General features: G+C 44.2%; 1 protein-coding gene across 5 annotated transcripts; it reads right to left on the bottom strand.

Moving 5' to 3' along the window:
- Window positions 1–65,131: 65,131 nt before the first annotated feature.
- Window positions 65,132–185,580, bottom strand: EYA1 (EYA transcriptional coactivator and phosphatase 1). 5 transcript variants are annotated; one of them, XM_009904081.2, is made up of 18 exons: window positions 185,509–185,580; window positions 130,548–130,597; window positions 129,008–129,135; window positions 120,311–120,397; window positions 118,418–118,487; window positions 117,894–118,039; window positions 113,991–114,113; window positions 107,782–107,864; window positions 107,211–107,394; window positions 98,020–98,159; window positions 96,723–96,806; window positions 91,535–91,624; window positions 72,136–72,194; window positions 71,797–71,957; window positions 71,505–71,619; window positions 71,128–71,249; window positions 69,134–69,234; window positions 65,132–66,262 (listed from the first exon to the last, which is right to left on the bottom strand). In XM_009904081.2, the coding sequence occupies exons 3-18, from the start codon at window positions 129,129–129,131 to the stop codon at window positions 66,182–66,184; spliced, it is 1,770 nt and encodes a 589-aa protein (XP_009902383.2). In that variant the 5' UTR covers window positions 129,132–129,135; window positions 130,548–130,597; window positions 185,509–185,580; the 3' UTR covers window positions 65,132–66,181. The 5 variants fall into 5 exon arrangements, with proteins under 5 accessions (XP_009902383.2, XP_054034802.1, XP_054034809.1 ...); XM_054178827.1 differs by lacking the exons at window positions 65,132–66,262; window positions 69,134–69,234; window positions 71,128–71,249; window positions 71,505–71,619 and adding an exon at window positions 127,202–127,264 and having other exon boundaries at window positions 71,756–71,957; window positions 98,020–98,162; window positions 113,991–114,128; XM_054178834.1 differs by lacking the exons at window positions 65,132–66,262; window positions 69,134–69,234; window positions 71,128–71,249; window positions 71,505–71,619 and adding an exon at window positions 127,202–127,264 and having other exon boundaries at window positions 71,756–71,957; window positions 113,991–114,128.
- Window positions 185,581–259,695: the final 74,115 nt, after the last annotated feature.

The raw sequence follows: 259,695 nt of genomic DNA, 5'->3' as shown, positions 1-259,695 counted from the left end.
ATTGCTCAACACTTCAGGGTGAAGAGCTCTAAATTTGCAGAGTGGATTTGCTTGAGCTGACAGTCTTTGAAGAGCTTGACCTGTAACTTGTATGCTCCTGTTCCACTGCCAGCCCAGCCCCATAACTCACCCCAAGAGAGAGTGACAGCCTCACCTATAAAATTATGTCCTCTCCTCTCTGCTGAGCTCAGGATTACTCTCCTTGAAAATGCTGGCCAAGGCCTGAGGGTATCACATGGCTGCTGGGCCAGCAGCGGTGATGTTTGTGGAACCGTTCCCTGTCTCAGGGCTAATCTCCAGGATAATTTAGATTAACCTTCCAGATCTCTGGAAAGCCCATTCCCCGTGAGGGGCTGGCCCTCTTATAGCCAGACCCCATCTTAAAGGTTTAACCCAATTGACATCACCGTGTTTTGTCAAAAGCTTTAAGCTGATAGGTATCTCAGTAACCCCCCAACTTTCCCCAGTCAGACCCTACCTTCTGCTTTCAAGCCTTCCCACCCCCTCACCAAAACACTGTATCCACTGTGAATAATGCTAACCAGAGAGAGAGGGACATCTTGACATCTCCTTCTGTTTGCTTTGCCATAAGACGGATCGCCGTGGCAGATGGATGGAGGGTATCAAAGAGCTGCCCCTCTGCGTGCCTGGGGAGGGCTTGAAATCGATCGGCCTGCGCTGGGAGCGGAGCAGGGGTTTGCCCCAGCAAAGGTACCTCAGGAGTGAGTTCTGGCTTCTGGCATGGGCAGCCAAATTATTCTCTGTTCATCAAGTGTTTATAGCTGTCATTACAACTTGGGCTGCGGAGTACATGGCCAAAGGCATAGAGAAACATGAACTAAAAGCCTAATTCCATCCTGAAGATGGAGTAAAGGAAATAAATCATGCTGTGCAGAGTTATTTAGGAAGAATTAGCCTATCAAAAGTGATGCAAACAGCTCTTTGTTTTCCTGGGAAAGGAACTCTGGTGCAGGGAGAAAGGTGTTCCAGTCTCGGGGATCTGTGGTGCAGCCAGAGTAATTCTCACCATGCACATCCTGCCTGTTGCACTGACCAGTCCCCAGGTCCCTTCCCAGCACAAGGCATGGCAGAAGGACACTGTGGTGAAGAAGGACAGCAAGGTCTCAGCCTGTGTTGATCCTGCTGCTTCTGGTGAGCCAGAAGAGCCTCTTCTTACTCTGTAGTCTGATTTCTAATGGCTCACCTGGCCTGACCTGCACCACCAGAGTCTTCTCGCTTCCCCCTGGTCATTCACCACCACCAGACTCAGGAAAAAGAGGGCAGAGTCATCCAGCTGCCTTTGTCAGGTTAAATAAAATTCTTTGAGGGATGGGAATGTGACTGGGTGGGATATAATCATCTTCATAGGCAGGTAAGAGAAGCACTCCCCTCCCCTTCTTCATGCATGAGTTCAACTGGACCATGCTATAGAAAAGATTAAGTCCTTCTGAAAACAAAGGATTAGCCAGTTCCTTGGTGCTGTTCAAGCTGTTCCTGCTCTCCCTGGGTCATGGCAGATAAGATTTTACCTTTTGGTAATCTTGAACAGGTTGAAGAGAACTATAGATTAAAGAGAAAAGTTCTGAACCTGGGCAAGGCAGGTCAGCCTTCAGCAGCTGTGAAGTTTTAACTTCCAGCCTGCATTTCAGGTTCTAGTGTCAACGGTGGAGCAATAAAAGTGGCTGCAAACCAGCAAGGCAGAGGCCATGTGCCTTATGGTTTATGTATGAGGCAGAAGCTGACAGAACTTGGAAGGCTGTAGCTGTCTGGGAGGCACCAGCCTTGGGAGAACTGCTTTTTCCAGTTTCCATGTTGGTTTTGCCCCAGAGAGTACTTAGGAGATTGCTCCTCTGGTCTCTGTGATTTCCCAATTATGCAATCTACCTCCAGCAGCTCTTGGCTCAAAAATAAAACAAAGATGTTGATAAAAATGTGGACAAAGATACTGCAGGAAAATGGATTTTAGGAGAAAACACGGGTATTTCCAAGCATTCCCACAAAGGTGGCTAAACTAAGCCACACATTTCTTCTACTCAAATATAGGGCAAGAGGTGAAGTAGATAGCAACGTGACCCCAAGTCATTGTAAAGCTCTTCTGGTGGCCCAGAGCAGGTTTTACCTTGGAGGATGTCTGGGGGACAAGCCATCAGTGTAGGGATCATCAGCTGTTTTTGTCCATGCCCCACCAATCCCAAGGATCACCGATCTGTGGAACTTTGGATCTAGGAATGCTCCCAGTACTATGGCTTCCCTGTGACATGCCTACTGTGCCTGGCACCGTAGGGCTGTGTGACAACAGCGCCCAGGAAGAGGGCCCATGTGTTAGCCCATTAAATAAGTCGATCTGCTGAGAGGCAGTAGGAGATATTCTTGAAGATGTTGTAGAAGAGTCTTTCTCAGCAGGGATTTTCACATTGAAAGGGGAGGTTTGTCCCAGCAGCATACAGCTGGCAGGAACCAGCTGAGACCCCAGGATCTGTTCAAGATGAATGATCTCAACAGATCATCAGTGCTTTCCTCCTGTTCCTGCATAAAATCAGCCTTATTTCGGGAGCTGCTGACCACTTCTCTTTCCCTGTGCTTGGAATTGAGCTCCCCATAGCGCAGGTACCAAAAATCACCTAGCCTCTTAACCCCCTCTGTTTAGTGCAGCTATGGTTGTAAGTAAAGTGATGAATTGGGCAGTCAGGGTAAGTGACTGCACTTGCAGACATCCTTCCTGCCATCTGCCCCAGGGATCCTCGCTGCCATGCAAGTGATCTCACAACCATTTCCTTCAGGCTGCGGTGGATTTGACCTAAATTTCATCTACTTTTCTGGGTTTTGTTCTGGATTCACTAACAGTGAGCCAAGGAATCAGTTCCAGTGCTGTGATTTATGTGAGAGTTAAATGCCACTGAAAGGCAGAGGAGCTGCTCCTCAAGACTGATTGCTGCTGCCGTGTTTGGTGCTTTCCTTCGAAGTCCCAGGGAGAGTTTAATGAGAATCCAGTTACTTTAAATTTAAACTAAACTCCAACAAGTTTATAGGTCCTAAAGAATTGTGAAGGAAACAGTAAAAGAGACACTTTTAATGGCTTAGAAGGAAAAGAACCAAATGTTTAAGCCAAAGAACTGACTATTTAGCATTTGAACAAGGATTTAAAACCCACGGCTGGTTTCGAGGTTTCTCAATGACTGCTTCAGTCACTGAGTGACTGCAGCCTACTGCCAGGTGGGAAAAGCTGCTGGCAAAGTGTCCTTACAGTGTGCGAGAGGGAAGGGCTCATGGCACACACCCACCTGCAAGCTGATGTCCTTCACAAGAGCAGGAAGCAGTTCAGGTGGGATGCTGAAGGAACAGGGTCAGTAGGGCTCTCAGGAAGAATGGACTGGGCAGTGTGGCTACAAACTTCCAGGGTGGGCACGTGGCTCATGGGCGTGTCCTGGGGGCAAACTGTGGCCATTGCAGATACTGAGAGAGAGGATTTGGGGTGGCCATGACCCCAGGGCAGCTTGTGGCAGGGCTTGCAGATCATCTAGGAGACTCGTTGCCTGCACTGACTGCAAAGCTGCCCTGGGGAACACTCCAGCGTTTCTTAAACTGCTCATGCAGCCTCTCTTCAGTGGGTGAGAAGCAGAAACAGCTCAGACCAATGCAGTCAAGGCCATGCATTTACTGTTTGCCATTAACAGCTTAGAGTAAGTGAAATGTGGTTTGTAAGAAGCACACTTCATGGTTTTACCCAGGTCACATAAAACAGATACAGCTGTAGAGTGTGGAACAGCCCAAGCTCAAGTGGTGATTCCAGCTAACTGGTATTTGCAGGTCATGTCACCCGTGGGTTTGCAGTGCTCAGGCAGCATAAAAGGCTGCAACTCTCCAAATGAAATGAATCACCATAACTGATTAATCTTTTGGCACAGGCCTCTGCAAATGTTTTACTCTCTGGGTGCTATTTGTCACGTTTTGTCTCCTTGTTAAAAGCTCCAGCCAGCCAGCCAGCTCCCTGCAGCAGTGAGCTGTGACTCACACGAGTGTTGACAGACTGCTGTGGAGCAATCCACAGAGAGCTGTGGCACATTAAAATGTTCAGCTGATGCACAAATAGAACACAGGGGTGGTCGCCAGACCGTTGGTTAATAGGCTAAAGGGCTCCCTTCCCACAGAAATCATTTAAACCATGATTTTTCCAGCTTCTCCCAGAACCAGTCTCCTTGGTGTGAGTTACAGCTGCAAAGGCTGAAGCTGTCAAGGACAATCTCTCTGCAGGTCCCCTCTCTGCTGGCAGAAACCTAGCTGCTCATGGCAACCTGGTCTGTGGGTTCACTTCAGGAGTCTGGACTCTTTACCCTTTCCATTGGCTCAACAGAGGAGCCCCTTCTGTATTCAAGTGCTGAGCAGTTTCTGTGCATCCAGGAGTCTCTGGAGATGCATGGTACTCCTGAGAGAACAGAGTTCTTCACCTACACAGGCCAAATGCTGAGCCTGTGAGCAAGAAGCTGGCAGGATTGTCTTTGATTGGAAGAGGATTGGAAATTACTTTCTCCACGTTTGATTATGTTGGAAAATCTTTGACTGTTATAGGAGATGCTGTGTCTCATTGGAAAGGTGGAAATGGCCACTAACCACCCAGCTAGGTGGAGGCGACAGGCTCAGGGAGCGGTGTGGGGTCACAGCACTGGGTGCAGCTGGGCTCTGCTTGCTCACAGCTTTGGTTGTAGTTACAGGAATGCTCTCTGCTCTCACAAGGTTTTCCTTTCAAGGGTCACCTATGGTGTCCAGATATGTTTTTCTAATGCTTCCATATTTAATGATGCCATTACAGAGCCATGAGGGTAGGCTGCTGGGTTGCCCATCAGCACCCCTCCTGAACAATCCATGTTGTGTAAAGTGATCTGGTTTGAACTGAAACACTAGTCTGAAAAAAGCAAACAGCTTTTACAATAAATACATTACCTTTTTGCTTCTAAAGGTAAGGGAAGTTACAGAGATTAATCCTTTTCCACACATGGTTGTGCTTTAAAAAGCATCAGAAAGACAGAGCTAAGTTTCACAGCCAGAAGAAAGTCATTGGCATCCTCCATAAATCAAACTTTCCTTTCTCCTACTCTCCAGAGCCAGGTGCTCCAAAGGGCTTCCACTAGCAGTTAAATCTTTCCAATGGGAAGAAATGGCAATACAGAAAAATCTGTAAGTTGAAAATAAGAGGAGAGGAAGAACTTTGACTCTGAAAACATTTCAGACAAACCCAGAGTTAGTGCTTTCCTTATGACCTGCATGCTGTGAGCTTCCCAGGACCACAGAGATCACCTTGCAGATTCCCAGTCAAGACAGGATCTGTGGGAACTTCCTGAAAAGAAAATAAGAAAACAAGTGGCAGAGCATATTTTTGAGTGACAGAGGTAAAACTGAGTTCATTAGTGAGATCATTTAGTCGGTGTGGCTGCAGCTATGCTCTCCTACAACAGTCTTAAAAGCGGTTGGTGTGAACTGTAGATGCAAAGAAGTGCTGCCACTCCTCATCCCAGAGCACCTCCTGTTTCCTAGCATGTGAAAGGTGCCAGCCACTTGGCATCTGTGAGCCCTGTTACATCCTCTGTCCTACAGAGACCTCTCTGAGGTCAGATGAAGGAAGCGGGAATACTCACTGGGGTTGCTGACAGGGACGTTAGAAAGGCATTGGAGGCTACTTTTGAGTATATCTAAGGAAGTTTATTATTTCTGTCAATGATGTATAAAATTAATGCATGTGTCTGCATGTGTGTATGTATAAAAATCAAATCTGTAGAACTGCCATACACACCAGCCCCAGCCCTAAACCCAAGGGTTCTGAGCATCCCCCTGAGAAGATACAATTTGCACCTGAAACAAGTTGGCTGTAGAGATGCAAACCCCATGTTATTGCTGTAAAAATAAACTGACCTTTAAATGAGCAGAATACACTAATCTTACTGAAGATCATATCAACCTGCAACCCTCAAGCTGGTGTAACCTGGTGGAAGAGAAAGAGAAGGACCCAGCCTGTGTGGTCAAGGTCCTGTTTTGTGGGGAGGCTGCATGTTAGGTGTGTGTGGTTGTGTTCCTGTTTGCTGTGAGAAGAGAGAGGAGCTGGATCATCTGTTAGCTGACAGCATTGCACACGAAGCTATGATACAGCCTAGAAATTGTTTCAGATGATTACCTGCAAGGAAACTTGCTGAATGGTTTGCTGGAGTTCAGTAGACATGGTGGGAACATGTTTGAGGCTGAACTGTTACCAGGGTGTTATGAAGTGAAGCAGCAGCAACCCCTTTACCTGCAAAAGTCTCATGAAGGAGTCAGCTGCAGGGTGTGCTTGGAGGGATGTGCTGTGTCCTCGTCACACCTGCCCTGTGTGGCATCTGAGGAAGAACAGTGAGCTCTTAGCAGTTACTGAGGTTTGTCAGCTCTCTGGGTTTCCAGCAGGAAAGGGGAAATGGCAGCAATCATGCCCAATTGAGTTTCCCATGATGTTCTCAGGAAGCACCCAGCAAAGGGTTGCAGATGTGCTGGCGGTGGCAGCACTGCCACGGTGCCGATTAAGACCTCAGCAGCGATGGCAGTGGCGCTCTGACAGCAGCACAATTGCTTGCACCTGTTTCCCTGCATTACACACGGGTCTGGAACGGATTACCATGCCTGCTGCTGGACACATTCCACCTCTCTGCACCCTGATGGACTCCAGCAGCATCTCTGCTAAAGATCAGGCAACTACCATAAGGACCAGGAAAAGGTGGAGACAATTTGCTGTCTGTTTTCGCTCTGCTGAGATTTCAGTTGCTATGGTGATTCAACAAGGACTCACTGGCTTCAGCAAGAGCTGCTTCTGCTCTTCAGGATCCAGGTACAGCCTGAAAGCCCAACAGCCAGACATTGTCCTGACCGCTTACCTCCAGAAACAGACCTGGGCTTGGTCTCCCATGCATCAATATTACCTCTGCTTTCCACAGGATTTGTAAAAGAACTCTGAAGACTTTGTGGTCAATTGTGGAGCACAGGGGAGCTTCTGATCAGCTGCTTGTGATGCACTCACTCTGGTAGTGATGGAAGTAAAGGTAAAGCAGCTCAGATCTTCTCAAGGGGAGCCCAGAGCCTGAGGTCTTGTCAGAGAAAGGCAGTGCCAGTTCAGAAAGGATTTTCTATGGCAACAGCTAAATGTACAAGGAGCACTCAGGAGAAACAGTCCACCTGTGTCTCGTACCCAGTGCAGGGGCTGCTGTGTGCCGTTGTTATAGAGCTGGTACTGAAAAGACATAAACAGAGGCCAAACACCTCACAGGGAATGGACCACAAGTGTCATGTTATTTTCTTGTGCAGCACCAAAGCACATAACTTGATGGAATTTCTAATAATTTACTTTTTTTTTTCTTCTGCATGATGCTGCTGCCTCGCATCCCAGATAAATTCCTTTAGCACATGTGGTGTCACAACAGCCAGACCTTGGCCCTGAGGAGTAAAATCAGACAACAAGCAACTTCTGTAGGGATTTCTTTTTGAAACAAAAGTAGTTTATATGCAGCTGCTGCTGATTGTTACCTAAAGTCATTATTTTACAAACATTAGTGAAGTAAGGGAGTCACAAAAATGGGGCAGACATTAACTGAAGCAGGAGATCAGATTACACAGATAAAGTGACATGGAGAAGACCTTAGACTACTGGGCCACAGTTATAGGAAATATTTTTTTACCATTTAGAAAGCTGAGCCCACTGTTGGTGTATAAAGAGTTCCATTTATGGCCTGGCACAGGTAAAACAAAGGGAAATGCACTAGCCATTGCAGTACCTTTATCTGTACCTTAAGTACTAGACTCAAATCTGGGCCACCAGCTCTCATACATGCAAAGTTCATGGTTCAGTCAATGACTGTAGTGGCTTAAGAGAGTGAAAGCTATGTTTTAAAATACACGCATACATGCACATATATATAAAACATATATATATTATATATATATAAAATACATATATATATAATATATATGTATATATATATAAAAGTATTTTCAATATATAGTCAAAGATATAATTTAAAAAAAAGAGGATGGAAGCTGGCTGAGCCTTCTCACAGAGAAATGCTCTGTGAAGCACCAGAGAGAGGAAAACGCTCTTGTTCTCCCTTACAGATGGGTCCTGCAGGACATTTTCTTACAGTGACAGTGGAAGGGAGTAATCCAACTCTGACAAGAAGAAGAGGGTCACTCTGTGAATGGCACTTGTCTGGTATGGAGCCTTCCAGCTCCCCTGGTGACCTTTGCTGGGCAAGTGATGGGTTTTTTTAGTTCTAGCTTCTGCTTCTTGCTGTTTGAATGTTTGGTCACTCATTTGAAGCAGGGCGATGCTTTCTGAGCCACGACTTCTCTGGACCTCATCCCAGGTTTTCCTGATGCTGCCTGAGCACAGAATAGGTAGATGATACCTGTCTGGAACGTGCCTCAAAAGCACCCTGGCACAGATGATCTCAGATCTCAGACAGGCAGAGCTGGAATGGGGGGTAGCTCTTCACAGATGGGAAGGCTGGAAAGAAATGTGAAAAGACAAATTTTCCAAAACAGCTGTTGCCAAATTTACTGTATAAGGACATTTTGTTTATGTCAGTGACCCTTTAGACACAGGGCAGTGGTAACGTCACAAGTGCTGGGCTGTATCTGCACACTGTCTAACGACACGAGAGATCCAGCCAGGTCTCCAAACGCCTGCGCTGGGAGCTGTGGAAATGTAGCTGAGACCAGGCAGGCTCTGTCTGTGCTTTGGCCCCAAACCCGTGGACGCTGTGTTTGTTCCACTTTGTCAGTTTGCCAAGGACCCGGAGCAGAGGAGTGCCTTTCCCTGCTGGGGCTGGAGTGCTGTTCCATCCACGGGAACTGGGGCAGAAAAAGAGCAAATGAGCCCCGGGCTCAGGTTAGTGCTCAGCGGAGGGGGGAGGCCTCGTAGGGGCTAATTCATCTAAATGTCGGTGACAAAGGGGTCCGAGACATTTCAAAAGGGTGATTATTTCTGCCCAGCCCTACTCAAACTAGCTTTGTGAGTACAATCTCGGGATTGTGAGCATGCACAGAGCAGCTTCGCTGCTTCTGAGGGGAAGATGCTGCTTGCCCCAGGGCTGTCTGAGCGTGGAGCCGTGTCTGGGTGTAGCCGACAGCCTGTCCTGGTCAGGGGAACCACCCGTGCAGGCCATAAGCATTGCAATGTGTTGTAATCACTTAATAATTGCTTAATAATTGCTTTCAGATCAAATAATGTTCAAGTGGTTACCACATCTGTGGCATGCTCTAGAGAACAGCACAGGACACTCTGTACAGACCCTCTGCAGAACAGGCTGTGATGTACGGGGACACCAACTGCATGGTGCTGCTGCACAGCGAGGCAGAATCACAAGAGGAGGATAAATCATCTCGGTGCTCTCATGATTGTGATCTCACTAGCTAAGCCTTCCTTCAACAGAGACTTTGGCTCAGAAGGCACTTGTACAGTGGTTTGTACCTTTTGTGGATGCTCCTCCATGCTCCTGGATGCTGTTTGTCATTCTGCACCGGTGCCATGAGCACCACTTGGATGATTTCCCCTGATTGTCTGGAATGGTCTCATCACAGCCCAGAGTCACACTCAGCACACTGGATACCCTCTTTTCTTTGACTTATGGTGGTTTGGGGACTAACCAGCTCTAGAAGCACCCACACAGCCACCAGAGCAGCAGCAGATCTCAGGTCTGTGGCCATTAGGCTTAGGTTTGCTCCCTTCTCCGTCTGCTCTTTGCAAGCAGGTGGTGTCTGAGCAGCCTGCATGGGGCATCTGGCCAGTGGGTCCCTCCAGCTGGATACCTCCTCTGCACTCAGCTCAACCACACCTGCCTCAAACAGTGAACAAGAAGTGTTTTTATCTTCTGTATCTGGTGGAAAAGAGGGGAATGTGTGAGTTGAGATGAGGGGGTGGAGGAAGAGTAGGATGAAAAGTCCTGGGCTCTTTCAGCTGTGAGGTTTCGTGATGTTTGCAGAGCCCATCTGGTCTTGTAGGACAGAAAAAAAGAGTGAAGTTCAACGGCTTTTTTCCCCTCTCAGTTACACTACTCTCTTTAACACAGTTATTTCATTATCTCTTTCTATCATTTGATCAGATTTATCTTCCACTAAAACTTCCTTTCCCTTGAAGTAGACAGTGACATGGGAATGCAAACCTTTCCAGGCTTTTATTGTTCAGAATTAAGAAATGGTAGAATAGTCTCATGAAAGATTAATGACTTCCCCTAAGCATCTTTGTACCTGAGGACAAGCAATTACAAAAATATGTCCAAAAGAAAACAAGAAAGGATATTAGCCTGTATTGGTCAGGTATTTCTTGGCAGACAGCAAGCTTAGCTTGTTACACTGCCAGCATGTTTAGAGCTAAGGCAGCTCCTGTCTTGACCCCATGTCTCATCTTGGTTTCTACATTAGCAGCAATGTTGTCCTTGCAAGAAAAGCTGACACTCTGCAGGTATTTTCCTTGATGCTTCTTTGAGCTTAAGTTCCCATTTTTGTGCCAGTACCTGTCACTGGGAGGCAGCTCTCTGCTCAGCACTAACACTTAAGGACTGAGCACAAGATCTACTTTTGTCCAGAGCTGTTTTGTCCTTATTGATTCTTGGATTTTATTTTTGCTCTTTTTTCCCCTTTTTTAAAATTTCTGTGGAGGGATTTTTCATACAGTTTGTATTGGGCTCAGAAGAGAGTTAAGGTAAGAATCTTTAGATTGCCTGAATTTTAAATCATGTCTGCTCTGACACTCTAGGTACTGGCAGGCTTTGACAGGCTTTTTGTCACAGGCTTGGAGAGAGGCTGGAAGCTAAAGGGCCTCCTGTTCATCTGGAAGGAGCTCTGGCACTGAAGCCCATGGGCAGCTTCCCTGCTTATCCCCCTGGTATGCTGCAACTAAATGAAACCCCCAGTGACCAGATGTTGGAGAGTCAGATTTAAGTGTCTAAAGCCAGAAGAGGGGAGGCTCTTTACCACATTCTGACCCTGGCCTAGCATCTTGGGAAGGGCAGTGCAGATGCCTGTGGATCACCTCTGGGACCATCAGGTGAAGCACTTGGCACAGCCTTTGCCTCCTGCTTTGTTGGATCTTGTGGACTGTGGTGAGCCCTGTAAAATCCCCACTGGAGGCCAGCTTGTCATGACACTGACCTGCTTCTGAAAGCTAAAGAGCAATCGTACAACCTGCCTAAAAAGGTGGAATGCACCCTTGGTTTCCCTGTCTAGATCCTCAGCACTGGTTGTTTTAGCAGAGACAGCTAATCTGTGTAAAATTACTGAGTTTCAGCCTTTTCCCAGTGAAGCCGGTGAACTGGGATTTCCTGATGCTGAGAGCTCAGCTGGGAACCCAGCACGTTCCTGGGGGACCCACATTTCAGTTAGTCCGAGGTTCTTCACTGAGCTCTGCCTTGAAGAAGGGCACATTTCACCCCTGAAAAGGGCTGCAGCAGAGCCTTTTGCCAGTGCAGGACATGCTGCTCAGGCAGGGCTAGCGTGGTGCAGTCTGTGGGCATCAAAGCAGCTGTGGTAGTGAGAGCAGCATGTGTTGGGGTGCCTCTTGTAGCAGCAGGGTGACAACCCCAGGTGGGTAAGACCAGTACAAGTAAAAGTGCTTGAGTCATTTTGGTTGAGCTCCTTAAGTGAAAACATAACCTGCCCTTAGTGTGCTCTGGAGGAACGAGCAGCTCTGGCAGGGAAGCCTCCTTTTGTTTCAGAGGATGGGTTTGGTTTCAGCCCCTTGCCCTGTGCACTGCTAACATCTGAGAGTGAAGGGTGTGTGTCTCTAAAAATACAGCAGGTGCTGGGGGATGTGTCAGCTTCTGAAATGCAGAAGGGGTCACAGCTGCTTTGCTGTGCTCACCAGAGGATGCTTAGGCTTCATCAAGAATTTCTTAGGAGATTTTTGCCCTGGCCTGTGAAGGCTGCATTGGATGGGCTCAGTCATGGGGAAAAAAGAAACATGAATGTATTTTACAAGTGGCACCTTGACCTACAATTCCCTTCCTCCCGAGTTCAAACCCTGTTGCCCGAAGCACTGCAGTGACAGTGGGTAGGATAATTTTCCACACAGCTTTTGGGGTATCAAAACCCTTCTGTGAAAGAGAATGAAGAAGGGAGCTTCAGGACACAGCAGACACAGGGAACTGCTCTTCTCTGTGAGATCATTCCAAGGAAGCTGGGACAAGCCTGAGCCAGTTACTGCCTTATCCCTTGTAATGTCAGGTGAAAGGAAGATTAGCACAAACATAAAAAATGTGGATGTTTGAAGTTATTGCTTGCAGAGAAGCCATGAAGGTGTCTTCAGCTTCTCAAGGCTACATGCGTGGCTCAGCCCAGCCCCAACTGACTGCAGTCCTCACCCTGAGCCTCGGCTGGCTGCCTGTAGGTCTTTCAGCAGCAGGATTTAACATCCTGACCTAACATTTAGTGTAGTAATCCTAATTTTATGCTGATGCTAAGACTCTCCGCTGTATTAAATCAGCCCAGGTTAATTCTGACTTAGGTCTCTCCCACCCACTATCAATGGCCCCACTGTCTGGGTCCCAGGACTGACCACCCACTCTTATGAGAATCTGCAGTGAATTAGAAAATCTGTCATTGCTGGAGGAGCCGGACAGCTCGGAGAGGGGCTGTCGTTCCTGCCACACAATGCACACCCTTTGTCTGCTATTTCTTAAACTAACCTGACAGAGCCTCCCCTCCTGCTCAATGGCATCTTTATTCTCTCCCAAGGAATGTTTCGGTCCCCAGCATTATTAAGAAATTTCTGGACAATGTTTAGTGGCTGCACAATCATCCAAGGTTCTATTAAAAAGCCATTTGGGTAATTAATAGCACATTTGTTCTCAGCCTTCTCCCAATTTGTCCATTAGTGGAATAAAAGTGCAGGACAAAGGGTAATGTGGCTCAGCCGTATTTTACAAGCATTCTTCAGGAAGTTGGAAACACATGAGGATGGCTTTCCAAGGACATGTCCTCGCGGGCGCTCTGCGAGCGTGGCCAGCAGCGCAAACCCAGGGCTCCTGCTCAGGCTTCCCCCCTTTGACGGAGGCTTGGCCATCACCTGTGTGCTCCCTGGTCTGGAGGCTCTCCAGCCTGAGGAGGGAGGCTGTGGGAATGGTCCCCTCCACCTCCACTCAATTGCAGCTGATGAAACCTGTTCTGAGAGCCATGCCAGGGCCCTGCATCAAACCCGGCAGGGATGGCTTTTATACTCATTCACCTGGCCTTTGAAGGCTTTGCTGAGGTTTCCTTTTAATGTCTGCTCTTGAAAGCAGATTACAGCCTCAGGCTGCGCTCTCCAAGCTTGTTTTATTCTTCCCCTTTCATTTGCTAGCTCTTCTCTCTTGTAAGCACCTAAAGGAGAAGCACTTTAAGATTTCAGAAGTTTGTTGTTAGAAATACTCTGCTGGAGCTTGGGTTTTTAGTCCTTTTATGCATTGTTTAACTCTTGTGAGGAAGACTGTTGATACTATTTTGTGCTTACTGGCATCAGCCAAACTGTGGCTGAATAGCTGCACTTCAGCAGCAGGGATCTCTCTTGTGCCACAGACAATTAAAACTGATGTTTTCCTGCACTCACTTGTGACTGGGTGTAGGGCCAGAGCTGGTGAAAACTCAGTGATGAGCTCAGCAGGACTCTGAGATCCACACCATGAGGGAATCTGGGCTCTTGAGACAATGAGCTTGAAGTTCACCAGCCAGTCAGATCGTTCGCATAAATGAGGTTGATGAGGAGTTGGGTTGTGGGTGGGACATGATTTGTCACTAAAAGAGCATCTGCTTTCTGTGGACATTTTTGTTTCTTGGGATCAAAAAATGAAACTTCTGAAAACCAAGACTCGTTTCTTGTCCTGTATTGCCTCAGAGTCCCATGGGGGTTGTGTTTCTCTTGTTTTATTTTTCTGAGTGGGCTGTGCACTGCAGGGAGGAATGTTGCTCTCCAATGAATCATGGTAGGACATTGTCATGGTTCACCGTCTTGTGGGGGTTGTGGTGCAGATCTAGAGAGCTTGCCCAGACTGCATGCTGTGTTCATGCTTCATACATGCAGTCCACATGCAGAGCACCAGGACACTGTTTGGGAAGCCACCATCCTCCCCATTTCTCAGTTGCAGTGTTCATTGTCTTGAGCTGAGGGTGCTGGCTCTGTTTGGGTGGTTTCTTTTAGCAGATTCCCTGGTAGGTACAGCCACCCAGTACCACTGGAGCTTTCTTCAATTGTGCTTTCCTTTTCTCACTGGTTCTTTGCTTTCCACCCTGCCAGCAGCTCTCCTCTGTCTTGTCTTGTAGCAGATGATTGTGGATCGGTAAGGAGCAGTGCGTGAAATCACCACTTTCACCAGATCTGGTGACTTGTTGCAGCCAGCGGTGACAGGGAGTTGGTCTTTATAATTCTTTTCTCCAGAAAGCAAACAGAGTTTCATTAGTGTGAATTTGTTTGCAAAGCAGTATTCCACTGAAAAATGGACCAACCTTCCTGCTTTGCATACAGCTCTAGTCTAGGGCATAAAAGACTAAGTTCCACAGACAGCTTTTTCCCACCTTCATAGAGTGCTGGGACTTCAGCCTGGATTTCAGCCAAAGCAAAGAGAGTGTGGAGCCCAGAAGCAACACAACACACACAGTGGGTTTTTTATTTACTTTGCCCTCCAAAGCTTCCTCCCCTCCTTGTGTGAAGGAGCTCTTTCCACAGCAGTGCAAATATTTGTTGGCACTTCAGAGCCTTGAGTGCCTGTCAGGAGACTGTGTCTATCACCAAGTGCTCTGCAGACATGTGCAGGTGCAGGGTCCGTGTCTCTCTGTGCAGCACCCATGGTGAAATCTGTGCTGCATGGCACGAGTGGTGCTCTTCACAAGAGCCCTGCACCTTTATCCTTCCTAGCGTAATCTCATTAAAATGAACCCAGAGCTCCAGTGGCACTTGGTTGTCAGCTGCACAGGCCCCTCTTCATGTCTAAGCTGGCCCTGTGAGAGAGAGGTTTATCACCCTGGAGGGACATTGAGTGTGCGCTATTGGTGTGGAAATCCGCAGGACCTCTGCCCCCCAAGCGGTGCTGACACAACAGCTGAGCTTTTTCAGTATTCAGTATCACTAAGGTTGGAAGAGACCTCAAAGATCATCGAGTCCAACCTGTCACCACAGACCTCATGACTAGAGTAGGGAGGACACTAGTGCCCACTGCAGGCTTGAACTCATGACCTTCCCCATTAAAGGTCTTATGTGCTACCAACTGAGCCACACCACTCCCTCACACCACTCCCTCAAGTGTACCCAAGGCTTTATGTGATCTTATTCCGGCTCACGCTTTCCCTTTGTGTTTTGCTCCATCACTGTCTCTCACATGAAGGCTTCCTCCAAGGGATTTGCAGAAATATATTGTCCTAGGTCTCAACTGAGCTGCAAAAAATAATGTCAAGTTTTGTTTAGGACCTTTGTTCCAAGTGTAGGGATGCCTCAGCGCTGGGCAACTTCTCCAGCTTTCTCCACAAGCTCAGACAGGGTTAGAAAGCTTCACAGCCATGGGGGCTGCACTGGGCCAGAGGACAGACAGGCTGTGCTACAGTGGGGAGAAGGGAGGCTCTTCTTGTGTGCCTTGGCTGAGCTGCCTTGGAGAAATTGGCTGGCTCACACCTGAGGTTTTTGCCTGAACTCAGACACTTCTGGCTGTATGGGTGCATCAGGTACGAGGCCAAAAGGACAACTTTTGCCAATCACAGAGCAGGGAGATTTCACTCCATGCCTGCTGTCTTTTTGCTGCACCATCCTGTTCCACAACCATGCAGAACTTGGTGTCTGGGTCCCTTTGGGAGACTGTCTCTGTAGTGGAAGAAGCCTGGCCGACCCAAAGCTTTTACAGGATGTTCTTGTCCCATTGACTTTCTGACAAATGAAGGCTGTCTCTATAAAACTTAAAAGCAGTGCAAGCTGAACTATTTCTGACCTGTACTTGACCTATTCAGCTTCATCTGCTCCTGACAGACTTTTCAACAATGAGCTCACAAAACTCGTGGATTTTCCCCCCGTTTTAATTTCACTGAGTTTTGTGTTTCATCATTTCTGCTCCTTCTTCCATCACTGTGCTGTACCAGACCACTGCAATAACTTCTTCCACTGATTAAGGACCGAAATCTGCTGTATAGAAATCAGCATGGTTTGTCCCTCCTTAGGCAAGCTCCTTGGAAAACCCAGCACAGGAACATGTGAACAACATCCCAGTGAACAGATCATGGACTAAACAAACCTCACAGAACTGCAGTGCCTTATTCTGCACTTGTGGACTCCTGTGTTTGAATGTGATATGGAAAGAGATCAAGAAGGCTGTGCATCTGCTTCTTCAAGGAACTTCACCTGTTTTGATTGACGTTCCTTCAAGGTTTATCTGCTTCCACACATTTTTTTGGGAAGGCAGAGGATGGATAAGGGAAAATGCTGGGATGTTTCAAGAGGTGTGCTGATAGTTTCGTGTGCCAGTCTTGTACGTAAGGGTTCCCTTAATGGTTTTTGCAAGCTTAGTATAGATCAACTCAAAAGGTCTTGGATCTTGGGAACCAAAGGAAGCTACAGCTCTGTGCATGTGCAAGTCTAACAGGAGGTTCAAAGCAGCCAGGAGAGTAAAAAGATACTTTGCAAATCTGAGCAAGTTTCTCTCCTGTAGCTAAAGGGCTTCAGAAAATCTGTAATAGCTAAAATATGGAACTGAGTCGTCTCAATATGAAAGAGGTTATAAATCTTGGGGTAGAAGTCCTCATTTTCTGCTGTGACCTGGAGTGTGTGTGTTTGAAGCATCAGTGTACTGGACTGGTTTTAGCATAACTCACTGACATCCATAAATCACAGGAGTAATGTCTCTGATCATGCCTGCCACTGTCCTTCAGCCAGGAAGGTCCCACTGGACTAAAGGGATGGTTTACAGTGACATTCTGGAGGATTATCAATCAGTCAAGCTTAACACAGGGCTCAGCAAGATACAGAAACACAAAATGGAATTGTAAGCTATAAAGTAATGAGAAACACTGTTGAAATAATAATAACAATAAAAACAAGGAGCAGTTGGAACAGGTTGCCAAAAGCAGGCTGAGCCAAAGCTGCCTCCAAATCTGATTTTCTTCCTTGCTGAAAAGGCAGTGTGATGGATAGGCAGGGAACAATAACAGTGACATGTTTTGCCTCTAGGAAAGTTTTCAGAAGTACAATCTCCATTCTGTATGCCATAGCCATACAGAATGGGAAAACAGTATTTTGACTTTCCTAGATGAAAGCCAGGTCAAGATCAGCAGATGCAGAATTCCCTGCAAACCTGGACCCAAGCAGTGGTTGTTCCTGATTTCCTGTTAGGAGCAAGGGTTCCATCTCCTCACTCCGGCCTTCAGAAAGGGTGCAGGGCAGTTAGGGCCAGTCCAAAATGGCAATGAAAAAGAGATCCATAAAATATGACCCACAGGAGACATTCAGTTAATTAGTAAAGATTCATCTGGGAGATGCTGCAAGATAGATCACATCTGTGGAAGCTCAGGTGTCACCTGCCCAGATGTAGATTTCAGCCTGCCTCAGAAGCTGGCCTAAGCAGTATTTTGAGACCACTCCATTTCTGTTCCACAGCTTTGGAGGTGGACTGTGGTTTCAAACAGCATTTATTGTGTTTTCCTTCTTCATGCTTTCTGGGGCAGGTCCAGGCATGCATTAGAGTTAATGGATGTTTACACAAGGAGCAATGTCTTTGCACTTCAGGTATTTGAAACCAGATGAAATCAGCCTCAGTGGTGCTGGGGGAATTTGGATGCACATCTGTGTCCTGTGAAAGCAGCCAGCCCTCCCCTAACCAGCCAGAGCCATAAACTGGGGCTCCCACGTGACCATGGACAGTCCATTTGCTGCCGACGGTGGTACCTTGCCCGCACTGCTGCAGCCTTTGGCACACTGTCAGGACAGGACATCATCATTCTTGGCGACCAGCCTGATGCACAGGGTCTCCAGCACAGGCCAAATTGTTGCCAGACTCATCTTTACTGCTGTGGAGTTACAGAGGGGTGGGCTGAGATGTCTGCTGAGAGTTTCTGCAGACATCAGAAAAGTGGCCGTGGATGCTGCAGGATACCAGAGGGGTGGACAAGTCATAGGCCACATGAAGTGAGGCCAGAAGTGTCCCTGATGGGAACTGCAGAAGCATGCAAATCCCAGCATTGCCAGCATGTCCCTGGTTTGTTGTTTCTGTGCTCGGGCACGTGGACCTCTGGTACAATGAACCCCCTTTTTTTTTGACGATGAAGCGATGAAGGAAGCCATTTGTTGGGTGCTGGGTTTGACATTTGGCTTGAGTCCTCAGGGCAACCTTGGGAGAAACTTTTCTGACTTATGGGTTATATGCTGAAGACCATGTAAGTCCCTCATACCTCATTTGTGATGGTGGAGACCACAGGGTAAATAGCACAAAAGACACACAGAACTGTGACCGGATTCCTAAAGTGATCTCTGTGTCTGTTGTCACCGCACAGACAAAAGCAGCCTTGTGCAGTTTGGTTCTGATAAAGGAAATACACAATATAGCATTTGTGTGGATGCAGGAAAAGTGGGATTTGATTTCTAATTTTAGTTAGTTTGATACCTTTTCTCTTAATTAACCCAAGAGCAACAGCCCAAAACACCAGCATGTGGCATTTTATTGTGATGTGCTAACATCTTCGCCAGTGAAGTTAGCATTGCACTGAAGCTGAGAATACTCAGCAGGACTCCCTGGATCACCAAACTAGTCACTGAATAACCAATTACCAAAGAATGCACATTCAGTTTCAAGCATTATGCTTCCCCTCTGCCTTGTTCACTGTGAAGTAGTAAAATGCATGGGCAAAGGGTTTGAGTGTGGCATTTGTCATTCAGCTCGTTCTGATTCAAACCTGAAAGCTGGAACCTCCTGTCATTAGCTTACAACTTGTTCTGGGACAGCCCAGTGCCAGCCACCACCTGATCTTCCTGCACTGAGTGCCACTGGAGAGTACAAATAGGAGTGCCACTGGAGAGTACAAATAGGATAGATCAGGGCTTTTGCTGGACTCTAAAGGGTTTCCATCCCTCCAACTCCATTCCTTTTTCTTTTTTTTTAAATGTTGAAGCCCAGGAGTCCTTGTCCCGAGCAGCCAGAGGCAGCTGTGCAGTGCCAGCGTGTCTGGCTGATGCTCACCCTGCTGTCTGCATGTCTCTGGCACAGCCCCCCGCCTCCGCTTTCCCACACTGGCCCTCCACACTCAGCAGTGGTGCAAAGCCTCTCCTGCAAAAAAATCCCAGAGCTTTCAAAGCTTTAAAACCTGCCATGCAGCCTTGAGACAACTCAGGAGCCGCTGCGAGTTCTGTCCACACACCAGGGGAGGCATCTGCTCAGTGAAGTTATCCTTGGATGATTCCTCAGAGCTGCCTTGTTCCCAGGGTGATAAAAGCTCCCCTTCCCCTGCACAATCCTTTGTAGTCTCCACCTATCTTATTTGGGCAGAAAGACTTTGGCATGTAGTCCCAGGGCCTGGCCTGGTCCCTTTCCAAAAGGTTTTGTGCTTGGGTGCCATGCAGTGCCTGGGCCACCAGCCATGGGGTTATCGACAGTGCTGCTGCAGCTCTGCTCCAGTCAGTTCCCAGATACCTGCTTAAGCACTTGTGCAGTAACTGCTGGCATCGAGGTGCTAGGCTGAATCTGTAGTGAGGTCCTGTGGCACATTGCTGGGATAAAAAAGATAAATAATAAAATTTCTGAAGAAAATAGTGAGCAGTTTGGGGCAGAGAAGCTAAGGTGCCAGCCCATACAGGGGCCTGATTCACAGACTGCCTTTGCACATCCCAGCCTAGTCTTGGCTTTCAGAGTCCTTCAAGTTTTGTCACTTACTTACAAGTTTCTCAAGCTTTGCCTTTTACTTATAATTTCCAGATGAGCCCTGTAGCCACTCCAAGTCTTCAAAATCATGCTGCTTCTTATATCTTCCACATCCCAACCCCTTCAAAATGGCAAGTGTGTTTTTGCATAAAACAGATGCTTTCCTTTAAAACATGTTTGTTACAAGAAAATAGACTTCAGGATCAAGGGAATTAGGTAAGCTGAGCAATTACCAAAAAATACATGCTCCAGTGCAACTGGAAAGCACCATCTGGGATGTTTCAGACTGTAACAGCTCTGCAAAAATCCACTTGTTGAAAGAAACAGACACTGGGAGGGCATTTAATCATCTCACTTTCTTATATGGAAGGAAAGCCCTCAACTCCTTCCAAGGGTCGGCTTTGGGTGTAATTAGCCTGGCGATGATGATGTGCTTCACAAAGAGTGGTGGCTTTTTGAAAATGCAAGTGTCTGAGAAACACACTGATCAGCTGGTGGTAGCTGGTGCCACTGCAGCACTAAGGATCTGCAGAGACAGTTTCACCTCAGCTAGGCTGCAAGTTATCAAAAGCAAAGAGGGAGGTGGACCAGGGTATCTTTAAGATATATCAGAAAGTTTAGCTGGAGCCATGGTTTTGATTTTGGACAATGATGCCTGCCTGCAGAGTCCTCCTGATCACCTACCTGCACTGGCACTGGAGCTATCTCAGCAGAGGTATTTTTAGCAGCTGGTAGAAACAGCTACAGGTACTCTTGTTCCTTCACACTGCAGACGGCAGCTTCTCACACACCACTCAGGGCTCAGCCCCATCCTGTGGTGTGTTCTGTGCTGCTTCACAGGCTCAGAGTGGGAGCTCCTGAGCTCTGTGTTGGTTCTGCAGATCTCTCCCCTGCCACACCAAGGTCACCCTTCTGGATGCAATGTGCTGGCCAGAGCCCCAGAGCACTGTTGGCTGAGGGCCACTGATGTTCCACCACTCCAAGAGGTCTAGAGGATGGGGTGCTGCTGAGGGGTGTCCCTTTGCACCAGACTGAAGACAGAAGTGTCCTGTCTGTGCAGGCACAGTTTGTGGCCATGTGGGCACAGACATGTTTGAAGGCTGCCATTCTTACACCCACAGGAGTGTGTGAATCAAGCTCTTTTGTCTGCATGTTTCTGGTTTAATGTCATTTGTGGTGCCCAAGTGTTTGACTCGTCCAAGCTAAGAAGGCTTCTGCCCCTGGCTGTGGCTTTGACTCAGCAGTGGTGCAAACCACGGCAAACAGCCACCAGTCACTTCTAATTACAGAGAGAAGATACTTGAGCTGCAGAAATCCTACATCTTGTGGTGCTGTCTGGAAAGCAGGGACTGTGATTTGTGGGACAGCCCCTACAAAAGCTGAAGGCTGTGGGATCTACCACTGCATTTGAGTCAGTTCAGGAGAATGGTGGAAAAGAGAGAAGATTATGGCCCTCCTACCCCTAAGTCTGGGTCTTCTTCTATGTCATATATCTCAAAAGAAAAAACAAAAAACTCAAGATAGGCAAAGGAGATCTGAAGATTTTGTGAGAAATATTTTTTCTCCATTATTCTTTACATTTAATTCAGAGCCAGCCCTGTTTATCCTGCAAGTCTGCAAGAAATCTGAGCTGTTCTGACATCTTTAAGCAGAGCTGGACAAGGCAATTGACCGAAACCATGGGGTGTCTTTAGTAAGATGACAGGGACAGAATTCTGAATTTGTAATCAATAATTAGGAGCAGAGAGAAAACCCAAACCACCTGCAAGAAAAATACCATTTAAAAAATGACCCTTTGCTCCTTCTGCTGAGTCCTGGCAAGGGGCAGCAGAGCAGTGATGAGCACATTGCAGTGAGCTGGAACGAGTCTGTGCTCAGCACTCAAAGGTCTTTTTTCTGCTCACTTTTCATAATCGCTGCAGTTCACACTGACGCCCATGGAAAATGAATTTGCAGCACAGGCTACAGTCAGTGAAGTAACCAGAGTGCAGCAGCCCCTAGGGGAGCAGAATGTGTGCCCAGATTTCTCATCAGTGTTCAGATGCTTATCGGCAGCTTCTGGCAGCCAAAGGCATGAGGGAGACAGCATAGGGCTCTGGCTGAGCTGCCCTCAGCTCAGCTGCACTTTTCTGACAGATCTCCTTCCTGTGTTCCTCTCTCCATTGTGTGGGCTGATGCCTGGAGACTCAGAGTGAAGGATCCTGCCGAGGTCTGTGTCTCGGTCCGGAGAGGGAAAGAGACTAGTTCTTTTGAATATTCCCGTGTTGTGAAATTAACGGCACAAAACGAGGCCAAAATACCAACAGCTAGACTATTTATTACATAGAGAAAATGGAAATAAGAAGGGGAGAGGGAGAAGATAGAGAGGGAGGGAGAGAAAAGAGAGAGAGAAGAGGAAAGGAATCATATTACCACACCCCTCACCCACCCCAAGACAGTTTGAGTCTGTGGAGGAAAGATGCTAGGTTTGTAGAGAAAGGGTGCTGAGGCTTTGGCTGGAGATAGAATAGAATAGAATTAACCAGGTTGGAAGAGACCTTCGAGATCATCGTGTCCAACCTATCATCTGACACCACCCAATCAACTAAACCATGGCACCAAACATCCTGTCAAGCCTCGCCCTGAACACCCCCAGCGACGGCGACCCCACCACCTCCTCAGGCAGCCCATTCCAGTGGGCAATCACTCTCTCTGTGTAAAACTTCCTCCTAACCTCCAGTCTAAACCTCCCCTGATGCAGCCTGAGACTGTGTCCTCTTGTTCTGGTACTGGTTGCCTGGGAGAAGAGACCAACCTCTGCCTGTCTACAAGCCCCCTTCAGGTAGTTGTAGAGAGCAATAAGGTCACCCCTGAGTCTCCTCTTCTCCAGACTAAGCAACCCCAGCTCACTCAATCTCTCCTCATAGGGCTTGTGCTCCAAGCCCCTCACCAACCTTGTTGCCCTTTTCTGGACACGCTTCAGCAAGTCAACCTCCTTCCTAAACTGAGGGGCCCAGAACTGGACACAGTACTCAAGGTGCGGCCTAACCAGTGCAGATGCGATGTGATCCCTCTGGGCAGTCCGGGTCTGTAGAGAAAGGGTGCTGAGGCTTTGGCTGGAGAACAGATGAGGTCCCTCTGGGCAGCGTGGGTCAGCTCCATGAGTGGCAGCAAGCGGGACTTAGGACACGGAGAGAGGGTTCAGTCTGCTTCCTTCCTTCTCAGCGGCATGGTCCTCCTTCAGCGTTGTTCTCTCTGCGGTTTTCTTCCTCCGTGTTTTTCTTCCCCCTGAGCCAGTAGTGGTCAAGCCTTTTATACAGTTTTTAGTCCTTAGGTATGTGTCCAAGCATTGTCCCTCAGGAATTCAGGAGCCAGGAAATCATAAGTATCCAGGTATCGTTCCCCAGGAAGTCTTTCTGTGTATTCATGTGAGTTTGGACAGTGGTCTGGATGGAGTCGGGGGGGCCTCCGCCTCCTTCCTCTCCATCTCCCTGCCTACCCACTTATCACACATCAGGAGACCGTGGAGAGTCCATTGACTCATCACCTTCCCTTCCTGGGGGTATCTGATAGCTGTCTTGAAGGCGTGATGGCTGGGTCCTTGGGTCATTGTTATAGGCCAGCTGCAGTCCGGTGTTATCACGATGCAATCGCAAGGTGATTTGCATCCAGGATTGGTACTGTCTGGGCAAGCAGCAAGTGATTTTATCTTTGTTGCCTCACACCAGGAGTAGACTCTTACAGTCTGGCCCTGCTTTCCTGCAAAGACCATGCACATTCATGTATCTACAATACCAATCATTTCTCTTTCACTGCAAACCCTGCTGAAGGAGAAATGAACACAAAAAGAAGAATGAAAACCGAGATCCCAAATGCTAAGGATGAGAATGAATCACAGGCCCATCAAACACAGACGTGCTTCCTAGAGGCAGTCTGGGTGTCAGGAATGTGCAGAGGCAAATGCAGCACTGACGCAGGAAGCAGGGAAGCAAGCTGCGCTGCACCAGACTCTGAGAGCTGCAGGGATGTAACCCAGAGCTGTTGCTGTGGCAATCTTCAATATGCAACAAACCTTTGCTGCCACTTGCACAGCAAACCAGCAGCTGCTGCTGGATCCATGGAACATTTCCTCAGCAGTTATTTTGAGCCATTTCTCATCTTTCTGTGCTGGCTGAAGGCTGGGACACGCAGATGGCCTCTGTGCTGAGCTGCTTCACACAGAGGTATGGCAGCTCTCCCTCCTCTAGGAGGAGAAGCACCCAAAGGCCTATGGATTAGGCAAAGCCCCTACCAGAAAGCCAGCGAACCATGTTGGCAACTTCACAGCCTCCCTGCAAACAGCAGCACTCGTGTGTGTCAGCTGAAAGCAGAGCTGCATTCACAGGGGCTGCCCTTCCTCAGTAACTGCCTCACTCACAATCCAACCAAACTCTTGAAACCTTCCTCATCACCATCAGAAGTGTACCTTTATTTCTCTCTCTCTCAGTGCTACTTTAGGGCTATCCTGGAAGCAACCTGCTTCATGTTGGAGTAGCTTCCTTAATGGATAAGAGGAATGGCCTCAATTTTCTGCCATTAGGGTGGAAAACCGTACCCCTGAGGTGATTCATTGCCTTCTTTTTGAGCAAGGTGGGACTTCAAGAGGAGCTGCTGGGTAGCCTTTGTCCTTTACATCTACCTAGATCAGAATAGAAATGTCAGTCTAGGTGTAGACTGGTGGGTCTGAGGGCTGGGAAAGATGATGGGGGAAGGATTTTCTCTAACCGTATCTAAGCCAGTTATGACAAAATCAAATTGAGAAGGAAAAAAGTGCCCTGAAAATTGCAGCATCTTAAAGAACAGTGTGTTAGTGCAAGCCAGGGGGATGGCAGCGGTGTCGTGACATTTATCAATAGCTACAACACAGATTTCCAACAAAAAGAAAAGGAACAGTCTGCTCTCTGCCCTTGGCATGATAATTTGCCTTTTACCTTCTACATTTTCATAGATTAGTTTGAAAAGCAGAGGACCAAACAGATGTTGGGTACACTCAGCATGGCACAGGAGTTCAGTTCGCATGCAAATTGTCACCCCTGGGCTGCTGGCACAGGCTGCTCGCAGCCTGCTCTGCATGGACAGATAGCAGGGGTAGGATTAAAATGTCTGGATCCAATCACATGTTTAATCACCATCTCCTTTTTTATCTTGGCTACAGGGACTGGTAGCTATTATGACAAAGGTTTGAGAATGTGCATGGCAGGCAGTGGCACCCAGCAGCTGCATAGGTGGTCTGTGCTCGATCAAAGCCATCATAGCTTTGTCCTCTGCTTCCCTCTGCTTCCCCTCACCACAATCCATTTAAACACAGAAAATATGATTTGGGGGCGGTGGGCTGGTGTGCATGCTACGCTGTCCTTCTCAGGCTGGAGTGCTATCAACTTCACCTCAGTTTTTCAGTGAAACCAATAAATCATTTTTCTCCATCCTTAAGACCAGCAAGAGATGACTGTGTTGTCTGCTCAGCTGGGCTCTTGAGGACAATGCAGGGGAGCAGAGGCTCCTGAGCTCTGGGGGGTGAATCCTAAGAAAAACGTCGGTGTGTCCCCAAAGCCCCCTGTTCAAACCATTCAGAAACATAAGGGTCAGATAGCAGCTGTTCTTGTGCTATTTTGGAGCATTCTTTCTAGTGGTGGATGGGTGCCAGGAGGGCAGGGGAAAGTAGTAGTAAAAATTATAATCTCCATTTCTTCTTTTAAAATCTAAGAGGTGGATTAGTTAGACTTTTTGGCAAGGACAATTTGCTTGCTCTGAGAAGTGCTTGCTCATGTGGAGAGTTCTGCTGGTTTCAAAGGGAATATTTCTGAGTTGCATATATAGATCAACATTAACCCAAACCAACTTAAAAGGACAGTTGTCAAATGGACCACAGACTGTTTGCAGGATACTTTCAATTAGGGATCACCCTGTGTACTTAATGTGCCTCAAGCTACAACAACCCAGCCTCTCCCTGGAGGCTCGAAGCAATACCCATGTGTCTGAAAGCGACAGAAAACTGAATACAGGCAAAGAAGAGAGATGGCAAGCAAATAAACAGAGCATGCTGGCAGTGCCCTCCTGGTGTGCTGTGCCAGCCCACGTGCTTTAAAGACAGCCTGGTTCTGTGACAGCTCTGGTGGCACTAGGAGGCTGATGCTTACTTAGCGGTGAGGGGCTGTAGCTGGGCCAGTTAGGCTGACAGCCACAAGGAGAAAGGTGGCAGAAGCCAGGGGATCAAATGCAATTTGTATGTTTTAACACTGAAACATTCTGTCCTGATTAAAGCTTAATTGGCAAAGCTCTGACGCCACAGACTTCATGGCTACAATGAACACAAATATTTAAAATGCCCAGTTCCTGACTAAAACAACGACTCTGTACCATGACCTGCAGCACTAATATTTAAACAAGAAGGAATGAAAATAGAGCAGCAGTGGTGATGATTCTGAGGTTGATCACTCTAAATCATAAAATATTGTTCTTTCTTAATTAAAACAAATCAAGCCCTCATTCTTTTTGGTTTGAAACTGGTTAGTCATCTGGCCTGGATTGGCAAAGGGAATGAAAATTCTGAAGGACAGCAGCCATTTGAATTCATGTCCTCCTAACAGGAAAGAACCTGTAGGAGTTGTGCCGTGCAGAAACAGGAGTGCTCCCATGTCCCTGTTTAACTCTGTGTGCTCTGAGCTGTTTGGGGCAGGATTTCAGCATCACAGTGGTTTATTTACTAGAAGACATCTATGTCCCCTGCAACTTTTGCAAAGACTCTCCTGCCAACAGGTCTGCTCAGAGGTGCTCAGCATGTTGTGTTACATTTCAGAGCCATCTCATGCCCTTTCATCTCTTCTTGCCACCACATCCCAGCCAGCCAGGCATTTGCTGGTGATGCTGGAGATGAGGCCTGGCACTGATCCCACAGGAATCTGCTCTGTGATGTTGTCCTTATGGCTCTGCTCTAGCACTGCTTTGGATGCTGGTTGAGTTTGATGTGGGTGAAAATCTTAGAATGCCCTGAGCTGAGCCATTTCAAGCGTGTGAGTTGGCTATCCAGAATTCACTGGCCACACATAAAACTCAGCCCTAGGAGAACTGAGCAGCCACTCCTCTTCTTTCTCTCTTTGTCTCTGCTCTCTCCATCCTACAGAGCTGCATTTCCAGTGGGACAACACAGAAGTCTCTGGTCAAGTTGGTAGTAATGGACTTAAGAAAAAACATCAAGCCCTCTATTAATAATCCTATTTGTTTCAGCTCATTTCCTTTGAGAAGACAGTAAAAGATCCAAGGAGCTGTCTGAGCCTTGAAGGGTTTAAATGTTTCCCACATTTCTTTAACGTAGTCAATTTCATTCTGTTTTCTGTCAGAAAAAACCCGAAGGAAACCCAAAGACCAGAACTGGGGACGACTAGAGGCTGATGAAGAGACTGAGGATGACATAGGCAGGAATTTCAAAATAGAGATGGGGAAAGACTTAACTTCCCCACCCCCAGCAAACTAAAAGAAGCTCCTGGAATAACACAAGAGTGAGGCAAGTTCCTGAACAGGTTTTAGGTTCAAAATTTCTCCTTATATAGCTAAACCTTATTAAACCTCACGTTTGTCTTTGGGTAGTGGGGGACATAAAGTGTGCACTGCATGCTGACCAAGCCAGGTTAGTTTATTTTCACTACCTGTTACTGGAGACTGCTCTTGCTTATGCGGAAATGTCAGTAAGTATCCTTCCTGACAGGGTTATCCTTTTTTCCTTTTCTCCTTACAGGGAAAAAACTTCAAGGGTCGTTAATATTGTCATATAAAAAAACTTGTCAGAAAATTCTGTGGTCCACTACTGAAGAGCAAGCTTGGCAATATTTGCCACCTGATCTCTTTTTGTTATTCTGCCCAACTGTCCTTGCACATATAAACTAGTCATAACAATCCAGTAAATTCCCTAAGCTAGATGGAGGATTTCAAAACCTTCTTGCCCTTAAACACACATTTCGAAAATTTATTTGCTTCCAAAGTTCCAAATATAAAAATTCTACTTAAAATGCTATCTCCAAACCCACAACAGGCAAGGTGGCAGTGACAGGCAGAGTGAAGTGGGAATAAAAGTTACAGTGAGATTAAATATTGCCCAAGAAAAATGCAGGGGGGAAAGCACTTGTAAGTGCAAGAATACCTGCCAAGAAACAGAGTATCCTTCAGCTGTGCTGGGCTTGAACAATTTCCCGCTGTAGCACATCATCCATTGCTAGGCCACCTGTGCGTTTGGGGCTGGCTTGTTGAGCAAAGCAACAGCAGCAGCTCAGGAAAAGTGAGCAGCTCCCTGGGAACCTTGCAGGTCCGGTCCTTCCTCTCCCCGACAGAAAACAGGGAAATGAAATACATTTATAGCCGAGCTTCCCAGCAGAGTGGCTATCAGTGAAGCTCAGGTTTTAAAGCCCTGTCACCTGCGTCCCTCTGCCAGGCTGCCCGAGCTGTATTTACGGCGGCAGCTGCCGTTTGAAGCTGGGGGAAGGGGCTGGGCTCAGGCTGCAGAGCACTGGGAAGGGTAGGATGCTCAGCGGGCTGCCTGCTGAAATACCTATTAGCAGCAACACTAAACTGCTCTTGTCTGATGATTTAAACTGTCCTTCAGCATTTATGGGGCACAAAATGATTCTTTCCATGGATTGCTCCTCTTGTTCCTCTCACCTTTGGCTGGGTCTTTATGCTTTACCATAGCAGTGGCACTGGAGGCTGAGTTACTCCCCACAGCTCCGGGCTGCAGATCATTCATCAAAAGCCTTGGAAGACATTAAATGCTGAGAATCACACAAGTGGGAAAAGAAGGAGCAAAATTCCCCTCTTTGGGAGCTCCCCTTAAGTCGTGCTCACCTGATTGTTGCCCTGCTTGCCCAGAGTCTCGGCACTGCCGTGCTGGAAGCTACAAGAAAGGAAGTTCTTGAGCTGGTTTCAGGCTTGCAGGTTTCAGGCTGCAAAGCAGTGAGTGTCAGGATGGCAGGAAAGCTCAGGAGGGAGCAAGGTCTTACATGCCACACTTCAGGGCTCTCCAGCTCCTGGGCTGGTCATGCAGGGCTCTCTGGCAGGGGCTCAGCTCAGAGCTGTAGAAGCCTTCACACTGTTTGAGGTGTGTGCTGAAGAGGAACCTGACATGTGGGGCTGCTGCTGGGACCTGTCAGCTGAACACCTCGATGCATGTCACTCCAGGCCCCACAAGCTGGTGGCCCACCATCCACTGCACACATTAATGAGAGATGGGCTTCAGGAAGGACCTGGAGGAGGGAGGTTACAGGCTCGAGATTTCCCAGGCACAAGTTTTTTACTGAAAACATGAAACATTTTAGGTGCTGTGTTTCATTTAAAGTTATTGTATGAATTGAAATGCTCTGGGAAATGTTTATTAACAATCCCTTGGATGCTGGTTAATAACCCTTCTACCCAACACTAGGCTGGAAGCCAGGGGGTTTCAGTACTTCATCACTGCCATGGGGGCAGAAGGATGAGCTCTGAATACACAGAACTTTATGGAGAAAGGCATTTTCCCGAGATTTTAATGTGAATCCCATGTTAGCCACTGGCAGTGGAGCAATATGGGCTGGATTAGTAATGTGCAGGACACAGGAATCTGAGGAAAAGGTAACAGCCTTTAAATTACCAATTCCTGTCAGGCAGTTTGCTTTGTGCAAAACCAAGAGCAGCACTCTTGCATTTTAGGTAGTGAATATCAATTTACTTGACTTTGCTTGGTTGTTCCTTTCAGTCTTGCACTGGTTCAGGATGAGATTGATATCCATGAGCTGTTTGATTTCAAAACCCTACCACAGGCATGTAACTAGTATTAAACAAACCAGGATTATGCGGGGTCAGGAGCGAGGGAATCTGAACTCTGCTTCTGGAGTCAGAATTCAGGAAGAGGATGGAATCAGGAGTTTGAATGCACACTACTAATGCCTAAGTCATTTCCAAAACTGCAAATGCAGGTTTTAGTTCTTGGATGGTCTCTGCATGTTGTGTTAAAGCAATTTACCCCCACGCACCATGCTCTATATTGCCACTTGATGAATCTTTATTACTTCTCCAGGTATTAAAGGGCTACAATATTTTCATTTCATTAATCTTCTCTCGGGGGGCAGTGATGAGTTCATCCAACTCTCTACTCTCAAGGCTGAAAATTCTTTTCAATTAAAAAATCATCCCCACAGATGGTACTGGCATTAGCAAGCAGCCCATTCCGTCTGCAACAACAAATACTGAGATATTTCAGGAATTACCCTATAAATCACTGGACATGGAAGGATCCTCAGGATTAAAACATACAAAAAACCCCAACCCAACCCAAAACAACTGCCAGAAGTTAAGATGATGAGAACCTGGCTCCTGTGGCTTATTGTCTTTTTGATGTGTAAGTTTCATCAATGTCTTTGGGCAATTTAATCACACGTTAAGGTGAGATAGGGTGAAAAATTTAACACAGTTACTAACTGCAAATATGCTATCCAAAACATCAGGATCACAAAGGTGATAATAGAAATAGTTAAAACCCAGGGAAAATGCTCTGTTAGAGGGGATTAAAGGGACCATTTATTGAGCAGGATGGATTTCTTCCAACCCCCTGTGTGCAGCAAGCGTGCAATGCGTGAATAATTCATCCAGAAATTCTATCGTGGAGTTGTATCAATTTCCACAGTAAAACCTGGCTGTGGAGGAGGAAAATACATCAACATCTGTGACAGGCCCTATGAAGAGACAGTTGCAAAGCCTTTCAGGCACCAGGAGCAAACCAAAATATAATAAATTCACCAAGTGTCAAATCTGTGTCGGCTGAATAATGACACCACATGTCTGGGCTGCCGTGGCACTGCAGGCTGCCCCGCACAGGCACCCCCCCATGCCTCCCGCTCTCCGCAGCCCCCTCCCCAACTCCCCCCTCCTCCCCCTCCCCCCCGGCTTTATAAAGCCGGCATCAGCAGGGAAGTGCTGCAGCTACTGTTTTCTACCCAGAAGATGGATAGAGATCCACTTGATGGACCTGAGTGCTGGTCCTTTGGGTGCTCGCCCTTCCGTGACCCAGCGCTCGGCACCGCCGGTGATCCCGGCCCGGCGGGTGAGGGTCCGTCCGACCTCCCTGATTCACTGTCCGCTGAAACGGGGGCAGCACCACAAGGCAGGGCTCGCACTCCTCAAGAGGCAGCTATCCTCAGGCTTTCCTCAGCTCGAGGAGCCTGAAACAAAGACTAAAACTTCAGTGGGGCTGAGTGGGGGTCGAGGCATCGCTGCCCACAAGAGAGGCTCCTTCTGGGATGGAGACATCTTTCCTGCAGCGTCCAGAGCCAGTGGATCCTGCTGTGCTGCTTATGCCCCAGAAAAAGGTGCTGACTGCACTCTTCTGCTGTCTGATCCCTGCTGGCAACTGCCAGACAAATAAAACTGGGGGATGGAAAGGGGCAGGAGTGGGGGAGCAGAGAGTTTTCTGTGCTGAACTGGGCTTGCTCTGCATTGACAATCAGGGATGGAGAGAGAGGGCTCAGCATTTCTCTGAACCGTCTGTGCTGACAAGTGAAATCACTCCAGATGACATGTTGACTCAGGTCCTTGAAAAAGCACCTGAGTGTCTCTCCAAGTTCTACTTAATCTCTCAGTTCTTCTACAAACTGCCTCACCAGCTGTCAGCTTGCATTTTGTTTTAGACAGCTCTAGCTTTGTTATCAAGAGCCTCCTCATAGCAGAGCTGTGACTGCCATTGTTCCTCCTGCAGCCAGCCTGCCCTGCCCACTACCTCTACAGATCTATGTCTCACAGAACTTCATTTAGGAACTGGAGGTGCAATTAAAGATGATTCAGAGAAAATAAATAGAGAACTAGTTCTTGTGGAACAGCCACACAGGCTGGTGACAGAGCGTTCTGAGCTCTTAAGAAGATACCACCTGGCTGTTATCCTCCCTTGCAGAACAGAGAGACAACAAATAAACAAGATGTGAGACCAGGCAGAATCAAACATTTTGTTTTCAGCAAAACCCTTTGAACCTGTGCAGAAGTGAAGGAAAAGCTGATAGGAAGCTTTGCTACTCATAGAGGTCACTGAAACGGGAAGGATAAATCATACAGCTCTACCTGGTACTTTCCTGCCTCCCCGATCTGCTTTGTTCTCTTCTTTATCTCCCACCCCAGTTTCTACAAGAATGTTCTCATTTTCTCTCCGAGTGCTTCTGCTCAGACTTGAAGTGACAGAGGTCAGTCCCTGCTCCTGGACCAACACACTCTCTTCCCTCTCCTCCTTGACTTGAAGGTAAAGTCTCAGTGGTAAGGACAGCATCAAGGCTTATTCATGTCTGGAGCTCTGGGGTCCCAAGCATGGCAGCAGCCTTTGGAGTAGCACACAGCGTATTCCAAGGAGCCATAGACAAAAAACCAATGCTACCATCTATCTATAAAACCTCTGTAAAGAGCCAGATGGAGTGAGCTTCGCTTCTGTTTGCTTTCATTTGAGCACAGTCATGAAAGTGGAGCTGAGATGAGGGAACCTACTGCTCTCTGGATGAGCAGTAACAGTTGGAAATACAGGGGCAAATATATCTGTGGAGGTGACCTTTGCCCCTGGTGCAGAGTGCTCTTTGATGCTTAAGTCTCAAGGCGAGAGAAGCAGAAGAGGCCTTAGCTGCAGCTTAAACTCTGTCTCAGTAACAGTGGGACCAGACAGTAAAAAAAAAGAGATGGTTACTGAGGGCTGCTGAAAGTCCTTTGAAGACAAGAGAGTCTCCCTGCAAGGCTGAGGAAACCTCAGGCCAATGACTGTCCAGCTCAGTGTGCTGTATTTAGCTGAGGATAAAGGCTCACAGCCCCACTACATCTGCCTGGTTAGTTCTTTGTTCCAGAACAGATGCATTCTGACCTCCCCCTCTCCAGCAGCAGCCTGAGCGGTACCCTCTCAGCTGTTCCTGAGTCTTACACAGCAACAGAAAGATGAGGAGAAGCCCTGGGAACACTGCAGGGCTGAGATAAAGCTGTGTCACAGTGCCTACACATCTCCACAAATATTTCAAACCCCAGAACCTCAGGAGACCCATTTTGCTCTTCAAACTGGCATATGAAATTCTGTGAGCATGAGATTCCAAGCAGCAGGGATCCATTGTCCTCTGTGGGCTGCACAGACAGAAGCTGCTGCAGACCTCCCCCGGCCCCACTGGCTGACAACCAAGTTTAGGCAAGCTCACAACTGCTGCGTCCCCACACCTTGTGTAACAGATCAGGTGCAGCAGCAGCCTTCTGGGAACGGTATAATTTCTTTTACTCCCTGTCAAATTCCCCCTGGACTTCCAAAGCTGATGCAGTCAGTCTGAGGCACCTTGACTGCGTCTGAGACTTTATTTCTGTGCATGCAAACACATTTGCAAACACAGAGCTAATGGCTGGACTGGGGAGCTTGGCATTAGCTCCAGCTCACCGCTGTCTTGCCTGGATGTCTATTGTGAGGGGGAGGTTCTGCACAAACACTCAGGAAAGCAAACACCAGCAAGCTGAGTGCCAGCATTTTTCTCTGCTTGGCACTAAACAAAACAAGCATGGAAATATGACTGTGATGGAATGCATTGAGCAGCCATCTCAAGTGAAATGCAAGAGTTCCCTGGCTATAAAAGTCAAGGGAATTAAAGAACTCAGTGGCTTGGAGCAAAGAAGGGCTTCATCCAGCCAGAGAAGCTTTAGATTCTTGATTCCACAGATTATTTCCTGGGTGCTATCTTCCACCTTAGAAAATTATGTAAGTGGGATGGGGAAATACTGTAAAATGCATCAACATTTCAATCTCTGTGCCAATCATGAGCACACAGATCATCTGTATTTGTAGAATTTATCTTTTAAAATCATTTATATCCCCCTTCTAAGAACATGAAGCAAAAGGCCAGATGAAACTCATGATGTAGCTCAGACAACCAGGGCAGGCCTGGGTGTCACAGTGCACAGCATTGGCTGCATCATGGCTGAAGTATTTCCAGTTGGAACAGACTGAAACTTCACTGGTATGCAGGTCCTGAAGCACTGGTGTTTCTCTTTGACTGTCATTCCAGTTCTAAAGAACCCTTTCTAGAAGGGTAGTAAGCTTTTGTGGGAACTTTTCTGGGCCCCTCAGTTTAAGAAGGACATCGAGACACTTGAACGTGTCCAGAGAAGGGCAACAAGGCTGGGGAGAGGCCTTGAGCACAGCCCTGTGAGGAGAGGCTGAGGGAGCTGGGGTTGCTTAGCCTGGAGAAGAGAAGGATCAGAGGTGACCTCATTGCCCTCTACAACTACCTGAAAGGTGGTTGTAGACAGGAGGGGGTTGGTCTCTTCTCCCAGGCAACCAGCACCAGAACAAGGGGACACAGTCTCAAGCTGTGCCAGGGGAGGTTTAGACTCGAAGTGAGGAAAAAGTTCTTCACTGAGCGAGTCATTCGTCATTGGAATGGGCTGCCCAGGGAGGTGGTGGAGTCGCCGTCCCTGGAGGTGTTCAAAGGGAGATTGGACGTGGCACTTGGTGCCATGGTCTAGTTGTGAGGTCTGTTGGAACAGGTTGGACTTGATGATCCTTGGGGTCTCTTCCAACCTAAGTTATACTGTGAGACTGTGATACTGTGATGGTTTAGTCATGAGGTCTGTGGTGAGAGGTTGGACTTGATGATCTTTGAGGTGTCTTCCAACCTTGGTGAATCTGTGATTCTGTGCATATGGAGAATAAGGCAAGGGAAAAGGCAGGAGGAAGGGGAAGGGAAAAGGAGAAAGATTTTCTTTTAACAGGCTTTTTTTTCACTGAGCTGCCCTACTCCCCAGGGAATCTAAAGCATTTAGAACAAATATCCAAAGCACTCCTAAGCCGAACACCTTCCTTTAGCCTAGATATTGTTTGTACTGCCAAGGAAATCCAAATATTAGACCTAACTTTTGGGATTCAAATAGATGTTTTAATCCTTTGATGCAGAGCTGCCCTCTGTTTCACCTGTAGCAAGAGCAGAAAACCTGCATAGACCAGAAACTGCCTCTGGGCATCCAACCTGCAGCCTCAAAAACCACCAAATGAGTTTCTTTTCCTTTCACACATCCCTTCTACACAGCAAAATATTTAAAGTGATGCCAGAAACTTAAAGATGAGCTCTCCAGAAGCTCTTGGCTACCGATGCTTGCCCTGGAGTCACAGGCCCTTTGTTTACCTTTTCTTTTGAAGCCTGGGAGAAAAAATAATCAAAGTATTCCACACTGCCAGAACTTTGCACACACAGACACTGGCATTGCGACAGGAAACCCAGATGAGAAGAGATGTCTAGGCTTAAATATCTCACTCTGCCCTGAGCTCTCCTTGGGAACTTGAAAGCTTCAAGGTAGTGAGCACAAAACCTTGTGCAGGAATGGAAGCACCGTGCAACCAGACTTCTCTTTCTTCCCTGAACCTGCTGAGGCTGACATCACCTGGCATTCCTTCACCAGGGAAGGGTGTGTGCAATGCTAACAACCCACTTGGCTCCTCCTTACATAAGCTGTGTAGTGCTCGGGCAGCAGAAAGCTTGCAGCCACTACAGACACATTTGTAACAGGACAGGGACAAGGAAATAAGGATCTTCCACTCACTCATCCTCACCCCTGTGCAGCATTCCTTCAGAAGACTGCCCTGGCACCCTCTAGAACCAGGTGATCCCTTCCCCCATCATTCTGTGGGATTTCCCTTTATGTGGACAACATAGTGTCTTTGCATTCCAGATGTTCCCACTGAAAATCAGTACAGTGGTATTGAAAAGTAAACTGTCCCAAGATGTTGACAAGGGCCAGCTGAAATCGCAATGACACAAAGTTGTAACACCAAGATCCTCTGCTGGAGCAATCCCTTTGCTCTGGGCTATGTTCTAACACACTTCTCCATTGTCCTAGCAGCAGAAACAGGGACTGTGAACATGCAAAGCCCCTGGGGACAAAGCCCCCTGAGCAAGCAGCTCCTCATTCTGTGAGGGGACACTGTTTGCAGATGTTGCTTCTATGAGGCCACCTGCACAAATCCTGCAGGTATGCCTGTGAAGCCACAAACTAAGTTGTTCTGAAGAGCCCTTGTGTTTCATTTTGACTGCAATCTCATCAGGTGCCCCATGACTGGTTTAAAGCATGTTTAATACCATGAAAGTCTTCTTCAGAAGGGTAACCAGAAAGACATCTCTATGATTTTACCTGTTCTTGCCTTCCCCTACCAAATAAATCCCACACTGCTGTGGTGTTTGGAGAACAGTTTCCTTTTCCCCTTGGTTTGAAATACTTTTATTTACTGCCTTTGAATGTACAGCAGTGCCTGAAACTGCTCCAATACAAACCCAAGGGCTGCAGTCTCTCCTCATCCTGTAACATGTCCCTGTAGCCAGCAGTTGCTGGAATGACACATTGGATCATGGACTCATTCTTTATCTGTTTGTAAAGAAATATTTAGCCACTGAGCACTAACTAGATCCTGTCACAAACCCCCAGGTGCTGGCCATTAGAACTTTCCTCCATGGTTTGTTTGCTCTGGGGGGGGGGGGCTGGTGAGGATGGCTGATGGCATTCAGGATGGACTAGAGAAGCTCCTGTCTGCAGTCCAGCTTCAGCAAAGTGCCTATCCCATGGTTTTAGGGTTCCCAGAACACTTTTATCAGCATACATTACAAAACGACCTTCAGAAGGGTTCTGTAATGCATTTATGCTTTAAATCACTGATGTGCCTCAGCCCTGGCTGGATGTGACTGTACAGTTTGCAGCAGCATTGCCAGGATCAGCATCTGATTATTAGCATATTTACCTCTTCCAGTTACAGTTCAGAAAACCTTGCTCCAATTTACCCCATCTCCCTGCAACTTCCTCTCCTCACTTTTCCCCACTTCAGCTATATTTCTGTCATGGAGTTAATACTGACAAGGCTCAAACTATGTTACCAAAATTAGCATGAGATTTGGTCCATTTATTTATTTATTTATGTATTCAGTCTAGGAGTATTTGGCAAAAGCCACAAAAGAATCTTTGAGCAAAAATGGTTAAAGGACCCTTTCCTGGCTCAGGAATTTGTCGGAGCTTGCTGAGTTAATAGCTCCCAAAGATTGAGCTATAACAAACCCACTTCATTCCCAAGACAACACAAATTGTGAGACAAATTCTGGAAACATATCAAGGATTTTTGTGGGGAAGCTCATGTGGTCCTGTAGAGCAAGAAGACTTGTAGGAAATGTCTTTGAAATCCAAGTTTATGAATCACTAGTGTCTACAAAAACTGCCTGCAGATGTTGTAAAGGGCCCTTTCTGTTTGGATTGCCAGGAAGGTAAACTGGAAACACAGTGGCTGTAAAGGGAAGGCATGAAAGGCTGAGCAGTGTGAGACAGGCAGGAGAAAAGCTGTTACTTTTATTGTTGATGTCAGCCGATGATGGAACTTTTGCAGCTGATACCACAGACACAATGAGTGAGCTCCCGGCTCAGCTCAGCCTCCTGCATACCTGCTGCGCTTTACCACTTGCCCGCACAGACAATTTAAAAGAATTCCCTTCAGCAACTCCAATTCTCCCCCAAACCTCAACCTGCTTTGTTAGAACAGTGTTCTAGCCTCTTCTCAAATCCCTGCACTGCTTCATGACTTTCTCTGAGGGTTTTTTTGGGGGTCTCCTCACTTCTGTTTACTTCCTTGCACTTGGCAAAGGCTGCACCACATCCCTTTAGCCTCATTGTGCTGGAAGCAGCAGCCACATGGTGACATTTCAGAAAGGCGTTACAGAAGTCCTGGGTTGTGCCTGTTTACAGCCATGCTCCTCCTGCTTAGAGATTCAAACACATTGGAGACGTCCTTCCCTAGGTGCAGCAGTTCTTACACCCCATGCCAGCTGCTGACACCAGCCTTAGGAATGCTGAAGTAGTGTGAAGTGTGCACCACGTCCCAGGGTTGTTCGTTGTTCCCTAGCTGGCTGCTGCTGAGGGCCAGGGACACCCACTCTGTGCACAGATGTGCTGAAGTGTCTTCCTGTGAAACCAGCTCTGCAGAGCCCCCTTGGCATCCCCGCCTGGTTACTTTTACAAACCCAAAGATAGTTCTTCCATTTGCTCTAGCAGATCTTCACTTTTCTAATTTTTCTGGCTCACAGGAAAAACATCATTTAGGAGACAGGAATCACCCTGAGATCTCACTTTTGGTTTTAGTTGAACAAACTTCCTAGGACAAGACAACAGCACCAAGAACAAAGGCATTTAGATGTCATAGTTATGAAACCATGTTGTGCCTGTGTTAGACCGGAGGAAGGCAAGAGGCACATTTGCTTTGCCCCTCACATGGCTGGTTGAGTACATCTGAAAATAAAAGCTGGCCAAGTTGAAGGAAGTGATGAACCAGCCTGATGTATAGACTCAAAGAACTGGTTCAGGCATCTGCACATAATGCTTCAGATATGTAACAGGACATGGGGAAATCTGGGCTGCTTACCAAATGAAAAATATGGGCTGTATTTCTAAACCACTCCCCTGAGCACCTGTATGAAAGACACTGCCTTAAGATTCTCATTTTCAGCTGTGCCGCCGAAGACCATGCTGTCCAGAGGGGGAGAAGTTCACCTCAGCATTTCCTGTCCTCAGTTATTCCTGGAAACCTGGGGTTCTGTGTCTGTGGAACTGCTGAACCTGTGCACAGCACTTGGTGCCAGGCTGCTGCAATGCTGTGTTCAGAAGGAGCTGGTGGATGGGGTCTAGGCAGGAGGTGGTTTTGGAGCCTTCCCATGCAGTGTGGTGTAAGTGAAGAGGCACAGGCTGAGGGTGCAGATGGTGGTCGTGCAGAGCCCACAACAGATCCTTTTTCTGTTCTTTTCCCCCCTTTGTTGGCCTCCATTTCCACAGACTGAAGAGGCAGGGTTGGAACAGCCTGGGCTGTTTCAGTGATGGGTTTTCACACTTTCTTTGCTTGCAGTGCCTGCTTCAGCTTCACAGTGCTGAGCCATCCTGCACAGCTTGTGTCTAGAGGGTGTGGGAAGAAGGACTACAGCATGAATCAAACTGCAGCAAAGTGCATCAGCACTTCACAGAGGCCACCTGCCATCTAAATTTGTTATTATTTTACAAGGAAACAATGAGACAAAGGCCTCTGGGGCTGCTGATATGCTCCAGAGCTTCCCTCTATGCTCTCACGCATCTTATCTTCTCCTGAGCCCTGCTGACCTGGGCAGCGTCTTTACATTTGCATCGTGTGTGTTGAAAATCAGCCTTTCTGCAGATGTGCATCGTCCTGCTCACTCTTTTAATTTCTTTGTGTTGTGGGCAGAGCCCAAGAATGACTTTCTGTTACTGTCAGGTGTTGCCTTCACTACAGTTTGAATCCAGTGAGACGCATCGGGAAGTGATTTTCCTTCCACAGAAGCAAAAGGTAGTGAGCTCCGAATCCAGCCAGCGCTGAACTATTTGATGTTGGCAGTGGCTCACAGGCAATCTCCAACAAAATTATAATCACGACACCTTCCGTTTCCATAAGCCTAGCCAGGAAGGATTTTTCTCCCAGACCCTATCCCATTTAATCTCATTTCTTTATTTCTTTTGTCTTCCTCTTTTCACACTCTTCTTCAGACTTAATTTCTCATGCACCACTGAGTCATTTCCTCAGTCTCCACTTAACTTTCCCATTCCAATTATCATCCATCTGTTAATAACACTAGGTTCAAGAAAATTCCAAGTGAATCAGATTTGGCTTAGGTTTTAGGACTTTCCCCCCCTTATTCCAAATAAAGCTTAGATAGGAATTTGAGTCTGCAGCACAGATAAAAAATCCTGAGTGAATTAATGCAAGCGTTGCCTTTAGATCTTCACTTAGAAAACATTTTCAGCTGCAAACTTTAAACAGCTATGGTGCCTACAGTCTTCTACAAGGGAACCACTAATCTTGTCTAGAAATAAACCAGTAGACTATAAACTGCTGCATTCCAGTCCTGGGCAGACTTGTAGTCCAGCCTTTGAGTGAGCTACAGGAGCAAGGAGGAGCAACAGCCCATTTTCAGTGATTGATGTTCCAGCCTGATCTTTCCTTAGGCCAATGCAATAAAGAATTTTGGAAATTATTCCACTGGGTTTTAGAAACTCCAGTGCTGGTGTCTGAGGTTAAAGTGAGCCTGTTCCTTCAGTTAGCAGTCAGATACCCTTTGGATACCCCCCTGTGACAGCTTGAATGAGATCGCAGATGAGGAAACAGCCTCAGGCTGCACCAGGGCAGGTTGGATATCAGGAAAAATGTCTTCACCGAAAGGGTCATCAGGCAATGGCCCAGACTGCCTAGGGCAGTGGTAGAACCCCCATCCCTGGAGGTGTTCACAAGGCATTTGGATGAGGTGCTCAGGGCTGGCAGCTGTGTGCAGAGATGTTAGATTATGGCTGGACTCAAAGATCTCAAGACCTTTTCCAAGCAGGAGATTCTGTGCTCAGCATAGGCACACAAATGCGGCTTGGAAAATCATCTCAGTAATGGCACGTCTCTCACACTGTGTTTAATGAAGGTGTTTCTTAGGCAAGATAATGACAGAAGAGTTCAAAAGGAGCTGCAAGAGCCCTATTGATAATAATCCCCATTCCAAAGAGAACACAGAATCTGGGGAATTAGGATGAAGAACTATTAGTCTTTGTAATCCATCCTTTTTCTTTGGAGTGCTGTCCACTAGCCATGCCCTGGAGTGCTGTCCACTAACTCCATACCATTTCAGTCTTCTTTTTTTGTTAGACTTCTCAATGTCCTGATTCTGCTTTGAAGTGAAAAAAATCTCTCACTGAACCCCAACTACACCTTTCTCGTTTCTCATTTCAAGTCACAGTGGAAACCAGACAATGGCCATCACAGAGTTAGCTTTTGCATGACCTCTGTTGCATTTCAGTTTTCCTGTTAGCACCATTTTTCAGACCACAGATATCCAAGTGCTGCAAAAGGAGCCGTGTCTGCAAGGTAGCCATGGGTGAGAGCATCAGGGGAGCTTCAGCCTCAGGGACACTTTTACACTTGGACTTTTCTTTAGTTTGATGGTAATTATTTAATTTTTAATGACATAATCTTTCTTATACCAACTCGAGGAATATGGACAACAAAACCATATCTGGTGCCACTGGCTGGGGGGGTGTGGGGTGTTAGTGCTATTTGTAAATGTGGCATTTTGGCTCCTAGATCCAATCTCTCTCTCTCTGAACCAGAGGTCAAGATGCAGGTGAAGATATGAAGGTCAAGATATGGAAAAAGCAATTTGCTTTCTTTTTTCCTCATTAAAAGTGATGAAGAACTTCCTTATCCAACCTAAATGACATGTCCATGGTGGTATGTGAAAGATTGTCTCCTCACAATGCATTTTTCTTTGTAAACATCCTGTCAGCATGCTTGAGTGAGCTCTGAATTGTCTTCTGCCCCAAGGGGAAGAAGTCAGTTGTCTTTATAATCCTGTGTTTTAGGATGCTCTAAAGGCTGATCTGTGGCATGCTCCTTAATCCAGGCCCAGCGATGCTGCACTGGCAGCAGAGCACTCACTGGAAGTTGATGGAGGTCCCTTCTGGGATCAGGACCTGTGAAAAATCAGGAATGGGAATGCTCAGCTCTTCTCCTGAATGGATTTGCTACATGAAGCTCAAAACATTTAAACCATGGGAGTGCTCCTGGGGTCTCCTAAAGTGCAGCATTTGTAACTTTCAATGTCTGCAAGCAGGAACATGGAACACTTCCACAGCCCTACTGCCAGTGCCTCAGCCTTCAGTGCTCGTCACACCAGAGGCAAAGATGGACACAAGGAGCTAGGAGGTGACAGGGGAGTTTTGACATTAAGTAGGGAAGGAAGAAATTAAATTCTCAAATGCTGTGAGCTGCCATTTTAATCAGTTCCACAGCATGAAGTACTACAACCAGACCAACCCCGTCCCAGCACCATCAGTATTTTGACAGCTGTAACTCACTCAGTCTCAGGACTCAGTATGTGCAGGGCCTGGCTGGTGTGGTCCCTGCTCCTAATGAGGAAAATATGTTGCCATGTCCTGTGAAAAACAAATAATTCTGCATATTTAGATGGAGCTCTTGCTCATGCAGTCAGTCTGGGCTAGATTCTGCACCCTTACACAGGTCCTTGCCTAGGACAGTAATTATATTGTATAGAAGCCATCTTTTCTGTAACAGCAGGTAGAAGCTGACAGGTCCATTCCCTAGCTGGCATGCCTTGATGAAGTTGCACCTCAAAGTTCATGATAGGACCAGATCTAATAACTAACAGCATAAGAATATTAAATACCATACAAAATTAGAAGCCAGGTGCTTGGCTTTCTACAAGATGGTAAAGGGAAAGTTGTGGCTTCCTAGGCAGCCTTGGATCCCTCATCAGTCTGGGCATTCCCCAAGCATTTGATCCACACTAAAGACATTTTTTCTTTGTTCTGATCCCTATGACATTAATGTATCATGAGCTGCTTACTAGGTCCCAGGAGGGACACTCTTTCCATTTCCCAAAACCAGGCAAGGAGCCTTTCTTCAAAGAGCAGCCAGCAGCCAAAGCACAGGGCACCTGAGGAGGTGACCTCTTGTGTGCTTTGGCAAACGCAGCCTCCCAGCATCTTTTGCTGTACAGGGCCATAAGCTCTTGGGAGGGCAGTTACCTGTCCTAAAAGAGAGATATTTCTCTGTCCTAAGAATGCTAAACTGGTAGAAGAGGAGTCTGGTGCAACTCAACCAGCAGGAAGCTTCAGCTGCTGCCCCAGAAAGTGCTGTGTGGGTTTGGGGGCCAGGGCAAGACCTGCAGTGACACTGCAGTCATCCTGACTGACTCGAGCTGTCTCAGCATGTCATGGAAGGACAATGTAAGCCTAGAATCACCTAAAGCCCAAAGTGACCTGATGTGGTGGTTGAGAGGAAAGGCTCTGCTTTCCCCCCACACACTGAGAAAGAAACCGCGGCTAAAACTCAGTCGGAGAAATGAGAGCATATTTTACAAGGAAACAGATTCTATGTAACACAACAAATACAGGTATTTTACAATATATACAGGAATATACAGCAAATGAACACAGTCAGAAACCAGACCCCCAACAGAGGGGGCTTCCCCCTGTGCCCCCTTCACCCCCCTACCTGCCTTCTCCCCCAAAAGAGGTAGAAAAGAGACAAGGACGGTTAACAGGGCAGGAAGGAAAGAGAGGCCTGGTACAGGAGTTAGTATCTTATCTTAGTTGGCCAGAAGCCCAGAAGCAGATCCAGCCGAAAGGAACAGCGAAGGAAGAGAAACTGAAAGTCCCAGCCGTGCTGGGTCCAAGACCTTAATTAGCCAATGAAATTCGTTTAGAATACCAAAATATTTTATAAACATTTAGCCAGTGTGCCCCTTCCTTAAAGGCACAGCATCAAACGGTCACACCTGAGAAGGTGATGGCAGCAGTCAGAGGTGGGATGGGTGTCCTCTACAGCAGGACAGGGCACAGTGCCATTGTCTCTGCCATGCTGGGTCATAAGCTGGCACAGGCTGTCCCAGCTCAGGTGCTTTAGGTTGTTTATTTCAGTTCTTGCCTGTCTGGAAGTCTCTTTGTGGTTGCTGGAACAGACAAACTGCATCAAATTTTGTTAGGGTAGCATTGGTCTTCCCCAGCTATGAGTGACCTGAGCCTCAGATAGGGATCTGTGCTGGATTTGGTTTATGTCCAGGCTTCCTTTGGATTTTTCCACAGATTGAATGTTTTTTCTTTTTAACTTGTCCTGAATCTCTGTTGTGGTTTAAGTCACTTACTGTAAGCACTTTGCTCCTTTGCTTCCATGCTGTCTTTGCTGTGTAGTTCAGAGGAGGTCTGAGGAAATGAGCAGATAGAAACAAGCCTCGGGGCCAGCACAGCCTCTGCCTGGTGGACATTGAGCCTCGGGGCCGGCATAGCCTCCACCTCTGGACAGGCGCTTCCCAGCAGCTCATTCCACAAGCTGTGCTGGCAGAAGCTGCTCCGGGCCATGTCCCAGCTACATGGCTGGTCTGAAATCCTCGCAGTTGTGTTGTTTGCTTGCTCTGGGGCATGTCTGCCTGTCTGGGGGATGTGCTGAAGCATGTCTGCAGAAACACCAGCCCATCGCTCAGTTTTCAACACTCCCTTGCTAGCAGATCAGGCAAAGGGCACTCGTGTTTATCAAGGCACTGAAAAAAGTGTGGCTCAGCTATGCCCAAGGGTGTTTGTGTACATAAGCTCTCTGAATTTTCCTTTAGAAGCAAATAAAAAGGTCGCCTCTGATGTGCCACCTTAGGAACCTAATTGAAGTGATTTGAATATATGCCTGGAAGTATCTTTTTCCACTGACTACAGAGAAAGTCCAGGGCAGTTGCCTGGGATAAATAATTAACTAAATTTAGGTTCCTGAACTTAGTGTGACTGTCTCTGTTGCCCATCTTTAATCTCAGTTAGACTGTTCCAGGTGGGCAGCTAGCAGCTGGGGATGCAAAAACATCAGCAACAGCATCTGGGCAAAGAGTGAAAAAGCTAACCCAGAATATTTTTAAAGGGACAGGCCCCTAATTTTAGTAACAATTATTTTGAAAAGGTTCTGAGTGGGAAGAGTTTCTTCACCCTCCCTAGAGAAGGACACTGCTGCTGGAAACTGTACCTATGTCCAGTCATTCAGAACAGGAGCTTGGGGTCAATCCAAGGTAGAAAGGCTCCTCAGAAGGCTTCGTGGTTTTTCTGAATGTCTGGAAACCCTTCAAAGGGCACAGCAGCTCTCAGCTGTTTAGGGCAATATTAAAGCAAGATAGAAATACTGAGCAAGAGCAATTCCAGCTCCTTCCCAGAGGTGTTTGTGGTGATTGACATCTCTGTGTGTGGTCACTGGTGGCCCCTCTACCACCAAGGGCTTAGAGGGTCAGGCTGAGGAGTAAGGGTGTAAAGCTAATGAGAGGCATGGACACCAGTGCATGAGAGCCCATGGGGAATGATGCAGTGTCTGCAGGCCGTGTGACAGCCCCAGGGTGCCCTGCTCTTGTTCCAGGAGAGAATAAACCACCAGGCCTGCTTGGCTGGCTTTGGAGAAAAGCTAAGGATTTATCCCATGGGGATTAAATTATGCACATAAAATATGTGGCATCAAGTAATGCAATTAGCTCAGTTTAGATGCACCACTGACATGACACTGGTGCTTATTACTAATGAATGCCTTGCTAATGAATCATTAATAATGGCAGTATCTGGCTACCCTGCTTATGAATGCTTTATTGTGGAGAGGTGGAAAGTTCATGCAAGCTGCTGGAGTTTATGGGCCAGTTGTTTGCTTCACTTTTGACCTTTTTCATCAGCTATTCTGAATTGGGTTTGTGAACAAAAGGGAAGGCTCTGAGCTGAGTCATGAAGGCAGATGGGTGTCACCAGTAGTGGGCATGTCTTGAATACCTTCACTGCTTTTTGTCTGCACCACAGTGGGCAGACAAAACTTCTCCAGCTTTTCTCAGGAGGACACCAGAAGCATCAGCAAACCTGATCTATCATAGCCAGATGTCTGCTGCTCACCAGAGGCCAGGCAGACCCACAGAGCTGGGCTTTGGGACTGCTCCATGTTTCAAACCTCTCTCGGGACTTGCCGCTACATCCTGGCGCAGCTGCTTGGTGAAGCAAATCAGGGAACTCCTGGTGCATCAGAACTGCATGGACAGGCTTTGTATTGGGAACAGCAGCTGGAGCCTCAACAAATACTTCACAACCTGTTTGGAATCCGAGCAGCAGGATGCAGAGATGTGGTGTCCTGTGACAAGCTGGCTCAGCTTCTGCTTTCCAAGCAATTCAGCTGAGGAGATTTTGCAAGCCCAGAAGCCCTCTTGCTATGCCTTTGGTAACTGAAGCTTTTCTAATATCAACATCTGCCCACACAAAAAGGGACAGCATGTGGAAAATGTTTGCCTTACAGCAAGGGAAGTTTTCCACTGATGATTTTTTTTTTTTTTAATTTTTGGGTATTCAAAGTTGCTTTATTGGCCCAGTGAACAAGCATACACAGAGGCTCTCCCTGGGTGACCACATCCAACCTTCAGCAGCCAATTTGCATTTTCAAACCAGTCCCAAACTCTAACCTGGATTCTCCAGTTCCATTCTTCTCTGTACCTCCATGGAGCTTAAGCCAAAGTTTCCTGTGAATGGAGCACCTGTAGGACTTCAGATGAGCAGACATTGCAAAAAAATACTGTCTGAAAATGAAGAGGTGGAAAATCTCCCTGTGATGGGCGTATCTCAGGCACAAAATGAGTATCTCTGAGCAAGAAGATTTGTAGAAGCTTTTGTTTTACATAGCTTCGCATCTTTGGTTACATTTCCAGCTGAAAAGCAAACAACCCTGTGGTGCAAACAAAACTGAGTCCTGTGGTTCGGTTTGGGTGTTGTTTTTTCCCCTGAGATTTACCAAAGAGAAACAAAACACTTACTTGGGGGTAAATTACCAGGTTACGGCCATATTTTGTTCTGAATTGCTAAGCATCAATCTGATTTGTGTGGGCAGGATTTTATCTCTGCTGCAAACTCTCCACCCAAAAGGACAAACTGGTCAGGATGTTTGATGACCTTGACCTTCACCTCTGGACTTCTTTCATTAGTCTGCAGAACCAAACCCAAAGCCCAGCAGCCTATTCCTGTGTGAAGGTGCAATAAAGGTCCCAACCTTCCATCACATATGGGGTGTGGAGTCTGAAACCCAGCAAGGCTCTCTACAAACCACAGTCCTATATCCACCCCACAACAGCTCAGATTTCAAGATCAATGCTCCAATTATCCCAAACTTGAAAAGTATGCTAAAGATTTTTGCCAAGTAGAGAAGGAACCGGAAAAGCCATTTCCAGTGTGAACAGACATGTCTGTGCCAGGAAGACAGCCGGGGTTAGTTTCCATAGAGTTGTCAAATGTCACTGTCAGCCCTGGGATATGTCTTCCAGTATGGGAGGCACTATTAAGGTGTTGTATTTCCTTCTAAAAGCGCCTAACAATCCCCTCTGCTGGAGTGACTGCACTGCTGAGGCAGGGGTGGCAGCTGGGAGCAAGCAGGGTGCTCACCACGCAGCATTCAGATTTTCAGTGGCAATTTTGCTGCCTGGGCCATGGCAAGGTTTGACACATGAAGGTTGTGTGTCTCCTCTTTTGCTCTTGCTTTTATTCCATGCTTCTTGCCTTCCCAGTCTCAGCTGCTGTTTGGTCAGGTTCTGCTCCCCAGATGCCAAACTCCTGCAGCCCACTGACGCGGGGGAGCTGTGCAGAACGTGCAGAGCAAACCCAGCACTTCTGTGATGCATCAGCCCTGCTGCACCTGCACACACTGTGTGGAGTGGGCTGCGGTGGGCAAACCCAAGGCCACCATTCCTCTGCTGGTGATTCTGGTTGCTCATACACACCAGAGGCAGTGCCTTCAGTCCCAGCCCGTGTCCGCCCCGAGCTTTCAGCAGGCTGGCAGTGCAGTCTCTCCAGCACACAGGCACTGCTAGCAAACAAGAGTGATGAAATGCTAGGGACCATTTTCTGCACACCTGATGCAAACCAGGAAGCCAAATTCCCACTCGTGTGAGCAGTTAATTAATTTCAATGAGATCATTTTTATGAGCATAGTTGGTTAATATCACCCAGAATGGAGACTGGAAGAGTTTGTGATATTTATCATGAAGCAGTGTGAGTGGCTGCAAAACTGGGGAGAGAACCTGGTGGAACTGGTAAGGACCACAAAGGGCACCACCAGGGAAATCCTGGAGCCACTGACATTAATGAGAAACCTGATGTATAGCCTCAGAAATATGGTGAATAACCACAAGAATCCTCAGGCATATGCTCTTAGTTAAACAGCTTAGAAATGTTACTTCTCACATAAAATCTAATATTAAGAATATTTAGTTAGTTTAGAACTCCAATAATTTGCAGAGCTCTGTGTCTCAGCAGATCACCTTTCATATGCTGGGATTTCTTATTTGTGGTAGAAGACTAAAATTTGTTTCCAGTGAAGAACATAATTGTGCTCTGTGTGAAGCACTGTAAGTGAATTGGGAGTATGTGATAGTTTTTCTAATTAAAGCCAGGCTTTTGCCTAATAACCTCTGAGTAAGGATTTCCTAACTTGGGTCTGACAGATTTTGTGTGTGTGATAATTTTATTGTGGTAAGTAAATTAGATTCAGTCTTATGAAGCTATATCCACTGCAGAATGGGAAAACAGGAGCAGACCAAGAGAACTTCATCTTTACAACAGCTGGAAACTCCTGGTGAAACTCAGTAGTCTGGGGAGCATTCTGAAGGAGCCTCTGAGGGCCTGTGGCCAGGCTGAGCTGGGATCTAGCCACCGGGCCAGTGTGTCAGAGCTGCTCCCAGATTTCCAGTTCTAGCCCTCGTCTTCAGCTGGGGCTTCTGCAGAAAAGCCCTGGGGGGGTGAGTTTAGAAAAACATCTGATCCTCATATATGTTGGAGCCTACAGGAAAGAGAGTGAAATAGAAAGACTGCTGTGCTTGTCATACATCAGTGCTCTCTGAAGAGGATTTTGAGTTCTCCTTTCAGTAACCAGCCAGAAAATATTTACAATCATTTTGAGTTCCCTGTAGCCTAAACAAATGTGCTCATTAAAAACAACAGAGCAATGCAAACAAACACAGCCAACTATGCAAACCAAATGCAAAGCCTGCCAGTCGTTGGTGGGAATGGTTTTGATTTGACTATATCTAAATTGCTGGGGGTATTATTTTCCCTCAGTGTGGCTGATGTGGTTTTACATAAAGGGTTTAGTAAAATAGGTGGCATCAGTGAAATGCAAAAAACAATGTGTCGGGGCATCATTTTCACCGAGCAGTACCAGGAGGGAAGAGCAGTAGGCACTGGATGTTCAAAAATTATGATTTAATTAATTTTTAATCAGATATACTCTGGAACATCTCTTGGAGAGGCAATCTCCAGCTACAGTGAAAAACCACTTAGAGAAATAAGCAACATAAGTTGCATTCTGATATACTGCCTTTCCTGTGGTGCATGCGTGGCTCTCTCCGAGGCTGAGCTCTCCGTGACCAGACTGGGAGGGCTTCCAGTGCTCTCGATGCTGTGAAGTGCAAATTTTATCAGCAGCAGCAAAGGCAGCTCCCACAAGAGTCTCTCCAGGAATAAGTACTGAGTGTTTTTCTTAAGCCTTTGTTGGGAATTTTATCTGTGTGTGAGCTTCAATATGTTTCTCTGATTCATAGCAGAGAGAGAACTTAATCGTTACAACAGGTTCATTAAGTGGTATCTCAGCATTTGTTACTGTATCAAAAGCAGCAACTGCTGACGTGTATAATGGTATGAAAAGTGCTGGGCAATTTAGGCTCCTGACTGCTTTGTCCACCAAGAGAGTGGACATTTTTATCACAAGGCTGATGTTTCCTAAACACAAATATCATATCTCAAATGTATATCAAAACTTCATTTTGATAACATCACTTCAAAATGTTGCAATTCAAACCTTTACTTCAAAGCAGACCAGATTGTCTCCAGCTTGCTCAACAAAACACCTTTAACCCTCCTTGTGCTGCTGCTGGTTCATTGTGGTGATGCATTCAGAGCAAAGGCTTAGGGTGGCATTGCCTGGGATTTCCTGTCAGCAGCAGCAGACTGTCTCATACCTTATGACCAGGGAGACCTGCAAGGACAGCGACTAATTACCTTCAATTATCATGCTTCCAGGCACCCTTTCAGGTAATCTGATTGAAATCTCCTACCTGTCAGTAGCTCAGGAGTCATCAGTTCACTGGACCACCTCAGAAAAGCACTGAGGTTTCAGTATCCATTATTGCTCTGGCTGTTAAGGCATTTAATTATTGTAACACAGAGAGACTAAATTGCATGTGTCACTTGCCAATAAAACTTAAGCCTTCGGTATTGCCTTTAGAAATCTTAAATTCAGCCATCACTTCAGCTTGGCTGTTCCTGTTCCCTCATCTCATGGGGATGGGGAAGAACCAGGAAAGGGCAAATAAAGTGGGAGCATCGCCAAGTCTGACCCAGGCATCCCATCTTACTCCTCTTTAGCTCCTCAGCAGCACTAAGTGCTGTGGGAGGGCAGGAAGCAGCAGGGGCTCAGTGCCAGGACACATCCTGGGAGCCCCACCCCAGGATCACTGACTGTGCAGCTCTGGCCAGCAGCAAGGTCAAAGACCCAGGAGACTCAGCCTGCCAGCGTCCACTTGAGTTAAATTACCCCCTCTGGCAATTAGCTGTGCCTTGGGGGAAAGCTACAGACATAACCCTGGAACCCATGGGGCTGAGATTAAAAACTACAAAATTATTTCTTCAGGCTGGAAAATACAAACCTGAAGCCATGTGGATATCTGCAGAGCTCATGTTTCAGGGCACAGACTGTGTCAGTGATCATCCCTGGGCTAGCTTTGGGCATGGCCAGAAAATTGTTCACTGTAAAGAAGAATGAAGGAGATTAACTTCCTAATGTTGGGAAATCATTAAGAAAGAAAGAAATCAGCAAATACCTGTAGAATCTGCTGGTTTGCAGGTGAGAGCTCTCAAAACCTCCTGCTGGATGAAAAAAAGGCTCAGCCAGGAGGGAGCTCCACTCACATTACGGTGTGAAAAGCAAAGAATGAGTTTGTGTGACTCACTGAACCCTTTCAGCCACGCCAAACAGCCCCAGAAAACGCAACGGACTTGGGCTGGCTATACGATTGGTGTTATTTTTCAATACATCTTTTTCTCACAGAAAACACATTTTCAAGAGTTTGATCATCCAACTCCAATTAATTCACACAGTAAAATGTACAAAAGCTCTGCTCTGATTCAGCAGCTGAACAGCTCGCTGTAAGCTACTGACAATCCCATAAACATTTTTGGAACTTGGGATAATCTGAAGGACTTGATTTTGGCTTGTGCAGGCATGAAGAACAAATTTAGTCAAAGGGAGGAGAGTGGCTGCTCTGATGGAAGGAGGTCACTGCAGCCTGAGGCAAGGGAACATCAAAGCCTGGGCAGGATATGGAGTGCATCAGAGCTGCCTCAGACCTCAGAGGGGCTGCTCCCAAGCCAAGGGTGAAACCAGCACTCAGATGTTTCCTGGCCTTGTGCTTTAGCTTGCACGGACTTTTTTAAGGCATGATTTCAGAGATATGGCCAATTTACTTGAAGCACTAACCGATACTTCATGTGATTGCCTGCTGGAGTAATGAGGCAGGTTCACTTTATACGCTCCACTAGACACTGGATCTGTCCTCGGATTCCGCCTGGAGCTGACATTTCCCTTGCTCTCTCTGAATTGCAAAGCAGCAGCCCAAGGGAAGGTGCTGGAAGAATTCTGTGCTTCTAAATGCTCTATATTGTATTTTCTACATGCAGCCCTGCTGCCCACTTGCAGGCCCAAGGGGAAAGCGATGGCTTCCTGCGCAGGGACCCCGGCCCCTGCCCGCAGCAGGTACACAAAGCCCCCTTCACCCGCGGCAAGATGAAAGATGCCCTCTGACGGTGACCAGAGCCGTCCCTCGGGACTGCTTCTCTCCCACCATGGCATTTGTTTACACTAAAACTAAAGCTTTTAGCATTTGGGGTCTATAGGAGGACTTGGCTGGTAGCCCTGCTGTTGATTGTCATATTCCCCAGCCAGAGCTGTCAGTTACCACTTCTCTTTCTTCTTCCGTTCATGAAACTTTCTGTGTATTTTCTCTGTCCTTCCCAGGCCTGGTGCTGACATCTGCCATTTGCATACCACTGTAGTGCTTCCAGGGGCCGTGAGCACACACAGAGCCTGCAGCTTCTCACCCATTGGAGCCTGGGAGGACCAGAAGCCACATCTCATTGCCTGTATAATATTCATAGCACCTTGTGCACAGAAACACCTGGGGGAAAGTGAGAGCTGCCAGTTGGGGCTGGACATGCACAGGTTGCTCTGCTCTCTCACCTGCCTCTGGGCCTTCTCTCTGCAGATGACAGCAAGGTGTCTGCAAATCTGTCACATACAGCTAACTGGGAGGATCTCACAGCTGCAATGATTTGTCCCGCCCTTTCATTTCCATCTGGAACTGAACTGTCAGTGTGGCTGCACCTCTGATTTCCCAGGTTTGCCACTGAAGAGTCCTTGTGGGGTCGTAGCTTTGCTCTGCCTGCCTGAGGCTACCACAGGCTTTCTCTGCTTCTCTGCTTGCCAGTGGACGGGGAAGGGATGCTCTCCCCTTTGCTAAGGAAAGAAGACCTTCATAATCTGTAGACCACTCTTCTGTGCACGTCCAAGGCTTGAGCCCACAGAATTAAAGCTTCAGTCATGGTCAGATGATGTGGCTCAGCTGCTGCTGACTCATGTTTGGCAGCTTCTATCCCAGACTGCTCTGTCCAGCCATTTTCTCCTTGGTAGTTCACTCACAAACCCAAAGTTCACTGACAGCCTGTCACAGCAGCAGAACCGAGGAGGAAACAGACTCAGGGAGAAGGGTGGGAGCAAGCAGCTGGGCAGCACTGGCAGTTGACTTAATTTGCCTACCAGGGCTGTCTTTGGCTTGTTGCAACAACGAGCTGGAGAGCCTTAACTACACTGAAGTAATTTCATGTAGGTAAAAGTTATGAGCTTGTCCTACCTTATAAGCTAAAGTCCCCTTGGTGCCTAGAAAAGAGACAAGCACCTCCAGAATGAAGTTCATCTGGTTTAGGCACTTTCAGAGCAACTCACTGGACCCTGACTCCCTAGGTGATAGTGACAGCACAGATTAGGGCCACCAAGCTATATGGCTTGATCTGAGACATCCAGGGGTCAAAAAAAAACCCTTTTCAAGCCATTACTTTGTCCAGATTTTAGTAGCACCAGTGAGTACCCTGCAAGAGATTAATCTAGGATGTCTCTTCCTCCTTGATAAGAGTTTTAGATCCCCCTTATCCATTTCAAACCTGTGGCTGGACAGAAGGGGACCTTCTGCCCACCATGCTTCCTGACATGTTTGCCGTTCCCATTGCAGCCACAGGCAGCAAGAGTGAACTGTCTTTACAACCTCAGATTGTTACAATCAATTGCAATTTAAATATGGCCACCCTGGCTTCGAACTTGACATTAACAAGCAGCTCCAGCAGCAGGGAGCTCAGCCCAGGCCGCAAAACCTGACCTGGTACTGCTGTCAAGCACTCAAGCAGCATCCAGTAGCTCCTCAATACCTGTCCAACACAAGTTACCTGTGTAAGAATGAAATGTGCATGACCTCACTCCCTGCCAGCCCCTAGTGAGACTCCAGATAGGCTTTGGCACAGACCCTGCCTGAGCAGGGCTGTAATTTATTGTCAGACCCACAGTAATCCCAGCTCAATTTGTGGCCGGCGCTTGGCTTTTATGTGTGATGAATTAGAAAGTGGGATGGTTCCTCCTCACACTACAGGTTTCATTTTACTCTTCTTTGTGAGAAATTCCTCTCTTTCAACCTACAACTTGGAAAGCATTTCAAAGCCTGTCTTGTTCATGTGATAGCCTGGTAACTCCTCAAGAACTGAAAACTGAAGAAGTGACGCTGCTCCACTCCTGAAGTGTATCTCAGAGCCACTCAGGTTGTTTCCATTTTGTACCACTTCTGCAATTTCAGAGCTAACACATTTGATCTTAGCTAGCAAAACACTGTGACTGCATTGCTCATAATCCAACAGGACCAGCTGAACATCTTCTGTGTCAGCATGAAAACTGAAAAAGGGAAAAGTCTTATTCCCTACAGGAGTTGCACAAGTCACAAGCAGATGCTTGTTTGCTTTGCTTTTCTTACAGTGACTGAGTCCCTTTAAAAGAAGTTCTGCAACTCCTGTTTAATTGCCAACTGTGCATGCCAGGCTCTGCATCCTCCTGCTGTCCTCCAGGAAGCCCAGTGAAATCTCTGCTAGACACCATGCACAGCCCAGTGAAATCTCTGCTAGACACCATGCACAGCACAGCACAGCTGCTCTTGGATTCGGTTTCATCAGCCACTTCCTGAGGCTCGCTGCTGTCTCTGGGACCCTCAGCTCTCCTCCTTTCCTCCCTTCATCTCATTTCCCCCTCATTTATTCTCAGCAGAGTCATATCCTGCAAGGTACATCAGCTTCAGTGTCTTTTCCAAGCATTTTCAAAGAAGCAGTACTGCTGAAGCACGCAGGGAAGGGGGATCCAGTTTCACAAAAGTACACACACAATTGATGAGGAGGAGGGAAAACGCCGGCAAGGGCCTCAGGGCCAGCAGGTAGAAGGGTTGCATTTGTAGCTTGCACATCAGCAAATGATTTACATGGCCCAAAGGTGCAGTGAGAGCACTGGCAGGGAAGGGAAGGCGCTGCTGACACTGTGCAGTATGGGCACACTTTCTGTGCAGAACCTGGCACTGCTGGATTAACAGCTGGAGTCGGGGCTCTTAAGGCTGTCTTCCAACCAACACGATTCTGTGACAATGCAAAACTCAGGGCATGTGCTGGAATTGGCCACGCTCTGCTCTCTGAGATGCTCTGCAGAAGCAGTCTGCAGATATTTGCTGCGTCTGTGTGCAGGGCTGCACCCATGCAGGGCCCTTCTTCATGCCGTGCAGTAAGAGCCCAGCAGGCAGCAGTGGCTTGTCGGTGCTGTGACAAGAGCAGGAACACTGCTGATGTAACAGCAGCTTAGTGCTGCCCAGGAATGTTCTCCTTTTACTATTGTTCCTCAAACGTCACCTTTTAAGCTGGATTGGAGCCCCGAAGGAATGTTTGGATTTGGTTTGCAGTCGTTCGTTTGTCCTTTTGCTGTTAGCATACAAAACATGATGCACTCATTGCTAAGTGCACAAAGTAGTATCTAATTTTGAGTATCCCCTCCAGGGAAGGGGCCTCAACCACCTCCCCAGTATTAACACTTTTGAAGTTTTTCAGTAGCTGTGGCTTCTAAGCATTTCTTGGATAAAGATTTGAATTTGGCACACAAATAGTTCCATGTTCTGAAAAGTTCCAGCATTTCAACAGCCTGGTGAAAGTCCATTTTCTTTTGTCCAGATGATCACAGGTCAGTCTCTGCAGCAAGCACAAAGTGGTGGTTTTCCTGCCTCTGCCTCTCCAGTCTCCAGCCTCTGAGCATGCTGTGAGTAACTCGAGCTGAGCTCAGGCTCTGAGGCTACAACTATTGCAGTCAATTAAGAAGTGGCCAGGAATGTTCCCAGGCACTGGGCTGCAACTGCCCCTACTCCTGACCCTTTCAAAAGGTCCAAAGGATGGTTTGGGGCAGCCCAAACAGCACTCTCCTGGATAACACTCGGGCACAGCCTGAGGGTGAGCGAGAGTCTGATGTGAACCCAAGTGCCCATTGCACTCACTGCCGGAGCTGTTCTGAGCACATTTAATTTATTACTTCAGACACAGTTTGAGTGGTGTTAGGGGACCTCTACCTCTTTGATATTTGAAGGACCTATAAAATACTCCTCTCATTTCAAAGGCACTGTTAATGGACCCCACAGGAACTTTGATGTCCCAGGACACTTAACCAAGTAAGTAGTTCAGTGATAGCAGCGTTAACTCACATGCTTGTGGTCAGCTCCATCCTTGTCACAGCTCTGGCCTGAAGCCTAAAGTGTTCAAGCTTCAAGCTGTCTGAATGTGGATCTTCACAGATGGTCTCTTGTGACATCATGTAGAAGTGTTAGCCATGACACAAAGGCATTCCTAGATAGATAATGAGCTTTGATGATCATTTAATCACATGAAACTTGACATGGTGACAACTCCAGCAGTCTCAGGGAAGTCTTGCACTCGCTGCAGTAACACAGCTCTGACCAATAAATAGGCAGCTCCTGCTAGGATGGATTAGAAAAGCATCTGAGACAGGTGACAGAAGGTTAGAAAAGAGTCACCATTTTTTGCCACTATCATTTATCAACAATGACAAACCTCAAAAAAATTAACTGTAAATCTTGAGTCCTTGGAAGCAGAGATAGGGAAAAAAGTAGGGAAATAAGCTCTGCATAACTTGAGGGGAAGTCTGTCGGTCAGGGCCAAAAGCCAACAGCTGCTACAAAAGCAGGGCAGACAGAACACCTATGCCAAGACAAAGCAGCTGAGAAAAGCAGAGTCTGGCTATTTACTTGGACCAGAGGAAGCTCAGAATGTTGTGAGCTAATGTGGTATCCTTGTCAGGAGGCGGCTGATGGCCAGCCTCAGTGCCATGCAGCTGGTCTGGTGGTGTTCTTCTTCTGCAACAGTTCCTATAAGCCCAGTTCCAACAGGAATGGCCTGGGTAGGGTGCAGAGATGTTGCTGAGTTACTGCCAGAGTAACAGGACAGTCAGTGCAAGCTCATGTGGCAACCAGCGGGCAGCAAATAGTCTCTGTGTGAGGGAACAGCACTGCCAGAGCTGTACAGCCTGGGTATAAATAGCTGGGCACGTGGACTTCTTGTACTTACCAAAGACATTTCACAGCTCCTGCTTTGGGTGTGCACCCAGCAACTTAGAAACAAGGCCAGCAGCTCAGTCAGACGAGTTTCCTAAGTAAGTCTGGGGAGCACAACAGTCTTGACACACAAACGTTAATTGCTGCCTCTCTTCTCCTGCCCCTGCACAATTTGTCATCTCTGGTTGAGGCTGGCTGATTCCACAGTGCAGATGACAGGCCCAGGCAGAGCTAGGAGGGAAGCCCAGGCAAATCCATGCCAGCTCATGAAGTTAAAACAATTTTGCATATGAAAAAGAAACCGTAACTAATTAACACCAGGCAGGTGGTCTAGCTGGAAAACTAGAATCCAAACTTAGGTCACAAGGGAATATGGAACTTGGCAGATGAAACTGTAACCGAAATCATCTTCCAAGACCAGCCAAGTGAGAACAGAGCCAACTACCCTTATGAAAAAATATGCCTGTGCCAGTCATTTCTGGGAAAAACAAGCCAAGGACAAATGACTGCAGCTCTCAGAGAGAGCATGACTGCATTTAGTCTTCAGGGCTTTGGGTCTCAAAGTGTTTTCGTTGAACACCAATCTAATTTGGTCAGATTAATCGCAAGATCAAAATCAGCCTTCATGGTGCTTTAAGAAAAACAGCAGGGAAGATGACTGGGGGGGGATCAAACAAAGAGGAGGATGTGAAAATTTATGTTAAATGTAGCTGGGGCTTGGATGAAGCAACAGACCCTGCTGAGTTCTGCAAAAGCAAAAGCAGACACCAGCAAAGCACAGAGCTGGCTGGGTATCAGCTACGGTATGGAGAGCGGTCACCAGAACGGGGGGAAGGAGGTTCTGCTCAGACAAAGGAAAGGGGGAAAGTGAGATTTGTGAGGTGAAAGGCTCTACTCTGACACTGGACTGATCAAATGCAGGTACAGTGTCTTAAACTGATCATGAGCAGCTATGGCTTTGGGAACCTGGATACCTTGATCACATTTGCAACAAGTGCCCCTTAGGGATGCAGAGATGATCCCCTCACCCCCAACTCCTGAAATGTAATCCCCTGGCATACCTAAAGGAGAGTGCAGGCTGCTGGGGACTCACCCAGGAGCTAGGGAGACAGTTGGTAGGTTTGGACTTCCAAAAGCTTATGAGAGCTTGTAAATGTGCAGGATGTACAAAGCCTCAGCCACTGCTGCTGTTGCAGGTAGATCATTGCTCTTGCCTTACTACAGCCATTCTCAGAGTATCTCTGGCTCTCCATGTGAAAAACTTCAGCATGTGCACTGAAACTACAGCCCATAAGGTCACTCCACTGTAGTTTAATGGAGTCCTTTGGCAAGCAATTCAGTGAAGAGCTAATTGTAATCAGCAAGCAGGAAAAGTAGCTCTTTAGCTTTAATCAGCCTCATGGTACCATTTGTAGCTCCATAAACACTGTTATGGTAATTCTGTAACTGTTCCTGTTCAGGATTTACCAAGATCCTGATTGCTCTCCCTCACACTGCAGTGCTCATGTGCTTGCATAAGTACAGCATTAGACACATGCCTGAACCATGAAGGGCCCAGCAAGCTGACAGCAGCACACCTCCTTTCTACTGCCCTTCCAGCACACAAAACCCCTCTCTGAATGGGAGCTGGATGGGCTTAGTTCTGCTGCTTTGTAGCTCCATGCCATCACTATCTGCTCAAACCATTTGGGAGCCATCTCTAGGCTGTGCACAGAGGAATGATGGACTAACTTACACAGTCCTCATCCCCCCTGCAGAAACACTTCCCATTGTGCTGAGGGAAACCCACCTGACTGTGGTAGAACGTTTATTGCTTATATCAAAGTCATTCTCTTGGACAACTATCTACCTGTTGACTTGAGCATTCAGTTGAAATCCAACTGTTAAAAAACACCCTGAGGTGTCAAACTTTTAATTATTGACTTAAATAAACCATCAGTTGTCCTCTACTGAGATGTGTCTCTGCATTCAGCCTTCCCCTTGGGTTTACCAGGTGTGTTACAGCAAACACTGGGAGACAGCTCTGCTACTATCATTATTATTCCATTACAGTGCTCCAGAGTACACAGAGTGCTCTGTGTACTCCAGAGACAGACAGACAGTTGTTGGAGGCTGCAATGTAAATGAAAGTGACAGGAAATGAGGCTCTAGCAGAATGAAGCAGAAGGTCAGAGTCTGGCTCCAAAGCCAATGGGCTGCACTGCAAAGTGCTGCTGCCTGGCTGCAGAAAATGTCAGGAGCATCAAAAAGAACCTCAGGCCATGTCAAGGCCTGGCAAGGGTGGCACAGCCAAGTGCTCTTCTCTGACCAATTCCAGTGAGGTGCTGGATGTGAAATATTCCCAAAGGAGAGGAAAGCAAAGCCCAGCAACACCTTTAGGGCAGCTTCCCCACAAAAGCTCTTTTTCCTTTCGATGACTCTACCGAATCCTGCCTCATGACAGCTTCCTTTTAGCTTTTGACCTTCCTGCCACTGCATCTGCGCTGCCTTTCCTACAAGGACCAAAAGCACACACATGTGAATGCAGATACACACATCCAACTACATCGTGCTTACTGGAGGGCCAATGCCCATCTGACCAAATTATCCACGTGTTGGAGTAGGATCTCACATGGCCTTGCATGGAGGCAGAGGCTTGTGTTATGGTTTGGGAGGCTGCTGTCATCTCATCTGCATACTTCCACAGAGGCACTTTATGTTTGTTTCCAGCCTTTTTGAAGTGAATGGTGGCAGAGAGTCGATGCCCTTTGGTGACTTCATGGCCAGGCTGTTTCCCTGCAGCCATTCCTGCATGATTCTCTCCATACGTTGCTCTTTCATTCAGTATCGGATTTTCTGCACCTTTGTGTACTTTATGCACTATGAAAATCAATAAAACAGATTGAACTATGAAATGTTAATGAATAACAGTAGTGAGACTGGTGCTGTTTCATTTTAAGATGCTTTTAATCTCCATTACCATGGCTGACAGCATGCTCTGGCACAGCAGTTGCCAAGGCAGACTCTCTGCCCTTGTCACTACTGAGAGGTCACTGGAAACCCTGCTTGGCTGCAGTGCTGCTGTGAGCAATGTGACTCTACCCAGCAAAGCTCCTCCACCAACACTGAGGCACCTCTGTGCAGGACTGGTTTCAAACATCCAGACCTGTGGAACCATTCTGTGAAGTGAAGGAACCAGCACAGCCTGGGCTCTTTCCACAGTTGCCTGTCTGCCCAGGGACACACCAGAAAGTTAAAGCAAACCAGGTCAAGGTGGGAAGTCAGTGCATATCCTCTGTCCACTAACAAGGTTCCATCATCAGCCTCTACTTCTACCTTGAACTGCTTGCCCAGTTGCAGCAAAGCCTAACAAAGAGTCAGTGGATGAGGTGAAAGTAAAGCCCAAGGAGCATAAAGCTCAACTGATCAAGATGGGTGGTGTTGGTCAGGGGGTACCTTGGACTTGTAGCACCTCAGAAAACACCTGGGATCATCAGACTGCCAGTTCAGAGATCTGTGTGGAGATAGGAAAGGTGGGGATGGGAAGAGCTGGGACCAAAGTGTGAGTGTGTATATTGTGGGAGGAAATTGTGTGAGAGACCAGCCTGGAGTGGTAGCAACTGAAAGCCCTCTAGGAGCTCCAGGAAATGGGCCAGGGTTTGGCAAACTCAGGAATTAGACCTGGAGGTGGTCCTTTGACTTGGACGTGGGCTGGAGCTTCTTCCTGTACTAGGGAAAAGCTCATTACCTCTGCACCACAGTTCTTGCACAGCAGGAACTACTGAGCTGGTGCAAGAGGCAAGGACCTCTCTGGTGCATTTTGCTGTGGTTGGACACGTCAGACACATCCTGGGAGACCTGCCATTAAGGTCCATGGGACTGCTCAGGAGCATTAATCTCCATGGCTCAATAATGAGTCAACACAAGTGCAGTCATTTGAAAATGTTTGAGACTATTTAATACAGCCACCCCACCCCCAACCCCCTTTCACTAACCCCCCCATCTGCACAGGATTAGTTCACCATTAGCAGCAGCATTCTTTGAGCAACAGCCAATGTCCAGCTCCCTGGCAAAGCTCACCTTGCTCTGTGTTATCATTCAGACTCCACCTGAAAACATCATCAATTTCAATAAGCCATAGAGACTGAAATAAAATTCCATTCGTGCTGGACTCTCCGACGTGGTTTTGGGAACCCTTTCTTCTTCAGCCAGTCTTGTGTTACACGCTGGATGCTCTCTGCTTTGACCACCTCATAAAAAAAAGGCTCATAAATACTTCTGCTGTGTTATTCAAACTCAAGCTGCTCCCTCAGGCACCATGCTTATACCTTTGAAAACCCTTTGGGTATTGCTGAAGCACTTCAAAACCAGTAGCAGAGGCAAAAGTGTGTTTTAACCCAGCAAAGCCATGGTCTCTCAGCACCAGGTCACAAATTTTCTTACTCCATGCTGATAAGAGCAAAATGTTTCTAGCCACTTCCACCTGACTTACATGCTTTCCTTCTAGAAATCATCATTTTTTGAGTGCCAGTGAAGGCAGCCTGAATGATTTGGTTTGGTAGGTACTTTCCAAACCCACATTCCTTGTGAGCCTCCAAAGGCACAGCAACAGCCCCAGAGCTTCTCCCCTTGCTGCTGCTCAGGAATGACCCCGAGGAAGGAGTGATGCACAAAAAGAGTACCAGGGACAGGCGAGAACTTGCCTGGAGAAGAGTGGGACCGTGGTGGGCAGTGACTGCAGGCATCCACAGCAGGTGGGGAGGTGGGAACTCAAAATCTCCCCTGCTGCAAGAGGTGTTTGCTTTGCCCCAGCTGACACCTACACCTGCCCTACTGCAAGCAGAGGAACGGAACCTGGAGTCACAAAGTGTAGGAAACAAAATCCTTACAGCAATATTGATGGAATAGCACAGTTGAGAAAATCAAATGTAAATTCGGCTATAAAGCAAAAAGAATAGAAATTCCCTCGGAAACCAACCCCATGTGTGTATTTTGCTGCCTTCTATCCTATCCTATCCTTTCATTTTCAAAGCTCCAGGACGGTCCTTACCTGCCAAGCATCCTCAGCAACTCTTAAATGAAGAAGTATCAGAGTATTTGCAGACTGATGCGGTCAGCAGCATCTGGCAAGCTGAACTGCTGTGACAAACTTGTGAAGACCACAAGTTGGGTTTGTGGGGAGATGCTTTTACCATTACCCTATTTGGCTTTGGGGGTCACTGGCCTTTTCCAGCAGCTGTGCCAATTACTAGAACATAATTCATTAGGGTGAACAGAGCTGAGGATTTGTGGAGTGCTGGCAGAACAGAACATCCACGCTGATGGGTAAATAGTGACATGGTTGCTTGGGTTCAGCAATTCCAAATCAGAGCTGTGCCTTTTCATTTACGTTTGTTTACCTTCCTCTTTGCAGCAAAGCAAACAACAAACCACTGTGGGCTTACAGAAACAGCTGCAGATGTCAGGGCTGGCTGCAGTCCAGCTGTGAGGGCTCCACAGTTTATTTTGTCATGGGCTCTGTCACCAGCAGCAGGCTCAGTCCATGGTTTGGGGAACCAAGGACTCACTCTGTTCACACATCCCCTGCAGTAGTTTCCACCTGGCACTCTTCAGACAGGACTAAACTTTGCATTGCTGTGAAGGGGTCTTGGAATGAGTTTGAACAAAGCCTTTCCTCCAGCTGCTGACATAAGACACTGGACTGTGTATGTTTTACCCAGGCCACCTTCTGAAAACACCAAACATGAAGATGAGACAGAAACTTCTCTTTCCAGTGAAGATGGAAGGTGAATGTGCCACGAGGACCTGACATGGGACCTGACAAGGAGCTGACTTGGTGACTTTGGACATGAATTTAATAAGGACTCCAACCTGTGCAGAAAAGCCAGTCTGTGACTGCCCAGCCCTCCCTTTTCTTTACACCTCTGGACACCCCCGAGTGTCACACACACATGTGACCAAGTGCAGCTAACAGACTGATTGGAAAAGAGCATTCACAGCTCGTCTGCAGCTCTGTCACCCTGTGAAGCATTTGCAACAGACTGCTCTTCTTTTACCTAAGGTGGATCCTTCTTTCCAATTAAGCTTTCATTTCTACATAATAATGTGCAATTAGTTTGCCCTCTGGAGAGTAAAATCATCTGTCCAGTGCTATTCCCACCAGGAAGCTGAGGATTTAGAAATCCCATCTACTCCCCCGTTTCAGAACCACCTCACCAGTGTTCAGCAGAAAGTCAGTGTCTGAGGCCAGTGCCCTGTGCAGCAGGCTCCTCTTGCCAGCCTGTTTTCAAAGGTACCAGAATGGTTTTAGAAACCTACCCAGAGACAACAACCATTCAGCATCCTGCCAGAGACCTGTACCAGGCTTGAGCATCAGGCTGTATTTGGTACAGATTAAAGAGTAATTAGAACCCTGTGGAAAGTATTAGCACCTGAACTGTAACTTTTCTGCACATCTCAGGTGCACTGTTCTCATCTCAGAACAGAAGGAAATGTGCTCCATGGAAGCAGTGAACCGCCCCTGGCTCAGCTGTCATTGGGATATCACTGAATATGGAGGAGGATCTCACACCCATCAGAAATAGGTTAAAACAGTGAGAAGAGGATCAGCTCTTTGCAGACAAATGTGGAAAAGGTAGTCCAACAAAAGAAAATACAAGAAAAAGGAAGAGGAGCACAAGGGCAGCATTTTCTCCTAGCACCCTGAGGCCCAGGAAAGACCTATGCTGCTCAGCAGGAGGAAACATCAAACCACATTCCCAAGCAAAACAAGGTTGAGGAAGCAAATGAAATAATTCAGAACAAACCTGTCTCAGAGTGGTGGCAGCAGCCATCAGGTTTGTCTCCTTCCTGTTCCCAGTGGAAAAACCACGCAAATATGAAGCAAAAGGGGCAACAAGCTTTCAGGGTCTGCTGGTCACAGCACTGCACAGGTGCCCAGAACATCAACAGAAACCAATGGTTTCTGTAGCAGAGAAGGCTCCAGGAGACCTCTCAGGACAGACTTTTGAGCAGGGCCTGTTGTGACAGGACAAGGGAGAATGGTTTGAACTCAAAGAGGGAGATTCAGACTGGAGAGAAGGAAAGATGTTTGACACTGAGGGTAGTGAGAGCCTGGCCCAGGTTGCCCAGAGAGGTGGCAGAAGCTTCTCATTCCAGAAGGCAGGAACACCAAAGACTTGCATACCAGGCACTTGTTTAATATGTTCACAACTCAATTTTATTAATTTAAAACAAAACTAATGAAGAATTCTGTACACAACCGTGGACACAACACACTTTCTGTACAAGAAGGCCCAGATAAACTGTTTGTTTTTTTCAGTCCATGAGTGACTAAAAATTGGAAAGAGGCAAAAAAAACCCCAAAATGTGAAACAAACAAACAAACCCCCCCAAACCCCCAAAAAACCCCACCACCCACCAAACTAAGAAGAAAACAAAAGAGAGGAAAACCAACCCCCACCCCATCACTGTCTACTTTGCTTTGGGCAAAAGGGGCTGAATTGCAGCCTCAGTCTAAAACATCCCCACAACATGCTTGCTGCGGGAAGCCAGCACTCCAGCGGGGGAAGCAAAGCACATGTGCAAGGCTTGGCAGCACAGATTGCTCTGCTGGTCACAAAGCACTCCACAAACACCGAGTTCTAGCAGCAACACGACTCCTCCAGTGGCAAAGGGTGTTGGTGTGCAGCTACACTGGAGCTCTGCAGCACTGCAGGAGGCTGTTGTAGGCTGGTTCTGTCAGCAGAAAACAAAAGCTGGAAGATGAACCAGCAAAGCCAAGACTTGTTTGAACAGAGTTAAATTGGGCAGAGGGAACGGAGAACATTGAAGCCAGTCTAGCAGGCTGGCTGGCCAAGTGGCTTATAGCCCTCAAGGTTAGAAAAGTCAAAAGTCACAGAAAGAGTCTCGGTTTCTCCTGTGAATGGGAAAAGACAAAGACAAATTGTAACCCCTTGGTGATAACTATTTCACTGTTTCCATTGCCAGCAATGGAGGTAGTATCTTAGCAACAAATGACTCCTGGTGGAGGAAGAGCAAGGAACGTCAGTGTGCACAAAGAATATTCTTGTTCAATCGCTCCAGAACATTCTCATCTCCAACAACAGCAATGAGTAATTCCCTTCATCTTTTAGATAAGACAAAAACTATTTGGTACCAAGATTCCATTTTAGAATACATAGAATACACCAGGTTGGAAGAGACCTTCAAGATCACCGCGTGCAACCCATCAACCAATCCAGCACCACCCAAACAACTAACCCACGGCACCAAGCACCCCATCAAGTCTTCTCCTGAAAACCTCCAGTGATGGCGACTCCACCACCTCCCCAGGCAGCCCATTCCAATGTGCAATCACTCTTTCTGTATAGAACTTCTTCCTGACATCCAGCCTGAACCTCCCCTGGCGCAGCCTGAGACTGTGTCCTCTTGTTCTGGTACTGCTTGCCTGGGAGAAGAGACCAACATCCGTCTGTCTACAACCTCCCTTCAGGTAGTTGTAGAGAGTAATAAGGTCACCCCTGAGTCTCCTCTTCTCCAGGCTAAGCAACCCCAGCTCCCTCAGCCTCTCCTCGTAGGGCTTATGTTCCAAACCCCTCACCAACCTTGTTGCCCTTCTCTGGACACGCTCCAGCAAGTCAACCTCCTTCCTAAACTGAGGGGCCCAGAACTGGACACAGTACTCGAGGTGCGGCCTAACCAGTGCAGTGTACAGGGGCAGAATGACCTCCCTGCTCCTGCTGGCCACACTGTTCCTGATGCAGGCCAGGATGCCCTTGGCCCTCCTGGCTGCCTGGGCACACTGCAGGCTCATGTTCAGTCTACCGTCAACCAGCACCCCCAGGTCCCTCTCAGCCTGACTGCTCTCCAGCCACTCTGACCCCAGCCTGTAGCTCTGCATGGGGTTGCTGTGGCCGATGTGCAGTTTTTAAGTCACCTCTCAAAACACCTTTGTGTTCTTTCTTTCTTTGGAATGAGTCCAATTCATTTCTCAATACTCTTTAAAAAAGGGGTTGTTGTGGTAACTTTAAAGAGGAAACAGAAGACAGCAAAGGACTCTTCTTCAGCTGTGTTTTATCTGTATTTCCTTCATGGCGGGGGGAAGAAATCAGTATTTTCATAATCAGAGTAGGCGAGAGACGAAAGAGGCAGAGAAACAGCTGAGAAGAACCAACCCCAATTCATATTGACACTTGACATCCATGCTTTTGGTCTTGACAAATTGCTCTAAACCCATTATCTACATATTTATACCCAAGGTGTGGGTAAGAGTCAGCACAGCAGCTGTGCAGATGCGGCCTCACTCTTTCACCGTCAAGGCAGTGCTGCCTGTCAGCAGCATTTACCTTAGCAATATGTAAAAGAATCATTCATTATTACAAATTTACACAAAAAATTCTTCCTGTACACGATTGTCTCAGTGATGTACCTATCAGCTTAAATTAGACATATTTTAAACTACTCTGCAATGTGCTAAAATCAAAAGTAGTTGCTGTACCATGAGGCAAAGGCTTACAATAGCCTTCACTCCTCTTACACATATCCTCAGTTCTATGATGTCAAAATACAGTCTGTTCATAAATAAAATGTACAGAGTACCCTGGGTATGAGAAAACAAAAAAGTAAACATTCTTTACAGAACAATTACTCTCAGTCTTCATTGTGCAATCAAGTTTGCTGTCTTGAAGAGATGGTCTGAATTACACTGAAGAGCCCAGAAACTACAAAGCACTCACAGGTCCCTTTTTCTTCTTCACAGGTATGAACCTTCGGCTTCCTTCTTTCCCCCCCCTCCATTGCCCTGTGGTGGCAGCCAGGGTAAGGATGAGTTCTTCCCACATCCTCACAGCTCCTTGTTGTCGTGGGGCTCAGGGAGCCAACAGCTGCCGGAGACAAGGATGAGCTCCTCCGCCCACTGCACGGGCAGGGGTTCAGACCGACTGCAGCTGCACCTCAGGATGCTGGAATCACAACGTTCTGCAGCCCCGTGCTGACACAAGACACAGGCAGCCTGGCCACGGGCAGGAGGAGGCTCTGAGGTTTCCAAGTGCTGCTGAGCTGCTACAAGTACTCCAGTTCCAAGGCATGGTGCAGGGCCATAAGGTCAGAGTGGCTCGAGATCCTCCAAAATGGCATTGCATGCTGTGAACAGCACAGACAACAGGTGAACACAGCCCCCAGCATGCTCTGTCCAGACCCCGCTACCTTCAGAAGTATTAAATACATTACAGCATCTACTGTTTCTGCATCTTCAATCCAGACTTCAGTTGCATTGCTCTACTAGCAATGGGAACCAGATGCAGTGAGCTCACTCAGTACCAAGTCTATGTCCCAGTGTCTTCCTCTTTCACTACACAGTCTGTACTCTGCTTGCTGTCACCTCAGACACTGCTACTTTCCAGCTCAAACCTTTCCTAAAGGTTCATTTTTTGCACCATGTTCAGGAAATGAACCAGCAAGAAACCTCCTAATCATGCTGTCCAGAGCCTCCAAAAGCTCCTGTGCATCATCCTTGCTTTGGGCTGCAAGCTCTTCCAGCAGAACTGATGACACTGGGTAGGGCATGACAGGCACTGACTGGTGCTTCCAGCAGGTCTAGATGAGGTTTGCCAGCAGACTGCACTTGGCTGGTGGTGCTCAGCAGAGCTGTCTCCCTCCCCTTCCCCAGTAACGGCCTCGGCACATGGCGTGTCACACAGCCAGCAGCTGGAGCACCCAAAGCCCTGCCTGATACCACACAAGGTTCAGGTTCTGCTCAGTCAGACCCCAGGGATTCTTGCTAGGTGCCCACATGCAATATCGAGCCTTGGACTACTCTCAGCAGCTTGTGGTCAGATTTTAACCCCAAACTTCAAGTGGCCATTCTTTTGGCTAATCTTTATTTCCACTTTATTGCTGTCTGTGGCAGGAGCACAGCTCCATTTACTGTACCTAGCCATGGCAGTCAGGTGTGCAGTAGCTGTGGAGCCTTCCATGCCAACAAAGAGGTTCTGTAACCTCAGAATTATCATTATTTCCAGCTCTCCTGCACACAGGTCAGAAGAGCAGCAGCACCCTCCCAGACACAAAGCACACTCATACCAAAACCTTGCACCTGAGATCGGAGACAGATTTGAATAGAAAACTGATCGGTTTCTGTTGCTTTTTGCAGTATTTTTGTTGTGCTGCTGCCAGCTTTGCTAAGCAGCCGTAGTTACTTCCTACCCCAACCTGGCCAGCACAGTGTGACTGTGAGCTTAGAAGCCCTGGCACATTGCATACCCATTTATATTCCATTTACTGCTCCACCAATATTTATGCTTTCTCCTCCCAAATTCCCTCAGAGGCAATAGGACCATTTTGGAGACAAAGGAAGAAGCTAATGCTTCAGGCTCTCCTGAATCACCTCATGTAAAATCCAGCTCCTTGGTGCAGAGAGCCTCCTCCTTTGTCTCCTCTCACAAACTAGAAACCCTTTAGAGAATTTTCCCAAACAGAGTAACTCTGGAGCTGGGGTTTGCTGCCTTATGAGCTTTTCCTGACTGCATCTCCAAAGGCAAAGGCAGAAAGATGAGCTCAAACAAAACAAATGCAATGAAACAAACACCAACCCCAAACTGAAGGAAAATGGAAAGCAACTCCATGAATAGCACTGGGACATGGTGGCCATGACCCACAGGGCAACATCTCTGTACCAGCAACTGCCCTGAGCTCCCCTCTGCTCTTGCACCCTCTCTCATCTCCTAGGAAGCTGATCTGAAGCTTCTCTGGCACTGCTGTGGCAGATAATTTAATCCAGAGCACCTAATATGCTTTGAATCTAAAATGCCTTCCACCAAGGATACACAGAAGTATGGCACAAAGGAACTGCCTATACTGCTACTGTGTGCGACTGGAGAGGCTCTCTCTTATGCTTTTCTGAATCATGTTTCCTGTTGAAAAAAGGCACTGAATTAGATAATGTTACTGAAAGGACTCCTCCTGCATTACCATACACAGCAGCATTTCACCAGGCAGCAGAAAAGGAACAAAGAGAACAACTTTTTTTCCCTCCAATCCTAAATGCAGCTTTTAAAATGTAATCGCTTACAGCAGGGGAATGTTTCTTTGCAAAGATGAAAGGCATCTCTGAAGGACAAAGGAGCAAACTGCTCCCCTCATCCCACCACAGGATGCATGAAACTGAGACTCTGCAGAGGGCCAGGGTGAGCAGGGCACCCACCCATTTCCCTACTCTTTCTCCTATTGTCCCAGCAACCAATATTAGGCCTCGGTCCTCCAAGCCAAGATTTCCTATCTGCTGTGTCTAGGTGGGATGGCAAGACTGGGACCAGTGATGACTGCCCATCAGTGGGAAGGATCTGTACTTACTGTGTTCTAGGAAGCTTCTTATGGAGCTTAGTCTGCAATGGGGCTGGGGAAGCAGGGAGGGGGGTAATGGGGCTGTGTGTGAAATGTGGGGCTGTGGAAAAGTCAATGATTCCATTCTACCCAGAAGAAAGCAAAAAAATAAAGACATAGTCAAAGAGTATCCTCTGCTCAGATAACAGACCATGAGTGCAGGACAAGCCACAAGCAGTTACCTGAATGCAGAATCCAAAAGATGGATGCAGAAGAGAAATGGAATTTCTGCACACCTACTGCAGTCCTGCAGAGCTCTGAGGTTGGGCACAGGCTTCCTATGGTTGAGCAGCATCCTGCCTTTGATCAGCAAGAGTTGCCATTTTTTGCTTATATTCATAACATCCTATGTGGTATTTTGGGATGCCAATGAAAAATGACCTAACAGTTGTGGCCCATTTTCTGGCTCCTTTTTGCAAGACATCAAACACATGCAGCTAGTTAACATCTGGGGAAGAGGGAGGCACATCCTTGTCTACAGTTTTTATGCAGCTTTCTACTCAACGTGGTCACAACAGACTTCACAAAGCAAAGACACAAACCCAGATGCCAATGCCTGCTGTGCCAGGGCCAGGAAAAGGCAGGTTGGCTTGCAGGCTGCTGCAGTCACACACCCTGCCGAAGGGCCATTACCTTCTTCGCGCCTTGCTCCTCCTCGACGCCGTCCCCTATAACAACATACACCACTTTTCTTCCAAATCTTTGAATTATTCGCTCAAAACAACTTTCCTTTCCTGAAAGAAAAAGATCAAGCTACTCAGGATAGGTGGTGATGGGATGACATCATACAAATCCATTTTTAGCCTGGATCTAGAGCCTGTCCTCAGGAAGGGTATCAAGGCTGACTGCAGCTTTACTCCAGATACAGCAGCTGACAGGGAACCTTGAAATCTGCTCCTGGAGGTCCTGTCAAACACACACTGATGCAGACACAGAACTAGAGGTCCACAGCATCACCCTTCTGGTCTTCTGCTCTAATCCGAGACAGGTTTTGGGGGTAATTTTTCCAAGCAAGAGAATTCTCTGAGAGCTGTTTACAAGCCAGTATCCTGACAGGAGCAAATTAACTGAGTCTGAGCTGAAATTCTAGCTGTTTCACCACAGCCTCTGACAGGATTAATCACAGCTCCTGAAACAGCAGTATCCTCACTTAGGTCACCCAAAAGATTTAGATTTAAATGCCTGTAAGCCAATACATGGGGCAAGGTCCTCGATCCTTCACTGCACAGACCTAAGGAAATGGTCCCAGTGCTCCAGTCCTATGTGCAGGTACCAATACTGGGAAAGCTTCAGGTACTGGCACTGGAAGCCACAAAAAGTAAATGCTTATAACTGAGTTCTCTCACATGTGCCCATTCTGAGGTGCCCTCAGTCTGGTCATGCCTCATGCTTACCTGGGCATCTACAGCAACCTACAGGAAGAACCATGTTTTCCAAACCAGTTATTTCAGCTACAGGACAATGCCAGTGTGAGAACAAATGGGCTGGAAACTAAAACGTTTCTAGGCAGCAGAAAGGCCAAAATACTCAATCTCACCCTTCAGCAGTAGCACCAGGCATAAGAAACCTCCAACACAAACTGGGCTGGAAAGCTGCTTGTGAATTCTGGACTGTGTCGTGTTACAGACCGCTCATGATTTCCTGTGACAGCCAGGGACTGAGCGTGGCTCTCCAGGGCTCCCTTCTGTGCTGGCTGAAGTCACGAGCGAATGCAGACCCCCACGCTTTCATTAAAATAGGTATTTAAAGGACTAGAATTCAAGGATCCAATTTACTTCAAATTTCTGACATATGGGTGCCATAACATTTCTATCCAGGCAACAGTTTGAAATCTTTTATGGCAATGCTTTCAAATTTCTACATAAAACTCTCAGCCAAGCTTTCCAAAGAACAAAACCAAACAAAAATAACCATTTTTTCTCAGCCATTTGAGCTTCCTGCATTCTAGATACTTACAAACACATGAAAAAATTGTTTCATGCAGCTCCCAATTTTGAGGTAACCTGAGACAGGACAGATACGTCATAACCATGTTAAAAACTACAAGCACCATTGCCATCTGGTCTTCCATACTTCTGCATGCCCAGAATAACATCTTCAATATTGAACCAGAGAACAGAAAAACACACTTGCCCAGCTGAAGCTTGTTACATTCGGTATAAAAGGACTTAAACCATCACATTCTGCAGCAAAATATCCTTGCTTCTGGTAAATTGTTTACCAAAATTTGCTCCAGAGCCCATGCAAAAAAATGGAGCCAGGGCTTGTCTTTGCAGATTTTCTTGGAGACTTCGGCCTTCTGTACTTGGAGCCTACTAAAAAGCCTCTTCAACTGCTACAGAGCCTCACAGTTTTGAGAGCTGATGATGAAAAGCCAATGTATTTCCAACTAGCAGAGGCTGCATCAGCATTAATAGAGCTCTGTGAAGCTTTCTGTGCTGGATCATGACAAGCATTGGAAAAGTACTTCTCAGATGCTTCAGCAGGAGAAGTTTCTGGTGAGATCAGATATTACAAAGCCCTGAATTGGCTATAGTGAATGAATGTAAGAAATAAATACAGACCACCATGTCTTTTATTTAGAATTACCGCTTCAAATGTATCACAACTGTATAAAAATAGCTCACCTATTTTAGTTGCACTGTAAATATTCTCTATGGGAAATACAACCCCTAGTCCATACAACAAGACCTTGGCCAGAGCTGGAATTAGCTGAGTAGTTGTTACAAGAATGTTCACACAGTTTGTCCTGTAGAAAAGAAAAGACAGGCATTCTTTTTTTAGCAAAACAGAACAAGGAACATCTTATCCCTCCCCATTGGAACCCTGCCACATTGTGATTGCCACTTAGAAGGAAGAGAGATTTTTGCACCTTACAGGAGAGCAAGGTACAGCCAGACAAGAAAAGACAGGAGAAAAATGTTCTGCAGGTTCAGCATTTTGTCCATCAGAGCAGGGCAGACAGCCTCAAGTTTCCCAGCTATGCCATACTCCTCATACTCACCTTGAATGAATAAGGGTGAGTGCTTTCAGTGCAAGTGTTAACCAAGAATCTGTCAAAGCTTCAATTTCTGCTCTTAGCTGTAGCCAAGCCTCTCTTTTTGCTGGACCAAGAAGACCTGTGAAGTAGATAAGGGCATGTCTGCACCGAAACGAAGCAACCTTCTGTTGCTTCCCTTTGCTTTCATTAGCTCAGAGCCAGTTTTCCACACACTGCAAACTGAACGGCTCACCAAACACCTCCATGCTAAGAACAGAAACTCCTCATCTGTGCTAGACACTGCAGAGCCACTTGCCTCCAATGTTGTTCTTGTAGGTGTTGTAGATCTCCTTGACCCGTCGGTACCGGAAGGCCAACTTCCGCATCCAGTCCACGCCGCCGCGCACCCCTGTCGCCAGGCACAGGTTGGCGCTGGTGGCCGCCGCGGGGAAGCCGTCAGTCCCAAAGTTGTAGGTGCTGCTCAGAGGCAAGAGAGCCCCAGGTTAGCCACAGGCACCAGCTACTCATCTGGCTGGGCTACAAAGGCTGAGGCAGCTACAAGGAGAGCTGGCTGATGCCAGTGCCACAGCAGCTCCATGCTCCCCCAGAAAGGACCTCACAGAGCAAGGTCTCCTCTCACTTAGCTCTCTGTTACCTTAGATCCTGCCCGTTGTCATCTGACGACACGTCATCAATGTGAACCTGGTCACATTCCTAAAGCAACAGAAAGACTTGATCATTTTCTTGACCTTGCAAATCTCCAAGATAGAGCTACAAACCCTCTGCCCATTCTGCTCCTCAAGGGCCTTTCTGATGCTGGGAATCAGTAGATGGCAGTCTTGCTAAAACAACTCCTTCACCCACTCCTCCCGCTCGCTTTTAGGAATGAAAGCACACCATCATTAGCTGCCACTGCTAAACGGCCTTCCAAAAAACACATTTTTGTGTTTAGAAAGGAAAGTGGTTAGAAACAATTAGCATATGTGTTCCATAAATGCTCTTGTAGGCTTTCAGGTACCTTAAAACATCACACTGCTCAAAGCTGATCCGGGCAGTGCAGAAGTGTAACTGAAACCAGACATTTTTATAAATGTAACATATTAGAAAAATTAAACCTGATGCTAACCACCAATGAAATTATGACCTCTGATTGCTGTTGAGCCACACACCATCACAGCCTGAGGCCAGAGTTTCAGAGCAGCACAGACGAAAAATCTGTTCCTAGTTTGCCGTTCATTTAAGAGTTGTGAATTTCCTTCTCTCTTTGGTCTTAGAGCATGAAAGTAGCATGCAAAGATGATGAAAATCTGAACAGAAATAGCCAAATGAAACAGTGGCTTGTATGCAAACTATGACACTGCATTAAAAGTGAGATTTGCTCATCACTGAATTGTTTATCTGCCCAAGAAAATGAGAACACGACTAATTAACAAGTTCAACTTCTAGCAGGGAAACAAACCTCTAGCACTCTAGATCAGTCTCCATTCAATGCTTGCAACAATAATGGATTTCAACTATTTTAATAATTTCCTCCCCTCTCTCTCTCTCCCCATGTGAAGTCCTAAAATGAGCAGGAAAACATCACAATCCGTTATTTTTGTGTTACTGCTTTCCTCTCAACAAAAGTTTCTCTCTCCATGGATTTGTGAGGAAAGGAGGGAAGATAGAAGTGGAAAGAAACTCAAACCAGCTGTTGCCTAACAGAATTAAAATCATGACCCTCAACCCTTTTTCTGAAACATCTATTTTCCAGCCAACCCTCTCCCAGCAAGCAGCAAGCTCCAAGGAGGAAAAGACTTTGACCCTGTAACCTCCTCCTCCTCTCCTGAGGTCAACAACCTCAGATAAGAAAAAAGCTGCAGAAGTCTATTTGGCCTCACATGATGGCTGTAGATTCTAGGTTTTTTAAAAACACAGGTCTACTAAAAGCACCTCAAACTTTTCAAGTGCTTTGAAGAACCAGCTGTGGTCCTTTGCACTTGTACAGCACAGACTGACTCTCACTGTAACACCAATGTGTCTTACACAGAGGTGGCTTGCTCCGGAGAGAGAGGAGAGACAATGCTGCATTTGCTCGCATTTAGTCACCATAGAGCAAATTTCCTCCTCAGGCAGACTAAGTGTATTAGATGTACAGACAACCGAAGCTACAAGTGTGAACATATGTTTTCAGGCTTTGAAAATCAACTTGGCTTTAGAGAAAAACCAGAAGGTTCTTCAGCAGGTTATCAAATTCACAGAAATTAAGGGGGTTTGCTGAAAACTGCACTGTCTATCCAGATGCCTGTCAAGTTAACAATTCAAACGTGAACAGAGGGTGAGCTGATGAAGGGCCACACTCCTGAATCTGCAAGTCTCCCATTTTAGTTACCCTTCTGCTGCTCAGCGATGCCTCAAAGTCTCCACACAGAGAAAACCTAAGCTGGAGTTGTCAGCATCGCAGTGAAAATTATCCAAGTCAATAGCCTCCTCCCTCGGTACAGAAACTATGCATGACCACTGGGAAAAGCTGCTGGAGAAGAGGATCCAAAATAGAAATCTGGGGAAAATAAAGAGGTGTTTTTTGTAACCTCAAAACTACAGGAAGGACTTGGAGATCAGCTTCTCACAGGAGTGGCTGAAAGAAGGGAAAACTCAACAGGCTTCCAGATTTGGCTTCCTCAGGTCGGAGAGGCAGGAAAGATGACACCACATCATCTTACATCCCACAGTCAGAGCAGACCTGAGGACTTGGAATTTTAATTTACACTGGAAGAGCCTGGAACCATCATAAGTCCTGGAAAACCAGCCACTCTACCTGGTTGGTAGGTAGAAAGTGAGAACTGAAATGCTAGATTTCAAATTGAAATCATGGGATTGAAAGAAAGAGGGATTTGGGCATGCAAACCCCAGAAGTCTGGTTTGTTCCTCGAGTGGCAGGACGTGGCTTTAAGGCTAAATGTGAACTTTGAGTACCAGGTGTTTTTTCACTCTGAGCTGACCTAGACTTTGAGCTACTGAGTGATGGGTACATTTTTTGATCCCTGCACACAAGAAGGAAAACCACTCATTTAGCAAATGCTCTTTTAGCAGCAAAGTCATTTAGGAACGCCCTTCAAAGAAGCCAATTACCTCCCCACTGTTAATTAACTTGGTCCAACCTGCCTTCAGAACACCTTACATTTATTTTCACCTGCACACTGTGTGGAGCATTTTGTTTGTGAGCAAAGACTACCTGAGACCATGTCCAGCACCGACATATTCCACATCTTCACACAGCAGCTCACTCAATAAGCACCACAGGCACGGATAATGCTGAAACGGCGTTTGACACAGCCTAGCAAATAAAGGTGTACTTCCCAGCAAAGATACATTGAGATAAAACTACAAAGACTCAAGTACTTCCCAAAAGAGCTTCTGTGACAGGAGCCGACTTAGAGATCAACAGCCATTCAGAAAAAACAAACAACCCTGCTTTGTTTGCAGGCTCCACGTTTCAGACTTTCACACAGCTGTTTGACACTTCTACACTTTTCACAGCAATACAGCACCAGCATTTCCCCCTAACTTCTCCAGCGAAGGCCCTGTAGAAACACTATAAATAAATGTTCTTCATGCTGATGTATTTTATTAAGATAGAATTAGTTAGTAGTCAGCTCCAAAGCAGAACATTAACATTTTTTTTATTCTCTTTTAAACTAGGCTGAATTGGCAAAGGAGGAGCAAAACATCCTGTGCTCTGTGTACAAAGATCAAGCAGCAAGCTGTGTTTTGATCCTAAAGGTGTTGACCCTGCAACTTCGGTGTGTCCAGCTTGAAATCTTCATGAGGAACTACAAGTGATGGCATGTGTGCACTGAAGGTTTGGATTTCAGACAGGCTGAGGTGCAGCTCTGCACTTGGAGATCAGTCCCTGGAAAGCAAAATGCACTTGCTATAGTTCAGGGATAAAACATTCAGGAGGGAAAAGCATCTCAGAGTCTAAACCCTGTTCTCAACAGCTCTATCTAAACTGCACTGATTTCAATGAAGCCATTGCCAAAGTGCTGAGTGGGCTACTAAAATACACAGAACCTGAAGACTCATTTCTGTGTTCCCTTCCATCAGCTCTGCTCTGGGGCTTGAAGCAGCAACAGAAACGTGTGTGCAGGAGCTCTGTAAAACTGCTGCAATAGTGTGTGAAATGAAAATAAGTCTCCAGTGAAATGCACTAAGCCCAAGAAAAACAACAGTGAATAAGTAGATGAGCCTGGCCTCAGACTTGTACATGGAAATCTTGTGTCTTCTCCCTCCTCCATTCTGAAAGCATTTGCTAACTTTTCCTGCTAACTTTTCCTCCTCCTTTCGCCCCTCCCCATATGACCAGTCAAAAACTCCCAGAGATCCTCCACAGTCTCAGCTCTTAAAATGCCTGAGCCTACGTAATCTCCTGGAATCATTCCTTTAACTTAGCATCTTTATAAAGATTCATATTCAAAGCAGTAAGTTAGGGCAGTAATGTTCCGCAAATATTTATGTTGCTTTGCTCGTTCACCACTACCCATCAAGTTGTGCATTTCTGCCATAATGATATAAAATATGCCTCACTATTCAAGTTACTGTAGGAAAAAAATTATAATAATTAAAAGCAAGATTAAAGCTGTGCCAATACCAGTGGAGTGATGCACAGGCTAAGCATGCTGATCCTCCACCTGTGTGTTACAAGGCGAACATAACTCTGCTCACTTTGAATAACCACTGAGTGTCAGCTGAGTCTAGGGAAGTCTGCACCTTATGAAAGAGCCTAATGTGGATAATCATGGCCATAACCTCAGAGGATGAAGTACTACAGTCCCAAATCTGTTGATTACACATAAAACACATTCCCATATTTGGTTAATCCTCTTAATTTGCTGTGAGAAAACTAACACCATGCTGTCAAATAACTGTTTCAATAGCTTAGTCTATAAAGTCAAATGGCTGGGGGGGGTGGGGAATCACCCCAAACAAGCACCCTTCAGGGAAGCTATTTTCATTTTGCCCTGACATCAGCGTGCCCACAGAGGCGGCCTGGCAGCCAGCCAGCTCACAGGAATCAGTTGCTGGGGTTCTCTGCTCCTCTCAGATCTGTCATTGCACAATTACTTCCACTACTTCCTTCTCCCTGCTGAACAGCAGAGCAATCTGGGCATGTGCATGTGAGAGCAGATCTGACAAAACAAACTAAAGCTGCAGTCCTTTGTAAATGTGATGGATGAGAAGATAACACCTTAACTGTTAATAAAAAATTATGCCTCTGGTGTCCACTGCTGTGGTTTCCATGTAGCTTTGACAGCAGCAGTGCCTCTGTTTATGTGTTTTGCAGCTATCAGCTCTATGCCATGGGAGGTAAATACCCCTTCCAGTGATCTACTCTGTCAATACCCATCACTTCTATAAGCCATCACATTCTGCTTCTTTGAGAACTGGAAGGTTACAGATTCCAAGTGACGAATGCATATGCCAAGGTAGTTTATGAATGACCATTTTTAATTATGAATTTATTCCTTTCTACATCTTTTTATTTACAGCTGTGATTATCTTCCTGCAAAATGGAAAGCAGAATGTTTCAACCAGTTTCTACCCTAATTTTAGAAGAATACCATGCAGGTCTCCCAGCACCAGTCAGCAGCAGCCATTAAACTTGACAAGACAGCAAAATCTTCAGTACGGGTGCAGGTTAGAGAGCTACCCCAGAGCAGCAGCACATCTATACCCGGTGTCTCCCTCTATGTGTATGTGTGGCCTGTGCCACATGGTCCTGCTTAACACACAAACCCTTTTCTGGCAGAGGCAGCAAGGGCTGAGCACTGAATGTCCTGGCCATGGCTGGGCGCAGCACAGCCCCTGTGAACAGGCTGCAGTGGTGGTTCGCAGGCTCCCCGCGCTGGCACCCAGCTGGCAGGACCTGTCATCTCCGTCTAGCCTGCACTTTGTGACCCTAACATTTTCTCTTCTTTCCCACCACAATCATTCGGCACTGAAGAAAAAAGGTGCAGATTACCTGTGGGTCAGGCACAGGATATGAAGAACAAAGAGAGTTCTTGAACTCCACTTCATTCTTTCTGACAATTTGTGGATGAACAGTCAAAGAATTAAATCAGGCTGTGCAGGCTTTTCCAAACACTGCCACTTTAAACTTAAAAACTACAGACGGCAGCTTACAGTGTTAAGAACCAAAAAAAGACACACCACCAAAAGCCCCAAGCCCAACTTTCAACTGTTGAAATAGCACAGCAGAACAAATAAATAAATACAAGGCTATTACCTATATAAACTCTTTGCTATTATAAACAGGGAAGACGAAGAACCAAAATTCTTTAACAGATTTATTCTCAGGGCCAGTGACTCTGGAGTGCTCTCCTGCACCGAAGACAGAGCCCTTATAGAATACACCATGGATGCCATTCTTTGCTAATAGAAAACATGATTAAAATCCTGGTTTGCTTCCTCACACAAACAAGAGCATTTGGATTGAATCTGGCACTCCAAAAGCAAACAGTGTTTGTTCCAAAATAAATACAGATCTTATTCTGCAACTTGTGTTTATTGAAGTAGTTACACTAAAATCAAGGTTTACATTCTTGTTTCAGCTGCACCTTACAACTGGAAGAGCGAAATTTAAAGTAAAACATGACCTAAAGAAGTATCTATATAGCAACTCAGTCAGGACAGTTACCTCCCCACCACCACAGCAAGGCCTATTTTGCGAGCTCCTTTCAGCTCCTAACTGTCCTGAGGCAGCTACTGCAAGAACTGATCCTGTCTCAGTACACATTACTTGATAGATTGAAATCTCTCTATGGAAAAGGAAGAGCAAAAGGCAAACTGCTGCCTCTAGCAGAGGGTCAGCAGAGCTCCAGACAGACACAGTAAGGGCAGTCCTCCAGCCCCAGAGCTCTCTCCCTTACTTTAGTAGGTAGATGTGGTATGGGTTCCAGCTCAGACATGCTGCCTATCGCTCCATATGTGCTTCTTACAGTCCAGTTGTTCAGGCAAGACAAAACATAAAACTTCTATTTCACTTGAAGAAGTGGTTTGACAGCATCTCTAACAATAAGTTCCTGCTGCAACTCTGACAAAATCATTTGTTATTCTATTTCTGTATATTTTGCAGGAAAAGAGAAGGGAAGAGAATGTCAGAGTCTTACCCACAGAGAGAAACAGCTAAAAACCTCTCAAGCTTTCTGTTGAAGGAGTCTGTGTCACTCCTGGGAAGGACAGTGTTAAGTTCAAAATGTCAGATTCACTTTAAAGTTCAGCACTTCAGATGGTAAATACCTTCTTCTCAACATGATTCATCTTATCTGCAGATATGTACTTTTGTAAAAAGACAAAAAAATAAAATCTGTGAGTAATGAAAGCCAGAGAAAATAAAATACGAATGTGTTTAAAGAAGTAACAGAAGCCCTCAACCCGGTCAGCATGCCATGAATTGTTCCCAAAGGTATTAACTTGAAAGTCTGCTTCTAGGAACACCTATATTTTACTGAAACTATATACTAAAGGTTGTTCAAGCAGGTTTAAATTGTAAACAATTTCAAGACTAAATGTTTGACAAGGATGATTTTTCTATCAAAGCCAAAACCAGTTTCTTCTGTCTCAGAAAATGAGAGGGTCACGGGGAATGTTCACAAGATGTAAGCTCGCTCTCTCAGTCCCTCCAGACTGCCTCCTTTAAACGTCTGTGCCCTGCTGCTGCTGCTGATCTGCTAAATCCCTGTGTTTCAACGAAAGCTACAATGCCCTGGACTAGCAAGTCTCCCATCCTTCTCATTGTCTGCTAATGGGACATGACTGGGATTAAATCCTCTCTGATCACCTTGACAGTGCAGGCAGCCAAAACTTTGGCTGTGGGCAGCCTGTGCATAACATTTTGAATTGTGTTCCTCCCTTTTCTGTCCTTCCTCAACGCTGTGGGGCAGATGTTGACCCCATGTGCCAGCTCAGTGACAGAAGTAGGCCATGAGCTGAGGCACCATGGCCTTGCCCAGCTGGAACAGAAGACAACTACCTGCTTCATCGGAGCTTGGGGAAGGCAGCTAGAGAGGGGCAAGAGCTTTTGTGCCACCTCATAGCTTTATACCTAGAGAAAAGGAGGAAAGGGAAGTAGTGTTCAAGTGATGCTGTAAGCTTGGTAGGCTCCATGTGTTTCAGCTGAGCTCTATCTGACTGTCTGAGAAAAAGAAATCATGTAGGGCCTGTTTTCAGTGGCACCTAATATGAAGGTGCTCAACACTGTGTACATTTAAGGAAAGATGTTACATACTCAGTAAGTTGCCTAAGCCTACGGCAGTAACCTTCTCAAGTAAGCCAAGGAGGCATTTGCCCCACAGCAGCACTTTACATGAGGGCACCATGTGTGTCATATGGGTCAAAGCCTTTGGCTGGGTTTTGCACACACCAGCAAAGCCACAGCTCTGCCTATGAATGAAAACTTTGTTTTGCATTTCTGTTCTGTTTGCATTTACCTACAGTTACATGAGCAGTGTCATTTAGTCCCATGTTCATGAAGTGGAACTTCGTCAGCTTTCTGCAAGTCACCCATGGTTGCAGTATCAAGTAGATGAGAAACTATTTCCAGCCATTCCCTCATATACCTATCAGGGAAAATTTCTTACTGTGATTTGTATTTCCTTTCTTTTCTTCCCTTCCTTCCTGCAGTGAAACTGAGCTGTTCTTGGACTGCCACTGTGGAAAGCTAAATGCAAATAGATGGGCTCTGAATGTGTTAGGATAACTGCTGCGATGCCTGCTGGAAGGGAGGCCACGGCTGCTGATGGATTACAAAGGGAACTCTCCTACTCTTTATAGGACTTGAAGTACCTTAAAAGTTAGGTTTGCATCTACAAATAAATGCAGTGCTACTCTGTGTGACCAGGAATAAGCTCAGCCACCATCCTTACAGAATTTGGGGGTGGGAGGGAGATCATTTCCTTGGCTCTACATGAAGTTTTGATTTCCCTGCAACCTCCCTGGGCAACCTGTTCCAGTGTCTCTTCCCCATGAGGGTGGTGAAAGCCTGGCACAGGTTGCCCAAGGAGGTGGTGGAAGCCTCATCCCTGGAGGTTTTGAAGGCCAGGCTGGATGTGGCTCTGAGCAACCTGCTCTAGTAGTGTGAGGTGTCCCTGCCCATGGCAAGGGGTTGGGACTGGATGATCTTTGAGGTCCCCTCTAACCCTGACAATTCTCTGATTACTTGTATCTCACCAGGACTAAGGCTAACTCAACAGTCTTTACTGCGATTTCTGTAAGTCTGATGGGCCAGAAATCTATTTTCAGGAAACTTCTACTAATCTCAAAAAACCCAAAACAAACCAAAACACCAGCAAAACATAAAGAAGTGACAAACAGAGAAGTGCTACTAAGAAATAATAAAACATAAATATTATAAATAATTAGAAGCAATATTGAAATCTAATCACAAGAGACCATTTTTCTCCTTTCTCCTGAACTATTTAAATTCATACCTACTGATACTGTATGTTACCTCAAGGACAATGGTACAACTTTGCAGTAATGCTACCTATTGGTGACTATTCATGCCCCTATTTGTATTCATGCTACCTATTTGTACCTATTCATGCCCCTGCAACTGGAAGCCAATAGGTCTCACTGGCTTTACGGCCGAGAGAAACAGGCGCTATCAAACGATCCACACAACCACAAGGTACTTGATTTGGAACAGCAGAACTGTGAGGAGCAAGAGTTACTGATTTACTGTTCTGATTTCTCCCTTACAATGGGTTACCCCATCAGTCTGTAAGCACAATTTGTCACCAACAACAGCCACAGCTCTCTGTAACTCCTTTCTGCCTTTCTTTCAGATCTGTTATCCCTGCTGAGAGAATCTGCTAAAGAAGAATTTTTCATACTGACACCAACTGTAGTCTTGCTGTGAATAACCACATTCCCATAAAAATCATTCCATCTATTGCAAAGTTGTTGGCAGACCACAGGAATAATAGTCAACTCAGGAAACCTTTTATCCCAGAATCACACAGCTTAACCCTTTGCATGGCCATATCAAGTTTATACAGAAAAGCTGTATTACCACACTGCTAATTCCACGTTGTAATCAAAGCATTCCATTGTTGGCAAGATTTTAATCTATTTTTTCATACTAGTCCTTTTTTAACTAAAAAGAAAAAAAAATGTTAAAAAATTATTTGGAATCACTCAGTCAGTATTTGGGTTTTTTGGTGATATACAAGATTGTATTTAAACCTCCAGACATGTTCTCAATACACAAAATAAGATTAGCACAGGTGCTCAAGTGTGGTTCTGAGTAGAAACTAAACATTGACAGCCACATAAAACTTTACAACTTTTTTCCCTCCCTATTTTTCCTGCCTTCCTAGGGGAAGGAAAGATGCATGAATTTACCAGATAATGGAACAATTAGGAAAAAAACCTGCCTGCTTTATGATTGTGTGTGACATGGTCTTTGCTTGGTTAAATACCACACTTGCAGAGGGTAGGTACAGGAAGACACATGAGTTTTGTTAGCAAGTTCTCTTGACAGCTGAGAGTCAGAGAGTGCCTGTGCTCAAAGCTCTGTCTGAATTTCTTGCAGTGACAGAAGAGGTGGTGCATGTCTTCACTGGCTCTTTTCACTCTGTTCATAAACCTCTATCGGCAGGTAATTCTGGCTTGATTCAGGCCATACTCACTTGGCCAAGGCCGTAAGGGCAGTTTTGGCCTCGTAAACACAACTTTGAGAAAGACATATACATTTATTTACCAGTAAATGCATTGAAATATTTGACTTTTTATTTTTAAACCTTTTAGAGAATGTTCCACATCCAGGTAACTGGAGTTCAGCTGCTGCCACAGCTGGCTCTGCCCTGGCAAAGGTAGGGCAGAGGCTTTTCCTCCAGCAATCCGCACTTTGTATCTGCAGTGCCACTGACGGAAAGACAAAGAGGAAAGCCTCCAACTGACCAAATGATTTTCTGCAGTGCAGAAGGGGTCACTTGGTTAGATCCAGCTGATCCTTCTGGTGCAAACACATTCAGCTGAGCTCAGTAATTGTCAGCAGTCAGTGACCATGAAGAACTGTCACTTCCTGGCTGCAGGTAATGTTCTAAAAATGCCTCACTGCCCTGTTGCAAATGGGTAAGGATCTTGGAAAAAGCTAAACCCCAAATCCTCCATTCCTTTAATTCCTCAATGTTTCTCTTGTTAAACTTTCCATTTACATTTTCTAACCCCCTCATTAAACCCTCATACTTTAACAGCAGATGTTGAGATCACTTCAGTCCACTACAGAATCACCCAGCCTCTTGACCATATCTGAAGATGATTTATTACTGTTAACAGCAATCAAATTTTACTTTAAAATACAGAAGAATAAAAATGGCAATGCAACAAGTGAAGGGAATAATCCCTTTCCCCTTTCTTCAGAGTTTCATTAGACCACTGGAGTGGATGAAATTCAGATAGAGGCCTTATTGTAACCACACTGAAACAGTAGAAATCTCCTGAGACTGTGAAACTCAAACATTTTGGGAACCAGCTCTGAGCGCTGCTTTCGTGCTTTTAAAAGAAAATGAACGAAAGGCACTGCTCGATTTTTCTCCATGTAGCAGCATTTTAACAGAACTCCTACAATAAACCCCAGCACTAACAGCTCTGTGCACAATAGACCTGTATGCATATTTCCTTAGAACTTACACTACAATCACAGCACCCAGATGGCCATGAGCCGTACTACAGCTCTCAGGATACCGACAGCTTGTAAACAACATTTAGATTCAGGCCAAAATCAAACCCAGATTGTAGAAGCTGACAGAAACAACCTGGCACACAGATTGCTGAGATGCTTACACTGGGTTTCCAGTCTTTGAATTTACGAGAGGACAGGATAGAGAGCTGTAAGGAGGGATGTAAGGATGACGCTTAGCTTCACCTAGATGTCCCAAAATAAAAATACAACTTCAGAAGCTTAAATCTTCAGCCTGGATAATGCAAATCTGAGGTTTGTGGTTGAAGGTGGTACCCAAATAAACAAGGAGATCCTTTTTAAATAGGTGATTATTATGCTCTCATCAGTTCAACACCCTCCCCTCCAGCCCCCCCACCCCCTTTCTCTGAAAAAGTCTAGTGAGGAAAATAAATAGTTTGGCTCAAAGTGGCAGAATCAGCAAAAATAACCACATTACGTGAACAGAAAGGGTAGGCTGGGAAAGATATTTGAGTGCAAATTAATGTTGATCTTAGCTTGAATAACTTGCACCCTTCACCACTTGCAGCTGCACCAGGGACTCAACAGGCAGTATGAGATTTTACACATCCATCAGCTTCATCAGAGACCAAAACACAAAATCTGCTGCTCAGGAAAGCTACCTGAATTTGTGGAACTTCATAGATGTTTAGGTTATAAATGAATAATGATTTACTCAAGGAACTTACGAATAAATCCTAACTACAGTCCTGACACCTGTAGCAGCAGATGGACTTTTGTTCATTGGTATTTCAGAATATTTAGAGAAAATGTAAAAACTATTTTCTTCACATCAGCACCATGAAATATTAAAAAGCCAAATACAAACCTTTATACCCAAGAAAAAAAAAAATAAATCAATACCTTAGTTAACAGCAATATCAACTGCTTTTACCACAAGTATCAACTATCTACTATTTATTTGGCATCACTGTTCTATTATTTCAGACTTCTGGGACAATTTAAATAACCAGAACAGCCCATTCAAATCTGAAATGACACTTCTGGCACTTAAGAGGCCTTCAGAGTGACTTCCATCATGACCGAGTTCTGGAGCTAATGCACTGAGCCATGGAGCAGCACGTCGTGTCTGTGCTGAGGGCACAACTGCATTGGCTGAACAGTTCTGATACACATCAAGCACTCAAAAGCAGAAACTCAAAGGCAGGTGCTTACACGTGTCAGCAGTAGAACATAAGGCAGTGGTTTGAAATCTGCTAACAGGTCGATAGCAAACATGCAAAAGTGTACTGCAAACTTCCCAGTCTGCTGGGTTTCTTGCAGGGAAGGTTTCACCTCTTAATTTCCATGGGGCCTTAGCCAGGTTTTTAGGACTTCTGCAGTGTTTCATTATTGCTTATAGGGCTGCTGTCCAAGCACTGCCTCACAGCACTCTTCACACAGCCACTACTGTGCTACTTCTCAGAGCCTGCTGCTGCAGCACAGCACCAAGGGCTCTCTTGCAATCCAAGCTGCCCTTCCTGGGGTCTGTTAAGCCTGGAGAGAAGAAAGCTCTGGGGACAGCCCCCTGTGGCTTTCCACTGTATAAAAGGGGCTTACAAGAAAGCCAGGATGAGCTTTTTATAGCAAGGGCTGGAAGTGTAGGATGAGGGGTAACAGTTTTAAACTGAGAGTAAATTAGGTTAGATGCAAGAAGAATTCCTTACTGTGAGGGTGGTGAGACACTGCAACAGGTTGTGGATGCCCCATCCCTGGAAGTGTTTAAAATCAGAATGGACAAAGCTTTGAGCAATCTGATCTAGTGAAAGATGTTCTTGCTCGTAGCTAAGGGGGATGAACTAAATGACCTTTAAAAGTCCTTTGCAGTCCAATCCAGTCTATGATTCTATCAAAGCATGCTTACCCTCCTCTCAAGAGCTACATGCAAAATCTGAGCATCCCAAACAGAAGCCCCAGCACCAAATCACATGGAGCTTACAATTGCAGATACCTGAAACACTGCAATGACTGGTGATGACTGACACCCTTCTGCTCTGTTTTTTTATCCTATGGTTTTTAAGAAAAGAACGTTACTTGAAATGTATGCAGAGCTCAAACAAACAATTACGATTTACAACAATACTCCAAAAATCACCTGAAAACAAAGGAACAAATACCACGGAAAACCAGACAGGCTTTGGGCCTACTTGCAGGTTTTGACTCTTTGTTGTCTGATGCTGTTTGAATACACACATTTTCTAATTGTCAGCAGAGAAAACATTTGTGCCAGGATGTTCCTGAGGAGTGAAGCATCCAAGAGACCAAGCTGAAGCATTGTTAGAAAGCCAACTCCCACTGTACACGGTACCAGGTACCATGATCCCCAGTCCTGGCTGTCTCTTTTCTCTCTTGAGTACTTCATGACAGAAGTATCTGTAGACAAGGAGACCAAGGCACAGTGATTAGGAATTACAAAGCAGTGGCAACCACAGTCCTCGTTCTCCACTTTTGGGCTCTGCATGGCTGTGTCTCTGCAGCTCCCCAACTCCTGTCATCAACTTTGGGCCTCCATACAACTTAGTTAAGTTTAAATCCAGGCAGCATCATACCTGTGACACTTCCACAAGGTGTGAAAGAATACATGGTGGACTTCCACACTGCTAAGAGCAGCCAGCCTGCTCTCCCAGCTTGCTCTGGAGCTTGCTCAAAAGCCTGCACTTAAGGGCTGGCACACATCCAAACAGTTCACTTGTTAGATTACTCGACTCGAGGACCAGATGTGCTAAAATGTTTTCAGAAAGAGCAGCATTTTACCCTGCAGTGGTCACGGTTCTTTGAGATGTGCAGTAACCTGCACACAGTAAGTCTGCTGAAGATTATTATTCAATAATGTGCATTATCATAATGCCCGTGATCCCAAAGCATGCCCCCAAGTGCTACTGTGCCAGAAGTTACCAGTCAGACTCTGTGCCCTATTAAAGTATTGGCGTCTGAGGGGAAATAGTTTCCTTTTCTCCTCCAGATTAAAGAAACAGAACATATGGCTCTGTTGCTTCAAAGGCATTCCTACAGGTCACTGTGTGCTACACTGGGGACATCTCTGTGCATGGCCACTGGAGAACCTGGGAGGAAAGTCACTTAGTCTCCTGTGGTGCTACCAAGACCTACAAAGAAGAAAATTCTCAGGCTGATGAAAAGAAGAATGTATGTCCCTGTCATGAAGAAAAGTTTTCCTTGAGTCTCAGAAGTGATTTATATGGTGCATTTGTTTCCAGCAGCAGGGAGGCAGCCTATCTTCACCTGCAAGAATTGAAGATAGAGGCCCAAGAGGGACCAAGGCTGGAGGATGTCCCCTTCCTTAAGCCCGAGCTCTCACTACCATCTCCCTGGAGCAATCTCTGTAGTGCCTGGTGTCGCTACAGGAGGGATCACTGTCTGCTTTAGGGCAGTGCAGGCTTAGAGGTCCTTTGCAATTCTTTAGAGAACAGAAGGGCTCTGCATGCTCCGGGAGTCAGACACCCCAGTCACACTTGCACAGCAAAAGTCGCCCTGAGCTTGCAAAGGAAAATGAGCCTGGAGGGTTGATAAACGCTGATGGACCGTAACTGGGAGCTGCAAACCAGGGCAGGTTCATCCACACAGAAAATGTGCAGGGAGCCACCTACCAAGGGCAGTTCTCATAAAAAATACCTGGCAGTTAATTTTTCCCTGCTGACTTCTAATTCTGAATAAATCCAAGGTGGCAGTTAGAAACTTGTAGGAGTCCCTGGAAGGATTTATTGCTGTGTGGGTGAAGGGAAGAGGTCTACAGGGCAAACTGACCATGAGAGTGTGCAGGGATGATAAAACTGTTAATTCTGTGCTTTAAACTGTAAGGCAGGAGAGGCAGGTACATTCCCACATGTCAGTGTTTCTCTAGTACTCCAGCTCTATCAGGCAGGGTGGATAGGCAGCGGTCAGAGCCAAGCAGACAGCTGCTCTCCTGCAGCTCCTCAGCATGGGAGGGCAGGACAGAGGGCAAAGGTGCTGCCCGGGCTGAGACAGAGCCCCGCGGCCCCTGCCTGCCCTGGCCTTACTGATAGGGCTGCAGCGGGTGGGGACCACGCACAGCTCCAGAGGAGTCTGTGCAAGCCATCTGCTAATGCAGTGCCTTTGAGGGTCACTCAGCTGAAGCAACACAACCCCTGTCATCACAGCACAGTTCTGCAGCTCTGTTTGACACACAGAGACTGGGCTCTGAAATTTCATCGGGAACACCTTAATATGCACCCAGGTGGACTTTAAGAAAGAATCTACAGAGAAATTCACCAAGGTTGGCATTATTAATTGCTAGAAAATAGCTTACAGGTCTAATGAGATGGTATCATGTTGGAATGAAAGGTTTGCAAAGCACTGAACTAGCTTTTTAAACTAAGACGGTCATAATCCTTCACTACCAGCAATTGCTTAACATATTCTGTTCTAATATTTACCTGATAGGCCAAAGAAATGAATAAACTAATCTCTTTAAGAGGGTCAGTACAAATATGTAAGTATAAGCAGTATCTCAAGATGTAGATAAGCAGATGTCACATTTCTGTCCTCTCATCAAACTGCTAATTCTCCTGAAACACATAATACGTGTAATTGCTCCATACATACCATTAAAATATTATGCCTCATTATCCCTATCACAACATAATCAGCGTGCAAAATCACACATTCTTTTCTAATGACATAGCTCTGATTCTCCTGAGAACACTAAATCAAGGTAGTTACTGCCTCCTGCACACAATTAAAATTCTACTATTGAGCAGGAGGTATTTAAATGAAAATTTTCAGTGCTGAAAACCTAAACTTCCTATTCTGATGTCCAAATGCAGAGTTTGGAATCCAGATCTGTATAACTGCAATAATTTCTACTAGTTTGCCTTTCATACTTCGACAATTTCATTATGAGATGACTACAAATGCAAGAAAACACTGTTTATGGTGGTATTTTGATCAAGCTATGCATCAGTAAAGGTTAACACTTTCAATATGCTCAACAACTTGTCATACCCCTTTTAAAATGATGGTTAAGAAGTGGTCGCTCAAGATCCAAAATTATTTGCTACTCTATCGCTTTGGAATTACCTACTCCAAATAAACCTCTGCAAAGCGATGGAATTATCCAGCTCTTACTTTTTCCCAAGTCAATAAACTAAGAACCTACTACAAACTGAGGATGCAGTAACTAATTGTAAAACCTAAGTGCTGCTCACCTCACTCAAACGCAGAATACTGACTTCAGAGACAGACACTGAGATCTGACTGAATGCTTTCAGTGATTTGGAAAAATGGCAATTACAAACACCAGGATTATTACTATCCCATAAAGAGCAACACAGAAGAAATTAGATGATTCATTTACCTGGCTGTGTCCCCTACTAGATTAGGCTGGGTAAACCAGTTTGCAGCTGACATGTGCTGGCTTTGAGTCACTTTATGTAGCCCAAAAAATTACTCTGGTGTTTAGAATTTAACTTAGCAACATTAAATAAATCTGTTTTGAAAAGGCAGTTAGGTCACACAAATCAAGCAGTGCTGCAAAGATTACTGCTGCAACTCTGCCCTTGGCTTTCAAAATGTTAAGTCAGTCTCCAGAAGTTTATAAGGAGACAAAATACTTTCCCACTAACTGAGGTGGCCAGAATGCCGTTCTGATCAGAGCTCTCTGAAGCACGTCAGATGAAAAGACAACTTCTATTAAAGAACATTAACTTGTGGTATCTGCAAAAATGTGCATCTCATGCCAAAGTTGTGACAGAGGATTGCCTGCCTGTTGACTCAGCCTCTCTGTATGCCAGGAAGGGTTCCCTCTGAACCTGGGTGAGCAGGAGAGCATCAGCTTCCAGCTTCCCAGTTTGTGTTATGCCTAGACCCACAGACAGTCTACACAGACAGTCTACCCTGTGAGCTGGACATGTCCCAAACCCAGCCCTGCATGTCTTCACACTGTTTCTGGGCAAGGATGCCCAAAGCCCTGTGGCCTGCTGGCAGCATTGCCCACAAAATGCTTGGTTCCTACAGCCCAGATGCTTGTGCACATGAACTGAAAAGCTAAGGCCTCAGTAGGGTCACCATTAGGTCTTCCAGATTCCATCCTTCATCAGCAAGAACAGATGCTCTAAGCCTGAGGTAGGGCCAAGACAAAGTGCCTGCAGTTTTCATGGAAGCCCACCAAACTCCAGGGCAGCCTGAATTTGCAAACCACCAAGCAAGGATTTTCTGAGACGGATATAAGGAATCTGCCCTGGGGTCACAGGCCTTTGGGTCCAGACAAGCCCTGCTAGTAACAGTGAGGCTCACTCACAAGAACTGCGACCTGTGATGCCAGGAAGACATGGTCCTTCAGAAACACCACGACTGTGACACGTTTCACAAACTGTGGCTTTCTGTTGAACTGAAAGCCTCAGCTTGTGACCAGGTCTAGTCCTTACGTGCTGCTTCACACATGGTGCAGGCTCTAAAGACTTTGCCGTGTGAGTCCGCAGGTACAAACCCCCTCCCCCACAAGCTGAACATGCTCTTCATTCCCTTGGACAGGGCATAATCAGATTGGAGCTCATGTTCCTCACAAGTAAGGACTTAGAGCTCATGTTCAAGGATGTGAACACAGCTGGTGACTCTTAAGTGCCTCAGTGCATGAAGAAGACAGAGTAGGATATAGATACAAACTATTACACTTTGGAAAAATAAGATAAACCAGCTTGGCAATGGGGAAAAAGCTTTTCCAGTGAGCTCTGATTCCACGAATCACCCAGAGAAGCAGTATTTTCATTCACAGCTCCAAGGCTCCTTAGAGAATCAACTGCTGTGCTGCACAGCTAAGGCTGGGACACAGCAGTGAGCAGAAGATGATCTGCTATCCCTTAAATGCAGTTGATTAACTTCCACTGAAGTCAGTGGCTCTGACAATCATATATGAAGGAGTAACTACGAGTCTAAGTGTCTGCCTGTACACAACAAATGAAACACACTGAACTTTATTGAACATGCTGGGAAGATAGAGCACTATTTTCTGCTCTGGATAAAATGAAATATAACCAGAAATCAGAAACAGATTGGGAAAATAACTGGTGGTGTTAGAATTTTCTACAGATCTGAAAAATCAGTCCTATGCATGCAACTCACCAGTAGTGTTTCTTAAATCCAAGCAAATCTGTCTTTACAGACAGCTACCTTAGTGAAAGAAAACACTAAAATTTAAAGAAATAATCTATTTTCTTGTGAGTATAAAAAATATACGCTACTAAGGAATGAAAGAAAAAAAAGGCACATTTAAATAATTTCATTACATTTTAAGTTGCCAAATCATCTGTGAGTGGTTTCTTTTTAGATGAAAAGAAATCAAAATATAGGACAGATGTTGGACAAACCACATTTGAGGTCTATCAAACACTGGCATTTTTCAAATGATTTTGGCTCATCTATTAAATAAGGTGTATTTTGCTTGATTTTGAAAAAGGAAACATGAGGAAATATTTAAAGGCCAATTGCTGCCAATTAACTTTGATCAGCAAAAGTTTCATTTGAATCTTTTAGATTCTTTTGCCTGTCTGGAGTACCACACTGTTCTAAAATCCAGCAAAACAACAACTTGATGATTAATGTGTGTTGGCAGCCCCAGCACAAGCTTGCTTAACAGTTGGATTTCAAATAAACAGCTGTCTTCATTATGATGGGAAAGAAATCTGACTGTTTTCATGTTTTGCTGCTATTAAAATATGATCAGAAATTGCTTCTTTCCCTTTAAAGATGAAGCAGTCAGGCACTCTGGTGACAGCCTCTTTCAGCAGTTTGGGTAGTTTTAGAACAGGCACTGCCAAGCCAGAGCCTACACAGGCTGAAAGAGCCCTTGGCACACCACAGGCTGCAGCAAGAGGCTATGTGGGACAAACCTCCACACAGAACACCTCACACCCAGTGCCTGGGCAGGCAGAAGGTTCTGACTTCCCTTGAGGTTACAGTGATGACTGACCACAGTGGGATGTGGGGAGAATCCGTACCCAGACATCACCAATTTGTAGAAGCTGACGTTTAACACTTAATGGCCTGTGCAGACTATTGAATTCCAGTGTTTAGAGACTTTTGCTGCTGCCACTTCTAAAACTTGTCTACTGTGGTCACAAATACCAAGAGCTGCGTGGACAAAGCTCTGCCATTTAAATGACCAGAACCTGTGGACACCAATGCAAATATTTAGTGTAGCTATTACTGTAGCACCTGATGACTACATTGTAATGGCATTTTCTAATCATTTCTGTATCAAAACTCTGGAATCAAAGTCCATTGTCAAAGCATCTAACACCACAAATAAAGAGACAAGCATCAGATCATCTGGGTGTGCTTTAAGGGCATGAACACTTACTTCTAAATCGTTAAAGAACAGATGTGTGTCCGCCAGATTGAAAATCATCTCTTCCATTCGGAGCCCGAGAGACACAGAAGTGGGTGGATCCTTAAAGAAGAAATTAAAGGGTGCACCATCAATGCTGTGCCTAGCACACATACCAGAACACAAACGAGGAATTGCTTTCAAGAAGGGTGACACTTTAAATGCAGCATTCCTCACTCTCTAATCCTGTACCAGTCACATTCAAAAACAAGACTTTAACTTGACTCTGACTCTGCAGCAGGACCTGGGTGGTCACCCTTGCTCCTTCCTGGCACAAATACCCTGCCCCTCTATGCCAAAAGGGCAAATTCACTTCATCTAAAACCTCTGCAGATTTTTTACAAGTTATCTGATTAGCCAGGGGTATGACAATACTGTTGGTACTCATCTTAAACTCTCACTGCTCATGAGTGAGGGGATTTGGTCCTGGGAACAACTAGTGAGTTTAAAGCAAATCATGTCAATGTTATATTTGCAATGGCAATTATACTTAAAACCACTCCTTCATTCTCCACAAAACCATGCTTTAATTATGTTTTGAGTCTGGCCCACCCATACAGAGTGAACAAATCTATTGTTTATTAATACATAACACACTTCAACTTCTCTACAGAAATTACCATAACAACTTACTCCTTACTGAGCTAATAAACTCAAAAAGCATGTTCAGCTTTGTGGTTACCAAATGCATTACAGATTTTTATCTTGTTTCAAAATGGGTTCTGTGTTTTGTGTATTTTCAATCTGAAAAAAATCAAAAAGAAAGCCTAACACATACATTTGAGAGAGAGTTTCTCATCTATAAAAGCCAAGAAGCATGAGTCTGAAAGAACAAGTTCTATTCTCTTGTGGCACCCTTTACTGACAACATAGTTTGTTAGGTATTGCATCTGAAATAGAACTGCAGAAGTCACAATCCATCTTTTACTTTGTTCAGTATTTTAAACCTGATGACATTTCCAAGTTAAAAACCAAGAGATGAAGTCTCTAGTTTCTTTTTCCACCTCCCAATCGCAGTTAGAGTGTTTCAACATGATCTCTGAACTTTCACACATTTTTCTATAAATACTGGTCAAAAGGCAAAATGTGTCAGTAGCAAAGAGCTGGAAAGCAATGGTGAGTTGGCAGCCTGATTGCCTTCTGGAAACACCACAACCAAAGTAAAACTAAGCAGAAAAAGAATTTTGGAAAGAATAATTTAGAACCAAAGCTACATAGAACAGACAAAACATGTATTCCTGAACTCATAGATGTTAAGAGTAAGTTAGTTTTCTCAGATTAGAAAAAAAAAGCCATTAGAAATGGGAAAGAAAAATGGCACCATGCTATTTTGATGAACTCTGCCCTTAAAAACAAGCCTTCTATTCCAACAGGCACCACCACCAAAAAGAAAAAGAGAGAGAGCACTTGGCTCCAATGCAAAAACTTTAAAATACGAACAAATTATTATGTATCTCTGTTTTAACACTGCTCTATTTGCAGACCAAAGTCTTCCTTTATTTTTCTTCTGTAGGCAGGTGAGGTGGGAAGCAGGTGATACCCCGAGGCTGCTTCTCCCTCTGACATTCCTGCTTGTCTCTGTGCACAATTACCTCCCCACCACCTTTCACGGCTCATCAGCCTTTCCTCTTAAACCACACAAGGATTTCTGTTGCAACTGAGCTCTAGGAGGAGTCACTCCAGAGAAGTCTCTGCCCTAGTTATTAAAAGGAGTTAGATGCAAACGACCATCACTAGCTACTGCTAACTTAACAGCGTAGAACTAATCCCCTTCTGAGCTTCCATCCATGAACAGGAACATAACTTTGAAGAGCAGAATGAATGGGCAGACAGAGCATGGTGCTGCTTATGAAAGCAGATAGTTAATTTTAAACAAATGGCCGTGGATACAGATTTCAATCTCGGTGTATGCTTGACTTAAACGTTTTTATCACACTTCTGAGTCTGAAGAAAAATGGCTTTTTGTAAAGCTTTCTGTGAACCATTTTACCCCAAGTTATTTTTAAAAAACAGGCAGTAAAGTAACACTAAAATAGTGCAGCTTATTAGGTTAATTTAATTAGGAGAAAGACAAGAAAATCATTGGCACCTACTGAAAATGTCAGATTAAATATCATAAAAGCTAAAAGAAGAAACAAAGCAGACTGTTTTTGACAGCAGCCTTAATTCCTCAATTAAACACAATCTTTTCCTACAGAATGTTCCACTTAGCACAAGCACTGTGCCAGGCTGCAGCTCTGGGTGCCCACATTTTTAAGAGAGGTAAAAGCCTTCTCTGGGTTAGGGTGTTCAGTACCTGTGAAGTCACCTTCTGGCAACTGCCCTAGTAAAAGCCAAAGGGGCTTGGTTAAAGGCACTGCAGTAGATTAAACTGCTGTCAGACACTACAGTGGGGGCTGAAAACCTTCAAAAAAGACAAGGCTAAGATACCAAACCTTCTTTTGCAATTTTAAGCCGCTAATTGCTAACTAATTATGGTGAGGTGTCACACAATGAGGGGGAAAGTTAACAACCTCTCCTTGTTGGCTGGGATTTGCAGGTTCAGTCAGAACATCTTTTCAGGTATGGTCAAAATCAGGTACAAATCTGAGGGAGGTAGAGTTGAGCTAAAGAAAAGAAATACCAGTGTCAAACTGCTTAACCTGGCCCCTTGTTTTGAATTCTGGTATTGGAGCCAAAACATTGTCTGTATGTCATTTCTAAATTCTACCCACTTCATTTCTTTGTTTTGTGGAGAAACAAGAAGCTGAAAAACAGGAAAGTTCACTTTGAGTACAAGGCTTATTTTCCATTTAAGCCTACATGTCACAAATGAAGGGTTAAGTGAAACCAGGCTTTGTTTTTCTCAATCTCTAAAACATATTAAACCACATTAAAATAGCTTATAATGTAAAGGAAAATTCCTTGAAAGCTTCTGAATATAAATGGTTTCATGGGGAATGGAAATGCAGGTCAAGAACGTGGTATTGTAGCACCAGTACTGAGACACAGTTCCACCTGCTCCAAGATACTAAGGAAGGACTTTAATTTTTTCTAAATCCCAAAACTGAATCAGCTGACATCTGGCTCAGGACAAGTTTTGAGATGTTAGGAGCTCTAATACCGATTCAAGTAAAAGATAACTTTGTATTTATCAATAGCTCTCTCTCTGTACATCTTGAAAAAAATAATTCCAAAAGCGAATGGAAATATTTTGTCTTTTCTTCTGAAGGACAATTCATATTCCTCTACTAGTTTCATACATTTCCATGGAATTCACAAAATTCAAATGGGTCTTAAATAAAAAGCAGTTTAGGTATTATTTTGTTCCAACAAAGCCAGGGACAAAAGCAGGGAGAAGGCAGAACAGAGCAGCAGCCAAAGGACAGCAGCTGATGAAACCAGATGAGAAAGTGAGACTGCACAGCAAAGGGTGGCACAAGCAAGAATTTCTGAGGAATGAGAATAAGGAAAAGAAAAATCAAACCCTGCAGCAGCAGGGCTGCTCATCATTCATGGTCATTCACCACGAAACTCACTTGGGCATCATGAAAAGAGCTGAATGCCAAGTTGCCAAATCCCCCTGTTATTTAATTGGGCATTTTTGTTTGTTTGTTTGAAGACCCAGCTTTTGTATTTCAATGATTATGTGAGCAGCTTAATTTTTTAAAGGACATTTCTAGCCCTCATCACAGTAAAGAAATATATGAGAACATGATGTTGGTTCACTCATAAAGCAGAAGAGAGGTGAAAAGAACAGCAAATCCCTTCAACAAGTTTTCAGATTGACCTATGATCTGGATTTGTGATTTTAAATGCCAGAAATAATTAGGAACCACTCTTAAGACTGTGCACCTCCCACTGCTGCAAATAAACCTGCAATTCTCATGACAGATACATGTTTTAGCATGTTTGCTTTGAACATTTGACACAATCTTCCTCTAATGTTTATGGAAATCGCTAACTGTTGTCTGAAGTTGTCAATAAGCCAAGAGAAATTACGACAGGAATTAAACTTTCAGAAAACAAAGCAAGAATGACACTTTCATGACTGCATCTGAGAGCCAGGGACATGCACGTTGCTACCCCTCGCCAAAAAGATCTTTCATTCACTACATAAGCACCAATGCCACCATCCTTCGGCACCCATGGTGGGCTGCCATTCAGCAACGCAGGACTCTGCACACAGCATGCAGCCAGAGCCAGCAGGCGAAAGCCACAGCTTGGGCAGAGTGCCAGCGGTGGTGGAGCTGCGGTCAGGAGTCTGCCCCATCTCTGCACACACAGTTCCTATCTACTTGCAGCTGAATGCCATCTGCTTTCCTCAACCTCAAGCATCCAACAAGAGAGGTGTTTGTGTTCAGGCCCCACTTAATGAAACCACTACAGGGAATAAGTAACAAATGGAAAAAATGCCCTCATGAGCACTTCTGCAGCAACCACTAACTGGGCTTTTCCAGCACTACTCTGCTGCTGACAAGCAAATGAGGAGATTGTCCTGGAACTGAGGGGTTTGGGCAGCACTGGGATGTGCTCTCATTCTGAGCTAACTGACACAGATTTGGTGATTTTGGGGTGTCATGCAACAGCTGGGTTTGGCCCAAGAAACTGAAAATAACTTGGTCAGTGTTTAATACTCAATAAAGCTGTTGTCTGTATGTATCCAGACAGGAATTGTTGAACCATTTAAAGTTCTAGTGTCTAGTACCTTAATACAAGCTAATAACACCTAGGAAACCAAGGCTGTTGAATTCAGTTGCTTTTCTGACACATAATAAAGGGAAAAAAACCAACTGTATTCCTCTAAACCTAGTGATACTCCTCTAACACTTCTGAGCACAGTTCACTGAGGTTACTTTGGGAGTCACTCCTAGAAGGCCTCCACTCTGAGGGAAGGTAAACCTCTGCAGATGTTGAGGATATCAACAGGTTTCAGGCACTCTGTAGCTACAAACCAAACCTTGAGTGCTCAAAGTATTACTCCCAATCCTATTTAATAATTTAATGACCAGAAGGGCTGAATATGCAGATGTAAACCAGCCTTACTCTTCACTCTTGTATGTGTTGAAACACCAGTGCTGGTTTGCCTCTAGAAAATCAGCTAAAGTTCTGGTTTTCCTTGTGTATCAACCACAGAACAGCAAATATTACCAACAATTTCCATCACTCTCTTGACACTTACCCTTCCATATCTGTTAGCATAGGACCCTGTAAGCAAGGAATGGAAAATGATGATTGTCTCATCCAAATCCCAAATGAATACTCTCTGCAAAAAGAGAATCAAATCAATCTGTTCCTCTGTGAAGCTGATACTTGAAATGGAAAGTTAAAATTCGAATGAGTAAGCACACAAATGAGAAAACTGTACTGAAATGGTTATAGATTAAACCTGTGGCTTCCTTGCCATTTATTTTCAGAACTAACAATGATTTTTCCAGAACAGGGTAATACAATCTGTTAGCCTCTTACTGTTGCCATTTTATCAAATTGTTCTATTAGAACAGAATTATCCTTCTTGTCAAACACAGACAGCAAACGCGACTGTACAACACGCTGTACAAAGCCAGATGTGAGACAGAAACTGAAATGAATGAAGAGAAGCCTCTGGCAATTAAATCCCTGGGGTTTGAACTCTGTATTTCTGTAAGTCTTAAAAACAAACTTCACACAATTGCTCTTGAAAATTACTCCTAGAAACAAAATTTAGCAAATTGCTGCTAAACACTTAAATCTCCTTAATCCAAGTCCTTTTAAAATGGATTTTAGGCACCTGAAGAATAGGGATTATGAACTTAGATGCTGCATGTGTAAGAATTTATGACATCGGTAAATAACCCTTTTGCTTGCAACCAATGGAGAATGTGTGCTTTAAATTTGTCCTGTGCCCACACACAAAATGGTATATCAATGAAAATAAAGCATCCAAATACAAGTATTTTAAATCCTGGTGAGACTATTTCCCATGATGTCTAATGGGCTAAGGTTTTGGACAGGAAAAGTAATGCGGTGTGGACCCTCATAGCTGCAGTGTGTCACTGGAGATGCGTGCTCAACATAAAGCACAGGCCACTGGGAGGAATGTGAGCACAGCAGGACAGAACAAAACTCACTGTGTCTCTGGTTCAAATGCAAACCTTTCCTCAGCTTGGGGAAGGTTTGTGGGGGGTTTGGGCCTTGGTTTGGGTTTTTGTGTGTCTGTAATGGTGTTTTGCTTGGGGGGGGGGGTGTGCATGTTTCATTTATTTAATCAAAAGAAGGAAGAACGCCCCAGTATCCTCCTGAGAAAGTAGGTGCTCTTCTCTGGAGCAGATGCTTTACAAGACAAGTTCTACATTCTGCAAAAGCAGCGTTTGAAGAACGAAAAGAAAGGGAGCTCCCACGGCACTTCATTTTTTTAGTAGGTAAGTAACACTTGACTGTGCAAAATAATGATAAAAATAAGAGTCTGTAACAGGTCAAAGGCATCTAGTATAGTGTACCTCTAGATCAGAGTCAGGTGGTGGTGAAGGGTTGTTGTTTCTTCTGCCACGTCCACGTGCCTTCCCATCTGAGCTACGCCGCAATCTATCTGAATCTGAATCTTTAATGGGTGTCGATGGACTGTGGATTGTACTGTATTCTGCTGCAGCAAAGAAATGACATTTTTACCTCTCACTTCAAATTGCAAAATGTTCATCTTACTTGCTCTTCACATGAGGTACTACAGCCAGGATATTCACTACACAGTCCAAACCCAACCAATTAAATACACAATGAAGAGTAGCAACACTGATGCATGAATGATTTAAATCAAGTTATATGAAAAAACAGTTACACAACATGATTTCATTCTAAGTTGTTAAATGTGCTTTAAGTTAACTATTATGGAGACTGGTAAGAAGAAAATGTCCAGGTGTGTAAAACAATTCCACACAGGAACTGACCACCTGTCCAAATTCCCTGGTTGCAGACAGGGTCCTTTTAGAATACACCATCTAAGCCAGACAAGTAGAGTTCTTTCTAACTGTGGCACAGAGGACAGGCCTGAGAGTGTCAGGAGCAGTTCAACTAATAACTTAAATGTGCTCAGCTATGCAGATGACATTTATGGGTGCTCTGCAAAGATCTGCTCCACACCGAGCTTTTGCAGCAAGCACTCTCAAGACGGTAATTCTCCATGAGCACTACTGCACCTCCACACTCCCCGCGAGCACTACTGCACCCCCACAACCCCGTGAGCACTACTGCACCCCCGCGCCCACTACTGCACCTCCACACCCCCCGTGAGCACTACTGCACCCCCGCGCCCACTACTGCACCTCCACACCCCCCGCGAGCACTACTGCACCCCCGCGCCCACTACTGCACCTCCACACTCCCCGCGAGCACTACTGCACCCCCACAACCCCGTGAGCACTACTGCACCCCCGCACCCACTACTGCACCTCCACACCCCCTGTGAGCACTACTGCACCCCCGCACCCACTACTGCACCTCCACACCCCCCGTGAGCACTACTGCACCCCCGCGCCCACTACTGCACCTCCACACTCCCCGCGAGCACTACTGCACCCCCACAACCCCGTGAGCACTACTGCACCCCCGCGCCCACTACTGCACCTCCACACCCCCTGTGAGCACTACTGCACCCCCGCGCCCACTACTGCACCTCCACACCCCCTGTGAGCACTACTGCACCCCCACGCCCACTACTGCACCTCCACACCCCCTGTGAGCACTACTGCACCCCCGCGCCCACTACTGCACCTCCACACCCCCTGTGAGCACTACTGCACCCCCGCGCCCACTACTGCACCTCCACACCCCCTGTGAGCACTACTGCACCCCCGCGCCCACTACTGCACCTCCACACCCCCTGTGAGCACTACTGCACCCCCACGCCCACTACTGCACCTCCACACCCCCTGTGAGCACTACTGCACCCCCGCGCCCACTACTGCACCTCCACACTCCCCGCGAGCACTACTGCACCCCCGCGCCCACTACTGCACCTCCACACCCCCCGCGAGCACTACTGCACCCCCATGCACCCCCGCGCCCACTACTGCACCTCCACACCCCCCACGAGCACTACTGCACCCCCATGCCCCCATGAGCACTACTGCACCCCCATGCCCCCACGAGCACTACTGCACCCCCACGAGCACTACTGCACCCCCATGCCCCCATGAGCACTACTGCACCCCCATGCCCCCACGAGCACTACTGCACCCCCACGAGCACTACTGCACCCCCATGCCCCCACGAGCACTACTGCACCCCCATGCCCCCATGAGCACTACTGCACCCCCACGAGCACTACTGCACCCCCGCGCCCCCACAAGCACTACTGCACCCCCATGCCCCCACAAGCACTACTGCACCCCCACGAGCACTACTGTGCCCCCATGAGCACTACTGCACCCCCACGAGCACTACTGCACCCCCATGCCCCCACGAGCACTACTGCACCCCCCACGAGCACTACTGCACCCCCACGAGCACTACTGCACCCCCATGCCCCCACGAACACTACTGCACCCCCATGCCCCCACGAGCACTACTGCACCCCCACGAGCACTACTGCACCCCCCTGCCCCCACGAGCACTACTGCACCCCCATGCCCCCACGAGCACTACTGCACCCCCCACGAGCACTACTGCACCCCCATGCCCCCACGAACACTACTGCACCCCCATGCCCCCACGAGCACTACTGCACCCCCACGAGCACTACTGCACCCCCATGCCCCCACGAGCACTACTGCACCCCCATGCCCCCACGAGCACTACTGCACCCCCACGAGCACTACTGCACCCCCATGCCCCCACGAGCACTACTGCACCCCCACGAGCACTACTGCACCCCCCACGAGCACTACTGCACCCCCATGCCCCCACGAACACTACTGCACCCCCATGCCCCCACGAGCACTACTGCACCCCCACGAGCACTACTGCACCCCCATGCCCCCACGAGCACTACTGCACCCCCACGAGCACTACTGCACCTCCACATTATGCTTCAGCAAACTTTGCAGAAACACTCACTGCTGCTGCACAGGTGAAAGTCTAATGGTTTACACAGGCAAACCCCACCAAGAGCCGAGCTCATGCTAGCGGGAAGAGGTCTTGCCACTGCTAACATCCATAGGCTCAGCGCTAGGGACGTTCTCGAACGCTAACAATGCAGACACCCGGCGTGAGCCATCCTTCCTAAATCACCTGACAAGAACCAAACCTCTCAGCAATGCAACACATTTCAAAATCTCTTTTCAAGACTTCCTTTCACAGTTTCAACTTCACAGAAAAGACCTATTTTGACACTGTGGTCTCTTTCAAAACAAAGAAAATCCCTGTTTTTCTGAAGGCAGATGGAATTTTCACTGTAAGATGTATTTACCTATTTCACTTCCCAACTCACATTAACTCACTTCAGGGTTCAGTAGATGTGTGTATTTGCATCAACAGTAATTTTCTGTTTCATCAGCCCAGCCCACAGCACTGCGGTTTGAACAGACAGGTAGACTCCTCATACTAGCAAGTCCTTCTAAAAAAATATCCTGCTGAGGTCAAAGGTGAGACTGACCAGGAGACTGCACACACTCACAGCTACTCAAAATTATAACAGTTGCTTGTGTTGAAGGAAAGGAAAAGGTCAGCCTTCAAATCTACCCTTAAAGGAAATTAGCATACATTGTGTATTTCACATCATGGTTTTGCCTAAGCACCTCAGGATACATTAAACAAAGCAGAAAATTAACTTAAGATGTACATCACAGTAAAACAAAGAGCCTTCAACAGAGACTGGACCTAGACCTACAAGAATGACTCTATGTACAGGCTGATGCCAATCAGCTACCTCAGTCTAAATCACTAAAGCCAGGTTTAAATGTCAGATATCATCTATCTTCCCACAGCTGTTTTTCCCTATGACAATGTTCACTTCACAATATTTAAACCATGTAAATCTGGAATGCTGATTGCTGTTTCACCTGCCCTACTTCAGCATAAATAAGAAATCCTAACTCTGCTAGTACAAAAGTTCCCAGCCTTTTAAAGTTAAATGACTTTATGTGCCATAAATTACTTTTATTAACATACTACAAATAAAAAGAATTAAAAGAAAGACCACAGTGCACAAAAGCCTTGAAACAAATTGTAACCCAGTGAAATAAACAGACCTGGATTTCTTCCACAAGTGTTTTAATCAATGATGTTCTAAGTGCATGCTCTAAAATTCAGATGCAAGGACAGATGGCATTTCCTGTTGCCTAGCTTATATTAGGGCTGCTCTTGGTCTCTGACAATGTTATTAGGACTCTGGCTTTACATTCCATTTTTATACCTCTTCTCATTAACATCACGTGCCTACAAATTTTAAGTACTAAACTTGAGCTAGTAATAATACTACCAAACAAAACAGGCAACAGATAGCATGGGAAAAGGACAAAATGTCCTGATAAATACAACCAAATAAACCTGCAAGAGCGAGCAGAGTGTGGGAAGGCAGGGGAGAGAGTTTGCTAAGCTGGGAAGCAGAACAGCCCTTACAAACACCTCCACTAAAGGACAAATGAGGGGCTGCATGTATTTGGAGGGGGGGCGGAAAGGGGGGTCGCTTCCATTTCCTCCTCACAGGTGAGAGTTTGGATGGGTGAGACCCTTGCCCCGCAGAAGCCTTCCAAACCCCACCACTGAACCCCACGCTGGCTGGGCACACCACAGCCCACTCCTCTGGGGACCACTGTACCAGCAGCACTCCCAAGAGAAGTTTGTCTGTGTTGCTGTTAAGGCCCTCTCCAGGAATCTGCCCTGCTGCTCTCAAAGCCACACCATTATAAACAGAACAACTTCTGCATTCAGTGTAGCAACAGAAGTTCAGTCTGTGAAAGCGTGGGGGGGAATTTATTCCCTTTGTTGTATTTACAAGGATTTGAGACTTTCTCAGACCCCTTTTGTTGTTATGTTAACTGCATCCTGATGATCCTCTACTCTAGGTGCTGATCATTGCTCTCTATAGTCCCTCCAAACTGGATGCAGGAACCAAAGCCAAGCAAAGCTTTACTTCCCCTGTCCCACAGGCTGTACTCCCCCGGACACCGCTTGGCAGGAAATAATCTGCATTTTCTTCAGTACTTTCAATAAATGTCAATTTCAGAATCTCTCCATCATCATCTGAGGACGAAGCAAAACCTAGCAGGTTGTTTCTCAAAAACCTGGCCAAACATTGTACATGAACTGAACATACTACATTGCTGATGCCTGGAGCTTCTGTGCCTGCTGTTACGAACAGTGTGACAGATGAGGGAAAACAATGGGGGAAACGTGACACGGGGTGCAAGAAACATATTCCACTGGTGTAAAGGGAAACCAGAACATGCCCCCTTTGGATTAAGGCTGCTCAAGAGGGTAGCCTTCATGTGCAGGGCTGGGTTACCAGCTCACAGTCCAATGGTTGCTCTCAGGTCCTCATAAGGAAACCCAACCAAAGAATCCAGTATCCAGCTAAGCCCTGAGCTCCAACAAGCCCAAGCCCTGGCAAATTCTGGAGCAAGAACAGCAGCAGCGGCTGAGGGTGTCTGGAGTACTGAGAAAGGTAGAACCAGGAAGGAGCCGCCAACATTCCCCATCCCACATTTGTGCAGCTCATCATTCCTGCCTAAATGTATACCTCACACCTGCTCCTATTCAGATCACATCTCCATTTTTTGAGTTCTCATCCTGTCTCTAAAGAACTCACAGGCTCTCTTCAGCGTGGTGTCATCTACATGTTTAATAGGCAAACACATTCTGTGCCGTCACCCAGTGATTAATGGAAGTGCAGGGCCGGGCAGATGCCGAGGAATGATGCCACAGCCCCCTTCTATTTTAACTGACTTCTCTCTGGACATGGCTTCCTAAACAGCTGTTTACCATTCTGCTGTAGTTTCTGCTAGGCTGCTTCAGCCTCCTTTGTTCTCAGGATGGCTAAGTGAAGAGATTTAACCCTGAGGGCAACAAAGGCCTTGCTGAAGTCATCTATGATGTACTCACTGGTGTGCATTCACTGGTGCAGAGGTGAATCTGCTCACCCTCGGCTGATTCCACAGAACCAGACATATTGTAATATTAGACAAGAGAATGATTACACTCCCAAAGCACTGAACCGAGTTTTCTCGTATTCTTGGACATCACACACAAATGGAGGGAAGTACAGGAGAAGAATCTGGCCCACCATAAAACATGGAGCAGAAAAGTGGCTGAGCATCAGCTCTCCCCTGCCTGTGCTAGTAGAAAAGCAAAATGACAAGCTGACAGCAGCCAAGTGAACACAAAGAGGAGTTCCAATAAGAGCTAGGAGATTTGTGGCATATTTTGCCCAAAATGTCAGGCTCCCAAAAGACTACAGGGGTTCAAGAGAAGTCTGAAGACATCCCTGGAAGAGGAGCACTCAGCCATGCCATATTAGCAGGTTGGCTCTGTGGGACCCGACAAGTGGTGGCAACCGCCCCAGTCTTCACTGCCTGTTTCTGTGAGGTCATTTCAGTCTAAGTCCAGCCTGATCTAGTGTCTCTTCTGAAGGACATCTTCCAAGTTACCTTTGTCTGGAAGTACTCCAGCCAGGTGCTCTAGGACCACTCTTGAGCCAAAGCTCTGCATCAGACTCCTGCTCCAAATTAGAGTTCTGATGTACGCACACCCTAAACACACAAACAGCAGCAGCTTTAGAAATCCCCTGGGATGAAAATGTCTAGAAGCTGGAAAAGGGCTCAGAGCAAGTCATGCACAAGGCTCAGCCTGATGCTCCCAGGGGAAGGCTGCAGCCATTCCTCTGTGTGCCAGATGCCTCCACAAAGATCTGTGCATGCTGTAGCAGCAGCTCCTCTTCTGCATCTGGGAAACAGGCACACATAGTCAGATGTCTCTGCTGTAGCTCCTCTCTCTGAAAGTTACAGGTGGCTTCTACTTCACACACTCATTCCTTCTTCCAAACCCTGACCAAGTGTAACAGGCCCAATCTTGACTTCTCTGGTCAGGCAGAACAACATTTGAATCCCAGGTTCTATTAATGCATGCCTCCTTTTCCAGGTGTGCTTGGTACCCCGGGGGTCCTGACCCCTGGCAGTCACCCTTGTACTACATGGTGACACCAAGCCAGACAAACACCTCATATAACGGTGTGGAATAAAATGTTTACATTATGATTTACTTATAAAACATGAACCATACTGTAGCAGGTTTGCCCCAATGCTTCAAGGCATTGCATTATTGCAACTTGATGTATTTATGAAGTGTATCCTTCCCTGTTGTCCATCACTGTGGGCAGTTTTGTTGTTTGGTCATACAAGACAATCTTCCATCTTCTTATAAACAAGAACACTTTGATTACTTATGAACAGAGAATACAGCCAGAGATACCATTTGCAACACCATATTCTGTAATTCCTTTCTGTTTGTTGTGGAAATCCCCCCTCAGAAACTGTTGTATTTTCTCAGTATTGATTTCAATACAGCAATAGTATCACATGACAAATCTGGGGAAAATTTGCTAAACCCTCAGCATGGAAAATCTCAGGTTCTTTTTTGCAAGAATCCCTGGATGTCCCAGATTGCATGGCAAAAAAACCCCTGCATATTTAACTAAGAATTGTGGGAAACCATAAAAGGACTACTTTATATTTGGACAAGGAAGTAAGCATATTTTAAGTGAAATTATCTGAGCTTCCTAAGTCCACAATGTTCTACTAAACCTGTCACAAGACCACATAATTCCTTTCTCTTTCCCATGTTTCTTACTAGACTCTTCCATTTCAGTGGCCCAAATTCACAGGGACCACCTATGCCTGTCAAGTTATTCTGGTGCCTCTATAAAGTCTGAAGGCTGTTCTCTGCTTGCCCTGGCATAGTTCAGACCACACAGATTATATGGGGATTTGAAGTATAGAAGATGTCTAGGGATATAGCATCCAGCAAGAACAGATGCAGTTCAGCAGCTGGAGCCCATCCGGCTAAAGCGGCACAGGATCCTGACATGGTGGCTCTGCACTGCTCTCCATCATCCCTCAGGCAGCATTACAGTTGGGGCAGAGAAACAGCAGCCTAACCTGACCAGATATGGCCAACATAGCACCAAAGAATCACAGAGCGGTAGGGGTTGGAAGGGACCTCTGAAGATCGAGTCCAACACCCCGGCCAAAGTAGGATGACATCCTCAGCAAGAGGAAAGCTTAAAAATCTGACACTGTCCAAGGGGGAATGGATTCAGTGGCTGGTCCCTGCTTCTACCAGGAAGTGATAGAAGAGTCCTGCCCAGGCTTACAGAGCACAGAAAAATAATTCAGCAGCTAACAGTCTTTAAGCCCCTGAGTCCAGGCCTGGGAAAAATATATCCACTCTCCCCGTGTGTGTGGTTGCTTTTTGGAAGTATCGGCTACTTAATATATACATGCAAAGAGTTTGAAAAAGACCAAGACCCAGATGATACAACAATCCACTCCCAGTACCTTGATAAAAGCTAAAACTTGATCACATTTGTTTTTTTCTTCCTACTTAAAAAGAAAAGCAAACAATTCCACAAGTAAACAAAACAAAAAAACTTAGAACCAAAGTGAAAAGCATAGGAACGATGCAGACTCCAGCACACATCCTCATACTCTAAAAGCTGCAGAATCCAACATGCATCCATCCACATATTTGTAACAATTCCTCTCTCAGATGTACTGCACACAATCTCACGTGTCAAAACGCACACCAGGTACATTTTCCTCCCTGCTTACTTTCAGGAAGTGTATCAAGAGACAACTCTCCTCAGGTGTGCACTCATGCAGAAAAGCAAGAGTCCTAGCAAATTACATCAAAGCTCACTTCGCCAATGCAAGATCAGTCCCATCAGGTACTTCAAGGAAACTTACAATCACCTCTCCAACAAAGCTTCAAAACAAAATCCCCTCCTTATGCTGCCAAATCATAGCTGCTGCTTACCACATCAAGAAATACGTCTGCAGCCTTGGGCTTTCTGACAGACTGCAAACCATCTGCTAACTACTGACATGCTTGAAATGTTGTTTTGTTTTATTTAACAATGGTGAAAATGTTGTTCACCCCTCATTTGCAAAGGCAGCCAGAGCAGTTTGGTATAAAGAAATCTCAGCAAGTGAAGAAGTGCCAAATTCCAGCAAGAAAGGCAAACTGACTGGGAAAAAGGATGAGCCGCTGAAAAGCTTTCATTAAAATAGAAACACTTGTGCAACTTCAACTGCCCATTGCAAGCATTATGTCTTCCTAAAGTGAAAAACAAAAGCTCTCTTTCAAGTGGACAGTTGGGCCTGAAGGGCTCTTGATTTCAGTCTCATTTAGGGAAAATCAATGGCGTTTATCTTAATGAAGACAGCTTAAAAGCATCAGGTTCTGGTCTAGTCTGGAGACTGCCAAATCCTGCCAATTTTAACACAAGCGTTTTACAGATAAACACAACTGGCATTTCACACAAATTTTAAACTTTTACTTCTAACCCAGATTTTCTTTTCTTTAATCTATTTTCTGTTAGAATCTGTGTAAGATGTGTCCCAGGCTCATGATGAAGAAACAGTAAACAACCAAATCAATGGCTACACCCAGAAGAGAAAAAAAAAGAAAAAAAAGTCCAATTCATCCCCCTTTCAACTTACAAAAATGTTCCTCATAGGGACCATAAAATCCACGTAATTACCTGCTGCAGGATCTGTGACTGCCTGGCTGGCGATGCCAGATGGTGCTTCCTGGAGCTGGTATGTGGCGTTGGTGGAGGGCGTGGTGGGGCTGGTGCTGCTGTTCATGTAGTGTGCAGGGTACGGAGAGCTGTTGTAGTACTGTGCGTACTGGCCCTGGCCAAAGCCGGGGTAAGAGGGGTACTCCTGCAAGACAGGAGAGCAGCTGAGCAGTCCATCAAAGCTTTGCTACTTCGTAGTACAAATTCCAATATGTAACTACAAACACATGTGGGAGTTTCTGCACGTGTGCCTCCTGAGCTGCATGCTGCAGGGCCTAAGACTGCAAGGCAGCAAACTGAACTCCAAGCCACACATGAGTCTGTTTGTTAGACACACTGCTGAAGATGTGTGAAAAAGAACATCAACCCAATTTAGTTTTTCTATTGGAAGATGACAAGCTGAAGACAGACATTTACAAACATTAGCATTGCAAGTCAAACTCCTTTCAGAAAGCCATTTAAGGGCTACGTTTTTTCCACAGATCAGAATTCTGTTTGCCAAGGCTTCCTCAACTCATATTCACAAATTTACCTGCTGTGAGCTATTAAATCCAGTAGAATTTGTGAGTGAATTATTTCCTCCATATATTCCTGATGATGTTGTAAAACTGCTGCCTGGAATGAAATGAAACATTACGTGAATTACTAAACCAGTATCAGAAAATAACTTCCGTCACGCGACTGTATCATAGGGATATGACATTTCTGCAACATCTCCCATATGCTGACCTCTTCAGTTGTCATCAGCTCTGTAACATGTTAATATATGGAAAGTGGTAATTCATCCTTCCTACACCCTGTGTTTCATTATCGCAATAAACCCTATGAAATCTGGACAGGAACTGGGGGCCACCTCAGGTCTGAGTATTAGGGTATCCTGCCCCTCCAAACACTCAGTGTGGAAGCAATGAGGGCCTCTCTACATCCATTTGTTTGTTGAACAGTAGCTGTGAACCTTGTCCCAAGAGGTGCCATCTGCCCTCACTGAAGCCAACTGGCTGCATTTCTCCTCCTGCCTTTGAGAACTGTGTTCTCTACCCCAACTCTTTGCCTGGGCTCTTTGCAAGAGGAGTAGCAGCCATGGCTCCCTGCTCTGCACTGCGCAGCCCAGCTGCGAAGCTGTTTGGATTTGCTGATCGATCATAGACAGCCCTGGGCCATGAGCATTCTTCTTTTTTATAGAGTCTACCAGGCATGTCACAAGGGGAAAAAGAGCCTCTCTCAGAAAGGAGACCTTTCTAAGGCTGAATTTAGTGCAGAGTCTGAATTACCGCCTTCATCTCCTCCCTCTGCCCTTCATCAGACACCGAAAATAGACAGATGGGGCTCTTGTTTAATATCTAACCTGAGAAGCTGCTCCACTAAAAGGGCAGCAACCCCCTTTCAGCTGCTTTGTCCTCACTGGTTATAACCCAGGAGCAACACAGCCACCAGCTGAGACATATGGATGCACAGGGTGAAGCTCCATAAGCCACCAGAAAGTCTGTTATGAGCAACCTCTTGAACCCATCCAGTGGGAGAGCCCCAGCCCGCAAGGAGCTCTCATGAAAGCTGGCAGCTGGTTTGCAGCCTCCTTGCCACCAAACCCACCCTGGCGCAAAGTACCCAGAGGCCTGGGGAGCAAGAGCTTGCAGGTGAGCAAAGCTGGTGAGGAGGGATGGGAATCCACGAGGGCCAGAAGCACTGATACATCAATTGTCTGCTGCTCACCACACACCTCAGTTAACAACCAAACCCTGTGCAGTGGCTGCTCATCAGAAGTGGTGACTTCTGAACAAGGAGGAATGCAGGAGGAGCTGCGTACTCAGCACAGCCCTTGAAGGGCATTTGTGAGCTATTTACTTTTCTGAACAGAAAAAAATAAACCCCCAAATCTGTAGGTATCCCAGATACAAGAAGGCAGAAGGAGAAATACTTAAATGCTTTCACTGAAAAGGTTACTTAAATGACACACAAGTTAAGCCTCAAAGTGGATGTGAAGCATGTCCAGCAGCAGCAGAAGCAAAAGATGAAGCTGAAACCTAAGGTGTGATGATGACTGTAAACACTTCTCTTGTATTGCTCTTGGTACAAAAGCTCTGTGCTTGTTGACAGATGCTACTAATCCTGGGAACTAAAATCAGATTACTTCAGCAGAAGAGCTGACATCCAAATTTAGCAGATAGTACAGATAAACAGTACTAATGAGAAAAACATGTCATTTTGAATTTAATTTAAAATTGGAAAACAGATGTTATTTTTTATTATAACAAACCCCAGAGCCAAAATACAGCTGAAAAATATTTAAAATTGCAAAACTTTGAAATACTATTTTATTTCTAAGTGTGCTTTGCATGGAAGAACATAAGTCACTGTCATGATGCAGTAATGCACTCAAACACCAGTTTTATAGGTGCAGTCTGAACCATTCTGAAAAGGTACAAAAGGCCTCTCTCAGATAAGAAACACAAAGCACAAAACCCAGACTTTTTTTATGACTGCATTATCTTTCCACAGAAAGTTTGGCAAAAAATTTGCAATGGCAAATGAGAAAAGCAACGAGATGGCAGCCGGCATCCCTCCCTCTCAGACAAAGACACACACAGCACGCAGACCCTCTTTCATCTCGTGGTCAGCACAGGCTCCTATGGAGGAGGGGCAGGGGTCTCCCAGACCGTAGCAAACACGAAGCAGGTTTCTCAGCAATGGCTCTGTGGGCCACCCAGAGCTACTGGCCTACAGTTGTTTTCAAAATATTGGGATTTTGCCATTTGTTTTTTCAATAATGGGCCACAGCACGGCGTAGAGCTGCTGCTCCTGCACCAGCCGGACAGCCACAGGAGGCAGAACCTTTACCAAAGGCCTGAGGTTTACAGCCCCGAGCTGGCCAGCGGCGCGGCTGTAGAACGCGGTAAAAGCTGTCAGCCACAGGTCAAAGGTCTGGTTTGCAAAGAGCACAGACCCACATTAAAGCTGGGAACCCCAGTGAGCACCAGAGGGTGACTGGAGCCTGCTGGGAGCAGGGTGCGGGGCTCACCGTGACGCTGCAGGATGTGGTCCTCCCTGGTGCAGTAGCCAGAGATCCATTTGCTTCCCCAGGACATTATACTTGCCATGGGCTACATCTGTCATCAGGGTGCAGTGGATGGGGCAGAGGTTTAGCACAGCTCTCTTGGCAAAGCTCAGGACAGCCAGATAAGCCCTTTAAACTCAAGGTTTCTGCCGTTTGCGTGCAGCTCCTCAAAGTCCTTGCCAAGCTCCCCCCTGTTTTGTTAGTAACTGCTTAGCCATCCAGCACAATATTTTTATACTGCACAATAACCACCAAATACCTTAACATTTACTGGTTTATGGATGAATTCCTAAACCAACCACTCAGTATAGTCTCTAACATCCCAGCCCTGGTAACTAAAACAATGCTGGTGCTCATCACAGCTCTAGAACCCTTCAGCAGGATACTGGGGATATTCAAGAAGGCAGCTGCAAATGGAGCTCTTTCTTTGGCACCTGCCCCAGACCCTCTCCACTCCATTTATCCTCCCTGAGCAATCCTTAGAACTCTGTGAACATAGGAACAATGGCTCCTTCCCACAGCCATCAGCAGTCTGTCAACATCTACGAAGCAACTAATATGGAGAGCAGCTTAAGGAACATGCTCATTAAAAGGATGGGAAAAACCACCGAGGACCCCTTCCCACCCCCCCATTATAGAGATGATAAATTTGTAACAAATAAAAAAAACAACTACCAGAAAGCCTTAGCAAGGAGTCACAGGCAGTGATTTTCCCCACCCTTGTCAAAAGCTGGCAGTCTCTCCCTCCACTGTTGTTGGGTTACTAACCAGGTAGCAGGGTCAGGAAAAGCACTGGCTTGAATTGGCTGCACACACACTGTGGGACAGGGTCCTTAGGTGTCGGGAGGGTGGCCCCAGACACTACAAAACTTGGGAGTGTGAGGGAGCAGGGCAGCTGCCAGGCTGCTAGGAAATGCCCCCTGCAGCAGACAGGGATGGCAGCAGGGCCCTGAGCTCACTGCCTTGCAATGCTCATTGTGAGTGAGGTTGTGGGATCCATTAGCTCTGTTTAGCAGCTCAGCAGCTGCAGACAGGAGATGAAAAACAGCTATTGCAAGCTATGACAAGGCTGAAGCTGCAGCCCCCATGCTAGAGAGGAAAAGGAGAATAAATTCAGTTGCCTCTCTGGAGGTTTCTGCACAAACAACTGAACAACAGCAGCACTACCCCTATCTCGGTGAAAAGAACCAATTTTGTCCTTAAACAATAGCTGAAGCTATGAATAGGTTCTCCTTCCAAAATTAAATGAGCAAAGGGAAACAAATGTTCCTGTTTAAATTGGCTTAATGCTTCCTTTTGAGCAGTTGTTAAAAGTAAACTTGTTTCAAATTCAAAAGTTAGCCTAATGAAAACACTAAAGAGAGTCTCATGTATGGTCTAGAAACATACTGCCAGCAGCTAACTGCACAGAAGACCTGGTCAGCAATGTGATTGTACTTAGCTTCCAACAACTCCACCAGTACTTTAATCTGAAACGTTCTCCTTATCCCTATTCTTGTGGTCTGCCAGGTTTCTGTAGAGCAGCCTTTCCCCGACTGTCATGCTGCTCATAGCACAACAGAAATGATAAAGGGTCCACCAAACTCTCCCACTCAACCTGTGGCTCTTCCACCCAAGCCAGACCTTCAGCTTTCTGCTGCCTTCTGTGGGTGGGCTGCTCTCAGCCCCAGCGCAGCACAGCTGGAACACACCCCAGGCTCATACCTGGGTGAAAATCAATGCCTCTGAGCCTCCCTTCATCAGAGCCTCCCAACTGGGTCATCTTTAAAAATACTCTGCAAAAGAAATGTATTAGATTGTTGCCTTTCAACACTTACAGCTGAAATGCTCTCCAGGATCTTACTGCTGCATCTGCACATGGCAGAAAAATATATCCTTTATGTAAGACCTCTATGTTGGCCACTGACTCCTAGCTTTGCTCTACCAGTATCACTGCTCGCTCTTAGAATTTTCCAGCAAGTACTCTCTCACATTATCCCATGCTGCTCTCCCTTTCCTCCCTGCATCAAATGAGTTTCCCATAGACATCTGCAAAACCACTTCAATACTTTCCCTAAAATCCTTTTTTATTGATATTTCTCTGCTCTTTACCTTACAATCCCCCTACCTTTAGAGCTGTTAGATAACCAACATGGGGTGAGGATTATCATGCTTTAACAGTGCAAGCTTAATTATTGTCTCAGGCCCTCCTAGCCTGCAGATTTTATTGTAGCATCCAGTTTCTGTGGGGACTACACTTTCATTTGGCTGTGTATGTTAGCACAACAGGATCCTGATACACAGCTGTGGCAGGAAGGCATGACTGCAACAAATTACAAGCAACACAGACATGACTTTAAAATAACTATTTCCTAGCAACATGAATTATCAGTTCTTTAAAAGCTGAAATGTTGGTCCAGAAGGTCCTCATACCTGCTGTTGACAATCTTTTTGAGCTCTCTCCCACAGAGAGTCAGGGGGGTTTGGAGTGGGGCAGGGTACATTTGGACAAATTCTGTAGTGTGGCTATCTACAGAAAGCAAACCAAATAACCTGGTTATGGTTATATTTACCCTGATGAGAAGATCCCCACTACTAAGCATGCAGATGAAAGTTTCACACTATTACACTACCCTCCTCTTGTCAGAGCACACTGCAAGTAGGCAATACTTCAGATGTCAGATTGCATCTTCTGCCTTGCAGAGCTACTTGTCACAGCTCAGAAGGGAATAAAAAAAAGAAACAAAAAACCTCATCCAAAACCCATGTCCTGTGTATGAGCAAAAGACTGGATCAATATACTCTTAAAATAAAAGCAAAACGTCGTTCCTTTGGTCTCTGTGAGCACTTCTGCCTCAAGACACTCCATGGAGCATTGACATGATGGGACAGATTAAATGCAGTGCTTGACAGTAACAGAGATGCTAAACTTTTTAAAATGAGGTCCAGTTCTGCCAAGAGTTCTAAAATCCACATTACACCTGATTCCAATTGTCAGATTCAGGGATGAAAAGTCCTGCAGCAAACATCCAAAATCAGTCATTTGCAGTAAACAAAGATATTTAGAATTATCCTTTAAACTGGTAAAAAACCACAACCAAGCACACCCAGCAACTTCCTGATACAGGAGGAGGAAAAGGAACTGGAAGAACAAGCTGCAAGGATATTAAGCAAACTAAACGGGCAAGTAAGGCTACAAAATATAATTGACAATAATAGCCCCCCCCCAAGACTTACAGCTTTTAAATAGACTTCAAAGCAGCAGACTTCAATCGTTACTTAGCCACCTCCACAGCTGCAGAAGGTATTTTTATCTTCTTTCCCTCCCCGAACACACTCAGGTGTCAAATTATATTTGGCACTTCCTAAATTCATAATCCTGACACGTTTTCCAGGACTTGCTTCGTCACACTCACTCTTTGTTAAAATATTGGTATTTGGAGATCCAGTCTTGCTGTATTAACACTACAACACTGCACTATTTAAAAATTAATGAGGTCACTAACTGAGGGGTCTCCCAGACTGCTGAGAGCTGGCCCGTCGCCGCGCTCTCAGGCAACCAGCATTTCAGCTCCAGCTGCGGCAACACCAGGGCTAAGTGCTCGAGCAAACACACATTGTTATCCTAAGAATATAAAGAAGTAAGTGGGGAAGAAACAACCCACAGCACTAAGTAAATATAATTAAGGATAATATCTGTTTATACAGACCTTGCATCTGGTAGCTATAGGGAGCCTGTCCAGGTTGAGGTGTGCTAAAGCTGGCACCGTAGCTTAGAAATCCCGTCTGTCCAGGAGACTGTGACTGTGCCAATCCACCTTCTGTCTTGATGCCTGCCCACAATGCACCTAAATCAGTTAGTGACAGCAGATCTATTTGTTCATATTCAGACAGGGATGGAAAAGAAAATCACTTCATTAACAACATTTTTAACACACACCTATTGCCACGGGGAGAGAAGGGCTGTGGAGAGCATGCACAACTGCACAGGCAGGGGCAGTCTGAGAATGCAACAAGTTGTGTGGTTCTCCCTGAGGTTCACCAGGGAAAGATTAAATTCAAAACTGTGTTTCCAATAACTGCAAAAGAAATTTCTCAGTGAACAGGAAGCTGCATTATTCCTTTTTTCCTTTCCTGCCAGAGGCTGACTTTTCTGACATTTCACAGAGGTAGATCAGCAGCTTTTCAAGATTTTAATGAAGCACAGGATAGCCAAAGCTCTGCTGCCATCCACCCACTAGACATCAGCGAGATTTGCATGGGATAACATGACACAAAAATCACATGGCCCTGAGTCCAACAGCTTTCTAAGGCATGAGAAATGGATCAAGAGAACTAGCAGCATGAACTGCAATGAGTTTCAGAGCTAATTAAACACTATAGGAGGCAGACTTTTAACAAATAAACACAGGAACTACTCCTGAAGCCATCTCCCAAACCATGAAAAACATAGCAGTGAGTCATTAATCTGCACTGAGAGGGAAATCCAGTGCACATCACGTTACCCTCTCATTTCCAAATTTAGTAATAAAAAAAATCCAAAGTCCAGTTAAATGAATGACTTGCCTCCCACCTTCAGTGATTCCTTCCCCGATTTGTAAGGCAGCAAGCCAGTAAATATCAGCAAGTGAAGCACTGAGGAAACAGACACAATTCAGCCTCTGTCTCTTTGGTTTAATTACAAGGTTGTCCCAACATGAACTACTATTTAAAAATAATTACAGCCAAAGCAATGGAAAAGTAACACAATACTCTGAGGTGTTTCACTGTGGCATTCAGTAATACCTCACCGTTCAGAAGCCACCATCATTTAAACAGAATTACTCCAAGTGTGGATTAGTAGCATTCATTTGAAAATGGCTGTTCCTCTCCGTACATTTCCTGGTTCGAGGGGCTGACTTTTTAAAAGCAATATTCAACAACATTTGAAGGTAGCAGAGGGCTGAGAAGTGGCTGTGTTCGCAAACTTCACTATCTCCCTATATACAAATGGCAGCATAATTTCTTCTGCCATTTAAATAATCATTTTTCAACTGCTGTCATTAATTATCCTTAATTCCTTCTGCCAGACTTTCTAACTGCCAGACTAACTCTGTTTGCTTGTTTTCCCCTGATGCTTACTTGCTTCTTCTGTTTCATGTTACAATGAAACAATCTCAGTGAAGAATCTGACACCTCACTTCCAAGGGAAACTCCTGCTATGGATGTTTTGGTATCAGTGATCCCTATTTGTTGCCTAAGGACTTCTGAAATGCTGATTACAGATTGCTCAGAGAAAGTTTAACTAAATCAAGCATTGCACTTCCAGTTCAGTTTTAACTGCCTGCCTGAGCCGAAGCAGGAGATGACCAAAGGCAGTGGCAGAAGGATAACACTTGAGTGAAGACAACATGACACCAATGTGCCCTTTTGCAAATCTCCATGCTATGAAGAGCCTTTCATCTCGTGGGACTCATTCTTCCCACCTGCTCTCATCCAAAATGCCTGCACCCATCAAACCTCGATGCTCCCTTCCCCTTCTCCCAAGGCCAGTGTATGAAAGGAAGTGGGAAGAAACAGTGGGAAAACATAAGAGGACTGCCAGGATTGGGAAGAAAAAGAAGTTAAGCAGAGCCTTTGCTAGATGCTGGTACCGCAGCAGGCAGGAGGAAGCAGCTTCAGGAAATTCTCCAGCCTCCTCAGGGGCTTTGCAGATGACCCAGAGCCAGGAGCTCCTGGGAGGCAGCTGCAATGGCATTCCCCTCCACCCCCCTTCCTGCCTGCCCAGCCGCAGCATGCTGGAGGTGGGGGAGTGGAAACATGAAGAGGCCAGGGGTGCATTCAAGACAGCACCTTCCCAAAACTGGCCCAGAAAGAAAATTTGAGGGAGGCTGATACAGGAATTCACAAACACTTTTTCTTCCAGTAAGTCTCAAAGTAAAGAAACAAAAAGAAAGAAACCCCCACGTGCCAACTCAGATCTTTTCCTTTCATACAGAACAAGTCTCCTCTCCTATCTGCTGGAAGCTCTGCCTGGATGGGAGAAAGGTAAGGCAGATGGTAGGTGGGATCTAAGCAGCAAATTGAAGAAGAGAAATCTGATTCTATATAAGGCTTCAGTTCTTGCCTCTGGCAAATGAGCATCCCAGGGTGCCCATGTCACTTATCTTGGGAGCATGGATTATATGATGTGCCTTAGGGATGCAAATGGTGTTAGGTCCCCAAGCTAATAAAAACCCCTGGCAAGCGGTTGCCAAGTAAAGTAGCTCTCAATTGTAGCTCTGCTGACAAGAAGACAGCTAAATTCAAGTAGAGAAATCAAGGCCCAGAGGAACAAAGCAGAAGCAAAAGAGTCACTGGGCCAAGCAGAAGCACAAGGTGTCCACAGGAGAAACACGTGAAACACAGTGCAGCTGGGCAAGGGGTCTCTGTTAACCACACCCCTGATCCAGCAGGAAATGGCAGACAAGTTCCATCAGCAACATGAGCTTGGGGGCTGAGGGCCAAGGATCCACATCTCCATAATCTTTAAATATTCTTAAAGCATTTTTATTTAAACTTAAAGTAAATGGAACTGAAACAGAAAGATCCAAATCATGTTCGTAGCCCTATTTTTGGCAGCAAGTAATGAAGGCTGTAGCCACAAGAAGAATGCTTCCTTGGGTTGTACTTATTGAGGGTATATTAATTAAACACATTTAAGTAAGGAGAAAAAATAATCCGTTTCTTGTACCTGCTGTTCACAATAATCTGATGTAGGACATGCCTGAGACCTAGTGGATTTCACCTGCAGATTTCAGGATGAAAGAGTCACCAGTTCTGCACTTGAAAGATTTAATCATTTTAAAGGGGCACAGCTTGTACCATGAGTTCTGTCCTTTTGGTATAAAATCCACATTACCTGAATGTATCTTCACAAAATACCCTGCTAAAAGCATAGGGATTGTGTATTCTAAAATGTACGCCCCCAGAGGAACACAAGACCTATTCTCCAGTAATGCATCCTTGCTGCCAAGCTGCTAGTCTGGTCTCACCCACAGCAGCTTGGGGTTTTTTGTGTTTTGGTTTTTTGTTTGTTTAATGTTTGCTACTTAGTACCACCTCCTTCATCAGGCAGACAGAGTTTTGGGGGCAATTTACATCAGTTTTCACCTCCAGGGTGTTTTAAAACATTGAACATGAGGGTTTTTTTGTTGGGGTCTTTTGAAACAGTTTTTCACCAGATGAACATCAGCAGAGCTTCACTGATTCTTTTGGGTTCCAGTTTTCTGGATCAGCTGAAAGTCTGACCTTGATGGCCCAATGAGCAGAGCTACTCAGCAAGTCACCACGACCTGTGCCTGTGACAGTTCTGGAAGTCCCTAGCTCTCTTTTCCTATTTTGGTTCTAGTGTTTCATAACAGCAATAAAAGCCTAATGAATCTCTCTCCTTGATCACAAAATAGAGCCATCCTTTTGGAGCAGCTTCTTATGTATTCTTTTAAATATATAAATTAAGCATCACTCACTGCCAGTCTTCCACAAAAAATGCTAGGGTGTAGCTATCCCACTAAATACTACTGGAAGGGGCACAGTTTTGATTTAAAAACCATTAACGGCAGGAGCAAAATAAGATGGAAGTTATTATTTCTTACCATATGAAGGAATTCCATAGGGCTGGCCAGGCTGGGGGTAAGTGGCATAAGCCGTAGCTTGTTGCATCCCCGTTGTAAACTGTGTCTGCCCGTATGTAGCCATGGTTTGTGAAGAGGGGGTAGGAAGAATATGTGGGTATGGTCTGCTATTGATTACAAACAACAGAGAACAGGACAGATGCTGCATTAGACAGACATGGCTGAACCTAGTTTTAGCCTTATCATAGTCCCGCCACTTCATTAACACATTACCATAGGCTGTGCTAGATAATAGAATATGTATGACAAAGACAAAACAATAAGAAATCAATAATAAAAGAATAAGCAAAATAAGAACTCTCCAAATAGCTTTTAAATATATTCTTAGCATTATTTCTGCTCCCTCCCCCCACCCCCCCAAACGCTGCTGTGGTTAAAATCATTACTTCACAGATGGACCAACTTATTCCTTTAAAATAGGTTAAAAATCTACCTATTTCAGTTATTACTACTACTACTATGATTATTTTTAAAAGATACCATACTTGGAAGGGTAAATCTGTGGCGGGGAGAACTGATGTGTTTGTCTTGGGCTGAAACCACTGCTTCCAATTGCTGCACCCAAGGAGAAAAGAAACCACACAAGTGTAAACACACATAACAAAAATAAATATTATTTTTCCTAATAGAATTTTGGAGTTTAAACAAGATTTTAATTCAAGCATCACTGTACCTCAGAAAGTAACATTTTATCAAGAACTATACAAGAATGCTTAGCATTAAATCTTGATTGCAAATCTCAAATGCTAAATTGCCCCTCTGTACAGCTCCTGAGCAGTAGCTTGTTCTTTGCTCACACACAGGCAACATTTTCAACGCAATCAGCCTATTTCTGGACAGAAACATTTCCTGCATCTTTCCACTGGATTATTGGTATCTCAAGTGCAATTTTTAATGGCTGCCTATTATGAAGGAGCTTTCTGCACACGGCCGGCACAGAGCACGCCCTGCTTGTGAAAAACTTCATCCTGCCACACAGGCAACACGCTGCCATGCTGCACTTCCTTCCCTTCTCTCCATCTCAGCTGCCTTCTGAAAGGCTTCCAGACCTCCAGAGCAGTCGGCGTCCCACCAGAAAAGGCCGAGGTGTGCACGTCCTCGGTGCCAAAGGCCAGTGCGCGCAGGTGAGCAATGGCTTTACCCCAGCACCCACGGGGCTCTGCACCAGCACACCACCTTTGCTTCACTGCTCTGGGTGCTGCCGAGAGCTGGCAGCTGTGCCAGTGTGCTCTGGGTGTCAATCCTACCAGCCCTTTCCTCTCTGATTACCATCCGGGTGCCATTTCTGCTCGGGGGCACAAGTGTGTTTGAAGCCTTGGACAGGAGGGGACGGTGGCAGGTTGTGGCCACTGTAAACCCGGAGCTGGAGAAAGAGCAGGCCCCGCCACGAAGTGCCTGCACATAAACAAGGCACAGCTAATTACCCTCTGCCAGCTACCCCTTTCCTGGCCAGCTACAGGGGAAATCCATCATCTCCACACTTCAGGAGCACTCACCACGCACAGAGGGAAACAGAGAATCCCTTCCCATGCCTTCCACACAACTGTTTCCTTTCTGCGGCCCACGAGGCTGCAGATAGATCAAATCTCATGATCTGACCTTCTACAGGTGGCTGTAGACACACGCAGCTACAGTCAAACACTCTGCCTTTTCTTTTGGCAGAGATTTAAAACACTCTAGACACCCTGCTTTGGCTTTCAGCTTTGGTGCTTCCATACTCAACAGCACATGGAGGAAATGGAGGCTGTGACAGGGCCAGAGAGGGGCTGGTTTCCCAGACCCCAGATGGCTGGGAGACGTCAAATTTGGCTGCTCTAGAAATAGAATCCCACGATACAGTATTAGATCCTTGTTTACTTGATTTGCATCACAACAAACCCAATGTGCTAGAAATACCACAGTTGATCCACAGGTATGCAAAAAAAGGTGCAGACATTTCAAGATTTTCTCAGTGTTGGCCTCTTGCACATTAAAAGCTAAGACCTGTTTGGCTTCCACAAAGAAAAAAGCCTGGTGGAAGAATTAATACTTTGATGATAATAAATTACAGTATGTGAGGGAGCCCTACCCCTCAATTACTACACTAATCACAGAGGCAGGTATGTTTACTCACAGAAATCAAGAGTAATTACTCTGGGCCAGAATACTCCCTAGTGAGACTCCCACTGAAGACACTGATGGACATTAATAAGGCTGATGCTGTAATGCTCCTTACTGGGGGAAAACTCCTATTGATTTACACTGCCTGAGTAAGATGAACAGAAACAGGTATAAGCTGCAAAGCACACAAGGCTTTTGTTCACAGGTTTAGACCCCATGGGATAAGAAAACAGTAAATGAAAGAAATACTGAGCTTAACACACTTGATTACTGCTTACCTGATCCTGAGAAATTGTCTAAAGACCCGTCTGTCGTGGTAGTAGTAGTAGTAGCAATCTCACTGCTGCTCATTGGCTCTGTTTTAACTATAGAAACATAAATAAAATATACTTTATATGCAGCTAACAATCTTGCCCACGCATGCACACACACTCACTACAGCCACAAGCTAAATAAAAGTCGGCCCCAAACATTTCGAATCACTGCTATCGGTATTTTGCATGTTGTGTATTTGTGTATACAAACAATGCAAAGTACTGGCAGCTATGATTCACAGACATACACAACACGATCAAGAGGGTTATTTCTGTCCCTGAGGAACAAGAGACACTGTAACAAACCAGAAGTCCCCATGCAACTCTCCGCACCTGTCCTGATTCCTCTTAATCCTGCAGACCCAACAATAAGGGTCCACATTTAGATCAGGTCACACAGACATCTATAGGCTTGAAAGACATCAATTTGAATGAGACAAAAAAGGAAATAATTTTTTAAATGGGTTTCTCTGAGGACCATTCAACTTTTTTTTTTCCAAATAACTTGTCAGAGGAAAAATGAGAATTTGTGATTAAATGAAACACTTTCCTCACGGCGGATTTCTCCTCTCAGAACAAAATCCAACCTTATACTTAGCAACCTTGAATAAACAAAGGGGACACAGTCCTCACCAAGTATTTCAAAGAACGCTTTCACATTTATTCCCTCTGCAGCCGCAACCCAACACGGCTGTCAGACAGCAACAAAGAATGAGAGTAGAGGAGCGGCTCCTGGCTCATACTGCTTCATAATTAATTATTAATTAATGATTTTTAATACAGCCTCAGGTAAGCAAACATTTTCCTTTCTGTGGCTCCAGTGCTATCTCAGGTGGGGCTGAGCTGGCACGGATGCAAACAGGCACGACAGCTACTCCCAGGAAGCCCACAGGAATCGGCAACCTCTCAAATCCTGGTGGTTTTTTTCCCCCTACAAACCTAGCTTTTGGAGCTTCAGCACACCAAAAGTAACCAAGAACAACACCTCAGAAAACAAGGGAGCTGATCTCACTATGACCATCACCCCTTTCACCCCTGCTGATGGAGTCACCACTTCCCACACACCACAGCTGGTGCACGCCTGACCTTTCAGCAAGCCAGTTCAGTGACACTGCAGACAGTGAAGTAGAGAGAACCAAGGCAAACTGCACCCCACTTGACATGTAAAGCCTCAGTGTCACCTTGCCATGGCTGTGTGCATGCATGTTTCTCTACACATATCCAGAAACTGCAGCCGTCACTAGCAGGAACCCTTCTTGGTGTCGGGTTTGGCAAGGGCGAGGCACTTCCCCGTTTGACAAAGGGCCATTCCTTCCCCCGACAATCCAAATCCTTATTTTTGCATGCCTCTTTCCTTCATCTGATCTCATCCACAGTGTAATCTAGATAATGTCCTTCTAAGTGGATGTAAATACTTCTCTTGCCATTGGTTTAAAAGCCTACTTCATGTATCTTTGCCACTCATCTGGACCTCAGAACCTTGTTAAAGATTATCATTTGGGAAAAAACTCCCATCAAAATGGCATTTCTTTCTCTACAGCTCATGAGCAATACTTCAACTGCAGCCATGGTTACAACTGAATGCACTTTACTGAACATATGACTGCTGAAGATACAGGAAAACATGAAACACTGTAGTGCCTTCTTCACGGAAATGAGTTCTAGTTGCTGACAGAGGGGCTCACAAATTTTCCATCGCAACTGTTCCTTATGTCTCCTCTCTCAGCTGCTGCATTTCCCGAATATATGAAAAAATGGGATAAGAAAGGCTGTTCACATTATTCCTGACCTGGATAGCCATTATTAGGGTGATAACAAGTAAGCCCTATCATGCCATCTTTAAGAACAACCGTGACCTTAACAGACCTTGTGCCACAGCTAGTTAGGAATTTAATAAAGATGGATAGGAACTGAAAAGCCTTCCATTCCCCAAGCACTTTAATCAAAATGCCAGGTAATTACCTCCTGTCTCCCCTCTATCCAAGCCTAAACACAATTTAAGAGGTTGAAAGCTCACTATACAAAGAAACAAGCTGAGAAGAAAAGCCATGGTCTTACCAGTTGGAAATATTCACCCCTGGATTCTCACCGCAGAAGAAGCTCTCTCATTTAACCTAGGCAAAACCTGACCTGTAATGGAGCTGATTTCACACCAGAATCACAGTAAAAAAAGAGAGCTGTAAAGGGATTTCTTAAGGTTCCAGGTCTGCCAGTCTATCACCATAGCGCATCAGTAATCTATATCTATCATGAGAGACGAATGGAGCTGTCCCAAGGAAGCAAAGCTCTGGACTGGTATGGATCTGCCCATCACATGCTCCTGAAGCATGCTCTGGATTTCTACTCATACCTCACCTGAAATGTCAAGGAATTGTCACTAAAAACAGGACAAAAATTCTCCCTGAACCTCTAAGCTGATTACACTTGCCATTGTTTTATTCAAACTCTCCTCTCTTTCCACTGAAGAATCTTGCAATTATAAACAGGTGACTCAAGGTTACAGGTTATTTATAAACAGGTTACTCAACCACACTAATTTATATCCAAGACATTATTCTCTATCACAGATTATCAAATCATCAGCTCCTGACCATGACACCCAAGAACTTAATTGCTCCTGCTTCTCAAAGCAGAGGACTCTTCCTGAATCTCAGTGTCTGGAAATTACCAGAATGTAATTACTACAAGGTAATTTCCAGCCCAAACTTATGTTTATTTTTCAAAGAAAGTCCCTGCTCAAAGCAGAACATTCTAGTTCAAGTCTGGACTGTTTCCTGCTCTCCCCACTTCTCTGATGTAAGAAGGCTTCAAAACTCCTGCACTATTTGGCTAACATCAAACCTTCACTTCATGCACAGCTCCCCCATCACCCTCATCTTCCTCTTACATTACAACTGAAAGAGCTGAGACATCACTGTACCTGCTCATCTACAGCAAACCCCTAACCTTTACAAAGGTAACAGCATCATCACCACAGTGCAAAACCAGAAACAAAATTCAAAGTATCTGGGTGGTGACAAGTTTTAATTGAATTTTCAGCTGCGATCAAGATTTAACCTGGATATTCATGTGACAAGTACAGTCACTCCCTGCAGTTGGGATACAAGAGCCTAACTGATGCTTTGACCCCTTCACCCTCCCTCATCGATTTACACCAAATGACCACATCTCCCCTGCCCAAACGGCGTCAGTGCATACCCAGACACAACCCTTTCAGACCTCTGCTGGACCATTTTTAATTTTTGCTTTCTTAAAGCCCCAGTTGGGAATCTGGGAATGGCAACTCCCCTGCACAGGTGTAACAGTCTGCAGAGCACTGGTGTGAAGTATCTGGCCTAAGACAGGCACAAGGACCACACATCACAGTCCCAGCCACCAAAGGCAAAGAAAGTGGTCTTCCAGCTCTGCTCTGAGAGCATGGAAGACTTCAAGTGAACAGAGTGCATTGTGGAGACATCAAACCCACTCTGCCTTTTAGGTGTGTAAGATGCAAGAGACATGAAGAAGAATGACAAAGTGGGTGAGACCTTTGGTAAATGGGAAGTAACCTCATCTACTCTTGCCCAGGGTCTGACCTCCAGGATTATGAGACTTAAAGCCAAGTACAGCTGAACAAAGAAGTACAGTACCAGCTTGCATTCTTCTCCAACCACCACCAGCAGCAAACGCCCTATCTTGTCTCATCCAACAGGTACTTCACTCACTGACCAGGGATGAAAAAGCTAACCCTGAAGCGTGACCAAGTTTCTTGCCCCCTGCCAGGCAGTGATGTGCACCTGAGTCCTATCACCCAGAAGCAGCAGCAGGTTGAGGATTATTACCAGCCCCTACAGCCCCCCACACTGTTTTGCCAGTCCAGTGCCTGGAACCACTGCAGTCTTAGCCTCTGAACCACACACTTGTCCTCTTCTGCGGCTGAGTAAGGAGTTAGTATCCACAGTTTACCTTCACTGCACTATTATTTCAGGTAGTCTAATTGCAAAGGTGGCTCTGCATCAGTCCCAGGTTTCATACCACCAAACTCCTAATCAGAAGGCTAGAAATATCAGCTTACATCGACAAACTTCACAAGCAAGCAATTAAGAAGTACCAGAACCCAGCTATCTCCCAAAGGAGGATCTCTGTATCTGACTGCCATCACCTACCACAACTTTGCACCCCAAAGTACACAAAATTATGGATCATTTAAATCAAATTAAATATCATTCCTTGCCAATGTGTAGGCTTGACTGTAACACTAAAAGACTATTTTGAGTGCCACAGAGTATTGCTAGAATTAGAAATATTCAACATATAATTTACTTACAAAAATCTACATATGCCATAACAGCTCACACCCTCTCTGTGGATTTCAACATCTTACTCTACCTTGCTTCAGAAAACACTGACACCATTTTTTCCCCATGCTACATTACTGCAACTCAAGAGCAAACACACTACACAGCACTGCCTTTTGGAACCCTGAAGATGGGTTTACATTCCCATGATTTAACATTTCTAATGGCCACCCATGAGGTAGTCACCTAGTGGGGAGGTCTGACTGCCTTCACGTGGGATCTCACTCTCGTGTTGCAGCAGGTACTTAAAGAGCGAGATTCTTTTCTTTCCCCAAAGGAATTTTGATATCCAACTCCCTTTGAAGTCTCCCTTCCTATATATCTTTGAAAATGGTATCTTCAACTCGTTACCTGTTTCCCCTTCCTCCTTGATATGAAAATGCCTTCTCATTCCTTTTCATGAGGGCAGGAGAAGCTTCACGCTCCCAACAGGAATGAAGTGTAGTTGTTTGGAAAACCACAGCTCCTACTCACAGTCTCCATCTATTCTATTTCCATTCCAGTTGCATAAAACATCATCATGATGGGTCACAGGCTTCTGGTTCTCACTCTACGTAATCCTTCAGAAGCAATTTATATTCTTTGAAGCAAAGATCCCTGCAGGCAGAAGCTGTATACGCTTGTCCACTCCAGCTTTGTTACTCCTTTCAAACCTCTGAAGTGCACCTACCAATGTGGGACCTGCTGTGGGAACAGCCACCAGCTGTCTGATAAAACTTAACAAATGGCTCTTTTATTAGCTTCTGCTATTATTGTTTCTTTAACTTCTGCAGTATCAACTCAGCACAGCAATTTGCTGACAAAGGAAGATTAGAGATAAGGCACCACTATGAGCATTTTGATCACAACTTCAATTATGGTTCCCCCCTCACCTTCCAAACAGACCTTCTTAGGCAAGCTCCACAGGGCCAAGTGTTTAAATTTTGTCATTTGTCCAGTGTCTGCTGCAGCCTATGACAGAGTGTTTTGTGGAAAACTGCTTAAAGAGCTCAAATATTGCAGTATTTATATCAACACCATCTTGGCATGCCAGGACTGATTTTCTGAGTGTCTTTAGGCAGATGTTTTTGTGTTACTCTCTGTATTCAATTCCAGGAAATTTCTGGCTGGTTAGGGTCTATAATTTCCTTGTTAATTCCCCATCACTAGTTTGAAGACTATGTTGCCTGGCCCAGAAAAGAAGACATTAAAAACAAACCACACACCAGCAAAATGACAACTTCTTAGCTAGGACTCTTTTTTGAAATCCTCTCACCACACAGACATCCAGGGCTGTGAAGACTATCTCATGATCTGCAACAAACTTAAGAGAAGAGCGCAAAGTTCTGCAGAAATCACTGCTCCAGGAGAATGCCATAGAGGAACTATTATATGAGGCAAGAATTAGTAAATCTGACTTGTTTGAAAAACTGTAGATAGAAGGAAATAAACTACAATCACCTGAAACCCCTTTAAATTTCTTCAGCTGCAGTCCTTGGCCAGCACTACCTGGTCACTTCTGCCCCACCAAAGTGAAACAAAGCACAGGTGGAGTTATTACATCAAAGCTGCACACAGATTAAACTCAGACTTGGTCACACAACTAAATCCCCATTCACCACTTTGAAAAACTACCTCTAAGTGTGAAGCTAAAAATATGAGCTAGTAACAGTGAGCTATCTTCCAACCACATCCTCTTGTAGAACAACAAGAGACAAGTCTGAAAATGTGGGTTAGAGGAATTAATGAACAGATTCGTTTGAAACAGAGCCATTCCACTTTAGGAGAGGGGAGGGATTCTTTCTGCCTTCCTCCTTCTCATCTAGTGAACATATCCTGCACTGCAGGCTATGGAAACTTGCCTAAACCATGTTCATAGTCAAATCAAATTTAGCATATCTTTACAAGATATTTATAACATGCAAATACCTAGAGGCCCTACTTCATGTGCAGATGAAGGTCCCTTGCACCAGAAAAGGAAGGCTCTTTCACATTAGTGAGAATAAATGCATAGTAAATTAGATGTTGGTTTCACATACTGGTTCAGCAACCCACATCTCCACGTGGAGCAAACCACACTGCAGTGTTTTAAGAAAGGTGTCTGGCCAGCCCTTGTGACTGCATCCTTACAGTCTGCCACTTGTCTTTCAGCAGGATTCTGTGTTAAGAATCTCAGAAGAAATCATTTTACCTCACCCTTCATTAACAGAAAAATAAGAAAACTTTGCTTCATTTTTTCTCAAGCCTCTTCAGCAGCTCAAGGAATCCAAACCAAACATTTTCTCATGACAAAAAAAAGATTAATAGCAAAAATTCCACCTTCAGCTTCTTGGGCATCTGCTTTGTTCACAAATTTTGTCTCTTGGCACGTGTCTAATTTAGAAATAGATCTGATGAAATTTCTTTTGAAAACCTCCCCTTATTTGTCACTTAAGAGCAATCAGAGACAGGAATTTTCAGTTTGGACAGTTCAGACCCAAATCGCCAGGCAGAAGTGATTTCTGGGGATGTTTTTGGGTCCCCCACATCCCCCCCAAACCTGTGGGGCTCTGGGCGCTAGGGCTCAGCAGCCAGTCTGCAGGGCAGAGGAGTGTGATGTCACCTGGGGGAAAAGGGCAGACAAAGGAGAACCATTTGGCTTCATCTCACATGGTAAACATGCACTGCAAGTCACAGCTTTCAGGGTAGGAATTCACCCCAAATTAATAAGCCTGAACTTGAAAATTCTAGTGTCAGATAAATAAAGCTACTGTGGTTTAATCCACTCTCTCCACTAAGCTCTGACACCTACCGTAACATCCTTTGCTTCCTGAAGTCAGCACATGAGCAGACAAATACATCACCCATCCCCTGACAAGGTAATGTCGAGTGTCCACTCTGCGGGGCGTGCGCCTGCACACAATCGCTACTGAGAACACAAAAGTGAGCCAGATGGCAAGTTTGTCGGTGTTTCACTGAACAATCCCCATTTTTGTGCTACTAAAGAACCTTCAAGTTACACAGAAGGCGCAAGAGCTGGTGGAGGTCGCAGCAAAGGCCTTCGTTAGCTAGAGGAGTTGTAATTGGAAAGGGTCGGGCCATTTTATCCTGTACCAAAACTCTCACACGTGATAATCTGATAGAAAAACATAACAATGTGCTTGGGTGTTTAAAAGGAAGATGACTCATCTGTGGATATGAAATATTCTTCTGTGTAAAATACATTAACACATTATGCCCTTCATTTATTCTTTTAAAAGCTACCTTTTTCTTCTATCTTCAAATGGCTTAAAATTTGATTACAGCAACACTTTTACAGCAGGGGCAAAATGTGAATTATAGACAAGTGTGGCAGAAATGCCTGTTAATGCGATAACCCACAGAGCCTCCCCACTACAGAGGGCTCCAATTAGAACAAATAACAGAGATGTTTGGGGAACTGAGTGGGGACGGCATCTGTGTGATTGACATGAGCCTTTCCTGGAAGAATGCAATGCATGTCCATGATCCAAAACAGTTTGGGCAGCACTAATATGACCCAGTTCACAGGAAAAAAAAAGGCCTATCTTTGCTGCAACAGTTGTTTAACTATATATTTATATTGAGCAGCAACACTGAAGCTGTGTGACTCTTTTTAGCACTGTACTACAATCTCTGGTCACACAGCCAGCCAAGTGCCAGGTACAACCCTTCCTGCTCTTGCCATAGAAATATTACAGGAAAGAGGATTTTTTTGCTGCTTCCTATACAAGCCCTTCTGCATTTCATCGTATGCGTGGTTATATGCAGTATAGTACTGGCAAAGCTGCTAGGTTGTTCTGCTGTTAGTATTCTACTGAGAACAAACACAACTTATCAACTGCCTGACTGCTGCTCAAAAAATAGCTATCAGTTTACCACATGGAATAACTACACCTGTTTGAATTTTGGCCACTCGATCAGAGCAGCAAGCAAGCCCAAGGAAATTTCAACACTCGGGTTTTATTGGCCTACTTGGCAAAACTTTCACAGCCTTAGGAGCTTGCAAAAAGTGAGAACATAAATACCAAAATGGTGTAAAAGACTACAGTTTACAACTGTAAACATCTCCTGGTTTGCTTCACCACTGAGCTACACTCTCAAGTTTTCTGCTGTTTTTTATCTTTTAATGCCCAGTCCGTCCAAACTCTATGAAAGGAACATAAACCTGGAATGAAAGCTATTGGTGAAATCTGATAACTACTGATAAACATTGAACATTGGCTCCACACATGGCGTTACATCAATACAGAACACCTAAAATAGGAAAACAGCGTCTCTATACGGCTGCAAGAACACCAGCACAACAGGGGAAAGGACTCTGAAACACTAAAAAACAGTGTCTCACCTTCTGTGCCATTGGGAGTCATGGAATTGTTGTTTATGCGAGAGTTATCGAGTTTTGGACCACTGGGGGATTCGCTACTACCACTGAGTTGACTGTGTGGGCTGGCTAGATCCTGCATTTCCATAGACCTGCAAACAAGATGCAACTACTTTTAGTAACACATTCAGCACAGGTTACAAAGGAATTACCTCTACCAGAGCCAGCCTGCTATTCGACAACATCCAGAAAACACTTAGTAAATTTTACTAAGTCAGCAACTCCTCCCAACTTCAACTTTTCTAGTGCTAAACTCATTTTGGAGCCTTGCACACAACTGACTAGCTACTGTAATGATGTTTGCAGCTTCTAACAGAACAAAATTTAGATACGAAGCACTGTGCTTTAAACACTCACACCAGCTTGTGATTTTAAGATGCATACAGAGATGGAATCACCAGTACACGCAGTCTCTTCACAACAAATTAACACTCTGCTTTTTCAGTGGCAATATAATGGGACTCCAAACCAAATAAAACACTTGAAGCAATTGTGGAAACCTATCATCTACTGACAGGGCATGAGATATTCCTGATGTATGTGTTTACTCTGGCAAACTACTTAATTGTTCCTCTGTTTCCGTTGAAACAAATGCAGCATTAAAACATTATTCTGTCTGCTCGCTTGTTTGCTTTGTGGATTACATAAAGTGTGCCCAGCTGAAAAGGAGTACGAGCAGCACACAGCAGAGCCATCGGGCGCTGGTGCCTCGGCGCTGGGCTGCGGCTCAGCAGCTGTCGCCGAGTCCGAAAAGCACAGCCCTCATCCAAAGCAAAAATTAAACATTTCTACAGCAGGCAAGGAGCTGAATATTTCTAGCCTGTGTTTTTGAATAGCCTTACACAAAAAGGCCAACTGTCATCCTCACCACAACATATCCCTTGGTTGATACCGGGGAAGTGCCCCATCCTCCCATTGCTTTACACCTAAAACTTTTGGTAATGTTATTTGATTTGATGTACTCAGTCTAACTAACTTCTTCCAGTAGAAACTCCATAGGTTACTGTGTCTCCAAGCCATTTGAGCCATGCATTTTTCAGTTTAAAACAAATGCTGGGGCTATTTTAAAGAGCATTAAGATTACCCTAAAAATTCCTCCCACAGTAATGGCACAAATGTCCTTAAGCCCAAGTGCTACTTTGCCACAAAGTTATTGCATGTTAACTGAAATTTTACCCCAAGTTCTAAACACAAATCCTTCATTTTATATCTTATTAGCTAAACAAATCTACAAAGAAGGACAAAATCATAGTCTTGCAATGAACCTAAAGAGTCAGTATCTAATTGAAAGCCAAACAATTTAGTGGTAAAATGTACATGTTCATGCTTTGCAGACTTAGTTGAATGCATGTAAAAGCGAGGCTCCAGCACTAGCTCATCTGTTTAATGCCAAAACCAACAATAAGAGTTCACTTATCACCTGAAGTTATGAAAGATTTAAAAGGAAAAAACAAATAGAGTAAAAGGCTTGCAGTAAAATAGCAATTTTCAATCAAATCCTTACCTGAAGCCTGAGGAAACAGCAACATCTGAACCAGTCTGGGACTTCTTCACCTGCAAGCCAGGGAAGCAAACAGAAGCCTCTATTACTCTGCTTTACTATGAGGCCTTAATTTAAAGAAAGGAGATCAGTGCAGATGACAATTCCATGCCCTGAGCCCCGGAGCAGAGGCAGCAGTGCCCGTCAAAGGCATATTGTCTTTACATCCAAGGCTGGGCTGCTGTTTCCCGGCAGGTCTCTCCCTCCTCCCTGCGCAGGGGGACGGCGGCCAAGTGACAGGACAGTGATTCATCAGGGGCCCATGACAGCTGCACAGGGGCCCTGTTCTCCCACAGCCTCGCACAGCTCCCCCTACACCCCTCAAAGTAACCCCACCTTGCTGAGCCACCCCACCAAGAGCCACGGGAACCTGCAGTCCCCACCACCCCGTGCTTCTCCTGTCATCAGCCAAGGTCTCTCTCCCTCCAGTCCCCTCTACTCTTGACAGCTTCCTGCCCTCATCACATTGTCTCTTCTCTTCCTCCACACTTCACCATCCTCCCCTCCATGCCTGGGCAGCTGGGAACCCCCAAAGGCAAGGAGTAAAACAAGGCAGACATGTCGACATTGGTTTGGGGGGGGAGAAGGGGCAGATATCCCTATGGTAAAGATCTTCAGTCCATGACCAACACCATTACACACCCATCTCCTGAACCAGCCCACCTCCGAGCGCAGCGAGCTGAAATAAAACCCCCGCACATCGCTGCACAAAGTTGCTAGCAGGATTTCTGGTAAAATGACCTAAAAAGAACGCTCCTGGCTAAGTAAATAGGAGGAAGCTGTAGCATTTACCTCTGAGGTCACTTATTAAAATAATGAGTCTGGTTCCAATGGGAAGCCCAGCACTAATTTTCCAGTTTAATTAAACGATTCCTTTTATAACTCAGATGAGTAATAGACCTCCAGACCCTGTCAGAAAAACATGGTTGCTTTTGCTAGCAGACTCTTTTCTGTGGCCAGCAACAATAGCCAGCAGGTGATGAAGTTCAGGTGAAGATACACTGTTAGACACTGTTAGCTTAAGAGCATACGAAAGCTTCTCCAGGCAAGGTCTGCATGCTCTGAATGTCTGCACTGAGTCCTTCGTGTGCGCTTCCATTCAACCTGAACTGACATCTTTTAAATGATCATGGAGCACAGGCAAGAGAGATGAGGCATTTTAAGTACCATAAAAATCATCCAAGCAAATCCTACTTATGTGTCTGTAGGTTGGCTTTTTTGTTATTTTTAATCACAGACGGAATTACTGCTAGCAAGAGTAAACAACTGCTGGGGCATCCAGGCAATGCAGAACATCACAACCGCTGTCAAGAAGCAACAATAATGCAGGCTGAAAAACATCAATCTTTTTGTGAACAGGCACTTAGAGCAGTGCACAACGTGCTTTGCCAAACCAAACTAGGTGAGATGGTACATTTAAAACTGCATTTTGGTTTAAAGAGTCTTTTTTCCTAGTTCCTTACTCCAGAAACGGCAGCAGAGTGCCTTAGGATATGTTTCTACTGTGACTTCCAAACACCTGGAAAAAATTATAGGTGAGAACCAAGTTTGTTTACAGAGCTATCTTCACTCCTTGCACAGGATCCTTTAAAACAGAACTTTTCTAACAGAGAAAACTTCCTTTTTCAAATAGATGCTTTAATTAACTGGCATTTCCCAAAGTGCCCTGCAATATTATTCACTCTTCACTAAGCTGTTATGTACATTTAACCCTTGTTACTTTATTTACCCAAATAAAAAGAGACAACTTCTACATGCCTACAAACACAGCCATGGCTATGTGCATGCGTGTGTATAGCAAGAGACGTCATTTATGGATTCGTGGAAGAGGGCAAAAAAATAACACAGCTCCAAGTGAATTAAATATGTACCTTAGATGTCTTCTATGATGTGTGAATGCTCATATCCACAATCTTCATTTTCATTAGACATACATTAGATATACTCCTTTGTGTCTCAAGGATTATTTAAACCATGTGTTGCACGTTACCATATTTTAAAATGACTCTTTAATCAAAATAACTTTAAAACAACTAATCCTCACTTAGGCTGGTCAGCTGAATCCACAGAGTGGTCCAGGAAAAATAAATCTGCTTTCAAGAATGTGAATGCAGACAACAATTAGACACAGATGTGAGTGAAATTAGTTACAGTTTACAAAATGCTACACTTCACATGCTTTCAGTTTTTTATGTGCAGTACATAATTACAACGTATTAAGGAACCACACTTATGATGACCAGAGTTCCTAGAATAAAAACATTCCTGGGTGGTGTGTGCTTGCTCTCATACATTCTACCATTCTGCCAGCAGATCTCTGAATAACTGAGGTTCTACAACATAAGTCACATATTGAACAAAGAGTGGGGAAAAAGCTCTTACCCGGGCAGCCAAAGCAGCACATGGGGGGAGAGGGGGGGGGTCAGAAAGCGAAAAAAGGAGCTGCTCTGCTTAAACTAAAAATGCCATCAATGCTAAATGGCACACACATTCTCCCTACCACCTCTGAAATATTACTGGGTGTAATTTGATTGTTGTAAGTAACCTTCACATCTTTCTCCTTAAAATGGGCTGTAGATCTGGCCACCACAGTGATAGCAAAGCTACTTAAAATCCATCCATTTAAAAATCTTAAATCAGCAACATCAAACTCTGATTAGTTAATGAGGTCTTTTAAGTTTGCCTTTTTTCTAATTAAATTTATAATTCTTCACAGATGTAGGTTTTGTTGATGTTCAATTTGTCTCTCTCATTTTGTTAAACCTCACATAGTACTCCACCAATCCATTGAATAGCCACATTAAATCTGTTAATACCATGCTCTTCAACCCCAGAAATTATTTCCAGAAGGCAAACTTGCTTTGAGAGACCATCAAACAAGACTTAAGGTACACATTTTATCACATTTTCCCTACCACAGAGCTCAGGATGCAGAGGAAAATTCATGACTTCTGCACTGTTTATTATACTTTGCTAAATTACAAATCAAAAGCATCTGACAGAAGATCATGGATGAAGCCAAAAAGTTAATAATGTTCTGTGAAAAGTAAACTGTAAATGGGAGGGGAATCTAAATTTCAGCAGCACAGAGCAAATAAAATGTAGGTACTTGTCTAAATTACAGGGTTTCCACAGTATTTTTGCTTGCTAGGAGCAACTTTTATTGGTGTGGTTTTGAGGGGGTTGGGGGGGTTGTTTGTTTGTTTGTTTTTAATGTCTATAATTTGAAACATTTTTCCAGCTGAAAAGAAAATTTTAAAGTGAAAATAAGAAGTTAACCCAGCACATACACTTTTACTTACAAGGCAGCTCCACTTTAAAGCAGCACATTTCAAAGACAATAGCAGTTTTTCAAATCAGCCTTACTCCTTGGGAAAACAAACAAACGAACAAACAAAAACAAACGAAGAAAACCTGTTATTTTTAATGAGGGTGGAGCGAGTGAACAGGACTTGTCCCCCAGCAGCACTCTTTGCCTCCTTAGAAGCGTTACAGTCAGTATCAGAATGGCTTCTGCAGCTAAAACGCTACAAAACTAAAATGCAAATTGGCTGCGAAAAGGCACCTTGCTGGCAAAACACGAACCTTGTTAATACTTTTACTCTTTCAGTAACCCCATTGCTGGGCTCAGAGTGGAGTGGCAGGGTTTTCCCACCAGGTACTCACATCGAAGATAAATTGCAGTTATTAAACCAGAAGCAGGTAATTACAGCGATTTAATTTTTAATTGCTAGTTTAAATCCTTCCTGGGTGCTCCTTTCCTATGTTTATGAATGAAACGTTTTGAAACCGCAGCACTTGCTGCCCTTTCGGAGGGCAGCGCTGCCCCGTGACAATACTGCGATCATGACCAGCCATTTCAGAACGGCTTTCTGCTTTTCCAAGATTTTTTGGCTCCCGAGAAACATTTCATACTTACTGTAATTCAAACAAAATGATTACTCATTCCTTCTCCCTGCTCTCCAAAGACAAATCGTGACTCCAGCCTCTGCCGCTGCCCAGGGCCAACGGCTGACTTCTGCCAGGCCTAGGGACGGCAGCGAGGTACTGGCTGGCCCCCGCGTGTCACAGGCTCCTCGGCGGCGCTGGGCACATCCGTGCAGGTATTCACAGAGACACGACTATTTTACGCACCAAATCAGCAGTCTGCCGTGGCAGATGCTTTGCAAACAGTCCAAGTATGGGATGGAAATTAAAATACTCTTTATACATAGTATCTAACACTAAAAATCTCTCCTCTAATATACGACACAACATTTCCACTTCCTATCTCAAATTCGTCTCTGTGATAATTTTAAACAAGCTACACGAAATACACGCTCTCCTTTTCCTTTTTACCTGATCTTTTTTTTACCTCTTCCGCTTGCATAGTTTCTAAATGTTTACTTACCAAAAATCCCCACCAAAACACAGCCACCTTCTAAGAAACTTTTAATCACACCCTAAGAGCTTTGCTTCTCCGGAATAAACCTTTGGTAGCACAGGCAGCCCTTCCTCTGGTTGGAGTTTGTCAGGATCACGGGAAGAAACCCTTGGAAGACCTTCGTTGGTCTCGGCTGCTTCAAATCAAGATGTAAATGCAATGAGACTTAAGAAGGTCTTTAAACTTCTTCGGTCTAAGATCACCGTTCTCAATAAACCACGCAAAATGTCAATAAACGTCAAATATTTCAATTGTGCAGATGTTTATTCTGCCATCCAGAACAGCTCTCCTGTGGGGATCTGCGTGTTTTCTTTGGTGTTTGGAAAACTTAAACACATTAAGCAGAAGGATTTCCTGCTTCAGAAAGCGCTGTCACAATCTGCTGGGCACTTTCCCCCCCTTTCTCTCATTCTTCTCACGCTCCGCAGTCTCTCTGGGCAGGTTCCTTCTCTCGGGTCTCCTGCACTACCTGTCCAATTCCCTGCGGTAACAGCGCGGCCGGGAAACCCGCCCGCAGGCTCCCCGCCGCGCCCGTTCACAGCGGGCAGAACTGCCTGGACTTTCGTTTGCGGGGAGCCCGCAGCCCCTGAACCCGCCGCTACTTGCCGCAGCGACAGCGAGCGCTGCCCTTCCCCGAGGCGGCGCCGGCAGCACCGCGGCCCGCTCGGCCGCTGCTCTTCGTCCCCGGTCCCGCTGGCCCCGCCGCCCCGCGATCCCGCCGGGTACTCACCGCGCCCCCGGGCTCACGGCGCTGCGGCGGTTCTCCTGGCGCGGCGGAGCCGGCAGACAGCAGACAAAGCCGCGGCGCAGGGAAGCTGCCTCGGCTCCGCCGCCGCTCCTCAGCCTGGGTGCGCACAGACAGTGCCTGGAGCCTGCTGCTCTCCGCCGCTTTTCCTTCTCCCGCCGCCGCTTCTCTCCCCTCCTCTCCACCCCCACCCCACCCCACCCCCCCCTCGACCCCCCGTTATTTTTTCATGGGGTTCTGTTATTTTTGTAACAGAAACCACGGCTCCTCTCCTGCCCCAGCCACGCTGGGTTGCGAGCAACAACCGCGCTGGGGCTTGTGCGCTCTCGCCCCCCCGCCCGGACGGAAAGCGGCCGGGGCTGCCGGACTGCCCCGGCTGCGCGGAACCGGCGCCCGACCCGCACCTTTCTTATTCAGCTTCACCCCTCAAAGGCTAACGAGCCCCGCGGGGCCCACATTTAATGCTGTCACCGTGCGAGCCGCGTCTCCTCCCGAGCAGCGCAAAGAGAAATCGGAGCTAAAGCACCACGGTACCGGCGGGAGCAGCGGAACGGCCACTCACGGAGCTCCCCGGCGCACGGCAGCGCACGCCGCTCAGATATGTAACGGATTTGTGCTCGAATATCTGGGATTCTTGAAACCTTGTAAAGAAAGGGTCTGCTGAAGCTGTGGGAGCTAGCCTGACCCAATCGAAAGGTATTTATTAAAGTATCTGGAACTCTTCACGTGGTTTAAACTATGCAGATACGTGAAATACCTGTAGCCCTAGGATCAGCTGTAAATAGAGACAGATTTGTACTTTACGTTATTACTACTCTTCTGCTAAAGGTTTGAAACCGTGTAAAGGCCTCTCTACAGACCTTACACATCTCCAAAGGAGGGAGAGATGGTTGCACGGAGTTAAGCTCATGCATGGGGTAACACTAACTCCTTAAAGCCTAGCTTTTACCAGTCAATAGGTAATTAAGTAATTTAATTAGTAAGCCATTAAACTGAAATGGTTTATGATACATTCCTATTACTGCACTTTCAGTTGCTTATAATAAAAACCAACAAAAACAAAAGCCAAAAACTACCAAAAAGCAAGCAAGCAAGCAAACAACAAAAAACCCCACCAAAATCCCCAAGCCTTTTTAAAAAAACAATATATATTCTGTTAAACAACAACACCATTATAAACACTCACGATAACCGAGACGACCTGGGTTCTGTGGAGCATTTGCACTTTGTGGATAGTGTCCATTCAATTCACATAACTTATTTTCCTACACTTTTTCAGTACACATAATCCAAATATGAGGAGGAAAACAGTGTAATGACTTCCAGCACCTAAAGAAGCAAACTTAATACTGTGCCAGGTCTATCATACTAAATTTAAAAAACAACAACACCCAAACCCTTCATACTGGGTAAATGGAAGTTTTTCTTTACAGAAATCTGTGGTTATTCACTGCTGATACATCCTTACCTTCGATTAACTAATATGTGAATGAAAGCAACACTTCTAGAGGAGAAACATCTTCTGGGTACTACATCCCAGCAAGTGAGACATTACTTTGTAGCAAGTACGTTGGGAATACCTCAGGAAAGCAGATCAGTTTGCAAAGCTAGAAGTCAACCCTCGAGCTAAAAAGGCACCTAGGATTTCATTTTGTTCAGCAGAGAAAAGGGATCTGGGACAGTCACACACCATATATGGGAACCCAGGTCAAAATAAGCAGCTTTCTATTGGGCCTGTCTGCATAGCCAGCACAAACAATCCCTGCACTTCTGTACAGTCACAAACCAGATCTCATGCCAAGAAAACTATTTATGATGTTCTATATTAAACTGTGAAAGAAACAAAAGTCACTGTTTTGTCAGGTAAACCTCACTGAAATCCTGAAATACACTCACCACTGAAGCCTTCCCCAGAGTTAATATGATCATGTTTAAAGTAAAACCCCTACCCAGTCCCTCACAGACTTAAAGACACAGGTCCTGCTTCCCAGTCTGAGACCTCCACCTATCACATGACAAGGATCAGGTACACACTCTCAGGAAGAAGTTTGAGCTTTGTTTTTTTGGTTGTGGGGTTTTTGGTGTGTTGGGGTTGGGTTGTTGGTTGTTTTTTTTTGGGGGGGGGGAGGGCATGTGGAAATCATGTTGTTGTGAGGCACCATCTGACACTGGGAAATGTAACTCAAACCCCCTTCTCTAAAACAGGGATACTTAAAATGGTGCTATGGAAATGCAAAAAAATGATTAAAAAAAGACTGGCTCCCAGTGATGCATGTGGATTTTTGCATATAATAAACTTCACTGGTTTAAATGTAGAGCTTAACTGAAGCAGGTTTACTCTTGGTTAGAGTTTGTAGTCCCCATGGGAGTTTTGTCTAAGTAATAACTCCAGGAGCATGCCCAGTCTCTGTATTTAATTAAACTAAGACAGATCCCCCCACACATACAGAGCCTGATGATGTGATGATAAACACAGGATAAATTACACAGATCAGAAAAGGGGTGTTGCCAATGCATTGCAAGAACGAGTGGCCTTTGAATTTTTGATCTCTTCTGTGGCATAGCATGTAGGCTCTATGAGAACTGAAGCCATATAAGTGATCCAGATCAGAGATATAAGATAAAGCAGCGTCCTCCATGTTTATACAGCCATTAAACTGCCTTAAAGGTCTTTATCTGATGTCTGAAGATTGGACTCCAGATTAGTGTATATTACCCCCTGGTATGGTCTAACCTATGAACTTGCCCTACAGCTGATACCACAGAGCAGATCCTCCTTTAAGTGTGTGCAGACTTTTTATGTCGATAGCTGACCAAATGATGCCACCTGAGCACTGCTCCTATTTGAAAAGGGTTTGTTTACTTGGCTTTTTGGTTTTATTCTTCCAGCTAATTACATGCCCAATCAGTGCACGCTGGGTTGTTGATCACTGGCACCCAACACCACAATGGCACTGGGCTTGCGCAGAGGTTTCGGTGTGATCTCTGTGTGTTTAAATCACGCCTGAATTTGCCCTGGCTCTGCATTCCTGCTGATGTGGCTGGCATCCTGAGTCACAAGGAGCACAGGAGCAGGAGTGTTACATAACATGACCACAACAAGCTGTTGGGTGTATTCTTATGACTGTTACTCGTGCAATATGGTTTTAGCTCCACGTGCAGTGCCACACACTAGTTTGAGCAAAGCAAGTTCATCCTGAACACAGCACCCACGGGGTGCTCTGGTGCCACAGTGACAGATGCGCTGATAATCCAGAGAAGTGAAACAGCGGGATGCTTGCATCTTTGCCTCCAGTGCTACACTAGAAGCGGGCCCAGGAAGACCACACTTCCCGGCGGCCCAAGGCTCGTCCCATCGCTCCCCAAAGGCACCGGCCGGCTCCGCCCACGACAACTGCAACCCAACGCCAGAGCCCTCGGAAAAAGCACTGCCCCTCCAGTGTCTCCACACCAGTTTTATCTTACACATAGCAGCTGTTGCCTAGAGACATCCCTGGCTGGAGCAGAAGTTTGCAGGTTTGACAGGAGCCCTTATTGTCTGCCACTCGTGTGAGCAAAAATAGGAAGACCTATTGGTAACTACAAACAAAAGAGTGAAAGAAGCCAGCCCTTTCAACTGTTCTTTCCAAAAACTCAGTGACTGAGAAGGGCAATTTCCTTGTAGACTTTCAGGATACAGTGGATAAAATTAATAATGAATTAGGATCTGTGCATGAGGCATTGTTAAGAAAAAGGTACCTGCTGCTAATCATCCTACTCAATCAAACTGCTGACATCTTTGCTGGTGTTCATGTAACCGTACTTGTGTTGAATCAGCAGCTTCAACATGAAGTACAAGATCATTCTCTATAATTTAAAATAGGAAATAGTCTGTGTTAGAAAAGTAGACACTGCTTTATCTGTTCAAAGGAATGCATAGCTTTATAAGATTCTGAAGCAGTTCTTGGCAGTGGTGATGCAAATGCAGAGATTTTTCAAATGTCCCAGTATTTCTCAATTTTTCGCTGTGCAAAAGTCAATCAAGGCATGCGTGTTTTTTCAATAGGTTAGCTGCATCTTAAAAGCATTATGTAACAGAGGGAAAAATATAGCATAAATATGTATTTATGTACACACAAGCAGTGTAAACTATAAATATGCTCAGCACTATAATGGGAAAAATCAATAAATGAACTGGCAGGGTGAAGGGAAGGTTCCTACATGGAGGGGTTTTAAATGTGTCTAACAGTCTTCTCTCTTTTGGTACTTTGAAACACCCAGGTAAAAGCTTCCTACATCACTTACCTCTGCTAGAAAGCTCATGGCATAAAAACACCAGTAAGTTTTGGTCTCCAGACCATCTGAAGCAGATGCTCTACCCAAAAATGATGGCATTGCTTTTCCCTAAGGACCGAGACCCCAGGTCTGCGATGCTCCGAGGGCAGATCTCCAAGATCTGCTGCTGATTTAAGCGTAGTGTTGTAGCTTTCCTAACTTCAGCAGCCTTCATTTCAGCAATGTCCCAGCTAAAGAATTCAGCTACTGAAAATTACTTCTCATTTTCCAGTAAAGTTCAACAGTTTTGCAAGAGGTTTTTTAATGTTGTCACTGATACCCAAGAATCAGTGAGAACAACATTTTTCACACAACAACCTTGTCTCAAAAGACATAAACATGCTAGTAACCATTTATAAAACTAGTCCTGCTGAAGGCAACGTAATTGTCTTTGAGCAAAGCAATTTGGAGAATTAGCTATTTGCAGGATAGGGATTGAGATGAAAGGAGTAAGTTGCAACCTGGGAGCATCCTTGAGAAAGAGCTCATTTTTCTAATTTAAATTCCAGCTTTTACTCCAGCCTAGCAAAGGAACCCCCACCTGCCTAAAATCTGAAAATAATCATCCTTCACTGTGATGTGCAAATAACTATTTGCTTACAGAAATTAACCAATCCAACCCAGCCAGAAGCAGCTTGCTAGCCCTGCAGCAGGCAGTAAACACAGCACTCAGGAGTCCCTCCACAGCCAGACACGCACCAAGAGCGCTGTGCAAGAGACTGCCAGAGAGCTGACAAAGCAGCCCAGTGCTGCTGTTCTGCAGACTAGAAACCCCTCACCTGACACACACATCCATTGCTGCATACTCTGGGCTCCCACAACTGTCTAAACCTTTCTCGACTTCCATTTGGTGCTACTAGAGAAAAGTTAGACTTTACAAACAACTGCACAAGTTTTCACAGCGCACTGCACAGAGCAAGTCAGCTCAGCCCTTCCAGGCTGTCTTTTCTCCAACTACTCTACACTGACATGTACAAAACCAGTTTTGTCAGCACCTCCAGGAAGGTGAAGGGAGATGGAAAGCTCTTCTTTGGTTTTCAGCTCTGAATTAAAGCTGCACTCAAGATTCTTAATTCTGCAATGAAAGTGTTTGTTCACTAACCACAGAAACAACAGGTCTGTATCTTGCAAATGCTATTTTGTAATGATTTCCTAAGTGCATTCTCTACTTTTCCCTGACCCATTATTCATGTCTCTGTTCAACAGCAGATGGAGCAGCACATTTGGTTGATAGGTAGGACGCGATGATCTTGAAGGTCTCTTCCAACCTGGTCTATTCTATTCTATCATTGCTATATTTCACTTATTTGTGTCAATTATCGCATAATTTTCAGCTGCTGACATACAAGACTGCACAGTAAGAACAGTTATATAGGGAATTATGAAGAAAGTGAAAAGATCAAAAGTGAAAAGTTCAAGGGGAGATTGGACGTGGCACTTGGTGCCATGGTCTAGTTGTGAGGTCTGTTGGAACAGGTTGGACTTGATGATCCTTGGGGTCTCTTCCAACCTTAGTTACTGTGATACTGTGATACTGTGATCAGCAATCCAAGTTCACTTTGACAGATGATTACAACAAACCTGCATTAATGATGAATATATGTGCTTGATAAACACACACCCAAACCACAATACATAGAATACATAGAATAAACCAGGTTGGAAGAGACCTTCAAGATCATCGCGTCCAACCCATCAACCAATCCAACACCACCCAAACAACTAACCCATGGCACCAAGCACCCCATCAAGTCTTCTCCTGAAAACCTCCAGTGATGGCGACTCCACCACCTCCCCAGGCAGCCCATTCCAATGGGCAATCACTCTTTCTGTATAGAACTTTTTCCTAACATCCAGCCTGAACCTCCCCTGGCGCAGCCTGAGACTGTGTCCTCTTGTTCTGGTACTGGCCGCCTGGGAGAAGAGACCAACATCCGTCTGTCTACAACCTCCCTTCAGGTAGTTGTAGAGAGTAATAAGGTCACCCCTGAGCCTCCTCTTCTCCAGGCTAAGCAACCCCAGCTCCCTCAGCCTCTCCTCGTAGGGCTTATGTTCCAAACCCCTCACCAACTTTGTTGCCCTTCTCTGGACTCGTTCCAGCAAGTCAACCTCCTTCCTCAACTGAGGGGCCCAGAACTGGACACAGGACTCGAGGTGCGGCCTAACCAGTGCAGTGTACAGGGGCAGAATGACCTCCCTGCTCCTGCTGGCCACACTGTTCCTGATGCAGGCCAGGATGCCATTGGCCCTCTTAGCTGCCTGGGCACACTGCAGGCTCATGTTCAGTCTACCGTCAACCAGCACCCCCAGGTCCCTCTCAGCCTGACTGCTCTCCAGCCACTCTGACCCCAGCATGTAGCACTGCATGGGGTTGCTGTGGCCAATGTGCAGAACCCGGCACTTGGATGTGTTCAATCTCATGCCGTTGGACTCTGCCCATCTGCCCAGCCTGTCGAGGTCCCTCTGCAGAGCCTCTCTACCTTCCAGCAGATCAACTCCTGCCCCCAGCTTGGTGTCGTCAGCAAATTTACTGATGATGGACTCGATGTCCTCATCCAGATCATCAATAAAGATGCTAAAGAGCATGAGGCCCAGTACTGATCCCTGGGGCACACCACTGGTGACTGGCAGCCACTACCACTACCACAAGCCTTGTGTTAGCTGAACACAGTCACTGTGTGTCCTTAGTCAGGAAACGCTCACATGCATTTTTCTCACGGCGATCAGGAGGGGTTGAATATCTTCTAAAAGTGAAGTTCACAAATATTCCACATTTTGGGCCTTGCAATGAAAAGATAAAAATGAAAGTCTAAGTTGAAATAGTCATTACAAGGGCAGTTTGTGTTACACTCCCCTCAATTGCCTCTCCTGTAAACCATAAGGAATTTACCACAATAAATTCTTTTGAACCTTACAGTAATTATACCATGATCCTCATTTATTCAGTACATGTTGGATTCTCACCTAACTGTAGCCATCTGAAAGTCAGCTTTAGCTTGAAATGATCATCCCAACCCTCGTCTTCAGCAGAGACACTGCAACTGATGTGTCTGCTGAGATTTTCTGCTCCCTGTAGACGCAGGTGATGGTCTCAGGCTGGCTCCCAGGTTTTAATGGCTACAGATCTCCTGAGAATCCACATTTTGTATCACTTCCCTTAAAATCAGTTGTCTCCAGAGTGACTGTATTCACAGAAACTTGAATTGCCACACAATTTTGAAAACTCATATAATTACTCAAGAATCAGGCTGCCCATATTTGTTGTTACAAATCAGGGCCAGAGGAAAACTTCTCAGATGGCTTCAAAGTCCCAGTTCTCATCTAGGAGCCCAGCTCCCTCCCCCGCTTCCTTCCAGCAGCATTAACTTTTTCTCTGCCATCTCACAAATCGGAAAAAGCGTAACCCTTAAAGCTGTTTTAGACCCAAGGTCAGAATTCAAAGGACTGGTAACTTTATCCAGAGAGGCCTGCAATCACACTGCTGTTGGAAACACACTCAGAAAGCACTCGAGATGTTTTATTAAGCAATGGCAATAGGCAGAGTTTGAAGGTTGTTTTGCTGTTTGGGACTTTCTTTTTTCTATGCTGCAAAGTTTATCGCAACTAATATTCAAGAGATCTAATTACTTTTTGCCACTGAATTTTAGCTTAATGTAAGGAAACTGGGCTCTGTGTTATGTGCTAATGAAAACAGCAGCTCTGATTTGTCTATCTGAATACTTAGAGTCACCTCTTGCAGCCAAAATGTAAACAAAGCTTAAGCTCTTTTTACCTCTTGGATACTTCCAGGCTACTAATACTGATCTTTTTTTCTTTTCATTAAGTGCATTATACCGATTTTCAACATAAATTTCCTGCTTGACAATCTACCTTTCACCTTTCTAAAGAAATATTGAATTCCTAACAAAACTATTCATAATTAGACCTGTATTTTCAGCTTATGAACACAAGATGACAGACCCCTTTCGAACCCAGGCTCAGTCAGTACATTTGTCCTTGCAAACCTGTAATTAGTTTAGAGGGAACCAGGTTAAAATAAGGATTAAAGAGGGTTTCACGAGAATTAAGAGCAAGCAAAAGTTTGTTTTCAATACCTAAAACATGAGATCTGTCCTGTACCACGTTCAAATGCACAAAAGGCTGAAGTGCTCATATTCCCACCAGGTGATTCACCTGATGAAGTTATGAAAATGTGCCTTTAAGGACACCTTACCTCCTGTCACACAGGAACCTCTACACCCAACACTCCCTGCTAGGTAATGTTGCTGCGCTAGACAAACACCTTACACTAGATGCCAGCTGATGTGCCAAATGATACAGTGTGGGCACTGCACAACCAGCAGAGGCAGAAGGCTTCTCATGCAGCCACACCAGCAGAACACAGCAACACAAGGAGAAGAGGACACAAATACCACAGAACACAAAGAACTCAAAATAGAGGTGGAGGCACAGAGATAAACAGATGTTAAACAATTTGGTTTTGTAAAAATCCTGACTTGCAGCCATCAGCCTAAGGACAGCGTTGAGTGCCACTCAGAAATGCTTGTTTATCTGTGGTGCCACTTTCCTTACAGTCATAAGCAGGGCACCTTTGTGTAGCCAGGCTGATTTTTTTCTTTCTTCTGGAAAACAGCAAATCCTAACTTGGAGAAATCTAGGAAAATTCAGATTTAGTAGACAAGAAATGCACTAGCTTGCAACATACTCCACCAACACACACCATTACAGGTGAGTACTTACTGCAGTAAAGTCAAAAGTTCTACTGCTGGAGACCAAATGCTTCAAGTGATGCCCTGCCATAAACAAGGGCTCCACTGCCCAGGCTGAGGATGCTGGTAGTGCTGCTGCCCGCTCCACCAAGCTCCAAAGGGAAAGCATCCCCAGCATCCAGAGGCATGAATTAATTGTTTCCCCACCCACACTCAAAGGAGAGCTGGTGTCCAGGAGGGATGCTTTCCCTCCTGAACCTTAATCCATATTTAGAGTCTGAATTCAGAAAGTGTCTTAGGAACCACACTGCATCTGCAGCTGAGAAGGGGGAAAACCTGAGGATGGAGAGAGCTGCCCCTCAGCTAGGTACACACTGTGGGCACTACAAGGCTCTCTGACCCTCGGAAAGACCCAAATAAGCTCTCACAAGCCAGCAGTGATACCCCTAGAGTACATTTATCTTCCTTTCTGTCTCCCTTCTCATAAAATCTGCATTATTTTTATTTCTAATTATTTTTTAATATAATTAAGAAAATGCAATGAGTATTTTCAGCTCCAAAATACTATGAAATCTTGTTTATGCATTCCTAAAGCCTGCATTAGAAACTTGACACAATGCTGATCCAATTTTTTTATGGGCTTGGCCTCAGACATATGTGATATACCAAGCACAGCTGGAGCTTTACAAAAATCTGTTAGTTGATGAATTCCAGGATCTGGCTCCTGTTTTTCTGGTCAATAGTAAATAGTTAGGCAGTATGCATCATAAAGTAACAACTGGTAAGTCAGCTGGGTTTTATGGCAATCTAATACAGGGTTGCCCAAAATTGTTTTTACCATCTGATCAAATAGTTTCAGTAGGTCCTACATCATGAGGTTCCTGTCAGCCAGAGCTCGGGTCTGCTTCAGCCCTGGCCACTGTCCTGCAGTCCAGTCCAGAGGTGGACTGTGGCACCCATTGATAGTCCTTCTGACCTCCAGAGGGCTGTGTACCAGTGTTGGAGTCTACCCTCACAGCCCAGGCTGCAGGATACAGGTCTAGTTATCTCTTTATGTTTGGATGCACTGAAGTCTACCAAGACAGCAGCTTCTCAAAATGTGAATGAGCACCATAAAATGACTTAAGCAAACAGCAATGAAAAAACAGCTGAAAGCTAATATGTAGTAAAAAAAGTTTCCCGTTTATTTAGTTAGAGAAGTAGACTTTAGAGACTCTGAATGAGAGGTTTAAAGACTTCTGTTTACATTTGGTTTCAAAATTCATGACTATAGATTTAAAATCAATCAATCAGTGATTTAAGAGATTGGTTTGAGGCATTGATTTGTGAAATCTTTACGCTCCCCTAAGCAAGCTGTAATTTCACAAGATGTGTCTATTTTAACAGAACTCCCCAGCAATGCTTAAAGATTCTTGCCAAATTTCCAACATTATCTCCCTTTAAGCACATGCATAGCTTTTCTCCTGCTAGACAGATCCATATAGAATACTATTAAATCTCTCAAATAGGTGAGACCTAATAGCAATGTGAACTATTAGCAATCACAAAGCAGTGATGCCATTTAACAGTCAAACAGGCAAGTCCACATGCAGACATCAGTGGCAATGTGATAATCTTATACACAATAAAAATAGCAACATCCAGACTAATTGAGATTTCCACAGATCATCAGGCCAGACACAGGTGGTATTTGCTCAAGAGAATGACCAAAACATTTCACAATTGCTTTAGCCTATGAAAACGTGTTCATTCCCTTCCAGCCTAGAACTAATACAGCACGGTTTCCTTCCTTGCCTAACATCAAATGCCATTATGCTCAAATGAACATCTCCATAAGATTGAATGTCAGTCAGAGAAGCCACTTCATTGTCCAACACACTGGTGTCTCACCTCTAACCACATTCTGAATGCCTTCCGAGGAGCTCATTCTCCTACCCAGGGGCAGCTGCCTTATTTCAGTCCAGAAGTTTAATTTCCCTCTCTTGACACTAAAGAGCAGAGAAGGGAGCGGATGCATTTATTAGATTCCTTTAGTCATTCCCTCCATCAGCTCTCTTGCTTACCAACAACCAAGGGAGGAAACACAGATACCCTGAGTTACACTGGCAGTGGGGACAGTCCTGTGGCTGGCATTTTCTCATGGAAGTTTCTGCTGCCCTGCTGTTCATAAGCGGCTGGCAACATCTGGAGATGTCCACATCCTTCTAGCATGATTTTCAGCCCTCTATCCATTTATCCCTTGGTTAACAGATGTACAAAACTTGTCTTCCTTTACACAAGCTTGTTAAACTCTCCTCCTCTCAGGGCAGTCACACGTTTCCCAGGGGAATCTACTCTCTTGGAATTTCCATAGGATACAGAGGGTGCTTATATTCTGCCTGTGACATGCAAGGGCTCATTCTTGTGCAGACTGATTTGTTATGTATTTCTCCTCACTCCTTTAACTGTTCCTCACTAGGAAGGGTGTGAGCAACTTGGTTCTGCTGGAGATGTTACTGTTTCCTTTTTTAGCTTGGGGTCCTGGGGAGGAATGTCATCACTTAACAGCTTAAGGGAGGAAGATGTTTGGGTTAAGGCAACATTACACAGAGAAAAAGCGAAACACTCTTATCTTATCTTTTTCTGGTATCCAGTATTCAGTCCATAGGGCACAGAAGATAAACTGGCAGAGCCTATGAAAGACTAATTTGCTGATGGAATTATTTGGTGGAAGATTGCTGTTTAATTTGACAAGATTTCAAAAGGTAGAGACCTCTTGGGAGACAAGCAGTCAGGGAAAGCTTCAGAATACCTGCTCTTCCTGACAGGGTTTTTAAAGGTTGTATCAATTCATAATTATTCTCATTTTGCCATCCTCTGACCTGCTGCATCTGTCTTAGGAAAGCAAAGATGGCACAATAATACTAGCAGCTGAGAACAGCTCTGGGAGTCTGGGGTTTTGGATGGGATGCAGACACCATATATTCATTTTTTTCCAGGCACCACTGCTTCATTTTTCATTCTTTCCCTGAACTCAGCTGACAATCAGGAACCACAAACCTTGCTAGTTACCCTCCTTCGGATTTATGCTGTTGAATAAAAGAGCAGTGGGTAATAAAACTAACACTACTCATGACTTGAAGACAAGCAGCCTGTCTTTTTCAGTAAGCCAGTGGTACCTGGTCAGAGGACACAGGGGATGGGCAGGCTCTTAGGCAAAGGCAAACCCCCTTCCTTTTTACCTCCTGCACCCTTCTTGTAACATTCTCAGTGCAGGCACAGTCTTCAGAAGACAAAGAAATAGTTTAACCCAATGCTGAGCTCAAATTAGACTCTTGGTACACTACCAGGTGCTTGGTTGTTATCTGGTGATCCTATTAGCACAAAACACTTGTGTGATGCAATCATACATTGTTGTGGGGTTTGGGGGTTTTGTTTATTTGTAGGGTGGTGGTTTTGTTTGTTTGTTTTTATACTGGAGTGTAGATTTGAATCTTTGTTGAAAGGGCCAGCAGGTTTAGAAATTAATCAGAAATGTATTTTCTTTTTAAAGAACTGCTGGAACTGTTTTGTGTTTAACTACTTTCTTCATTCGTCTGTATATTACTGGTCAGAAGTAACATTTATGTCAGCAATTAAAAATACTTAGATTACATGATCACTTTGTATTTACATTGGCTTTTGCTTCATTGTCTGCATTTTATTTCTGATTGCATAAATATTCATAAACACCCAGGGAAATTTTCAAAGTGGTGTGTGGAGACCACACTACACAGTTCCCATTAATTTTAATGAGTCGCAGAGTTATGTTCTAACACTCTAATCTGAAAATTCCACACCCCCCCTCCCAGTTTCCACCATCTAAAATAAATAATTCCAAGTATGCACTGTCCACATCTCCCACTCTGCAATCTATAAATACACAATGCATAAAGTCTTTCCATACAGATACTTCAGGATGCTCCATTTTATACCCAAAGGAAAAAGTCCCCAGCCTAATCAGTTACTAAACTCCTCATGCTGCTCCTAATCCTCATCTCTAAAGACATTTCCATCAATTCCTTTGCTGAAATGCCTATTTAGATACATAGAAAATTAATATCCTGGGAACCTCTGGCATAATTAAAGTACAATTACCAAAAAACCACAGGATCAAAAGAATCACTAAACCCAGATATGACGTAATCAACCTGGTAACCGATCACATAGTCTCAGAAACAGTGCTTTGACATTCCTCCCCAGAGGATAAGGGCAGCAAGTCACAAATGAAAGATTCCTGTCATTTGACTGCATTTGAGCTTTCCTCACCATGTGCCAGGAAGGTCAGCCAGGGTCTTTTAGAGCAAGGCTGCGAGCAGAAAGAATTACAGGCTTAGAACAACTGACAGTGTCTTGCCAGAGATTCCCCGTTTTATAGCTCACATCTCATTCCTACTAGCTGAGGATCAAAATGCTCTGTAGTAATGTGTGAACTTTGGGGCACATTTACTTAAATCCTCTAAAATACGCAGTCTGTTTGGCCGCTGAATTTCAAAGCTAATGAAGCAAACATCCCCTTACATGCACAAGTGAGGAAAAAAAGAGGATATAAGTCTTTGCTTGACTCCTTTTCACATCTGAATATGAAACAGGGGCACTTTTAAAGCAAGGTAGAATGTTGTGATGTATGAAAATCATCTGCCAAAGCCTTCTGAAAAGCCCCTGCTCCTCCCTTTGTCACTGCCCTGCATGTGCCATTTGCAGGTGTTGATACACATCCCAGTTCTGTGAAAAAAGGGAGAAAAAGCTAAAGGATCTCATGATGACTTCGCAATTTATAGAAGAAAGCTCTTCGAAACGCTGCCCTGAGCCACACAGAACTCCAGTTGAATAATTAATTACGTATTGATAAGGCCTTACAAGAGAAAAGCTCAGAGATGTATTGATGTTCAGATCTTCTTAACATGTATTCAAAAATGTCATTCTGCTTGGAACAATTGTCATCAGCATTATGCATTTGCTTTCATATCCAAATGAAGATGTGACTGATGATGGTTTCTCTGTTAACAGTTGGCTCAAAATCTAATCATTATGATAATTTAAAGACAATGTTATTATCTTTTATAAGTAAATAAGAAATTCTCATATATATATAGCTACAAGCCACAATGTGCCACAAACTTCTTTGAACTATTCTAGTTAGTCATTACCTCTGAATCTTTGTGCATTTAGGAACTATTAACACAAAATGCAACCAAAAAAACAATAATCCATGACTTAACAAGACTGTGAACCTTACCAGGCCAGATGTAAAAGGATGCACTAACTTACTACAAAATGTGCAACTCTGCCAGCATGCTGATTTTCAAAAGGAAAGAGAGTAAGTTTTCATATTTGTTGTCCCATTACATTTGCAATTAATTGCACCAGGATGACACAAGCATTTCTGCTAGAGATCTTCTGTTACAGTACTTCAGTTGCACTTAATAAATTGCACCTTCCATGAAAAGAAAAGGTGATGGATTGAAAAATGTTTAGCACAACCATGCATAATTGATAGGTTCCCTAGTGCAAATAAGTGTCTAATAAATAATTAAATTTAATCTCATTATAAGAGTTTTCATAATGGGATAATTTAATTAAATGAAAGCCAAAGGGTTTCTAGGGGTTGCAAGATACTGCTGGTGCTATATTTGGCTAATGGTCTGGGGACAGTATAGTGAAGAAGGGTAATTCACATGGGTGCATGCATTATTTAATGAACCCCTCTGAGATGGAGGAAAGGACAGATCAATGATAACTTGTCATTTTATCATTGCTTACAATGCACATTTAAACAACCTGGGAAATGTTAAAAACAGAGGGAGAAGCTTGCAACCTTTTTCAATGCATCAGTCCTCTCTCTGCCAGACACAGTGAGCATTGTCTTCCACAATGTGCAGTTTCATTATCATCTAACTTCCCCCCCCCATCCTCCCCCCCGCCTCTTTCAGGCCAAAAGGAAGAGCAAAACCTTACAAGCTCCTGTGCAGTTAGAGCAAGCCTGCCCCTAAGTGAAAGTTATAATGGATACAGCATGTACATCTGATACTAAAAAATTGATAGCTGTGTCATGTGGGACCCATTAACGAGCTTTTTGAGTGGGCTGAGTTTTGAGCTCTAAGACTCCAGAAGCACTTAGCTAGGCTGGGATACTAAAACCATACCAGTCTAAGCAGTTAGCTCATTTGCAGGTGATCAGTTAGGAATTAATATGAATAGTGAAGGTATCTTCTCAGATAAGACAAAAGTGTCATCTTGCACACAGTAAATGTGCAGAGGCCAAAAGCTAAATGGAAAGGGTTTGTGATCTGAACTTCCCCTTTCCAATGACCTGTACATGTAGAAGCATTGTTGCTTGGGCGGAGTTGGATTGGTTGATGGGTTGGACACGATGATCTTGAAGGTCTCTTCCAACCTGGTTTATTCTATGTATTCTATGTATTCTATGTATTCTATTTTGTCACTTAGAAACTTTTTTTCCCTGCTTGTGAAAGCATGCACTGCTGTACCTTGACAGCCTCGTGGTCTGTCCTTTCCATAGGGTCCCACACACCTGGTGGTACCAGACATTTTTATAAGGGAAATGCTGATTGCTCCTCTAGAACAGAAGGATCCAACTGCCCATGGTTTTGCTTTCTGAAGCATAACCATTATGTAGCATTCACAAAGTAATCTTTGTGATTGCTTTTGCCATCTCCATAATTCTTGTCAATATCCGTTTAACTTTTCCTGAACTTTAGAAATCCTTCTTCTGTGGGATACAGGTTTATTACTTGCATTAAAAAAAAACACCTCAGCGTTTTTCTACTATCAATTAAACAATTTTAACTTTTGATTGGTGCTGGGATCTGGGCAGTGGGCTACACAAAAGGATTATGGAATCTTTCTAGGAGCTGTGGCTACAGCAGCTCACGCAGTCCTTCCAGATACACTGCAGCTTATATCAGGTACACAGGAATTCTTCAGTCTCTTGATCTTCATCTAAAGTATCTTGTCTTAAATTTGCCAGCTCTCCAGTCATCCTGATTTTAGTCAATTAGCAGATGTATTTATCACCCTCCTTGTAGTAGAGATGCTTGTGACCGTTTGAGGCTGTGCCTTTAAGAAAGTTTTGCATGAAGAATATCAATCTGCTGTTTCTATTTGTTCTTTTCTCCTGGCCACTTTTCAATCCACACAAGTTTAGCAGTAGTGTTTCTTGAACTACTCCTTGTGAGAATCTAAAGCTTTTTTGACGATCCAAATGTACCTTATCTGATTTTTGTTCACCTTCTTGGTGAGCCACATGAAGAATGTAGAAGCCTTACTGTTCATCAGATACACTCTCAGAGGATGTACACCTCCACACTCACTCATCACCTCACACAAAAGTACATCTCGGCACTTCCCCCTGTTGTTACTGACGTATTTTAACCAGCCCTTTGCTAAGCTGAACAGATACGATGCCATTTGGCTCTCCTGCTGTTGTTTCATTGTTTGCTTCAGCACTGCAAACACAAACAGCTCAACTTGCTATATAAGGCAGGTGTTCGGTTTTACACTAAGAAAAATGAACCAAGAGTCATTATAGAACTGTCACACCTCTTACCTTCTTGCCTATTATAATTGGTGTCTTACAGCCTAACAGCCAGGCTCATCATCTACGTTTAACCCATGTCCAGAGCTAACCTATGGCAGTTGCTCTGTCACCCAACAACCCCTCCCCAGCAGAGAAAGGGGAGCAGGAAAAGGAGGAGCCCCCCAGGTTGGACTGGAAATGGATAGAACAAAACAGCCAAACTCAGCCCAATATCAAGCAGCCAAAGTCATCCTCAGCCTTGGCAACACACAACAGGCACAGCAGACAAGAAAGCAGGATCAGGAGCAGGATGGGGAGAAGCAGGAGACGCTCCTGTCCTCAAGCTCCCCTTTATACTGAGGGTGGTGTTTATGGGATGGGATTCACCTGGAGCCAACTCAGCTCACCTGCCCTGGCTGGCTCCAAATTGCTAAGAGCCTGCAGCCCATGGCTGGCCTAGGGCTCTGTCCCAGGAAGTTGATTAATGTTTTGGTTTTCAAAATGAACAACTGGATGTTTCTAATTCTAGTGGGGATTAGCAAAGGGATCCTAAGAACAATTACAAATAACTAAAAATATTCTGTTGTAAGATAACTCTTTCATCTATTTCTCTTCAAACAAACAAAAACATTCAAGTCTTGGGAAATCCAAGAGGCTCTATTTTCCGACTTGGGTGCCCAGAATTCAGTAGTCTGATTTCTAGAAGAGTGAAATATTCTCAGTGCCTATGAAAGGAGTTTGAGACAGTGGACGGAAATTAAGATGTTCTTTTCTGTAACTCCACTTCCTCAGGCGCAGTCATCTACTTAAATCTCTGTGAGGATCTGTGTACATTTTATTACAACTCAATTCAAACAGCTGGCAAGCAAGTTATCTGATGAGGATTCAATAATCTCTTAGGTCCTTCAAGAACTAATGAAGCTCTCCATCCACACCTCTGCTTCTCTAAGGAAACCTCCAGCAAACCAAGCTCAACTATACACGAGTCATTATAAAATGAAGACTTTCCTTGCTTTATATAAAATATAGGGCAAAAGATACTTATTTTCTTCCTTTTCCAGGTTGCATTTCCACAACAGCTTGTTTGAGTCTAACTTTAATTGTGAATTACTTTGAATGGTGTCCAAACTTTAAGAGGTATGGGGAAGAGGGATTTTGTTTGTTTAAGAGCAAAACCTTCTATTTATTTTTCCTATTAAGTTAGAAACTCCACTTCCCTCCCCAGGAACTAGTGTTCTTACCCCAAAACCTCAGCAGACAGCTATACCCAATGCTGCAACAGTGATCATACCGTAGATTCAAATTGTAATCTGTGATTTCTGCTTCCTGTTGCAATTCTGTCCCAGATACAATTCCAATAAAAAGGGAATTTATAAAAAGGAAAAAAAATACTCAAATGAGAAAAATGGCATGGAGATATTTGGTTAGGAATTGAAAGTTGTATAATTCCCATTGGCATGATTTCTTTTCACTATGAGGACTCCTGCCAGCTGCCTTAGACCCCAGAGTTTGGCAGTCAGCGCTCATGCAGTACTCCAGCACATCAAAAGTGTGACACTGCCCCAGCTCCAGCTAGAAGAGCAGAAGACTAAAACCACCACAACACAGTATGGAAATATTTTAACCAGAATTTGCAAATCCAGACTTTTTTTTTTTTTTACTAACTGATTCTACAAATCAACATCGAATGAAGAGCTGGTGTCTGGCACCAAGGAGTGCACCAGGCAGTGTTTTCATTAAGCTCTGCCTTCTGCATGCCTGCAATACTGAATCCCAACACACAGAAAGCAAGGGGAAACAGAAGGAATAGATGTAATATTTCCCCTCCTAAATGTATCTCAAACCTCATTTTAAAAACTGCATTTGTACCCAAGGTTTTGTGCATCTGAGGGTTATTCGATTTATCTAATGTTTCTTTTGAAACTTGTAAACATCGCTTTGTTGTGCTATCACTTACAGCAGGAGTGGATCTGGTTTACATTGACATTGGGATAAACTTTGCAAGACCAATTCAAAATGCAGTCATAAACCTGAAGATGGTTTCCCAAATTAGTAAATATTTACTATTTCCACAAATCACATGGACAGCATCCCAGCCTGGCTTTTACATAAAACATGCAGCAACAGTGTGTGAATCTACCCTTCAAATTGCTAAAGCTTGAACTACAGGAACGACCTGAAATTTATTTCTCATTTTCTCAGTGTACCAATTCTTATCACATGAGTTTGCTCACCTAAACAAATTGAATAGACCTCAATAACCAGATAAAACCCCCACATTTTTACTGACATTTCTGGGCTCCTTCCTGCTCCTGTGAAATCCTTCCCCAACCAATTTCCATGACCTCAGTGCTCCATGAGACACACAAGTTAGCATAATGAACAACAAACCTTCAGACACACTGCAGAAAGATCTGCTCAAAGTAGAAAAAAGCCCTGATGAGGGACAATGGGTGGACCCTAAGTTTCAGAGTGGATAATAGCAAAACTTTCTCCTTGAGGTGAAAACCTTGGAGGTTTTGTAAGACCAGACCAGGTTAAGACTGAGGCAACCCAGTCTGACCTTACAGGTGATCCTGCTTTGAGCAGGAGGTTGGACTAAGGGACCTTCTGTGCTGCCTTCCAAACAGCATTTTCCTATAATCCTAATATCCTCATTTATTGACAACTACAAAAGATAAATGGCTAAATAATTTGATATTACAGAAGAACAAATGCACGAGCAACTGGTAACTATAGTACATTGCTCAACATTAGTCACTGCATGCTACTCTTTCAGCCCTCCAACCTCATTTTCAGAGCGAGCACCCTGACAAACCCTTATACAGCATATATTAAGATCTCAGAAGAAAATGGTCACAAGTTTTAGTCACTAAGTCATAAATTAAGTTGTCTCCAAGTAGATCTTGGCATGATACATTACATCGCCATTCAGTAGGTCCCAAGATGCCAGACTGTAATGATTCACATTACATTAGTAATTAATGAAATAATAAAGTATACATAATCCTAAAACTATGTGAAGAGGAACAGCTACAAGAAACCAGCTATTCCTCCCCTCCAGCTAAAACAACCAGGAATTCCCTCTACTTCCACTGTGTCCAAAAAATGATGAAGCACTGAGCAGTCATCTCCACCATGACCTGTTTCCAGTCCCATTTCTCCTAACAGGAAAGAAGACTTAGTACAGGAAAATTATTTGTATCTCTTCCAGGGCAGTGAGGGGATTTCTCACTACCTACCAAGGATTCAGCTATCCATTCAACATTCTACAGAGCAGTATGATTACCCAGAGAGAAATCAGAGCTATAAATCAAACCCATGAAATGTAACAGGTTCCAGAGCTATTTCTGAACATCTCTGATGAAACACTTTCCTAAGTTCTAAAGGGACAATTTACCATTGTTATGCTCCAGCAGAGCCCATGAGGCTGTAGTTGCAGCAGGGCTGCAGGGGTAACTAGAGTGCTAACACCTCAGGTAGCTGCTGTAGGTGTTCTACAAGACAATGTTTTTGAGGTCTAGAATTTACATACAATTGTAAGAAAATGGGTCTCAGGGGTTTTTTTCTTTGTACTTTTTTCAGTAGTTATTTTGCAGCAATATTTTCCATTTGCTAAGCAAACTGTTACAGGACTGCTTAAATACAGAACTGCACTCGTCGAGTCATAAAATCACAGCACCATGAGTTCTTTCCATCAGTAATGTTAAATATGCCATAAAGGTTCAGAAAGGTACAGCAGCATAGCTGTACAGTGTTACCTATAACCACTCAAAAACAGGCATTGTTGCTGTAAAAGTTCTCCTTGTCCTCTGTTCTTGACTGAGGTACAGCTTCCTCAATTGGAACAGAAGGCTTACTGCTGAAGTTAACAAAGAACATCTGGTTTTCATTTGAGGTGCATTCAAGTGTTCATTAAAGTGTCCTTGCTGGTCATTTCCAGCATTTTTTCCCCCTGCTTCACAATGGTTTCTGTCCTAGTGCTGTGGCAATTAAAATGTGTTTCTAAAAAAGGTAATTTTCATTGTACCAATTCCCTTGGAAAAAAATCACAAGAGAAACATGAAAGAAGTAAATGTGGATTGCAACTGACTCTGGCAAGAGCAGCTTCTACAGCTCACCTTGTTCATAATTCCTAGGGGTGTTTATTTTCTGCAGTTATTCATCCAGGTTTCATTGACCTTGCATACAATAAATCATAAGAAGTCCTTGAGCTGTCTGCAGGGAGGCCTCAGAAAACCCTGCCTTAGGTTGCAAGACATTCATGTTTGCACCAAAGGTGCCAATACTTCTTACTTGCCACAGAAAGCCAGAGCATGTGCAAAACTAAGTGTCTGAAAAAGGAAACACATCCAAGGGTTTCCCTGGCCAGACCAGTTACCTGGGCTAAGAGAGCAATGCTTTGATAAGCTCTTACTAACACAGATAAACAGAGCAACAGTCAAGGAAAAAAGGCAATAAAACACATTAAAAAGGGATAGGAATTGTATGGGCTTGCTTCCAAATGATGAAAGACTAACAAGCAGAGGCCCTGTTTTCAGATTGCGCATGTGATTGTTGAAGTCAGGGTAACAGATTTCAGGTGGAACCACTTCCCAGAAGAAAATTCTAAACAAGGCTTCTGTGTGAGCACAGGGCAAATTTACCAATATTTTGGCAAAGTACAGGAGCTGGTTCATTCCATGCAAATTTTTTCCTAAGACTTCACATTCATGCCACCTCGAGTCTTCCTTTTGCCTTCTTTTTACTTGAATTGACATGACCTTTAAGCCAAAAAAAGTTAATCGATCAGGAAAACTCAGACATCTCAATTCTGCTTCAGTCTTTGACAGCCCCCACCTGCAGCAGCATCCCTAGGTGTGCTGAGCATCCCATTCCCTTCAGCTCTCGTTATGCTGCGAAGATTAGCACACGATAATTTAGTCTTGTTCACTGCAATCATATGAGGTCAAATGTCCAAGAAAACATCACTGCCAAAGGAGACTCTGGCCAAGCTGTTTTCTGTTGCACTCATAATGAAAGCCATAGTAGCTGTGAGCACTGAGCCCATCACAGGACCAAGTAAGCAATTAAGCATTCAACAGCAATTAACATCTCTAAATACCATCATCGTAGGGGTTTTGTTTGTGTACTTTTCTGTTTGGTAGAGTTTCTCACACACCAAACAAATAGATTTTAAAAGCTTTTAGTTCATACAAATTCTGCATCACTACACATTTAATCCTCATCTCACATATGATCCATGCAACACACCACAGCGCTGCCTGCCTAAATACTCCCATTTACTACAAACAGCAGAATAATTTGTTTAGCTATATAATCAGCAGAGAGGCAGCACACAATAAAAGAAATCATTCTAGCTTTAAAATGAATAAAAATTGATTGTGTCCTTATAAAAACTAAATTGGCAGAGTGTTAATTGCATTTCACATAAACATCTGCAGCAGTCAGTGACTCGTTACAGCGCTGTAATGCAATACAGGACACTCAGGAATAAATGCATCCTCCAGATGACTTCAGAGAGATTTTCTAAAAGCACCTGATGAGATTGTGAAAATCTGATTAGTCAGAACTGCTAATGACACTTAAAACAAAGGAACAATCTTTAAATAAAATTTTGCTTTTCCTCTCTCTTGAGAAATTATATGCAAATCACTGTTGATTGAAAAACGCTTGCCTTGAGGGGAACCTCATAGCAATGAAAGAAAGGTCAGACAACAAAGTGTTTGCGAAATAAACCTGCAGGCATTGAAAATTTGGAAGAACCTCTAATTGTCTTTGAATAGTAGTAGGACATTCACCCATTCTTCATGTTATTTGTTGTTATTATAATGCACAGGGCACTCTCCAGGGAGGAAAGCAGACGGTTGCTTCCCTGAAGACCTCAAAGCAAAGACTCAGTACACAAAAGATGTAAAGTCATGTTTAAAAGTATCCTCTGCAAGCTTCAATCACATTAGTGACATGCAACTAGCTCAGCTTCTTTTAGCTAACATGCCCTGACAAATACGTGAACCAGCAGGTGAGCCTAGGAGGAGCCACAGAGACAATCAGCTGATTTCAGCTTCAGAGATGGCAACAGATGAAGTCACCTGTTGAAGTAAGTTCTCACTCATTTGTGTCTCTATTAATGTTGTTCAATTTACAGTTAGCATATTGAAAATATTATGGTGATGTGTTACATAGTAAGGAAATCATTAGGAAAGAAAAGCCCATTGAAAGTTTTAAAAGGATGATTTTATTTCTTCTTTTTGTGTCAGTGAAAATTAGTCCTCAGTGGGTCTCAAATTCACATGTCATTTATCTAAAAAAAAATGGTAAAGCAAATTTTGGTAACAAAAATAGGAGCTGTGATTTTTAGTATTACCACTTAGACTGCTGTGTCAGCCAAGAACAGACTTTATCCTTCTTGGATTTCTGCAGCATGGAGTAGTCCCACTCTTGACAAGTGTCTTCTAAAGCTAGTGACTCCCAACTTCAACACTGCCTTTGATAGAATAAACTCCCAGAAATTTAGCAGAAGACACAAGCTGCAGCCCTTGAATGGGGCATAGAGGAGTTCCCAATTCAATAAAGACATTTCCACTTCACTGTTTCAGAGACTTCATCTTTTCAAGTGAGGCTTGTGTCCAACCTCACTACACCTTGCATATTCCTGCCTCCAGCAGGGTTACAGGGTTATGTTGTGAAGCAGCTTGGTCTGAACTATGGCTGGTGCAGTACCTTCCAATAAATGAAAAGAGTGGGCATATGGAAACACTAGAATCCACCCTATTTATCTATTAATGGAGGGTCCTAAATCATGACCCACAGGTTTAGCCTGCTGGTAGCTGCATTGATTATAATGAGCCCATTTACTCCTGAGGTTAATGTTTAAGCTGATGCAGATTCTTAAAGCAATCAGATAAGGCTGGCCAAAATGTGGTGCTAGACAGAAGTGGCTGTTCACAGAGATTTCCCTGCAGTGAAGCTGGCCAGTAGTAAGCTTTCAGTCTGTCTGCCAGGTAATCTCTATGGCCTGCAAGGTTCATCTTGCTCAGGATGACATTCTTCAGCTGCCTTGGGAAGTAAGGCAGGGCAGCCCTACAAAGCACAGGGACTCTGCTGTCATTCCTTCTTAGGAAATCACACTCATGCTATCCTTATTGCTCCAAACACACAATGTGGCTTAGGCAGCTTTTCACCCACACATCTTAGGGTGGGTGTCCCACAGTAGAGGGAGGGACCTGAGGAATGCAATTAATTCAGATGTTCACCATTCACTTGCTTCCTAGCCCTCATCGACCTAACTGCACAGGATTCAACCTGGTCACTTAGCTCAGAGACACTTGGAAGTACAGGACACAGAACCTCAGAATATTAGAGACTGGAAGGGACTTCGAAATATCACAGTATAACTAAGGCTGGAAGAGACCCCAAGGATCATCGAGTCCAACCTGTCTGCACAGACCTCATGACTAGACCATGGCACCAAGTGCCATATCCAATCCCCTCTTGAACACCTCCAGGGACGGCGACTCCACCACCTCCCTGGGCAGCTCATTCCAATGACAAACGACTCGCTCAGTGAAGAACTTTCTCCTCACCTCGAGTCTAAACCTCCCCTGGCACAGCTTGAGACTGTGTCCCCTTGTTCTGGTGCTGGTTGCCTATCACCCAGTCCAACCCTACTGCCAGAGCAGGATCACCTGGAGCAGGTCACACTGGACCAAACGGAACTTGTGCTGCCTTCCCTCACTGAAATTGCCCCAGCTGCTGTGGTGCACTGCCCAGAACAGGTGGAGCAACCACTTAAGCACCCTCATAGTAAAGCTCTTACCTGAAATCTGAGGACAACAGCTCTCCTTTTATTCACATCACTATTTAGAAAGTGTGCGAGAAATACAAGGGAGTCCTTCAATCAGCATTACAGTTTTCTGCCATTTTCTCCTAAATAAGTAAACACCTCCGTGGAAGTTTTATGAGCTACATAATCACCAGTTCTGTGCAACCTAAGAGGGGAACCAGCTCTTTTTCCAGGATGCACATGTGGACAGTCCCTTGAACTGGCAAGTTCTGGGTGCAGCAATGAAACACCAATGCTTTCAGCATATGAATATAGGGGATGACTCAATAATTAAGTTTCTTTCTCTGGCAAAGTTAAAGCTCATGTCTCCATAGCAGCTACAAAAGGAAGATCAGTAGAAGGCAACTCCAGAAGCAACCTTTTAGGAAAAAAGGAGCAGAAGGAAAAGAGCTGGGTCAAGGGCTAACTGTAGCACTTTGGTCTCATACATGGCAAGGCATTTTTCCTACTCGGTTCTTTAAAACCCAGCAAAGGTACCCTTCCAACAGCTCAGAAATGCTTCTATATTTACTGAAAACAGGTAATTTATTTTCTTCAAAATCTATTATGCAGAAAGCCCCGGAGACCATGTGCTATAGCAGTCTGGTACTTTCAGTGCATTATAAAATTAAATTACATGTTCCAGCTCATTGGCTCCTAATTTAGATAAAACAGTAAGATCTGAATTCACAAGGCTGGTTGGTCTATAAGGGGCCCCTTGTCAGGGACTGTATATTAGGGTAGAAAGACTTTAGCTGGACTGTAGTTCTGTCATGCACTTGAAGTGAAAGCATGATTGAATATTTTGAGGAGAAAAAACCCAAAGAGGTCAAGCAGGTGCTGTGAGCATTTATGGAGAAAGCATTTAGCCTCGGTGTTTGTGCAGACCATAAACAATTTCTAATTACATCCACTGTGTCTTTATATCAATAGATCATGCTTGCTTCCTTTTATAGATGAACATTTAGATAAAAGGAACAGGATTGGTTTGGGGATAAACATCATTTCAAATAAGCATCAGATTTAACTGAAAGACAGTTCATTGCTTCTCCCTTGCATGTAACTGAATCATCTTCTCCTCCTCTGGAAGGAATAAATCTGAACATATCTCTTCCATGGCAGCAATTTTCCATTTTGTGCAGCCATCTCCCCCCTCTCTGTTAACGTTTTAAATAAGTTCGGGGAGCGAAGAGCCTACCACAGAGAGTTCATTTTTACAGAGTGTTAGTTCAGCTGCAACTTCTCCTGAATGATTTAACGCATACAGCTATTATGTAACTCGGATTATCTTCCCATGTTTTAATTTATTCAGTCATTTCCTTTTTAAAACATGTGCTACAGGGTACAACATACCTTCTGGTTGTGATTTTTGAAAGTTTCCAATTTCTTAGTTACATTTCTGATGCTAAAATATTTAGTTAAAAACTGAAGACTTAGAACAGTTGGAAACCATTGTTTTCATATTTTACCCCTGTCTTGCATTAAGGGCTTTTGTCCCAGGTGACAGTGGTAATGAGGTAGATGTGGTTCAGATAAGCTCAAGTTCAGGTGTTTTGTCCAGAAACACACGGTAAGGAGTTTATTGGGAGAAAACCATTACGAGTAAGAGCAACCCACCAAGGATTAAAGGAAGGAAACTTGGAGCTATCTCTCTTCTGTTGTTCAAGTATGAAGTTGTCCAACTCATTAGTTATCTTAGTCAACCTTGACATTCATTTATATAGAGGACAATGCTACAAATGACTTCAGCAGGCATGCAGACTCCCTTCCTGAAAGGAATACAGTAAGGAGGAAACCACAGTAGTCATTTTACAGTAACTTGCAAAAGGAATGTGGTCTATTTTAGGAGCTTATCTCAAGCCATGAATTATTTGCTTCCCCCCAATAAACATCCTATTACACTGGCTACTATCTTTAGGCTCACGATTGACAAGCAGGTCTTGCATAGCAAAGATTTAGCTACTGTCTCATAGTGCTGCAGACCAGATGCTGAAACAACTTGTCTCACACAAGAGTTCTTTTAGTATTTGTGCAGCAGCCAGGCAGGCAAGTTCCATGTAAAATAAAGAACATCTGAACTTCAGGCATCGATGCTAGAAGAATATATGTTCTCTAATTGGGTCACTAATCCTCTAACTGTCTATGCCTTGACGAGACACAGAAACTTTATCTGGTCCTCAAGACAGTCAGCCTGTCCCCTATGGTTCTTTTGAAATAGGATGGTTAAAACCACCCTGCAGACACATTCATCTAAGTCTTCTGGACTTTGCATTGCCATTTACATAGCATGTTCATAAAAGAATATAAAATCCTTCACTAGTCAGTCATATTCTGCACTCCTTTTCAGAGGTGTACATGATGAAACACAGCACCTGGCGAGTGAGAGCACTGCCTGCATCTGGATAAGGTATAATCGGTTTTAATTGTCTGAGAGAGACAGATAATTACAGATGAATTTTAAAAGTCTGTTATCTATTATCACAATTAGTATATATTTTAAAAGGGAAATAAACATTAAAAGTTTCATGGTTCTTTATCATTTTTGTGTTGGCCAGGAACTGTTTGATTTTTTTTCCTTAATGAGCAATCCTGCTCTTAATCACTTTGCAACCAGTAAAGGTCAAGTAAATTTCACCTACTATTAATGCCAGCTATCACACCTGTAATTTACTTTCAGGAGATGGTGTGGTGCCCATATGAGAACTGCACAAGTTCCTACTACAACTGGTAGGACACAAGTCAAACAGCAGAGGTTACACTTTCTCCACACTCCCCATCTCACTTCTTCCAAGATCTTAAATAACTTCCAATTGCTTCACTGAGATGTGTTTTCCAAGTTATCAATTCTATAACCAGCCTCTGTTAAGAGATAGGAAATTTTATTTTTATATGTAATGTGACTTTAAAAACATCCTGCAGAATGCTGCTTGGCTCTAATTCCATTTACTAGAAACCGGATTTTCAACACAGGGGGATGCTTAAGGGTTTGCCTTGCACAGTGCCATACCTTCTGGTTATATGTTGCATTCATACATAGAATACATAGAATAAACCAGGTTGGAAGAGACCTTCAAGATCATCGCGTCCAACCCATCAACCAATCCAACACCACCCAAACTAACAACTAACCCACGGCACCAAGCACCCCATCAAGTCTTCTCCTGAACACCTCCAGTGATGGCGACTCCACCACCTCCCCAGGCAGCCCATTCCAATGGGCAATCACTCTTTCTGTATAGAACTTTTTCCTAACATCTAGCCTGAACCTCCCCTGGCGCAGCCTGAGACATGACAGAAAGGTGAAAAAAGTTTCAGATTTACTTTGGGGGGTTCTGGTTTCAGTTTTTGATTAATTCCAACAACAACAACAAAAATCACATAAAAAGAAAAACACCTCAACACTCTGGGTGTGTTACTGTCACTCAGGCCACATAGCTGTCACCGTTTGCTTGCTAACAGTCAAACTGGCAGACAGGGCAGCTTCCACAGTGCTAAGGGAGAGGAAGGCCACCTCAGCCTCAGTCAGATTTTAGATTACAGAAGTCCACACTGGAGTCAGCTACTGACAGCTGAGCTTCATAAATTTCAAAAGGTCTATCTTCCAGAGTATTGTTTTGAATTGTATCTGATTATACTGCACAATAGACTAAACCACTATAGATTAAATACCAACTGGTAGCACCTAGCATTATAAAAATGAAGGAATGTGAGCCATGGAAAAAAAATTGGAAGGCCAGTCCCTCCAAAATCCCTGGCAATCCTCTTGCTGACTTCAACAGAGCCATAACTTCTGTCATTATCTTTCCATTAGGTACAGTCATTAAAAATAATTATGCATTTCATCATTCACCTAGGAATGCACAACCTGGGATTAAGCCCCTAGACACACCAGTGACCTATTTATGTTGTTTGTATTAAGACAAACTAATAGTAGTTCAGAAATACAGAAACAGAAGGCCTGCAAAAGCACTGTTTGTTAGTAGAATTAATTGTAGTAGCTCTGAAGTGTTCTCCTTATACTTGGTTCATGATGCAGGCCTTCCCTGTAAACCTGAAAGCTCACCAAAATGAAAAATAACTAAATAAATCAACAATGGAAGAATCCATGAAGTGACAAATGACCTCCCAAAGCATCACCTTAGCCCTGGTCCAGAGATGTCAGTTACCTTAAAAATTAGTTTTGGCACTAGCAGAGCTCTCTCAATAATTCTCCTTCAATCAGATACCTAGAAAAGTTATGTATAAAATTCCCCTCTCAGAAGCCCCCTTTCTGGGAAGCGTGATCTACCAACCAAGACTTTGAGAGTTTTTGCAACTGCAACACTGTGCTTCTATAGAGGTTAAAGGATAACACAGAAGGAACCAAATCCAGGTATTCAGCAAAAATTCATTTAGCATTTAGAATAAAATTTACTATAGTAGATCACTTTTCACATGTGTAAGCTGGAGATTGCTCCACAACTGATGAGAGTTATCCTTACAATGCTACTGACCTTCCTACACATCATCCCAGTTCGCTTAATGCATAAAGAAATACAGATGTACCTATTAACAGGAACCATTTACACCAGATGTATGTTTTGCTTAGGCTTTACAGAAAAAGATGTGTCACTGCCAAGAAGAATTTAAAGCTGACTGCTTCATCACAGACCCTGCTGACCAAGCCTTTATCAGCGGCAAACACAACTGCACCAGTACCCCACTACGTGCCTCACTTTCCCCTTTTTGAACACTAGTATAAACCTCGTAAAAACCTCACAGCTGCAAGTGATGCAACAATGGTTTTGGTATAAAGATGCATCATTAAAAAAACCTCCACAATACCCCATAGATCTTAAGTAATCTTTTAGAACCTGGTCATTTATGAAGGTCTTGGGAGTTGCTTGAGGGAGTTTAAACTAGCATAACTGGTCCAGAAACCACTGAGGAAGTCTAATACTTACCCCTGAAGGATCAAGAAGAGAAGAAGTTTCAGGTCTCTTGGGATTATGATGATTTCCTGAACATTTCAGGAAAAGTTATTTTGATACTTAATATCTAGGTTCAAAGATGGGATCTTGAAGGAAGTGTCTGTTATGGTCCCAGTTTAGACAACACAAGCTGCATTATGAAACTAATTTCATAAGCCACTATGCATAGCATTTTGTATTAAGGATATCCCCAGGCTCAAGGGCAGCAGTTTGCTTGCTAGAAACCTGGCTGCAAGTCAGAAGGGACTCAAAAATTTAAGCTAGTTTTTGGTAATTGTTCGTGGTGTCTCCTCAGCAATTTCAAACCTGTGTGGCCTTTTAGCATTCAGTAACATAAATGGGCTAAGGTGGAAGATGCAGAGGACCTGCCAACATTGTAACAGCTGTGTCTATTTAACAAAATCTCTTCAACATTCAGCTTCTTCATCAGTCAGTCATGAACTCCACACTGTATTCCTCATCCCCTATCTCAAAGTATATGCTTTTAAAAGTCTGTCCACTGTCAAAGAGCTACTGCTTTCTGTCAATTATCAGCAAATTTATTCATTTAGTGACTATTATTTTTCTCTACAGACAGGGCAACCAATGGAGCAGTTATAGAAATCTTCAAAATAAAAGGCAGAGCACTGTAAGCGTCCCAGGGAGTAGGGAAAAGCATTGGGTGCTGAATCTGTTTTGCCCTGGTGTGCAGCTGCATTAGAGAGTTTTTGTGGTTATCACTTTTGTAGCCTAGCTCAGCTTTTAGAAGTTGCCACAAAAGCAATTTGCTCTCATACACTGCATGTTATCAGTTAGATAAGCTGACATACAACTGCTGGTCATTCAAAAGCAAAACCTTCCCCCAGGAATTAAGAAAAAATACATATATAAAAATCTATCAGGCTCTCAGAAGTCAGTGGCTGTTCATACCATAATTACCATACAGAAACAACAGTCATTCAAAATAGAATGATTAAGTATCACTTTTCTGTAAGGAAAATAGCTCCCTGAAATCCATTTCCCCCTCCTAGCTAACCAGCCACACTTCACACTCACACCCTACACTCATGTTTTGCTATTTCATTTCTTTATTTAAATAGGCATTCAGCCAGTGTAAATTACTGCCAACTCCTAGGCAAATGTCCACCTATTTAAAGGTATTCCCTTTGAAGCTTATGGATAAAAGTGGCCTTGAAAAATTATTCTCATCTTGAGAAGAAAACTTATAAATCCATTAGTGGGGCTGGGATAAAGGCTGCTGTAAAGACCTGGCAGGAAGGCAGAGCCGTCCTAGCAGAGCTATCAATGGGTACTGCACAGCTATGTGTGAGATCAAAGATCCAGCAAAACCACATCACTGCTGCTGTAGCTCAGATGATCCTACATCTGACTGCTCTGATTCCAGCTTCTCAGGAACCACCAACCCCTCCAAACTGCAGTGCCACCTACCTGCTCGCTCCCAGACAAACCTCTCTGAATTTATCCTGCCACTGATGTGGATCTGGTTGCTTCTTAAAAATCACTGCTTGGAGAATGCCTTTTCCTTCCCCAGCTGATGGTGCAAGGACTTCAGTGAAGGAGCCACATGGCCAGAAGTGCTGCCAGCATCAAGCCTTAGGCATGTGGCTAACCAGGAAGCTAGGGTTTAGTGTGTAGACATTGAATATGGAGATTGGGCTTCTCCCAGGCACCCAGCACCAGAACAAGAGGACACAGTCTCAAGCTGCACCAGGGGAGGTTTAGGCTCAAGGTGAGGAGAAAGTTCTTCACAGAGAGAGTTGCTGGCTGTTGGAATGTGCTGCCCAGGGAGGTGGTGGAGTCATCATCCCTGGAAGTGTTCAAGAGGGGACTGGATGTGGCACTTGGTGCCATGGTTTAGTAGTCATGAGGTCTTGAGTGACAGCTTGGACTTGATGATCTTTGAGGTATTTTCCAACCTTATTGATTCTATGATTGTTCACAACACATAATATTACAGTCAAAATGCTTACAAAGACTTCCTTTCTGATTCGATAACTCAACAACAGTAACTAAAACAAATCCCACTGTTTTTTGCAGGGAGGGGTGGATTGGTGGGTTGGTTTGTTTTTTTCTTGTCAGGTCTCCTGTACAAAGTTTTCCTAGCAAGTCTGCATTCAGATAAACAACCTGATTTTCATGACTGAAACAAATAAATGAAGTCTTAGAACGGCTCCTGACCCAAGCAATAAATTAAAGCTAGCATGAGGTCCTGTTTCTCTGGAAAACCCAGGGCCCTCCATCCTCCTTTGGCTCTGTGGAAAGCAGGCACATGTGTTTGGATTCACCATCACATTTAAGGGGAAGAAAAATCCTATCCCTATTGTTCCAGCAGCACTAGCAGAACAAGCATGAGAACATTTACACACTCTTCTGGATCAGTTTGGTTGGGTGGGTTTTTTGGGGTGGGTTTGTTTTTTTCGTGGTGTGGTGGTTTTTTTGTGTGGTTGGGGTTTTTTTTGGTTTTTTTGGTGTTGTTTTGTTTGTTGGGGTTTTTTTAAGGGGCTTTGTAATGCCAATGAAGTATCGATGTTGGGAACTAGTCTCATCATAATGTATGGAAATGATCAGTGAAAACAAATCATACAGTAGAAGAAACAACTTTTGGTAGGATCATCAATACACAACAGCTGGCTACATGACCGGACATGTTTCTGTCTAACACCTGACATAAGGAAGCTATTAATATTCTAAATGTGTGGCCAAAATTCTTTGCAACACCTCACCAGCATTTGCTAGGCCAATACACAGTTGCAGTTTTCTAGCAATACAGATTAAACCTTTCACTACACTTTTGGGAAAATACTCTCTTCGATGAGCTTCTATCACGTTATAAAATGGTTTGCTTCTGGTCATTCAGACCCTGAGCTCTTTTGCATCCACTCCAGCTGCAGCTTATTTTTTTATGCACATATCAAAACATTGAAAAAAACCAAACATATTATTCTACATGTCTCTCACTGATTTTAAAATTGTTTTGTTCTAAAAAAAGATATTTTTTTTTTTTGGTACTCATAACACTGAGGATCACAGTAAAAATCATGCTGAGAGCCTCAGTTAGCCCTTTCTCTGAAAAAAACCCCACACCAGTAATTCTATTAACTGAAGTGAAACATTGCAGTGCAAGCAGCTGGCTTCCCCCTCTGAGAACGAGACGTGCTGGTGCCTTGTGCTGTCTGGTGACAGGGAACTAAATATATTATCAGCTTTCTCCATGACATTCCACTTTGAACTTAACATGCCAGTAGTTACGGTGCAAGTGAATGGGCAGCTGCCATGAGCAAGGCATTTAATGTTTGAAACAAAGATTAATAGAGGAACTTCAGCTAAATATAAAATCAATATTTAAAAGGACATACAGCAGTTACTTTTCAGTTATAAAAGTATCTGTTCTAAAATTTACATTGTTTAAAAACTCGAGTTACACGATAGTAGATCCTTGCTACTATTAAAACGACATGAGGCAGCCCTACATTCATGGTACCATTTGTGCACGGACACAACAGCAGATATCCAAAAGTCAGCCTACTAACTTTGTCCTATTTTAGGAAGGCCTAAAGAACAAGTTCAAGATTTATTTTTCCTGACATTTCCTTCATTTGCATTAAACTACTTGGGAGACCAAAAACCCCTACTAAACATATTCTACAACTTGGGTTCTCAAAAAAACCCAAACCATTCCCACACTATATTCTGACCAGATAAGAACTAAGAAATGTGAAAGCATTGGACAGTGTCATTCAAATTGTACTCAGTGTTTTAATATATCAAAGTCTGCTACAGAAAGTAATTGCCTTGGAATTTAAATTGTCCAAAGCGTACAGTTTCTGATAGGCCATACAACGGTCTTATGCCCACAGCAAACAAAGCCAGATGCAAGAACACGTTTTAAGAGAAATTGTTGCCTTGGCAGAGTGTAGGAGAAACTCCTCGATGAAAACTCATGGCTGTGGCTGTGCACACAACTGCCACTCCTCCCACATGGAGAGATTACCGTGTCCAGATCTAGATTTCAGATCTTTACCACTGCAAGAGTGTAAGGGTCTCCCCCTGTGTATTTTGGATTTGCCCACTGGAATGCAATTGCTATCAGCGTTTACACACAGATGTTCATTGGAATATTTTCAGCTTCATCACTTCCATTACTGAAAGCAAAACCAGAGTAGTTCACCTTTCATGTCTGGCACTCCCTCTTGACTTTCAAAAGGAAATGCAAATTTAATACTCAGAACTGCAAGACAGTGCTTAGTGCAACTGCTATGCATAAAACAGGTTTACTACAACTAGCTCAGAATTGACTAACCTGGTGAGAAAAAGCATTACCATCCCGTTTTGCAGACAAAGATTAGACAGAACACATGGCATCCCTACAGTCAGGCAAGCAGTTTGCAGGACAGCCATGGTGAGGACTCATATCCCAATGTCAGGTCAGTGTCTTAACACCAAAACCCTGCTTGCCACTGAACATGACATCAGGACATCTCAAAGCAGAGAAATTAAGTTTCTTCCTCACTGAAGCCTTGGCACTTTAAAAAATGTCATGAGACCTCTAGTACCAGTTTGGGCACACTAGGCTAACAGATTTCTGTTAGGACCAGTTAAGTTAGTCCTTCAGTTTTTACTATTTTATCAGTCCCAAACCATTAAAGTTTTTAAACTTGTGAATATTAAACCAAAAGTTTGTGCTGAATGAAGATAAAACCCAGCACCTGCACTCCCCATACTTGGCCTGTTTGTGATCCTACTGGTACTTGTTTAGCAGCCCCAACAAGTCTCTCTAACATCTCCACTACCATCACCTCACATGCTTCATCACAGCCACATTTACTTTACAGGTCCTGTGTAATATTTCTTAGCATTTAATTCACTCAAGGGTCACTTCTGTACCTACAAATGACTCACAGAAAGCAAACGTTGAAGTACAGAATACACTGGGTTGATCAGCACCACTTGTTCCTGACAATTCTATCTCAGTTTCTCAGGGGCGAGCAAGGTTTACAGGCAGAGTAACAACACCCTCCAAACTAGCATCCCACAAGGATTTGGGATTAAAGATATTTAATCATGAAACATTTGCCAAGGAGCCCTATAAAAAGGAAAAATTACTACAGCAAGCATTGTGACAGTATATGCCATCTGTAATCAAAAGCATGGCAAAAGTTGCAAATCCTCTCCAGGTAACAGCAACAACCACAGAGTCTCCCACTGCGTTCATCTGACACAAACTGTCCACAACTGCTCAGCAGAACCAAGAAGGACACAACTTCTATTTCTGGCAGCTGCCTCTGACATTGAATGCCCTGTGCATGCTTTGAAAGAATAATCATAGAATAAAATAGTTGAGGTTGGAAGGGACTTTATAGATCTAGTTCCAGCCCCCTGGCAATGTTTTCCTACTTCCCTGCTGACAATGAGAAACTAGAGTGGCACAGAACGTCAGTGGCTGACTAAGATGAGCGCAGAAAAAAACACAACAAAGCCAGCCCCAGAAGAGCACTGACAAAACCAGCTGAGATCAACGGAATATTATTAGAACAAGTTGACAGCAAATGGGAAGACAGCCAAAATTGTGCCAATGCTCAAGGTCTCAAGACAACCTAAACAGAATCAGTGTGAAGCAAGTCGCAGTGCTCATCAGCAAAAGCAAGGAGATAATTGATACTTCTCAAAGCCATCCTGGGAAAAGGGTTAACATGCATTTTTAATTTTATGGCAGGTCATACAAGACTTGAGATCTCAGAGGCAAAAATAACTTCTCAGGCATGAGCTGGTATGATTGTTGCTCATGTATTAACCTCAACCAAAAAAGAAAAAGATACTCCAAAATGCTCCATGGCAGTAAATGTGAAAACAAAGACAAGTCAAAGGTTAGGGAAGACAGGTGAGTGAAGGAGTGCTTTCACCTGGAGGTAAAAAGAGGTAGCAAGTTACTCCTCCTTTCAGGCTTGCCTCTTAGAGCTTAGAGTCATCTTTTACAAGATTCTATGACCCATTCATGTATTACAACACAGTACAGTTCCCACCTTCCTCTTCACCTTTAACATGCTCACCACAGCCTCCTCACGCACACATCAAATGCCATCAAGACACAGTTAACAGCTGTAAAATGGAGGAGAACGGACATGCTCTAAAAAGCCAAAGTCAACAGCATCAGCATGACCCTTCTTGCTACAGTGACAGGAAGACAATATTTCAAGTGAAGAAGTGGTGCAATCACATCTTACCAATTTGCAGCTGATACCAGCACACTCAGATTCGGTGGGCTTGGTCAAAACTATTAACCTCAACTCAACACAAATTCACTAGGAGTTTCTGTTTCAAAGCCATTCAGTGAGAAAAGTTCTGGTTGGTTTTGCATCTAAAATTGGTTGTATTTTTCCAACCTCTTATTCCATCATTCTGACTTACAAAAAGACTTTTTCCCTTGCAAATCTTACCTCATTTAGCCCTTAGTTCATCACAGCTCCATTAACACTTCTGCTTCTCACTGTAATGAGCTCTGCTGCTCAGTTCATACATCAAATGTTGCGTGCCATGCAAAAAGCAAAACGCTGCCACCTCAAGCCTCAGCTGCAGAAGGGAGGTCTTTTTGGTGACAGTCTGTTCTACCTCACTATTCAAACAACCCTAATAACAGCAAAGAGCTTTACTCTGACCTCACCCTAGTGCTGTACAGTCACATCTGCACACATTGTAAAGCCTTCCACTGTAGAAGATACCACAGGATAGTTGAGTTCTGTTCTCAGGCATTGGCACATCATACAAAAGCTTTAAACATCAGAGGTCACTCTGGTCTCACATAGAATGCGTCTGAGGAACAAAGCACCATCCCAAACTAGAAAATCTCATGCAGATAAAGGAGATGCACATAGAAACTGTCAATTAGAAAATAAATAAATACATATCTAAAACCGGAAGTATACCCTCATTTCAGCTTTGTTTCTATAGTAACCTGTGATGTAAAGAAATGGACACAAAAATGGCCACAGAAATAGAGTTTTGTGACCTGATTCTCACAGATTTAGTTTTGGAAAGTTCACCTTCAGGAAAACAGACAGGAGGATAAAAATTTAAGAATTATTCATGCTGGGTGTTTAAAAATGCTTCAGGGATGTTGAAATACTTTGGTTTAGCTTTGACAGAAAAAAAGCCCCACTGCCTGTGCAGCTCAATTTTCGGCGTAGGGGAGATGGCTGTTTTCAGTGGCGTCCCCAGCAAGAACGCAGGTGCAGGAGACACCACTGCCTTCTCTGCCCAAGACCTGAGCAAGACTACAGCTGCCTGCCTACTGGAACCAAACCGGCAATCTTTCAAGAGCATTAGTCAAGCTGAAGAGGTTTCTAGGCTTCTAGCTAATATTTTGGTAAGACCACATGGGAGATGACTTTCTCAAACATGCAATTAAAAACCAAAAAATAATTCAGCCAATGCCTGCATTAAGAGGGCTTTGAATACCAGGGCTCCTGTTTATGCTATTATACTCTAATGTCTGGAACATCTTTTTCATTTCCTAAGACTTAAGAAGCGGTTCCAAAGGTGCAAGCATGCATTCAAGCACTGGCAGTACTGCAGCCAGTACTGGCAGCTGGCATGGTGGTTATGCTTTGTCCCTTCTTGGAAGTTACAAGGCTTGTGCTTCTTAACTATTACCTGTAAGTAAAACATGCATTTCTTCCCCAATATTCATAATATAGGCAATCCATAGACCTCACTAAACCAAGGGTTTATATGTGCAAAGCAGCAAAAACATTTGTAAGAGGTGAATGATCTGCAACAATCACACTGCACTCTGCAAAGGTATCAGGAACACAGAAAGAAAATTATACTGGAGGACACAAGGCTAATAAAAAGACACCTCAAGCAATTCTGATGCTCAGAAAAGACCTCTAGTGAAATTTTAGATGTCCTAGACACCTGCATGTGACTAACTGACCCACGCAGAGCTTTGCTGGAGCAGATGCTGAGTGTTACACAGAGCGCACCATACATTACAACTCAATACCTGAAATGATTTTCTGTAGTTCCAAATACAGACAGAGAGGAATGCAGGACGAATCCCCCAAAACCCTGAAGAACTGTTTGCTATTGGCTCAGATTAATGTAAAGACTTCATAGAAAATGTGTGAAAAGCTGACATTTGCCTACAGTAACACTCAGCCACGACAGGACCATTGAAGAAAAGCTAAATGAGTTATTTGTGCGATGCTCACTATACAAGAACAGACTTTGACAGCTCTTAATGAAAGTATTAGCAAAGGAAACTTTGGAGCAAGTTAACAAAATGAAGAGGCACAAAACATCCAGGCCCAATATTTTACTCAAGACCTCTACAACAATGGAAGCATGACCAAATCAGCTGCTATAATAAACAAGAGAACTGGTAAGCACACAAGAACGATGTAATGGGGAAGAGAAGTTGTGGCTTGTAAAGACAAGTCATAACTTCAAAATGACTAGCTTTTTTGTGAGGAGTTAATGATTATTTGCATAAGGGTGATTTGGTTAATATAGAATATATTTGTATTTCTCAAAAGCTCTCACAAAACCTCTTAAGCAATTTGTCACAAGTGAAATAAAGAGTCTGTCATGAATTAGTGTTCAAAGGATGGAAGAGAGTAAGCAGGCAGTTTTCACAACCTTACTGTAGAACTTCAAAATTCAGTATTTCTCACATCAAGAAAACTGCCTTATGGTTTTGCTGCAGTTGTTAACAACAACGACCAAAAAGCTCTTAGAAATCACATAATTAGCTAGTGAAAATTGTTATCACTACAGAGGCTCAAAGCATAAACACATCCAAACAAAAGCAAGATTACAGAGGACAGCATTAAACCAACGTCAGGATGACTTTTCCACCCTGTCAAAAGCAGCATTTGCTCTCTATCTCCACTCTTTAAATGTCTCCTGCTGGTCACTGTGAGATGCAGCACAAGTTCTGCTGTCTAGCCCAGTGGCACTTACATACCTCCTGCTCTTCTCTGTCAGTCCAGATCTAAGCATTTTTCCAGATGTCATACAAGGCTCCTGTTTTCACATCCAACTTCCGAAGTGTTTTCTTCTGAGTTACTATTACCTTTAACTCTCCTCAGTCAGACCAAAACACTGTTCAATTAATTATATTCCTTGCAGGCAATTATTTCATTTAAAATGGCAGATGGAGAAGAAACGGAGAAGATGAAAAGTCCAGCCACCAAGAAGCACAAGATACTCTTCGCTCCTGGTGATCCAAAGCGGATGCAGTACTGGCAAACAAGACAGCTTTTGAGCAACAATAAACAAGACAAGCTAAGAACAGAGAGTGCTCACAGCCAGTGCTGGAAGGATTTGGCAGCTCACTCATCTTCTGTTTATAGAAAGCATAATGGCAGCAGAGGATTTATGCAGTGTCTGCACTATAGAAACCTGCTCAGTGTGCCACTTAGCTTTTACTACGCCTTTCTAAGCCCAGAGAAAAATAAAACATAAAACTTATCCATATTTCCAAAATATTGTTGCAAATGACACAAATCTGATGTATCCATCAGGCTACAGCTAAATATACCTCGATCCCAAAGAGCCTAATGCTTCCACAACTGCAGAAAAGTGGAAGCGGAACAGGCCATTCCTAAATTTAGATTCTTTTTTCATGCACAAATAACTGAAGGTGAAAGCAAAGCATATAAACATTTAACTAGTTGGTTCTGAATACAGAGATACTTTTAGAGCTTTTAAATTATTTACAGGCCTAAAAGGGCAGTTAAACATGAAAAATATATCCAATTATTAAGAATAAATATAAAATAAAAAATAAATCATGCTTTCTTCCCTAAAAATATACATGGTACTAAACACGCTCATCCACAGCAAATGCCTGAATCTACAAGCACCCAGGCAGTGCTTGCCAAAAAAACTCTCCCTCCTTCTTAATCCTTAGTCATTTTGCCCAAATGTAACAGATCGTATTTTAAATTACTCCACTGCATAAGGACGGTGTGAAAGTGTGCTTGAAGTGATTGGCTCTCCTGCCTGCTCCTTTTAAGACAGACTGAGAAAATAATAAGCAACTTCTTATCTTCAAGCAATTTCATTCGTTGACTCATGATCATTAACATTTATAGCAAAATCAGGATAATCAAATCCTGTGCTTCAGGGTATGAGTTGTTCACCACAGGAGCTGGGAAGAAGTTCTCCCCCATCTGCTGCACTACACAGTTGTATAGGTGCATTCTTGGTATGATCCCTATGTGAATGCTGGTGGCGGAACATAAGGCTTTGAAAGCCAAAATCGTCAGAGTAACAAATTTGGTGTGATTGATGAGAAATCCCTGCAAAGCCTCCGACTCGCGGCCAGGCTCTACTGTATGCAGACCAGGAGACCAGCAAGCCCACGACTTCCAGGACAGACTTGACAGCACAGCTAAAGCAAGGCAGGCAGAAATAGAGATCTCTTTCCTACTAATGCTGGATTTTAATTTCTCCTGTTGTAAACAGGCTCTTTACTGACTAACCTCACCCCAACAAATATAATTTGATTTTAGGGTAGCCATATACGTAAACATAATATGAGAAAATCATGGCATTAACATTATTAACTACTAACAAAATTACATTCCTCAAGTAAAAGCTGGAACATAACTTAATTTAATCTAATACATTCCATACAGACAGACATACACTGTCACCAAAATAACATTAATTTAAACATCATGTTTCCGAAATCCACTAATCTGAGGTCAGTGTATATGATTGAAAACCGTACTTAAGAGTCCTCTGTCACTCTACCATATTTGTCTGTTACTACAGGACAACACTAAGCACAAATATTTCAGAGAAATCTGAAATCAGGAGAAACTTATCATTACATATCCCATGTCTTTAAATGTAGCCTGTAACCAGGGCTAACCGACCACAGTTGCACCATCACCGAACTACCATGGGTGAGCAGACAAGGTGAGCAGGGAAAGGAGAGGAGCCCCCAGATTGGAATGAAAACAGATTACATGAAACAACCAAACTCACCCCAATATCAAGCAGCCCCGGGAACACACAGCAGGCACAGCAAACAGGACAGCAGCCTTGGCAGCAGAATGGAGAGCCCCTCTCCTCAAGCTCCCCACTTTATACTGAGGGTGATGTTTATGGAATGGGATTTACCTGAGTCAGCCTCCTGGCTGACTGCAAACTGCTAAGGGCCTGCAGCCCATGGCTGGCTCAGGCCTTGTCCCACAGCATGAGGACACTGTAAAAATAACTAAAATGAGGAGTTTGCTCTGTGTGTAGGAACAACACCAGCAATAGCTATAGACCAACCAAGCACCATAAAGCTTTAAGTGCCAACTTTACCCTGCCAGCTTAACATTACTACCCACAAAGTTCTCAGGACACACACAAACCCCACAGCATAGCTCTGCAGGCCCCTGAACCTATTAACCTCACTGTGAGTGCACAGGAGACGGCTTTCAGATCCTCTCTTAACCAGGAGTGTCATATGTGTGCAGCTCTCAAGAACCACCCAAGACGTCAGAAGGAAAAGTACTAGTGATCAAAATCTCTGCCAAAATATGGTTTTAAGCAAACATAATTCTGTTAAGCATGGGTAGAGAAGCCTCACTACTGGCTTAGTCATTCCTCTTTGCAGACAACATTTTTTCTGCCAGGAAGCTCCAGCTTATCTGAGCTAATGGCATGGGGACAGAGCTGAGCACTGCAGTCAGGCTGTCTCCTTTGAAACAAAATTTACAGAAGTGCATCTCTAAAGAAGCTGCTGAAATCCATGAGATTGCTCCATACTAAGATACAGAGTCAGCTGAACGTGAAGTACCTGATCTGTAATGTTTTAATTTTATTCCTAAATAGTCACATTCCCTCTCCTTAGAGGTGCTCGCAGAAAAATGCATTTTTATGTATGCACCAAAATACTCCCCCTTTGTGCCTGCAAGACTATCTTAGACTTAGAAAATGCACTTAAAAATTCTATTAATTCCCACATTTACTCAACTGGCACCAGAACTTGGTGGGGGAGGGGGTGTGAGTTGGCATCCGAGTCTAGAAGCAGCAAGAGAAACACATCCTTCTAATTACAAATTACTGCCTCAAGAAAAACAGTATGTACTTCAGAGCAGTGCTTCAGGTAGTTCACTTGAAGTTGCACAGATATACTCTGTACTAAAGCTGTGCTTTAACAGTGAAATTCAAAACCCAGCTGAGGTATGTCCATGTGTACATGTGTAAAGCAGTGTATGTGTGGGCATGCAAATACTATACACCCAGACACAAACCCTCAGCACACTGAGTAAACTTCAGTTCTGTACTTCAGTGCTCCATTCCGAGTCTGGCTACCTTCCGGATTGCTAAGTCTTTCTAAATTAGAACAAGCAATTTCTCTTTGTTTTACCTAATATTTGAAAATGGCAAAAAAGTCCCATGGGTCACTGAAAATTATCCCTTCATTCCTGCCGCCTGTTTCAAGTCAGTCAAAACATTCCAGACTTCAAAAGGGGGCTTTGCCTGCTTAGCCCATTTTGGTGTCTTTCTATAGTTGGCCTATGAGGGATTGGTTATTTGGATAAATTAGTTTGTGGAGCCTGCTGGCCTTCTAGAAGACCTCAGTGTCTGACTGTAAATTAGTTCTACTGAAGATGTAGAAATCCCTGGGCAGACAAGAAGAACTAAATGGTGATAAAATCTAATACTACGATGTTTGTAATGTGATTTTATTCTGCTCTGTAGATTGTAAGCAAAGCTAATGCTGAATTAAAAAATTGAAAATACAAAAATGTCTATAAAAGCACAAAATCAGATCAGTATCCAACTCGCCGCAAAAAAGGCTGGATGCCAACTTTAAAGTTAAGCTTCCAGCAGGAATCTTTTACAAGAACAAACAAAAAAATCTCCTGGTTTTCCACAAAATCAAGAAGGTGTTTACATTACAGATGCACCCCTGCTTTAGCCAGGAAGTCACACAGTTGAATTCTGCTGGAGCCTGGGCTGTGAATAAACTGCTATGCAGTCTTCTAACACACAGTCGTACAACTGCCTACAGGGAGTTTATCCTTAAGGAAGAACAGTCAGAGAGCCAAAACTAACAAATATGGTTCTGTGAGCGGAACAATGGTCCAGATAACCTAGTAAAAAGGAAAATAAACTTCACTAGCAGTTTGCTTTGTACTGTTAAGGGCTAAGCTACAACTTCATCAAGACTTTCAAGAAGACTTCATGCAGAACAGTATGAGTGCAGTGCATGTACCGAGCGACTGCAATCAGGTGGACTGCTCATCGCTGAAATATCCATTTTGTAAAGGGATCTAAAAATGCCTCATGCCTTGATCAAGAAACAGATGCACCTCTCTGAGGAAAAGAGGGTTTGTATCTGAGATCAGTGGTGGTATCTGTTGACAGACTGCAATGAAATCCCTGCAACATCTCTCTCCTGCTCCTAAAGCCATATGCTCAGCACTGTGTGATGAAAACACACCAAGTTACGCTGGCAGTTGATTAGTTCCCAATGTCATTGGCAGAAAATTAAAACACTCTTTCTAATGAATGCTGTGTTTAGGCTATAGTTCTGAAAAAATGAGTATGTCCAGCACTGTGAGCAATGGGCTGAAGCACTTCTGCCAGTGCTGCAAGCATCATTGCCTATGGCACTGCTGAATTACTGCCACTGATGAGGAAAAGTACGTCAACAAGAATTCCTCCATGGTGTTCTTGCAAACACAGATGAATGAATATTTTCTAGTGAATAAAGTGTGCTCTTCAAACTGTCCACAAACAGCTCACAATTTTCAGAAGTATTTTCACTGACATTACTTTAAAGAAAACCATTCTACTAATAGTTATGAATGGAGCAGTTACTACATAGTGCTCAGCAGCAGCTCGTCTCAATTTGGGGAATTTAAATACATCAGCTAGTTCTGGCTGTTCATTATTTTAGACACTTAGTAAATGTTCTAAGTGGGTTTTGTGGCTTGTTTCCAATATTGTACCAAGCGCAGATAGAGAAGGGAAGAGAAGTGGGGAAAGGTGTAGCCCATTCCATTTTATAAGCTCAGACTGCAGTTGCACGGTGCTTGTTGGTTATTGCTTTGCGGAGTTTTCCAAAAAGGAAGCACATCACACATTTCTTCAGAGCAGCAAAGAAAAGCAGAAGGCAGTACAGTGCTATGTCAGCCTGTGATAGAAACTAAGGTACCTCCAGCACACCTGATTTTCACAGGTGACAATACTATGAGTTTCCAACCTAAGGCTATAGACCTGTATCTGCATTCATTGCCTTTGCAGACTTTGTTCCCTAACATGACATACAGACAAAAGCACAGCTATCAATGACAGAGTTCAAACCCTGACCTTGTGCCTGGCTGTCACTAGCAATGCTCACAGACACAGTCATGTCACCACTGCTGAGCTGGAGAATCACGCCACCAAAACCCAGCTCACCTCCACCAAAATAAACGTTCTAGACCTTCTGGTAACAGACATATCCTTAAAAATGTGAAAAAGCTGTAACCTGATGCCTCAGCAAGACTGCGAGGGGCTTGAAACAAAGGGAGATGTGAACTGCTCCAGCCATCTCTCTCTGGGCCCCATGGACTCAGCATTTCTGTGGTCATGGAGTCTGGCACTTTTCCAAGATTCCACAGACTCTCGCATGTTTGCTGCAAAAATCATTATTTTGCTGCAGCCAGGTGCTGGATATTTGGTTCTTTCCCCTCCTCCCCTTTTCTCGCTAAAACCAGCTACTTACTCTGCATCTCTCTGCTAGCAGAGTTCTGAGTTGAATTTTCAGTGCAAGTATCACTCTCCAGTACATGGCACAGGGGAAGCAGGGAAGCAGCACCCAGCAAGAAGCAGGAAGAAGCAAGAAATTGGAAGCATGCAGCCAAGCTGCCCCAAGTGCTGACCAAAAGTTGAGGTTTGGGAGCTGCAGGAGGAATTGGAGAAGACTAACTGCTGAAGCAGAGGAGCACCTCCTTTCTTGGCTCATTGAGTACACACTGCTTGGATCTAACTTAACTGCTGAGGGCCTCAGAGCCTTCACTCTGTTTTCCAGATGGACAAAGTGCACCATCAAAAGCACTTGATGCTGAAAACACTTCCTGGTGTACAACTTTGCAATGAGAAGTTTCATCTATGAGCCTGGGCTGTGCAGGAATACAAAGGGATGGGCACTCACAGCAGCCGCAGCCGACTGCATTGTCCAAGCCCGAAGGCTGCGTCGCACGGCTCAGATCCAGGGTGGGGGGCACATGACTGCACTGCTGTCGGATTATACACAGTGTGTGCATGCATTTATTACCTTTCTATTTAGTCTACTTTTGTAAATATTATTTTCATGTGACTTCCACATTCTGTGCAAATGTTGTTATTTAAGCCTTTGGGGTGAATCCCAAATCCCGTCTGGTGCAAAACCAATACACACTGCTATCCAAGAGACTGACAGGGTAAGTCCCCTGCCCTCACTTCCTTCAAGGTGTTACATTTGGCAAATAACCTAAATAGCACACAGAAAACAATTCTTTCCAGTGCTAGGAAAGAAACTAAGGCAAGTGTAACAGCTTAAAATAATAAAAATAAATAAATTAAAAAACCCAACAGAAATAAAATGGAAGATTTCAACCCCCCAACAACTGAAACTTAGTAGGGACTTTGAGCAGCTTTATAAACAATTCCAGCACTTCAACTGAAGACAACCCCTGCTTCAGCCTGGAATACTTGCAGATGCAGTACAGCATTCTCCCTTCCAGGAGCCACAGGAATTCCAGTAAAACTGAGAGTTGCCCAACAGGACCCAACACACACATCTGTTGGAGGACATCCCACACCAACTGCAGTGCTGACAGCAACCCAAATCTTGACTCGGGACCAGCCCCAGAGCTCTGTGGGCATGCAACCTGCAGGTAATGCTCTACATAACAGCACAGGAGGTAGGTCCCCACTTCTGTGTTCCCATAGACATCCATATCCATCTCATCAGACATTTTTCCCCAATACCACTGAGCAGAAATGCATGGAGTGTCAGGACTTGTGGCATGAGTAAACTGACAGCAGAGCAAGCTGAAAAACATGGGGTTTATTGCTTAATTGGTAAACTCTCCTTTATGTAAATATAGAGCAACCAGTCTCAATGTCTTGGAGATGTGTGTAAAACCCATGGCACCTACACTCACTGCGACATGAAAGTCAAACTGCAAAACAACATTAAAATTATACTGGCAACTTACTTGCCAGAGCTTTAAGTGACTTACAAAATTGATGTGATATTTAAACTACCCAGTGGGATTAACTTTATTTGTATGTGAAATGTAACTAAAACTGCCCAGCAAAGAAATATGCCCACAGTTTAGGACAGGAAATAAATAATACTTTTATGGTGAAAACATAAGAGAAACCTATGTTCTTAAAATAAATTAAAAGAATAACACACACAAACATTTATATTGTGAATTCTGCGCCTCAAACAAGATCAAACATCTTGGTTCTTAGCATCCCATGGAATCTTTTTTGCCAAGGAGGGACAGGAATCTCTACTTTCCCTGAATTTATGCATCACTAACGGAGAATAAAAAGAGAACACAACAGTCAAGTTCATCTGTCATCAGTTTTTTCAGCAATACATCTGTTTTCTGCTTTTTGTGTCAAGCATCACAAAAGGCAGAGTTCAGAGATTGAAGTTATTAGACTAAGGTTAAAAAAGAACATGACACAGATACAAGGAAAAAAGAGTTGTGCTGTGAATCATAACATGCAACTGGAATACTTGCGTACCTCAAGAAAGAAGTGCAAGATGCTTTACCAACAATGCTTAGTTTCAACCTGTGTGGTTCTGCACAACATTTCCAATGAGTAGTAATTCCATCCATGCTCTCGGAAGCCTTTCTATGCCTATTATAAACTTAGATTAGAAGGCAAGGCATTACTTACTCTTTTACATGGCTTTTAAAGTAGTTTGTAAAATACATTAAGTCTGTAAAAGTTTGCAGTATAACAACAAACAACTGAACTGTTCCTGCACAGATCAGTACAAGCCAGTAAAACTTTGCTAGTTATAATTAGCACAAATCACATTTAAAGATTCTGAGATTTACACAGAGCAAGTAAAAGTAATTTTCATCTAGGTGAAATGTTTTAATTGGTGTTTTTTTAACTGCTTTGGGATTTGGTTTTGTTTAATTACATCAGATACATTTGAGTCTGAAATTGTAACAACCTTCAAAGCCCTAGCTTCACCCAAGCCAATTAAAGCATTCAAGAAGCACCACCTGCAGTATTTTCAGCAGTGGAAGCCACAGTATTCCTCAATATACAAAACCCACACAAATAGGATGGGTTGCAGAAGGAATGGCTACAAATGAGTCATCCTGGCTATGGAAAACTACTGCTCAACCAAAGAACCCACAAGCAAAATGCCTGGCATCTCCCAGTGCAGGGGACCCCAAATACTAGATTACAGACTGGTGGGGTATTGTGTTCTTGTAAGAGCCACCAAAAACTGCCTCTGGACTCACTCTGCACTCCTGTGGCACAGAGACATAGCTCTGGGGCCTCTGCACTAGTGACACTCTTTGTATGCACCATAAATCGACCACCAACTGAATATGCATGCCAGTGACCTTCCTCACATCATCATCAATAAAGCCAAGGATGCTGCTTTCTTATTCACCTACCATACAATTCTAAAAGCTTCCTGTCTCTCAAAGCCAACCAACATTTTCTTTGGTGTCTCAACATTCACGTACTGGAGGCATCTTCTGTTCAACCTTTACAACAGATCAAAAGCCAGATTTCACATTTGCTGTCTACCTTACCTCTGCTTCTCATGATGCAGTAAAGGTACCTACTTGCAGCAGGAGAGAGTTTCACTAGGTAGGTGCAAGAAGTCTATTCATTTGGGCTCATCTATGAAAATGGGATAAAAAAAATAAAAAATGAAGACAGCTTTTTTTTTTCCCCCCAAATCTTTCAATCTCTCTTAGGTTCAAAATAAAGAGAATGAATGGTCCTAAGTACTAGATAAACACAAGGCTGTATCACCAGATTGTCAAAGCTGTCTAACATGAGGTCCAATGGGATACTTCTCTCCTTTGACAACTGCATAACATAAAAGCTAGAAAGAAAATCTTACTTACACAAAACCACGCAGTCCCCTTCAACATTCAGATGACAAAAAGCTCAGGCTACTGAGAAATTAAAAATCAGATTATTTCAGGAATTGGGCCAATTGCCTAAAGTGGCAGCAGGTATGACTCACTATGGAAACAGCACAGGAAGGACAGAGAAACAACTTGGATTTGGAAAAGCTTTCAAAAGCACATGAAATAGCCAGCTAAGGCCTCCTTAATTGTAAGGACTTTACACACAATTTCTGTTCTTATAAATAAAAAGAGCTTTCTCCTAGCTCACTTCATTATAAGGGGAGCTGCAAAAATGCAGCCCTACCACACAGGGTGGGAATTCACCTCCCCGATTTTTCCAGGCAGCTCAGCACAGTGGGGACCCTGGGTCAGCTGGGGCTTTCACTGCCCATGCACCCACCTGCTCCTCAGGACTTACCCTGGGTATGGGCAGCAGCTGCCCCCAGGCTCCCTTAAGACCTGCCCCTGCAGTACATCTCCCAAGCAGACAGAGCTCACTGTCACACCACCAAATTTGGGCAAATCTGTCTTGGTCCAACCACTACAGCCTTCTCATGGCAGCTTGACCTGTGTCATAGGACTCAATAGTAAATGCCCATTTGAGTGTTGATGGCTGTGCAGTACAATTAGCACTGAGACAGAGCAAGAAGAGATGCTGTGTCACAAAGAGTTTAAAATAAATTAAAAGAAAGTAAAACTGCATTTAAAATGTCCAGACCTTTGGCAAATCATTATCCTGTGATGTTTGATACATCTGATTAAACACTCAAAGACTAAAAATTAAAGGAAGAAAAAAACCCTTCGGATTCCTAATTCAGTTGCCTCTCTTAATTTTATATCACTCTCCCTCTAAATCTAGAAGGTTATTCTGAGCAATAATATTTGTAGATTCTATAATTAACTGAAGAAACAAATAACCTAACATTCTGTATAATCACAGGATGCAAGAGGCCTCCAGTTTCCAGCTGACTTGGAGAAAATGTTCAAGTGATCTTTGAAGATTTTAGAATTCCCCTGCCAAGGTCCCCTTTACAGGTCATCCCTATTTGCCCACAGTTACAGGAGTTGCAGCACACGGAAGACAGACAAGAGCAACGTGTTTGCTCCACTTTCTTCCTACCTTTTTTATGATTCAGTCTACATGGGAAGATGCAGCTAATTAAGAAAATTAGTAACAAATCATCAGGCCTGGAAAAAATAACAGGAACCAGTGACTTCCTTTCTACTTACAGGTTTATAAATCTTTTAATCAATGCTGTTACAAACTCCGCAGTTCTGAAGATTAGTAAACCATTTGTAAAGGCTAATCCATACATTTTAAAAGTTTGTTGATTTCTCTTCTTGTAACTGTACTTTTATTTTAAAGACTATGGAAGATGTGAGTCTTCAAATGTAGCAACTGTCCAGGGCTGCTGTTCAGGCTGCATTTTGCTAGAGCATATGCAACCCCGGAAGTGTTACGCTACTCACAGTCAACAATATGCTGTTTAGAGCCTGAAAGAAAACAAACAAACCAACCAACCTTGGGTCCAAGAGCAACAGCGCTACCGAAAATCGGTTCACAACTCGCCAAGAACCCTTTGAAGGGCTTAGGTGACGGCGGGCGGGCAAACGGAAAGCCCCGGAGACGACCTAAGGAGAGGCACACGTGTGGACACTCCCGTCCCTGCCGCCGACGCCCTCTTGGTCCCGGGCAAGGCGCTGAGATGAGCGGAGAGGCGAAGCGAGTTCCTCTCCTTCTGCCCTGCCGACCCCCACTGGCTGTGGGTAGGCAGCCAGCCGGCTCCCGGCGAGAGTGACCGGGGCAGCGGGCAGCGCCGGCTGCATCGCAGGCGGCGGGACCGCCGTTGGTGCCCCGACATCAGCCGCCTGTTCCCGTCCGTCGGAGAAGTAGCTGCCCGAACATCTCCCCTGACACTTGACGTGATTACGTCTGCCAGGCCCCGGGAAGGGGATGAGGGCAGATGCGCTCATCGCAGCTAAGTACACTCAGGTTTTCAACCTGACAAAAAAATCACGCTTTCAGCGCCCGCCGGCCACCTTGAGAGCCTACTTCTGACGCCCCTTCCCTTCCTACCACCCGCAGCTCCAGCGACCTAGCACCTCCCGGCCCGCCGCAAGGCCCGCGGCCGGCGCTGCGCACCCGCTTAGCCCCCTCGACCCGGAGCTGAGCCTGCGCGTCCCGCCTGTTCCCCGCCGCATCCACGTGTCCGGCACTCCGCGCCGGCTCCGGCACGGCTCGGCTCCAAACGGAACGGCACGGCTCGGACTTACACTCCGCAGGACGTTCGTGGCTGCGATTCAGGCCCGGCGGCTGCCCGGCAGCGGCACCCGGCTGCAAATTGCGCTGGGCGGGGAGGAAACTTCCCCAGCGCGGTCCGGCCGCTTGCCCGCCTCCTCTCTCCGGCGGCAGCACCCTGCCTGCCCGCTGCCCTGCTGGGGCCAGCTCACCCCGAGGGCGCTGCTGCTTCACCCCCGCCCCGCGCTGTGCTTTATTTTTCAGAGGAAAAGTTTATATGGGAGAGAAAGGCTGGACCCCGAGGGATCCCAGCTTCTAGGGTCGTGAGGGACGGCCGCAGGTCAAACACCCCAAGCCCGGCTGCCAGCTCCCTCGCTGTCTTGGCAGGGCGAGGGCTGCGGGTGGGCAGTCCGGAGGGCACCGACAGCATCCCCGGGCCGCAGCGGACTACCGGACACCGCTCCGCGCTGGGAAACCCATCGTGCCCTTGGTGGAGGAGGCAAAGAACGAGTCAAGGCATCGAAGACAGCAGAGCACCGCTTTGGGAGAAGCTGTGCTGTGGCACCTGACCACAGGCACTTCGGACTGTTCTGAAGACCAGAGGTTGTGCACATCACATCCCCCATTACCTAAGCGAAGAGAAAGCACGGGTCTGATCCCCTGTAGTGCTTCCAACGTGAAACCAGTGCCAAACAGTGGTAGAACATTCTCTTTGCTTCCCATCCTGCAGGTATGAACCTAGACCTCCCTGGAGCATGGAGTGTGGGTGTCTGACTGACATAAATCAATGCTCCGAACAATTTGGCAACCTGTCCACACATGGAAGTAGAATGGCCACTCATTGTTGGTTTTCACCTGTACTGTGAAGGTGAATGGCTAGGTCTCCTCCTCTCTTCTTAAACCAGAAAGCAAAACAAACAAAAAAGTTGTCATTGCATTTATTTCAGGCACTTGTCTTCGGTGTGCACTCCTGGGCTATTTTTCTATTCCAGCTTTTCTCAGCTTGCCTGTGTGCTACAGAAAGTACAAAATATACCTCTGCCTTTAGAGAAACTGAAATTATGTTCCCACAAGCATTTATGACCTTCCTTAACATTGGAAACGCAGCAATGCTATTTAAATCACTAGAATATCTAGGTGCTGGTCTTGAAGCACTCGAATCACTTGGAATCCATTCTTCATTTCTAACAATTCTAAGGATTTCCCCCCCACTTGTTTCTTCTCCAGTGCAACTGTCCTGTAAATTACAGAGCAAGAGTTAGTTAAAATGTTGAGCACTAGGATGTGCACAAACACACCAACAAATGGAGGTGGAATCTGCTTTCTTTTGAGGTTATATTAATCCATTAGGCTGTATTTTGACTTACTAAATATGGTATACTTACATGTATATACTTTGTAATTTTCATTAAACTATCTCTAGTTCAACACAACTTCCACTAAGTTCCATTAAATTCATTATCCAACCACATCTTGACCTGTGATGATGGAAAATAATGGGTGATACTATCTCAGCTGAGTATTTTTATACTGAGAGGAGGCACATTAAATTGCTCTGACACACCTAAGGGGAGAATGTGAATTATGGGTTATAAAAATTGTGGTCTACAGATTGTAAGAAAAAATTGAGATAGGTAAAGTTACGGGCCCACTTGCTCCCTTCGACTGTGAAATGGAGAAGAGCACATAAAAATCTCTGGAAGCAATGAAGAAACAGGATCTCTGCAACACACTTTCTTCTGGACTCTTGGAATAGACATGAGTAGCTTAAATTCTACATTGTACCCAGCAACATCTTCAGAAAGACACAATCTTTGAACAGATGGTTGACTATCAACTCCGTGATGAAGCCTTTCTTTGAACTCAGGTGTTGGACAAAGCATATGTCCAAATTCTATCTTTTTTCACCTAGAAATCTTGCTTGTTGAAAAACAAAACAGCAACAACCCACAAAGATTTATATTTCTTAGTTATCTAGTTATTTACTAACTCTGAGCAAGTAAATAGATTATTAAAAAGCACTGCATGTATCCAGTATGGTTAAGACCTCTGCCAGAGCACATCTAGGACCCCAAAGGGGCTCTTATTTTCTTGTGGGATAACTAAGAATATAATATTAACGTCCGCTCCAGCAAGAGGGTAAATGTTGCATAGATGTTTGAAAATCACAGAATGTTGGGGTCTGGAAGAGACCTCAAAAGATCATCCAGTCCAAGCCCCCTGCCAGAGCAGGATCACCTAGAGCAGGTCACACAGGAACACATTCAGGAAGGTCTTGAATAGCTCCAGAGAAGGAGAGCCCACAGGCCCCCTGGGCAGCCTGCTCCAGTGTTCCGTCGCCCTCACAGCGAAAAATTTTTTCCTTATGTTTCCATGGAACTTCCTATGCCTCAACTTCCACCATTGCCCCTTGTGCTGTGTCGGACATCACCAAGCAGATCCTGGCTGCATCCTCTTGGCATTCACCATTTACTTATTTATAAACATTAATGAGGTCACCTCAGTCTCCTTTTCTCCAAGCTAAAGAGCCCCAGCTCCCTCAATCTCTCCTCATAAGGGAGATGTTCCACTCCCTTAATCATTAATGCTAGCAAAGCAGCCCCAAGGAGGACCAAGCTCTCATGAGAGCCCTAAACTTACTCACTGAGGTACAAGCTCCTCTGCATAGCCCCAGGCACTGTGGTGACAAGTGATCTGGATTTTCTTAGACTGGTGTTTGTAGTGTTTCTGTTGGATTTCCCCTTCTGTGGGTTCTGCTGTTGATGTTGTGATAAGAATCAAGTGAAGCTTATATAATACTTAGACACTGAGGAAAAAAAAATTAAAAAATCATTATTGCCATTCCCAATAGGTGATTGATAAGCTTGACATGTAGATCGAAATGTGATTAATGTGCGTACTGTGATTGACATCCTGCTTCCTAGAATGCAGTCTCATGAATTGTCAGATGTCTGCTGTTGCCACTGGCGTAAAAGAAAGTGGTGAAAGCTCCCTCCCATCCCGAGAGATTTCTGGTCACCTGCTGCCATGGTGTCCTTCTAAGCAGTAGCACCCTCCAAAATGCAAATGGGCTACATGACCTACTCTGTTATCTAAAATCAATTTGGATCTTGCTAGTAGAGCTAATCAGTTTCATCAGGAATAGTAAAAAAATGACAACTCAGAGCCCTGAAATTTGGAAGACCAGTGCCTTTGAGAAGTGACAGCAGCTCCAAGGTAAATGCTTTCTTTTCTGTTATTCTTTCACTCCTCAGAAAAAGCCCCCTCCAGATCTGAGGGCTTCTGGTGGCTATGTTGAATGGCAAATCCTAACAAAGGCTATGGTTTGGCCAGAAGTGTTAGGACATAGCACATGGTGCAAAATTTCATCTGAAATAAGAGTATCAGGAGCCAATTTCTTGTACATAATTTATTCCAGACACTAGCTGGAATAAACAGCATTCTGTAACCTCCTCAGCTGTTTTGCCAGTAGGGAGTTAGCTGTCTTTACACTTCTTTCAACTATGTTAGTGATCCAAGTGTAAAATTCATCACTCAAAAATACATTGTGGTTTTACAGAACCAAGAACTTGGGTTCATTATCAGAGATACTGTTGTCCCCTGTACGTATGTCTTTTCTCTTGTGTCAGGTCCACTGTAACATGCAGCTTGACTTGTCCTGGCCAGTAAAAGAGGGCAACCCAGCACTCAGTCTATACCACATCTAACCTTCAAGAACCATCTCAAACATACATTTGGTTTCTGAAACGCTCATTGCGAGTTTCGGACTGGAAAGGATAAAGCAGGACCTCTTCAATCAGCAAATATCCCCTTGTTTTGCCTCAGTCTTTGGTTCTCTTCCGTCACAGTCAGATCTTTTTAATGTTGTGGCCCTTCGTCCCCTGCGTGATGTGTGCAGCTGTCACAGACGAAACAGATGTTGCTTTGGCTCAGGCATTATGAAGAAAAGCTCTGTCATGAGTAAACTGCACTTGTTCACCTAAGGAAGGGCTACCAAAATGGAACTTTTCAGTTCCAGAGCTGGGTTCCAACCTCAGACACACCTAGATGCAATTAAAAGCAATATTCTTATTACCAGAAAAACCCACAAGATTCATACACAGCGTTTCCAGTAATGGTTGCTAATGGAACATGGAAATATTTCTGAGGCAGATGCAATGGTAATCCAGTATGGACTGGACCTAAATGCTATGTTGGCATTACAGAGCTTTGCTTACTCCTTTAGTAGATGTCATGAGAAGGCAAAGAACACAAAGTCCACACAAAAGTGCATCTGTTGAATTTTCTACCTCTTGGTTATGCTTTCTCTGACTCCCATAAAGAAACCCCTTTTAATCTCTGGTGTTTATGTTTTCAATACCTCTAATGCTGTCTGTTATCCTTCACATTATATGTCTATTTTGAAAATCAAACTATGCTGTTCATCTTCCCTCCCCACCACCCAGCCCCGATACTCTCTTCGTTTGTCAGTATCTTTTTGAGGGAGTTGTCCAAAAGACAAGATAGAAGGAGGTGGGAAAACAGCAGCTTAAAGTTGTATGAAGCAGATAATGACATCGTCTTCCAGCTTCGTTATATGGTCTGCAAATAGAACCTCTTGACAGATAAATAGGGATCAGGGGGCGGGAAGACCAAACAAAAAAGCAACCAAAATAAACAAACAAAATAGCAAAACCCCACACAAACAAACAAACAAACAAAACCCCACAAAACACACCAACAGGGTTAGATACCTGCGGGGAAATTATTGAATTTACGATTGCCTTCCCCGAGTTTGTTCAGGCTTTTCAAAGCACACGTATGGAAACATTACTGAAAGCGAGTTTATTGTCAATAAACTTAACGAAACGGCTCATTTTAAGCAATATTATCCCACTATCAACTACGACCATGGGACCGTGCTGGTTACAAAGCAGGGAAAAGAAAATAGCGGTGCCATTGGCTACAGCACAGCCGTGCTCTCCGCCCGCCCCGTTCCGTATCTGTGCAGCCCCTTCCGCCGGCCCGTGTCTGCGTGGAGCTGGGATGCGGAAGCTAAGCCCAAACCCCCTCTCCGTGTTCAGAACACTCCTTCTCTCCGTGTTTAGAACACTCCTTCTTGCCTGCTCTGACAGGACTTCACAGTCTTGATTGAGGTCCCACGGGGCACACGGGGCTGGAGTGATACTCTGAGGGACGTGGCAGGGACCTACCCCGGGACTCTGCCGCCCCGTACTCCCCGCGACGAGGTTTTGGAGAAGCCGGCTGGTGGGCAGAGACCGGGGTGCAAATCCAGATATGTGCGGGAAATCATCCCCTTCTACCCACCCTGGGCCGACCCCGTTGTCTCGCAAATGCACCTCCTGTAGCACCTTGGTGGTGCTCCTTCAGCACTACTTCAATCACTTAAGTGTTTTCCTTCGTCCATAAGAGGAAAGTAGGAAATCAAACGGGGGGAAATATCCAAAACTCATTTGGGTGAAGACTGAGTCACTCGTCTTCTTCGAAAGCTCCTAAACACGAGCAGCTAAGGTCTCCCGGATCTCTTTCACTGTTTGCAGTGTTAGAGCGCAGCCTTTGCATGGAGTCGCGTAAAGGCTTTGAAGTCATGGAAATCGTTTGCGCAAGGATTAGTTGGTATTTTAACAAGTCTCATTCTGGCTCACTTGCAGAAAGATGTGAGCAAGCCAAAAATTCTTCTGGGGCATCTAAGGCGTTAGGTCTCTCCGCTGAGAGGGAGTCCGATATGAGGCCAGCGCGAAGAGACGAACATGTGCATGTGTTTGGTATTACATTTTAGATAGAAATTCAGAATTTACCGGGCCGCGTTTCAATGCGAACTGGGACAGGAGTGGGGGCGGGGGGGCTCATTGTGCAGGAAGCATCCTTTGGAAACCTGAAATGTAGCAGCAAGGATCAAAAGTTAATGGCCTGTGACATAGCTCAAAAGCGAGCTGAGGGTGCCGGAGAGAGGGAGCGACAAGAGCCGACGGGACGCTCCCTCAGCGTGCCGCGCAGCCGGGGACCGCAACCCGGGAAAGGAGGTGAACCAAAAGAGAGCACTGCCGGAACGCTTCGGGGAGGCTCAGCCCCGGCGGATTTAGCCCCTGAGCTGGGCGAGGGGTGCTGAGCCGGCCTCGGCCCCGGCCCCGAGGGAGACGCTTTCCGCTGCTCTCCGGGCCTGGCATCGGCTGTCCCCGGCAAACCCGGGTACAGGCCCGCCGCTGCCTGCCGCGCAAAAGCCGGAACGGCTGTGCGGGCTCCCTGCCCTCTTTGTTCACCGCACCGGGGGTGACGCCACATGGGGGGGGAGCCGCAGCCCTCCCTCAGGAGGGCACTGCGGGGGTGCTTGCGCGAGGCGCAAGACTGGCTCCGGTACCGCTGCCAGCAGAGCCCCCGCAGGGCTCGCACCGCCTGCACCGGCCGCTGCCGGCGACAACGGGAGCCTAGAGCTGCGCCTGACTTAGCGTGGCAGGGGAGCACTCTGGAGAAGATTGCAGCTCTGCTTTGGCAGACCACGGGCGCAGCTCTCTAAAACCACGGACCATCCTCACACGCCGTATCGGCCATCTCGTTGCCGATAAAGCTAAGAAAAAAATCTAAGTCTCTAGTACAATCAAACTATTTCAGCCATGACAACTTGTTTAACAATATTTTTCTTAAAATGACGCTCTCCCTTGTACCGCTTATTTTCTCCGGCTTTAAGCATACGCTTTGAGTTAAATCTGTTGACAAGATCGTAACGAAAATACTGATTAATGTAAACTTAGCCTGAAACATATCCAGACCTGGTCCTAGCTCTCCATGACAATGCTGATTAAAGCCAACCCCCGCCTTCATTTAAGCTCGGACGGAGTCTCCAGCTTTCAGAAACTGTCCGTCGGGGCGTAATGGTGACAGAGAGCGACTGCCTTGTGAGATGCTCAGGAACAAGGTGTTTGTAGGGTTTGGAGTTCCCCAAGTGGGTCTGAAGAGGCACTGAGGCAAGTACATTGAATATAGTTATTCTCTCCCTCCGTGTTCTTGTCCCAACCCCCAGCTACACTAAACTGTTGAGAGAAGTCTGAAGTTAGCCTATTGCCAGCACTAGAATGAAAAGGCTTGGGGAAGACAAAATCGTCTGTGGTCTCCGTAAACTACATTAAATCACGGGGTGGTTATATTTAGATGGATAATGAAACGCGTAAAACGGTAGATAAAAATCAGTTGCTGTGGACTGTCTAGGATTTCGTGTGTTTTTATTATTTTTCACAGGCGATTCGAAGATTTCCGTGATCTACCCGTTACAAACCGAACCCACCCTCCGGGCGGAGCGTCCGCGTCCGTCGGGCAGCACCGCAGGAGGCGTTCGCAGAGCCTCCGCCCCCGCTCCGCTGGGCGCCCTGCCTGGGGATGACCAACCCTGCCCCGGCCCCGCCGCTTTGTATCGCCGGCTTGTGCTGCTAATGGAGCCCAGGGACCCCGAGCCGAGACTGGGAGGCCACCAGGGGGCGCGCAATAGCCCTTGCTATACTCGGGCTGCCCGTCAGCGATGCGGGAGCGCGGGGAGGTTGGGTCTCGGCGGCTCTCGGTCCTAAGAGGCGCAAGGCAGAGGGAGGATGCTGCGCGGAGGTCCCTGGCTGGACAAGAGCAGCCCTGGTCTTTCAGTCCTCCCGTCTCCTAGTTCACCGTGGCCACCACCTTCCCCTCTCTTCTCTGCCTCCCTCTTCTCAAGGGCGCCTGCACCAGTCGTAGCCCCAGCGGGGGCCATCGGGGCCGGGGAAACAGGAAAGTCTCGTTGGATCCGCAGTCAGATATCTTCGACTCGGGAGGAGGAGCGGCCGAGGCGGGAGCACAGCACGGAGAGGGCTGAGGCCGTTTTTCCTCCCGCCCACCGCCCTGAGCCAGGGCCTCCCCGCGCCTCCGAAGGGAGAGGGGAATGCCGCAGCGTGCGGGCTTCCCACTGGGATTTGTATTCTCTCTTTCTAGTAGAGACAGTTTGCGGGGTTTAAAGTTCTTTTAATTTTCAGTGAAATCCCTGCTGCTGGGGATGCGCGGCCGCAGAGCCGGGGAAGGCGCTGCCAAGCCGCGCTCACACGGGAGCGTTTTGCGCGTTCCCACTGCAGCGTTAGCTGAAAGAGTGAACCAAAATTTAACATCTCTCAGCCACCGCATCGCAGGCACCCTCCCACTCCTCTCGCCCACCGGTTCGCTGCAGGCAGGTGCTGCCGCGTCTCTGAGCTTTTTGTTTGTTTCTTTGTTTGTTGTTTTGGGGTTTTCTTTAGGTCGTTGTTTGAGTTTTGTTTAGACTTTTTGTTTGTTTATTTTGTTTTCTTTTAGCCGATTTAACAGATTTCCTTGCAGCGCAGGCAGCGGTGCTGCGCCTCATGCTTAGCCCCACGTCGTGTGCCATTGGCAGCCTCAGTAGCTCTACCTACTTTCTGTACCGATTTCTCCTTATATTCTGTTTGGTTTTTTTTCGTGTTGTTTGGTTTTTTTGTGTTTGCTTTGGGGGGTGGTGTTGTTTTGTTTTGGGTTTGGGTTTTGTTTGTGGTTTTGGGTTTTTTTTATTTATTTTTTCCCCAGAGGAGTGTACACACGTACAATCAGTAGCTTATTTCCAGGTAGCCAATGACTAGGATTTTAAACCTGTTAGCCTCCTTTGTTTGGAGAAGCAGCAGCGTTAGCTTTCCATTAGCTGGGTTAGCGTCACAGCGCACGTCATCATCCCAAATTACCGAATTCTTGTCGATGTTGTCTGCGCTCCACCCCCGCCGTCCTCTTGGCCTTCAGCAGCCAGAGAGTTGTCCCGCCACGGAGAGAGGTGACGGCACACCCGAGTTTCATATCCCGTGGATATTTGGTGCCACCGCTGGCAGGTGCTGAAGGCACCTCCCATCATAACAGACCGAGATTTGACCCAAACCTGTCCTCATAGATGGTCCGGCACAAGCAGCCCGGGCGCTCCTGGGCTGCTCTTCCCCGTCACCACTCCTAAGCAGCCGTAGGGACCCAAACCGCAGCCCCGGGCATCCCCGGACCGATGCTGGCTTCTCTCGCAGGCGGCTCCGCACAGGGGAGGAACAGAAAAGACGCTTTCTGCATCAGGGTGTAAGAATGGTGTCAGACTATTATGTGGGGCAGGGACCAAGGTCTAAACTCAGGCATGTGAGTTTTACTTGCTAGGCGCTCAGAAATGTGGAAAAAAAACCCACCCTAATAAGCGGCAACAGCAAACCCTAAATGCCACTAAACCTTAAGGAAAAAAAAAAAAAAAAAGGCAAAAAAGCGCGACACTGTTTAAGATCTCTCTTGACCACAGCTCTGGACACAGAAACGTGTTTCTGTCTCTGAGCCACCAACAAAAGTTTTGCTTTGCACAAGAGCCAGGAAACAGAATCGTGATGAAATTGGGCTCGTCTGATACATTTCTTTACTTGTATGGGTGACTCCTCAGGTCCCGGCTACCCAGGGTAAGAAATATCCATCTTAAAGTGATCAAACGACACTTTCATATTCCAGCTATGCAGGTGAAAAGTACAGAGCATTAAATTGTTGTGGTTTATCCCAGGTGAGTATCACGGTGGAGGGGGTGGTCTCTCTCAGCCAGAAGCTGCAAAGCAGAAGATTCTTCACTTCCCGACTCCAGTTTGACATCCACGAGTGACTTGAGTTTGTGTGCATGCTTGTGCACCCTGAAATTGTGCCAGAGTGGAAAATGCTGAAATAATAATTGCTCTGTTCAAATAATCCGTGTCTTGATATGGTTGGGGTTTTTTTGTGTGTGTGGAGCAGTGCTTACCTCCACTCAGGTTTCCCTAGCATAAAATGTTTGTAAACATGCCAAATCATCTAGGAGAAGGGTTGGGTTGAATTTTACCAATCTAGAAACAGACGTGTACTGCGTTTTTAAAGGAAAGGAAAGAGCTTGGCTGGATACACTGTTATAAATATAGTGAAGGGGGAAATAAAGGAAGAGAAACTGAAATGGCATTGGAAAGTTCTGGCTTTGGTAAGTAAGGAAACACTGTATCTTCTTCCAGCACCCCTTGATGAGACCCCGAAGAGACACACTCTGCATTTTCCCAATTTTTCTGTATCACGCACGCACATAACATTAGCAGGTTTCGACAGCTATTGCCAGGGCTCTGGCTGTTTTCCCTCAAGTGGAGAAATGCATCTTTACGTGGGAGATCTGCCACTGGCTAACCACAGTCAGCGATGTCTTCTGGGATAAACGCCATCGTTAATTCATTCAAGCTCCATCTGTGGAAATGATGAAGTGCAGCCATTAAGGCAGACTTCAAGGTTAAATTAATTAGGTTCCTCCATTATATTGCAGTCTTCTGAAGATGATTGCTATTTCCCTGTTTAATGCCATTATTCCTAGATCTGCCTAGCAGCCGATGCAATTAAAATGAACATAATGTAAATTTAACAATACAAATAACACTTTCCTCGGCATGTGTTTGAACAGGACATGCAGGGGCTATACTGCAAGCTTCCATGTTCCCCCAAAACGTCTGAGGTAACCTTACAAAAAATTCAAACAAATCAGTGCATATTTGGATACTTCTCTTCTGCGAATTCTCGGATCAATACTTTTGTTTCATGTTTTCATGTTCTCGGTAATGTTAAGGTATCCAGTTACAAACTCTTGCCAGTAAGAAAGAAAATATGCCCCACTGTGCACCCTCCTAAACACTTCTAAGAAAAAGTGTTTTCTTTTCATTTGGAAGGGCAAATTTGTTTGTCTGCTCTGCACCGACGAGAAAAGCTATAGATTATTAGTAGACACATTTCATTTCGGACCATAACGCTGGCGGTCGGGCCCAGGGCCGACACAGGCAGGGCCGCGGCAGTGTGGGCAGCGGGCGGAAGCATCCGGGAAGGCACTGGGGCTGGAGCCCACCGGGACCGGGACTCCTCCTCCCTCCCTGCCTGCCACCTCCAGGCGCCCCGCCGCATTCCAGGATTTGGGGTTGGGTTTGTTTTGTTTTGTTTAGCTTTATTTTATTTTATTTTATTTTATTTTATTTTATTTTATTTTATTTTATTTTATTTTATTTTATTTTATTTTATTTTATTTTATTTTATTTTAATTGGATTTAATTTATTTCTTGTGGTTTATTTCATTAAAGAAGTGTTTTCCTCCTTTGCAGTCCTTCATGGGTCATTATGGCTTAAGGCAATTAACGCAACCTTTTGTAACCCAATATCAAGTACTTCCAGGACAAATCTTTTAACAGACCACTAATCGTCAAACAAGTTATGGTGTCTGAGACTAAAACAAAGATATTTGCTATTTGCGCTGATACTTTCAAGCTTCTTCTCCTCCCTTCCCTTTCTCCCTTCTCGATAGCTCTCACATCTCCGGTTTATGGAGTTTGCTGAGACGCTTCGTGTTTCTCTCTCCTCCACCCTTTTTTGCCCTTGTTGGTTTTTAGAGCTTTGTATTTAGCCACTGGAAACCCAGCACTGCGGTTTTACAGTTTTCGTGACGAAGCCCGGTGGGAGCACGCTGAAGGACAAAGCCGCCGGCGAGGAGGCGGGAGGCTGGGTGCCTAAGTCGGTGCCTCCGGGCTCCCCCAGCCGCCGCCCCGGGGGCTCCAGCAGCAGTGGCCCAGCGAGGGGCTGCTCGCTCCCACCCTAATTGTTTGTACCTTCCCCCCTCCACCCCCCCCCGCCCTTCCAGTGAAGGCGATGCTGCCTCTCTCTCACCCCGGGTGTGGATGAGGCAGAGGAGAAACGCTAAAAGGTGTCTCTACATTCACGAACATAAAGATCCCTGCCTTGTAAAGCTTTCTGCAGCACACACCATGAAACAAGTTTGGCTGTGAAGTTCCTGCTTTATTTAACAATGAAAGACTTTCTAGCCCACTCCTTGGTTTGCACTGTGCTGTTTGGGTGTAAATCAGAGCAGAATATTTCAATTTGATTCAAATATCACCCGGATCATTTGTAGATGGCTCAAGGTAGAAACAGACCCTTGCCCCAGATTTAGGCTTGTTGTGTGGCCATGCATGTATTCCTGTAGATGAGTGTTATGTAAATCATGACCATGCAACCTGTGCCAGGAGAGACCTGGCTCAGTGCTGTGGTAACTGGCGCAAAAACTGAAAGAAAAAAGGTGGAATTAAATCCTAGAGTTCTGGGCCAGGGGAATTATATCCTAGTACTTAAGAGATTAGATTCAGTTCGGATAGATTATTTAATTTTCAACACACCATCTCAACACATTGATCATGTGTGCAAAGTTGCTTTTGTCCTGTTTCCAGTTCTACAGGAGAGTTTCTGTTTGGATTCCTAGTTACCCCTGAGGAAAGAGAATACCTCCAGGAACCTGACCAGTCAAGAAAAAAATTTGCATTGTCACAGGGTACGTGTACAATATGCTAAATTTTATGAAGAAGTCCTTAAAACGTGTCATCTTTTACTGCTTCGCTCTGGACTTCTGTGTGTCAGGAACAGGAATTAGCTCTAGGTATTTGTTGTAATGGCCTATTTTCCAGAAAGGGTGCAACACAGATAATATTTAAAAGGTCCCAGTTACATGTGTTTGGGGAGGAAGAAAAAAAAAAAGGGGGGCAACCCTCCCCCATGACTGTAGCCTGTCTTTGGAGAAACTGACAGTTTCAAAGAAATGATGCAGAATGCACAATGCATTCCCCTTGTCTAGTTCAATAGAAGCAGAAAACAATTAGAGTGTGTTTTAATATTTGCCCTACATGTGACATAGAAAGCCTCAGAACAGTTTAAATGTGGATACATCCAGCTTGAAAAAGCTTGTCAAATAAATCAGACCATTCTGGGGGCAAACCCATGTTGTTTTTAAACCACAGAGTGGGGCAATGGGCGTGGTTACTCCCATGGTTGAACAGTGAATGTATGGATTTAAAATACATTTTGCCACACTGGTTTCCAGAGGATTGTTTTGGCCTCGTATTGCAAGCCAAGAGCCAAAATTCTGGTCAATGTTTTGACAACAGAGCCAGGGAAAACAGAAAAGGCTTAGCCTGTGAAGAAGAAATGAAGATGTAGTGAAGGAAAACAGTAGTCTCTCTGCCACTGCCTTACTCAATCCATATGTGGACTTAAACACAGGAAATACTCACCATTCACTGCAATCAAGCCAGGGGCTTGTGCATCAGAAAGTGCCTTGTGGAACTAATTGGACTCTATTAAGATTGTCATTGACATAGGAAAGTGTTCTGAACTTTAAAATCAGACCATTCAATGAATACAGAAAAAAGATAATCTGCTGCAAGAGTGCTCGTTTTTATTTTAAAAAATATATTCACCACAACACTACAATCTTATGATGTGCTTTTATTATGGCTTTCTGTATTGATTATTCTTTGTGGTATTTGTGCTGGTGAACTCTATACATTTTTTGCCTAAAGTCTTTCTGACACAGAGTATGCTCTGGGATCACTTCAGAATGGAAGAAATATAAACTTCAGCAGATTAAAATGAAAATCAATAATTTGCATGGTACCTTTCCAGTGGGCAAAGTTTATGGAGAAAACAGCTACATGTAGTACAAATGCACAGATTGTTGTTGGTTTTTTTCACTTTATAGACTTGAATGAAAACAACATTCGTCCTTTTCAGCAAGTGTTTGGCAAAATGTTTATTTTAGCACTTTCATGTCTGATATCTCCTTGTGAGGATTTGGTGATGCTTTTCCTGATCACACTATTTTGTTTCCTGTGCTGTTGCATTTAGATTTGTCGTGTGGTGGGTCAGTAGTAGACCTGACAAAACAACATTGCCATTGCCAGTTATACTCACCATCTGGGAACCTCTCACTGAATTCACAGTCCTGTGAATCCCCGTGATCTCTGCCTGCTTGATTTTTGTTTCTAGTGCTTTGCACCAAATCAGGGGTACCACTTGTGTTTCCCATGGTACAGATCCTTTGGTACACTGCTCTACTGCAGGTCAGGTTACTTGGCCTTCCAGACAGACTGGGGAGTGTTGGAGGGTGTGAAGTATTTTCCACAGTTTTCAAGCCATCAATTAAGGCTCCTGTAGAGCTGTCTAATGAAAATAATTTTTCTGCATCAGGCATACAAGTTACGTGGCAGCACTAGGAACATGGAATTTGAGTGGTTTGGATGCTATCTGTGCCTGAAGTTTTGGGTCGGTTTGTTTGTTTGTTTGTTTTTCCTCTGATCTCCTTTTGCATCCAAATGGTATTTCCTCCAAATTTTGGGAAAAATTCCTGTATTTGTAAGACCTGAAAGGGCAAACCTGTTCAGACAGACCAAGAGCCACACTCATATTTTCACATGTTGAAATTCAGCTGAGTGTTATTGGGATACAGGCAGCAGAGTTTCAGCACCTGATGCTGCACATTGAAGCCTTGCATTGGTCTGCAGTGGTTTTAAATCACCATGAAAAATGTAATGGCAGGGGAAGATTGCTCTGTTTTGATGTTTCTTAAAACTTCATTTTTGGCTTGCCTGGTTCACAACCTGGAATGAGACATAAGAAACCTGATGGTCACTATTCAATTTTCTCTTCTGCTTCTAGTGCTAAAATGCACTGAGAAAGCACCTCAGCTGCTCCTCCAGAATTGGTCCACAACCTTCTAATCCCAACTACCAATTATGCTTCTGTCTGATGCAATAGCCTCATCCAGTCACTTTGCAACTTGACTTCAGAGTTTACAAACCATTCCTTGCATTTTATGTGGCCTGTTAGGGGAAAGGACAGGGAGAAAGTCTGTATGTCAATTATATAAAGAGGGATGACTTTACAGGCACAAATCCAGTATGATTTTACTGTAAACACAACTGATTATTGTGTTGATAGATGTCTGCATAGCGTGTTTGGAGTGTGACACATTCAGAAAACAATCAAATATGTGATAAGTTAACAGACAAAACAGTTATTTCCCTTGAAATGAAGTTGTTAATTCTCCATACATACAATTCTTTCATTGTTTTCAGTGTGAACCAGTGTACTCATAAAAAGCCAATCTTACAAAACTCATCCCCACATGCATCCACCAACATCCTAGTGGGAACAAAAAAGAAAAAGGAATAGAAACGTTTGGCATCTTCAGATCTGGAGTATGGACAGATGCATTGTCATTAATTGTTTTAAATGAGAACAAGGGGTTATGGGCATTAAGATCATTTTTCAAGAACTTGTATTGCTGGCTTTGGAGTGACAGCAAGCAAAAATCCCCCCAAAGGTCAATGTAATTTGACTTCTAAGTTATCCACATTTTTCTTGATGGAGTGAACACTGGGCTGATGTGCAAACTTCAAAAGTTTTGGCTTTTTCACTGACTTTGCATCAGAATTTCTAATTACAGTTCTCCACACTGCCACACATAAAATGGTGTTATTCTGTAAAGAAACAAGAACAGCAGAGATACTGAGACAGAAAAAGGAAAATGTGTTTGTCTGTAAACCTGTTTCCTTTAAATGTTGCTGGATGCAAACTGTAAATTACAATATAGCAGCAAAGCCTTCACTAGATGCATCTGTGTCTCATCCACCACAGGCTGATCTGGTGTCTTGCGCCTCCCTAGTATTTATTTAGATGCCAGGGAGACAGGCATGGAAAAGAGACAACAGATTTGTAATCAAGATGCAGTAAGCCAGAATGAAACCAGTTTGAAAATACAAACTCCAGGAAGGATGATATTCTCAAAAATAGTAATTGATATTTAGCCATGGCATCAGAATGCCAAAAGCAGTGGGGGCTGTCCTAAACCTACTGTATCTTGGTCTTGGCATTAGCACATAGGACTTGAATTGCACTCCAGCCTCTGGTGCTGTCACTTATGCCTGGGGATCAGCTTTTGAGCCCTATTGATTTAAATAAAAGTTTTTAACATCCTAAAATTATAAATAGCTTTGCTGATAAATAGTCTGAACACAACGGCAAACCAGTCCCTTTCATTTGTTAATACATAGTAATAGTTGTAGAACCTAGAGGACAAATTAAACAAGACTATTTGAGACAGTAAGATTTATCTCATGGGCCTTTGTAGAGTTCTAAAAATAACCACATAATCAAGTATTAAGTCCAAATGAGTTAAGCTGTCTTGAAAAACATACTACTACAGATAAGAAATAGATCCTCAGCTGATGTAAACAGATGTGGTTCTCTTGATGTGTTTCATACACAGCTGTGAGCTTATCTCCAAAATAACCTCCACACTGAAGGTGTTCTTCCCTGCCACTGGGCAAATAACTCCCTAGTGTGTGTCCATCATTTTCAGAGATGAAAGATACAGAGCTCAACTCAAAGCCTGCATACTCTGAATTGCAGAAAATGCAGCTGTCATTGTGTGTGGATATATATTGCTGGATCAAGATAAAAAGAATGTATATATGTCTGCCATTGTTTTCAGTGGAGAAAACCCCAGTATTCTGTTACATATTACATTTTCTACTACTTCAGGATAAGTGATGTGGAAAAATCCAAATGCTGTTATTCTTAGCCCTGCTTTCTCGCTCACTCTCTCTTTCTCCCCTGCTACTCACTCCTGTCCCCACAAAAGTTCAGGCCAATTTAAACCACATTTGAGAGAGAACTCCCAAACACTGTTAAATTCCAATAACTGCCATGAAAATTTGTGGCTGGATGGAAGAGAAAAAACATATTTGTTCTTCCAGGTAATTTGGCTTCCATTCAAGAAGGCCAGCTTGGCTTCTGCCTGGCAGCAGCCAGACACACCATGAATACTCTCGGCCATGTATTGGTCTGCTCACCGTCACCCCACAGCTCTGGGTTGGGTTTAGGATGTGCTCTCTTGCCAAAAGGGATCATCAAGCAGGGATATGAGAGGTGAACAAAGTTAATAGAGCAGTACTGTAGAGAGGATATGAGGCACAGACATGAAGGGGTTCAGGCTCTGCTAGCTACTCACAGAACAGCTTGGTTTTAAAACATGACTAAAGTAGTTATTAAATTTTTTTCCCCAGACATCGAGTCTCATGTTTATGAACTATGATCCTTGGCTAATTTGTCACTTTTAATAAATAGTAGAATTCAATCTTCATGCTATGGCTCTTTTGATGAAGTAATTGAATCAAAACAGGATCTGTGGTATTTCCACACCAACATGCACAACATTAGCTTTTTTAAAGGACAACATGTTAAACTCCTGTTCATACTCTTCATTGCCAAGTGCATGCATTAACAGCACAACTCTTCCTATTGCTTTTCAGATGTATTGAAGCAGTTTCGAATTTACAATCAATTGATAGACACACCATTTTGAATTTGGATGGCAAGTGTTTAGGAAATGACCCATTCAAAACAAGTAAAATGGAATAAAAGAATCCTTGTATACATACGAGGGTAAGCTTTTAACTTCTCTTTACTTCCAGCTTTATCTTTCAGCCTAAGAAATCTGGAGCTGGCTTGGGAAACCTGTTCGTGGAGCACTGCTTCCCTGGGAGTTGGACGCCTTAGGTGCCCTGTACAGGTCAGGGAGGGAAAAAGTGACTTCCTGAGGGAAGACAAGAAAATAAGCTTGTGCTGGAAGCCCTGAATTGCTGCCTGGAGCAACCTCAGCCCTTAACTATGGGAATCTATCCCTGTAATGGGAAAAAGTATGAGTTTGCACACAAAATCATATTAATTTATGGGTCTGATGACCTTGCACTACAGTGTTAGTTCCTGGATGTGTACGGCCAGCTGAGAGAGTGAAAGCATGTTACACACCATGTCCTCTTTTGATGCAGGGGAGATGACCAAAGAAGGAAAAGACAACAAATCTGTCCATGAATGAGGATGAGGAGGACAAAACTAGACCATATACTTTAAAGACATTATGGTACAAGTAGAAGTACACTACTTTAAATGCTGTGTTTCACCCTCTGAATGAGTACCAGAAACAGTTACTTTGTCTGAATTAAAAACTTGTAATTTAACCTGTCAAGTTTCCAAGATTTTAGTTTAAAAAAAAAAAAAAATCTCTGAAGCCTCAAAATGATCAATATTCTGTTTCCTCAGATCCAGTGATAGAGAGCTGACATGCCAAAGTTATCCTGACGTGTGACCTCAGCTCACTTTGGTTTCAATTTGTGCTGAAGGTTCTTAGCAGGTGCAGGCAGTTCCAGGGATGTGATACAACATGTGGCACTTCCTTCATCCAAGAACCAGGATCAGTTTCCTGCTGACCCTGCAATTTATACTTACACTATGTGGAGTTTGTCCTGTTGCTGTTTTAGCTTGGGTGATCTAAGTTCACAACCAAGTCAAGGCTTCTAAGGAGAGTTGGTATCTTTTAGTAGACCTAACTGGATCAACATAGCATAAAAGCAACCCATGAGCTTGAGAAATAATGGTGTCTGATCCCTCTCTAATGGTGAACCAGAGATGCTGAAGAACCTATATCACTTCCCAGAGACGTACCATTGTCTTCTCATTTAACTTTATAACAGTCATTTTGTTCCCAGTAGTCTTTCCATGCACTTCTAATAGGTATTTCCCTGTGCTGGACATTCACAACAACACAGGGCATGGATCCGGAGTGATTTCTTGTGTTCAGTCACACTTGCAAACGCCTGTGGTAATGGTAAGAGACAGGTCTGATAGGAAGTAGCAATAAGCAGCAAACAATTCTGTGTGGAACATTGGTGGTTCCTCTCTACATCTACCAAGATGCTTTGCTTCAGCTGAAGGCTGCCTTTCAGCAAGCCACTCATTCAGCATGCAATGCTTCTGTCTGGGCTAGAAGATATTAATCTGCTCTGAAATCCACCACTGTGTTTTTATTCATATAAATGCCCTTCCGTATGGCAAAATTAGTGCTGGTCACAGAAGCTATGCAAACAGTAGCAAGTAATATGGGCTGGCATGAGCAAATCTGTTGGTGCCAAGGATTAGGCATGTGTCAGAAAGGGCATGCTTTGGGCTAGTTCCTGCTGGGGTCTGTGACCTGTTAGCTACCTGTTGACTGTTGGAATGCATTAGGTGCAGGCCTGGAGCACACCTGGCTTTGTTCCATCCAAAAACTATTTACTGAATGTGCTGTTAGACCACTTCACACTATGAAGCAAAACATTGCTCAAAGATCTTTTCCAACCTGGTCTATTCTATTCTATTCTGAATGGGAACAAACAGGAGATGTGTTCAGAAGTACACTTCTGGTCTGCCCTGAAACATTTTGGTAGATTCTTCTGGAGAGCTGAGCCATAACACGGCTTATCGGAAAGGTTGTGTCCTTCCACACTTCCACAGTTTGGCATTGTGTTTCCTTTTCTCATGGAGGCACATATTCCTCCAGGACGCTTGGGATGAGGCTACAGACACTTTTGCTTTTGACATTAAAATAACAATAATAAAACCAAAAGTTATCTGTAAAAGTCATCTTCTAATGAAAATATTCCAACACCACCAATGTAAATTTTATCCCTGAGGCTGGGTTAGAATGCCATATGCCATCTGCAAAGTGTGCATGCAGAAACTTGACTCAGAAAGTACTAGTCAGACATAATAATTTAGTATATGTACAAAAGCAAATAAGCTTTGCTTAGTGACACACATAGTATCTGGTGATGTGACCATAAACTTTTGATTAAAAAAACACACCAAATAGATGTGATTCATTATAATAACAATAATAATAACAGCACCACAACAAAACCAACTCTCAAAACAACATATACACCAATTCTAAAAATTCTATCACCCTCCACCCCCCAAAACCCATCAAGCAGCCTTTTAAATGTCTCTATTTATGCATTCAAGATTAGGGAGCGATAAACCATGTTATGAAACATAAGGCTGAGCACACTTACCCTAGTGAGAGGTAGTCTCATTTGTATAGTGGAAGCAACATGCTTTAAAAAGTTAAAATATTTAATTATCTTCTGTTTGCCAGAATGTTTTTATCACCAGCCTAAAATGAAAAACATTAAAAACACAGAAAGTAGTGGAAGTGCAATTATTTCAACAAATATGAAGACAGAACTAAGTGCCAAGAAACACTTTCGGACAGTAGCTTTTATCCCCGCTGCTACGCTTGCAGTATAGTTGTCACTCTTGCTTTGCTGAGGGCTTTCCTCTGAAAGAATTCCCATTGTTCATGGCCAGAAGGTGCTGTTACCTGCCAGCGCGTCACTTCATTCAGACGCTTTCATGAAACGAGTGTAATACTTAACACGAAGAAATGAGACCGGAAAGCTTTTTCTGCTTGCTGATTCCACCTTGGGGAATTGAGAGAGGCTATATGGATACCGTGAGCCCAAAGAGGAAATTTTGCAAAGATTGTGGCAATTTTCTACTAATTCCAAGCAAATTGTGAAGGCCTTCTCCACAGTTTTCAGTTTCAGCTGTGAGCTGACTACCTTGAACTGCAGGACTTGGCTTCATGTGCAGTTTGAACTATAGGAAAGTTTAGAGCAGAGGAAAAAAAAAAAAAGAGAAGATACAACATGTGCCTGAACACATTGTAAAATAAGTAAACTATGAAAATGGAAGAAGAAAACAGAAAGTAGATTTCCAATGTCTTCATAAACCATAAAATATGTCCTACAAGTGAAATAAAATCCTTGGTCAAAGTCAAGCACTACTCTGTGGTAATTTTTCATTACACTGTATCCATGTGTGTGAGCCACTAATGCCCATTTGCAGCCATCCACTGGTCTAGACAGACAACTCTTTGGAGATCTATTCTTTGTGATAGATTAATCAGATTTCAATCCCCACTTCCCCTCTCTTTCTAATTTCTGTTCCTTTCTTGCTGTTGTGCTGGCTGCAGCAGATTGCTGAGGAAGGTCCACATAACTAATCCAGTGGCATCAGTGTAAGCAGCTCGTTTGCTAATCTTGCTTGAAGCGACCTCCCACCTTGTACTTATGACATGGAAACTGGGCTGCCTCTGCAGTAAACTAGAAACCTACATGGTACATATAGCCTGCTACAGCCGAGGAGCACAGGAAAGTAACGCCTGTGCTCCAGGTCCTTTAATACAATGTGTGCTCCTGCTGTGCGCACTTTTGTACAGCGTGTCTGTTGTGTATCCAGCAAGCTCAATATTGTGCTCCATGAAAAACTTCATTGATACAAGGCTGCTAAAAAGGGTTTTAGTAAAGCTGTTTCCTAATGAGGTAAATTTTTGCTTACTTTCAGAGTTCAGGAACACGGTGCTTTGGTAGTTCTGCAGTCTCAGATCTATAAGGTATATAAAAATGGGTTCCAGAAACCAAAGTGGTTCTATCCAAGGCACATCGAGGGCTAGATTCTGGTTACACATTCACTGTAAGTAATGCAAAGCCATTGGTCACATTTTATAGTAAGCAAAGTAAAATTGAAGAAGTAAAGACAAGCTAATAAAATAATTAATATTAGTGTAAAATAACTGGTATGCTGTAACAATTATGCTTCTATAGACATACCACTTAACTCTAAAAAAATATATATGAACATATATGATGGTTACAAGTGAAGTTGTGATTTTCTTCCAAAGGTATTTGAGCAGGAAGTAAAACATTTTCCCAGTGGATGAAATAACATTCATTTTTGCCAATCTAAGCAAGGCAGATTTAAATTTTATGTGTGTTCAACTGCTTGTTCCCCTCAGCTCATAACCTGCCTATTGGAAACTTTTCAAATGAAAAGAAGTTCACAGTTCCTAAGCTCAGTTCTGAATATATCTGCCATGCATGTAAACAAGCAAACCATTATGTTTCTTGTTGAGATAAAGAATACCATGGTAAGTGGGGACTTTTACAAAACAAAGGGCTTCCTATTGCGAGTGTGGATAATCTTGCAGAAAACCCTGTGTTTTGGCAAATCACACAAGATTAATCTATTAGGCATCTCCTTTCATCATCAAATTTCCGCTGCCTATCACAGTGGCTGCCTTATCAAGCACCCTTTTCTCAATAGCAGGCCCATTCCTAGGATTTCAGGTGCTGGCCTTCTGTGCTTGGAAAACAGGTGTCCCTACTGTTTTCAGGCAGGAAAGGTCCCTGCACAGAAGCCTGGGAAAGGGCAAGGGTATCAGCCGCTGTTCTACCTGAAGGAACAGGTAACAGGAAACTGTTGATTCTATGGGCTGAGCTTAATTGGCATGCATTAGTCAGCACTAAGCGCTTTTTGTGAATTAAAAGTCCTTACAAGAATTCTCCCCAACAAAAGTTCCAGAAGGGGGTAGGGTAAGTTCCCAGAGATGCCCTCTGAGGAGCAGCTAGCCCTTTTAACTCTATTATAAGTGATGCATTCTCTTGTATTCCAGAAATTACAAGCTAGGAGCTGGGGGCAGAGCATTGAGCTTTGCATGGCTATGAACAGTGCCAGAGCTGTTAAGCAAATTGCTTATATTCAGGAGGAAACGGATGTCAAGTCTCAACTAAAGGCTAATATTCCAAACCAATTAGCATGATGGATCAGATTTTTGAGCTCTCAGTGGCTCCCTTGGCCAGGCTGCTTTTTTTTTTCCCTTTTCCTTTGAGTTAATGAAACTGGGCATATGGTTTCTGACCAGACTATTCATCTGTGAAACAGGGCCTATACACTTGGCTACCTAGAAATGCTGCAATATGGAGCACAGACAGAGCTGGGGGTACAAAGAATGACATTTTAAAGCTGTCAGAGAAATTTGTTTTACAGATGCCAGCAAATCCTTGGTCCTTTTGTGCAGTTTCCAGTGTTACCTTTTCTCGTCAAGATGGCATTAAACAGCCCTTTGTGCTGACAGGTGTCTTGGTGCCCACTTGCCTTCTCCAGCAAGAGAGACATTAGTTCTCTGCTCCAAATCCTGCTCCTGAGCAATTGGCTTGCACAGCCTCTACTGTGATAAAATTGAGGCAAGCAGGAAGGCCATGTAGTGACAGCAGGAAGAGCCCGTCTGCACTCAGCTCTTTGCTTTGACAGCAGGGCTGCTCAGAGGCACTGGGATGAGCTCCCAGCTCTGCTTGGTGGGTAGGAAGCACTTGATAAGTGCACGCCTGTCCTTTCGGGACTCCACAGCACAGGCTTTGTTTCATCCATGATTGAATGGTCTACAGGGCAATTACCAACCAAAAGAGGGGATTGCCAGCTCTCTCCAGGTTTCCTAAATCAGCATGGTTGAATTTCTCAGAGGAAGACAGCAGTAGCAGCAGTAGGCTTAATGGCTTTGGCTGCAAAATGTTCACTAGTTTAGGACTGAGCTTGCATTTAACTACTGGCCATTTTGTTTTATTAAGTGCAAATTGTAGCTTAATAGATTTACAGTTGCCATAAACTTTGGCATCATGAAAGCTGTCAGAGTGGCCAGGTGCACAGCATATTACTCATATGATGCTAGTAAGGGTGAACTGGACAAGCCAGGCACCAAGGTGTGCAGAGCATTTTAACAGGTGTGAGCATGGGCTTTTGAGAGGCATCAGAGCCAAAACATAAGCAGTTTCTCAGCAGTTTCCTTTTGTTCCTAGTTATTAGAGTGGAGGTGGAAGATTTCAGAACTGTATCTGCAAATGCAAAATATCTTTACCCTTTCAAAGGCAAACTTTGTAAATTAACTCTGCTAAGCCAGGATTACCCAAGTCCAAACACATGGGTGTGTTCGGGTTTTTAATGAACGCACGTTACCCTGTAGCTCTGTTCTGCACTCATTACATTGTGTTCAGTTCCAGATACATACCAGCAGAATATGTAGACATACTGGAAGGAGTTCGGAGAGAAACACGAAGGCTGATTAAAGGCCAGGAAGGACAGACTCCTGTGGAAGATTAAAAAATAATAAAAAAAAAAAACCCTGAATTGTTGCATGAAGCAATGATGGGGCAGTGGGAATGAAAGCCACATATGGACATTTCGACTACTACAAAGACCACAGGCTGTGCAATTTTTACCTAAGTAATTCCAGGTAACCTCCTTCCTGGTCAGGCAATTTGATTTACCAGGGGTGGAAGGAAAAGGTGCTTACCTTCCTCAAACTGAGCAAGAAGGCCTTAGTTAGGGAAGAGAAGATGTATTTTCAGTTTGAAGGGGAAGGATTGTTTTCCCCTCTCAGTAAACTCTCCTTTGGGAAGTTATTACTTTCGGAAACTGACATTTGTTTTTTTTCTCAGCAACTATAGGATTTTTTTTGGCAACTATCTGCAACCCCTCTGTGTATTGCTAAAGAGTTGGCTTGTTTACTCCAGGCAGTATACATGGAGAGCTGTGTTACTCCCCACCCAAATATTTACAAAAAGATCTTGAGGCTGTTGGGGAAGTTTGATGATAGAAGGGAGCAAGAATACTGCATCTCTACTCTGCTGCATGCCCTGAGCAAAGAACTCTTTCAGGTGGGAGAGCCAATGTGAGGGGGGAAAAAAAGAGCTGGTGTCCTATGCATGCACGTATTACACATACTACACAGTTACTTCACATCTCCATCTGCAAAGACGTACTCCACACATGAAGCAGTAGAAAGGAAAGCTGTAGGTTACACGGGGATCTATTTTTGCTGTTACTGAATTCTGAAAAGTGTTTGCTTTTATGTCCAAATATCTGAGAAGTATTGAAACGTAGGTATGAACTTTGCCGAGTAACAGCTGCACCAGCAAACAATATATCAGTAGACCTAATAATTATATAAACAGTTTCTCGAGTAACAAGACATTTTATCTCAAGACAAATTTGAGAGATGAATAGTTGTACAGTGCCTCTACTGAGCGAGTTAAATCACCCACAGACTGTGCATTCATACTGCTTTGTGATGACTTGTAAACAGGCACAGAACTGCCAACAGGAGCTGAGAAGACTTTTGCCCTTCTGTTCTACCAGCACAGCTAACAAGCACATGGCCTATTCCTACTCCCGTCCTGTCAACAGTCCTGCTCCATCCCATAAACTGGTGCATAGATCACATCAGAGCGACTGGAACAGAATCATAACGCGTTGGAGAATGTTTGGAGACGTACATATCATTACCAACACAATCCGAAACACCTCCTAAGAAACAAATAAAAGAAGTTTATTTTCTAGACCTTCTTGTGGTCTAGCTGCTAACTTGTACTTCAAAGAAACCAAATAATGCTTCTCAGGCAATTTGTAGTTAACTTTGCGGTACTGTGAATCTGTGAAATGCAACCCATGCCTTCTAAACATAGCTTAATAGACACAATTGACAAGATTGGGTTTTCGCCCAGCAGTTACTTCATTAAAATTTACTTCTCTAAACCAGATCTTATTGCATTGATAAAGGATTTCAGTTTTCAGGCTTTCAGTCCATTCAGCTAATTGTAGTGTAAAATATTCTTCATATTTATTGCAAAGAACCCCTTTTGAAACAGCTCAACTATACCAGCAAATTGCCGAAATACTCTCCACTTCATTAACAAACGTCACATGTACAAATCATCAGAGGACTTGGTGGTGACCATGCAAATAGACAGCCGCCAGCGTGCTCCGGTGAGTGAGGCCATTTGTAATTCTCATTAACAGTTCCAGCATTTTCAGTTGTATGAAAAGTGATAACACACTGATCTAACAGTCATTAAGGACATTTCCTTGCTCCTTTAGGATTAATTTGCACTGACCCAGAATTCTCTATTTGCTTAACACAAGCAGTGGGACACTTTGATGTTATCTGCTTCTATAAACAATAGTGTACAGTTCTCTCTTGGGCTAAAACAGCTCCTATTCTACTGAGAATTAGCTGTATTAATCATTCTGAAGTCCAAGAGTGCATGATCATAAATTGTGTGCAGGGACCTCACTTAGCAACTCCCCAGACTCTCATTTATCAACATTTTTCCCCTCCCGTCCTGGATATTTAGTATGTAGGGAGCAATTTATTTCTGAGTCAGTGCTTTGTGATGTCTTTCATGTTGAAGTAAAGTTGGAAAACTTTCTGCAACAAATACAGTTCTTCTGACTTCCTAAGTGTAAAAGCAAGAATTACAGACCACAGCTACCGACTGATTCCCTCAAGTGGCCAGAACAGAAAACACAGGCAGCCACCCGGCTCTGAACTGGATGAACCACACAATGGTAACCAAAAATGAGGCAAGTTGCACACCAACTACACCTTTTATTAGTTATTTAATTAGAACTTCCAGCATGTGGGGCATCTTTAAAGCTGATACCTGCCTAACTTTTCTTAGCTGTCTCAAACTAAGCTACTAGAACTTTACTAAGATATAATTGAAGCAATACAAACCTTCCAGAGAACACTGGCTTAGTCTATTTTTCCAGAAAAGATCTGGTTACCAATGAATGATGTTTTTGTTTTTACCATTCTTTAGTCATTTTCCCATCAGCAAACACAGCACGAATCTGCCAAAAATATAAGGAGGGGAAATATTGTTCCATATCTCTTCAGAGTTGATAGGATACTACATACATTGCATTTTTAATGCACCCAGTAGTAGACTTTATTTAAAGTCTCCTCTCATTTACAAAAATCCCTTGTGAAAAGATACAGAGTCAAAACATAAAGAAATCCAGGACAGACGCAAAAAAAAGGTACCCCAAGCCAAACAACAAACACCCCTATTTTGAGTGAATAAATGAAAATCTTCAGTCTCAGATGGCTGTCTTTCCAACATGGCCCAATTTCTTCAGCTTCCAGGATTTTCCATGGCCTGAACCTATAAAATGGGAACAGAGGTCCCAACTCCACTTTTCGTGAGAGAAGCACACATTAAATGTCCACTGACTTACTGGGGAAAGCAGAGATTTAAGCAATTTTTGATGAGAAAAGACTTCTGGCCCAGCTTGAGCAAAATTAAACTCATGAGCTCAGAAATTGTTCTAACTTCTTTCCTAGTTTCATACTGAGCTGAACTTTGATTTCAAAGCTCTCTCTGTCTTACTGTAAACATGTGGTTTTAAAGTACTGCACTGCTCCAAAGTTATCTGCATGTGAGTTTATTTTATATTAAGTACTTCAAAAAATGTCTGAACATAAAATGCCAACAGAAACAACAAAAAAATAAGTAAATCACCACATGCAGCAGAAATGTTTTAATCCAGAATGTAATAAGTACAGTCAAGGTTTAAAAAGTTTATGCCAAAGTGTAAACTGAGGGAATTAGTAATTATTGTTTTTTTTCTGTAGAGAGTTTTCCTGCTGCAGTCAAAAGATTCTGAAAGGTTGTTAAAAAAATATAAAGAAAGAAAGAAGCAAACAAATAAAACCAGTGTTTATTTCCCCTGAAGAAATTCTGGCTTCTGCAATTTGGCATCCTTCTCAGCCACTGAGAACATTTGTTTTAGCAGGGGCTGCTGCATTCATAGATCCTCCCTCTCTTACCATAAGCTAGTATTCAGGAACTGAGATCTATCCTTGCCTTGAGTTGTGCAGTTCCACTGATGTCTGCAGAAGCATGAGGGCAGCTGCTGTGAAAACAGGCTGCCTTAATTCTGCCTGGGTTTCTAATAACAGGAAAGTCTGTTTCCAGATTCAGGGGGCAAAACTCTGCCATCAGTGATGTGAGACACCCTAGTGATTTTAACCTAGTAAAGCTATCAGTACCTGTGGACAAATCTTTCCATAGTGCTATGGACTTGCATTGCACATGAACAGCAGTGAAAGCCTGTATGATGTGGTGTAGGCGTGTCTGAGCCAGATCTACCTCGGTGTTACAAAATTCCAGGGACTCTGGTTCACTAGATTGTGTGATGTGTCATTTTGTGGGAGTAATGGTCTCCCCACCCCCCCTTGCCTCATGAAACACAGCACCTCACTCCACAGAGCACTGCAGACATGCTTACAGTGCAGTTAGTCTCTGGCACATCAGCTTGCCTTATTTAAAACCCTGAGTATGGGTGCTTGACACAATCCTCGGGAGTTATTTTTGCATCATGCATACACTGATAACTGTGCCCCTGGCTGAAACAAGGGTAAATAGAGGCTTTCAAAAGCCGCCTTCTCCATACATGGTCAGCATGCTTTTAGCTGCTTATTCTCTGCTCCTTCGTGTACTGCTGCTACAGTGAGATTTGATCTGGACTTCTGCCTTGAGCATTATGTATTGGATTCTGTGTTCGTAGACTGAGAGAATGAAACTACCTGCTTAATTTAAGATCCATTTAAAGAGGCCCCTGCACTTCCACTGCCCTTGTCACTCACTTATTGGCATATCTGTGAAAAACTGCACAATCTGAGTGCAGCTATTAATTTATTGAAATTGTTATTGTAATTACTAATTATTCTGGAACTTCTGATATTAATTTTTCACTTCCACAGTACATTCACTTGTACTTATAGAAAAAGCTGTCTTTTTCCTAAAAGTATGTTCCCCAAATTTGCAATGCTGACATAACTAACTCAGAAGGTTCCTTGGGAAACAGCACTTAAAAACAAAGGGGTCCAGGAGAGCTGGACCTGCTTCAAGAAAGAACTCTTGAAGGCGCAGGAACAGGCTGTGCCGATGTGCCGGCAGATGAGCCGCTGGGGCAGACAGCCTGGATGGGCAATGAACTTCTAAAAGAACTAAGGGAAAAAAAGAGGGTGTATCATCTTTGGAAGAAAGGTGAGGCAACCCATGGAATGTTTAAGGATGTTGCTAGGTCCTGTAGGAAGAAAATTAGAGAGGCAAAAGCACATTTGGAGCTTAGCCTGGCCTCTGCTGTGAAGGACAACAAAAAATCCTTCTATGAATATATTAATAGCAAGAGGAAGGGCAAGGACAATCTCCACTCCTTGGTGGACACAGAGGGAAACGTTGTATCAAAGGATGAGGAAAAGGCAGAGGTACTTAACACCTTCTTTGCCTCAATTTTTACTAGCAGGACAGAATGTCTTCCAGACAGCTGGCCTGCAGAGCTGGCAAATGGAGGCAGGGAGCAGTACAGTTATTCTGTGTTCCAGGAGGAGGTCCTCAGCTGCTTGGATCCCCACAAGTCCATGGGACCGGATGGGTTCCATCCTAGGGTGCTGAGAGAGCTGGCAGATGAGCTGGCCAAGCGGCTCTCCATCATTTTTCAGCAGTCCTGGATCACTGGAGAGGTCCCAGAAGACTGGAAGTGGCCAACATTGTGCTCATCCACAAGAAGGGCCGGTTGGCTGAGCCAGGGAATTCCAGGCCTGTCAGCCTGACCTCAGTGCCAGGCAAGGTTATGGAACAGGTCATCTTGAGTGCAATCACACAGCACTTAGAGGATGGCCAAGGGCTCAGGCCCAGCCAGCATGGGTTTAGGAAGGGCAGATCCTGCCTGACAAACCTGATCACCTTCTATGCCCAGCTGACTGCCTGGTAGATGTGGGGCAGGCTGTGAATGTAGTCTACCTGGACCTCAGCAAGGCCTTTGACACTGTCCCCCACAGCAAACTCCTGGCCAAGCCACAGGCTGACAGCTTGGCCAGGAGCACACTGCATTGGGTTAGGAAGTGGCTGGAGGCTGAGCCCAGAGAGCGGTGGTGAATGGTGCCACAGCCAGCTGGCAGCCAGTCACCAGTGGTGTGCCCCAGGGATCAGTGCTGGGCCCCATGCTCTTTAACATCTTTATTGATGATCTGGATGAGGGCATTGAGTCCATCATCAGTAAATTTGCTGACGACACCAAGCTGGAGTTGATCTGCTGGAGGGTAGAGAGGCTCTGCAGAGGGACCTGGACAGGCTGGGCAGAGTCCAACGGCATGAGATTGAACACATCCAAGTGCTGGGTTCTGCACATTGGCCACAGCAACCCCAGGCAGTGCTACAGGCTGCGGTCAGAGTGGCTGGAGAGCGGCCAGGTGTAGAGGGACCTGGGGGTGCTGGTTGATGGTAGGCTGAACATGAGCCTGCAGTGTGCCCAGGTGGCCAAGAGGGCCAATGGCATCCTGGCCTGCATCAGGAACAGTGTGGCCAGCAGGAGCAGGGAGGTCATTCTGCCCCTGTACACTGCACTGGTTAGGCCACACCTTGAATACTGTGTCCAGTTCTGGGCCCCTCAGTTGAGGAAGGAGGTTGACTTGCTGGAAGGTGTCCAGAGGAGGGCAACAAGGTTGGTGAGGTGTTTGGAACACAAACCCTAGGAGAAGAGGCTGAGGGAGCTGGGGTTGCTTAGCCTGGAGAGGAGGAGGCTCAGGAGAGACCTTATTGCTCCCTACAACTACCTGAAGGGAGGTTGTGGACAGGTGAAGGTTGGTCTCTTCTCCCAGGCAACCAGCACTAGAACACGAGGACACAGTCGCAAGCTGTGCCAGGGGAGGTTTAGGCTGGAGGTTAGGGAGAAATTCTACACAGAGAGAGTGATTTGCCATTGGAATGTGCTGCCCAGGGAGGTGGGAGTCACCATCACTGGAGGTGTTCAGGAGGAGACTTGATAGGGTGCTTGGTGCCATGGGTTAGTTGATTAGGTGTTGTTGGATAATAGGTTGGACGCGATGATCTTGAAGGTCTCTTCCAACCTGGTTTATTCTATACTAAGCATTTGCATATGAGAGCCCAGGTGTGACATTGTAACATCACAAACAACAAACAGCAAGTTTTAAATTCCATTTTAACATTAATTTTAGCCCTTTCCTTTTATGGCTGCATTCTGTGGCTCACCTGTATTAATAGTTTCATTATAGTATGGGAAAAGTCACAGTAGACCCAAGGGCCTGTAACTGACAGCTCCCTCTCTCCTTGCTGGATGTCTCCATGAGGACAGCCATACTGACAGGTAACAGATGAGGTGTTCTGGATGCCTATAGAAGTCTTCTTCATATGCATTAGCTCACCAGCAAAACAATTTGCAGTCTCCATCAAAGAGACTGTGGAAGATCTTTTAAAGAAAAGCCAGCTGTCTGTTTAGGCTCCAGATGTGTCCTCACTAGGGAGAGTGGAGGGGATGAGAGTGTCCTTTGACCTCTGGGTCACATTCTTCCTCATGCCCCCCAGGAGACCATTGGTCTTCTTGTCCATAAGAAGATCATTTTGGCTTGAGGAGACCTGTAAGAGGATCAAGTCCAAGCCAGCACTGCCAGGTCCCCACTAAACCCTTGTCCCTCAGCACCACATCTCCATGGCTTTTCAATCCCTCCAGGGAAGGGGGACTCCACCACTGCTTTGGGCTGCCCTATCCCAGGGTGCAAGGAAACAAGGAGGAGCAACAAAACCTGCACCTCCCCCCTGCTTCATCTTCCCAAAGCAGTTCCTGCTCCCTCTACACCATCCTCCCCGCTGCCTAAACAGCTTCTGCTACACCACCACCATTTTTGCACCCATCCCAGAGCCAGGGGCTAGATCCTCAACCAGCCAAGATACCACACAGAGGAGCTCAACCCCAGCAAGAAGCCCCAGCCAGCACCTGTGGATGATGTTGGAGTAGTCGTCAATCCTGTTCCTAACAACCGGGGGGCCACCAGGCCCCCCGGCCTTTGTTGTCACCATCACCCAGTGTGCACCAGGGGCACTCACCAGTGATGAGAGGAGGATCCTCCAGCCCAGATGGGCTCAGCTTGGGGCTTCTGCCTTCGCTGGGGGATATTAATAAGGGGAGTAGGCAGGGAGGGCCAAGTGGCCACACCTGGGGTAGGAGGAGACTCCAACAGAGCCCAGGTGCTATGGGATTTGAGGGGAAAAAGGGGAAAATGGGATGGGGTCTGTGTGTGCGTGGAAAAGGGGAGGTGGTGGTGGTGAAAGGAAGGGGTTTAAAAATAACTTTATTTTCCATAAATCTTTCATAATGCACAACTTCAGTTCATGGTTTGCTTTGCCTCCATGCAAAAAGAACAAACCCATCAATACTACATAAAATAAAGCACAGTGGTGGCTAGTACAATGAAACCTTTCCATCATTATCATTTTGCTTGGCAGGAAAATCTGTGCCTTTCAGATCAAGATAACAAGCTTTAAAAAAAAAAAAGATGTTCTGCAAGAGTGAATTTTTCCCCTCCCCATGAGGAAGGGCTGAGAGCACTGGGGCTTCTTGTCTAGAGAGGAGAAGACTGAGAGGGCATTTAGTAAATGTTTATAAATATCTGAGGGCTGGGGGTCAGGAGGGAGGAGACAGGCTCTGCTCACTTGCACCCTGTGTTAGGACAGCGGGCAATGGATATAAACTCCAGCACAGGAGGTTCCATCTCAACATGAGGAGGAACTTCTTCACTGTGAGGGTCACGGAGCACTGGAACAGGCTGGCCAGAGAGGTTGTGGAGTCTCCATCTCTGGCGACTTTCAAGATGTGTTCCTGTGTGACCTGTGCTGGATTCTATGCTCCTGCTCTGGCAGGGGGGTTGGACTTGATGATCTTTGAAGGTCCTTTTTAACCCCTAACATCCTCTGAGCCCGTGATCTTATGATTCTAAAATAGCTGACAATGTACTTTGGTGTGACATCACACCTACATTCTCTGAAGTGATTTAATAATGAAGGTACACAATACCTGTCCTTTGCAAAGGTAATCTTCCCAGCTGGTGTTCCCTCATGTTCTGCATCCCTGCTGAAAGCACTGACATTCGCTCTAAGTGGGGTTTCCTTCAAAAGCTTAAGAAGGAGCAGAAAGGAGAACAGCTGCATTTCATTACCAAAACTATGCATCTGCTAGTTGGGAAGGAAGAGTGGCTGCTCCTACTCAGACAGAACAGAGGTTCTTTAGAAGCAAACTTCAGCAGATCAAAAATACATAGTGTTTCATTTCAGTGTGGATGCTCGTTTGAATAAGCAAGGCAGAAACTTGCCTCAAAGAAGAGTGGCCTCTGACGAACTTACATTTTGTGGTGGTCCCTTTAAAGTAAACAACCAGGATCTTCCAAAAATAAATTTCTCCTTACTGATTGCTTCTGCTGTAGTTCAGGGGGTGGGCATAGGAAAGAAGCACTCATTGATCAAGGTTTGTCTTGAGCCTATAAAAACGTATAGGGAAAACTTGATGGTCAATGTGGACAATTTGCTTCCCAAACATCCTCTCCTAATGGTTCCCTTCCCTTCTGACACTTTGCTCCCTGGAAGTTTAGTTTCTTTCAAAGTGGAATATGAAAGTGATAAATGAAGACTTGAGGAAGAGATTACTTGATGCGAGGATGCAGCTGGATTTCAGTAGCAGAGGCAATGTCAAGAGCTTCATTTATGGTCCAGTTGAATGTTGAACAGCAGGAAACAAGGATTCTGCTCCCTTGTCAGCAGGTACTCTGCAGAACCAAAGTGAAACCTCACATGAAACCATTTGGACAGATAATCTATTCCTCAAACATTGACTCTACTTTTGACATGGTGTATCAGATTCTTCAAGTATGGGTGGAAGAGAGAGGATAAATGTGGGAGGGCTTCAAGAGCAGACCACAACTACTGCTCATGACAAGAAAAGAATTAATAGCCATCTTTTTACTTCATGGTATTTTTTTTTTCAAAAAATGCCTGATCACTGCTTGAAATACTGAATTATAGAATACCACAGACTACACCAAATTTAATAGGGCTCTGAGAGTGAACTGGAAAAAAACCCCACACATTATGGACTGCTGAGTTGGAAAGCAGTCAACATTGTTCTCAGGAATTAGGTGATCTTGGATATCAGAGTATTTAATATTTGATTTGTGAATAGTCTCCAGTTCATTTGCTGGGGGATTAAAAAAAAAAAAGAAAAAAAAAGAAGAAGAACTCAGACTACAGAGTTCAAGGATTTTAAAAGTAAGTAGAGGAAGGAGAAGATTATACCACACTTAATCCTACAATTTCCTTGCTGCTAATGAGTTATGGGAGGGTATGCAGGTGTTCTAGCTTCTGAGCTGTGAAGGGTAAAGAGGAATAGAAGTTCTGTTGCCCCAAAGCAAGATCTTGTAATTCTATCCACACGTTCCTTTTAAAGCACCTTCTGACTAGGAGTTCAATAAATACCTCCTTTCCAGAAGGTGTGAGGGTCTTGGAACTACTCAATAGGAAAGACAGACAGAAAAATGTCTGCTGAATTGACAGTCACTTGAGCTTTGGCAGTTTTGTGTCATTATTGATAGATAATACATCCACTGCTATTACAGCATCAGGCTGGACAAACAAGAATTTTTGGAGCTGGTCAGGGCTCTGGCTCTGTTGAGAAGACACACATGCTGAGGTTTTGCAACCCCTTCTGAGAGGGTAAATGGATCTGGGCAGGGGCAGAGGCAGGTGGTGGTGCAGGAGAGGGTTAGGGTGACAAGCTGGGAAGGAGATCGCCAGCAGCAGCAGTGACAGCTGGAGCTGTGCAGCAGTGTAGGCAGATGGCTTATTTAACTGAGAGGAGGAGATTGCTTGGGTCGATCTCCACAAAAGAGTCAGTGTTGCTCACATCCCAAGTCTGAGACAATGTGAAGAAAGGGCTTTTGACATCAAAGCAGAAACAATTCTTGTAACCAGAGGCTTATAAAGAAGAAAATGTCTCCCTTGTTGTGCCTTTGATGTTTGGGAGGAGAAAGTTGCCGTCACTGCTTTGGTGCAAAAGGAATGGGACAGACAAGACAGAAGGAGGAATATGTCACCCCTTTGGCCAAGGACAGCACAGGAATGTGATGCTAGTGACTGAAGATGAACAAACCTCTTGCTGCGTTTGTGCTTCCTGCCTGCACTCATCTTCCTTTGGATTCCACGTTTGGCTTCCCCAGCAGTTCTTATGGCATTGGCCCTTATGTCACATGAAAAGGTTGTAACCATGCTGTTGTGCATTCAGAGAAGGACTCAGCCTACCTCTAGGAAACTATACACCACCAATTATTGTAAATTTTTTATAGATAAGCAATCAATCATAATTAATTGAATGTAATTTTTAAAAATTAATCATCTGCTTGAAGCATGCCCCTTCTGCTTCACATCTGTTCTGAGATGTGCACTTAGCTTCTGTTCCCTTGTTATTCTATCTACAGCTTCACAGTTGCATGTGTCTTACCTGCTGCTGCTTTGTTCAGTGACAGCAGTTAGCTTAAATTATTTTTTCTTCCTCTAGTCACCATTCTGATGGATGTACATGTCTTCTCAAACCCACGTAAGGATCGGGATTGAAATTTTATCTGCAGTGGTGTAATTTGCAACCATAAAGGACAGGCAAGCTATTTTTCTTCCTTTGAATTATTTGCTAATTAAAACCAAAGGTTTCTGTATTGTTATTTTTAAATTCTTAACCCTGGGAGGTGCTGGTAGCATTCAGTATTTCTTTTTTTTTTTTTTTTTAACCAGTTGTCTAAGCACTATTACAAGTGCTTTAAGTCTTTCAATATGCAGCTTTGGTTTCAGAGGCTTTGTGGTTGAAGGAATAGAGTGCTGAAGTTTTTCTCCAAATACAGATGTTTTGGCCATTTTAACAGACATGGCAATATCTCAGCCATTATTGTCGTGTCATGTTGCAGCACACACCCAAAGCATTTGGTAGGATCCCAGAACTTTAAGACCAAAAAACTTTAGCTATCAGATCTGGTCTGTGGAAGATATTCACTCAATAAAATAAAGAAAAATTAAGAAATGTTACTGTTATCAAACCTCAGGACACAGTTGCCATTTGAAGTGCCGATTTAACTTGAATATTCTCTTTGATACCCTTACTTGATGGGAGTACATGATGGCCATAAATCCAACTTGGCAATGATTCTGAAAGGTCACCTGTGGATATTGTTTTTCATGGTGTTAAATAGACGGTAATGGTCTCATTATTTTTCCAGAAGGACAAGTGAAAGTCCCATTGGTCTTCTTGCTGTCTCATAAATAATTAACAGACTGTTTTAACTGGGCATAACCTTTGCACAGAGTGGCTGAACTTCACTGCCAAGCAGAGGTAAAAGGGATTCAGAAAAATATCATCCATCATTGATGGTACTAAAACATTCAGGTAATCTAGAAATGAAAACAAAAACCTAATAATCACAGGTTAATCAAGCAGTTTGAGAAGTAACAAGAAAAAATGCCCTCCTGTACACTCCTGAATGTTTTTAACATCATCCATCATCCGGGTTGTTCTCCTTTATTTTTTTTTCACATCTTCCCACATGACCATGCAGCTAACTTCCAACATGGGAAATTTAAGTAAGTGTAGAATAGATAAGAAAAAGTTCTGAATGTTTGCTTTTCTCATTTGCCATAGAAGGACCAGGTTAGTTTCATTCTTTTAATTACAACATAAAACTCAAAGTTTTCAAGTGGAGATGACTAAACCCAAAACCTGCATTTGGATACTGTCAACTATTTCTTGTTTAGATAAATGGTCCTCCCCAAGCTTCTATTTTGAGCATCATCAACAAAATATCAGTGTCTAAAACACAGCGCTGAAATCTGCCACATCTTGCCTGGAAACTCTCCAGTTTTCTTGGTGACAACAGGTGGAGTCAGCAACAAACATCCAGGGCTGAGTTCACAGAGGGTGTTTCACCACAACAAAGTTTGGGGTGAGGAAGTGTGTTTGTTATTGGTTAAAGGGAAGATTGTCTGGAAATGTTAAATTCTAGCCATGAAATTGCAAAACATAAAATAAAGAGACTTAGACAAACAGAATCAAAGAGAAAGAGAGAGGACAAGAGAGACAGAGACCTTCAGTCTTTCAAGCATTTCGGTTTTACAGGAAGTCATACACAGGTAGTTCACTATGTTTGTTTTTCTAAAGAACCTAAAATCTTCAAACCTGAACATCACTACTCTCTATTTAGAATCATAGAATCAATAAGGTTGGAAAAGACCTCAAAGATCATCAAGTCCAACCTGTCATCCAAGACCTCAGAACTAACTAATCCATGGCACCAAGTGCCACGTCCAACCCCCTCTTGAACACCTCCAGGGACGGTGACTCCACCACCTCCCCGGACAGCACATTCCAATGGCTAACAACTCTTTCTGGGAAGAACTTTGTCCTTACCTCGAGTCTAAACTTCCCCCGGTGCAGCTTGAGACTGTGTCCTCTTGTTCTGGTGCTGCATGCCTGGGAGAAGAGACCAACCCCCTCCTGGCTACAACCTCCCTTCAGGTAGTTGTGGACAGCAATGAGGTCTCCCCTGAGCCTCCTCTTCTCCAGGCTAAGCAACCCCAGCTCCCTCAGCCTCTCCTCACAGGGCTTGTGCTCGAGGCTTCTCCCCAGCCTCGTTGCCCTTCTCTGGACACGTTCCAGAGTCTCAATGTCCTTCTTAAACTGAAGGGCCCAAAACTGGACACAGGACTCAAGGTGTGAGTACAATTTGGCACAAACCCCGTGCCAAATTTCAGAACAATGAGTGTAGTGAGAAGACCAAGAAATTGCTGTATCTGGAGTAACTTTTTCCTTTCTGGTGTGTTTTCAAACAGAAAGGTAAGATAATGAACTGAGTGTTTCCACTTCAGCTGTTGCTCTTCTGTCCTTTCCTCTGCTGTTTGGGGAATGAAAATATCCTGCATGCAAGTCATGGTAAGTGCATACAGGGAAAAAAACAAGTTTAACAATTATACTTCTGAAGTTCACTTCTGTGTAGCTGTATTCTCTCTTAGGGCCTTGCAGTCTTGTACTGATGAATGCAGGAGGAAAAGGAAAGCTCTGCACACTTATCCCAGGAGTTGTGAGCAAGATTGCTACTGAACATGTGCTCTCTTCCAAGATACTTGTAGCAGCTCCACAAAGCGGAGGGAATATTTTACAGCAGGAGCAACAGAAAACTCCTACAGCACTTCTTATATAACTAACAGGAACACCAGCTCCTAGTCCAAGACATTAGCTGCTGGTGGTGGAATGTCTCTGAGGAAAACCATGATGACAACAGGGGAGTCTACAGCTAAGTAGTTTTTCATGTGGAAGCCAGGGGAGGTTTTGAGCTGCTTTGCCCCACTGATCCCTGAACTTCAAGGGTGTTATAGGACTTCCTCTCCTGCCCTTCCTGCCAAGAAAATAAACCTCTCTTTTCTAACGTGGCACTCATAAAACCCCAATCTTAAACAACTGAGTTAAAAAAAATCCCAGCAGGAGAAGCTTCCTGTGTACCTTTCTGGAAACACGTTCCCATACCTGAGAGGTATCTTGCAGTCTTAAAGCCAGATTTTTTTTACAGCACCTTCTATTTTTAGCTCAACTAATTGTTTTCAACTAATTTATGGGAAAACAGTAAAAGTAGAAAACCAATATTCAGTTAACTTTATTAAGCAGCTGTAATGGGTGGGTAGCTGCTAGCCCAATGCCAGAGAACCTCAGTGGTACTGCTCAAGATGTCTGTGAGGTGGAAGGAGACTACTTTAGTCTCTTTAGGTTCTTTACCTCAAGTTTAAAGAGAAAAATAAATAGAGAGACGTCTTCTCCAACAGTCCTCAGTTACTTACAAATAGTCAGAAGATGCATTGAAAATGTTGATGAAAAAAAAAAAAAGTGAAATAAAAATCCAAGTCCATTGCCTCATGTTCATCCCCCAGCCCCTGCATGAGCACACACACATGGTTGTGGAGGTGTCCGCACCTATGAACTTTTCTGCTCTGCCCTCCTGCTTCAAAGCCTTTGTGTTTCCGATGGGCAGATTCGAAGCTTCATGAAAACAAAGTCCTTTCACTGACTTCAGGAGGTCAGACCTCATATATAAGCAATTTGAGGAGAGAGAAACAAAAATCTGTTAGTACGTGCTGGCATTTTTTGTGCCCTGAAAAAAATTTGAATTTTCCATTAATTGCATGTTAAAGTAGGGAGCATGCATACCTGAAGGTGACAACCTGCCTGCCAGCAGCTGCAGCACGACGATGACCACCAGCGCTTTACTGGTCATGCCTTGGCATCGACTAACACAATTTCTGTGCAACCTGAGGACATAGATATGGGCTATTTGCAAAATCCCAAAATTCTCTCATGGTCTCTAATGTTTATTTAAAGTCCAGAAACTGAGATGTGGATTTTCATTCATTTTAGCTTAGAAAATATTGTGCTCCTACTGACTGTTACTATTGTCTACTGAATGCAGCCATGGGATAGAAAACAAACAAACCCTGAAGATGCAGGTGTGTGCTGTGTTGAAATCTGATCCCTCTAGCTGCCTGTAAGTAAAATAAACAGAATTGTCTTAACTGAAGTGTTGGCTGTAACCTCAAAGTAATTTTCCCCTTTTATCTCTGAAACATATATATTTTAGTGACATTTTAAAACCCTAGGTCTTAATTAATCTTCAGGGGGAGTTCTTCCTAAACACACAGTGTGATCTTCTTTGGTGTTTGGTGGGGTGCAATGACAGAGGAACATCATCCTGTTCCATCACTGGCTTCAAGGGATTTCACAACATTTCCCCATAGTATAAAATGTGTAAGTCAAGACCTGGATCTATCTTCTTACCACCAGATTACAACCATCACAGAACCTTTAAAACAAACAAAGATTCTGAGGCTACCTTTTCCTTTCTGCAGTGACTGAAAGCTGCCAAGGCTAGACCAAAGCCATACTTTGGGTCAGGTTTACGTTATGACTGGCAAAGAAGAAAAATCAGATCCTGCAGGGAAAAAAAAAAAGGGGAAAAAAGAAAAAAGTAGTGTAGTTAATAAAAAAATGAAAAAGTCTGATTAGCACATCTGTGATTAATCAAAGTCATATCAAATAATTCTGTGAAATGTAACTCTTTGCTGAAATCTATTTTGACTCAGTTTACAACAGCCTCAGCTATTGTGCTCCCCCTCAGAAAAACAAGCAAACACTTTCCCTGACAAACAGGGCAGTATTATTTTAACCCTACACAGGATGATAGCTTTTCTGTGTACATATTGCTATGAGACATAGTACCTAGCATGCTGGACATATTTCCAGCCACTTACAGTGCAGATTTATCTATTTCTTAAGGACTTGTACCTGTAACATGAGGGACTGAATGAAATAAAGGTGTATTTGGTTTGGTAAGCACGTGGAGGAGAGACTGCCAAGGGACGTTTGAGGCCTATTGGAGAAGTTGTACATAACACAATACACTTTCTCAAGGCTCTGTTTGATAAAAGCACCCATGTGGTTTCAGGAGAAGCTGTGTCCATAAGGAAATCACTTTTTCATTTAATTTTTGGTTTATTTTATTTACATGTAAAACAGGAGCTCCAAAAGCTTATTTTAAATCTTAGAGATATCTTGCAGCCTTGCATAAGAAGCTACAACATCCCTAACAATGCCCTGGCTTCCTGAAATTCCCTTGCAGTTTTCTTGGATTCATTGTTTTTCCCACTTCAGGAGACAAAAGCTGACTCTGTGGTACCAAATGGACACCCCTGGGATTTTGGGGAACAAGCCATCTGGAGCACCCCTTGGGAGAAGGCAAACCAGAAATTTAATAACGCTGATCTTCATCTGTCTTAGCTACAGCAGGAGTTAGAACTAGAGCAGCAGCAAGTCTCCTCCAGCTCCTGCTACAAAAGTTATTTTTAATACAACCAAAATGGCTACATGCAACCCATCTTTGTTTCCACATCCTTCATTACTCCTACTCCAGCCTGCATGCAAGATCTGCCATTTCACCTCTCTACTTCCATGCCAGGTCTGCAAGATAACCATGTCTCAGCCTGGAAAGTTCTCCATGATGGGTCTCTCTTGTGGAGACCCACAAACTGGAGATTGCATGAAAAGAAAGCACCGTCTAGGTGATGGAGGGACCATGTCTGATACATATAAAGTAGTGCAATGTTAGTGAGTTTCAAATAAATGCCCAGCCCTATTGCCTCTTCTTTATAATACTGATCCCATGACAGAAATGGTATTTTCAATACATGCATGCCAATGTGCGCCAGCACCTGCTCTTGACTCTAGAGATGCAAATATGACTCCTTTATATAGCCCAAACTGCTATGTCTTGACTCTGTACATGGTGGTTGTTTTTTTCTTCTTTTAATTTTCTATTTTGTTACATCACGTCATCATTTCATGTTTAGACCTGCAGGTTGCTGAAAAACAAGTGCATGAAGGGCACAATCTGTAAAATAGTACCCCAAAACTGCAAATTGTTGTGAAAAATAAGATTATACTAAAAAAACATCTTAACCACTAATGTATGACATTGTGCAAAGATAGGAAGGCCAATAATAAGTAGTGAATATGAAGTGGATGTGCTTTATAGTATCAATTTCACAGAACACAATGGAATACCCTTTTGATGACTTTGTGTACCTTAACAGCAGGTTTATCTTGTCTTAGCCAGGTGTAAACAAACAGGACAAAATACAACAGAACTCTCAGAATGTTGTTAACTTGACAAGATGGAGTGCAATAAAATTGGATATGGTGTTGTTACACTTCTCTATAGCCACAGTCTTGGATGTTGTACAAGTTTTGGAAATAGCACTGCTTTGCAGATAATACAATTATGTGAACAGTGAATATTGGATCCAAACTTTGGTGGACAATCATTAGAGATTTGAGTACTCCCAGGAAGGCAGCTTTTACTATTGCTCGTGATACATTCCATAACGCTCTCTCTTTTTTTTCTTCTGAGCTTTTAGAATATTGCTGGCAAAATGTCTAGGGTGGAAAATCACAGGCAGTTCACATCAAGTAAAATGTGCAGGCCAGGAGTTTTGCATTAATGTATCCACTAGGCTACAGTGAATTACAAAATCCGCATAAATGTTAAATGTTAAGAGGTCAACTTTAAAGTGACAAAATTATGGAAATGCACAGTTACTGCTGAATCCTTCTGTCACTCTTTCTTCCCTCTACTCAGTTCACACTGGGTCATCCCATTTCTTTCTGAGCCAGAATAAAACCTCGCTAACACAGAAGGAGCAAGCAGGAGTCACCAGCCTGGGTACACTTGGGGCAGGCAATGACTGCGAACCACTGATACTCATCTGCTCATCCTTCTCAAGAAAGAAAATATTTACTCATGCTACAGATACAACTTTTTCATCTAGGAACCTTCTCCTCCTAGGTGCTCCTTCCTCCCCTGTTATCCTACCAGTGTGCTACACGCACTCAACATTTATCCTACAATCCCTCTTGAAGCAAAATTCTACTCTGATAAAATGGAACCCAAACATGTTTTGGGTCTCAGGACATTATTAAGTTTTAAGTAATAGTATTTCAAACCATTCAGGGATGTTGAGGTTCTGGGAAAAGTGCTCCTTTCTTCAAAACCAAGGGAAATCAGGACAAAGGAAATAAGCAGATATTGTCGGGTGAAGAACTGTATGATACCCCTTACCAAACCAAAACATCACTTCTAGTTGTATCACATTAATTTCCTATGAGCTGAATAAAGACAGCGTCACTAGTGGAGCAGCACAAAGGGTGAATGTGAGGCAAGGATGGTGAGGAGAACTAATTACAGTTTATACCCAAATCATACGCTTAGATCATTACTGTTACACCACTGCTAATCACTTACAGATCAATACTCATGTTCTGGAACAGAGATAAAAATGTCAGAACTAAAGAATGACATTACTTGTTCTAATGCAGTAACTTACTCCTCCCTCAACACAAGGATATAAACATACCTGTACAAGCACACATATACAGTGAACATAAGATATACTTTAAAATCTCATGGGGTAAATGTGGCTTCAGATAATCCAATGAGAATGAGTTGCATAAACTTCACATTCAGGAGAGACTAATATGTTAAACTAGCCTAACTGGCAGCTCCCTCCAGATCACAGGATTTAATTATTGCCAAATACTGCTCTCCTTTGCATCATCCTTACTGACAGTGATTAGATCAGCACCCAAATTAGTGAATAATACAAAACTTAGTAACTTCTGACTGAAGAAGAAAGGTGTTCAACCAAAAGCTTCAAGTGGCAAAGACCATAAGGAATTATTTAGCTTCAGGGAGTACAGCTGTGCCTTTCACAGTTGTCACAAGTTAGCTCTCTCTCCCATGTACAAATTAAGGAAGCATTTTCTGTTTTTAGAGTATTCAGGTCGTGGCAAATGCTGAACCAAAAGCTAATTGTAATCTCATGCAATCCATACAATTTAACCTGATTTATTGGTGAAATTCCAGGACAGCAATATCGACCCTATTATAGTCTGGAGACACCATTGCTGGAGATAAAGGGCCAAAACTAGAAAGGTACAGGACATGTTATGAGCTTATGATATCAAATATCAACCCTGCCTGTCCTTTTTTTTTTTTTTTTAAAGACTTTTTCTCCAGTCTTTTTCAGGCTGTTTGCTATGAGATGTAATTTGAGCAGATACTTTGGTTTGTTGAAAATATTTGTGCCTTTCCAGGATTCCTCAGAGGAAGAGTAGTTTGAACTGAAGAGGCTCTGGAAAAATAATTGATCAACCGCCAATCTTGTGCAGGCCAGTGAATTATGAGGGGCTTTTAGCTGGATGTACTCTATAAATATTTAGGAGAATAAATTAAGCTGTGAGTTCTGTTTGAAGGAACAGCAAAGGCACAACATGATATAGAAAATTCTTTGAAAAAGTAGCTAATTAACCCTCCCTGCCAAGCCTAAAGGTTATGAACGAACTAGAAAAAAGGTAATGATGCCCAAATAATAGTCCCTGACAAAAAGGGGATTGTGCTGGAGAGGAGTGGTATGTGCAGGGAGTTTGTAAGTGATACAGATAGCCAATGCAGAAACATTCCTATAATCACTGCTATAGCAGCATCCTTGAAGTTCTGAGTGAGCCCAGTTTCAGCTGCACTTCTGACTTTTTTATTTGAAGTGTAACAATGCTTCAAACGCCAAAATTTATACTCTATTCTACATGTCTGTTTTGTTACGGTCTTCCATGAGGGCATTATGGCTTTCAGGTGCAATAAACTACCCCTCTTTGTAACAACACAAAGCAAATTATTATGTAGAAAGGCTAGAAGTTAAAAGCCCTAAATCTTCCATTCTCAAGGATACTGTTACCTTCGGGTAGAACATGTTTTTTATGTGTGTATTTACTGCTTAAATGTAGTGTATTTCCATTGGGTTTAACTGACCAGATTTTAGGGAGTTCTTTATTACTGATTTATGTATATACCTATAGACATATATATGTTCAATTACCCATACACTTTTTGCTCCCGTTTCCTAGCATAAAATTATTACCTTCCCTGGAACAATAGAAATGCAACTGCTTTTTAGACTATACTTTCTTTGAAGAGCTCATAATAGGATGCATGAAACATCTGGAAGAATTAAATCAAAGGGTGATGGAATTCCCACTGGAGAACACATGTCAAACAAGAAAAAGAGTCTTGTGGAACAAATGAGATTTTGTCCTGAGAATTAGCAAGTACAACTGCCAGGCTTAACATTGGATTGAGACAAAAACTCCTAAGAGGCCTATTGATACAGTTTTAAACATCCACTGTGCTTTAAAAAGAGAAGAATTTGTGTAACTCTGTCTGCAAGCAAAAGTCTGTTTTCCCCATTCATGGCTCCTATTCCTGAGACCTACAACAATCTACACAGAGAAGACAGTAGGGGACATGGATTGCATCTAATAAGCACACCATTCAATTACGAAAACACTCAGCTATAGCCCTAAAGCTGTTGTGGGGCAAGGAACACCAAGTTCAGTAAACTTCTAGGGACCCACAAAGAGAACAATAGAAAGTCTTGCTATTAGTAAGGAAGGAGCAGGATTTGTTATTCCTTTTTAACTGTGTTGCTCACTCATCCATTGTGGTATGAAAAGCCACCCAGAGAAGAGCAGGAGCTGAATTAAGATCCACAGCTCATGTTGCTCATTTTGGCACTGGTGCAATTTCACTTGCCATACCAAGTCTGAATTGCATTCAGTATCTTTCTCAGAAAATGCTTTATTAGAGAGAAGGCTAAAAGTAATTTCCAAATCTGTTACTCATACACGTGCCTTACAGAATCTTGTTCTTCTCTCAGTCACAGCTGCCAGGCAAACAACAAAAAAATTAAATTATGTCTGTACACCAATAGCAATTCATAGAACCACAGAATCAAAGAATCACTTAGGTTGGAAAAGACCTCAAAGATCATCGAGTCCAACCTGTCACCCAAGACCTCATGACCAAGTCCACGTCCAATCCCTTTTTGAACACCTCCAGGGATAGTGACTCCACCACCTCCTTGGGCAGCACATTCCAAAGGCTATCAGCTCTCTCTGTGAAGAACTTTCTCCTCACTTCCAGCCTAAACTTCCAGCCTAAACTTCCCCTGGGACAGCTTGAGACTGTGTCCTCTTGTTCTGGTGCTGGTTGCCTGGGAGAAGACACCAACACCCTGGCTACAACCTCCCTTCAGGTAGTTGTAGGGAGCAATAAGGTCTCCCCTGAGCCTCCTCCTCTCCAGGCTAAGCAACCCCAGCTCCCTCAGCCTCTTCTCCCAGGGTTTGTGTTCCAAACCCCTCACCAACCTTGTTGCCCTCCTCTGGACACCTTCCAGCAAGTCAGCATCCTTCCTAAACTGAGGGGCCCAGAACTGGACACAGTATTCAAGGTGTGGCCTAACCAGTGCAGAGTACAGAGGCAGAATGACCTCCCTGCTCCTGCTGGCCACACTGTTCCTGATGCAGGCCAGGATGCCATTGGCCTTCTTGGCCACCTGGGCACACTGCAGGCTCATGTTCAGCTGCTGTCAATCAGCACCCCCGGGTCTCTCTCTGCCTGGCCGCTCTCCAGCCACTCTGACCGCAGCCTGTAGCACTGCATGGGGTAGTTGTGGCCAAAGTGCAGCACCTGGCACTTGGACTTGTTGAATGTCATCCTGTTGGACTCTGCCAATCTGTCCAGCCTGGCAAGGTCCCTCTGCAGAGCTCTCTGACCCTCTAACAGATCAACTCCTGCCCCCAGCTTAGTGTCATCTGCAAGTTTACTGATGACTGACTCAATCCCCTCATCCAGATCATCAATAAAGATATTGAACAGGATGGGGCCCAGCACTGATCCCTGGGGGACACCATTAGTGACTGGCCTCCAGCTGGCTGTGGCACCATTCACCATTGCTCTCTGGGCACAGCCCTCCAGCCAGTTCCTAACCCTAATTGCCACAAGATAGCAGTGCCTTGCAGGGAGTTAAAGGAATATGAAGAGTAATTTAATGAGATTTAATTTACTTTTATTGAGAAAAGAAAAAGCTCTTTCACCCACATCCTAATGGATCTTTACATCCAATCTTGGTCTGTTTCTGTCTTTACATTGCAAAGCATGCACAAGACTGTGACAGGTCACATATGACTTTCGATGAAGCAAAGGAGGGTTTCAAACTCTGTTTCTCACTGGTTCAAAGGAAGTTCAGGAGAGCAGTGATATGTTTTACCCTCTGTGTTTCTGAAGTTGCATTCATCCTCAGTGAAGAATGCTCTGCTCATGGAAGAGGGAACAAAGGGAGCTGTGACTGCAAATAGACCAAATGATCTTGGACTGAAGATGCGTTTGGTTGTTCGGTTAACTGATGGTGCTCTATTAAAATATTCTAGCTCTTTTGGATTTATTCAAAACTCTAGAAATCTGTTGTTTGGTGGGGTTTTTTTTCTTTTTTTTATACAAAGAATGTTGTCTTTCCACTGTAGTTGGAGTAACTTGAGAGGAAGGTGGTCTGGTGTTGAAGGTGGTGAGAGAGGAGATATTCTAATCTATGCTTTTTTCTTTCATACGCTAAGGATGTTATAAATAGTTACAAATCAAAAATCATACAGTTCATAATAATGAGAGAGTGAACACTGGGGTTAGTCAGCCTGGAGGACAGAGGGCTCAAAGGAGACCATAGTGCAGTCTTTGAGTACCTGAAGGGTGCCAATGAGAAAGCTGGGGAGGGCATGGGCATGCAGCAACAGGGCAAGGGGCAACATTTTGAAACTAGAGAAGGGCAGATTCAGATTGGATGTTAGGAAGGAGTTCTTCACTATGAAGGTGGTGGAATGCTGAAACAGGTTGCCCAGGGAGGTTGTGGAGGCCTCATCCCTGGAGACATTCAAGGTCAGCCTCGATAGGGCTCTGAGCAGCCTGATGTGGTAGAATATACATACATAGAATATACATAGAATATACATAGAACAAACCAGGTTGGAAGAGACCTTCAAGATCACCGCGTCCAACCCATCAACCACTCCAACACCACCCAAACAACTAACCCACGGCACCAAGCACCCCATCAAGTCTTCTCCTGAAAACCTCCAGTGATGGCAACTCCACCACCTCCCCAGGCAGCCCATTCCAATGGGCAATCATTCTTTCTGTATAGAACTTCTTCCTAACATCCAGCCTGAACCTCCCCTGGCACAGCCTGAGACTGTGTCCTCTTGTTCTGGTACTGGCCGCCTGGGAGAAGAGACCAACATCCATCTGTCTACAACCTCCCTTCAGGTAGTTGTAGAGAGTAATAAGGTCACCCCTGAGTTTCCTCTTCTCCAGGGGATGTCCCTGCTTAGTGATTGAGGGGGTTGGACTAGATGACCTCTAGAAGTGCCTTCTAACCCAGTGCATTCTATGATTCTATGAAATTGTGTTTAAAATATACAGGCAAGGAGTGCAGCTGCAACTCACAGACACAGTGTCTTTGGAATCTATGTCTTAATTACCAGGTAGTAAGACAAAGTGTACTATAAAACAAAACAGAGAGTAACACTTGAGAAATTTGAAACAGTACAAGAAGACTAATGCAGTATTTTAATTACATAATATGCTACATTCTCTTTTTTTATAAAGACCAGTAACATTCACAATGTCAGCTGCCAATAAAGGAAAGATCCTAATGTGTTCCAATGAAGTTTCTTTCAGCAGAATTTTGCTTCATAAGGTGTCTAAAAAAGAAAGCATCTGAGCTGCTCAAGCACAGAGCTTTTAAAGGCTATCAAATAGCATTTAAGATACACACACACTCCACACACCAAACTCTACTTCTCCTCTCTCTCCTGTGTTAAAGGGAGAATGTTTCCCAGTAATTAAACTAAACCCTGAAATCTTGACCACTGTGGTTGCTAAAGATCCCATGCACTTTTCAGGAGAGAAGGAGCACTAACCACAGTTTCCTCTACATGTGCCCAGCCAGGTAATTGCACTCAGCCTGCCCAAATACTGTCCAGCTTTCACTGAGCAAGATATGTTCATTAACCTTCTTACTGAAACTGCTAGAGGCCATGGTAGCCTCCGACTGACAGCTGTGCTCTGTCTTAATTCTCTCTTGCTTTGCTGAATATGAAAACACTGCTACTGTAACATAATAAAATGAAAAAGTGGCAGAAATATATTTGCCATAAACGTTAGGAATGTCAAGTATTGCAATAAATGCATTTGTAAACCAGACCACTAATTTCTCCAAGAGATACTGTTGTGTAGTAGGTTATCCCTTGTACCAGATGACATACAGGTGGGGCAAAAAGTTGATGATTCCCAATTCACAAATTGAGGTTTGCATATTTAATCTGTATTAACTGGGGCAAGAAAAATAATAACCTGGCCTAATTTTGAGCCTTCTCTGAATAAGTAAGACAAAGAATTAGCAAGGAAACTCTGCCATTCACCTAGCTATATTTTCCAGTATATTTAAAAAAGGCTTTTCTGGTTTCTATCTTCATGTAATGTGATGGGAGCATACAAGAGACTAAGCTGTACAGACAGAAATTCAATGACAGAGCTCAGCGTAAAGCAACACAGCTTTGCAGATACACTCCAGAGATATTTAATAGGCTTTGTCATAATCCATATGTTCTCCTCAAAAAAAAAAAAAAACAGGAATAAAACCCATCTGCTTTACAATAAATTCTGACTGTAGTATGAGTTAATTTTAAACTGATGCAACATTCAGTCAGTTTTCATTTAAAATAACTGGATATCTTTGCCACAGTAAGTGCAGATTTGTGAAAACAGATGAGGAATTGTAAAATGTTTTTCCTTCAAGACAAATATTTCTTTCTAACAGATGAAGTGTTCAAGTGAAGAAAGACTTTACATTCATTGCCAATCCAATGTATTACTTAAGTACCGTGCTTTTGGACTCTGCCAGGAATCCCTCAGGGATGTGGCAGAGTAGGAACGGTAAATGGTGCCTGATGCCAGTTCTTCTGGCACAGGCCCTGAAACAATATACTGGCTGTGGTGGTCGGTGTGTCCAGGCCTTGATGCTGTGCATGCTGACTCCAGCTGCCAGTGTCAAGGCAGACAGAGATGCAGCAAGAAGTATTTTCTTTATTTGTTTATTCCTACTCTTTCAGCCTGAAGGAGTTGCCTCTGTGAGATTACAAGTTATTTACACATTTCCAAGTATAGTCCCATACAGATATGAACAAAAAAACCCAATACCCCAGACTGAAGTAACCAATACCCACACTACAAAATGCAATGGGCAACCCACTGACACTCGTCATTCTAATTGTTCAAACTTCTTTCAGCTTCCCAGAAAACCACAAATGAGGAAGGAAGAAAGCAGGCTTTTAGCACATCCCAAAGATCGACACTTTCACTATGCGAGCCTAAGAAGGTGATCATTGCAAGGAAGAGTCCCAAGAGCATGGCATGTCAGAGTAGCTGGGACAGATATACCATTTACATCTATTCTGATATCTGAAAAGGTTTTCAAACAGTCTCAAGTCTCAGAAGCAGCAGATTGGGCAGAAAATTATCATACATCTTCACTGCTTGAATCAAAGTATTTTTCTCTTCTTCCCTCCCCGAGCTGTGGTCTCAGTTCCTGTAGTGACAAAGCTCAATCCTTAATTGTGTTCTTACACTTCGTAGCAAGGCTCATAAAAACAACACTGGAAAGGCTCTTAGTATCCAAACAAACAACCTAAATGGTCTATACAAAAGCTCTAACTTAGGTTTGAGCAATCAAGAGAGAAGTTTGGGAGTCATCATTTCCTAGATGAGTAGACCAACTTAGTGCCTGGAACTGGTGTCAATGTCTTATAACATTAGTAATTGTGGAGAAAGGATTAGAAACAGGAAGCACAGTTATGCCAGATCCTGATGCTCGCAGTTTTTTTGAACATTCTCTGCATCCTGGTGTCCTGAAAGAGGCATTAACAAGCCAGCTAAACCTGTCTGGCCACTGCCCTGTCTCCTTCCTCCCCGTTACGGGGCCCGTATTTTGAGGTCGAGGAGCCAATACGGCAGGCGCCGTTAAGGCTGCCTGGGGGCGTGTGTGGAAGCTGGACCCCAGCCTCACGTTCCAGAGAGCCGACTGCACGTGTCAGAGGCTATGTGAGCAGGCTGTGCGGTCTGCCCGCCAGACAACATTTGGAACTGACCGGCAGGATGTGAATAGGTAATGTGTCATTGGGCCGTTCCGTTTGCAAAAAGGCAATTTATAGGGGAAGATTTCAGAGGCCACATTTTCTCTCTCTCTCCTCTCGCCCCCTCTCCCTCCCCCGCTGTTCGTTAATGGGATTCTAGGCAGCGACAAGCACCTACTTCCTGCTCTGTCTTCAGGGCAATTAGCTTCTTTTGTCCTGGCAGCGTCGTGTTTGAGTCACAGATCTCCACCACAGCAGCTCTGCCTCTCTCACTTCCTCTAATTTGGGATACTACTTTTTGGATTATTCCTGCCTTTGGGATTACAACTACGAACGCAGAGCATCGTTTCAGTCAGCAAAGGTTTTGGTAGTTAACAGCTCGGCGGTTCGTGAGTAACTCACGCTAATTCACCTGGTTATTCCTAAGGTTTATAGCCTGTTTACCTGTTGCTTAACTCCGTTGTGGTCGATCTCGCCACCTGGGGCCTCATTGCCGTTTGTTTTCGCGTGTATAAGAGTTTTCCAGTTTGTTCCTCCGTATTCCATATTCTCGTTTTTCTAGACTGTTACTCTACAGTTTATTAGCATCCTGTTCGGTGTAATTAACCTATCACCGACCGGGCAAACAATCCTGAATCAAAGTGGCTCAGAAAAATATTTTTAAAAAATATTTAATAAATCGTTCTACTGGGAAAGGAGCTGTCTCTGAATTCCCGTAAAACACAGAAGGAGAATCTGATAGAGATCTGTAAGATTAATAAACGGTGCTGAGGAGGTAAACAGAGATGATTATTTTCCCTAACAGCTATGCACTCATTGCAATTATAATGCGTAGCGTTTAAAGAAGAGCAAAGGAGGAATGTTTTGGACTGGCACATAGTTAAATTTTGGAACTCTTTGGGACAGGATGTTGAGAAAGCCAAAGACCTAAACTGGCTCACAAAGGGACAAACTCCTAGAGGATAGGGTCATCAATACGATTGTTCACATTTAATTGCAGACTCAGGAAAGTGCTTAACTCTTGATTCCTGGGAACTACAAAAATGTTCTAATGGACGGATTGTCTCCTGTAACTTGCATTATATACTCTTCCCAATTGCAACCAACACCATCAAAGAATCTATGGTAGCCTAAGTGGACTTTTGGTACTAAAAATACAGAAAGTGTTCTAAGTGGGAGGTGGGGTGCAAGAATGAGCTGACAAAACAGGTCATGAACAGAAAAAAATAGCTTCAACTGCAGTTCTTAAAAAGTGGCTTTTGTGAATAAGCAAAACCAGACATCTTACCATGGAGAACCCTGCTACTCCCAAAATTGTCTTTCCCCTGTGACAGGTAAACTTAACCTTGAATGGGTGACCTATCTTAACTCTAAAATAATTGTTTTCCCTTCTGACTATGCAAACATTACACACATGCTTACCTTCAAGCATGTGAGTGCTCCCTTGGGAGTCATGTGTCTTTTTTCTGTGTTGTGTTGATACGACATCCAAGGTTTCCCTTTCAAAGTTGAGTAAAGTGGATGAATCTCACATGTAGATGGCCATTATGCAGCACTTTTTCAGTGACTAAGAAATCTACTAAAAATCTTTCTGACCAAAATCTCAAAAATATTTCTTATTAGTAGCTCCAGGACAGTTAATACTGGAGCAGTACCACTGTAACAGTGCCAGACAAAGATGAACTCAAACCATATTATTTACTTGATTGATCAAGTGTCAGGGTTTTGGGGTGGATGCAAAGGCAAGCTGTGTTTAACTGTTGGGCTGGCTGGCAATACAAAAGCATTTTCTTTTATTTTCCACTTCTCCTTAGCTGTCTTTTTTGTCTCTGTCTTTTCTTTCCCATATGCACCATAAAAAAAAAAAATCCTTGCAGTTTCAGAGCTCTGGATTAAGCAGGACCCTAAGAAACACAGGAATCTTGCTGATTCTTGCCATTCTTGTGAATGAATTACAGGAAAACGTAGTTATTTCCTTATTTGTATGTGTGCAGTCCCACTGTCATACAGTAACAGAATAGAATAAACCAATATATCTGTATTTTTCATAAAGCCTCTTCTGTAGCTAATTCTGTGGAAAATTCTGGGCAAAAGATAGCGTGTTTCATGCTAACCTCACTCTGACACCTTTGGTACTGATCTGTAAACTATTGCCAACTCCTTTCCAATGACCTGGTGGCTAGATATGACGTATGCTGTGAAAAATAGTGGGCAGTGGATTAGTGCTATAATGCAAAAGTAGAGGAACCAGCTAAAAAAAGGTTAAAGGCAAATTGGAATGCACAATCTTTATGTGAATGGGGAAAATATCCATTACTTGACTAGCTACTCTACATGGCAGTAATATGGCAGCAAAACTAAAGTGCCATCGATTAAATCAGAGTATGTTGTTCCTTACTGAGGTTTCAGATCTCCAACTGGAATACTGTAGAACTATCATGGTTTATGCTGAAAGGCCCACCATCCGAAAATGAGTGCTCAGTGCCTCCCTGACACCTTCTTTCTCAGGTCTAAAATTCAATTTGCAAGTGTCCAAGAGCCCTGTGATGAGGGAAGCACTGCAGAGACTTGTAGTAGAGAGAAGTCCTGACTGCACAACAGCAGGCAGTGCAATATAGCTCAGGTGTGCTGACTACTGCACCCCTGCATCAGCCACAGTCTCACTTATCCTCTGTAGATACTTCATTTTATTCTTTATTGAGCACTGACTCTGCAAACAGAGGTTCTTTTAATGCCACGTACTGCAGTTAATGAGGGCAGGGGAGGCTGGTAGCCCACATTACACAGGAAGTCAGATGGTAGCACCACGGTAGCACCCTGAAATCTATGAATCTGTGAGACCTATAAAGGTCTAACCAGTGTAGGAAGCTCTGGATTCAAAATGGTGTATAGGTCAGAACTATCTTGAGCTCTGAACACTGTTAATTGCAGGGCAAGATGTCCACTTCTCAGGAAGAAAGTTTGTAAGCAACCTTCTAATGCGCCTGTCACTGTTCTCCAGATGCTACTGGTATCTTAGCTTCTGAGTAGCAATGCTTATCTATTACCTGGATGTATAGTAGCAGCATCTACTCTTCCTATGTATGCAGAGCATGTCATTAGTGGAGCCATGGCTGGTATCTAAACATGCTGACAGAGACCTAGGTTTTCCAAGCCTTCCATGATAGCCTACACCCGTGCTGATGTTAACACTGGAAAAAAGAACCTTTCCATTTTCATTAAGACAAGTCACATAGTGAAGTGTCAGAGGGCATGTGGAGCCTGGCCCAAGCCTATTATGAAAGTGGACTCCTGTCCTCAAAAATTCAAAGGAAAATGTTTATGAGGAAGTTGGCAAGGTAGAATAAATCCCCCTAATTGAGCAACCTAATCTTTCAAATGATCTTTCTCAATGCAATGCTATTTACTTTGCATTCAGACTAAAAAGGAAGTTCAAGGACTGATGGGGCTTTAGGTTTCCAAGTGAAGCGGTGGCATTGTAGGAAAGGGGCAGAGCATGAGATGGTATTTATGGAATATAAATATCTGTTAACAAAGCATGAAAAGCCAGCTATGCAGCAATGATCACTCCCTCACTGTGGGACTTCCTGTGGAAACACAATTCACATCCCTTTTCACTTCTCTTATTTCTGCAAGATAGGATTAAACATGGTTAGATAACTTCTCAAACATGAAAGTACTCGGTGGAAACTGCAGGAAGACAGAGAAGAGGCAGCAATTGGTTTGCAGTTGCTACTATGGAGGGAAACGTCCCAGAAGGCAGCTTGTGAAAACACTTCCTGAATTACTGAGCTGCATGCATTGAAATTCCTTATGTAGAAATTCCTGCGGTGTGAAAGATTATTTGGGTGTCCAGAGGCTGGAAACTCCAGCGTCCAGCACCTGGGCCTAGCCCTGCTATTCCCCAGCCTCTCCTGTAGCCTTGTGCCCCACCACTACCCCTAATTTCTGTCCCCACCAAGCACAAAGTGTGGGGCTCAGGCGGAGAGGAAGAATGCATGTTCCCACATCCAGACAGCACATTTCTTCTTCCTGCACATCTTCTTTGGCTCCTATTCTTCTATTCTGCCACATCAGAGGTGATTACTTCTGTCTGCTTCTTCCTCTTCTTAATTCCACTTTGCATTGCTTAATAAAGTTATTGTCACTGCTTGCAACTCTTTGAAGCCATAGAGGAGGCAGCAGTGGCAGCATATGGTCCAGCTATGAGAGGAGAGTAGACAGATTAAGTTTGCATTTTCTAAGAGCTCAGAAGGTATTATTTAGGAATGCTTTGTGTACATAATAGATTCTTCTTGTACTTATGATCATAAGACAAGGACTGCATTCAGCTTCCCTTTCCAGTGCTATAAATTTGAGTTATGCACTTAAACCGGTGAAGCTATTGCAAATTTACACCAGTGCAAGGGTGAGTATCTTGACTTCGCATGTTTAGTAGTCACTGTCACCCACAGTTTAGTTTTAAACGCATCAATACCACCAAGCCTTTTGTTTGACCACCCACTGGTCACAGCAGAGTTGAAGTGGTCCAAAAATTAACACAGATGCTTATGTAAGTAAGTACTACATGTAGCCTTCAGTCCGTGTTCCAGTGCTACTTGGCTATTAAAAACACTAATACCAAGTCAGGTATAAACAATGAGAACCAGAGTGATTCCTAGTTTACAGTAAATATCTGCCATGCAGTTGTAAGGATTAACTGACAACATAGTATTTATTTAAATTGCCTGTCAAAAATGTTCTGTTCATTTTTTGAAGGATCTGATTTGTGTATAATGCCATCTGTTGAGTCTGGATGACTTTTAAATGGAAAATGTACCCTAGTGACCTCATTTGAAATAGCAGTTTAGACTAATATAAATTTACTGCAGGGCCATTTACATTTCCTAACTGATCTTTCTAGACTATGGTTTACTGAATGTGGCAAGTTTAAGTAGATCTAAAGTGGATAATATTCTTCATCATGTCATTGCTTTGTTACTCTTCAAACTGCTGCCTAGTTTCCAAAATGAACAGAAATGCAGCATAAAATATAACCTAATGGCTCAAAGTACTGTCAGCAGCAGTCTTCTGCCTAAACAATTAGAAAATATTTGTTCACAATGTATGTATTCAATATTTGCATTTGCAAAATACATTGTCCTGTAAGTCTGAGAGAGCCAAATGAACTGTAGACAATCATGTGCACAACAACAGATGCAGCTGTGAGAAGGAGGCTAAATAAGGCTGCCAGCCTGTGCAAACACTGCAGTTGCTTTCCTGAGCTTATTTCATTTGCTCTAGTGGATGTTTTTATTTTATAAATATAAAATAGAAGTCGGGGACTCCATAGAGGTGTGTATGCACTCAAAGGGATAAACCAAGATTATCACAAGGTATCTCCAGAAGCTATGACGGCACTCTGGATTATTTATCAAAGCTAGAGAGAGGAAACTGTCACAACCAAAGAGAGAGAGCTTGGATGACATTTTGGCTGGCTGGCTAAAGTTGAAAAGCCATTAGAACCTCTATACAAATAATGCAGTAAGGTTAGCTACGACTTGAGAGAGAATCTCCAGTAGAAACTAGAATTTAAGTCAAGGAGCAGTAGCCTCTACAGCAATCAAAGGGTATTGCACTATTTTCCCTTTCACTGAGCCCGACTGGCAGATAAAATGAAGTACGTGGCTCCTATTAAATCCCAGAAAGCAAACAGCTTGCCAGGGTACCTGCAGGTGATGTCAATTAGCAAAAAGTATTCTGGTGCTCGGGAGCAGAGGTTTAAAACCCTTACAGCCTAGACAGAATGGGGTAAGAGCAACTTTAGGGTGAGGGGTGGTCTTTCAGAGTAGGGCGGGTGTGTAACACTACTCAGTTAGAAGAGGTCCACTGTTACCTTTGGTTGTGACTAGCTGGGTACTATTGGTCTGTTATTTTGGCTGAGTAGGAAGTAAGATACTGAGCAATTTAATATTTGAGTGAGTGTGGTAGCCTTGGAGCTTTGCCATATAACTGGCCTAGGGCTAGATACACGTATGCTAGCAGATGGCAGATTGACTACAACTTCAGTTTAGACTAAAGGTGTAGGATATGTGATTCCTCAGTATGGAGATGGCTGTTGAGTCTGAATCAGGCGTCCTAAAGGAGAAAACACTCTTATGCCCCTGCTAGACTCTTCAAATGAACAGAAATGAGGTAAGAAAAATGTCCACCTACTTAAAAGAGGAAAGCTGATGCTGTATCTGATGCAGAATGAAAACAGAGTTTTCAGAGAAGATCAGAGAGGATCTGAGAGGTCAGTTCAAGGTAGTGAAAAAGCAGTTAGAACTAAGTGTGGTTGCAGTTTGCTTTGCTCATTGGGAAGTCTGCTTGCACTGCAAGACAGTTGTAAGACCAAAGAACTAGATACTAGATAGGGGTCAGGTTTAATTTCTTCACTGAAGAAAGGAGCTAGTTGTTGATGGAGAAAAGTGATGAAGAGATTCTTTAGGTATATTAGCAGAAGATAGGGAGGAGGACAAGGAGAAGAAAGATGGGGGAACAGTGAAGAAATAGACTGAAAATCATTAGGTCAAAGAGAATGTGTTGTGTAGAGACAGAGTGACTTCACTCAAGATCAGGTAGTGTGTCGAGCGGAATTTGAATGTGTTATAGGACCTCCACTACCATAGTAAGGTGACTATCCCTGCCTGAATTAAAACTGGCATATTGGACAGAAACAGCTACTGTATTAAGGGAAAGAGCCTTCTCCAGACAAATTTCCTGTTTTGCAGTTTGTTGAGGCACTGTGTGCCCTAACTCCACACAGAGCTCACCTCACCCATGTGGCTCCTCAACAGTGAGTGAAAGAAGAAGGTGAGATGCAGTGCTTGTAGTCAGAGAAGAAATACCCAAACTATTGCTTTCAGTAATTTTTAAACTGCACCAAAGCCAAGCTCAAATGTTCTGTCAGGTTTTCAAGAAAATAATCCTTACATTTTGTCCATTTGACTTCCATCTCATGAAGCTATTGCAGCAGTCATTTCAAGTGAGGAACTTACAATAACTCTTGGCCAGTGGCTAATGAAAGTTTAATTGGAACAATACAACATTAAGGACATCCTTTTATGTAATTGACAGATTGGTCACCACTCACTGTCACATTGTGGGGTGTATTTGGGGCAAATAGGTGAGTTTCTCAGCTAAAGAAAACCATTGCATTAGGATACTTGAATTAGAGATACATTCCTACTGTGAACTGCCAGTATTGACTCTTCAGCTCAAACGAAAGTCAGATTTGAAGCTAATTATGTAGAAAAATGCAACAAAAAGAATAAAACCGGATTTCTTGAATAGACTACTATTATGCTTTAAAATGAGAGGGAAAAGTAACTATCATAACTATTTATTACTCTTCATAAAAGTATAATACTTTTTCATCATAAAGAAAATGACTGCAGTTTTAATTGACTAGGCTGTTTTCCTACCCCTTAAAATAATAATAAAAAAGCTTAAGCATTATATAGGAGCTCAATTTATTATATGAGAAGACTTAACATTTTTTTCCTGGAGCTATTGAAGAACTATTTCATATACTCAAAATAGTGGGCATATTGGAGCAGGCATTTTGACTTTTTATTATTCAGAAGTTTGGCATGTGATGGCTCTATCTTAAAGCAGAGCTCTCATGATTATCAAAGATGAGTTTGTCATCACTTTAGTTGCATAGCTGTGGTTTGCCTTACTACTTATGGATAGTTTGTAGGAGTCTTGTGTGGATGAGCAAAGGTGGAGAGGAACAAGGACAGTCCTCTTTGTGTGGCCCCTACAATTGCATTCACGTACTTTAAGGAAGTGAAGTCTGCCTTGCTCCACACTGTGGAGAGTACACCATCCTAAAGGCAAACATCAGTTGGAAACCTGTTTCAGTTAGGAAAGGAAAGACACAAAAATCAGGTGTATGTGAAGAGAGCAGAAGGAAAAGTGAAGGGGAAAGCCAGTGTGGGGAGGCAGGTTAGTGGGAAGTGCTGAGTATAATATCTATGCTGTTCTGGGCTGTAGTGAGGGCTGACTCTGTGATGTACTAGGACAATACAACAACATCTAGCCAGGTTTTTGAAGGGCTGACAGTGTAAAATTCTTGGCTGCAGAACAGTCTTAGATTGATTTGAAGAGAGGAGGAGGAAATAGAGTGATGGGCTAATGTTCATCACAATTCAGGACATGCAAGCTCCCACTGTCTGCTGTGTTTTTAGATAATACCCCTTTGACACAGATATCTGGAAGACCTTCCCCACTGCCTTGTCTCTGCATGCTGACCAGCATCCCATCCCCTGTGATGGGTACTCTCCTCCTGCTCCTTCATGCTGGATGCAGCTGCTATTGTATAATTCACTATTATGTACCCATCTTTTGCCATTGCTGGAAATAGTCATTAAAACCCCTCCAAGAGTCTGTCTTTTCTTCTTTTTCTCTCTGGTTCTGGTCTTGCTGCTGCTAGCCCTCCATTCACTTTAGTGTCCTTCAAGAAATGTGATCTCTCAACTGGAATATTATCTGAAGAAGACAGGCGGTTTATTGTCCTTGCCTAATGTAATTACCTCCATGTACACGTGTAGCTGTTACATGTTTCTGTTTTAAGAGTTCCTCCCCAAAGTGTCTGAGTTTTGAGATATTCTGCAGGTGACAAATTCACATACCGCAGAGGCACAATGAGGTGTGAACAGTTTGGTTGCCAACAGGGAGCAAAAAACAACACAATCTGTGTTGTTTATAAAGCTTTCTACTTGGAGATCATGTACTCTAATTCCAGACTTCCAGGTAGTTAATTGGTGCTATGGACCCAGTGGAGGGAGGAAGTGGATGACTTTTGGTACTCATGCACTGTGAATATTTTACTTCCCACACACCTGCATCATAACCAAAAGCATCTGAACATAAAAGATGCTGTAGCATCTTTTCGGAAACATCAGCAAGCCTCAGTAAAATAGTTAAACCTCGACTCAGCCCTTTAGGAACTGTTATAAAACAATTTTCATGAAGTAAAGTAGAGGGATGGGTGGGAAAAAGAAAACCAAATTTTGTCACTCCTGAAATATGCTCCAATTCAGCCTTTACTAACCCCATTGTGTAAAACATACTGAACGCTGTTAAAGAGAAAGCTTGCAAGTGTAAATGTAATTATTCTCAATGAAATCAACACCATCGAGCTGATTTGAAACAATTCCCTCAATACTGCTATAAACTTTACTGTAGTGAAAATACTGGCTGTGCAGATTGCTTTCCCCTTCCTCAGGATGTGCTTCACCTTTGTGTCATTGCCACTATAAATCTCATGGTCCAACAACCTCTTGTCTGCAAGTGGTTTCAAGCACTGTCATAAAAACGAAACAGACAGACTTAATTTGAGTTCCAGACTTAAGGAAACTCAACTAAAATATTAGCATAATTTCACCAAAGACTGAGGAAATCGTTAAAATATGTCTGCAATTTAATACATCTCTTAGGTGGCTCTTTGGTGCCACCCAGTGATCGATTTAACAGCAGGTCTAGGGTGGTGTCTGCGGTGCAGCACAGGCTGTGTTAATAAGCAGCACTGATGACAGAAGGTCAGAAACAAGAATGTTAGGAAGTATAAGGAGATTTGTGACATGTTAACTCTTAAATCTGTGAATAAATAAGCTTTAAGACTGATGGATTTAGTGCTTGAAGAATTTCTATGTGGAACAATGCTCCTATTGTGATTTTTTTTCATGCAGAGACTGACATAGGCAAAGCTTGTGCATGATTTTTATTTTTTTTTCTGAATCCTTGGATTTTTTTGGTATTCTTTTCCTTATGAAAAGACATAGTTACTCTCTTAAGATCGTAGTGGTACTCTGCTTTCCTCCAAAATAACAAGGCTACTTTCATGCAGGAAGATTGCATGCTTTTCTGATGGTCGTTCTTTAAATAATGTGCAACCACTGGAAAAAAAAAAAGTGCTAGCTAAAACCTAAAAGGTGTGTGATGGTGATCTGGTAAAGCTGAAGTTTAGAAGTCCTTTCTGATGATTCTGCATGGAAGTCTGTGCTTGTCCCAAGAAAACGTGATGGTGCTCTGACCATGGTTCACAGACAGTACTTGATGGCAACGTACAAATATTGGTGTGAAAAACATTTTTCCTACAGATAGCTGTTTAACGGAACAGGCACAGTGATCTCCAAGAGTTGAGTCAGAATGTCCGACAATGATTTTAAAAGTGGAGGAGATGAAAAAACCTCTCTCACAAAGCCTTTGACAAAGTGAGACTGCAGCTGAAACTGGAAGGGTTCTTTTGATATAAAATAGTTAGGTGAAAGGAGCAGAGCTGAATTACCAATACGTGCCCAAGAGTTTTATCCTGTGTGTCAGCACTACTGGCTGCTGTACTACATCTCTGCAAATAGTTTTCAGAAGCTTAAAACCAACAAATGGACTGGGACAAGATATTTTTTCAAAACACCTCCACACTTTAAGAAGAGGCATCATTAGGCCAGCACTTCGTGGCTCAGGATCCTCTTACATCAAGTGAAATGAATAAAGATTATAATAGTAATCAATACCCACAGCAATCACCACTCTACTGTCCATGATCCTGCTAACATATGTGAATGATTTTGTGCATGTGAGTTTGATTAGATTATTAATATGTGCAGTGTTAATTCATGTGTGCAGCTGTTTGTGCTATTGGAATTTCAGCTTATGGATTTTCACAGAAAGCCAAACTCTGCAAGGAAAAGCTGAAATACCAGAAATGTTACTCAAGTGGCATTTACTCAGAAGAACACAGCCCTGTTGTACTCTCGGGAGGCTGCTTACATGCTTTAAACACCAGTCTGCAAATCAAAAATTGGTAAGTCCCACATGTTGCAATATCTCACATGCTTAAGAGATCTGATTTGATCAAGTGTAAGTGCATATTAATTATTTCAAGTCTAGATTCAGGTATAGAAATGCGGGCTAATGAATTTGTAATTTAGGTGAATACAACACTACCTAGCAGGGACTACTACTGAAGCATCCTTATCCATCCTTACAAGTGTGCAAACGATTACAGTACCATGATTGAAACACATTATTGTATTTGCAAAATAATCATACAAAAGTAACTCATTAAATTACCCATTTATTTAAGGTTTTATAACCCACAGGCCTGAAATAGTTTGCAGTCAGTGTGAAATGGTGCATTGAAGCTGTGCAACACTGCACTGAAGCATCAGTCTGACAGGATGTGTCCAGCAGCCCTGGAAGTGGGTCAGCCCTGCCATAGCCCTGTGGCTTTACATGAGGCTTGGCTTACTCTTGGGGCTGGGAAGGATGCAGTTCTTATATGAAAGAGGGGCCACAGAGGTGGCATGGTACAAGGGTTGGGGCTCTGGCCCAGGAGATCTGGATACAGGTACAAAATGTATTTCCAGAGGGATGTGCAGAAAGTAATGTCCTCTGTTGCCTCTTTCTGTCCTTGGTTCAGAAAGGCATAATCGTGATTTTCTGTCATGTGAGGGTAGAAGGCAGAGGCTGCAGGAAGTTCTTTCTCTTCAAGCAGGTAAACAGAACACCTGTCATTCAAGAAACAGTCAACATCTCTTAATTAACAGCGGAGCTGAATTAAAAAAACCTAACCAGCTGGGGTCAGAGCGGCTGGAGAGCGGCCAGGCAGAGAGGGACCTGGGGGTACTTGGTCGATGGTAGGCTGAACATGAGCCTGCAGTGTGCCCAGGCAGCCAAGAGGGCCAATGGCATCCTGGCCTGCATCAGGAACAGTGTGGCCAGCAGGAGCAGGGAGGTCATTCTGCCCCTGTACACTGCACTGGTTAGGCCGCACCTTGAGTCCTGTGTCCAGTTCTGGGCCCCTCAGTTTAGGAAGGAGGTTGACTTGCTGGAACGAGTCCAGAGAAGGGCAACAAAGTTGGTGAGGGGTTTGGAACATAAGCCCTACGAGGAGAGGCTGAGGGAGCTGGGGTTGCTTAGCCTGGAGAAGAGGAGGCTCAGGGGTGACCTTACTGCTCTCTACAACTACCTGAAAGGAGGTTGTAGACAGACGGATGTTGGTCTCTTCTCCCAGGCAGCCAGCACCAGAACAAGAGGACACAGTCTCAGGCTGCACCAGGGGAGGTTTAGGTTGGAAGTTAGGAAGAAGTTCTATACAGAGAGAGTGATTGCCCATTGGAATGGGCTGCCTGGGGAGGTGGTGGAGTCACCATCATTGGAGGTGTTCAGGAGGAGACTTGATGGGGTGCTTGATGCCATGGTTTAGTTGAATAGGTGGGTTGGATTGGTTGAGGGGTTGGATGCGATGATCTTGAAGGTCTCTTCCAACCTGGTTTATTCTATGTGTTATTTTCCATCCACAAGCCTTTAAGGAGGGAACACATATTCTCTCTGTGTGTTAGGCATATCATTTTTGCTTACAGGTGGTCATCACCTTGGCCAAAGTGTATAACAAGGACAGAAAGCAGAGCTGATGTATAGCCAAGCTTATTCTGTAAGCATGTCCTACACATTAATTTTGTCTGAACACCACAAAATAAGGAGGCAGCAGGCTCTCAAAGCTTTGCTCAACAAAAGCAACAAAGCACCTCCGTGTAAAAAGATTATGAACTGTTCTCACTTACATTTGGGTTTACTAAAGAATGTGTATTGCGTTCCACATCATCATAGTTCCAGTGTTTGTGTTTTCCATCTTACGGTAAGTTATTAAGAGGACTCCAATGTTTGCTTTCAGAAAAGCTGAAAAGATACTTTTCAAGTATTGCAATAAATTGTTAAAAACACCTCAGAATTCTCTCTGATTACAACAAAAGAATTTTCAGATGCTTAGGCAGCCTGAATACTGCTTAATGTGTTTGATGTTCTTGGTTGAGACAAAAAAAAAAAAAAAAAAAGACAAGTTAAAAATAGCAACAACAAAAAGCACATTAAAAGAAAAAAAAGCCAAAGAAATAAATACATTTTTCAGCTTTGCCAAGGGAATGATAAATTGAAAAGGAAAGTGGGGAAAAGTGAAAGAGTTAATTAAAAAGGTTGGAACTATATTCACCTTTGGTTATGTTTGCTCTTGAACTGGGGAACTTCAGAAGAGCAGGCTGGTGATGAGCATTGTGCAGAGAGAGAGGCACTAGGATTATTAAGATAATTTTTATTATATTCAGCTATTTGACAGCATTCTACTACCAACATACTTGGCAATCAGAACAAAAACAGAGTTGTTGGGGTTTTTTTAGCAGGCTTCCTGAGCATCTGTTGATGTTTTTAGTTTAATAGAACATCCTGAGCAGTAATCCTCTTGCCTTTTACTCCAGTCCTTTCAATTTAGACCTGGAAGTTTACACAAAGGAATTTTCATGGTCTTTTTAAGGGAATAATAACAGCTGTATATTCCTGCATAGAGTGGAAAACTCAATATAGACAGGTTAAATGCGTTGGTCATTTGCTTGAAGTAGAGCCAGAGCTTCATCCAGGTCAAATCCTTATTATGCTCGCCTCTCTATGCAGTGGTAGACATGTGCCTAACTTGCTGCTCCCACTAAAACACTTTGCTGTGTTCATCCACTCTTCTGAACACAAGATCACTTTTTTTGACCCCCCCAATAGTTCTGTAATTTTCTACTAAAAATGTTCCTTTGGTAATGCAATGAGTAAACTGCACTCAAGGAATCAAGACTGTCAAAATCATGCATACATTTAAGAGAAAAAATAAATGATGTATGTATGTGCTGAACAGTAGTTTCGTAGATAGCTTGAACTAACAGATTATATTACAGAGGATATTTACTTTCAAATGATGCTAATTGTAACAATTCATTCTTTTTCACATGTAAGTTACAGTATTTATGTCAGAAATTGTCTATTAAGCCACTATTTGAGTACTACAGAGATTTGAAGGACTCTTAGGTAAGCTATGTGCTTTTTCATCATTTTACTACTGCTTTTCCAAGCATAATGTCAATCATTCTTCTCTCAGCAGTCACTAGCCAGGTTATTTGTGTGTTTCCACACTGCTGCATCACAAAACATCATGCCCACTTGCCTCAAAAAGATAATATCTAACACATATGGAGACTGCCTTTGATCTCCATGGTCTATTTAGAGGTCACAGACCTGTCTTCTCCTCTCCTTTACTTCAAATAGTTCTTTTCATTTACTGTGAAACTAAACATTTGAAAGACAAAGGCAGGAAAACAAAGGCCTTGATTGAGTATCACTTTTGTGTTTGGCTGTTTCAAGGTAGATTTTACTCTCTTGAGTGACAATTATTAACTGCCCTGCCCTTCTGCATCATGGCATGCTGTATTTGTTTTCATGCATGCAGTTTAAATCAGCATGTGTTTTGTTCTTTACTAAATAGCCATTAAGAGTCTGCTAATCAATTTGCAGTAGTCAGCACTGAATCCAGCTCTGGGTGGATTGCACGGGAAAGTTTGGCAATTTTACTAATTTTTTGGAAAATAAATTCTGTGTATTAATGTAAAGTTGTTAATGCAGAAGTAGTACAGTGAGTGATATTGTAAATGGTGGTGAAGGTAAATCAGGATGGGAAAGTGAAGAAATAAGCTGCTTCACCCTATCTCAAACTACAGGTGAACGATTCTGTGGCAGATAATTTACTGGTGTTTGTGAAAGGAAAAAAGAAAATTTCACATGCAAAAGTGTCGCAACCACTTTTGATTTTACTAAAGTCTGATTCAGAAATGTATGTAGGTACTTAAAAAATTATTTGAGCAACATGTAGTCACATGAGATCAAAACTCTGGAAAACAGCTCTTTCTTAAAGACCCCTCACTATTACTTTGCAGCTCTGCAGACACCACAAGTTCTCCATGTTCTCACTCTGATGCTCAAAACCTTCTCAGTTCTCTCCACTCAGTTATTTAGTAGACATTTATAAACAGCTTATCTGCTTAACTCTCTTTAAGAAGTCCAATCAGTAAGTTTTCAGAGTGTACTACTGAATGAAGTTTTGCATGAAATATTGCTGCAGTTACTATTTGGGGTCTTTAAAGGAGCCTACCTGAAAATGAAGCAATTGTCCTTTTTTTTTTCTTTTTCTTCCTTTTTTCTTTTTTTCCCCCTAAATACTTAATGGCCAGAGCAGTCACACAAATTTTGTTATCTTCCATGATGGAAGAATCCAAGCTTCCAGAGAAGAAAGACTAGATGTGAGGTAACCGCATGTATTGTAGGAAATTGGGCGTAAATGCTGTTCCTCTTCTATTAAAACTATCTGGAGATGAAGAGATCTGCCTTCCTAGAGTCAAAGTGATCTCTGTGACCTCACAGCTTAATGATTAGGCCATTGAGAATGTGCATAGTAGACAAGCCCTTGTTCTGGGTCCACCTTCTAGAACTATTTGGGGATTATTTCTGTATTTTGTGTTAAATCTCCACTGAAAAAAAATGGACCTGTCATTCAGACAATTTCCACTCCTCTCAAGTTATTATGTGCTCTTTCTCTTGCAAGTTCATTCTGGATCCATCAGAAAAGTATTTCCAATGCAGTTGATGGAAGAAATGGAAGAGATGTACTCCAGAACAGCCTTTGGGTCTGGAAAAATCTTCAGGGAAGTAAGAGAGTGTGTGACAGCTGACGAGGGTGATCTGGACTACTCACACCATGCATGATGGCTTCAGTCACTAGACAATGAATTGAGAGATGTGTCTGTCTTTTTTTATCCTGTCTGCTCATTCTTCAAAATAACTACCACATCCTAAAAGTAAGTGAAGTGACACCTTCAGGAAAAGATTGTGCACCAGGATCCCAAATAGAGGGCATATTGTGCTGGAAGAAGGTGAGATATAAAATGCTCCAAATGCTTTCCCTAATGTAGTGTCTGCTCAGAAGGGTGATAATCTTCATTCCTGACCTCAGATAGCTGTGCCATCTCTGAAAATCAAACAACTAGCACAGTGAGCTGGGACACATTTGGGATAAAGTGCCCTGGAGTAAGCAAAATGCATCTCCTGTGTGACATTCTGCATCTACTCCTAAGCTGCCAAAACAAAGATACATAGATGTAATGAAAGAGATGTGTTTGTAAGTGGGCTCACAAGAAACTGCTTTGTACCAAAAAAATAAAATAAAGTCTCCTCAAGTCAGAAATGTTTAAAGGTAGAGTTCTAGGATAGAAATTAAAGCTTACTTTGTGTACAAGTAGATACTTGCATCCACACATGCATTGTCCTTTACTTGAAACTTCCCCTACAGAACACTTAGTCCTAAATCTGCTTTTAGTACAGCTGGATAGATATTTTAATCCTCTTGAACAAACCAGAGTTACTTCTGCTTATGTCTCTATATCGTGCCAGGAAACATTGTTATATGTAATTATAAAGCTAGACAGAACTGGAAGTACCTCCAGCATGCTTCTACAGTTATAATAAATTTCAGAGGTATTGTTTTTCATGATAGAGATAATTGTTTTTACTTTAATTTGTATCAGATGTCTCTTGTTAACTGTTACCCAATACATTTCTGAGCCCATCATTTCTGTGTTGTAAGGGAACAGGTATCAGCAGCTGATCCTAGAGATCTTTCTATGCACTGACTAACTTTGCTTGAGGAAAGCAGAATCTTAAGTAATGTTAATACTTTAAGTGGGTATAGGTTGTTCTCTGTGATATTTAAACACATTAAGGGAATGGCTGAAGATACAGTTGATGAGTTTCAGTGTGAGCAAATGTTAAATGATAAATTCAGGAGCTAAAAATAGCAGCGCTGCCTGTACATTGCTGAGTAAAGTGGAATGCAGAGATAAAGCGGAGAACTGAATGGGTTTGAAGAGGAGATGTGGGGTGCAGTATGTTGCTCAGCTGCAGTAAAAAAAGGTTAATGTGATAAAAAGAAGCTATGCTTGAACTTTTTTTTGTTTTTTGAGTCCAGATTTGGGCTACTGAAGAGTCAAAAAAAGGACTTGAAACTTAGCAGAGATTAGTGAGGCAATGACTAATCTTTTAGAGTTTAAGCCTAATACGTAGATTATATCCAAATAAAAAGTAATAAAAACAATTTAAGTCATGGGAACTGGAGAGACCTTAGTGTGAGGAAAGATTAAATATACTGCTACTATTTTGTTTGGAATGTAAAAGGAAATAGGACATCAGAATTAAAAATAACAATAGCTAGACAGCAATGTAGTTCTTCCAAAATTTAAAGAATTAAAAATAAAGGACAGCAGATAAAGAATAGAAGGTTCAGCAAATAACGACATCAACTCAGAACATTATCTTTTAAAGTTGCATATTAAAATCAGAAAGAAAAAATAAGCATCCATGAAGAACATAGAGAGTTTCTGCCTCTAGAACCACAAGGGCAAAACCAGAAAGGACAAGAAAAGTCAGTCTGTCTTCTCTGTGAAGGGAAAGTGGCATTTAAAGGCAGTTTTCAACATGAGATGTCATTTTTGAAGACAACAGAGCTTGAGGAGGTAAGACCAACATTCACATGCTAGCAGTTAACTTTCTCATGGCCTAGGAAACGCATCCTTTCACGCTGTGGGTCATTCAGCATAGATCAAAACTGTTTTGTACTTTTATTCAGTTAATCCAGATGCTATTCTGACACCAAATACTTTCAGCAATTTCTGAAGGAGAGTGATAGTAGACAGGAGGAAGCAAAATGCTGTCTGTAAGCCCTTCACGTTTTTCTGAAGTCTTTCTGAAAGGAAAAAGTTCAATAATAAAATTTAAAATAATATTCCAAGACTGAAAAAAAAAAAATACAAAAGTTTATATCCCATGCTAGAAGTGCAAACCTAAAGCCTACAATTATATCAAGTATGTTCAATGTCACATATGCAAAGTGCTACAGGAACAGTTTGAGGTGTAGGGAGTTACTTCCAGTAGCTTTAATTGATGTGGGAATGTCACAAATTCTGTTATGCAGCATTAATCAGAAACCCTGTGGCTTCTTCTGCCCTCTACTGGAAGAAGAAAACCATCTGTCTTGTACTGCTACTGAATTATCATTATCCTATACCTTATTGTCCATACACATCCATACTTGTTGCCTTGCATGTACTTATTTGTGTGCCCAGGCAGCAAAAGCCCTATCCATTACAGTTGACAGCTGGACAGTTTACTCCTGTTTTGCCTGCAGGATGCCACAAGGCAAAAGTCTTGTTTATTGTTCCATTTCCAGAGAGACAATTAATTGAACTAAATTATGAACTTCACAGAAGAGCCACAAACAGCCACACACTAACCACATGTGACCAAATCATACCGAAATTCTCTCACTTGTTTGTGGCTGAGACAAAGAAATGCTGGGAGGAGGAGTTAAGTTTCCAAGGTGAGCAGGGCACACTGTTCCATACTAAGTCAGTTATTAGCATGTGCCCATAGTTAAGAGCATTGGTGCCCTGCTCATAAGAAAGTGAATATGAAAATTCAAAAGAAAAGAGTATGTCACTTCTTTTTGCTCCTGACTTTCAGTGTCAGTAGCTATGGCAAATTGGTGGGTTTATTTCATTTTTTCCTCTATAGTTTTGATTTTATTGCTGAAAACGAATAGTCTTAGTAATCTTATGCAATCATTTTGTCTCTGTGTAAATGTGTGTGTTTAGATCTGTATTTCTGTCTTCTTTGCAGAGCACCTGCTGCCTGATTTCAGTTAAGACTTGCAGATGAACAGTTATCTATGGGTAATTAAGTTCCTGCAAATGTCATATGCAGATAGATGAGGAAGGCCTGGTAAATGCCCCAAGTGGGGTACAGTTTGCAGCATAGCTTACCAGTCACAGGAGCACACATGTTTAATGGAGACCTCATAAACAACACTGAGTCGATCAAAATCTAGAAGGAAAATAAGTCTCATTAGCTTTGGTTTAAGAGATCCACTGGGGAGATATGGTAACAGGGGATGCAGAGATGGCAGAGTTGCTGAACGCCTTCTTTGCCTCAGTCTTTAGTCCTAAGACCAGCCCTCAGAAACTTCAGCCTCTGGAAACAAGGGAATAGAACTGGATGGAGGAGGACACTCCACTGGTCAGTCAGGACTGGGTTAGAGATCTCTTATACCAACTAAAGACACACAAACACATGGGCCTGGATGGGATGCATCCATGAGTGCTGAGAGAGCTGCTGATAACTGCTGCTGAGCCTCTCTCCACCATTTTTGAAGAGTTATGGACAACAGTGGAGGTGCCTGACAAGTGGAAGAAAGCAAATGTCACTTCAGTCTTCAAAAAACACAAGAAGGAAGACCCGGGCAACTATAGACCAGTCATCCTCGCCTCCATCCCTGGAAATACGATGGAGCAGCTCATCCTGGAGGTCATCTCTGATCACATGGAAGGTTATCAGGAGTAGCCAGCATGGATTTACCAAGGGGATATCCTGCCTAACTAATCTGATAGACTTCTATGAAACAATGACCAAATGGGTAGACAAAAGAAGAGCAGTGGATGTCATCTACTTTGACTTCAGTCAGGACTTTGATATTGTCTCCCAGAACATCCTTATAGAAAAGCTCAGAAAATGTGGCACAGATGACTGGTCTGCGAGGTGGATTGCAAACTGGTTCCACAACAGAGTTCAGAGGGTTGTCATCAGTGGCACAGAGTCAACTTGGAGGCCTGGGGCCAGTGGTGTTCCCCAGGGGCCAGTACTGGGTCCAGTTTTGTTCAGTATCTTTATCAATGACCTGGCTGAGGAGATTGAGTGCACCCTCAGCAAGTTCCCTGATGATACAAAACTTGGATGGGGGATGGATGACACCTGCCAGGCTGTGCTGCCATCCAATGAGAGCTGGACAGGCTGAGAGCTGGGGGAAGGCAAACTTCATGAAGTTCAGTAAGGACAATTGCAGGGTCCTGCACGTGGGGAGAAATACCAGGCACCAGGGCAGGTTAGAGGCTGCCCTGCTGAAAAGCAGCTCCATGGAGAAAGACCATGGAGTGCTGGTGGACAGCAAGTTCTGGATGGGACAGCAATGTGCCATTGTGGCCAAGAGAGCCAATGGGTGCATGAAGAAAAGTGTGGCCAGCAGGGCTAGGGAGGTTATTCTGGCCCCTCTACTCTGCCCTGCTGAGACCACACCTGCAATGCTGTATCCAGTTCTGGGCTCCCCAGTTCAAGAGAGACAGAGACCTGCTGGAGAGAGTCCAAGGGAGAGCCACAAGGATGATTAAGGGATTTAAGCATCTCCCCTACGGAGAGAGACTGAGCGCCCTGGGGCTGTTTAGTTCGGAGAAGAGAAGGCTGAGAGGGGATCTGATCAATGTCTATCAAGTGGAGGGGGCCAAGTTCTTTTGGGTGGTGCACAGTAATAAGACAAAGAGCAACAGATACAAACTTGAACATAGGAGGTTTCACCTCAACATGAGGAAAAATTGTACTGTGAGGGTGATGGAGGCCTGGAGCAGGCTGCCTAGAGAGGTTGTGGAGTCCTTCTCTGGAGTCTTTCAAGACCTGCCTGGATGTGTTCCTGTGTGACCTGCCGCAGGTGATCCTGCTCTGGCAGGAGAGTTGGACTTGGTGATCTCTCGAGGTCCCTTCCAACCTCTAACGTTCTATGATTCTACCAGCAGGCTGTGGCTGCCCCAGTTTAGACTCAAATTCACTATTAGGGCTAAATGAAGAAGCACAAATCTCTGTCTTGAAGCCACATGTATATATTGTCCTGCTGTTCTTCATATCTACTGTTTTGTGTATTCAAAAACTGACTGTGTTCATAAATTGATAGTACACAGTTTGCTGTCAGCTCAACTGGAGAGCCCTGCTAATGAGTGATGAGCAATGTATGTATACATTCCAGGTTGTATCTGTTAAAATGCCAATTCTTTTGACAATAAATTTCAAAGGTGGTACAGGTCTTCCCTATTTGAATGAGGAGAGAAACCCAGCCTACCTCTGCCTCTTTATCTCCCTTTTACAAAGAAAAATATCATTCCCCTTCCTATCAGAAAGTTTAAAATGATGTATCTGTTACATAAAACATTCTTGTTGGTCACAAGCTTATTGTTCAGTAAACAAAACCTTTGTTTTACTCAGTTCCTGATGCTGTGCAATCTTCAACAGAACATTGTGACCAAAACAAGTACAGACACCAAGGCTACAGAGAAATAGCTATTTTTATTATTATCATGTGAATGTATAATTTTAAATATTGATTGAAAAGGAATTCTCTTTATGTTGTAACTTAGTGAATGGAAAACTGGTTCTGAAGTAGATGAGTACATTTTACAGAGCTACTCAGCATAAACAGCTTCCCCCCTTTCCAGAAAAAAATGTAGTCTCTGAAAAATAATTTTCCCATGGCTACAAAACTGATTTGTAGATTTTAAATTGTTGAAGGCTAATCAGCCTTATCTGAGGGTAAGGAAGTTTACCTCCCATTTCCCAATAGATTCTCTTTAATTTTGCAGTCTCATTGACAGGTGGCCTCATCACTCAGGCATTACAGACCACCTTGAAGATACCAGCACCACTGGCCTTTGAAGTCAGAATAATCAACAAGCCATTCGATACTCTTACCAGATGAAATGGCCCTGTCAGCAAAGGCTGGCTCTCAGGTGTACTGATTGTCTCGTGAAAGGAGATCACTTGATACAGTGTGCTGTGGTACAGATTCATGGACCTTGTTGGATGCTGTAACAGATGTCTTTTTAGATACACTTCTTCGCATCTCTTAAAAACAGATTCCCAAACCGCTTCTAGCAGAAATTATAGGATGCCAATTTCCTGTCTGCAGTATTCCTACAATACTCCAAATTCCTGTGAAGATAGGCAAAAGTACCAACTATAAGTATCAGCTATGGTTAGGGTCGCAGATGCAGAGAGTCATGTGACAGATCCATGTATAAATCCTGTTAAAGCCATAATGTAGGTATTGGATAGCAGACATTATTAGGCAAGGCTCTACTGTTTCACAACAGTTAACAAGCTGAAAGATGATAAAATCTGGCCGAAGAATATTTTAAGAAAAAAGAATTTTTAAAGGAATATCCATGATAGTATCAGGGGGATTTTCTCAGGCTACTCTGGCCTCTCAGTCTATTTTTGATTGTGAAAATATGACCTGCATTCAACAAATATTTTATCTTAAAGGTTTAGCAGAAAACAAATTTGAAAAACCATTAGCTTAATTTTTACTTTTACATGTCTGTATAAATGCTTGTTTTCAAAATTAACTATTGGTTGAAGAATCAAGTGCTTCATAAATCCATACAACAGTGAGACTGAAAACTAAAAATTTGGGAGTTCGGGCTTCTTGTCAGCTCTAACAAAATTTCAGCTTTTGAGGCAGAACAATGAAATTCCTTCTCAAAGAACCAAGTTTTTCTAATAAAAATAATCTCTTTTTTTCAGCCAGTTCTACCCATGTGAACTTATAAAAGAGTTCCAATCATGCTGTAAGGGCCCTCAGATGAGGATCAGTGAGGGAGGGGTGGGGGCAGCCTCCCAGAAAGGCTGCTTGCAGACCTCAGTGCTTGAAATGCCTGAACGTTCTCGGAGGGGAGGGAAAGCCCTGGGGAAGTGTAAGTGTGAGTGTGAGTGTGAGGTGTTCCAGCAGAGGAGAAGCTGTGCTGTTTATCGAGAGGTTGCAGAAGGACAGCGATTTGTACGCAGCAAGGCTTTGACGTGACTGCCCCTGGATCTCCAGAATTGAAAAGCACAGCCTGAGCAGACCACACAGGGCTTGAACTGGAAACAGCAATATCAACAGTGTCTCTCTCAGTTAAAACAGTGATTGGCTTTTGTGTGTGCTTGTGGTGTGATGTTTTTTCTTCGAATGGAAAAAGCCCTGAAGGGAGCTCAGCTAAGCTCCTCCCCAGGGGCAGGAGCTGCCCCAGACCTGCTGTGTTGGGAGTCTGTTACAGGGGTCTGCTGTTATCTAAAGTGGGCCTGGGGGGTATGAAAGGGGAATTTGGGGGCATCTAGAGGTGTCTGGGGGCCTCTGGAGGGTCCCAGAGAACTTGGGAGGGGCGGGGGGGAGGGGGGGGGGGGCTGTGTCGCAGTGTGGCTTTGCGGTCTGTGCCAGGACCACCCCAGTGTCTGGGTTGCTGTGTGGCGTTGCGAGGGCCTTGGCGTCCCTAGTGCCGCGGACCCTGCAGCTCACTACTGCCGCCTTGTGGACACGGCCAGGTACTGCTTGCAGCCACCTGCTGCTAAGAGTGTGATTGGCAGCGCAGGGGCTTTGGAAGCAGGGAAAGGTATTCTGGGACGCGTAGAGGTGTCCGGGGGCCTCTAGAGGAGCGCCGGGAAGCTCTCTGGAGGGTCACGAAGGAGTAGGGGGGGTGGGGGAGCTGTGAGTGTTAGGGGTCTCTGTGGGGTTCTAGGTTTTGGGGTCCTGCAGGATCTGAGGAGGTCTCACTCTGGGTTTCAGTGTCCCTGCAGCCCCGGGACCCCCCAGCTACGTCTCCCCCCTGCATCCAAAAGTGAGCTGGGTGCACCTCAAGAGCTTCAGAGGGTGAGAAATGGGGTCCGGAGACATGTAAACAGGACTGGGAGCACCAAGGCGGTTCTGACCTCACCAAGACGCTGGTTGAGCAGTTTGCTTTATTTTGTGCCTTTTTTGGGGTGAATCGAAGGGAGTGGGGGGTTGTGGGTGGAGTGATTCTGCCACGTGGGGCAGGGGGCTGCTGCAGCAGAGGAGCAGGTGAGCGAGGGCTGGGGGCACCACCCTAAAGTGCTGAAAATTCTCGGAGGGGACCGCAGAATCTTTAAACCTGTAAGTACTGGGGGGAGGCGAGGCGGAGCCAAACCTCTGGTTTGCAGCTGGGGAGGGAGGAACGGGAGCGAGTGCTGCGTAAGGCAGCTTTGGAAGCGACCCCCCGCGGCTGCCCACGGCCAGGGAGGTGCTCAGTGCTGCCACCCCGTGTGTAATGGCCGGCAGTGCAGCCGTGCCGCGGCGTGTGCCGCCCCGCGGGAGCTCAGTGCTGCCACCCGGTGTGCAATGGCCGGCAGTGCAGCCGTGCCGCGGCGTGTGCCGCCCCGCGGGAGCTCAGTGCTGCCACCCTGTGTGCAATGGCCGGCAGTGCAGCCGTGCCGCGGCGTGTGCCGCCCCGCGGGAGCTCAGTGCTGCCACCCGGTGTGCAATGGCGGGCAGTGCAGCCGTGCCGCGGCGTACACCGCCCCGCGGGAGCTCAGTGCTGCCACCCGGTGTGCAATGGCCGGCAGTGCAGCCGTGCCGCGGCGTGTGCCGCCCCGCGGGAGCTCAGGGCTGCCACCCTGTGTGTAATGGCCGGCAGTGCAGCCGTGCCGCGGCGTGTGGCCGCCCCGCGGGAGGCTCAGGGCTGGCACCCCGGGTGCAATGGCCGGCAGTGCAGCCGTGCCGCGGCGTGTGCCGCCCCGCGGGAGCTCAGGGCTGGCACCCGGTGTGCAATGGCCGGCACTGCAGCCGTGCCGCGGCGTGTGCCGCCCCGGGGGAGCTCAGGGCTGCACCCCGTGTGTAATGGCCGGCAGTGCAG

This window comes from Dryobates pubescens, chromosome 3 (assembly GCF_014839835.1).
Source record: "Dryobates pubescens isolate bDryPub1 chromosome 3, bDryPub1.pri, whole genome shotgun sequence".
In the NCBI taxonomy this organism is placed as follows: domain Eukaryota; kingdom Metazoa; phylum Chordata; class Aves; order Piciformes; family Picidae; genus Dryobates; species Dryobates pubescens.
Note: the sequence above shows the minus strand (reverse complement) of the source record. Positions and strands in the feature narration are given on the sequence as shown.

Bases quoted from the DNA above. Each gene is read 5' to 3' on its own strand.
- EYA1 (XM_009904081.2), bottom strand. From the start codon at position 129,131: ATGGAAATGCAGGATCTAGCCAGCCCACACAGTCAACTCAGTGGTAGT. The intron at 71,250-71,504 runs GTGAGTATGAGG...TCTTTTCTACAG, and splicing joins CTCACCCTTATTCATTCAAG to GACAAACTGTGTGAACATTC. The intron at 69,235-71,127 runs GTGAGCTATTTT...TTTTTCTTTCAG, and splicing joins TTACAGTGCAACTAAAATAG to GAAAGGAAAGTTGTTTTGAG.